This window comes from Chiloscyllium plagiosum, unplaced genomic scaffold (genome assembly GCF_037043375.1).
Source record: "Chiloscyllium plagiosum isolate Xiang-an unplaced genomic scaffold, Cpla_swu_hap1 HiC_scaffold_9, whole genome shotgun sequence".
In the NCBI taxonomy this organism is placed as follows: Eukaryota; Metazoa; Chordata; class Chondrichthyes; order Orectolobiformes; family Hemiscylliidae; genus Chiloscyllium; species Chiloscyllium plagiosum.
Window position 1 is genome coordinate 14931960 of NW_028270147.1, and position 280748 is coordinate 15212707.

General features: G+C 43.2%; 1 protein-coding gene, 1 long non-coding RNA gene and 2 pseudogenes across 3 annotated transcripts; 2 read left to right on the forward strand and 2 right to left on the reverse strand.

Moving 5' to 3' along the window:
* Nucleotides 1-7968: 7968 nt before the first annotated feature.
* On the reverse strand, nt 7969-13666 carry LOC148149089 (calcium-activated chloride channel regulator 1-like; annotated as a pseudogene).
* An 11481-nt stretch (nt 13667-25147) lies between these two features.
* Nucleotides 25148-166794, reverse strand: LOC122554700 (calcium-activated chloride channel regulator family member 3-like; annotated as a pseudogene).
* On the forward strand, nt 66366-128353 carry LOC122554125 (uncharacterized). Of its 2 annotated transcripts, none has more exons than XR_015758104.1 (4): nt 66366-66581; nt 68432-68478; nt 72410-72503; nt 127063-128353. It is a non-coding gene; the product is annotated as an uncharacterized LOC122554125 (long non-coding RNA). The 2 variants fall into 2 exon arrangements; XR_006312918.2 differs by lacking the exon at nt 127063-128353 and adding an exon at nt 73437-80356.
* Nucleotides 166795-171500: 4706 nt separating the features above from the next.
* On the forward strand, nt 171501-235249 carry LOC122547464 (calcium-activated chloride channel regulator 3A-1-like). The gene is made up of 14 exons (XM_087990262.1): nt 171501-171677; nt 172097-172240; nt 202264-202414; nt 203584-203689; nt 209067-209232; nt 215005-215226; nt 220720-220944; nt 221031-221208; nt 221849-221955; nt 222038-222259; nt 223896-224157; nt 225695-225862; nt 232607-232834; nt 234133-235249. Exons 1-14 carry the CDS (start codon nt 171516-171518, stop codon nt 234528-234530), a joined length of 2739 nt encoding a protein of 912 aa, XP_087846388.1. The 5' UTR covers nt 171501-171515; the 3' UTR covers nt 234531-235249.
* Nucleotides 235250-280748: the final 45499 nt, after the last annotated feature.

A 280748-nucleotide genomic window follows, 5' to 3' on the forward strand; every position in this document is an offset into this window, starting at 1 on the left:
TCCAAGGTCTCTTTGTTCAGCAACACTCCCTAGGACCTTACCATTAAGTGTATAAGTCCTGCTAAGATTTGCTTTCCCAAAATGCAGCACCTCGCATTTATCTGAATTAAAATCCATCTGCCACTTCTCAGCCCACAGGCCCATCTGGTCCAGATCCTGTTATAATCTGAGGTAACCCTCTTCACTGTCCACTACACCTCCAATTTTGGTGTCATCTGCAAACTTATGAACTGTACCCCTTATGCTTGCATCCAAATCATTTAAGTAAATGACAAACAGTAGAGGGCCAAGCACTGATCCTTGTGGCACTCCACTGGTCACAGGCCTGCAGTCTGAAAAATAACCCTCCACCACCACCCTCTGTCTTCTACCTTTGAGCCAGTTTTGTATCCAAATGGCTAGTTCTCCCTTTATTCCATGAGATCTAACCTTGCTAATCAGTCTCCCATGGGGAACCTTGTCGAACGTCTTACTGAAGTCCATATAGATCACATCTACTGCTCTGCCCTCATCAATCTTCTTTGTTACTTCATCAAAAAACTCAATCAAGTTTGTGAGACATGATTTCCCACGCACAAAAACTCAATCAAGTTTGTGAGACATGATTTCCCACGCACTATCCCTAATCAGTCCTTGCCTTTCCAAATATATGTACATCCTGTCCCTCAGGATTCCCTCCAACAACTTGCCCACCACCGAGGTCAGGCTCACCGGTCTATAGTTCCCTGGCTTGTCTTTATCGCACTTCTTAAACAGTGGCACCACGTTTGCCAACCTCCAGTCTTCCGGCACCTCATCTGTGACTATCGATGATACAAATATCTCAGCAAGAGGCGCAGCAATCACTTCCCTAGCTTCCCACAGAATTCTCGGGTACACCTGATCAGGTCCTGGGGAATTATCCACCTTTACCTGTTTCAAGACATCCAGCACTTCCTCCTCTGTAATATGGACATTTTGCAAGATGTCACCATCTATTTCCCTACAGTCTATACCTTCCATATCTTTTTCCATAGTAAATACTGTTGCAAAATATTCATTTAGTATTTCCCCCATTTTCTGTGGCTCCACACAAAGGCCGCCTTGCTGATCTTTGAGGGGCCCTATTCTCTCCCTAGTTACTCTTTTGTCCTTAATATATTTGTAAAAACCCTTTGGATTCTCCTTAATTCTGTTTGCCAAAGCTGTATCATGTCCCCATTTTGCCCTTCTGGTTTCCCTCTTAAGTATACACCTCAGGGGTGGCACGGTGGCTCAGTGGTTAGCACTGCTGCCTCACCGCACCAGGGTCCCGGGTTCAATTCCAACCTGAGGCGACTGTCTGTGTGGAGTTTGCACATTCTCCCCGTGTCTGCATGGGTTTCTTCCGGGTTCTCTGGTTTCCTCCCACAGTCCAAAGATGTGCAGGTTAGGTGAATTGGCCATGCTAAATTACCCATAGTGTTTTGTGCATTAGTCAGAAGGAAATGGGTCTGGGTGGGTTACTCTTCAGAGGGTCGGTGTGGACTGGTTGGGCCGAAGGGCCTGTTTCCACACTGAAAGTAATCTAATCTACTTTCTTTATACTCTTCTAAGGATTCACTCGATCTATCCTGTCTATACCTGACATATGCTTCCTTCTTTTTCTTAACCAAACACTCAATTTCTTTAGTCATCCAGGATTCCTTATACCTACCAGCCTTCCCTTTCACCCTGACAGGAATATACTTTCTCTGGATTCTTGTTATCTTATTTCTGAAGGCTTCCCATTTTCCAGCCATTCCTTTACCTGCGAACATCTGCCTCCAATCAGCTTTCAAAAGTTCTTGCCGAATACTGTAAGAATTGGCCTTTCTCCAATATAGAACTTCAACTTTTAGATCTGGTCTATCCTATTCCATCACTATTTCAAAACGAATAGAATTATGGTCGCTGGCCCCAAGGTGCTCCCCACTGACACCTCAGTCACGTGCCCTGCCTTATTTCCCAAGAGAAGGTCAAGTTTTGCACCTTCTCTAGTAGGTACATCCACATACTGAATCAGAAAATTGTCTTGTACACACTTAAGAAATTTCTCTCCATCTAAACCTTTAACACTATGGCAGTCCCAGTCGATGTTTGGAAAATTAAAATCCCCTACCATAACTACCCTATTATTCTTACAGATAGCTGAGATCTCCTTGCAAGTTTGTTTCTCAATTTCCCTCTGACTATTGGGGTCTATAATATAATCCCAATAAGGTGATCATCCCTTTCTTATTTCTCAGTTCCACCCAAATAACTTCCCTGGATGTATTTCCGGGAATATCCTCACTCAGCACAGCTGTAATGCTATCCCTTATCAAAAGTGCCACTTCCCCTCCTCTCTTGCCTCCCTTTCTATCCTACCTGTAGCATTTGTATCCTGGAACATTAAGCTGCCAGTCCTGCCCATCCCTGAGCCATGTTTCCGTAATTTCTATGATATCCCAGTCCCATGTTCCTAACCCTGCCCTGAGTTCATCTGTCTTCCCTGTTAGGCCCTTGCATTGAAATAAATGCAGTTTAATTTATTAGTCCTACCTTGTCCCTGCCTGCCCTGACTGTTTGACTCACTTCTGTTCTCAGCTGTACCCGTCTCAGATCGATCTCTTTCCTCACTATCTCCCTGGGTCCCACCCACCCCCGGGTCCCCCCCCCCCCCCCCCCCCCTAGTAGCTTAAATCATCCCGAGCAGTTGTAGCAAATTTCCCTGCCAGTCTATTCGTCCCCTTCCAATTTAGGTGCAATCTGTCCTTCTTGTACAGGTCACTTCTATCCCAAAAGAGATTCCAATGATCCAAAAATGTGAATCCTTTTCCCATACACCAGCTCCTCAGCCATGCATTCATCTGCTCTATCCTACTATTCCTGCCCTCACTAGCTTGTAGCACTGGAGTAATCCAGATATTACTACCCTTGAGGACCTCCTTTTTAAATTTCTGCCTAACTCTCTGTAATCTCCCTTCAGAGTCTCAACCTTTTCCCTTCCAATGTTGTTGGTTCCAATATGGACACTGACCTCCTGCTGGCCCCTCTCCCCCGTGAGAACATCCTGCACCCTCTCTAAGACATCCTTGATCCTGGCACCAGGGAAACAACACACCGTTCTGCTTTTTCCCTGCTGGCCACAGAAATGTATGTCTGTACCTCTGACTACAGAATCCCCTAACACAATTGATCTCTTGGTAGCCAACGTACCCCTCGTTGCATTAGAGCCGGTCTCAATACCAAAAACTTGGCTGTTCGTGCTACGTTCCCCTGAGAATCCATCACCCCCTACATTTTCAAAAGCAGCATACCTGTTTGAAATGGGTATATCCACAAAAGAATCCTGGCCTAGGTGCCGACCTCTCTCACCCTTCCTGGAGTTAACCCATCTATGTTACTGTATCTGAGACTTTCCCCCCTTCCTATAACTGCCATCCATCACATACTGTTGCTGTTGCAAATTCCTCATCGCTTCTATCTGTCTCTCCAACCGATCCACTCGATCTGATAAGATTCATATCCAACAGCATTTATGGCTGATATCTTGATTCATCTTCAGGTTTGCCCAGTATTGCTCCTGGCCTGGCCTCCTGCACTCTCCACTGACCTAGGCTTCATCACCTGGCTTTATAATTAAGGTTGAGTGGGGGTTATGCCAGACCATGAGGTTACAGATTGTATTTGAGTACAATTCTGCTGCTGTTGGTGATCCACAGTGCCTCATGGATGGCCAGTCTTGAGTTGTTAGATCTATTTGAAGTGTGTACCATATAGCACTGTGATTGTGCCACACAACACAATGAAGGTTATTCTCAACGTGATGGTGGGACTTTGTCTCCACAAGGACTGTGCAATGGTTGCTTTTTGCCAATACTGTCATGGACAGATGCACTGCTGCCGAGCCACTCTTGGTGGTGCATATTGAACTCTCCCACCCAGAATACTTTGCCACCCTCAGTGCTTCCTCCAAGTGTTGTTCAACATGGAGGCGTATGATTCACCAGTCAAGGAAGGATGGTACATGGTAATCAGCAGGAGGTTTCCATGCCAATATTTAACCTGAAGCCATGAGACTTCATGGGGTCCAGAGTCAATGTTGAGGACTCCCAGGGCAACTCCTCCCAACTGTACGTCACTGTGCCACCACCTTTGCTGGGTCTGCCTTGCCAGTGGGACAGGTCATGTCTGGGGATGGCGATGGTGGTGTCTAGGACATTGTCTATAATGTATACCTCTGTGAGTATGACTATGTCGAGCTGTTGCTTGACTAGTCTGTGAGAGAGCTCTCCCAATTTTGACACTATCCCCCAGATGTTAGTGGGTAGGACTTTGCAGGGTCAGCAGTGCAGTTTTTGTATTTGTCTTTCCCAGTGCCTGGATTGATGCCAGGTGATTCACCTGACTTCATGTTTTTGAGACTTTTTAGCAATTGATTCCACCGAATGGCTTGCTAGGCCATTTCAGAAGGCGATTGAGAGTCAGCCACATTGCTGTGGGTCAGAAGTCACATGTAGGCCTGACCAGGTGAGGTTGGCAGTTTCCTTCCATGAAGCCAAATAGGTTTTTCCAACGATTGACAATAATTTCATGGTTCTCAGTAGATTCTTAATTCCAGATTCATTTTTACTGAATTCAAATTCCACCATCTGCCATGGGAATTTCAAATCCAGGTCCCCACAACGTTGTCTCAGTCTCTGTTTAATAGTCTCGCAATAATACCATTAAGCCATCACCTACCCATACCAAAGAGAACTTTCAGTTACCAAACTGAGACACATTCAAATTGCAACTGGATTTACAAAGATGTTCCTTCAGGAAACCGATCTCAATTTAGCTTGCCGTAAAGATGACAGTTACTGACTAATGAAAGATTGTACTATTTTCATTGCATCTGCACTGCAGTCTTATATGTCACAGAATAAGTGACAATGTTGTGGCTTCAAGAGATTATTTTGTCATGTTTGGTTTTTGAAGAGAGATTTTCGAGCAGAAGCACCAAGCAGTCTACCAGAACCACTGGCTCAGTGGTTAGCACTGCTGCCTTGCAGCGCCAGACACCCAGGTTAAATTCCAGCCTTGGGTGACTGTCTGTGTGGAGTTTGTACATTCTTCCTTTGTCTGTGTGGGTTCCTCCCACAATCCAAAGGTGAATTGGCTGTGTTAAGTTGCCCATAGTGTTCAGGGATGTGTAGGTTAGGTGCATTCGTCAGGAGTAAACGTAGGATAATAGTTTAGGGGAATAGGTCTGAATAGGTTGCTCTTCAGAGGGTTGGTGTGGTCTTGTTTGGCTGAAAGGCCTGTTTCTACACAAACTTTGGCCTCAAATCCTCTTCTCTTTCTTCCACCCATTGCCACAGCTTATTAGTTATAAATGTTGAATTCTGTTTTTGTAGTAAAGTCAATTTTGTTTTATTGGAAATGCATCTAATTGTATTTGGGTTGAGTCTGTACAGGTCGAAATCACAGAATTGTTACAGTGCAGAAGAATGGCATTCGGCCAATCATATTTGCACGCATCTCCACATGAACATCATAACATCCCCTTGCCCTTTCACCCTATAACTGCACAACATTTTCAATCAATCTGATACACCCTGTTGAATGTCTCAAATGGATCTGCATCCAGTAAACTTCCAGGCAGGTCAAATAAAGTCTGGAAATACTATTTCAATAAGTCAAGATGCATTAGGTTGCTCCGACTTTAATTCCTTACCAATGAAAGGTCAGACTGTTGGACCCAAAAGCATTTTTGAATAATTTTAACAGCATCTATACCATTTAAGAAATAGTTTGTTCAATATTATAATTCTCAAAGTTCAGGCTTTGTCACCAGATTCAATCTCATACACTCGATGGACAAAAACATCAGGAATCATACAGTCCATGCCAACCATAATCCAAAATTAAAGAACCCCTGCTCCTGGCTCATATCCCTCTGAACGATTCTTATTTATCTTTTTAGTTAAATGTCCTTTAAACATTGTATGTGCACCTACACCCACCACTCCCTCAGGAAGTTCATTCCACAAGCTAATCACGCTCCGTGTGAAACACTTCTTTCTCACGTCTTATTTAAATTTCTCCTCTCACCTTAAAAATGTGCCCTCTCTTCTTGAATTCCCCCTTCCTAGGGAAAAGACCCCACCATTAACCCTATCTCCACCCTTCCTGATTTTATAAATTTCTATGAGGTCACCTCTCAAACCCCTATGCTCCTGTGAAAAATGTCCCAACCTATCAAACCTTTCTTAATAATTCAAACCTCCTCATTTGAAATGGGTGCCTGACAGAGTTGCTCCAAAAATTTCAAATGAAGGGGGTGTCATACATTAGGTTTCAAATAGATTTTGTTTTTTTCACAAAAAGATATGAATATACAGGAATATAAAATCCAGGAAAGGTTACCCTGCCCCCAACAACCTCAGAAATGTCTGGAGAATCTCAGCACGTTTGGCAGCATCTGAGAAAAGAAGGCAGAGTCAAAGCTTCGAGAGTCGAAGAGTGTGATGCTGGAAAAGCACAGCCAGTCAGGCAGCATCTGAGGAGCAGGTGAATCGACGTTTCGAGCTTAAGCTCTCCATCAGAAAGGAGGAGGTGGCCCAAGGGGGCTGAGAGATAAATGGGTGGGGGTGAGGTTGGGAGGAAGGTAGCTGAGAATACAATAGGTAGATGAAGTTGGGGGTGAAGGTGATAGGTCAGAGAGGAGGGTGGAGCGGATAGGTAGGAAGGAAGATCGGCATATAGGAGAGGCCAGGAAGGCCGTGCCAAGTTGGGAGGTTGGATCTGGGAGATGATGGGGGTTGGGGAAATGAGGAAACTGGTGAATTACACATTGATCCCATGTGGCTGGGGCGTCCTGAGGCAGAAGATAAGGTGTTCTTCCTCCAGGTGCTGGATGCTTAGAATTTGGCAGTGGAAGAGGCACAAGATGTGCACCGTCAGTGCAAGTCCTGGGCCTCCTCCACTGCCCATGCAAGTTCTGGGCCTCCTCCACCGCCCATGCAAGTCCCAGGCCTCCTCCACCGTCCATGCAAGTCTGAGATTAGATTAGATTACTTACAGTGTGGAAACAGGCCCTTCGTCCCAACAAGTCCACACCGACCCGCCGAAGCGCAACCTACCCATACCCCTACATGTACCCCTTTTTACCTCGCACTACGGGCAATTTAGCATGGCCAATTCACCTGACCTGCACATCTTTGGACTGTGGGAGGAAACCAGAGCACCCGGAAGAAATCCACGCAGACACGGGGAGAATGTGCAAACTCCACACAGTCAGTCGCCTGAGTCGGGAATTGAACACGGGTCTCTGGCGCTGTGAGGCAGCAGTGGTAACCACTGTGGCACCGTGCTGCCCACAAGTCCTGGGCCTCCTCCACTGCCCATGCAAGTCCTGGCCCTCCTCCACCGCCCATGCAAGTCCTGGGCCTCCTCCCTCGCCAAATCCAAACCACCTGACGACTGGACGATGAATGCCTCATTTTCTCCCTTGGGACCTTCTAACCACATGACATCAACATGAACGTCACCAGTTTCCTCATCTCCTCTCTCCTCACCTCATCCCAGATCCATTCCTCCAACTCGGCACCACCTTCTTGAACTGTCCTACCTGTCTATCTTCCTTCCCCATATCTGCTCCTCCTTCCCCTCCAACCGATTATTATCATCCTCCACCTGCATTTGCCTATCGCCTTGCCAGCTACTTTCGCTCTACCCCCATCCCACCCTCCTATTTATCTCGCAGCCCCCTTCTACACTCCTCACCCACTACCCCTGCACCCCTCCCCCCTACACTAATTCCTGATGAAGGGCTTATGACTGAACTTTCGACTCTCCTGGTACTCAGATGGTGCCTGACATGCTGTCCTTTTGCAGCGCCTTACTTTTTGACTCTGATCTCCAGCATCTGCAGTCCTCACTTTCTCTCATTCCAACTATGAGGACATTACACATCAAAAGATTGGACTTTGCGTTTTTTTTTCACAGTATGAAATACAAGAACCCAGTGGTCAAACAAACAATTGTTGTAACAATAGCTGCAATCCAACCCTTCTGTGATAGAGTGTTGTCTTTTGGGAGCTCACACAAAGGCACAAAGACAGAGACCTTGGTTATGTCTGATATTTCAGAGGGTTGATTGCTCTCTGTGTCTTTGATAAAAGCAAAGTAGAAATTCGTCCCAAGTTGCCATTCTGAGGAATAACAGTGACTATTTCCCATGAAACAGATGGCTGTGGGTTCATGCCCATCAGGTGAATCACTGTCGCTTTTGAGAAACTACCCCCTAGCTATAAAAGGTTGCCACTCATTCTCAACTCATAGCAAGATGCTAAGAGGGAATTTAAAAGAATTGGAAATAAATACATGTATTCATATGTAATTAGAAAGAGGTTTAGGCCATGAACAGCAAGAATACCTTTGCTAATGACATGGTAATTCAAAGTTCATTCAATGGATATGGGCGTCGCTGGCAAGGCTAGAGTTTTTCCTTATCCCTCACTGCCCTTCAGAAGGTGGCAGTAGTGAGCTGTGTTATTAAACCGCTGAGATCTATTTGGTGAAGGTACACTCACAATGCTATTAGATACGATGCATCAGTGATATATCTGTTACAGAGATCTTGACAAGAGTAGATTGAAGAATGTGTATTCAGGATGTAAATACATTTGTTTGTTAGACCTACTGAGTGTCAGATAATGGTCACTCAAGACAAGGTCGAGGTATCGAAGCTGGCCATGCAGCTTGGAGACAGGACAGGTGAAAGGAGCTGTGCGGAGTCACTCCCAGAGACTCAAATTTCTTGGGACCCTCGCTCATAAAAAATGATCCACAGAGGATTAACTGGATCCATGATGCAGAAGTGCAGGCAACTTAAACGTGGCTGGTAATCAAATTAACTATACGGAATCCTTGACTTCCTAACGGCACAGTAAAAAGCCAGGAATTTATGCTAAACCACCAAGGATAATGTAACCAATTCTGGAAAACACACCTGAGGAAGGTTATCAAGACATTTGAAAGGGTGTAATGGCAAATGATCAGGATGGGAGACACAGTGGCTCAGTGGTTAGCACTGCTACCTCACTACACCAGGGGACCTGGGTTCAATTCCGGTCTTGGGTAACTGTCTGTATGGAGTTTGCATGTTGTCCCATATCCATGTGGGTTTTCTCTGGGTGTTCCTGTTTCCTCCCACAATTCAGATGTGTACTGGGTTGGCAAATTAACCATTGGAAATGGGGGATTATGGGAACAGGGTGGGGGCTTGGATGCTCTTCAGGGGGTCAGTGCAGATAAGATGAGTCAATTGGCCTCTGTCTGCCCTATAGCAATGAGAAATGTATAACTAAATATAGAAAATTCTGGACTGGCAGTATGTGTGGAAAGAGAATCAGAATTAACAATTCAGGTTAAGGGCCTTCCTTCAGAACTAAGAAACTTGAGTTATGTTAAGAGACAAGTGGATGCGAAGGTATAAAAGACAATGCGCGAAGTGCTGGAAAATGTGATTAGAATAATTAGGGGCTTAATTTAGTCCAGAGTGGTTTTGATGTAAGTCTATGAATTTGTGGATCAGAGAATGCAGAAAAAGCAGGAGATTGGCACTGGGTACTGATGCTCATTTAACGAGCCAGTGCAGGCATGATGGACCGAATGTCCTCCTTCTGATTTGAGTTGATTATTGTCACAAGTCTCGCAGTACAGTGAAAAGCATTGTTAACGAGCAGTACGGGCAGGTCATCGTAAGCAAGGATGTGTAGATCAGAAAGACTTAGACAGAGGCATACAGGTTACATTGTACAGGGCCTGCACTAGATGAGAGCGATGTTAGCAAGGTCAGCATTATTGAGGCTAGATAGTCCATTCATCAGTCACATAATGGCCAGGAAGAAGCAGTTTCTGAATTTGCTGGTGCATGCGTTCAGGATTCTGTATCTTCTGCCTAATGGAAGAGGTTGTAGGAGATCATTCCCGAGGTGTGATAGGTCCTTGATGATGTTGGCTGCCTTTCCATGGCAGCAAGCTGTGTAAACGGAGTCCAGGGATGGAAGGTTGGCTTCCGTGATGGTCTGGGCTGTGCACACCACCTTCTGTAGCTTCTTATGTTCCTGAGCAGAGCAGTTGCCATACCAGGCCGTTATGTACCCGGACAGTGTGCTTTCAGAGGTGCATCTGTAAAAGTTACTGGGATCCTTATGGACATTCCACATTTCCTGACCTGCCTGAGGAGGGCGAGACATTGTTGTACCTTCCTGACCATTGCATCTATGTGAGAAGTCCAGGACAGATCGTCAGTTTTGGTCACTCGGAGGCACTTGACGCTATCCACCCTCTCAACCTCAGTTCCATTGATGGAGATGGGGACATGTTCTCCTTTTCTTCTGAAGTCAATGATCAGTTTTTTTAGTTTTATTGACATTGAAAGAGAGGTTGTTCTCACTGCACCATGTCTTCTGCCTTCAACACTCCTGTGTGTACGTGACTCTGGGAAATCCACCAAGGAATTCAGGAGAATATTTTCCTTCATCCTGAGAGTGGTGAGAATGTAGCACTTCCTCCCAGAAGGAAGGATTGAGGTGAAAAGCGTGGATGTGGTTAAATGGAAGCTGGATAAACACATGAGAGTATAAGGAGAGAGAGGTAATGTTGCTGCGATTGAATGAAGACACCTGGGAGAAGGCTCTTGCAGAGGTCCAGACAAAGTAGGTAAAGTTGTAAAGAAGGCATACAGATCACTGTCCTACATTGACGTGGGTATAGAATACAGAAATAGAGTCATAATGATGAAACATTATAAGATACTGGTGAATCCATGACTGCAGTATTCTGTGCAGTTTTGGTCACCACATTACAGGAAGAATGTAATTGATCTGGAGAGCGTGCACAGACGATTTACCAGAATGTTGCCGGGGCTCGAGAATTGTAGCGATGAGGAGAGATTGGAGAGGTTGGGCTTGTTTTTCTTGGACAGAGAAGGCTGAGGGATGACATGATTGAGATATACAATACAGTAAGAGGTAGAGACAGAAAAGACAGGAGGAAACTGTTTCCCTTGGCGGAGAGTTCAAAAGCTAGGGGTCATTGACTCAAGGTCAGTGGCAGAAGGATTAAAGGGGATGTGAGGAAAAGCATTTCTATGCAGAGGCTGGTTGGGATCTGGAATTCACTGCCTGGGTTGGTGGTGGAGGCAGAGACTGTTAAAGCCTTTTAAAAAGCACCTGGATCTGTATTTTAAGTGCTGTAAGCTGCAGGGCTATGAGGTTGGAGTGCTGTGTACAGCTCTGGTCACCCTGCTGTAGGAAGGAAATATTAAATTGGAGAGGGTTCTGAAAATATATACCAGGATTTTGCCAAATGTGGAGGATTTGTGTTATAAGGGATGTTTTCACTGGAGTGTAGGAGGTTGAGACATGACCTTCTTGAGGTTTATGAAATCATGGGGGGTATACATAAGGTGAATAGCAAAGGAGTTTTCCCGAGGGTGGGTGAATTCAAAACTAGGGGGCATATTATTAAGGTGAGAGCAAAAATGTTTAGAAAGGACCTGAGGGCCAATGTTTCAAACAGAGGGTAGTTCGTATGTGGAATGTACTGCCAGAGGAAGTGGTAGATGCAGGTACAGTTACAACTTTCAAAAGACATTTGGACAGGAACGTGAATAGGAAAGGGTTAGAGGGATATGAGCCAAATTCAGGCAAATGGAACTTGTTTTGGTTTGGGAAACTCAGTCAGCAAAGACGAGTTAGGCTGAAGGGTCTGTTTCTGTGTTGACTCTATGACTCTGGAAAGGGGATCTGGGATGGCATGGACAAAATGGGCCGAATCACCCCCTTGTGTGCTGCACCAGTTCTATCATTTCAAGGTTGTAGGTTGGAGGAGAACACTGGAGCATGGACAGTTATCGACTCCTACAGCAGAGAAAGGCCATCATATCTGCACTGGCCAAAATTAACCACATAACTATTCTAATCCCATTTCCCAGCACATGGCCCATAGCCTTTTATGTTTTGGCATTGCAAGTGCACATCTAAATACTTCGGAGATTTTATAAGGGTTTCTGCCTCTACCACCCTGACAGGCAGTGAGTTCCAGATTCCCATCACCCTCTGGGTGACAATGTTTTTCCCTACATCCCCTCCAAACCTTCTGCCCCTTACCTGAAATCTTTGTCCCCTGGTCACTGATCCCTCTGTCAAGGGGAAATGTTCCTTCCTGTCTCCACTCTCACAATTTTATAATCCCAATCATGTCCCCTCTCAATCCTCTTTCAAATTGATATATCATATAACAGCTGTCATGATGGGATTTGAGCACCCATCCTCAGAGCATGAGACTAGATTGGTAGTTCACGGGCATTACCACTCTGCCACCATCTCACCAGAACCATCTATTTCCATTATTGTGAGAGGGAAAAGAAATCCTGATCAAAAACATATATTCACCAACAGCTACCTGACACCTGATCGTAGTCTTCTCCTGGTACTTTCCATTCCAATTGAATGTTACTTTGGATGATTGTAGCTTGAAGATCTGTGATTGTACATGGTGGAAAGTCAACAATGTCTGTTCCGGGGGAAAGTGAAATGGTTCATCCTGCTTGGACCCTATCAAAGACTTCTAACTCAGGATCAAGATCCTCAACGTTGATTTGAGGATTTGGTTGATTTGGAAGGATAAGGACTACATGAAAAGAAAGACATGTATCTCTTGGATGCAGACCACTTAGACTTAACCAACCCTGCTCTCATCTTCACCTGGTCTATCTCTGACTCCTCTCTTCCCTTCCCTCACATCTGTTTTCATTCTGAGAATAGGCTGGCCACTAATACCCATTGTAAACACACTGATTTCCACAGTTACCTGGACTGTGCATCCTCACATCCTGCTTCCTGTAAGGAATCCATTCCGTTCTCTCACATTCTCCATCTCCAATGCAACTTTTCTGATGATAACACTTTCCACAGGATTTGTCCAAAGTGTCCCTTTTCCCTCAGCCAAGAATTCTACACTACTGTGTTCAACAGGGCCCTCAGCTGGGTCTAACCAATTTCCCACACTTCTGCCCTCACCCTCTCTCTTTCTTGCTACAACATTGATAAGCTCCCTTTGTCCTCACTTTCCACTCTACCAGTCTCCAAATCCAAAGGACCATAAAGCCGCCATTTCCATCACTTCCAGCAGGAGCCACGACCAGACACATATTCCCCTCCCCTCCCTTCCCTTGTCAGCCTCCAGCAAGGATCATTCCCTCTGGGCTACCTTGATCCATTCTTCCTCTGTCTCTGAACTCCCACAGCCTTGTTTACTCAGGGACTTGTTACTGGCTGTAAGGACTGACATGACGAGGAAAGGGTGAACATTATGAAAGTGAACAGGGCAGCTGCAGAACTCTGACATATCAAAATTATAATTCATCCTGGTGTAAGATCACCCACAATCTGTTGTAACTCTGTGCATATTTTTGTGTCCTTACCAAGTGTTTAACATTTTCCATATATCCTGGTACAAACAAAGGAAGTCTTCCTGTTACTTTTATTGTTCCTTCTTTTCCCTGGACACGCACTTTAAGGCTGTACCTTCCATATCCAGTAAAGTTGTGGAAATATTTAGTGTAAATGCCACTGTTCCTGACAATATCTGCACCTAACGATAAGAAAGGGCGAACACCAAAATACATCGAGGGAAGCATGGAATAATAACACTGTATGAAAATTAGCACTGAACAACAAGGCGACAACTTTTACACTTAGAAACTAGGAACAGAAATAGGCTATTCAGCCCTTCAATTCAACATGATCATTACTGATCTTCCACCTCAATGCCAGATTCTCACTTTTTCCCCACACCCTTTGATGGCTTTTCAGGTGAAAGATTTATTTATCTCTGTCTTGAATACTTTCAGAGATGTGGCCTCTACAACCTTAATATCACTGATGATGTGTGCAAATCAAAATAATCAGGGCCAGACCGAATGTCAAAACTCTGAACTCTTTTACTGTTCGATGGATTGCTTTATCTGTGAAGTATTGGTTAACAAGAGCTGGGCTATGGTCCTGGAAATTGGGAATTTGGGGTGGTTACATTACATGCAGATACCCAATAATCAGTGCAGTGGGTCAGAATGGAATGGTCTAAGCTCAGTTGTACTAACAATTGTTGACTTGTGCATGTCCAAGCTATGCAGTGAATGTGATGCTTATTTGTGTTGGTCAATGTTAGCTACATTTCAAGAGACAATGTATAGAGTGGAATTAAATGCCTTCAGCAGGAATAAGTTAAAAATCACACAATACCAGGTGATAGTTCAACAAGTTCAACATGTACCAGGAAGTAGAGAAGGCACGTCAGAAAGGCAAGGTCACAGTGATCATGGGAGACTTCAATATGCAGGTGGACAGGGTAAATAATGTTGCCAGTCGATCCAAAGAAAGGGAATTCATGGAATGCCAACAGGATGGCTTTTTGGAACAGCTTGTCATGGAGCCCACAAGGGAGCAGGCTATTCTGGACTAGTGTTATGCAATGAAGCAGACTTTATTAAAAAAATCTTAAAGTAAGGGAACACTTAGGAAGCAGTGATCATAATATGGTAGAGTTCAGTCTGCAGTTTGAAAGAGAGAAGGCAAAATTGGATGTAATGATGTTATAGTTAAATAAAGGTAATTATGAGGGCATGAGAGAGGAACTGACGAAAATAGACTGGAAGCAGAGCCTAGCGGGGAAGACAGTAGAGCAAAAATGGCAGGAGTTTGTGGGTAAAATTGAGGACACTGTACAGAGGTTCATCCCCAAGAATAGAAAGATTATCCTGGGAGGGATTAGACAGCCATGGCTGACAAAGGAAGTCAGAAAATGTATTAAAGAAAAAGAGAGATCCAAAACGTGGCCAAGAGCACTGGGAAATCAGAAGATTGGGAAGGCTACAAAAACAAACAGAGGATAACAAAGAGAGAAATAAGGAAGGAGAGGATCAAATATGAAGGTAGGCTAGCCAGTAATATTAGAAATGATAGTAAAAGTTTCTTTCAATACATAAGAAACAAACGACAGGCAAAAGTAGACATTGGACCACTTCAAACTGATGCTGGAAGGCTAGTGATGGGAGATAAGGAAATAGCAGGAGAACTTAACAAGTACTTTGCGTCAGTCTTCACAGTGGAAGACATGAGTAATATCCGAACAATTAAAGGGATTCAGGGGGCTGAGTTGAGTATGGTTGCCATTACAAAAGAGAAAGTGCTAGAAAAGCTAAAAGGTCTTAAAATTGATAAATCTCCTGGCCCCGACGGGCTACATCCTAGAGTTCTGAGGGAGGTGGTTGAGGAAATAGCGGAGGCATTGGTTGAGATCTTTCAAAAGTCACTGGAGTCAGGGAAAGTCCCGGATGATTGGAAGATCACTGTTGTAACCCCCTTGTTCAAGAAAGAATCAAGACAAAAGATGGAAAATTATAGGCCAATTAGCCTAACCTCAGTTGTTGGTAAAATTCTAGAATCCATCATTAAGGATGAGGTTTCTAAATTCTTGGAAGAGGAGAGTCGGATTAGAACAAGTCAACATGGATTTAGTAAGGGGAGGTCTTGCCTGACAAACCTGTTGGAATTCTTTGAAGAGGTGACAAGTAGGTTAGACCAGGGAAACCCAGTGGATGTGGTCTATCTAGACTTCCAAAAGGCCTTTGATAAGGTGCCACACAGGAGGCTGCTGAGCAAGGTGAGGGCCCATGGTGTTCGAGGTGAGCTACTGGTATGGATTGAGGATTGGCTGTCTGACAGAAGGCAGAGAGTTGGGATAAGAGGTTCTTTTTTGGAATGGAGTCCCGCAGCTGTTCACATTATATATTAATGATCTGGACGAAGGGACTGGGGGCATTCTATCAAAGTTTGCCGATGATACAAAGTTAGGTGGACAGGCAGGTAGTACTGAGGAAGTGGGGAGGCTGCAGAAGGATCTAGACAGTTTAGGAGAGTGGTCCAGGAAATGGCTGATGGAATTCAATGTGAGCAAATGTGAAGTCTTGCACTTTGGAAAAAAGAATACAAACATGGACTACTTTCTAAACGGTGAGAAAATTCGTAAAGCCAAAGTACAAAGGGATCTGGGAGTGCTAGTCGAGGATTCTCTAAAGGTAAACATGCAGGTTGAGTCCGTGATTAAGAAAGCGAATGCAATGTTGTCATTTATCTCAAGAGGATTGGAATATAAAAGCACCGTTGTGCTACTGAGACTTTGTAAAGCTCTAGTTAGGCCCCATTTGGAGTACTGTGTCCAGTTTTGGTCCCCACACCTCAGGAAGGACATACTGGCACTGGAGCGTGTCCAGCGGAGATTCACATGGATGATCCCTGGAATGGTAGGTCTAACATACGAGGAACGGCTGAGGATCCTGGGATTGTATTCATTGGAGTTTAGAACATTAAGGGGGATCTAATAGAAACTTAAAAGATAATACATGGCTTGGAAAGTGTGGACGCTAGGAAATTGTTTCCGTTAGGCGAGGAGACTAGGACCCATGGACACAGCCTTAGAATTAGAGGGGGTCAATTCAGAACAGAAATGCGGAGACATTTCTTCAGCCAGAGAGTGGTGGGCCTGTGGAATTCATTGCCGCGGAGTGCAGTGGAGGCCGGGACGCTAAATGTCTTCAAGGCAGAGATTGATAAATTCTTGATGCCACAAGGAATTAAGGGCTACGGGGAGAATGCGGGTAAGTGGAGTTGAAATGCCCATCAGCCATGATTGAATGGCGGCGTGGACTCGATGGGCCGAATGGCCTTACTTCCACTCCTATGTCTTATGGTCTTATGGTCTTAAGTTTATTTGGAAGTACTACCTTTCAGAGCACTGCTCCTTCATCAGCTGATGCATCGCCAAAATGACTTTGGACAAAGGACATGGGAAATATATCCATGGGAACAAAAGGGAGAAACTCTCACTGTGGTGACATGGTGGAGGGATGAATATCAAGAGACTTGTTGCCCAGATCATGGACGTAAGAAGTGGTTTGATGATGTGCATCAGGCCAGGTTAAGTGAGGAGATTTGTTGCTTCAACTGTATCCTGTGGTTTAGCCCCAACCCGCTCTTACGTGCCAAGTATTCACCATCACTTCACTTCACTTCTGTCATCCACTTGACCTACAATAGCATCCAGCCTTTACCACTTACCCATTCATCCATCTACCCTTATAACTCACCCAAATTCAAATGCAACTGCAACATGGTCACCCTCACTAAACATTAATACATCCATTAATTCGGTCATTTGCAGGTCATTATTCCATCCTTGAAGAACAAAATGCAAAGCAAAGGGTTAGTTTGACTGCACAAGTCGATTAGCATACTGAAACAGGATGGTCTCTCTCCAGGTAAATGGCACATAGACATCCTCCCAATTGGAAATGAGGGAAATAGGGAACTAATGGATAGCTGCCTGTAGCAGTGTAAAGGTCGGTATCACTGAACCACTGTACGGTAGGTGATTGCTTCTGAAATCCTCCGACTCGCTGATTACCTCCCAAATGCTCCTGTAGTTGCATATTTTATTCTGCATAGTTGGTGCTTCAGGATAGTGTGTCATATTATCACAGAATTCAACCACCTGCATATTTAGATTAAACAAATGCAGTGGGTTAAAGGGTTAGATTGTGATGTTGTGAGGTGCAGAGGCAATAGGGGTGTGGGGCGGAAGGGCTCTGCATAAAAATGTTATGCAATGTCTTCCAAAGTGTGGAACTCTTCAAGATAGAAAAAGCCAGAATGGATTTAGCAGATTTGTGGAGACTCTCTCTATAGGGTCAAAGAATCACACAGCACGGAAACAGGCCCTTCTTGTCCATGCTGACAAGATATCCTAAACGGAACTAGCCCATTTGCTAGCATTTGGCCCATACCCCTCATTTCCTATTCCATTTACCCGCCCAAAGTTCTTTTCAATGTTGTAATTGTACACTCCTCCACCACCTCCTCTGACAGCTCGTTCCACACACACACCACTCTCTGTGTGAAAATGTTGCCCATCAGGTCCTTTATAAATTTTTCCCTTCTCACCTCAAAACTACGCCCTCTAGTTTTGGACCTCTCTATCCTGGGAAATAGACCTTGGTCATTCACCTTACCTATGTTCCCTTATGATTTTATAAATCTCTATAACGTCACCTCTCAGTCTCCTATGCGCCAGGGATTACAGTGCCAGCCTATCTAGCCTTTATAACTCAAACCCTCTCGTCTTGGTAACATGTTTGTTAATCGTTTTTGCACCCTTTCCAGCTTCATAACATCCTTCCTATAGCAGAAGGTCCAGGATTGTGCGCTATATTGTAAACCATTTTTACCTTTCTCAATCGGACAGTGATCTATTAGTCCCACCACCCACCCACAATGAAACCACCTGGATTGGCAATCCATTAATTCCAATGGATACCAAGGGACTCTAACAGGACATCAGATGTGTGCTCCTGGACACAAAGTTTAAAACATACTTCACACTGATATCATCACAATCTGAGCTTGAAAACAAGCAAAAGACAAATTAGCCAAATATATTTTTCACAAAATCCCTCTTTATCGTGAATAGGGTGTTCCCAATAGCAATTGCGTATTTCCTTTCCCCAATCAATGGTAACTGATCATGGAAAGATACCAATCCCTGTATTATCAACAACTTCCAGGGCCTGGCTCTGTGAAGCCTGCAGGAGGAAGCTGGAGATGTGGAAAATGCACGATTTCACTGCTGTCCCTCCAATGAAAAGCAGTCACTCCCAATCTGTAGTAAAAAGGGGAGATTGATTCTGAGAAATTGGAGGATTCCATCAAAGTGAAATGCTCCGAGAGCACTGAAGCCAAGATACAAGTCCCTTTCAAAGAAATATACAAATATATAGTTAGACATGGGTTCATACTTATTCTTCAGCTGAATGTTATTGTCACTTTCCGAACTGACCTGAGGTGGTGGGGAGAGAGGCTGCAGGGATGTAGCACTCACTGCGGGGTCCCTGACCTGTTCCAGAATGATATCAATTTAGTTGTTGGCCAGTGGTAATCCCCAGGATGGTAATAGTGAGGGTAATCAGATTGAATGTAAAGAGGAGATAGTTAGATTCTCACTTGTTGGAGATGGTCATTGCCTGGCACTTTGACACTTGCCAGGTTCACCCTGGGTATTGTGCAGGTCCTGTGTCATGAATGCACAGACAGCTCTGTTATTCGAAGAATTGCGAATTGAGCTGAAAACTGTACAATCGGCAGCAGTGTCCAGGTGAAGGGAAGAACATTGGTGAAGCACAGTGAGGATAATTCTGCCTAAGAGGCTACCCTGAGGGTTATCCTGTCACAGTGGCCTGGAGCTGATATGATAAGCCGTGTAAAAGCCACAGGAGCTGCTAATGATATTTGAGAAAAGCACCTTATTGTATCTCCACTTACATTTGGCAGCTCCTGGAGGTACATGATCGAAAAGGATGAATTCTGATTCTTCACTGGGAAAAATTCACAAACACCTTTCAGCAATGTTGTATCAGGATCAATCTCACGTGGTGAACAGGATCTGCCTGTGCAATCAGCAGCTATTCCAGTTATCTCTTTTGTACATCTGAGAGTCAATATAATATTTACATTGTAATTGATTCTGAGTAACATTTCTTTCAGAAGAGATCATTTAATGAAATTGAACATGAGATTTTGGACAACATCAAGAAGCAGGAATTGCTTGAGGCTGGTTTGATTCATTGTCTTCCTTTATCAGCACCAGTTATTTCGGGCATGGGAGACGTGATACACATTCTGCCTCCACCAGTTCTGTCAGAGGAGGACAACATTCCCAAATTATTAGCAGAACTGTAGTTTGAGTCTCAGTGGGTCCCAATACTCCTAGCTGCTTCTGCACTCAGCAGGGAGTGCTGAAACCATAAAGGTTGTCCATCAACAGTGTGCTGAGCAAGCACACCCTTCCTGAAGGTATTCTATTGATGTTAAAGCGTTACTGCACTAAATGATGAACACCAGGGCAAAGAGAGAGTTTCAGGGTGGAATAATGTGACACTGGAGGCTTTAGTGGAGGAGGTGATTGGGAGGAAAAACATCTTGGCTCCATTAGCCCTCAGAAGTTTTCAAGGACCACTCACACAAAAAGGAGATGGGAGCAGGTGGCCAACATTTGGAATGTGGATAGAATCCCCACAGTTCAGTAGAGGCCATTCCACCCGTCGGGCCTGCACTGACCCTCCAAACAGCTTCTACCCACAGCCACCCCCCCCCTCCCACTCCCCCACGGTATAACCCTGCATTTACCATGGCTAATCCACCTAACCTGTGCCTCACTGGATACAATGGGCAATTTAGCATGGTCAATCCACATAACACACACATCATTGGACTGTGGGAGGAAACTGGAGCATCTGGAGGAAAACCATGCAGACACAGGGAGAACATGCAAACTCCAATCAGCCAAGTCACTCAAGACTGGAATCATACCTGGGTCCCAGGCACTGTGAGGCAGCAGTGCTAACCACTGAGCCACCATACAGCCCCATGGACTTGACTTCACTCACCAATGTTTGCATCATGACCTGTCACTTCTCAACCCCTACTCAAACGTTGACCCTTCCACCACACCAACACTTTCACTGAGCCACTCCCTGACTTTCAGGAGGTACGATGATTGGCCCCTCACTGACTGCCCAATGCTGTTTCTTGCTGCTCCACATTCCTTCAGCTACTGAGCTATGATGAACAGATCAGCCAATCACAATGCAAGTCAATCACAGAAACTCTGCCCCCTCTCATAAGAGAAGGGAACAGACTCATCGCAAAGCTACCTACATCTCCTGAACTTGACAGAGGAGATTCCTGTCAACATCAAGGAGCCAGTGATCCCAAAACCTGTCTCGTCCGACATGATTGAGAATAATGAGGTCGATGTTCTATTCCTGACTTATGCCCCTTCACTATTCCTGGTTCACCTTAACCCTGCTTTCTGATGAACAAGCTGTTGATGGTATAACCATTAACCTCTTGCTTCCCACCCACACCCTCTACCCTCAGATCAGCTTTCTCCTTCTGAGATCTGATTTGAGTCATGCTGGAACTGCCACCTGCTCAGGTACAGGAGTTCCAGGAGGAAGGGAGACAGCAACAGCACAGCACCGATGAACAGATCCCGGCACTTTATCTCATTCGTGCAGCTTGGATACTGGCACGATATGTACCATGGAGATCAGTGCAGGGTTATGACCAACACATGGTGAGTCAGCAGGCAATAGCGAGCTACAGCCAGGTCATGGGGAAAAGGATTGAAAACAGAAAGTGCTGGAGAAACTCAGCAGGTCTGATAGCATTTGTGGAGAGTGAAAGAGTTATTTTTTTAGTGCAGTGTGACTCTTCTTCAGAACAGGGAGACATGGATGCTTCCTTTTCCTGAAGGGGAGGTGGTTGCTGGATTCTGCTATGAAAGTTCAGTGAGGCAGCAGTCCCAGGGTGGTCTTGAAGGGGCACGGATATGGATATGCTGCTGTTGTGGCTGGTCAGCCAGGCAGTCTCCTGATGTCAGGGAGCAAGGAGGAAGGGGACGTTGTTGGGTAGTAGAGTTGGACTGGTAAGCCAGAACTCCAGGTTAATGCTTTGGGAACATGAGGTCAAACCCCACCACAACACATGGTGAAATTTGAATTCAACGAAGGAAAAAATCTGTAATATAAAGATAGTCTAGTGTTAACCATGAAAGCACTTGACTTTCATAAAAACTTATTTCAGTTGATTAATGCCCCATAGGGAAGGAAATCTGCTGTCCTTACTTGGCCTGGTCGACATGTGATACCAGACCCACAGCAATGTGATTGACACTTAACTGCCCCCCAGGCAGTTAGGGATGGGCAATAAATGCTGGGCTTAGCCAGCAATGCCCCCATCCCATGAATAAATGTAATATAAAAGGTGCAACACAATGGAGGCCACAGCACACAGTTAGCCCTCATTCTGAGCACGTTGCGTCAGCCTTGGACTCAGTCGGCAGTGCTCTCCCCTCTGAGCTGAAGGCTTTGGATTCAGGATGTGTCCCAGGACTTGGTCAGAACTATGAAGGCTAATGTAGGATGTCAGAGGTAACATCTTGCACTGAGATTAGGTCATAGAGTAATAGAAGCATGCAACACGGAAACAGACCCTTCAATCCCCCAACTCGTCCTTGTGGCTGTAACTGCTCTCTCAAGTGGGCAGAAAGATCCCATAGAGCTTTGAAGAAGGTCAGGTGATTTGCCCCTTGTGTCCTGGCCAACAAAACCAACACTTCAAACAGATCACCTGGTTCTTATTGAACTTTGCCAGACCCTGTTGTACACGAATTGGCTCTGACACACTCTACATAACAACAGGATTTTCACCGCTGGGGTAAAAGGTAAAGTTACCATAGTCCCAGAGGACTGCTCTCTCAGAGAGAGATGACTGGTGGTGCTTTCACCTGAGGGTCATTATGCCTCAGGCCAGAGGAGAGGTTGAGAAGGAGAATCCTTCATAGTGACCTCAGCCAGTGCAGAAATTGAACCCATGCTGTTGGCATCACTTTGTATCACAAACCAACCATCTGAGCAAACTGACCCCGTCTTCAATCGTACGTCATTGTCTGTGAAATGGTTTGTTACAGCCATTGCTTATGAAAAGTACCATATGATATGCTGACCCCAAGCCTGTTGCAGCCTCTTTGTGAGCAGGTCACATTATCCAAATCAGAGTGAGGATGCTTGTTTAAAAGTATTTATTTGTGTGACATCCACATCATCCTCTTTCACAGCTTTCCAGCTGGCACTGTGCTCAGGCATAGGAGCCTCAGGGCACTCAGGTGCTTGCTCTCGAGGATATGTCATCCTGGGCCATGTCACAATGGTTGGTGGTTCTTGGTACCCCAGCAAAAGGGGGTTTCCTGGAGGGGTTGCCGTGGTCTGAAAGTGTTGTTCAGTACCCTGTCCCCATGCATGAGATAGCAACACAGCTAAGCTACCCATGCACTGTGTTAGCTTGATTGTGGTTAACAAGTCTGCTGCAGACCTATGGAGAGAAATCTGCCTTCCTTACCTGGTCTGACCGACACATGACTCCAGACCCAAGTAATGTGGTTGATTTTTAACTGACCTTTGAAATGTCCAAGCAAGATAGTCCCAAGGTCAACAAATGACGGCATTCCTAGGGACATCCAAATCACACAAGCGTAGCTCCTCAAAAATGGATTCACAGGTAGACAGGGTGGTGAAAAAGGCTTTCGACATGCTTGCCTTCACCATAGCATTGAATACAGGAGCTGGGACATCTTGTTGCAGCTGTACAAGACATTGATGAGGCAACATTTGGAGTACTGTGTGCAGTTCTGGTTTCTCTTCTGTACAAAGGATATTATTAAACTAGAAAATATTGACTAGGATTCTGCCTAGACTGGAAGTTTGACTTATAAGGAGACGTTGGATAGGCTGGGACTTTTTTCCCTGAAGCATCAGAGACTGAGGGGTGACCTGATAGAAATATATAAAATGATGAGAGGCATAGATATGGGAGATAGCTAACAGCTTTTCCCCATGGTAGGAGAGTCTAAGACAAGGGGGCATTGGTTTAAGATGAGAGGGGAGACATACAAAAGGATCCAGAGGGGCAATGTTTTCACACAGAAGGTGGTGAGTGTCTGGAATGGACTGCTGCAGGTAGTGTTGGAGGCGAATACAATTTTGTCATTTAAGAGACTTGTGGAAATACCCATGAATGGCATAGGTATGGAGGGATATGGACCAAATGCAGGCAAAAGGGACTAGATCAATTGTGAAAACTAGGCAGCATGGGTGAGTTGAGTCAAAGGGGCCTGTTTCCAAGTTGTAAATCTCTATGACTGTCGAAGTAACAAATTAAAAGCACATTTTCCCTTCTTTCAAGTATTGCTGTCTTGTCTAGACATCTTGAAAGACTCTCTTCACTGGACAACATCAGTCATCTTGAATTGTCCTACCTTGTCGCCTCAGAGGTTCCATCATCTGACATATAGAAAGGCTCAAGGTGGTTATATTCTTCAAACACTCCCCACTGAAATCGAGCCCACTCATGAAGAAATACTTGACCTGTAACATTAGTATTTTTCTGTTAAAAATTGTGAAACCGAGTGCTTTCATTTTCTGGGAGATATTAGCAGTATGAATGTGTTAGTCAATATAATTGGTCTCTTGTCTGCATGTCAAATTCTGTCAGTGGAATTATGTTGGTTTGAGGCAAGGCAAACCACATTTTACAGCCTCTGTTGTCTGTGGTATTAGTTTCTGCTGCAAGATCTCTGAGTAGCAGAGGATTATTCTGTGAAAGGATAGCGCTGAATACATTAATCCTCTCCTAACCTGATGGTGAAGGAGCTTAGAAATGTATTGCAATGTTTGTAACAAGGCTGCACACAGCTGAGAGAAGGAGGGATATACTTTACTGCAGAACTGGGAGAAAGAACTCTACATGGCTTCTCTGATCAACAGGTTTGCAGCAGGAGCATTGTGACCTTCTTTGATGAAGCACAGAAATGGTTTAATGTTGCAATTAGACCAAGAAAAGTGAGCATGTTTGTTCATTACCTGCATCTTGTGATATAACTCAAGTTTCACTCCCCAACGCCACTTCAGTCTTAGCACCAATTGTCCTTTGCTTCCTTCCCTTCCCACTTATCCATGCATCACTACATCTCAGCCAAGCCTGAGGCAATTTCATGGGGCCATCTCATTGTCACCTTCAAGATCGCCTTGTATAAATTGGGTAAATACCTAACCTTTATTTGCTCACTGATTGTACAGCTGTGCACCAGCATGACTACTCACAAAACCGCATCCAGTCCCACAATGCATTGTTTTTTCACCCAGTAAGGCCAGCATTTGCCCAACCCCAATTTCCCTTCAACTGAGGATAGTCAAGATTCAATCCCATTGCTCTGGGTCCAGAGTCTCTTGTGGTTCTGATCAGGTTGGGAGTGTAGGTCTCCTTATAATAGAATCAGAATGCTGAAAATCTGAACAGTATCTAGAATCAGTTTGAGGCACTCAGCAAGTCAGGCAGCATGTGTAGAGAGTGAGGTAGCATTAGCATTCCAAATCCATCGTGACTCTTGTTCAGAATTCAAGAAGAAGAATCATATCAGACTCAAAATGTTAACTTTACTACTGTTTCCCACAGATGCTGCTAGACGTGGAGTAGATTTTCTTCCCTGTTGAAATATGACAGTCAATGGTAGCTTTGTGATCATCATCACTGAGCGTTTTTAACTGAATTTAAAATCCACCAACATCATAGCAAGATTTGAAAGCACGGCCAGAGCGCAAGTCCCGGCCTCTGGGTTTAGTTGTGAGATTACTGCTACAATAACACCTCCCTGCCGGAACATGATTCAATCTTCTTGTACTTTTACATCCGCTATTAAATATCCACGCCCCCAAAAGTGAAACCAGAAAACTAGAGATTTATTAGTTTTATTTTTGTTGTGAGGAATTTACTGGAATCTTCTCGTCCAGGACAGAATGGCTAAGAATTCAAAGAAATTTGAACTGATTTGATTTGTAAAGGGAGGTCAGATGAAATATATCTAATGACATTTTTGAGGAAGTCACAAAGGAACAATAACTGATAGTTCTTAAAAAAAAATCACAAGGAACTTGAGTGCTATTATACATGATTTGGCATTGAACTACAACCCAGATTTATGAGAGCAGATGGGAAAATGTTTGATGAAAGATGTCTTAAACAGTGAGTTAAAACAGTGAAACACTGAGAGTCGGAGAGGTTTAGAGAAGGAATTCAGAAGCTTAGGGCATTGGCTTATGGTGGAGCCGTCAAAACTGGAAATTGTTAGAAGAATGGAATTGGAGGAGTTTAGACATCTCAGGGAGTTATAGGACTGGTGGAGATGACAAAAACAGTGAGGGAAAGACCACTGACTGATGTGAGACAGGAAGCACAATTCCAAAATCAAGAAATTGCTGGAAAGGGAGCTAATTAGAGGTCAGTGTTATATGAAGATGGGGAGATTAACAATGCGGGAAGGAGAGGTTTTGAACAGTAGAAAGTAAGGAGTACTGGAGCAGAAGTCTTGTTGGATATGGCTTCTTCTGAAAGTAGACTCTTTAAGGATGAAGAGATTATTAATTTAGGTAGGGAGGGGAGGAGGAGTATTTGAGGAGACAATCTCCTCAATGAAATATGCTCTGGAAAAAATGTTAGGGAAAGTAAGGATTGTCATTAACAATGAGGACCACCGTTTGTTCAGTATTACTGTTGAATGTGTACAATGCTACAATTATCCAGATATAGAACAAATTGACTCATGACACATTTGACCCCTTCTCCATTTGAATATTTAACAGAAGCTCCTATATGGAGCGGATATGAGCTCAGGTTGGTCTCACTAACCAATTATTCTAATAGTTTCAAAATATGTTTTAATTAAAATTAGTTTCCTGAGACAGAGTCACTATTTTATTGATCACTATAATTTACTTACATGCAATTTTTTAAACAAATAAGCAGTACACTTGAAATGAATTTCCATGTCAATAATAAAGTGGAGTGAACAGTTATGAGAGAAGGTTTTCAGCAGCAGTTAAGCTCGTGCAAGGACAGTGATAAGCAATGTAATGGAAGGAGGCAGTCTCAGTGAAGGTGAGTATGTGATCAGACATCTATCTAGACCCCACATTGATTACAAATAGTCTGTTTTAAGGCAAAGATAGATAGATTTTTGAACAGTAAAGGAATTAGTGGTTATGGTGAGCAGGTGGGCAAATGGGTCTGAGTCCACGAAAAGATCAGCCTTAAACATACTGAATGGCAGAGCAAACTCGATGGGCCAAATGGCCTTTTCCTGCTCCTGGTTCTTATGTTTCAACCTCAGAAAGGGACCAGGAAGGGAATTGGAGGAAGTGGCTAACAGAGTTTTGGAGGTGGGATGGTAATCATAGGTAGGGAGGCCACACTGCAGCCAATATGATAGAAGTGAGGAACTGGTTCCCACTCAAAGCAAAAGATACTAGCTCTCAAGAAAACCTAAATTTGAAACTAATGGATTTTTGCTAGTCGATTATATTAAGAGATGATTGAGACAAGGAGTGGAAATGAAGTTAGGATGTTGATCTATATTGAATCATGAGGGGCATTCAGAGGGTAAACAGACAAGGTATTTTCCCTGTGGTGGGGGAATCCAGGACTAGAGGGTATGGGTTTAGGGTGAGAGGGGAAAGATATAAAAGGGACCTAAGGGGTAGCTTTTTGATGCAAAGGGCGGTGCATGTATGGAATGAGTTGTCACAGGAAGTGGTGGAGGCTGGTACAATTACAGCATTTAAAAGGCATTTGGATGGGTAAATGAATACGAAGGGTTTAGAGCGATATGGGCCAAGTGCTGACAAATGGGACTAGATTAGGTTAGGATATCTGGTTGGCATGGACGAGTTGGACAGAAGGGTCTGTTTCCGTGCTGTTCTTCTCTGTGACTCCATGAATGGTAGCACAGACTGACCCAACTACTATTGCCACATAACTCGGGATAGAAGCATATGTTGTAGTGTGTTGAGTCAATTGCTTCCCTTTTGGTCCATAAAGTGAAATCAGACTGCTGATAAAGTGAAATAGACCATCCCTTCTCACCACATCCACTATACTGCAGGGTATATGGATCATCACCGTATTTAAGGTATGGATCAGTAATGATCACATCAGCCTAGAAAAAGACAAATAGATGCTACTGTGTGAGGATCACTGGAACAATACACATGCACAAGCATGCACACACACATACATCAGTAACACACACAGAGTCACATTGTCACACACCGGCAGACAGCACACAGAGTCGCGCACACACACACACTCACATACATTGGTAACACATGCAGAGGCACGTACACACACATAGACACATTGGAAACAAACACAGGCAGACAACAGACAAACACATACACACATCGACCACACACGCAGTGACACACACATACTCAATAAAGGAATGTACTACAATAGAAGAAATGCAAATATTCTTACAGTACAAGGAGACAGAATTTCTTTGGGGATTTTCTCAATCTGTTACAGTAACTTAGGCCTGTATTGTCAAGTACAAACATTTCGAATAATTATAGCTGTGTTTGATACAGAATAAATAATCAACAAGTATAATGTTACATTGTCATCTATGCTAAAGGCAAGCTGAATATTCACCATTGTTGGAAAACCTGGTGTCCTGTTGCCTGGTCAGCTGGACAGTACACAGCCAATCTAGATCCTCTCATTTCCCCTGCCCTTTAATATTCCTGGACTATACCTTCTCCCATCATTATTTCACCCCCAACCCTGTGTTGTCATGAACAATAGAATACCAATCACCCACATCCCTGTGATTCAGTAGCATTTTCCACAATGTTCCCATATACTCATTCCCATTCTTTATATCTCCTCTATTCTTCGATCCGGTGACAATCCACCATCCAGTTTTCTTAGTCTTTGCTTCTTCAGCTCAAATGCTTCCTGATGCCATTAACTCCATTCTCAATTCATCCGGACAGAAGACACTCTTCAATGTTACTGGAACTGAGATCTCTTGCTTAGTGGGAGAGATTTTCAGAACATCCCATCTGCATATGCCCAAAACTGTCCTACTCCTCGGATGCTGCCTGACCTGCTGTGCTTTTCCAGGGCCACACTTTTTGACTCTTGACTCTCCAGCGTCTGCTGTGCCCACTTTCTTCTCATTGCAATACGGAAGGATCCTGGCATTTCCCACAGTCAGTGCTGCCAGTGCCTGTGACCCACTCTAAATGCTGCCAGTGCCTGTGACCCACTCTAAATGCTGCCAGTGCCTGTGACCCCCTCTAAATGCTGCCAGTGCCTGTGACCCACTCGAAATGCTGCCAGGCCTCAGTAATTTCTCTGGTGCTGGTGTGGAATGAAAATCCCCCGGCCTTGCCCACTTCTTGCCCAGTGCTGTCCACCTTCTTTCTCCCAGGCCATAAGAATGACCACCTGACATTGCATCCTCGAATGTTGTCAAACTGCAGATTTATCCTCTACAGTCCTGACCAACCCCAGAACTAATTCCCTATACTTTGATAATCCAACCTTTATGATCAGTTCCGGATCACCTGAAGCTGTCAGCACTGTCAAACCTATGGAGAGGAGGATTTTTAAGTCGTAAAGTAGAAAGATCTCTCAGCCTGGTAAAGGAACACAATATTATTCAAACCAACTGTGTTGCTGTCCTTATACTAAAATAGTCAGGTCACCATCTCCAAAGCTCCAGAAAAAAATATAAATATAATAAGAGATATCATATTCCGACATCAGAAGCAAGTAATTTAATTGCTCCTTGCAAGGTATAATTCCCACTTCTCGTGTCAGCCTGGGTATTCCCTTATTCACTGTGAGAAAAGGTTCTTATGGAACCCATGGTTAGAAAGAAAAGGCACGTTGAAGATAATCTTTCGCAAACATCAGATTTTGCTGAGAATTTCCTCAGAGAGACCCCTGTTGTGCCAATGAAACTCAGACAGATGTTTGACACAAACAAGACCCACTGACAAGTGTGACTGGGTTTTTCAGGGGAAGCCCCAGTGGCTGAACAGGAGAGGACTTCAGCTGATCATTATTTTCACCGCTCAGTCCTTAACTTCTCATAGGATTAAGTTGTCAGTCTCTGAACCATGTGGGAACCAACTGGCCACGTTCCAGGCAGCAGGATTTTCACATCTGCGAAATAAACTCGTTGTTTGATCACTCGGTGAAGGTAGGAGGAGGCTGCAGTCATTATTTCCTGTAAAACAAAAACCCAGGTGATGGGAAAGAGAACATAATACATTCTCTCTTCTCCCAGCAAATCCTAAATTATAAGCAATAAAACATAATACTAAAGAATATGCAGTGAAACAAAATAATTCACTACAGACAGCGCTTCAATAGTTCACCTGAATATTTTCAATAAGCTTGTCACTATATTGAATCCTGGGGTTAGTGGCAATAACTACGTCTCGATATCCATTATTCTCCAACATTACTCCAGAACACTTTAGAATATAACTACATGGGATACAGCTGAGCACGAAGGTGAAGGTTTTTTGGAACCTCATTATTGGTCCCTGGCTTCAGTCTGATCAAGACTGTTTCCTCCTGCAAGTGAAATGACACATTGTCAGTGCCACCCACGACCAGAGAATGAATTGAAAGGAATCCTCAGAGGACTGTGCTTGCACTGTGTGAAATTACACCAAAAATTCCAAATGCTCAGTGTCTGCGAAGCTTAACATCGCATTAGATCAGTATAAAGTGAAAACTATCAGATCTACCAGAACTCACAAGTCCATTCATAGATTAAATCCATAAAAGGTCATGCAGTCCCTCACTTTGACGACAAATAGGTCAAGTCTCAGTTGACTTGATCTATGATTTCAGTCCCGCCACTGTCAAAGTCTTGCTCTTAGGAGGGTTCTGTAACTTAGACAAACTTTGGATTAGAGGTGCTGGAAGAGCACAGCAGTTCAGGCAGCATCCGAGGAGCAGCAAAATCGATGTTTCGGGCAAAAGCCCTTCATCCTGATGAAGGGCTTTTGCCCGAAACGTTGATTTTGCTGCTCCTCGGATGCTGCCTGAACTGCTGTGCTCTTCCAGCACTTCTAATCCAAAATAGGGTTTCCAGCATCTGCAGTAATTGTTTTTACCTAACTTAGACAAACTGATAATCGGAGGGTGTTAACCAAAATTTTCCATTTTCAACTACTCTGAAATTTAATACTGCATAGAGCAAAGTGTCCTCTCTTTCGGACATGTTTCGACATTGGAAACTGTGTTTTTTGGGAACAACTTTCAAACTGGTTTGTGGATGAACAATAAGTTTTTATTCATTTAAATGGTGATGGAGCATGAAGAGAGGTGTTTATAGAATCACAACATGCCTAGAGTGTGTAAGCAGGCCATTTGGAAGAAGATGTTCTGAAGACGTTCTTTGAAATTTGTATCACAGACAGACAAGGTGGTTCAGAAGGCGTTTAGTACACTTGCCTTCATTGCTCAGACCTTTGAGCAGAGGAGTTAGGACGTCATGTTGAGGTTGGTGAGGCCACTTCTGGAGTACTCTGTCCAGTATTTGGTCTGAAAATGTGTTGCTGGAAAAGCGCAGCAGGTCAGGCAGCATCCAGGGAACAGGAGAATCGACGTTTCGGGCATAAGCCCTTCGTATTTGGTCACCTTGTTCTAGGAAAGATATTATTCAGCTAGAGGGGGTTGAGAAAAGATTTACCAGGATGTTGCCAGGAATGGAGGGTTTGAGGTATAAAAATAGACTGGAAAAATTGGGACTTTCATCACTGGAGCATTTTATTGGGGTGATCTTATTGGGTTTATAAAAAAATCATGAGGGCCATTGAAAAGATGAATAGCCAGGGACTTTTCCCTCAGGTGAGGTAGTTTAAAACCAGGGGACATATTTTTAAGCCAAGAGGAGAAAGACTTAAAAAGAACATGAGAGACAACTTTTTTACACAGAGAGTGGTCTGTGTGTGGAATGACCTGCCAGATGAAGTGGTGGATGCAGGTAGAGTTAAAACATTTAAAAGACATTGGATAAGTACATGAATAGGAAATGTTTGGAGGGGTAAGGGTCATAACTATACCCGCATCCACCACTTCCTCTGGAAGTTCATTCTGCACATGAACCATCTTTCTTCTCTCACCTTGAAAATATGCCCCCTAGTGTTGGACTCCCCAACCTAGGGAAAAGGCACCTGTCAGTTATATGATCTATACCCTTATGATTTTATGAAACTTTATAATATGGTCACCCCTCATCCTCCTATGCTCCAGTGCAAAATATCCTGCCTAATCAGCCTATTTTTATGACTCAAACCCTCCATTCCTGGTAACATCCTGGTATATATTTTCTGAAGCCTCTTCAATTTAATAACATTTTCCCCATAACAGGGTAACCAAAACTGGGCGCAATATTCCAGAAGAGGCCTCACAACATCCTGTACAACCTCAGCATGACATCCCAACTCCGATACTCAAAGGTCTGAGCAATGAAGCATTCCAGTCTCTGAATGCTGGACTGGCATCCAGCGGAGTGCAAATGTCAAATGGGACTAGAGCAATCCCAGCGAACAGACCACAACCTCATCGTGCTTCATTGTTCAAAGTTGCAGCTTGTGTATGGTGTTCATATGTAATTGACTGACTCAATGTTTCTTAACATGAAGATAGTCAAGATACAATGATAAATCTCAATTCTATTGCAACTGAATCCTCCTCACAATGTGGAGACAGGCCATTCAATAGACAATAGGTGCAGGAGTAGGCCATTCTGCCCTTCGAGCCAGCACCATCATTCATTATGACCATAGCTGATCATCCTCAATCAGTATCCTGTTCCTGCCTTATCCCCATAACCCTTGATTCCACTATCCTTAAGAGCTTTATCCAACTCTTTCTTGAAAGTATCCAGAGACTTGGCTACCACAGCCTTCTGGGGCAGAGCATTCCACACACCCACCACTCTCTGAGTGAAGAAGTTTCTCCTCATCTCTATCTTAAATGGCCTACCACTTATTTTTAAGCTGTGTCCTCTGGTTCGGGACTCACCCATCAGCGGAAACATGTTTCCTGCCTCCAGAGTGTCCAATCCTTTAATAATCTTATACATCTCAATCAGATCCCCTCTCAGCCTTCTAAACTCAAGTGTATGCAAGCCCAGTCACTCCAATCTTTCAACATAAGATAGTCCCGCCATTCCGGAAATTGACCTCGTGAATCTACGCTGCACTCCCTCAATAGCCAGAATGTCTTTCCTCAAATTTGGAGACTAAAACTGTGCACAATATTCCAGGTGTGGTTTCACCAGGGCCCTGTACAGCTGCAGAAGGACCTCTTTGCTTCTATACTCAATTCCTCTTGTTATGAAGGCCAGCATGTTATTAGTTTTCTTCACTGCCTGCTGTACCTGCATGCTTGCTTTCATTGACTAATGTATAAGAACTGAAAATGTGTTGCTGGAAAAGCACAGCAGGACAGGCAGCATCCAAGGAGCAGGAGAATCGACATTTCGGGCATGAGCCCTTCTTCAGGAAGCCTTCTTCAGGATGTACAAGAACACCTAAATATCGTTGTACTGCCCCTTTACCTAACTTGATTCCATTTAGGTAGTAATCTGCCTTCCTGTTCTTGCCACCAAAGTGGATAACCACACATTTACCCACATTAAACTGCATCTACCATGCATCCGTCCACTCACCTAGGCTGTCCAGGTCACCCTGTATTCTCCTAACATCCGCCTCACATTTCACCCTGCCACCCAGCTTTGTGTCATCAGCAAATTTGCTAATATTACTTTTAATACCTTCATCTATATCATTAATGTACATTGTAAAAAGCTGCGGTCCCAGCACTGATCCCTGCGGCACACCACTGGTCACTGCCTGCCATTCCGAAAGGGAGCCGTTTATTACTACTCCTTGTTTCCTGTCAGCCAACCAATTTTCAATCCATGTCAGTATTTTGCCCCTAATACCATGTGCCCTAATATTGCTCACTAACCTCCTATGTGGGACTTTATCAAAGGCTTTCTGAAAGTGCATGTATACTGCATCCACTGGATCTCCCTTGTCCATCTTCAGAGTTACATCCTCAAAAAATTCCAGAAAATTAGTCCAGCATGATTTCCCTTCATAAATCCATGCTGACTCTGACCTATCCTGTTACTGCTATCCAGATGTGTCTTAATTTCATCCTTTATAATTGACTCCAGCATTTTTCCCACCATTGAGGTCAGACTAACTGGTCTATAATTCTCTGCTTTCTCTCTCCCTCCTTTCTTAAAAAGTGAGACAACATTAGCCACCCTCCAATCCACAGGAACTGATCCTGGATCTATAGAACTTTGGAAAATGATCACCAACGCATCCACGATTTCTAGAGCCACCTCCTTCAGTACCCTGGGATGCAGACCATCAGGTCCCGGGGACTTATCAGCCTTCAGACCTAACAGTCTCTCCAACACCATTTCCTGCCTAATATAAATTCCCTTCAGTTCAGGTCCTTTAGCCACTATTACGTCTGGGAGATTGCTTGTGACTTCCCCAGTGAAGACAGATCTAAAGTACCAATTCAACTCTTCTGCCATTTCTTTGTTCCCCGTAATACCCCATCCCTACTAGGGTATTCCCCTGTTTCTGTCTTCAAGGGCCCAATTTTTGTCTTAACCATTTTTTCCCTTTCACATACCTAAAAAAGCTTTTATTATCCTCCTTTATATTTTTGGTCAGTTTACCTTCATATCTTATTTTTTCTTTGTGTATTTCCTTTTCAGTTATCCTCTGTTCTTTAAAAATTTCCCAGTCCTCCAATTTCCCACTCATCTTTGCTATGTTATACTTTTTCCCTTTTGTCTTTATATGATCCTTAACTTCCCTCATCAGCCACAGCCACCCCTGCTTCCCCTTAGGTTCTTTCTTCCTTTTTGGAATGAACTGATCCTGCATCTTCTGCATTATACCCAGAAGTATGTTGTTCCACTGCCATCCCTGCTAGGGTATTGAACCATTGAACTTTGGCCAGCTCCTCCCTCATAGCACCATAGTTCCCCTTATTCAACTGAAAGATTGTCACTTCCGATTCTACCCTCTCCCTTTCAAACTGCAGATTAAAGTTTATTGTATTGTGGTCACTACCTCCTAATAGCTCATTACTTCAAGGTCCCTGATCACCAGTTTGTTGCACAACACCAGACCCTGAATTGCCTTCTCCCTGGTAGGCTCCAGCACAAGCTGTTCTAAGAATCTATCTCGGAGGCACTCCACAAACTCCCTTTCTTGGGGTCCAGGACCATCCTGATTCTCCCAGTCTCCCTGCATGTTGAAATCCCCCATAACAACTGTAGTAATATCTTTGCGACAGGCCAATTTCAGCTCCTTATTCAACTTACACACTACATCCAGGCTACTGTTTGGGGGCCCTGTAGATAACTCCCATTAGGGTCTTTCTACCCTTAGAATTTCTCAGCTCTATCCATACTGATTCTACATCCCCTGATTCTAGGTCCCCCCGCGCAAGGGACTGAATATCCTTCCTTACCAACAGGGCCACCCCACATCCTCTGCCAATCAGTCTGTCCTTACGATAGCACGTGTAGCCTTGAATATTCATTTCCCAGGCCCTGTCCACTTGAAGTCACGTCTCAGTTATCCCCACAACATCGTAACTGCCAATTTCCAACTGAGCCTCAAGCTCATCCACCTCATTTCTAATGCTTCATGCATTCATATATAATATTTTTAATTTGTTACTGCTCTCACCCTTCCTATCAATCCCTATCTCACTTGACCTTACGGCATGATCCTTTTTTGAGTTTTCTGCTCCATTGATTCCATTGTCTTTCTTGACTTCTCTTGTTCTAACTTTCCCTTTAACTTCCTTCTTAAACTTCCAGTTTGTCCCCTCCCCCCCCTGCTATTTAGTTTAAACACAGCAGTATTGCAGTGGCAAACCTACCTGCCAGAATGCTGGTCCCCCACCTATTAAGGTGCAACCCGTCACTCTTGTATAATTTATCCTTACTGCTAAACATACCCCAGTCATCCCAAGAATTTAAATCCTTGCTTTCTGCACCAGTTCCCCAGCCACACATTCAAGTCCATTATCTCCCTGTTCCTGTCCTCTCCAGCCCGAGGAACTGGAAGCAAACCAGAGATAACCATCCTGGATGTCCTGCTTTTCAGCCTTCTTCCGAGTTCACCGAAGTCCTGTTGTAAAATGTCCCTCCTCTTCTTCCCGACGTAATTTGTGCCGACATGCACCACCACGTCTGGCTCTTTACCTTCGCCCTTGAGGATTTCCTGCACTCTATCTGTGATGTCCTTAATCCTGGCACCAGGAAGGCAACACACCATCCTCAAATCCCGTCTGTTGCTGCAGAAACCCCTTTCAGTCCCTCTCACTATGGAGTCCTCTATTACCACGACTCCGTGTGATGTCTGACTCCTCGGCTCTGCCTCCACGCCAATTTCTGATTGGCAGACCTGACCGCCTCTCAGACTGGCAGTGTCTATCTCTATGGTTTCCAAGAGATTCAACCTGTTCCTGACAGGTACTTCCCTCAGGGTCTCTTGCACTTGTCTCATCTCTGCCTTCCTCATCGTCTTCTCCCTTCTACTCTCTTCTGGTATGCTTGGTGTAATAACCTCGCTGAAGGTCCTATCCAGAAAGATCTCGTTCTCTCAAATGAGCCTGAGGTCATCTAGTTCTTTCTTTAGTGCTGCAATATGCTCTGTCAGAAGCTGAATGTGTACACACTTTCCACAGTTATACGAGCCAGCTACACCAGAGTCCCTGACCTCCCACATCATGCACGCAGTACACTGAATCAGCTTGGCAGTCATGTCTTCACCCTCTTCAACTGTGGCATAATCACTTCTCTCAACTTCTTTGTCGAAGACTCCTGAGCCAAAGACTCGCTCTTTTCTCAACAGAAACTACCCTTGACCCCTGTGTTTTGTTGCAAGTCTGTGGACTTTTAATTTAGGTTAGAGGAGGCCCTACTGTATAGGACCTGGGGCCTAGAACACACCTACTTAAATAACACTCACCCACCTTCCCAACAGCCTCTGCGCTCCGACTTCACTTCCGCCCAGCTCCTGCCGCTCTCTGCTGCAAAAAGACCAACAAGTCCACACTAATCCTGCAAAGAGCATCCTACCCAACCCCATCTCCCTACTCTGTTGCTTTAACCCTACATTTTGCATGGCTAATGCACCTAACCTACACATCTATGCGGCAGTATAGCATTGCTAATCCACCTAACATGCACATCTTTGGACTGTGGGAGGAATCCAGAGCACCCAGAAGAAACCCACGCATACATGGGGAGAATGTACAAACTCCACACAGACAAAAACCCGAGGCTGGAATCAAACCTGAATCCCTGGTGCTGAGGCTGCAGTGATAACCATTGAGCTACAGCGAGGATGCCGACTGCGGAGTATCTTGCAAATTGTCTAATTATGCTACAGCATATCAAGGGTTAAATTTGCAAATATTAAGGAAAAGGAAACTTGTCGCTGTGGTTAAAATCAGTTCGAAGTAGACATGAGCATATGTCACAAACAGGTCATTGACCTCGACCTTGTGGTTAGAATATGGGAAACCTCTTACAAGCAGATGTGAGAAACAGATATTCTCTTACACCTCATGGTTAAGGTATGATGAAAATTTGTGATTTCAGGAAGGTCTCAATCTCAAAAGAGAGTGCGCCGAACCCTGATCAGACACAGTGATTTTCAACAACCAGAATGTAACTCACTGCTTCTGCTAATAAATGCTTGAACATGTGAATATTCACAATTAGTGATTCAATGGAATGAATAGAGTATCCCTCACCCACCCAGTGATTAGAGGCTGGAGCCTGAGTGGTCCTTGGCCAAGCATGATGTATTTGGCACTTGATTCAGCCAAAGACACACCAGGATTTAATTTTACACAGCAAACAATATGGATTATTTTTTAAATGAACATTTCATGCTTTTTGTTGCTTATTGCAGTTCCATTGACTTGTGCCTCTCAGTTTGGCAGCTACACATGAGCACCATATATAAACACTTCAACACAATAAAGGCATGGCCCGCCCACCAGGGTCACTCCATTCCCATTGGACATGCACACCCCACAGGATGCCAGCCCAGCGCTCAGAGACTGGAATGTCTGTCTGCTGTCTGGTAAAGACCAGTTGGGGATCAATCTCAAAGTATTGACTCAGAAGGCTTTCTGCCACCACTGAGCCATGACCAACTCACTGCTGCATTTTCTTTGTTATTTGTTGATGGGATGTGTGTGTTGTTGGCGAAGCCAGCATTTATTGTCCATCCCTGATTGGCTTCTTGAACTGCTGAATCCTTGGGTTGTCGGGATATCCAAAGTGCTGCTGGCCAAGAATGCCAGGATTGTGACCTAATGGCAGTGAAGGAATGGTGATATAGTTTGACCCAGCAATAGTGAAGGAGCAGCGATATATTTCCACGTTAGGATGGTGAGTAACTTGGAGGGGAACTATCAAATGGTGGTGTTCCCATGTATCTACTGCTCTTGAGCTTCTACATGCATCTGTTTGTAAGGTGCTGTCTAAGGATCTTTGGTGAATTTCTACAATGAATCTTGCAGATAGTGCACGCTGCTGTACTGAGCATTGGTGGTGGAGGGAATGGATACTTGTGAATATGGGCCAATCAAATGAGTTAACTTGTCCTGAATGGTGTCAAGCTTCTTGAGTGTTGTGTGAGCTGTACCCAAGCAAGTGGAGAGTATTCCATCACATTCCGGAATTGTGCCTTGTAGATAGATCTTGGGAGTCAGGAGGTGAATTACTTGCCACAGTATTCCTAGCCTCTGACCGGCTCTTGTCATCATTGCATTATTTGTGGTGAGCATAATTGAGTTTATGGTCAATGGTCACCCCCCAGGATGTCAATAGTGGGTCATTCAGTTGAAGGTAACATCATTCAATATCATGGTGTGATGATTAGAATGTCTTTTATTAGAGCTTGAATGTTGCTTGCCACTTGTCTGCCCCAGATCTTGTTGCATTTGAACATGGGCTGCTTCAGCATCTGAGGAGTCACAAATGAACATTGTACAATCATTGGCAAGTATCCTTATTTCTGATGGAGAGGTCATTGAAGCAGCAGTTGAAGATGGTTGGGCCTAGGACACAATCCTGAGGAACTCAAAGAACAATACAGAGTCTGGTGACTCTTCATGAAAAGACTTCTCTCAAAACTTTAACTCTGCTTTCTTCCCACAGATGCTGCCAGGCGTGTTGGGTTTCTCCAGCAATTCCTTTGGGGGTGGATGGGTGGGTGGAGAGAACTTTCCTTGATTTTATATTCCGGAATATGTATCACAATGTGTAATTACTCTGTTTTTTGTGAAAAATATATAGTAGGTTTGAAACCTAATGTGTGATGCTTTCATTTGAATGGTGAAATTATTTGTAAGGTTATAAAGTGGAGGTGGACACCTCTCTGAGAAATAAACCAGAATACCCAACGAAGAGCACATCGCCGCATAATCTGTAAAACGGGTGTGAAAAGTGGTGTAACCTGCTTTCGGCAACTTCTGGTTGTTAAATACCTGACACTCACTTCAAAACCACAAGAAATAGTTTATTTATCAAACTCTAACATTGAACAAATTAACTAAACTACTAACAAATAGAATAAATCCCTTCCAGCTACTAACTGTTCCTGAATAAAGCAAGATTCTACTGGTATGCTGTTCCAATATATACAGGTCCCACTTAGAGTCAGGGAGTCATAGAGATGTTCAGCATGGGAACAGACCCTTTGGTCCAACCTGTCCATGCCGACCAGATATTCCAATCAAATCTAGTCCTACCTGCCAGCATCCAGCCTATATTCCTCCAAACCCTTCCTATTTATATACGCATACAAATGCCTCTTAAATGTTGCAATTGTACCAGCCTCCACCACTTCCTTTGGCAGCTCATTCCATACACACACCACTCTCTGTGTGAAAAAGTTGCCCCTTAGGTCTCTTTTATATCTTTCCCCTCTCACCCTATGCCCTATAGTTCTGGACTCCCCGACCCCAGGTAAAAGACTTTGTCTATTTATCCTATCCATGCCCCTCATAATTTTGTAAACCACTATAAGGTCACCCCTCAGCCTCCGACGCTCCAGGGAAAACAGCCCAAGCCTGTTCAGCCTTTCCCTATAGCTCAAATCCTCCAACCCTGGCAACATCCTTGTAAATCTTTTCTGAACCCTTTCAAGTTTCACAACATTTTTCCGATAGGAAGGAGACCAGACTTGCACGCAATATTCCAACAGTGGCCTAACCAATGTCCTGTACAGCCATAACATGACCTCCCATCTCCTGTACTCAATACTCTGGCCAATAATGGAAAGCATGCCAAACGCCTTCTTCATAATCCTATCTACCTGCGACTCCACTTTCAAGGAGCTATGAACTTGCACTCCAAGGTCTCTCTGTTTAGCAACACTCCCTAGGACCTTACCATTAAGTGTATTAGTCCTGCTAAGATTTGCTTTCCTAAAATGCAGCACCTCGCATTTATCTGAATTAAACTCCATCTGCCACTTCTCAGCCCATTGGCCCATCTGGTCAAGATCCTCTTGTAATCTGAGGTAACCCTCTTCGCTATCCACTACACCTCCAATTTTGGTGTCATCTGCAAACTTACTAACTGTACCTCTTATGCTCGCATCCAAATCATTTATGTAAATGACAAAAAGTAGAGGGCCCAGCACCGATCCTTGTGGCACTCACTGGTCACAGGCCTCCAGTCTGAAAAACAACTCTCCACCACCACCCTCTGTCTTCTACCTTTGAGTTAGTTCTGTATCCAAATGGCCAGTTCTCCTTGTATTCCGTGAGATCTAACCTTGCTAATCAGTCTCCCATGGGAACCTTGTTGAACGCCTTACTGAAGTCCATATAGATCACATCTACTGCTCTGCCCTCATCAATACTCTTTGTTACTTCCTCAAAAAATCCAATCAAGTTTGTGAGACATGATTTCCCATGCACAAAGCCATGTTGACTATCCCTAATTAGTCCTTGCCTTTCCAAATACATGTACATCCTGTCCCTCAGGATTCCCTCCAACAACTTGCCCATCACCGACATCAGGCTCACTGAAATAGAATTAAGTCTATCAAAACTACAGCCAGGTTATGTGTCTTTGGAATGTTCTGTACTTTTTCCATCAATTCTTCTGTCAGGAGTATTGACTAGTTGTGTCATGGTATTGTTTTTATCTGGTTGGTGTTTTCTCTAAGACATAGAGGAAGTGTGAGAGCCAGCGATTCTCTGTTGAGAGCTGAGGGCCGTTAGCTGTGGTGGATAGCAGCTTGCTCTGGGATCTTTGTCCAACTGCTCCCTTTTTGTTATACCCTTGATAACAATTCAATATTTCTTCAATAAGATTAGTCTTGTGTTGTCAAAACTATCAGGTTTAAATTTAATGGGTTTTTGAAAACTAAGTATCTTATTCAAATTTATTGGCGAAATTCAAAAGCCTGTTGTCTTAGTAAAAAAAGCTGCTGCTTGGCCTGTGAACTGTACAGCCTTTTCATACAAATGTTTCAGTTCAGGTGCTCTCTATATATCTGCAAACTTTCAAACTGTTGTTCACAGACATCCATTTTAAATTTCTAAGCACAGATAAAAGTACATAATCTTATAAAGGGATCATGCAATGCTTATCCAACACCAACCCCCAGCATTTTACAACCACCAAGTTCAAACTTCCCATCTCCCAATTCACAAGTACTCACCCAACTTCGCAGCAGTATCATCTTTAATCTTGCAACTATGCCAGGTACCCATTTCAAACTCGGAGGAAATGAGGACTGCAGATGTTGGAAATCAGAGTCAAAAGTGTGGCACCGAACAAAACACTGCAGGTCAGACAGCATCCGCGGAGCAGAATTCAACATGAATTCCAGGCTTATGCCTGAAACATCGGCTCTCCTGCTCCTTGAATCCTGCCTGACCTGCTGTGTCTTTCCAGTGCCACGCTTTTTGACTCATTTCAAACTCCAGTACTGATGTTTTTGTTCATTGAATGTATGAGATTAAATCTGTTGACAAAGCCTAGATATTGATAATTATAATATTGAACAAGCTACTTCTTAAACGATGTAGCTGCAATGCAATATATTGTTATTAAAGATATTCAAAAATGTTTTTAGTTCTAACAGTCTGACCTTTCAACAGTAAGGAATTAAGGTAGTAGCAACCTAATGTATCTTGACCTTATTGAATAGTATTTCCAGACTTATTTTGACCTGCCTGGAAGTTTGCTGAAGGCAGATCCATTTGAGACATTCAACAGGGTATCAGATTGATTGAAAATGTTGTGCAGGGTTATGGTGAAAGGGCACAGTCATGATGTTCATTTGGAGAGCTGCACAAACATAATGGGTGGAATGGTATTCTTCTGCACTGTGACAATCCTGTGATTTTGACTTGTCCAATCTCAACCCAAATACAGTTAAATGCATTCCTGAAAACAACAAAATTGACTATACTGTAAAGCTGGAGTTCAACATTTATAACTAATAAGCTGTGGCACTGGTGGGAGGAAAGAGAAGAGGATTTGAGGCCAATGATTGTTTTGAATGGTGGAGTGGGCCTTTCAAACCATATGATCAACTCCTGCTCTTTTTTTCTTATCTTCCTGCAACCACTTGTATTTCCAACAAAATAATGACTTCATCAGTTCAAGAGTCATACTGTCATGGACTGTGAAGAAATTCTCCCTATGACTTTACATTGTAATGCAATGGTTGAGTAAGAAGCATCCATAATTTGAAGATCAAAGGGAACAAATGATGAAATCTGGCTTTCTAATCTGGTTTATCCACCCAATAAACATACCAGGACGCTCACTTTAAAACATCTGCCTGACATCAGCACAAGATTTAGGATTTTAAAAATCATTTTAACATTCATACAAATGTTACAATAGTACAAACCACAAACTTCTTGTTTGTTTTGGATCAGACCAAAGCCCCCTGAAATATTCAGAAGATAGTTTCGACCCTAACGTTTTTCTTATTTTAATGGTAAATGTAAGTATTGCCTTCCACATGCAATGGTTGATCCAGCTACCATATGTGAAGGAATATACAATATATTAATCCACTATAGTTAAAATTCAACTGAAGAAAGAAAGAATTGGAATAACAACTCGACTGGAAAACTTAACAGAGTAATAGATGCAGTAACTATTACTAATTGACTGTTCCAATAAAGGAACATCCCATAACCACACCCTTGGCAAAAGACAAATTCAGAAAAATAAAGATTATGTCTCCCATGAAATCCAGCGACCTCGGAAGTGAACCCCCAGCTTTTGGCTGTAATTGAGAGAGAGAAAAATAGCTTCCACTTCTTCAAGCCCACAACAGCAACTAAAACGTTAACGAAAAATCCTTGATCTGTGAGAGCTGGACCACACACAGTCAGGTCGCTTCTATTGTTAGCTTTAACAAACACCTTCACATGCTGTTTACTCCAGTGGTTCTGGCTTAAGAACCTGCCTTAAAACCTCTCTTCAAAAGACTTCAGGGGAAAATAACTTCTTAAAGCCGCAGCATTGTCACATTCCTGAAGAAGGGCTAATGCCCGAAACATCGATTCTCCTGTTTTCCTGAAGAAGGGCTAATGCCCGAAACGTCAATTCTCCTGTTCCCTAGATGCTGCCTGACCTGCTGCGCTTTTCCAGCAACACATTTCCATCCCACATTCTGGAAGTGTTGGGTGTGCACATGCTCAGATGTAAAGGTGCGAGGATAAGAAAAGCAAGCAATGTGATGGTGGGAACATGAACCAGCTGCCATGGAGTGAAATGTCCCTTTAAAGTTGAGGAGTTTAAAGGTGGGTTCATTTGGAGTTGTGAAAATCACAGACGATGACAGTGACGCCAACTGCAGTGGGAGATGGACCCGAGCACTGTTTGAGGGGGGAACAAGGGTGAATGCAGAAGGTTGGGTAATACAGCAATTGAACATCCAGTGATGGTAACGGATCTTCAAGAGAGAGATTTTACACATCATGGTGTTGGCGATGGTCTCATCAGATGGAATGCAATGGTGACACAGAAACTCTTACAAATGCATGGTTTCTTTACAGGATACACAGTGCATATTTAAGAATATATCCACAGTGTTGAGGTTCTTTAGTTAGACCACGAACAGGATTGAGAGACAGAGACGGTTAATGGCTTTCAATTCTCTTTATTCGGTGAATTTGCTGTTACAAGTTTCTGAGCTGAAACTACAGTTCAAAGTTTGTGCGAAGATTTGTAGCTCGGGTGCTCGTTGTTGTGGTTCTGTTCGCCGAGCTGGAAGTTTTTGTTGCAAACGTTTCGTCCCCTGGCTAGGCGACATCATCAGTGCTTGGGAGCCTCCTGTGAAGCGCTTCTTTGATGTTTCCTCCGGTGTTTGTAGTGGTCTGTCCCTGCCGCTTCCGGTTGTCAGTTTCAGCTGTCCGCTGTAGTGGTTGGTATATTGGGTCCAGGTCGATGTGTTTGTTGATGGAGTTTGTGGATGAATGCCATGCCTCGAGGAATTCCCTGGCTGTTCTCTGTCTGGCTTGCCCTATGATAGTAGTGTTGTCCCAGTCGAATTCATGTTGCTTGTTGTCTGCGTGTGTGGCTACTAAGGATAGCTGGTCGTGTCGTTTCTTGGCTAGTTGATGTTCATGTATGCGGATTGTTAGCTGTCTTCCTGTTTGTTGTATATAGTGTTTTGTGCAGTCCTTGCATGGTATTTTGTACACTACATTAGTTTTGCTCATGTTGGGTATCGGGTCCTTCGTTCTGATGAGTTGTTGTCTGAGCATGGCTGTTGGTTTGTGTGCCGTTATGAGTCCTAGGGGTCGCAGTAGTCTGGCTGTCAGTTCTGAGATGCTCCTGATGTATGGTAGTGTGGCTAGTCCACAACCAAAAGGGAAAAAGAGAGGGCGGATCCTATCGAGCAGTTCCCAGAATGCCTCATCGCCAGAACTTTCCAACAAGCACCAAGACATGGCTTGGCTGGTGGTGAGAAGGGCTCTGCCTGTGAGATCCTTTATGCACGCCCGGACTCTCAGCCGCACCGCACACTGCCCTCGAAGCGGCTGCGGGGGGGGGGGGGGGGAACGAGACTGTCACAAACCTCCTTCTGGAATGTGCCTACGCAGAAGAAGTCTGGAGAGGAATGCAGTGGTGTTTGTCAAGGTTCATCCGAAGCAGCGCTGTGACGCGGGACTCTGTGCTCTACGGCCTGTTCCCCGGGACGCACACTGAGCCGAACATCAACTGTGCCTGGAGGATCATCAATTCGGTGAAGGACGCTCTCTGGGCGGTCCGAAACCTGTTGATCTTCCAGCTGAAGGAGTTGACCTTGACTGAGTGTTGCAGACTGGCACATTCCAAGGTCCAGGACTACGTGTTGAGGGACGCGCTGAAGCTTGGGGCAGCTGCCGCCAAGGTGCGGTGGGGAAAGACCACTGTGTAAAGTCTGCCTGCCTAAAGAAGAACAGGGTGCCCACACAGTCATTTGGGCTCTGCTGACGCCTCAGCTAAAAATGTAATCGTACCAACCTGTAAATAGGAATGATTACTCTGTTTCGGTATGCAAACAAATGGAATGTTTACATATGTATTCCATGTCCAACTGTACAGACCATCAAAGTATTTTATGAATAAAGTATATTTTTGAAATAAAAAAAATCAGGGAATCCCAACCGGAGGGGCTTTGGGTGGGTTCCCCCTCCCCCTTTAGAGGTCTCCCCTTCTGTCTGCAATTCTTCACCCAGTGCCCATCAGGGCCGCTTGGGAAACAGTCTCCAGGCCGTTTATTCTCAGGGTCAGGGGAGGGTGCTGCCATTTGCATCACCCGGAATTTGGATTCCATATCCCTTTCCAAGTGACTGGCTTTGTTAATGAAGGAGGCTATGTCATGTTTGGACACATCCCCCTGATCTTTATGTTGGAATTTGAGCATTCTGAGGAGTTTGGGCTTCAAGCCAGTTACAAAGGCTGCTTTGTGTATGTCCCTCTCCTCCCTCTGAGCTGGCTTTGCTGGCCAGGCGTGTGATATCACGAAATCCTTGAGCAAAATCTCTCACATCCTCTGAGCCTTTTTGTTGGCCAGATGATAGTTTTGTCAGGACTGCAGATGCTGGAAACCAGAATCTAGATTAGAGTGGTGCTGGAAAAGCACAGCAGGTCAGGCAGCATCCAAGGAGAGGAAAATCGATGTTTCGGGCAAAAGCCCTTCATCAGCAGTAGAGGCAGAGTGCCTGCAGGGTGGAGAGATAAATGAGCGGGGGTTGGGGTGGGGATAAAGTAGCAAAGAGTACAATGGGTGAATGGGGGTGGGGATGAAGGTGAGTTTTAGGGGGACCGTGACAAGGCATTGGATCCTCTTGGGGAATGAGTAAGGGGCAGAGGTCTGTAAATAGGGTCATGGTCCTCTGCCTGTTTAAGGTGTACAATTTCCTTCTGTGTTTTTGCCAACTCTTCTTTAGTAGTTTTTAACTCACTACAGACATTGGCCAATTGGTCTTTAAGGCTATTGTTTTCTCTGTCATGACTTGGTGATGATTTCCTCTTCTGTGTCTCGGCTATGACTTTGAGATAATTTTTATCAAATTACCGCCGAGGACGTCTCCCTTTTCGGAGAACTCACTGTGTTTCTGACTTTCCAAAAAGGGGGCTGTCCTTCTCCCGAGGAATTTTAGGAAAGAGGATTCCTTCCCTCACTGTGGAGTGAAGTGCCGACTGTGGAAAGCGGACCCGTTCCTGTGATCCTGCCAACTCCGCCAATTTGATGGGGATTTGTTTGAGACCATGAACCGGAGGGAGAGACAGACGGTGGAATGGCCTTCAGTTCTCTTCATTCGGGGAACTTGCTGTTCCAGGTCTCTGAGCTGAAACTGCAGCATTGAGTGGAAGTGACTTTCTTATAACATTTCATAACAAACAGCTCATTAATATGATCAACAATTTCAGGATACAAGTGTCAATATATTAATAGCTTTAATGTTTACAGGACCCAGTTATCGGATCATTAATGTGTCTAACGTTTACAGGATGCAGTTAGCAGTTCATTGAAATGATTCTCCTTTCCCGTGGTTTCGATGGTTTGTTGGTTTCATCTGTAACGGCTTTGAAACTGACCCATTCAGGTGGTATTTGAGAATTGTGTGTTCAGTTCAATGGTTTAGAGCAAATGGAAACATTTTGCGGTCCCCCCACCCCCGCGCTGTGCGCTCAAGGGCTTTTACCAGGTTAGACGGGTCACGCCGTCCTGCTCCCCTTAGTTCCCTTTTTTATCAATGTTGTTGCCACAGGAAACTTTGATTCTGATCTAATGAAATTTCCCTGATTCAATTAATTCCCCCCTTTTATTCTTCCCTGCCCTGTGGGCTCCTGCTGAACCCCACAACTGCAGGAATGGGTTGTTTTAATGTGGTCTGTCGGGTGATAGTAAAATATACCACCGAACCACGGTTTTATGAATGAATGAGTCAGACCGTGTTGTAGTAGCGATTTATGAATGAGTAAATAAAAAGCGCTTGTGAGTGGGTGAATGAAGAGGTCTATAATGTCGAATCCCACAACAGCATTTCCGCTTGTCAAAAGAAGTTTCTGATGTTTAGATGCACAATCTGTTCTCTGTGGTGAGACTATTAATTGCTCAACAATCCGAGCAGTGTTAGTATTTGAGCTCATAATTTAAAGTAATCTGAAATATATTTTCCGAAATCAACTACAGAGTTTTTGTGCAGAGTTTTGCTGCAGAGTTTGAGTGAAAGAATGCTCCAGGGAAGAGAGACAAAAGGTATTGGATCAGTGAGCGACTTCAATTTATGAGGATTTTTAGATTAGTTACAGTGTGGAAACAGGCCTTTCGGCTCAACAAGTTCACACCGACCCACCAAAACCCATTCCCCTACGCCTAACATTACGGGCAATTTACCTAACCTGCACATGTTTGGACTGTGGGAGGAAACCAGAGCACCCGCAGGTAACCCACACAGACACGGCAAAAATGTGCAAACTCCACACAGAGAGTCTGCCAGAGGTGGGAATTGAACCCGGGTCTCTGGCGCTGTGAGGAAGCAGTGCTAACCACTGTGCCACTGTGGTAAAAACAATGACTGCAGATGCTGGAAACCAGATTCTGGATTAGTGGTGCTGGAAGAGCACAGCAGTTCAGGCAACATCCGAGGAGCCTTTATTCCACTGTGCCGGCAATGTGCTAGCGTCTAGTGGTTTGCAAGATTCAGCACTAACTGTTCCCATATGTTTATATGTTATTGTCAGGGATAGTGATAATGTTTCTGGACTGAGGGCCAGGCTAATGCTCGGGGGATGAGAGTATGGTGCTGGAAAAGCACAGCAGGTCAGGAGCAGGAGAATCTTTTGGGCATAAACCCTCCATCTGGTATGAGGCTTGTGGGGGGGGGGGGGGGGGGCGGGGGGAGGGGGGTGGTGGTGTTGAGAGAGATAAATGGGAGGGGTGGGGCTGGGGGATGGTATCTGAGAATGCAGCAGGTAGATGAAGGTGATAGGCCAGAGAAGGGGGTGGAGCAGATAGATGGGAAAGACCATAGACAGGTCAAGAGGGCGGTGCTGATTTGGAGGCTTGGGACTGGAATAAGGTGGGGGGGAGGGGAGATGAGGAAACTGGTGAAATCCGCATTAATCCCATGGGTCCCAAGGCGGAAGATGAGGTGTTCTTCCTCCAGGTGTCGGGTGTTTAGGGTGTGGCGATGGAGGAGGCCCAGCACCTGCATTTCCTTGGTGGAGTGGGAGAGGGTGTTGAAGTGTTCAGCCACAGGACGGTGGGGTTGATTGGTGCAAGTATCCCAGAGATGTTCTCTGAAGTGATCCACAAGTTGACATCCTGTCTTCCCAATGTAGAGCAGACCACATCAGGTCCAACGGGTACAATAGATAGCATTTGTGGGAGTACAGGTAAATTTCTATTGGATTCTTTGTGGCCTTGACCGGAGGTAAAAGGGGTAGGTGTAGGTGCAGGTTTTGCATTTCTTGCATGGCAGGGGAGGTGGCGGGAATGTGGTGAGGGCTGTTAGAGGGGAGCATGGATCTGACAAGGGTCCGAAGCACTAATAGGGGTGGGGAAGTAAATATATCCCTAGTGGTGAGGTCTGTGGTGGCAGAAATGGTGGAGGATGATGCAATGTTTCCAGAGGTTGGTGGAGTGGAAGGTGAGGACCCACTCCTGGTGCATTCACAGCTACCTTCCCTCCAGCCCCATCCCATCTCATTTATCTCTCAGCCCTCTGGCCCACAAGCCTTATTCCTGATGAAGGGCTTATGTCCGAAATGTCAATTCTCCTGCTCCTCGGATGCTGCACTTTTCCAGCACCACACACTCAACTCTGATCTCCCAAGATCTGCTCTGGGGACATGGGCTCAGGTCCCACCAAAGCAGCTGATGAAATTTAAATTCAAAGAATAAAATAGACCATGGGTACAATCTATTAAGGAACTGTGTGATGCTAGCTATGGTATGATTTAAAGAGAATTTGATGAAGAATATGGTAAAATCCCATTTAACAAGAGTATGTTTGTGCATTTTTTAATGCTTTTGACAAGTGGGGCACAGTGAGTTTCTCGCTGGGCATTGACAAGTTGCAGTTAAGGGGGATTATTACTGGTTAATCACCTTATTCATGGCCCAATTCACCTCATTAATATTCAGCTTCCTATCTCACTGTGTGAGATTCCTGTTAATTGTTATAAGATTAGCAGTTATATCTTACTAAACAAGCTAGATGTTGAGAAGATTTTACATGGAAATCAATGAGTACGTGGTGAACTCAGCCTGCTATTGCTCCAAAGGACCTCCATGTTGGGTACGAGCCTGCATTGAAGGGCATGATGCTTGGGCACCAGCTGCCCTCAGCCTGGGAGTTTAGTTGGCCAACCTCAGAGGCACTTATTCCAGACATACTTCCCCTTTATCTATCCTGCTTCTGACTTCAATGAATTTGAATAATTTAGTCAGCAGGAGGTTCTCCTTTATGTAGTCATCTTGACTCTGATTATACTATGAGTCGAAAAGTGTGGTGTTGGAAAAGCACAGCAAGTCAAGCATATTTTTAAATGCATTCCTTATAGCCAACTCTAACATTTTCCCAATGGCAAATGTTAAAGATAACTGGCCGATAGTTGCCAGTTCATGTTTCCTTTTCTTTTTGAATAAAAGTGTCACGTTGGCAGTGTTCCAATCCTGTGGGACTTTTCCAGAATCTGAGGATTCTTGGAATATTACTATCAGTGCATTCACAATTTCTGCAGCTACTTCCTCAACACCTTTGGTGCAACCGCTCAGGTCCAGGGAATTTCTTGGTCTTTAACTGGATGAGTTTCCATGGTACCTTTTCTCTACCGATAGTTACTGTGTTTACTTTCCAACCCCCTCTAGAATTGATTATTTTGTGTTTTTGAATGATATTAGCATCCTCAGTTGGGAAGACCAATGTAATGTATATATTCAACTCCTCTGTCATTTTCTTGTTCCCGATTACTATTTCCCCAGCCTCAATCTCTAAGGGGCTATGTTTACTTTGGCATCTTCTTCATCCATCAGTTCATTCCTGTAGTCATGATTTGGAGATGCCGGTGTTGGACTGGGGTATACAAAGTTAAAAATCATACAACACCAGGTTATAGTCCAACAGGTTTAATTGGAAGCACACTAGCTTTCGGAGCGACACTCCTTCATCCTATCACCTAAATACATTTTCTCTATGAAATTCAGAGGTAGAATTCCTTGTATTTACCCCATAAACTGTGTGTGATATCAGTGGAATGGGTGGAACCAATGCACCATGAGCATTATCCCCTTCAGAACCATTACTTTATCCATACAACATGAATAATGTCTATTAGAGTCAAAGAGATGTACAGCACAGAAATAAACGTTTTGATCCAACCAGTCCATGCCAACCAGATATTCTAAATTAATTTAGGGTCCCATTTGCCACCATTTTGCCTGCATCCGTCTACACCCTTCCTATTCATGCACCCATCCAGATGCCTTTTAAATGTTGTAATTGTATCAGCTTCGCCACTTCTTCTGGCAGCTCATTCCATACACGCACCACCCTCTGTGTGAAAAGATTGCCCCCTTGGTCCCGTATAAATCTTTCTCAACTCACCTTAAGTCTGTGCCCTCTAGTTTTGGACTCTACTACCCTGGGGAAAAGACTTTGGCTATTTACCTTATTCATTCCCGTCATGATTTTATAAATCTCTAGTAGTGATGCCAGTGTTTCTTTGACCAGATCGATGTTAATTGATGTGAAAAGGGTTGAAACATCAAAGGAGACCATTATTTTGTCCTCTTCCATCTTGGTGTCTTTGATGGTATTCAGGAATTCTTGGGTGGAGTGAATGGAGTGGAATGAATCTTCAATTAGGTGTTTGAGTTTTTGGTGGAGTTCTTTGGCGAGTTGGCATGTTTGTGTACCAGTCAGGGAGACTATTAGTCTGAGCGAGGCCCTGGTTTGTGTATTTTGGGTAATCCGTAGAAGCGTGGTGTGTTGGATCCATCTGGTTTCATGTTTTGGAAGCCTGTCCTGTTTAATCCTCTTGATTTTTAAAAATGCTGTGAAAAAGGATGAGATTCTTTTTAATAGCTGTGAGGTCAGGTCTACCGCCACCTGCTGATAAATGTTGGTATCTGCAAGTAGAGCATTTGCCTTTTTAAGATCGTCAGATTTTTTAAAAATAGTGGTCATGCGTTCCTTGTCTGCAGATAGGATGACAAGGTTTTTGTCTTTTTAAAGTTTTTCTAAGGTTTTAATTTCTTGAACATTAAGTGTCTTTCCTTTTTTTGGCCTGACATCCCTTCGAGGAAAACCAGGACCACAACCACCAGGCAGCACCAACTTCATCAGCAAAGATAACATCCTCAAGCTAGTGGACCTGTGCCTCATAGCCTACTTCACATTCAATAACAAAACCCACAAACAAGTCAATGGAACACCTATGGGATCACCAATATCATGGCTCATGGCGGAAGCAGTAATGCAGTGACTTGAACAAGCTGCCCTCCCATCTATCCAACCCAAACTTTGGGTCCGTTATGTAGATGACATCTTTGACATCACAAAACAGAACAAAGTAGAGGAAACATACAACACCTTCAACAATATCCTGACAGGCATAACATTCACAAAAGAGGAGGAGGATGACGACAGACTCCCATTCCTAGATGTGACAGTTGAACGTACAGTTAACGGAGAACTTCAAACCAGTGTCTACAGAAAAACAGCACACAAGGGCCAAATACTTAAATTCATAAGCAATCATCCCAACATCCACAAACGAAGCTGTACCAAGACATTATTTCAATGATCTACAACACACTGCAGCACCCAAGAACTATAAAATATCCAGAAGAAAAATATCCACGCAACATTTCACAAGAAAAGGGTGCCCAATAAACACAATTAGCTGATTCCTCGGAAACAAACCCAAAGAAATTTGGTATCACAACACAACCAAAAACTATAGCCACATTACCTTACATCAAAGACATATCAGAAATGACATCCAGACTACTCGGGCCCCTTGGCATCATGGTCACCCACAAACAGACCAACGTACTTAAACAGCGACTAATGAACCTAAAGGATCCAATAGATACCACCAGCAAAACTAACTTCATTTACAAGATACCATGCAAGAATTATAAAAAACACTACATCGGACAAGCTAGCAGGAAATTTACCATCAGGATACATGAACACCAACTGGCCACCAAAAGATATGATCTACTATCATTAGTTTCTGTACATACAGACAAAGAAGGACACCACTTTGACTGGGACAACACACACATCCTAGGACAGACGAAACAAAGACACGCATGAGAATTCTTAGAGGCGTGGCATTCTAACCAGAATTCCAACAACAAACACATTGATTTGGACCCAATCTACCTTCCCTTGAAAAAAAAACTGGAAAAGGTGATTCAGGAGATGAGTGACAGTAATAGGGTGGTTGTTATGGGGGACTTTAACTTTCCTGATATTGATTGGGAAAGCTATAGCTCAAGTTCGTTAGATGGGTCAGTGTTTGTTCAATGTGTGCAGGAGAGTTTCCTGACACAATATGTAGACAGGCCAACAAGAGGTGAGGCCATACTGGATTTGGTTCTGGGTAACGAACCAGGCCAGGTGTTAGAATTAGAGGTAGGTGAGCACTTTGGGGATAGTGACCATAATTCGGTGATTTTTACACTCGTGATGGAGAGGGATAAGTGTGTACTACAGGGCAAGAATTATAGCTGGGGTAAGGGAAATTATGATGCGGTGAGGCATGACTTAGGATGTGTGGCTTGGAAAAGTAGACTCCAAGGCAAGAGTGTAAATGATATGTGGAACTTGTTCAAGGGGCAACTATTGAGTGTCCTTGATAATTATGTACCTGTCAGGCAGGAAGGAAAGGGTCGTGCGAGGGAGCCGTGGTTTAATAAGGAATTGGAATCCCTTGTTAAATGGAAGAGGGCGGCCTACCTCAAGATGAGACGTGAAGGTTCAATTGGGGCGATTGAGAGTTATAGGGTAGCCAGGAAGGACCTGAAGAGAGAGCTAAAAGCAGCAAGGAGGGGACATGAAAGGTCCTTAGTAGATAGGATTAGGGAAAACCCTAAGGCTTTCTATAGGTATGTTAGGAATAAAAGAATGACTAGGGTAGGAATAGGTCCAGTCAAGGATAGTAGGGGGAAGTTGCGTGTGGAGGCGGAAGAGATTGGGGAGACACTGAATGAATACTTTTCTTCAGTATTCACTCAGGAACAGGGCATTGTTGTCGATGAGAATACTGAGGCACAAATAAGTAGAATGGATGGCTTTGAGGTATGTAGAGAAGAGGTGTTGGAAATCCTGGAAAAGGTGAAAATAGATAAGTCCCCTGGGCCTGATGGCATTTATCCTAGGATTCTCTGGGAAGCAAGGGAGGAGATTGCAGAGCCATTGGCCTTGATTTTTATGTCCTCTTTGTCTACAGGAGTAGTCCCAGAAGACTGGAGGATAGCAAATGTGGTTCCCTTGTTCAAAAAGGGGAGTAGGGATAGCCCTAATAACTATAGGCCGGTGAGTCTCACTTCTGTTGTGGGCAAAGTCTTAGAGAGAATTGTAAGGGATAGGATTTACGCACATCTGGATAGGAATAATGTGATCAAGGATAGTCAGCATGGTTTTGTGAAGGGCAGGTCGTGCCTCACAAACCTTATTGAATTCTTTGAAAAGGTGACGAAGGAGGTTGATGAGGGGAAAGCGGTAGATGTGGTATATATGGATTTTAGTAAGGCGTTTGATAAGGTTCCCCATGGTAGGCTACTGCAGAAAATACGGAGATATGGCATTGAGGGTGAGTTGGAGGTTTGGATTAGGAATTGGCTGGATGGAAGAAGACAGAGGGTAGTAGTTGATGGCAAAGTTTCTTCATGGAGTGCCGTCACTAGCGGTGTTCCGCAAGGATCTGTTTTGGGACCATTGCTGTTTGTCATTTTTATAAATGACCTGGAAGAGGGGTTAGAAGGTTGGGTGAGCAAGTTTGCGGATGATACGAAAGTCGGAGGAGTTGTTGACAGTGAGGAAGCATGTGGCAGGTTACAGCAGGATATAGAGAAGCTGCAGAGCTGGGCAGAAAGGTGGCAGATGGAATTCAATGTAGCTAAGTGCGAGGTGATTCACTTTGGGAAGAATAACAAAAAGATGGGGTACTGGGCTAATGGTCGGATACTTGGTAGTGTGGATGAGCAGAGGGATCTTGGTGTCCATGTACACAGATCTCTGAAAGTTGCCACCCAGGTAAATAGTGCGGTGAGGAAGGCATATGGCGTACTGGCTTTTATTGGTAGAGGAATTGAGTTCCGGAGTCCTGAGGTCATGATGCAGTTGTATAAGACTCTGGTACGGCCGCATCTGGAATATTGTGTGCAGTTTTGGTCGCCATACTATAGGAAGGATGTGGAGGCATTGGAACGGGTGCAGAGGAGGTTTACCAGGATGTTGCCTGGTATGGAAGGAAAATCGTATGAGGAAAGACTGAGGCACTTGGGGCTGTTTTCACTAGAGAAAAGAAGGTTTAGGGGTGACTTGATTGAGGTGTACAAGATGATTAGGGGGTTAGATAGGGTCGACAGTATGAACCTTTTCCCGCGTATTGAGTCGGGTATTACAAGGGGGCATAGCTTTAAATTAAGGGGGGGTAGATATAGGACAGATGTTAGGGGTAGGTTCTTCACTCAGCGAGTCGTTAGTTCATGGAATGCCCTGCCAGTAACAGTGGTGGACTCTCCCTCTTTATGGGCATTTAAGAGGGCATTGGATAGGTATATGGAGGATAGTGGGTTAGTGTAGTTTAGGTGGGCTTGGATCGGCGCAACATCGAGGGCCCAAGGGCCTGTACTGCGCTGTATTCTTCTATGTTCTATGTTCTAAAAGACATCATCCACTTTAAGAAGCCAAGAGCTATAAATGGAGAGGCGGGACATACCACCAGCAATTCACTAGAGACTCTCACTGATAGAACATAGAACATAGAACATAGAACATAGAAGAATACAGCTATCCTCCATATCCTCCATATACCTATCCAATGCCCTCTTAAATGCCCATAAAGAGGGAGAGTCCACCACTGTTACTGGCAGGGCATTCCATGAACTAACGACTCGCTGAGTGAAGAACCTACCCCTAACATCAGTCCTATATCTACCCCCCCTTAATTTAAAGCTATGCCCCCTTGTAATACCCGACTCAATACGCGGGAAAAGGTTCATACTGTCGACCCTATCTAACCCCCTAATCATCTTGTACACCTCAATCAAGTCACCCCTAAACCTTCTTTTCTCTAGTGAAAACAGCCCCAAGTGCCTCAGTCTTTCCTCATACGATTTTCCTTCCATACCAGGCAACATCCTGGTAAACCTCCTCTGCACCCGTTCCAATGCCTCCACATCCTTCCTATAGTATGGCGACCAAAACTGCACACAATATTCCAGATGCGGCCGTACCAGAGTCTTATACAACTGCATCATGACCTCAGGACTCCGGAACTCAATTCCTCTACCAATAAAAGCCAGTACGCCATATGCCTTCCTCACCGCACTATTTACCTGGGTGGCAACTTTCAGAGATCTGTGTACATGGACACCAAGATCCCTCTGCTCATCCACACTACCAAGTATCCGACCATTAGCCCAGTACCCCATCTTTTTGTTATTCTTCCCAAAGTGAATCACCTCGCACTTAGCTACATTGAATTCCATCTGCCACCTTTCTGCCCAGCTCTGCAGCTTCTCTATATCCTGCTGTAACCTGCCACATGCTTCCTCACTGTCAACAACTCCTCCGACTTTCGTATCATCCGCAAACTTGCTCACCCAACCTTCTAACCCCTCTTCCAGGTCATTTATAAAAATGACAAACAGCAATGGTCCCAAAACAGATCCTTGCGGAACACCGCTAGTGACGGCACTCCATGAAGAAACTTTGCCATCAACTACTACCCTCTGTCTTCTTCCATCCAGCCAATTCCTAATCCAAACCTCCAACTCACCCTCAATGCCATATCTCCGTATTTTCTGCAGTAGCCTACCATGGGGAACCTTATCAAACGCCTTACTAAAATCCATATATACCACATCTACCACTTTCCCCTCATCAACCTCCTTCGTCACCTTTTCAAAGAATTCAATAAGGTTTGTGAGGCACGACTTGCCCTTCACAAAACCATGCTGACTATCCTTGATCACATTATTCCTATCCAGATGTGCATAAATCCTATCCCTTACAATTCTCTCTATGATGTTACCTAGTAAGGCGACAAAACATCTGAAAACAAGCCTTCATTCTCAGCAAGCTAACTTACATACTTATCATCGACCTGAGCTACAAATCTTCTCAAAAATCCCGAATATAATGATGCTATGTAAATTCAATCCATTGCCATTACTGTTGATGGTGTGTGATATCAGAGGGTATTTGCCAGTGATAAGGTTCCCATGCTGTCTTTCTTCAGGGTGGTTCGGTTTGCAGTTGCCTGAGAGGGGTTTTGTGCTGAAATGACCTCAATGAGTTGCTGAAATGCATCTTGTAACTGGTACACACAGTGCAGTCACAGTGGTACTAAACACGCTCAGCATTAAAAACACATAGAAACATAGAAAATAGGTGCAGCAGGAGGCCACTCTGTCCTTCATGCCTGCACCAGCATTCAATAAGAGCACAGCTGATCATGCAGTTTCAGTATCCCATTCCCGCTTTCTCTCTGTGTCCCCTAATCCCTTTAGCCACAAGGGCCAGGTCCCTCTTGAATATATCGAATGAACTGGCCCCAACAGCTTTCCATGAAAGAGAATTCCACAGGTTCACAACGCTCTGAATGAAGAAATTCTTCCTCATTTCAGTCCTGAATGGCTTACCCCTGTATCTTAGACTGTGTCCCCTAGTTTCTGGGCTTCCCAACATGGGGAACATGCTTCCTGCATCAAGCCTATCTTGTCCCATCGGGATTTTATATGTTTCCATGAGATCCCCACTCATTCTTCTAAATAACTTTCTGTGCAAAGACTTGCCTCCTGGCATCCTGGAAATGCCCCCAACAGGTTGTACCTCTGTGCTCTGGTCTTGCTGTTGCAGGTTAATCTAGTCCGTGTTCATGTTATTGTGTACGCATATCTCTGGATAACCTATTTGCCTTTTTGTGACAATGAAGGATCTGAGCTTTTCAAACTTTTTCTCCCATAGCCAGTGAGAAAGGTCTCACTAAGGAAGCACACCTAATCTGTGAGCTGGGTCTCTCAATCGGTTTGGAGAGGTGATGCTCTGTAAGGGACCAGGCTGAGGAGGGACAGCAAAAGGTTATGAAATAGAATACACTGCCCCCATCATAAACCATTGAAGCCATGCTATATTTTCACAATGTGAATTATAGGCCTTGTAAAAGTGCACATTGCAATGGTTTAAAGGCCGTGAGTCTGAAGAATGAAAGTGTTGGCTCCATCAGTCATGGATCTCCCCAGACAGACTGAGAGGTCTCACATGCACCGTAATGTGTAATGATTGCACTGATGTCAGATGGGGAGCCACAAATCCCTCAGCACTCTTCAGCAAAATGTGGCAGCTCCAGTGGGTTAGATTATTTTGAAGAATAACATCGCTGTTGTGGATTTGATCAGTATTGGCTGTGGTATTTCATGGAGATCCTTCTCCTTCCCATGATGTGGAGTTGTGTCCCTGAAGAGCCCTAGTCTTTAATAGAGAGAGATGCTGTGAAATATGTTTAATTACTGACTAATTTACTTCCTAGACAATGGCAATAAAAATCAGCTCAAGTTCCAAGTGGATTGAACTTTTTTTTAAAAAACAGAAACCCAAAAATGTGGATGCAAGCCGTTTGGCCTATCAAGTCCACACTAATCCTTTGAACTGCATCCCACTCCCTGTATTTCCCATGGCTAACCCACCCACCTGCACACTATGGGCAAATTAGCACTGGCCAATCCAGCTAAACTGCACATCTTTGGACTGTGGGTGGAAACTCATGCAGACACAGGGAGAATGTACAAATTCCACATAGACAGAGGCTGGGATCAAACCCAGGTCCCTGCTGCTGTGAGGCAGCAGTGCTATCCACTGAGCCACTGTATTGATGCAGTGAGGGTACAATGAACTGTAATTTCACTTTGGTGCAACTAGAATGCTCTGTGGCTGGTGGTCAAGCCAATTAAACAGAGTTTCTTTCTGAACTCATCAAATTTTAGCCAAGCTCAGTATCTATACTGTGCTCTGAAACTGTTCCAATTCAAACAATAATGTTCCTCACCTTGCTGAGCTGAACAAAGCCTCAGGATCAATCAGCACAACATGAAGACAACAACTCACATTGACACAACCACAGAATGTCCCAAAGTGGTTCACAGCCATTGAAGTCACTGTTATATGTGAACAGAATACAGATAAATACACTGAGTCCATCTGTAACATTGATATCAGCAGCTGGAGTGGCTGTATGCAAAGGTTGGTTTTAATATTTCAATAATCCCTTCCATTCTGCAGGAGGGATTAATGGGTCTTTGTTTTGGTGATTACACTGCAGCAGTCAGAAATAACACACAATTTGTCTTACCCTAATCACACCTCTGAATAACAGCTCTGTCAATGAAATCCATTGAGATTAACAGTTCAATAACTTCATTAGGTTCACTACTAAGTACAAGCAGCTTTGGGAACCATTTGGGTAATATCAGAGGGGGCATTAAAGAGGGGGAACTGAAGAAAAGTAAGAAGCCCCGATGGTATTAAGCATCTTTCTCCAATGACCCAAGGAACCTTTGGCATTCTCTTTGATAAGTTTCAATGAGATCACCTCTCATTCATTGAATCAGAACAAAAGCTTTTTCTTGTAGCCTGCCTCAGATCAGCAACTGTTAAATGCAACAGACCCTGGGGAGAAAAGAAGTGACAAGGTAAAAGTGAGAACAGTACCTCAGTTTACACACTGTACATATTGGGGGTGTGACAGGGGAACTATATCAAAGCCTGGGACAAGGGATGCATAGGGCCAACTAACCAGGGTCTGGGCTCTCAGACACCAGCTGTGCTCAGCTGGGGTGGTGCCTTGGGCCCGAGCCAGGAACAGCACTGCATGTCCTGGTTTCTGTGCCTACCCTGAACTGTGTCATTCAGACTCAGATAGGTGTGCTGTATAGATTCAACTGTGTTGGGTGAAATCTCTAAATACCTCAATTATAATCTGCATACTGTGTATTCCAGACTGAAGTCACTGCAATTTATATTGTGTTCAATATACTGTACAAACAGGGAGATAGATCCCACACTGAGGGTTGGTTAGTTTAGTTGGATGGATGGCTGATTTGTGATGCAGGGTGACACCAACAGTGTGGGTTCAATTCCTGCAACAACTGAGGTTAACATGAAGGACTCTCCTTCTCAACCTCTTTCTCTCAGCTGAGGTGAGGTGACCCTCAGGTTTAAGCATCATCACTTGTCACTCACTAATGAAAGAGCAGCCCTCCGGTCTGGTAACTTTGCATGATTATGGTGGCTCAGTGGTTAGCACTGCTGCCTCACAGCAGCAGGAACCTGGGTTTTATTTCAGCGTCTGTCTGTGTGGAGTTTGCACAGTCTCCCTGTGTCTGTGTGGGTTTCCTCCCACAGTCCAAAGATATGCAGCTTAGGTGGATTGGCCAATGCTAAGTTGCCCATAGTGTCCAGCTGGATGGGTTAGTTATGGGAAATGTAGGGAGTGGGATGCAGGTTGGAGGGTTAGTGGGGAGAAAAATAAGCATTATTGTTGTCAGGTGGTCATGTGAGAGAAAAGGAAAAAAACAGGTGTGTCATGCAGCATTGTCTACTCTCCAGAGAAAAAAATAATACTATCTCATGAAATAGTAATAAGACCTGAGAGTTGGAACAAACTACAATTTCCTGATGAAGGAGCGTCGCTCCGAAAGCTAGTGTGCTTCCAATTAAACCTGTTGGACTATAACCTGGTGTTGTGTGATTTTTAATTTTGTACAATTTTCTAAGTTATTAATTGAGGGTTTGTGGTGGGTGTGGCAGAGGATGATCAGATGCAAAGGCAAAGGGAATATTCTCATCTGACAACCTCCTCCACCCCCACCTCCTGCTGCTGGATCCCTCCAGTGGCACTAAATGCCTTTGATAGAGGGCCCTGCTGAAAGGAACAGCCTTCATGAGAAATCCCTGTGAGTTTGGGGAGAATTCTGATGTCACCACTAAATTGTGGAGCATTCAGAGATAATGAATGTTCAGGGACTCAATACCTGTCTGTTTAGCTAGGGAGCATATTCCTCACAATGACCCATTCCTACTACTGATTTATTGCAATCGGTTTTCCCAACAAGGGTGGGACTGCGATATATGACCTCTGCTATGATTATGGAGGCCTACACATCAATATAGTTCACCCTGGGAGGCTGCATTAAATCCTCCCCACTGTTACAGATCAATGACCTTTGATCAAAATGTTGAGGTCACAGACCTGTACAATTAACTCTGTTCACCTTTTCAAAATGCTGCCAGATCTACTGAGTATTTCCAGCATTTTCCCATTTAATTTCTGACTTCTATCAGTGGTACCTTGATTTAATATTACATTTGTTAAGCTGTAAGATCAGGATAGACTTTGTTGAAGCTGTGAAGCACAAGTTGTTCTGCTATAGCATGTGTTTCATCAACGCGAATTCGCTATAATGCAATTGATGAATTGTGGATGTTGTTTGGATCATGCGAACCTTCTGCTGAATGAGTATAATGATTTTCTGTTACTGATCTTCTACAGTGCGATTTTCTATTGCGGTAATCTACAGCACAATTTGCTACAGTGCGAGGTTGCAGAGGAACACAACTGTCACAAATGAGCAGAAAGACCTGTAGCACTGTGAAGGGTGGGTTATGGTGTGTTGCAGAGGATTGAATATCTAACATAACCATGATACAGAACATGTGATATGGACATTTTGCTTCTCACACTACATACAGCAGAGCATGTTTACTTAGGGCAGTATGTACAGGCTAACTTCCTGCTATAATTCTTCCAGAGGGACCTGCTTGTCAGAAACTCAGGCCAGAAAATGCCACCTGGATCCCCACAATGTGCTGTCACTGGGTGAAGCTTGTAGCGACAGTCACTTTCAAAGTTTTGAAGTTACGATGATTTTCAAAAACAAGGAAACTTTACTAAATGCACCAAATATGACATTCCTCACATTTCATGAACAAAGTAGGGATACTGCATCTGTTGGACATAAATCCCCAATGGCACCTCAATGTTGGTGTGAGTCCTGATAATTCCGTGTTCAATCATGTCTTGTAAATTAGCAAAACTTCCCCAGATGTAGCACATATCTTCCATTGGATCAGCCTACAGACCACAGAGGAGAAAACGAGGACTACAGATGCTGGAGATCAGACTCGACAGTGTTGTGCTGGAAAAGCTCAGCAGGTCAGGCAGCATCCGAGGAGCAGGAGAGTCAGCATTTCGAGTTGTCCCGGCCAATGGAAAGAGGTACAGAGTAGGGTGACGTGCTGGGATTCGTTAGGGCCTTGAACCAATCAGAGTGAATGAAGGGCGGGCCCGAGCTCTTTATGGAGCATGTGCAGTGCTTGTCCCTGAGCCAGAAGGAGGTGGTTGAAATTGAGAGACAGAGCTTGAGAGAGAGGGACTGGCTGGGTTCGGGAACAATCTGATGGGGACTGTCTGTAGCCTGGTTGGTACCGAGCCCCGGGAAACTACTTTCACACAGCAAACTCAAACCAAGAGAAACGTTAGTCCCTCCTGGACTGAGAAGGTGAGGCTTTGGAGCGGCTGGTTATTGAAGGTCAGTGAGCTGCAATTCTCACTCTCTCTGTCTCCCAGAGAAACTGCCGAAGCTGCTGGGGATTTGCAGTAATTTAAGTGAGGGGTTACAGGGATTGTCAGGCAGCATCGAGAAAGAAGCGGTGACATGTATCCACAAGATTACAGCTTGTCTCTGGGATTGGAGCTAAGGGTGATGGTTCCCTATACACACTGGTCTTGACCTTGGAGGGAGGATCTTTCAGTTAATCCTGTGATATTGATGGAGGAAAGTGTATCCTCAAGTATCCCACTGCTCTTCCTGTCTTTCCTCTCATTACAGGCTAAGTTTTTTGGTTCGGCAGTAGGTCTCCTTTCCTGAGGGACATTTGTGAACTCGTTGAGAGTTGAACACTCACTTCACTGATTCTGCCAGAGCAGCTGTGACTTTTTAGTTTCAAACAGTTTGTAACTCCCCTTCGTTCAGAAACTATGCACAAAACAAACACGTCATCATCCCCAGGGATCGTACCCTGATCGAGGGTGAGTCATGGGAGCTTCAGCGTCGCTTTCCTTCAGCCACTTTCCCCAATGTACATTCACAGAAGTGAACGTACCATTGTCAACTTTAGATTACGCAGAAATAAGTGGGAATTAAGTAATGAGTCAGAAGTCACACGACACCATGTTATAGTCCCAACAGATTTATTTACAATCACAAGCTTTCCGAGTGCTGCTCTGTCGTCAGGTGAAGTACACTTCTGATGAAGGAACATCGCTCAAAGTTTGTGATTTTAAAAAAAACTGTTCCACAATAACCTGGTGTTGTGTGACTTCTGACTTTGTCCACCCCAGTCCAACACTGGCATCTCCACAGCATGGTTAAACAAGAGAGGACGACATCAGGAGTCCACAGGGGGCTATAACAGAGTGTGAGTGGCAAAGACTTGACAGATGGAGTATAATATGGGAAAATGACAGGTTGTGCACTTTGCTAGGAAAAACACAATTGAATATGATTTAAATGGAGGAAGACTGCTCAAAGCCACAGAACAGAGGGATTTTCAGGTCATCAAGCATGAAATACAAAATGTTAGCATCCAAGCTCAACACGCAATAGGGAAGTCAAATGGAACCTAGACTGTATTTCAGAGAATAAACAATTAATGTAGAGAGGGATTGTTATAGTTCTTCAAGGTACAACTGCAATACAGTGATTGGTTTTGGAACCCACATGTAAGGAAATATACATTGACACTGGATCAGTGCAATGATGTGCATTATGTAGAGGGATTTTTGTGTGAGGAGTGATTGACTAAATTGAGCCTGTACTCGTTGGACTTAAAAGAATGAGAGAAGACTGCATTTAAACATTTAATATCTTATGGAGTTTGACAGGGTAACTGTGGAGAGGATGTTTCCTCTTTTGGAACAGTTAGGATCAGAGAGCATGATCTCAGTCTAAAGTGTCACCTACTTAGGTCAGAGAAAGGAAGATTCCTTTTCTGTCAGGAGCAATAAATCTGTGGAATTCTTTACTACAGAGGGCTGTCAGGCTGAGTCAATAAGTACAATCACAGCTCAAACAGACTTTTTTCATTGTTAAGGCAATCAAGGATTATGTGGATAAAGCAAGGAAGCCGAGTCTGAGGATTACCAGGTTATCCATAACCTTGTGGAATCTCACAGATATGATGGGTTGTATGATTTATTTTGGCTCCTGTATCTTATGGTCTAACTTAGTATGTCAAACTTATCCGTTTTAATTATTTGTTCTCCTCATTGGCATACAAACCTTGATAACACCTGATCCACTCTCTGATTCTCTGACTGCCTTTTGTTCTGAGTTTAACTCGAGATCCCTCTGCCTGCCCAGTTACCAGATTGATAAGCTACTTGGTGTGAGTATAGATTGATGCTAAATCCAAGCTTTACCTGGAAAGCAAGGAGTGGCAATGTATGACATAAATTGCCATCTGTAAACGTATCAGTGTGTATGACAGAGGGAGCTGATCTGTCTGATTCTCCAATATTAGTTACTAGTTACATTTTACCCTTCCATTCTCCCCAGTCTTGTGCATGTTATTAACCTTTGGAATGCTGCTTGTTCTAACTGTGAACAAAGGGGAATGATGAATTTATCTAAATGGCAAATGTGCTGAAAAAAGATATACAATGGGCTTGAGCTAAAATCTAGATATTGTGCATTAAACTATTTGATAGAATTTGAACCAGACTCACAGAAAGTCAATGATGAATATGACAAGAAATCTCACTGAATCCTGAAACCAGTAGCAAATGGGTAACAATGGTTGATGGGCATTTTTCAGTATGGGATAGGATTTGTGTAAGAGTTAGCTGCTAATCACATGTAAATCTGAATTATGTTTAATGGGGTTGTTTCTGCTGCTGTGAATAGTGTTGAGCTCAGTTACGAGTCATACACATCAGATTTTGGTTCAACACACAATGTTTTGAAGCTCTGTAATATTTCAAAATCAAGCTAGTTACTTTCAAAACATCTTTCGTAGTTCCTTGTCTCAATAGTCAACCTCAAATACATTGACTGTAGCTCACAGAATCAAAACAGGAAACCTGACCTTGCCTTTTCTGTGTCTTCCCACATAGTATCTGCTGAATAAAATATCAAATACTGTGCAGGGTGTCAATCTGAAATTTAAAAAGTCCTGGAATTACTCAGCTATGTGATGGAGAGAGAAACAGAGCTGTGGTTCATTCTTGCAACTAAGACAATGTGTATTGCAAGTCTTCACTCAGTCTGTAATTTTCTCCCCAGTACAGTGGAGACTGCATTGTGAGTGGCAATTACAGCAAATTCGCTTATTCTGAAGCTTAATTAATGCAGCAAATCACCAGTAAAGGATACTTGAAGCCTTGGATAGTGTAAGAGGAGGAGAAAACTTCACAATTCATCTATCTCCTGTGACAACATGTGAACATATTGTTGAACAGAATGATATTGATAAATGAGGTATTGGAATATTAAAAGTGTGGTTCTGATGATGCACAGGGAAATGCCCCCTTGGAATCTTGATGAGGAGGGAAATTTGTTTTGTTGCAACATCAGTTTTGAGTTAGTGGAAAGAGAACCATTGAGAAGTGAGCCTGGTGGTAAAGGATATGTTGTTGGGGGAACTGTCCTATGGCTCAGAGATGGAGGAATGGGGTAAGCACAGCATTGTGGGACATAGGGCAGGCATGGGTTCAGGCCCACGTCCAGCATCACAGAGGTAAAGCTCAGCGAGTAAAATGGACACCACATTTCACCAAACCCTCTTTATTCCAGAAAAAAAAATCAAAGACCAGAACTGATAATCTCTTCCTATGTTTGCTGTATATTGTCGACTGGATGCATTCCTGACGGCATTTTCAGAATTCCATTTCACACTTCAGAATTGAATATAAATACAGAATCTTAACATATTTCAAAAACACTTATTTTTATGAGTGTTACCTAGTGTCACTGAGAAACATAATGAATGATTTTGTCATTTTAAAATTTTAAACAAATAAAAGAATAAATTTGAGCTGGAATGTCTGACAGAGGATAAACAAATCGGAGGCTGCAGTTCATCAGACTCTAAGGATCCAGCAAGTCCTTTGTTCAAATTGTTGTTCTTCCTCTATATTGCATGTTAGAGATGCAAGACACTCCATTGTGCATTGTGTTGTCTCAGGATGAGAAAATGCTTTGAGACAGGATATATATATATATATATATATATATATATATATATATATATATATATATATATATATATATATATATATATATATATATATATATATATATATATATATATATATATATATATATATAAATAATATCTATATATATATATATATATATAAATAATATCTATCTCCTGTCTCAAAGCATTTTCTCATCCTGAAAATGCTTTGATATATAAAAACTACAGGATGAGGACAGTGCTAGCTAAGCCAGTATATATTTATCATCTCTTAATTGCCCAGAATCAACTAACTTCCTGTGAATTTGAAATAACATGCAGACCAAAGTAGGTGGAGATAATAGATTTCCTTCTCTAAAGGACATTAGTGAACCAGATGGATTTATCCGACAATCAACAATGGTTTCTACTGGATTCAAATTACACATTATGCTGTGGCAGGAATTGAACTCAGCTCCCCAGAACGTTACCCCTCTCGATTAATTGTCCAACGACAATACCGCCTCCCCTCAAAGTATCCCCTCAAAATACAGATGGGAACAGCCAAATTTTCAAGGCATGAATTAAAAGATTATATGGCGGATTGCCTACCCAGCAACCCCCGCGGTTTCGAATATCCTCTATCTACAATACAGTGCGCAGTTTACAAACGTAATGCAGAATGTTGAACGGAGCAACGTTAAGATCAGAGTGGCGCTGGAAAAGCACAGCAGGTCAGGCAGCACCGGAGGAGCAGGAAAATCGATGTTTTTGGCAAAAGCCCTTCATCAGGAATTTTCCTGCTCCTCGGATGCTGCCTGACTTGCTGTACTTTTCCAGCACCACTCTAATCTCCAGCATCTGCAGTACCCACCTCCACCTGAACGGAGCATGCACCAAGTGAATGATAGCAATCGAGGGGAGGTTTCTTCTCGTTTCGCAAACGGTGAAAATGAATTGCAGAATGCCATGGATATGGTAGGTGGATGTAGAGACTTCATAACATTCTTGTGCAAATATTAAAACCCAAAGAAGAAACTCCTGGGCTTCTGTTTGTATCAAATGGGACAGTGGCTCCAGGCTTCCGCCCAGGGACAAGCTTCGGCAGCGACAGCCATCTTTATCGGGGGCACTTGAAGGCTCAGGTGCTGGTGGAGCGGCTGGTGGGGTCGCCATCTTTGTTAGGGGCTACCTTTGTTTGAAAAGACTGGGAGGAGCTTGCTGCCCATTGCTCAGAACAGAGACAGCTTGTCCATCAAGTGGCATGAGCCTTTCACACCCCAATGAGAAGAGCGACAGTAGACAAGGAAAGAAGATCCCATTACCTCATGAGACAACTTGCTCTATGTTGCACAGATTTGTGGCTTTGGTCAGCCACATGAAAACTGAGATATCACCATTGAATCAAAGGTCTGCCAATAATATTGATGGGCAATGTGCAGCACGGAGCATATGTGGTTGCTCTGGGCCAGAAGGAAATGAACATTCTGATTTTCTATAGGGAAATAGAAGGCGCTGGTGAAACTCAGTAGGACTGACAGTCTTAATGGACAGAGAAACAACATCAACATCTACAAGCTGATATTGCAGGACTCAGTCCTAGGCTGATAATGATAGAGTTCGGAAATTTCTTTCACCAAGGCTTGGACGGGCGCACATGCACATAGCAAAATCAAACAAAGGGAATAACTTGTCTGAGTTCTTACCTTTTTTTAAATCATTTGTGGAACTTGTATGTCACTGGCCGGCCAGCATTGATAGCCTATCCCTATTTGCCATTGAGAAGGTGGTGGTGAGCTGTGTTTCTTGAATCTCTGCGGTCCACTTGCTGTAGGTTGACCCACAATGCCAGTAGGGAGGGAATTCCAGGATTGTGACCCTACAACTGTGAAGGAATGGTGGTATATTTCCAAGATTAGTGTGGTGCTGGAAAAGCACAGCATCCTTTTTTTTTGGAGGAGAACTTCTTCAAGGTAGGCATCCTTCGAAGGGGATTCACAGTAAGGTTAAAATTAACTAGGCAGAAGTGGGTACTTCAGATGCTGGCGGTTAGAGTCAAGATTAAAATGGTGCTGGAAAAGCACAGCAGGTCAGGCAGCATCAGACCTGCTGTGTTTTTCCAGCACCATTCTAATCTTGACTCTAATCCCCAGCATCTGCAGTACCCACTTCTGCCTGGTATATTTTCAAGTCAGGGCAGTGAGTGGCTTGGAGGAGAACTTGTAGGATGTGGTGTTTCCATGTATCTGCTGCTCTTGTCCTTCTAGGTGAAAGTGGTTGAGGGTTTGGAAAATGCAGTCTAAGGATCTTTGGTGAATTTCTGCAATGCATCCTGTAGATTGTACAGATTGCTGCTACTGAGCGCTGTTCATGGAGAGATTGAATGTTTGTGGATGTGGTGCCAATTAAGTGGGTTGCTTTCTCCTGGATGGTGTCAAGCTTCTTGAATGTTGTTGGAGCTGCACCCTTCCAGAAAAGTGGCAGGTATTCCATCACACTCATGATTTGTGATTTTTAGCGGTGGATAGACTTTGGGTGTCAGGAGGTGAGTGACTCGCCACAGAATCCCTTGTCTCTGACCTGCTCTTGTAGCCCCTGTGTTTATGTGATGAGTCCAGTTGGTCAATGGTAACACCAAGGATGTTGGCAGTGGGGGATTCAATGATTGTGTCACAGTTGAATGACAAGGATAAGAATTGGTGATGATCATTCTCTGGCATTTGTGTGGCGTGAATGTCACTTGTTACTTGTCAGCCCAAGCCTGGGTATTGTCCACTTCTTGCTGCATTGCCTTGCCTGACACTGTCTTTTCTAAACTTATTTTCCAGAATATTTGAAGAGTGTTCACAGACAGAAATTTCCAACCTAACAACATGTAAGAATCTGACAGAATTGGTGCATTCACCAGGTAGTGGATATTAGAGGCCATTGAGTGTTGACCTCCCAGTCATTACCACTTACTTTATATAGTTTCTCCATCACATCCTCTTTGTCAATCTTGTCCAAAATCTTAAGTTTGTATCCCTGATCCATTTTGTATCAGGTGATATGAACATTTTGCTTACATTCACATACTGAACACAATCATAAATCCTTACAGCTCTGTCTATTTTCACTTCAGCTTCAGTTTCTCCCTCACGTCGCAAATCTCTCAGTCTTGAACCAATCCACCCCTCTCAAGGACCCAGCTATTTCAAGGATTCCCAATGTGTGGATAATCTCTCATTTGCACAGACTCAAATTATCTGTATTCCTGAGGATGATGACATCACATAGCAACAATTACAAGGTGAAATCAGCCGTTCCAAGGATTTCCTTAACTGTGATATTTTTCTCTGACTCCAGTATTTCTGATTTCTTTCGAGTTGTAGGCTCCAGGAGGAGAGTTTCAAATTGTCAGATAAGGTTAAGAATGGTGCCAAGGGATTCTACAAACACATGAACAGCATAAAGGTAACTACAGAGAGGGTCAGGCATCTTAAAAATCAAGGAGGTTGTCTTTGTGTTGAATCTCAGGTGTTGGGAGACATACTCAATGAATATTTTGTCAGTTTTACTGTGAAGAAAGAAATGGAGTTTGGAGAATGCAGAGAAATAAACTTTAATGTTTTTAAAAGAGCAAGTTCATGAGGTCATAGAGAATGTAAAGGTAGATATCTCTCCAAGACCTCCAACAACTATAACTACGGGTGAAGTGCCTGATTGCAATTTTTGAGAAGATTTGTAGCTCAGGTTGAGGTTCTGGTTGTAAGTTAGCTCGCTGATCTGGAAGGCTTCTTTTCAGACATTTCATCACCACATGCAGTAACACCATCAGTGAATTTCCAGTGAAGTGCTCATGTCCTGTCCAGCTTTTTATTTATGCGTCTTGGTTTCTTAGGGTGGTTGATATCATTTCCAGTTATTTTTTCTCAGAGGATGGTAGATACGCTCCAAATCGATGTGCTTATTGATGGAGTTCTGGTTAGTATGCCATGCTTTTAAGAATTTTGTGGATGTCTCTTCTTCCTCTGTATTTAAGGATACTAGTGATAGCAAGTCATGTCTTTCTGTGGCTAGTTGGTGATCATGTATCCTAGTGCGTAGTGTTCTGCCTGTTTATCTGATGTAGTGTTTGTTATAGTCCTTGCAAGGTATTTTGTAAATAATATTTGTTTTGCTGGTTGTTTTTATATGGTCTTTTTACGTTAATTAACTTCTTTTTAAATATGTTGGTAGGTTTGTGGGCTACCATGATACCAACAGGCCTAAGAGTACTGGATGTCTTTGATGTAAGATAATATGGCTAGAGCTTCTAGGTGCATTGTCTGCTTGTTTGGTTTTGTTATTGAAAAATTGGTGGACTGTATTTACTGGGTACCCGTTCTTATTGAATTTGCAGTATAGGTATTTTTCTTGTGCTTTTTGTGTTTCCTGGGTGCTGCAGTGTGTTGTGGCTTGTTGAAATAATGTCCTGATAAAGCTCCATTTGGGGATGTTGGTATGATTGCTTCTGTCATTAAGTATTTGATCTGTGTGTGTTGTTTTACTGTAGAAGCTTGTTTGAAGTTCCCCATTAACTGTTTGCTCTACTGTGCCATCTCGGAATAGGAGTCTGTTGTCGTTCTCCTCCTCTTTTGTGAAGTTTATGACAGTAAAGATATTGTTCATGTTTTTGTAGGTATCCTCTAATTTGTTCTGTTTTGTGATGACAATTAGTGAACCCAAAGTTTGGGTTGGACAGTTGGGAGGTCTGTTTGTTGTCAGTAATGCAGCACTTCTCTGGAGGCTCACTGATGATGTTACCTAGTATGGTGATGAAACGTCTGAAAACAAACCTTCCAGCTCAGCGAGCAAACTTACAAACAGAAGTGCCAGTGACTGGAGGGTGGCTAATGTTGTACCTTTGTTTCCGAAAAGCTTACAAGGAGAAACCAGGGAACTATAGACTTGTGAGTCTCACTTCAGTTGTGGGTAAATTGTTGGAGGTGATTATCATAGCTAGGATTGATGGGCATTTAGAGTAGCAGAAATTGATTAGGTATAATCTGCATGGTTTACTTTGAGGAAAATCATGTCTCACAAACTTGATTGAGCTTTTTTGAGGAAGTAACCAAAGAAAATTGATGATAGCACAGCTGTAGATATTGTTTACTTGGATTTTAGTAAACTTTGACAAGGTCGGTATAATGGACCAATTAGTAAAGTACAGTCACATGGAATTCAGGGTGAACTTGCCAATTGGATGCATAGTTGGCCTAACGGCCGGAGACAAAAAGTAATAATGGAGGGTTGCTTTTTGGACTGGAGGCTTGTGACAAGCGGTGTTCCACAGGGGTCCTCTTTTGTTTGTCTTTTATAGAAATGATTTGAATGGTTGGTAGGTTTGCAGACAACACCAAAATTGGTGGAATAGTAGACAGTGAAAAAAGTATCCTAAGATTACAAAGGGATATTGATCAAATGGGTCAATGGGCCGAAAAATGGCAGATTGAGGTCAGTCTGAATAAATGTGAGGTATTGCATTTCGGTGCAATAAATGAGGGGAAGACTCATGCAGTTAATGGTGGTGTGGTAGAATAGAGGACCTCAGGATGTAGGTACATAATTGTTTGAAGTTTGTGTCACATATAAACAAGGTGGTTCAAAGGGCATTTGGCACACTTTGTACAATTTGTACAGGACAATAGTGAGGCCTTTTTCTGGAATAGTATCTAGTTCTGGTCGTCCAGTTATAAGAAAAATGTTAAAAGGCTGAGGGGGCTTAAGGAGAGATCTACCTGATATTGCCAGTTATGGGAGATTTGAGTTATAAAGAAAGGCTGAATAGGCTAGAATATTTTTCACCGGAGTGTAGGAGGTTGAGAGGTGACCTGATAAAAGATTATAATATAAAGAGAGGTATAGACAGAGTTCATGGTAATTGTCTTTTCCTTACGATGGGGGATTTCAAGACTAGGGGACATATATTTAAGGTGAGAGGAGAGAGATTTAGAAATGACCTAAGAGGCAATTTTTTTACACAGAGAATGGTTCACATGTGGAATGAATGTTCTGAAGAAGTGGTGGATGCAGGTGCAATTATAACATTTACAAGACATTTGGATAAGACCATAAATTGGCAAGGTTTGGAGAAATATGGGCAAGGAACAGGCAGGTGGGACTAGTTTTGTTTGGAATTATGTTCAGCATGGACTGATTGGAGCCAAGTGTCCGTTTCCATGTTGTCTGACACAATATTGTAACCTGATCGATTCCCATTTGCAGCATTTGACCCATATCCCTCAAAACCCTTCCTTTTAAGATAGCCATCCAGATGTCTTTTAAATGTTGTAATTGTATCCGCCTCCACTACTTCTTTTGGCAGCTTGTTGCATATACTTACCATGCTCTGCCTAAAAGGTTGTCCCTCAGATCCTCCTTAAACCTATCCTTCCCCATTCCGGAAAGAAGATCTTGGCTATTCTCCCTATCCACATCCCTCATAATTTTACAAACCTCTATAACATAAAAATCAGCATCTGATGTTCAATGAAAAATAGCACCGGACCATTCAGCCTTTCCCTGTCGCTCGAACTGTCCAGTCCCAGCAACATCCCGGTAATTCTTTTCTGCACCCACTGAAGTTTGAGTTTGGGTCATCCTTTGACCATTTGCTGTGCATTTACTTTCCCAGAATATCTTTTTTGGTCAAAAGCTGTCCTTTCTGCACTACAGTCCTTCTCTCTTCTGCTTCTGAGCTTATATTAACCATCAAATGCTGCATCATATTCCCTGTATTTCTTTCAGCATATCCTGAAACATTAATGCTGTTTCTCCCTCCACAGATATTAGTATATATTGCCTCTGCCCAGTAACGTGTGGTGAAAGTTCAAAACTGCTGCCGTCTGTGTTGTGAAGATGCTCCTGCAATGCTGCTGGGTAAGTAGTGATCAAATGATACTGAATCACCGGCAATATTGGTCCAAATTAACAACAAGGAATTGGGGTTGAAAAATCAGGATGGTTTAGGGAGTAAATTCAAGAGCACGTGGCCTTGGTAAGTAAAGGCTTGGTGATAGAGAAGGGATAGTTAAAATCAGGAATGCTTAGGTGTTTCAAATTTAGGATATATTGTATCTCAAAGAGTTGTGAGGCTGGAGGAGGTTACCAAGAGACAGAAGTGCAACGGAGCAATGTCTGAATGAGGATAGGAATTTCAGTATCCTTGTGCTTTATCCCCCAGGAAATGTGTCCGTCAGTGAGCACAGAGTGAAGGCAGGTGAACAGGACTGGGTGATAGGAAGCACTCAAGCAGCAGAGTTTTGGATAACGTCAAGATTACAGGAAGGCTGAATGTGGGAGGTCAACTGGGATTGTGTGAGATGACACAGGAATGGATGAGGGTTGGTTGATGATGTTTGTGACCAGGGTGAAACTGGGTGATGTTACTGAGCTGGAAATGGGAGGTGGTCTTGTTGATGATGGGGGACATAAGATCGGAAGCAAATCTTGGGTGAAATATTTCACCAATTTAGTGAATAGTCTGGTTCAGCCTCAGACAGTTACCATGGAGAGGGATAGAATCAGTGCTGAGGGAGTGCATTATCTAACAGGGGATGATGACAATGGCTTCAATCTTCCCAAAATTTAATTGGAGGAAATTTCTGCTCACCCTGTACTGGATGTCAGACAGATCAGGACAGTGTGTGACTGGGAGGTGATTGTTGTCACAGACACTTGTTGGTGTTGTCTTTTTAGATTGTGGAGGTTGAGGTTTTGTGAGAGTGAGGGGTTGGGAGATTCTGACGCAGATCTGGTTGAGTAGTAAATATTTAAACTTCTTTTCCTTCCTGTTTCTTCCACCTCTCACAGAAACCAGACTCGGACTTGCTGGCAAGATCCCTTCCTTGAAGAACATTCGTGAATCCCTTTGGTTTCATAGAGACATACAGTATCGAAACAGGCCCTTCAAACCACCGTGTCTATGCTGACCAATAAACAACAGACTACACTAATTCCATTGACCTACATTCAGTCCCCAGCCTCCTAGGGCCTTGCATTTGAAGTACTCATCCTGATGGTTCTTACGTATTGTCTGCACCACTCTCTCAGGCAGCATCTTGCCTTTAACTAGCACACTTTGGGTGATTTTGTTTTTATTTTTCTCTCAGACTGCACAGAGAATTCCAGCTGTGGCCTAACAAATGGCTTATAAATTTGGAACAAGATTTCCTACTGCCTATATTCTATGACCCAACTCATGGTAGGAAGCATTCCATGTGACCTCTTCACCACCCCCTATCTACCTCTGCTGTTACAGTCAGCGATCTATGGACTTCTACACGATGACACCTTTTTTCCTCAGTAATTTGTACGGACTGACTGTTTCTCATACCTTACCTTCCCTTTTCCAATGACCCCAAATACATCATTTCACACCTATTGGAATTAAAATCCAGCTGGCATTTCTCTGCTGAAATTACCAGCTGATCATTATCAGTCTGAGGTATCCTCTTCACTATCACAATAGCAAACTTACTAATTCTACCTTTTACATTCGCGTCATTTGTGTACATATGGACAACAAAAATCCCAGCATCAATCCCCATGGTACACCACTGGTCACAAACTTACAATTACAAAGAAAAATTCACAATCATCATCCTTTGCCTCCCGTTTGAAAGCCAGGTTTTGGTTCAGTTTGCTGCCTTGTCTTGGATCTCATGTATGCCTAACTTTTGGACCAGCCTCCATGTGGGACTTCGGCAAGCACCTCACTGAAGTCTTCGTAAATTGTATCAACTGCAGAACCCACATCAATGTATGTTGTCACATTTTCCACAATCTCAGTTCAGTTATTCAAACAGGATGTCGCTCTCTAACAAATCCATGCTGATTATCTCTGATCAATCCCTGGCTTTCCATGTTGAATAATCCTGCCCTTCATATTTATTTGTAATAATTTCCCTCCCACTACATTAACACCATTTAAAAAGCATTTTGACGAATACGTGGATAGGAAAGGATTAACAGGATATGGATTCAAGTGCAGGGAAATGGAGTTAGCGTGGATGGATATTTTGGTCGGCACGGACCAGTTTGGGCCAAAGGGTCTGTCTCCATGCGGTCGGACTCTATGACTCTATGACACGAACATCAGGCTAACTGATCTGAAATTACCTGAACTATTGCTGCTGCCCTGAAATAACATAGAACAGTATAGCACAGTACAGACTCTTCGTGCATCGACATGTGCAGATTCTTTCATCCTATTCTAAGATCAAACTAACCTACGTACTCTTCATTTTACAATCATCCATGTGCCTATCCAAAAGTTGCTTAAATGTCCCTAATGTATCTGACTCTACTACCACTGCTGGCAGTGCATTCCACTCACCCACCACTCTCTGTTAAAGAACCTACCTCTGACAGTTCCCTGAAATCTTCCTCCAGTCATCTTAAAATTATGCCCCCTCATTATAGCCATTTCCACCATGGGAAAAAGGCTCTGGCTATCCACTCTATCTATGCCTCTCTGATCATCTTGTACACCTCATCATTTTGTACACGGCTCATCCATCTTCGCTCCAGTGAGAAAAGCCCTCGTTCCTTCAACCTTTCTTCATAAGACATGTCCTCATGTCTAAGGCAGTCTCCTGGTAAATCTCCTCTGCATGCTCTCTAAAGCTTCCATGTCCTTCCTATAATGAGGCAACCAGATGCGAACACAATATTACAAGTGTCTTCTAACCAGGGTTCTATAGCACTGCACCTTGCGGCTCCTAAACTCAGTCCCCCTGCTAATGAAAGCCAAAACGCCATTCACCTTCTTAACAACCTTATCAATTTGGGTTGGCAACTTTGGACGAAGAACATAAGATCGCTCTGTTCCTCCACACTGCCAAGAATCCTGCCTTTAACCCCGGATTCTGCATTCGAATTTGACCTTCCAAAATGAATCTCTTCACACTTATCCAGGTTGAACTCCATTTGCCATGTATCAGCCAAGTTCTGCAACCTATCAGTGTCCTGTTTGAACCTACAACAGCCTTCCACGCAATCCACCACTCAACCAACCTTCGTGCTATCGGCAAAAATACTAACCCAGCCTACCACTTCCTCATCTAGGTCATTTGTAAACATCACAATGGAAGAGATACCAGAACATATCCCTGCGGAGCACCAATGATCACCAAGCTCCAGGCTGAATATTTTCCATCTACTATCGCCTTTGCGTTCTATGGGCCAGCCAATTCTGTATCCGGACTGCCAGACTTCCCTGTTAACCAGGCCTCTTTACTTCTTGGACAAAGGAACCATATCAGTCTTCTTCCACCCAACTGGCACTTCAACAATTTTCAGTTAAGTGTCAGGGCCCCAGAAATGTCCACCCTTGCCTCCCATTGTAGCTCAGGATAGTTTGCGAGGTTAGATCACATGGAATCCAGGGTCAGCAAACCATTTGGATACAAACTGACTTGAAGTTGGGAGATACAAAGTAGTGGTGGATGTTTCCTTCCTGGACTAGAGGCCGATGATCAGTGGTGTGCCACAATGATTAATGCTGGATCCGCTGTTTCTTTGTCATTTATAGAAATGATATGGATGTGAATAATAAGTTAGTAGATGGTAAGAAGATGATTAGTAAATTTGAAGATGACACCAAAATTGATGACATCGTGGACAGTAAAGAAGGTTATTTCAGACTACCTTGATCAATGGGTCACGGTGTGGCACATGCAATTTGATTTAGATAAATGTGCAGTGTTGTATTTCATTAAGGCATATCAGTGCAGGACTTGTACACTTAACGATAGAACAGTACAGCACAGAAATGGGACCATCGACCCACAATGTTGTGCTGAGCATGATGCCAAATTAAACTAATCTCTCTGCTTGCCTTTGGTCCATGTCCCTCCATTCTTTGCATATTCATGTGCTTATCTAAAAGTGCCTTAAACTCACTTATCGGATCAGCTTCCACCACCACCCTGGCTGTGCATTCCAGACTCCTCCACTCTCGGTGTAAACATGTGTCCGTCACGTCTCCTTTGAACTTTCCTCCGCCATAGTATTAGACATTTCATCTCTGGGAAGATGATTCTGACTGTCAGCCCCATCTATGCACTTCATAACTTTATAAACTACTATCATGTCTCACCTCAGCCTCTGTCACTCAAGAGAAAACAACCCATTTTTTCCAACTTCTCCTTGTAGCTCATACTCTCTATTCAGCCAGCATTCTGGTAAACCTCTACTCCATGTTTTCCAAATTCCCCACATCTTCCTGCAACTTAGTGAGCCACATTGATTGCAATACTCTTAAATGTGGCTGTACCAAAGTCTTGTAAAGCTGGAATGTGACTCTTGTACTCAATTCCCTGACTGAGAAAGGCAAGCAAGCCATACACCTTGTTTACCAACCCCTTGCATGGCCACTTTCTGTGATCTATGGATTTGAACACCAAGATTCTAATGTGGATCAGTGCTATTTAGAGTCCAGCCACTAACTGTATAATTTTCTTTACTATTTGATCTCCCAAAATGCAGCAAGTCACACATACCCGGATTAGACTCCAACTGCCATTTCTCCACCTATATCTGCAATGATATCCTGCTGTATCATTTGATAACCTTCTATGTAATCCACAGTTCCACCAATCTTTGTATCATCTGCAGACTTACTAACCCACCCATGTACATTTTCATCCAAGTCACAAATGTATATCACAAAGAGTAGAGGTCCCAGTATGGGACGCCATGAGCCACAGTCATCCAGCCTGAAAATCACCCTCCCACCACTACCCTCTGTCTCCTATAGGCAAGCAAATTCTAAACCCACATAGCCAAGTCACTGTGGATCATATACATCTCAATCTTCAGGATGATCTTACCATGAAGAACCTTGTTGCAAGACCTACTAAAATCCATGTGAACAACTGCTCTACCCTCATCAATCACCTTTGTCACCTCCTCGAAAAATTCAAGCAAGTTAGTAAGTCATGACCAGCCCTGTACGAAGCCATGCTAGCTGTCCCTAAGAAGGTCATATTTTTCTAACTATGCACTATTTTTATCCCTAAAAATTCTCTCCCACGGTTTCCCAACCATCAATGTGAGACTCACTGGTCTATAGTTTCCTGGATTGTCCCTATTTGCCTTCTTGAACAGATGAACAACATTAGCTACTTGCCAATTCTCCGTGACCTCTCCAGTGGTTTGGGGGGAGATAAAGACCTTCAACAAGGGCCCAGAAATATCCTTTGTTGTGCCCTCACAAAACCTGGGGTAGATAATCATCTGGCCCTGGGGACTTATCCACCTTAATGTTCTTCATGAAATCCAACACCACCTCTTTCTTGATCTAAAAAGTTCCCTTGCATATCAGCATGCTCCACACAAATCTCATTATCCCTCATATCCTTCCTGAAGAAGGGCTTATGCCCGAAACATCGATTCTCCTGTTCCTTGGATGCTGCCTGACCTGCTGCACTTTTCCAGCAACACATTTTCATCCCTCATATCCTTCCCCTGGGTGAACACCAATGCAAAGTACACATGTAAGATCTCAGCCACATCCTCCACCTTCAAACACAATTTCTCTCCTTTATCCTTGAGTAGTCCCACCCTTACCCTAGTTATCATCTTGTTTTTAATGGACCTATTGTTCTGTTCAATCAAAAAAATGTTGGATTCCCTTCAAATCCTTCAATTTTTCAATTAATACATGATTCCACCAATTATAACAACAGACTCTCCATCATATCAACAGGAATTGCTGGAGAAACACAGCAGGTCTGGCAGCATCTGGGGAGAGAAAGCAGAGTTCATGGTTCTCCCCTCAGATGTGCCAGGTGTGCTGAGTTTTTCCAACAATTTCAGTCTTAGATTCTGATTTCCAGCACCCACAGTTCTTTGTTTTATTTAAATGGAATCTCCATATTGCTTTTCATTATCTATAATCCTTTGTTATAAATGCACCACAGGGTAGCCTACCTTTTATCAAGTTGCTCCATCCTTTATTTTCATTTCCAATTCACTATAATCTGTAATATTTAACACCCAGTTATGGCCAGACACTATGTGATGTCACTGTCACTGTCACATCATCAAAGCTACATTGTGAGTTTCAACTTCCGCCCATTTGTGTATCTGACTCTGTCAGTCCATAAACTTCTTTCTCAGGCATGAGACCTTACCTCCTCCTTGCGTACAGATGTTGCTTTTTTCACACTGTTTGAGTTCTCACTTTTCTTACGTGTTACTATTGTCTCGATCCTGTATCTTCAATCTGGGTTTGATGACATACTGACTGTGCGTTAGAAGGAGCTAGCTGAATACTTCCTCATGCCGAGAAATCATCACTTTCCCTTTGGTTCCTGCGAGAATAGACTGAGAAAAAAAGAGAGAAAAGAATATCTCTGGTAACTTAACATCAGGCGAGGAGAAAGATTTCCAGGTGTCCATTTCTCCACATGTCAGACAATATATGTATCTGCTAGATTTGCTGTGTTATTGGTCTTGAATATTTGATTCTAATCTAAGTTTTGACATTTAAAAGACTGCTTTTTGAATTATTCTGTGATCTTAATTTCCCTTACATTTTCACAATGTTTCTGTAAGTTGACTGGCCAAAACCACTGATCTCGTTTTGTCTGTCCAACTACCTTCTCAAATCAGGATAAATATATTTGCCTCCATTCTCTAAAACGTAGGCACAAAGCATAGATGTGTGCATATGAGAGAGGGTCTACATGAGTGTGTGTGAGTATATAGTGCAGGTGACCCCACTGCACTATGCACTATCACTCTCACACACTGCATATTCTCACATACACACAGACTCGCTCTCATACACAAGCTTTCTCTCACATGCATACACATGCACCCCCTGCACTCACAACCATGCACGCAGCCTCTTCACAGGCTTATACCCAATCACACTCATATACATACTTGACCAAGCTTACACTCTTTCACATGCACTCACACACACACTCACATTCACACACCCACTCTGTCTTTCCTGCACACGCACACATGTACATTTATGGAGGGAATTTGTATTTGCAGGATTACATTTTATTTGGCTCAAAAGTTGCATAAATCCATGTAAGATTCTGTAATCCCCACATTAGAAATATAACTACTCAACATTGGGACAGACTTTGCTTGCCTTCACGCATTTAATGCATTGTCTGAACTGATATGATACATATTATTAGATATGCTGATGCCACCTTAAGAATGTAATTTAAAAGGAGTTCTGGGATTTACATATTAAATAACTTAAACCAGCATATCCCATTCTAAAAGATGAAAGATGTAATCTAAATTTGTTTAAGAACTATAATCTGGCGTTGTGTGATTTTGAACTGAAATTGCTTAATATATCATTACAACTCCATGATACTGTAACCCTTTTGCTATAAATTCTGTCATGTTCCACAACCAACTGATGAAGAGGCAGCACCTTGAAAACTAGTACTTCCAAATAAGCCTGTTGGACTATAACCTGGTGTTGTGTGATTTTTAACTTTGTCCACCCATTCCAACATCAGCACCTCCAAATCATGGCACACAGAACAGATGACGGTTCTCTTCCCAGTGTAAATTTGCTGGTGGACAGTGAGTTCACATGACCATCAGCTCCAAGTCCCACAGTGAGAGCACTTGAATGGTCTCTTGTCGGTGCGAACACATTGATGGCACAACAGCTCCACTGAACCTTCACATCACATTCCTGAACTCAGACATTTAAAACCTGTCAATGAACACTTGGTGAGTGTGTCCACAGATTTGTACTTAAGGGGACTCAAGGGTTTTGGGGATAATGCAGAAAACTGGAGTTGAAGATTGTGGGTGGCTCAGTGGTTAGCACTGCTGCCTCACCCGGACATAGGCGACTGTTTGGAGTTTGCACATTCTCCCTGTGTTTGTGTGGGTTTCCTCCAGGTGCTCCGGTTTCCTCCCAGAATCCAAAGGATGTGCAGGTTAGGTGAATTGGCCATGCAAAATTGCCCATAGTGTTCAGGGATGTGTAGCTTAGGTGCATTAGTCAGGGGTAAATTTAGGATAATAGGGTAGGGGAATGGATTTGGATGGGTTACTCTTTGGAGGGTCAATATGGACTTGTTGAGCCGAAGGGCCTGTTTCCACACTGTAGCAATTCTAATACTTCTAATTATCCAATCAGCCATAATCTCCTTTGATGGTGGAAGCCTTGATAGGCTGAATGGCCTATTTCTGCTCCTATGCCTGATGGACCATCATAGCTCACACCCTGTCATGGCTTGGGCTGTTTTCAGCACAGCCAACCCATTACCAACATTTCTTTCTCCTTGATATACTATTATCCATCCATTTTACTGCCCAACTCTTGTTTCTTCTGCCTGTCCTCTCATGCTTTTTCTCTTCTTCCCCCCACCACCCTGTCTTCAGCTTATCTTCCACTTTTCATTGACTTCACCTCCACATTTCAGCTTCTCTTTCCATTCCCTTTTCCTGCATTCCTGAATTATATGCTTGATGCAGGTGAGAGATAGAGGCATAAGAAATTTTCAGATAATACAAAAGGTGGTTATTGCTTGTTATTCAGAAATAAAAGCTGCAGATCACAGCAAGTTAACAATTGACCAGTCAGGATTCGACCATTTGGCCCATTGACTGTGCTCCACCATCCAATAAAATTATGACTGGCCTCACTGTCTATCCCTTTTTGATGAAAAATGTATTCTTCAGACTTTAATATTTTCAATAACCCAGCCTGCATGGCTCTCTTACCAAACTTACACAACTCTTTGAGATAAGAAATGTCTCATCTCTGTCATAAACCTAAGACTCAATTCTTAAACAGAGTTTCCCTGTTATAGATTCCTTCCCCCATGCCCACCAAGAGATACAATCCTATCAGTAGCTAACCTGTCAGGTCCCATTAGAATATTATATGTTTTTCTGGGACCGACACTCATTTTCCTAAACTCCAATGGGTACATACACAAATCTTTCATGCTGGGCAATGGCTTTCTGAACCTCCTTTGAATGGTTCCCAATGCAAGTATAGCCCTCCTTATGGAATGAGATTAGAACTAATTCAGACCGCGACAAGACGAATGTGCTGGGAATCAATTACAGTACAGCCTCATGACACCATCAGTGACACTACCTGTGGAGATGCATTGATTTGTTCACCAAAACAGCCAATTAGTTCCTATGTACTACACAGAATGAAGGAGGCTTCCACCAGATCTGTTTTCAGCAAAATTTCCAAATAATCCATGTGTTATAAAGCAAAACTGACCCTTAAGACTAGTATCAATCTCTGATTAACATCTGAACTATAATCTGCAGTAAGGACTGTATTCCCTCTGATGCAGTCACACAACACAAAGGACACTGCAGAGATTACTATTAAAAAAAAGCCAAGGCTCTGAAAAGAAAAGATAGAATTTCATGAATCTTCATGGCCTACTTCTTGTCAATGAAATTAAATTGCTGACAGGCCATAGGTTGGAAGATATTCAGTTTGGATTGAAGTCAAGCTGGAGCAAGTATTTTGGAAATGGTTATAGTTTGGCTTTTCAGAGATTATAAGGTAGTCAGTCAGAAATACTTGTATTTGGAAGCTTGGTACCTGGGATTTCGATGTTGTGGTCATTTCAGAGACATGGCTAAAGGAGGGACAGGAATGGTTGTTGCAGATTCGGGAATTTAGATGTTTCAGCAAGAACAGAGATGATGGTAAAAGAGGGGGGAGGGCATGGCATTGTTAATCAAGGATAGTATTACAGCAGCTGAGAGAACATTTGAGGACTCATCCACTGAGGTAGTTTAGGCTGAGGTTAGAAACAGGAAAGGAGAGGTCACCCAGCTGAGAGTTTTGTAAAGGCCTCTGAATTGTTCCAGGGATGTAAAGGAATGGAAAGCAAAGATAATCCTCGACAGGAGTGAGAGTAACTGGGCAGTTGTTTTGGGGACTTTAACTTACCCAATATTGTCTAGGAATACTATAGTTCAAGAAGTTAAGATGGGTCAGTTGTTGTTCAATGTGTGTAGGAGGGTTTCTGACACAATATGTAGACAGGCCAACAAGGGGCGATATCATATTGGATTTGGTACTGGGGAATGAACCCAGCCAGGTGTTAGATTTGGAGGTAGAGTGACCATAATTCAGTCATGTTTACAATAGCAATGGGCAAGGATAAGTACATAACACAGGGAAAGAGGTATAACTGGGGGAAAGGCAATTATGATGCGATGAGGCAAGATTTAGGATGCACAGGATGGGGAAGGAAACTGCAGGCGATGGACACACTTGAAATAGGTTAGCCAGAAAAGATCTAAAGATAGAGCTAAGAAGAGCCAGGAGGGGACATGAGAAGTTGTTGGCAGATAGGATCAAGGAAAACCCTAAGGCCTTCTATCGGTATATCAGGAATAAAAGAATGACTAGAGTAAGATTAGAGCCAATAGTATAGTAGTGGAAAGTTGTGTATGGAATCTGAGGACATAGGAGAAACACTTAATGAATACTTTTCATCAGTGTTCACATTGGAAAAGGGTGATGTTAGTGCAAATACGGAGATCCAGGCTACAAGATTAGATGGGATTGAGTTTGACAAAGAGGAGGTCTTAGCAATTTTGGAAGATCTGAAAATAGATACGTCCTGGGCTGGATGGGATTTATCCTCGGATTCTCTGGGTAGCCAGGGAGGAGATTGCAGAGCCTTTGACTTCGACCTTTATGTCATCATTGTCGACAGGATTAGCACCAGAATAACAAATGTTGTTCCCTTGTTTAAGGAGGAGAGTTGGGACAAACCTGGTAATTATAGGCCAGTGAACCTTAGTTCGGTTGTGGGGGAGGTGTTGGAAATGGTTATAAGAGATAAGATTTATAATCATCTGGAAATGAATAATTTAATTAGGGATAGTCAACACAGTTTTATGAAGGGTACGTTGTGCTTCACTAACCTTATGGACTTCTTCTTGAAGGTGACAAAATTAGTGGATAAAGGTAAAGTGGTTGATGTGATGTATATGGACTTCAGTAAGGTGCTTGATAAGATTCCACATGGTAGGCTGTTGCATAAAATATGGAGTTTCGGGATTGAAGGTGATTTAGCGGTTTTGATCAGAAATTGGCGAGCAGAAAGAAGACAGAGGGTGATGGTTGATGGGAAATGTTCATCCTGGAGTTCGGTTAGCAATGGTACTGCAAGGAACTGTTTTGGGGCCACTGCTGTTTGTCATTTTTATAAATGATCTGGATGCGGGCGTAGAGTCATAGAGATGTACAGTATGAAAACATACCCTTTGGTCCAACCCATCCATGCCGACCAGATATCCCAACCCAATCTAGTCCCACCTGCCAGCACCCAGCCCATATCCCTCCAAACCCGTCCTATTCATAAACCTATCCAAATGCCTCTTAAATGTTGCAATTGTACCAGCCTCCACCACTTCCTCTAACAGCTCATTCCATATACATACCACTATCTGTGTGAAACAGTTGCCCCGTAGGTCTCTTTTATATCTTTCCCCTCTCACATTAAACCTATACCCTCTAGTGCTGGACTCCCCGACCCCAGGGAAAAGACCTTGTCTATTTACCCTATCCATGCCCCTCATAATTTTTTAAACCTCTGTAAGGTCACCTCAGCCTCCGACGCTCCAGGGAAAACAGCCCCAGCCTGTCCAGCCTCTCTCTATAGCTCAAATCCTCCAACCCTGGCTACACCCTTGTAAGTCTTTTCTGAACCCTTTTAAGTTTCACAACATCTTTCCGATAGGAAGGAGACCAGAATTGCATGCAATATTCCAGCAGTGGCCTAACCAATGTCCTGTACAGCCGCAACATGACCTCTCAACTCCTGTACTCAATACTAACCAATAAAGGAAAGCATACCCAAACGCCTTTTTCATTATCCTATCTACCTGTGACTCCACTTTCAAGGAGCTATGAATTTGCACTCCAAGGTCTCTTTGTTCAGCAACACTCCCTAGGACCTTACCATTAAGTGTATATGTCCTGCTAAGATTTGCTTTCCCAAAATGCAGCACATCTGGTCAAGATCCTGTTGTAATCTGAGGTAACCCTTTTCGCTGTCCACTACACCTCCAATTTTGGTGTCATCTGCAAACATACTTACTGTACCTCTTATGCTCGCATCCAAATCATTTATGTAAATGACAAAAAGTGGAGGACCCAGCACTGATCCTTGTGGCACTCCACTGGTCACAGGCCTTCAGTCTGAAAAACAACCCTCCACACCACCCTCTGTCTTTTACCTTTGAGCCAGTTCTGTATCCAAATGGCAAGTTCTCCCTGTATTCCATGAGATCTAACCTTGCTAATCAGTCTCCCATGGGGAACCTTGTCGAATGCCTTACTGAAGTCTATATAGATCACATCTACTGCTCTGCCCTCATCAATCCTGTTAGTTACTTCCTCAAAAAACTCAGTCAAGTTTGTGAGACATGATTTCCCACACACAACATTCTTGTCAGATGTGGGAGTTTAAAGAGAATTTAAGGGTTACTGTGGATTATATCTGCCATAAATGCTGCTGGCTGCGAATCTTATCTGATCGAATGGATAGGTTGGAGAGACAGTTAGAAGCAATGAGAAATTTGCAACAGCAACAGTATGTGATGGATGGCAGTTATAGGAAGGGGGGAAAGAAGGTTAGGTTAATAAATTTGTGGATGCCACTAAGGTCAGCAGAATTGTGGATAGTGCCGAAGGATGTTGTGGGTTGCAAAGAGACATAGATAAGATGCAGGAGAAGTTGTGCTGAGAAGTTGTGAATTGGGTTTAATGCAGGCAAGTGTGAGATAGTTCATTTCAGAGGAAGTAACAGGAAAGCAGAGTACTGGGCTAATGGTAAACCTCTTGGCAGTATAGATGAACAGAGACATCTCGGTGTCCTGATGCATAAATCCCTGAAAGTTCCCACCCAGGATGATAGGGTTGTTAAGAAGGCATTTGGTGTGTGGCGTTTATTGGTAGGGGGATTGAGTTTCAGAGCCATGAGGTCATGCTTCAGCTGTACAAGACACTGATAAGACCGTAGCTGGAGTATTGCATACAGTTCTGGTCACTGCATTATAGGAAGGATGTGGAAGCTTTGGAGGAGATTTACTGGGATGTTGCCAGGTATTGAAGGAAGGTCTTACTAGGAAAGACTGAGGGAACTGAGGTTGTTTTCATTTGAAGAGAAGAAGATTGTGAGGTGAATTAATTGAGATGTATAAGATGATCAGAGGGTTAGATAGGCCTTGTTCAGTCAGTGACAGCCTTTTTCCTCGAATGGTGAAGGCCAACATGAGGGGACATAACTTTAAATGGAGTGATGATAGATATAGGACAGATGTTAGTGGTAGTTTCTTCACTCAGGGAGTAGTAGGGACATGGAATGGCCTGCTTACAATAGTAGTAGACTCGCTGATGTTGAGAGCATTTGAATGGGCATTGGATATACATATGGATAATAATGGAACCGTGTAGGTTAGATGGGCATCAGATTACTTTCAAAGGTCGGTGCAGCATCGTGCACTGAAGGGCTAGTACTGGGCTGTAATGTAAAAAAATTTAAAAATTTAAAAACGTTCTCAGGGTAACAATAACTTCTCCAGAGAGACTTGCAGCTTCCGATTTTTCCTCCCTGACTGACCATCCAGGTTGGTGAAAATATAGATCAAGACTAGAAAGTATTACTCAGAATACCATCGGTAATCCAAATTCCCTAGTTTTGAAAAGCCATGTTTTTCTGGAATTTCCATGAATCCCATCCACCGAAAAAATTCTTGTCTTTTGTTCTTCTAAGTCATTTGACTTTCTGTATTTAACAGGTAAGCCACAGCAGACATTAAATTTGACCTCATTTTCCAAATAAATAACTGTAAAAACCATTTATATTCCAGAGAGTGTCCAAATAGTTCCATATCTTCCTATTTTTTCACAGAGATATGAATTTTATTTCCAAAACTGTCCACAGTACTTGATGTCATAACCACCAATGCCTTATACAATCACAATGAGACTTGTAAATCAGTGCTAACAATCCAATTGCCTTCCTGATAACTTGCTGTAACTGCACTCTACTGTATGTGATCCAAGGACACCCAGGTCCCTCTGCTATGCAGCATTCTGCTGCCTTCTCCATTCTGCTCTTCTATACTTCCTGCCTTAGTGGACATCCACACATTTGCCTAAACTTAGGCTTGAAGTGTCACAGTTTGTTTTTCGCAAAACTTTTCTTGCTTTGCAGGTTCAATCTTGCTCAGCAGGTTTACTTACAATACAGTTGACTCCTTCATCCAAATCAATGGTATAGATTGCAAATAGTTGAAGTTCCAGCATTGATCTGTGTGTCTTACAATTTAAAGATTGCCAACCTGAAAACTAACCATTTGTCGAAACAATAGACCGCAGTTAGTGAGAGAAACCTCTGCCATGCTAACCACTAACACTGTGAGTTCTTACCTTACACAGAAACCTTTTGGCTGGCACCTTATTGAACGCTGATTGGAAATCCACATCTCCAACATCCAATCTTCTTTCTCCACTTTCCTTGTCACATCTGTTAAGAGATCAGAGTTCCTCACTGTTGTTAGAGGCGAGGATGGAGGAGTCAGAAGAGAGGAAAAGCTCTTCACAAGGAACTAACTTATGTTTGAGATATTATTGTCCAGATCCTTGTACACAAATCACAGCAAGCTAATGTAACACCATCACCAAACATTAGGAGGACAACTGATGTGTTGCTAGTTATGACTGGAGATGGGATGAGGGAGGCGGGGAAGTCATGCTGCGATCGTACAGGGGACATGGTCACCATGAGCCAACTGAAAACAAGCTAAGGGTTGGATCTGGTAATTGACAGATATTCCGTGAAAAGGGAAAGCAACAGATACTGACACACACACTGAACAAGAGACAGAATGTGTCAGAAAGATACTTGTACTTCCAATAGGCATCAATTCAGATCAGTCTTTGATTTAAACATTGAACATTCTCTTGGTCTAACTAGTTTAGAAGGTGAATGGTGAAGAAGGTGTAAGAGGTATGCACATTGAGAGACGTAGAAATAGTCAGCGGTGGGTAAAACATTGTCAGATTTGGAGTAAAGTGGAGAGTGTGATGTTTGTCAGGAATAATCAATAAAGGATTGTAATAGAAAAACCGTTAACGCCGATCAGAATGTGCGAGACTGTTTCACGGCAAGAGGAGGTCACGTGGGGTCAGATATCCGGGAACGCGAGAAGGCGGAGAATGGAGTCAGATCAACAACCAATCAGAAGACAATCCCACCTCAGTGATTGCATGACGTTCTGTACTGTATAAAAGACTGGGTGAGGGACAGGAATACATCAGACTTCGTGAACTGACACACTTTGCTGTTTGTCAGGGACGGGAAGTCCTAGACCCAGAGCTCTGTATGCTTTATCCACTTACTGCTAAAATAAACTAAGAGTGTGAGACCGAATATCTTCTCCTATTGCTTCATTGAAAGAACACACAGGACTCGGCTCACACATAGAGGAAAGTAAGCTGGTAGATTGAGCCCAAGTCCAACAGGATCTTTAATTTAAATGAGGAAATGTTCCACGACTCTGAGCCAATGGAGGATTTGGGGACCTGGTTTGTGAATCACTTTGAGTTTGTCTGCAGATACAGCAAGTGATTAGGAAGACAAAAGGATTTTTTTCATTTTGTTCACAGGATGACAGCATCACTGACTGGGCCAGCATTTATCCCCTATTCATATCAGTACTGCAAGAGTCATCTCCATGAAATTAGTGTTAGTGAGCTGTCTTATTGAACCACTGCACTTCACAAAACTAAGAATGTACTGAACTGCAGTGTTCTCTTTTCTTGCTCCCAGTGTAATGTTCAACCAGTTTTTACTAAGTTAGAGACTGGAATGTCATTGATGGGTACTCAGTTTATATATAGCATAACACAACAAGGAATAAGTTACAAACTGGAATCTAATTGAGGCGATCAGACATTTTATATAGAGCATAACATACGGGGGATTAAGTGACAGTCTGAAATCTAATCGAGGGATTGGGGTAATTTATATATAGAGTAACAGGTTCCAGGGAATGAGTTACAGTTTGGATATAATAGAGGGATTCGGGATGGTTTATATTTAAAATAGCACACATGGGAGTGATGTACAGATTGGAAGTGCAAGCAGCAGTGGAGGGTAGGACGAACTCGAAAGACTGCAGATAAGGTAAGGGCTTATGCCCGAAACGTCGATTCTCCTTCTCCTTGGATGCTGCCTGACCTGCTGCGCTTTTCCAGCAACATATTTTTAAGCTCTGATCACCAGCATCTGCAATCCTCACTTTCTCCTGCAGATAAGGTAAGGCAGTTTTTATTAAAATTACTTACCGGTAGCGGGCAGCGGTGTTTTTCTCTTTCACAGAAGGAGCGGGAGCAGCGGAGGAAATGAGGAGGACCAAAGGGGCAGCCGGGAAGGTAAGCAGTGAGTATAAATACTCACCCTTCGACACCAACGGCCATTTTAAGTGCGAGCAGCAGCGGAGGTAGGACGAAGTCGGAAGACTGCAGATAAGGTAAGGCAGTTTTTATTAAAATTACTTACCGGTAGCGGGTAGCGGGCAGCGGGCTCATAGCATTCATAACAAAGGAGATGAACTAACGGCACAGATCATCGTGAATGATTATGATGTGGTAGGCATCACAGAGACATGGTTGCAGGGGGTTCAGGACTGGCAGTTAAACATCCAAGGATTTACAACTTATCGAAAAGACAGGGAGGTGGGCAAAGGGGGCAGGGTGGCCGTGTTAGTTAAGAACAAAATTAAATCTATGGCACTGAATGACATAGGGTCGGATGATGTGGAGTCTGTGTGGGTGGAATTGAGGAACCACTAAGGCAAAAAAACCATAATGGGAGTTATGTACAGACCTCCTAACAATGGTCAGGACCAGAGGCACAACATGTACCGGCAAATAGAAAAGGCATGTCAGAAAGGCAAGGTCACGGTGATCATGGGGGACTTCAATATGCAGGTGGACTGGGTAAATAATGTTGCCAGTGGATCCAAAGAAAGGGAATTCTTGGAATGCTTACAGGATGGCTTTTTGGAACAGCTTGTCATGGAGCCCATAAGGGAGCAGGCTATTTTGGACCTAGTGCTATGTAATGAACCAGACTTTATAAAAGATCTTTAAGTAAGGGAACACTTAGGAAGCAGCGATCATAATATGGTAGAGTTCAGTCTGCAGTTTGAAAGAGAGAAGGCAAAATCGGAGGGCATGAGAGAGGAACTGACGAAAATAGGCTGGAAGCAGAGCCTAGCGGGGAAGACAGTAGAGCAAAAATGGCAGGAGTTTGTGGGTATAATTGAGGACACTGTACAGAGGTTCATCCCCAAGAAAAGAAAGATTATCCGGGGAGGGATTAGACAGCCATGGCTGACAAAGGAAGTCAGGAAATGTATCAAAGAAAAAGAGAAATCCTATAAAGTGGCCAAGAGCAGTGGGAAATCAGAAGATTGGGAAGGCTACAAAAACAAACAGAGGATAACAAAGAGAGAAATAAGGAAGAAGAGGATCAAATATGAAGGTAGGCTAGCCAGTAATATTAGAAATGATAGTAAAAGTTTCTTTCAATACATAAGAAACAAACAACAGGCAAAAGTAGACATTGGGCCACTTCAAACTGATGCTGGAAGGCTAGTGATGGGAGATAAGGAAATAGCTGGAGAATTAATAAGTACTTTGTGTCAGTCTTCACAGTGGGACACATGAGTAATATCCCAACAATTAAAGGGAGTCACGGGGTTGAGTTGAGTATGGTTGCCATTACAAAAGAGATAGTGCTAGAAAAGCTAAAAGGTCTTAAAATTGACAAATCTCCTGTCCCCGATGGACTACATCCTAGAGTTCTGAGGGAGGTGACTGAGGAAATAGTGGAGACGTTGGTTGTGATCTTTCAAAAGTCACTGGAGTCAGGGAAAGTCCCGGATGATTGGAAGACCGCTGTTTTAACCTTATTGTTCAAGAAAGGATCAAGACAAAAGATGGAAAATTATAGGCCAATTAGCCTAACCTCGGTTGTTGGTAAAATTCTAGAATCCATCGTTATGGATGAGGTTTCTAAATTCTTGGAAGAGCAGGGTCGGATTAGAACAAGTCAACATGGACTTAGTGAGGGGAGGTCATGCCTGGCAAACCAGTTAGCATTCTTTGAAGAGGTGACAAGTAGGTTAGACCAGGGAAACCCAGTGGATGTGGTCTATCTATACTTCCAAAAGGCCTTTGATAAGGTGCCAACGGGAGGCTGCTGAGTAAGGTGAGGGCCCATGGTGTTCAAGGTGAGCTACTGACATGGATTGAGGATTGGCTGTCTGACAGAAGGCAGAGAGTTGAGATAAGAGGTTCTTTTTCAGAATGGCAGCTGGTGACAAGTGGTGTCCTGCAGGGTTCAGAACAGAAATGCGAAGACATTTCTTTAGCCAGAGAGTGGTGGGCCTGTGGATTTCATTGCTGTGGAGTGCAGTGGAGGCCGGGACGCTAAATGTCTTCAAGACAGAAATTGATAAATTCTTGATGTCACAAGGAATTAAGGGCTACGGGGGAGAATGCGGGTAAGTGGAGTTGAAATGCCCATCAGCCATAATTAAATGGCGGAGTGGACTCAATGGGCCGAATAGCCTTACTTCCACTCCTATGTCTTATGGCCTTATGGAATCTAATCAGGCGTTCAATTTGGTTTATATAGAGAATAACAGAATCATAAATGAGTTACACATCAGAATCTAATCAAGAGGTTCAGGATTGCTTTATATCGAATAACAAATATTCGGGTGTGATTTCGAGATTGGAATTTAATCAATGGGTTTGACATGGCTTAAAAATTGGGTCAACATTAACAAGCATAAGATTTAGGGGTGTGATTGGAAAGAGACAAAATAATGTGTACTTATTGTGAATGGGCACAGATATGGGACAGTGATAATATTGTGAGGAAGCGAAAGACTTGGAGAAAGGGATTGAATGCCAAATCTGAGCAGGAAGGTGGGGGGGTTGCGGAGAGAACATGTGGAGGGTTGCAAAATTTGGGGGCATGAGAATACAGAACTGGATTGAAGGTAGAAGACAGAGGGTGGTGGTGGAGGGTTGTCTTTCAGACTGTAGCCTGTGGCCAGTGGAGTGCCACAAGGAATGGTACTGGTTCGACTGATTTTGTCATTTATATAAATGATTTGGATTTGACCGTAGGAAGTAGGTTTACAAATGATATCAAAATTAGAGGTGTAGTGGACAGTGGAGATGGTTACCTCAAAGTACAATGGGATCTTGATCAGATGGGCCAATTGGCCAAGGAATGGCAGATGGAGTTTAATTTAGACAAATGTGATGTGCTACGTTCTGGAAAGGCGAATCAGGGCAGGACTTATACACTTAATGGTAAGGTCCTGGGGAGTGTTGATGAACAAAGAGACCTTGGAGTGTCGTTTCATAGTTTCTTGAAAGTGGAGTCGCAGTTAGAAGTGCTGGGAAATGGGACTAGATTAGGTTAGGATATCTGGTCAAAATGGATGAATTGGACCGAAGGGTCTGTTTCCATGCTATACATCTCTATGACTGTATAAATAAGGGACCTAAAGGTCCTGCAGATATTTGGGGTGGGCTTCAAATTATGGGGGCACAAAATTGAGGGAGCTGTATAATGGGAAGGTGTAAAATTTGGGGAGGTGCATTGTTTGTGGAGGGCCTGAAAAACCTGGGGGGAGGGGGCAATACGGGTCATAAAATTTGCCCCATGTCTTTTTTTTTAAATTGCTCTCCTCTCACCTTAAAAATACATCTCCAGACTTGAAACCCTCCTTCCTCGGGGAAGACACTGACTATTAACTCTATCTGTATCCTTCATGATTTTATAAATCTCTATAAAGCCACCTCACAACCTCCTCCATTCCAGTAAAGAAAATATAGATATATACAAACTCTTATAATTCGAACCCTCCATTCACAGCAACATCCTGGGGAAATCTCTTCTGACCCCACTCTAACTTAATAATATCCTTCCTTTAAGAGGGCTACTAGAACTGGACATGGTACTCTGGGAGAGTCCTCACCAACATTGTATATAACCTCAAAATAACGTCCCAATACCTATAGTTAGAGAATTAATCATTGAATGCAAGTGTGCTATATGCCTTAACCACCCTGTGAGAGAGGCAAAAAAAATCAGAGACACCCAGGAGTTAAGAAAAGACAGAGACTGAGGAGCGGATGCTCACCATTCCAGTGGTCACAGCTCTTTCAATGGTTTCTCACATTCCCTCTCTCTCATGAGGGATAGATTCTACTCTGGAATCTGTATCAATTGAGATGATTAGTTAATCGATCAAGACTGGTGTTGAGTCTCCAACAGTACGTGTACACACACACACACACCTCCTACGCCATTCCCATGGCAAAATGAACAATGGCTGCCAGGGCCTACAATAAATACTGACAGGTCTGTCTATCAAAGCCCACCCAGATTCTATCCAAATTTTAGCTCATCCAGTCAGTAACCTCTACTTGGAGTAGAACTCCCCCAGGTCACGTAGAACTGCAAGAAACATCTTCATGAAACTAGAGGGGAGAAGGAGGTGTGAGAGATAGCAGCAGCTCAATAGTTTAGATTTCCTCTGTCTGTTCCTCTCCTCCCCCATCTCCTCACCTTACACATTAACCCCAGACTTAAAATCCACACAAGGACAAAGCTGCAGTTTCAAACCAGCTGCAACCATACCACGTATTCATTTGCACAATGGACCACTGGCTTTTGCACCCAATTGACACAAATTTATTCCACTAGGGAACACAGGATTTTCTCATAGATCAACACAAGATGCAAATGGGACTGAAATGAACAAGTCAGCAACTTTGCTTTTAATTAATTTGGGATTCTACAAATAAATCAACCAGTTTTATAAATGATACACACAGATCTATTGTAGAAATTAACACGTTATTTAACACATGAACTTGAGTCCATTAAACAAACCAACCATGATGAAATGCTGAGGTACATGAGATCTGTGTGTATCTCTATATGGACGTGAATATCTGTATGTCAGTATGTGTTTGTGTGACCCCCTGTCTGCACTAGAACACACTTTGTCCTAGAAGGAAGTTTGAGTGTGTCTGTGTACATTTGACCAACTCTGCTTTCAATGGGGGACAGAATGCTGGCTGAGTGTCTGTATAAGTTTTAGAATCCCCACAGAGTGAAAGCAGGCCATTTGGCCCATGACCTCCACACCAACCTTCGAAAAGCCTCCTACCTAGACCCACACCCTAAACCTAGAACTTTGCATTTCCTGTGGCCAATTCACCTAACCTGCACATCTTTGTACTGAGGAGGAAACCCACACAGACACAGAAAGAATGTGCAACTCCACAAAGAGTCTGTATGTGTGTGTCTGTGAATCTGCTTTTGTGCCTCTGTGTCAGTGTGTGCACTCACCCAGCTCTGCCTGCAAAGGGACACGCTTCAAATAAATTAACTAAAATGCAATGAGTGAAAGTCAGACAGTCTCTCTCTCTCCATTGTTGGATGTGACACAATTCCACGCTTTGCTGTCCTTCCCATGTCACAAGGATCTTGTATTTCCCTGTTCCACTGCATCTCCTTCCTGGTCCTGCAGGGGGATGGATCAAAGTTTTATTAAGAACAACAGCAGCAACAGATGCCTTTCCTGCTGTCATTTGTGAATTTGCTGTTGTCTCAACAGTAGGGATGACTGGGTAAATCCGTTACCACAGAGACAGCACGTAACAGCCAGTGTGTACTCACTGGTGTCTCAAAGGTTTTTGTAACTTGACAAATCGCTTCCCACACATAGAGCTGGGGAATGGCCTCTCCCTAGTGTGTATGTGTTGGTGTTCCAGTATATCATGTCTGCCTTTAAAGCTCTTCTCCCAATGTGAACATTTGAAAGGCTCTCGTTATTGTGAACCAGTTGATGTACCTTAAGTTGAGATAACTGAGAGAATGCCTTGCTACACTTAGAGCAGGGGAATGGCCTGTCCCCAGTGTGAACTCGCTGGTGTGTCAGAAGGTAGGATGAGCCACTGAATCTCTTCCCACACTTGAGGCAGGTGAATTGGCTCTCCACAGTGTGAACTCACTGGTGTTACAGCAGGTGGGATGACCGAGTGAATCCCTTCTCACACTCAGGGCAGATGAGTGGCCTCTCCCCTATATGAACTCGCTGGTGTCTCCATGGAAAAGTCACTGAATCCTTGTCCACACTCAGGGCAGATGAAAGACCTTTCCCCAGTGTAAGTGTGTCTATGTTTCAGAAGGGAAGATAACTGAGTAAATCCCTTCCCATAAAAAGAACAGTTGTATGGTCTTTCCCCAGTGTGACTGTGTTGATGGGTTTCCAGCTGTGATGGCTATTTGAAACCCTTCCCACAGTCCCCACATTTCCATGGTTTGTCTGTGCTGTCTTCATGTCTCTCCATATTGGATGATCAGCTAACTCCTCACCCATACACAGACAGGGATGCCGTTTTTTCCCCACTGTGAATGGGGTGATGTTATGCAGGCTGTAGAACCAGTTCAAGAACTGTCCACTATCAATTCACCGGAACCTTCACATGGGTGGATGTGTCTTGATGCACACTGATTTTGGAAATCTTACCCCACAGACAAAACATATAAACATTGAAACTCCAATGGTTTTGAAGTTCTGGTGAATTGACTCACTCTCAGACCTTGATGGGATGTCTATTGGGAATTCTTGATGATAAATGTGTCTCTTTGATTCTCAGTAAAATAAATTTAAATCAAGGAAAGAGAAGTGTGAGTAACAAAGCTATTTAAGATACTAAATGAGGTTGTGAAAGAGAGTACATTGTATCAGGTAATTTGTGAGAAAACAACACTCAGAAATAGTGACCATGAAGAGTGTTGTGCTGACCCACATCGGCAGCTGGAATTAGTTCTGGAATTGAAAGCGAGTTTCAGTGAAAGTGGCCATGAACTGATCATCGTTGTGGTTCAAAACCCATCTTGTTCACTAATGCCCTTCTGAGAAGGAAATCCGGTCTGGTCTCCATGTGACTTCAGATTCATGGCAATGTGATTGGTCATTAGCTGCCCTTTATAATGACCTAACAAAGACACTCTGTTCCAGGATAATAAGAGATGGGTAACGAATCTTGTCCTCGTCAGTGTCAGCAACATTACATCAAAAGACAAAAGTGTTGACAACACTTTGTTCTCCAAATTGAGGGAGTTAGGTCACAGCCATCAGTATTTTGCCAGATTCTGCACATCTGAGCCCAAACATTACTGTCAGATCAGATGATTACAGGGACAATGCACCTATGTCTATTCCTGTCTGCACCAAATGCATTTCCTAACAGAAGTCAGGACCCTGTAATCAGGGTGGGTGTTGTTGTTAGTTTTTTTCATTCCACCTTTGAAAATATGGGGTGATTGCATCATTCAGCTGTTTCAGGTAACCTAGTACAGGCTAGGCATCAAGCTTGAAGAACTCATCATGTGATGCCTTTACCCACTGAGTTATCACAAAAATTGCAATAGAGGCTTTTTGTCCAAGTTGCTAACCTGATTTAGTCAGTGGTCCTATAATAATAGCATAAATCCTATTTTTGGCACTAACGATTCCCACTCTGCTGAAAAGATCAGATTATGCAGTCTAACTTTGTTTTTGTAGTGCTGTTTATTTGAGTTAGCAAGCCATCCTGTATTCTGTTCACCATCGAGCTGGCAGTGTGACTGGGGCTAGAAGCTCCTGGAATGGAGACTGTACTGAGGAGGGAGGTGTGAACACATGGTTTGTTTCATTGCAAGAGAAAATGGGACATGGTGGGGTAGATCTACTCAATGAAATGTAATGAAAATGACATTAGTTCTTTAAAACCTTGGGTGATCCACTCTACCAGATTACAGCTCAGTTCATGGAGAGAAAAATATTTTGTGTTTTGCCATGGACAACCCTGAACTAGGGTTTTGGGAGGTTATGAAAAACAAAACATCATGAAACAAAGAGGAATGATGAAGAAAGAGCTGCACCAAACCTCAATGGACTCAGCAGCCATGGGGATCATTCAAATGATTGTACTTTGATTCAGTGTCAGAAATAACCATCTATTGTATTAGAGTTACTGTACAAGGAGAGAATATGTTCACTTCAGGAATTTTGATTCAAATCCACGAATTCTAACAATGACACTTCTTGGCTGTGCCAATGGACATGATATTTATTGTATTATTTGGCCGATCAAAAAGTACCAGGACAGCAGAAGCTTTGATTTCTTCTAAAAGAGTTAGGTACTCAATAAAATTGCACAGAATGGAATCTGTGAAGCAAAACCAGAGAACTTTTAAATGTTTTTTGTTCCTTTCTTTTATTTTAAGGTGCATTTACTTGTTAATCTCCTCAATGTTTCTGTTTGAAGGAAACCAACATTGTTATGGGCAGAACATTCCAAATCTTTTCAAATCTATGGATTAGCTACAACCAATCTTTGCAATTTTCTATTGCACCTTACATCCTATCACTCACTCATACTCCTTCTGGTGTGGCCACACTTGGAATATTGTGTACAGTTCTGGTCGCCCCATTACAGGAAGAATGTGTAAGCATTGGAAAAGGTGCAGAGGAGATTTATCAGGATGTTGCCTGGTCTAGAGGGAAGGTCTTATGAGGAAAGGCTGAGAGACTTGGGTCTGTCCTCATTGGAAAGAAGAAGGCTAAGGGGGGATTTGATAGAGACATACAAGATGATCAGAGGATTAGATAGGGTAGGCAGTGAAATACTTTTTCCTAGGATGATGACGTCAGCTTGTACGAGAGGGCATAACTACAAATTGAGGGGTGATAGATTTAAGACAGAAAGTTCTTTATGCAGAGAGTGGTAAAGGCGTGGAATGCCCTACGTGCTAATGTAGTCAATTCAGCCACATTAGGGAGATTTAAATAATCCCTAGATAAACACATGGATGATTTTGGGATAGTGCAGGGGGACGAGCTGAGAAAAGTTCACAGGTTGGCACAACATCGAGGGCCGATGGGCCTGTTCTGCGCTGTATTGTTCTATGTTCAATGTTCTGTCTCGAGTCACTTCCAACACACATTCCCTGTTCCCCAATCCTGACACCTGATTTCTGATGAAAGGAAACTGATATGAAACATTCTCTCTCTTCAGAAGCTGCTAAGCTTGCAAGGTACAGTCAGCATTCTGTGTTTTAGATTTCCAGCATCTGCAACACTTGCCATTCATGTACAGTCCAGAGGTGGGTGGGGAGTGTTGCAGATCACACAATCTGCCCAGTCACCACCCTATATCTCTTTGAGAAATTTACAGGAGGCATTAAAATTAAATTGTCCTTATGACATTGAAAATAATACTCATACGTTGCCTCTTCCTCAATCATTGGTCACATTCTAAGTTAATGTGTTGTCCAAATCCAGGGAAGACTGGAGAAAAGTGAATTATTGTAGTTGGCAGGTCAGATGGACAGGGTTTGCAGGTGGTGCAGTGCCTGCATAATATAGTTTGGACATTTCTGTCTCTAGAATGAGGTTTCCTGTGGTGTTTTATGAGCTCGCTGAGGGTTTGCATTTCACTGACAGGAATTCTGCTCACACACATCAATGACACGAACCTGTCTTTTATTTTATTTATTTGTTTCACTGCATCAATGTGCATTTGGATTTTATATATCACGTTTGACCAGGGATGTAAGTCCATAAATACAATCCCAGTCCAAAACTTGTTTTCCTCCAACAAGAGAGGTGGTAAGGACAAGCCAGGGAACTATACACCAGTGAGCCTGATGTCATAGTGGGCACACTTTGGAGGGAATCCTGAAGGACAGGATTTATGTATTTGGAAAGGCAAAAACTGATTAGGGACAGTCAGCATGATTTTGTGCATGGGAAATCATGTCTCACAAACTTGATTGAGTTTTTTGAAGAAGTAACAAAGAGGATTGATGAGGACAGAGCTGTGAACGTGATCTATATGGACTTCAGTAAGGCGTTCAACAAGGTTCCCCATGGGAGACTGATGAGCAAGGTTAGATCTCATGGAATACAGGGAGAACTACCCATTTGGATACAGAACTGGCTCAAAGGTAGAAGGTAGAGGGTGGTAGTGGAGGATTGCTTTTCAGATTGGAGGCCTGTGACCAGTGGAGTGCCACAAGGATCGGTGCTGGGTCCACTACTTTTCATCATTTACATAAATGATTTGTACATGAAGATAGGAGGTATGGTTAGTAAGTTTGCAAATGACACCAAAATTAGAGGTGTAGTGGACAGCGATGAAGGTTATCTCAGATTACAACAGGATCTTGATCAGATGGGCCAATGGGCTGAGGAGTGGCAGATGGAGTTTAGTTTAGATAAATACGAAGTGCTGCATTTTGGAATAGCAGATTAGAGCAGAACTTATATACTTGGAAAGATCTGAAAGGGACTTTGGGGCAACTTTTTCACGCAGAAGGTGGTGCATGTATGGAAGGAGCTGCCAGAGGAACTTGTGGAGGCTGATACAATTGCAACATTTAAAAGGCATCTGGATGGGTATATGAATAGGCAGGGTTTAGGGCTATATGGACAAAATGCTGGCAAATGGGACTAGATTTATATACGATACCTGATCGGCATAGACGGGTTAGACCGAAGGGTCTGTCTCCATGCTGTATATCTCTATGACTGTTTGTGACTCTAGAAATTTGTCATTTTTTTAAGGACTGTTATGGTCAAGAAATGTTGGCCTTTCCAGTTTTGCCTACAACCCTAGAATCCATGAATCGTACTTTTTTTTAATAGAAAGTTCATATTATCCTATGTTGAGATGCATTGTTTGCCAACAGAAACTGTAGTGTATACAGTACTTAGAGCAGACAATATAAAATAGATAACTTTTGCAACACCGTCCTGTTCCAATTAAATTTGTCTGTTTTCTTACCTCCATGTAATTATTGAATATATTTAAGAATTGATCTGTTATATTAAAAATATTTTGCTATTTGAGGTTTGGAATGTCTTAGAACATAGGACAGTACAGCACAGTACAGGCCCTTCAGCCCTCGATGTTGTGCCGGCCGTTTATACAATACATTCCACTCACCCACCACTCTCTGAGTAAAGAACTTACCTCTGATGTCTCCCCTAAACCTTCCTCTAATCACCTTAAGATTACGTCCCCTTGTGATAGACATTTCTGCCATGAGAAAATGTCAGGCTATCCACTCTATCTGTGTCTCTCATCATCTTGTACACCTCTATCATATCATCTCTCATCATTCTTCACGCCAATGAGAAAAGCCCGAGCTCCCTCAACCTTTCTTCGTAAAACATGCCCTCCAGTCCAGGCAACATCCTGGTAAATCTCTTCTGCTCCCTCTCTAAAGTTTCCACATCCTTCCTATAATGAGGCGACCAGAACTGAACACAATATTCCAAGTGTGGTCTAACCAGGGCTTTATAGAGCTGCATTCTGGATTAGTGGTGCTGGAAAAGCACAGCAGTTCAGGCAGCATCAAAGGAGCAGTGAAATCGACATTTCGGGCAAAAGCCCTTCATCAGGAATAAAGGCAGAGAGCCTGAAGCGTGGAGAGATAAGCTAGAGGAGGGTGGGGGTGGGGAGAAAGTAGCATAGAGTACAATAGGTGAGTGGGGGAGGGGTTGAAGGTGATAGGTCAGGGAGGAGAGGGTGGAGTGGATAGGTGGAAAAGGAGATAGGCAGGTAGGACAAGTCCGGACAAGTCATGGGGACAGTGCTGAGCTGGAAGTTTGGAACTAGGGTGAGGTGGGGGAAGGGGAAATGAGGAAACTGTTGAAGTCCACATTGACGCCCTGGGGTTGAAGTGTTCCGAGATGGAAGATGAGGCGTTTTTCATCCAGGCGTCTGGTGATGAGGGAACGGCGGTGAAGGAGGCCCAGGACCTCCATGTCCTCGGCAGAGTGGGAGGGGGAGTTGAAATGTTGGGCCACGGGCGGTGTGGTTGATTGGTGCGGGTGTCCTGGAGATGTTCCCTAAAGCGCTCTGCTAGGAGGCGCCCAGTCTCCCCAATATAGAGGAGACCGCATCCACCTATCCACCCCACCCTCTCCTCCCTGACCTATCACCTTCATCGAGGATTCGCAGTAGGGTTAAAATCAACAAGGTAAAAACAATGACTGCAGATGCTGGAAACGAGATTCTGGATCAGTGGTGCTGGAAGAGCACAGCAATTCAGGCAGCATCCGAGGACAGGCTTCAACCCCTCCCCCACTCACCTATTGTACTCTATGCTACTTTCTCCCCACCCCCACCCTCCTCTAGCTTATCTCTCCACGCTTCAGGCTCTCTGCCTTTATTCTTGATGAAGGGCTTTTGCCCGAAACGTCGATTTCGCTGCTCCTTCGATGCTGCCTGAACTGCTGTGCTCTTCCAGCACCACTAATCCAGAATCTGGTTTCCAGCATCTGCAGTCATTGTTTTTACCTCCTTTATAGAGCTGCAGCATAACCTCGCGGCACTTAAACTCAATCCCTCTGCTAATGAAAGCCAACACACCATATGCCTTCTTAACAACCCTATCAACTTGGGTGGCAACTTTGAGGGATCTATGGGCATGGACCTCAAGATCCCTCTGTTCCTCCACACTGCCAAGAATCCTACCTTTAATCCTGTAATCTGCATTCATACGTGACCTTCCAAACTAAATCACTTTACACCTGTCCAGGTTGAACTCTTTCTGCCAAATCTCAGCCCAGCTCTGCGTCCTGTCAATATCCCATTGCAACCTTCAACAGCCGTTCACACTATCCACAACTCCATCAATCTTTGTGCCATCGACAAACTTACTAACCCACTCTTCCACTTCCTCATCCAAGTCATTTATAAAACTCATGAAGGGCAGATGTCCCAGAACAGATCCCTGTGGAACACCACTGGTCACCGAACTCCAGGCTGAATACTTTGCATCAACTACCATCCTCTGTCTTCTACGGGCCAACCAAATCTGAATCCAGACAGCCAACTTTCCCTGTATCCCATGTCCCTTACTTTCTGAATGAACCTACCATGGAGAACCTGATCAAACACCTTGCTAAAATCCGTGTACTCTACATTCACTGCTCTACCTTCATCAGTGTGTTTTGTCACACCCTCAAAGAAGTCAACAAGTCTTGTGAGGTATGACCTTCCCCTCACAAAAACATGCTATCTCTAATCAAGCTATACATTTCCTCTAACTCTGAATCCTCTCCAATAATTTGCCCACCACTGGCATAAAACTGACTGATCTATATTTCCCATGGTTGTCCCTATTCCCTTTCTTGAACAAGGGAATAACATTTCCGATCCTCCAATCATCTGGTGTTAATCCAGCTGACAGTGAGGACGTAAAGCTCATCACCAAAGGTGCAGCAATCTCTTCCCTTGCTTCCTGTAGAGGAAGGTTATATTCTGTGTGGCCCACTGGACTTATCTATCCTCATGTTCTTCAAAATTTCCAATACATTCTCCTTCTTAACATAACCTGTCTGAGTATATCAGCCTGTTTCACATTGTCCTCACAAAATACAATGTCCCTCTCACTTGTAAATACTGAAGCAAACTATTCACTAAGGACTTCCCCAACCTCCACTATTCCTGATCAGCCCTACCCTCACTGTTGCCATCCTCTTGTTTTTCACATAAGTGTAGAATACCTTGGAGTTTTCCTTAATCCCAACAAGGTTTTCTCATGACCCCTTTTCACTCTTCCTCGTCCATTCTTCAAAATCTTCCTCCAGTCGTCAACGACTGTAGAAAGAAAGCTTCATCTTCCGCCTTTAGACCCTTCAACCACATGGTATCAATGTCGACTTCACCGGTTTCCTTATCTCCCCTCCCCCTGCCTCATCCCAGATCCAACCCTACAACCCGGCACCGCCCTCTTAAACCGACCTACTTGTACATCTTCCTTTCCACCTATCCGCTCCATCCATCCCTCCGACCTATCACCACCACCTCCCCATCTGCATCTACCTATCACCTTCCCCCACCCCAACCTCCTATTTATCTCTCAGACACCTTCCCCTCCTCCCCGACATTCCTGGTGAAAGGTTCGCGCCTGAAACATCGATTCTCCTGCTCGTCAGATGCTGCCTAACTGGCTGTGCTTTTGCAGAACCACACTTTTTGACTCTGATCTCCAGCATCTGTAGTCCTCACTTTTTCCGATACTCAAAGGATTGAGCAATGAAGGCAAGTGTGCTAAACACTTTTTTAACCACCCTGTCTACATGTGACACAATCTTCAAAGAATTATGTACCTGAACTCCTCGGTCTCACTGTTCTACAACACTCCCCAAAGTTCAGATTAATTGTATAAGTGCTGCCCTATCTGTTATACCAAAATACTTTTGTCAAAATTGAACTGCATCTTCCATTTTTCAACCCATTGACCGATTTGATCAAGATCTCTCAGTAATCTTAGAAAACTTCTTCACTGTCTACTATGCCACAAATTTTGGTGTCATTGCAAACTTACCATGCTTCCTATATTCTCATCCAAATCATTTATATAAATGACAAACAAAAGAGGACCCAAAACAGATCCATATGGAACACTGCAGGACTCCAGTCCGAAAAGCAACCCTCCACCAATCTCTATCTCCTGTTGTTAGGTCATTTTTTTTAGAAAAACACTGTGTTAGTACTGATGAAAACTCAAATTGATGCTGGGAATTGAACATATTCCATTTTAGATTCCCTTCAAGCATTCCCATGCTCAGTAAGGAATGGTTTTGTGGAGTGCAAAGCTCTTTATCTTTTCTCTCCCAACAATGCACCAAAGCTGCAATATCAGAAAATCACCTTAACAACAACGGTTCAACATTTCTCATTTCTCAGATCTGATGGCACCTCAAACTGAGAGTCACAATTGATATTAAGTTAGAAGCAGCATTGTGATGTTGGCACATTTTCTCTTGGCATTCGATCAAGGTTACCCAGTGTCTGTTCATGTAACACTCTAATAACAAGCTAAATAAACGTCTTCAACATGAACCAATATTCATATGGGATGTCCATTAAGAGGGTATATTAATCTTTTATATATCATTAAGTATTGTACATTTTAAAAATATAAACCACTTATTCTTACAGTAACCATCTATGATTGTCTCACCTGTTACTATGTATGAAAATGATTGACATGATAAGATCATGCAAAGTACAGCCTCAGTACAAACAGGCCATAAAAGACCAGGTACAGGAAACAATGTAAGTAGGGGAATGTTAAACACCTTCGATATGCTGTTTTCTCAATCACAAACAACACAATCATGGTAACAGAAGCTAAAGAGGTAAGAGGTGGCTGTGTAGCTAAGGTTAAACTTTATCCTGGTGACCAATACAATACTTTCCTGGAGCAGAGAAACTACACCATGTTCTTCGCAGCTTGTAACTCGCTATCAATTAGGATGAGACCTCGCCAAGATCTTCCCTATGCCTCCAAGTCTTGCCTTTTAACAGCCACCAAGCCTTAAACAGACCATTGTCCACAGCAAACTGCCCAGCCTTCAGGGCATTATCAACCACAACATCATACAATCCTGTCCTCGCAACCACTGCAAGACGTGTCAGAGTGTTGACATGGATACCAGCATTACAAATGGGGACACCACCCAACGCATGTGCAGTAGGTACTCATGTGACTCAGCCAACATTGTCTATCTCATCCGCTGCCAGCAAGGATGCCCCAAATCATGGTATATACAGACGCAACAACAACGGATGAATGGACACTGTGCAACAACCACCAGTCAGGGATGTTCCCTCCCAGTCAGGGAACACTTCAGCAGTCAAGGACATTCGGCCTCAGATCTTCGGGTGACCGTACTCCAAGGCAGACTTTGGGAGAGTTGCTGAGCAGAGGCTGATAGCCAAGTTCAGTTCCCATGAGGGTGACCTCAACGGAAATCTTGGGTTCATGCCACACTACTGGTGACCCCACTACACTATACACTCTCATGTACTCACACACAAGCACATACATACAGACACTTTTACACTTGATCACACTCACACAAACCCTCTCTCATACAGACACTCTCTCAGACACCCAGACACACCCGCACTCACGCGCGCACTCTCTCACAGGCATATACCATGTCACACTCGAGTGCACACTAACAAATATGCACACACACTCACTGTCTCTACCTCACACACACACATAGAAGTCTATGAATTTGTATTTGCAGATACTCTGTTTTGTTCAAAAAGTACACAATCTGTAGGCATTCAGTCTGTAACATTTTATAAATTCATACTCTGGAAATAGAACCAGTCTGCCTAAAGGTTGGGATACAGACTGTAACTTCACAGCTTTAATGTATTGTCTGAGCTGAGATGTCACTTTCTTTAAGAGAATCTTAAGTTATCTCAAGTATATGATTTGAAATGAATCGAAACCTCCAATCCCATTCTCAATGAATAAAGCAGCAATCTAGGTTTGTTCAATAATTTGCATCAGTTGTGTGACACTTTAATCTTTTACTATAAATTCTGTCTCCTATGATCCTGCCCTACCTGCATACCTGACGAAGGAGCAGCACACAGAAAGGGTGGACTTCCAAATGAACCTGTTGGACTGTAAGTTGGGGGCACTGTGTGGTTTTTAGCTTTGTCTACCCCAGTCCAACACCGGCACCTCCACACCATTACATATATTATGTTCATTTGTACATTGTTATTGAAGAAGTTACTCTGCTGAGGCTTCACTTCATCCCAACTCTTTCCAATCCTTTCAAGCCTGTGTAGCTCTTCAAAAGGGACATTAGCCTGTGAGGAAAATTCCATCAACATGTGGTGAATTTAACTATTTAATAGCCAAAGGTATATAACACAAGTTCTGCTTCTGCAAAAACAGAGGCTGATCATTCATCTGAACTACACCTGCCTTGGGACAGCAATCCTAAAACTTGTAAATGTGCTTCTGTGAAAAATTGAGTCAGTAACATAAATTGGCATGTATAATAAAGAGCAGGTGTAAAGTTTCACATGTGCCAAATTTAGAATTTGGAGATTCTGGAGTATGCATCACTATTTACCAGTTTCGGAGCAAGAGCATCTTTTCAAAATTCTAACAAAACAAAGGCACGAGGAATATAGGCGAAAGTGAGGACTGCAGATGCTGGAGATTAGAGTGTAGAGTGTGGTGCTGGAAAAGCACAGCAGGTCAGGCAGCATCCGAGGAGCAGGAGAATCATGTTTCACGCATAAGCCTTTCATCAGGAAATCACGAGGAATATGTCTCATGGCTTTTTACCTCGAGCACAGAAAATAGACAATAAAATATTCATCGAACAAGGATTTGTCAGTTAGCAGCACATCTACACCTATCGTTCAGCCATTTCTTAAAGGCATATAATTTTATTGTTTTCATGTCTGGTCAGTGAAGCAGTGTTTAATAATGGAGTTAAAAATCACAACACCAGGTTATAGTCCAACAGGTTTAATTGGAAGCACACTAGCTTTCAGAGCGCTGCTCCATCAGGTGATTGTGGAGGGCACAAATCTAAGGCACAGAATTTATAGCAAAAATTTACAGTGTGATGTAACTGAAATTATACATTGAAAAATACCTTGATTGTCCGTTGAGTCTTTCATCTGTTCAAATACCATGATGGTTTCACTTCTTTCATGTAAATCACAAAATCTTTTTTAAAAGTTGCATTCTCAGCTTAGCTGTAACAATGGGTGTTAGCTAGACAATATGTTGAAGGTGTTAGCCCCCTGTGTTCTCTGTGTATGCCATGATGTTTAAATTGATTCTAATCTAAAAAGTAAGGTAGCAGAGTTTTACATGAATTCATGCAGTTTTTGAGCAAAGTGCAATGTAACTCTGCAAGTACAAATTCGCCCCACAAAATATACGTGTGCATGTGGGTCTTTGTCTGTCTGTGTGTCTATCTGTCTGGGTTAGGGGTTGTGAGTGTGAGAGGGAGTGTATATGTGTGTGTAGTGAGTGTAGAGTGTCTTAAGTCTGGGAGGGGGTGCATGTTTGAGTGTGGGAGTGTGTGCATGTCTGGGGTGGGGGGTTGTGAGTGTCTGTAGAGAGAGTGTACATGTATGTGCGTAAATGTGGAGTGGTCTAAGTCTCCGAGAGGATGCCTATGTGAGTGTGGGAGTGTGTGTGTCTGTAAGGGTGTGTGTGAGTGTCTGTGTGCATGTCTGTGTATATGTGTGTCCGTGTGTATGTGTGTGTGTATATAGGAGTGCCTGTGTGAGTGTATGTGTGTCAGTGTGTGAGTGTGTAGGTGTGTCTGTGTGTTATCTATGAGGATAACCACCTCGTCAAGACCTTCCCCACACTTCTACTGCTTGCCTTTAAACAACCTCCAAACCTCAAACAAATCATTGTTCGTAGCAAGCTGCCCGGCTCTCAGGACAACTCCAAAAAACCCTGTCACGTTTGGCTCTGCAAGACGTGTCAGTGTGGACATGGATACCACCATTACACTTGGGGACACTTCCCACCTTGTACGTGGCAGGTATTCATGTGACTCAGCCAACGTTGTCTATCTTATACGTTGCAGGCAAGGAAGCCCTGAGGCATGGTACATTGGGGAAACCGAGCAAAGGCTACTACAACAGATGAATGGGCACTGCACAACAATCAACTGACAGGAGTGTTCCTCCCAGTTGGGGAACACTTCAGTGGTCCAGGATATTCGACCTCGGACCTTCGGGTGACCATTCTCCAAGGAGGACTTCGGGACTGGCAGCAACGAAAAGTGAGTGAGCAAAGGCTGATAGCAACGTTCGATATCCATAGGGAGGGCCTCAACCAGGACCTTGGGTTCATGTCACACTACAGGTGACCACCATTGCACTATATACACACACACAGACACTCCTGTAAATCATAATTACATGAAATCCTACATGTATGCATGCTTGACCTTCACTCTATCACTATCAAAACTCTTCTCTCCACATATGGTGACATCTATTAGGTTAACAGCGCTTGGCTCACAGCACCGGGGACCGGGGTCGATTTCTGCCTCGGGCAACTGTGTGTGTGCAGTTTGCATATCCTCCCTGTGTCTGTGTAGGTTTCCTCTGGGTGCTCTGGTTTCCTCTCACAATCCAAAGATGTATAGGTCAGGTGAATTGGCCATGCAAAATTGCCCATAGTGTTAGGTGTATTAGTTAGGGGTAAATCTAGGGTAGGGGAATGCGTCTAAGTGGGTTATTTCTTTGGAGGGTCAATATGGATTTGTTGGGCCAAATGGCCTGTTTCCATACTGTAGGGAGTCTAATTAAGAGTTAGCCAAAGTACACTCACAGGCTCAGAATTGCTACACAGCCCTCTTCAATTGGCCTCAATAAACTCTATAGTGAGCCATCTTGGGGAGTTGCAGGTTGCGTGTGGCTGGTCCTGGATGGAGGCAGGGAACCTACACATCAGGCTGTGGGGCTACCTTTTAAACTTTTGCCTGACTCCCACTTCTGGCCCCAAGAAGAGCTCAAAATCATGTAATGGGTGGGAATTTCTCATTAAGGGTTTTACATTCAGATCCTGAAGATCGATGTTCACACAGGTAGCCATTTTATTTGGTTCATTCAATTGAATGGGATGCGGAAAACTGAGTTACCCTTCCTGAACACACACCTTCAACCCTGAGGCAGTTGAATGTGTTGAGCTGCCTGAATAAACCAGACAGTGGATACTCCAGTGCAATAAAATATGAACTTAAGATTCAAAAGGTGCATATTTTAGCCTTTCAGAATCCAACATCCAACTTCTACATTTGCTCAAGAAAAGGTAATGTTTTATAGATAATACTTACCAGCTGGTTTTGAGAAGATTTGTAGTTCAGATTGAGGTCCTGGATGTAAGTTTGCTCGCTGAGCTGGGAGGTTCGTTTTCAGACATTTCGTCACCATACTAGGTAGCATCATCCATGACCTCTGGTGAAGCACTGGTGGTTTGGCTCTCTTTGCATCATTTCCTGTGGTGATGTCATTTCCTTTTCTTTTTCTCAGGGCATGGTAAATGGGATCCAAGTCAATGTGTTTGTTGATAAGAGTTCCGGTTGGACCAAATACTGAAGCAATCTTCCCAACATCCACAAACAAAGCTGCATTAGAACATTATTTCAATGAGCCACCACATACTGCAGCACAGAGTGAAGATCTAGACACTCTTGCTGGGCCTCTCAGTCTCGGGATCAGTCAAAAGAATCACTAGGAGTATGGTCTGTTTAAAGCAAGGTTACCAGTTTAATAAATTAAGGCAGCCTGGCGCAGATTTGTCCAGCAACACGGAGGTTAAAAGCTTCTGTGTTCCGTGGAGAAATGGCGCAACTTCATTTGAAAATTACACATTATTTATATTTTTTTAAGAGATAAAACAGCCTTAATTACAAGACAAGACCAATCACATAATAAGGTGACATGATTTACAGCAGATTAATCCAATGATATTTCCTGGGAAAGGGTTCTTAATTTACGTTGATCACTATCTCAGACTAACAGTTCAAGGTTAGTTTGAATCACTGTCTTATGATTCATATTATGAAAAATCCATTGTTCTCTCTTATCGTTGTATTTTAGCTTAATTTTGTAAAGCAGCAGTACAAGTTCACAGTCAAATCATTACTTTCAGTCATTTTGTTGTGTTATTTTAAATTGAAAAGCCATTTTGAGGTTAATAAAAATCTACATATATCTGTTGCTTCTGACAATAGCCTAAATTCAAATTTTAGATCCTCATTTCCCACTTTGGTCATTCCATGACCACATCAAGAAGCCATGGATCAAATTAATCCAATTCAATGGCAGCGAAAGACTGCCATACTACCTCTTCCTCCAAAGAGGAACTGGGGCAGGCAATGGTGCTTCCTCATCATCAACTAAGTGGAGATGAAGTATTTTCTGGGTGGAACCAATGTTGTCAGTAGAAGCGAATATTTTAGCAATAATACACTTAACAACAGCAATACCAACAAAAAAACCAACTAAAATAATAGCAGCATACAGAGCCATATTGATTAGCCAGTTGTACCGTGAACCATAACCCCAATTTCTCCATCCTGCACCTTCATTCATTTGGCTGACAAAAGCACTGATGTTATCTTTGTCTGGTAATGTTTTCAATAAAATTAGTGACCCTCATGATGCACTTTCCTTTGACTACTACTTCCTTCGCAAGTTTGTATTCGAGGGCATTGTGGGTTTGTTGGGTAAATTGGTGTAATTCTGAAAGCATGTCCTTAATTTCTATTAGGAGAAGCAGTCATCTCATTTCACAAAATTGTAAGTCCACAAATGAGATAATTACAGTTTTGATGAGTAATAACTCCTAAAGACCCTCTTACGGCCAATGAGTGAGTTTTACTTTTTAATAGAGCTTTTGGATTCTTCCATTCAGCACAAAAGTCAGAAAAAACTGATCTTTTAACAGGGGAATTCGAATCTCGTTGTCAGGTAATTGGACAGGGAACAATAGTTGGAAATAGTGTTCCTACAGCTACAGCATGAGAAGTACTTGTTCTATTCAGGACAAGGTATTTAGATGCCTTATTATAACACAAAAAATAATATCCTGGTTTATTATAGATAACGGGTGGACCTTTCCAATAAGAAACAGGCCTATCTTTGTGACTTCCTGGAGTATCTGGGTAATCCATGATTACATAGTTTGGTCCCGAATGTAAATGCTAAAAATCATTTAGTCGAATGAGGTGGGTCTCTTGATAAGAGATGTGGTTGACATACCAGAATGGTTCTATCCATCCAATAATTGGGAAAACATTAGTGCCATTAGGAGTATCATAATGAAGGTGGGTGTGTTACCCACCCCACAAAGGGTTTGAATACCAGTGGTAATAGAGACATATTCCTCTTTAAGGCATATGCATGAAATGCAAGATCCTTCAGGGAAGCAGTGATGACTGATACATTTAATCATAGCACAGGGGATAATTTTAGACACTCTTATATAAGTTCACCCTCATCCCTTACCATTGTAGCAATTTGGATAGGATATCACGGATTTATAGGAGGAAGTCCTTAAACAAGTAGCAGGTGGGGACGGTAATAATGAAAAGAGATATTATGTCCTGTAGAACTATTCTATACTCCCATGTTAGGATTTGGAAGGATAAAAGGGAGTCTCTTGCTGAAGTAAGGGCATAAAAAAACTACTTCATCCTCTCCAAATATTTTATTATGGGTTTCTAGAAACAAATTGTTAGTGAAGGATAACATTCCCATTTTTCTCTTTTACTACATGATCTATCTGAAAGGGGACAAGGCTTACCAGGGATGCTCATAGTACAAATGAAATCAAACTGGCACACAACACCTTTACAGGGTAAAGACCATTTAGACTTGTTCTGTAAATTAACTGTTCAATCTTTTTGTTGCAATTGACCACTACAATACTCATTCTTGGTAACATTCAATCTCTTGGCACACAAGGACATCTTCCTGGCATAGTTGGTACACAGTCTCTGGTTGCTCAGGATCGCACAGGTAAATTGTCCCTTCTTGTGCACCAATGCTGGCAATGGAAGTCCACACAGTAGGCAAGGTCGATCTTTATCATCTCACTCCTTGCAAGGTTGAAGACTGCAGAGTGTCCATTGTAATAAAGTATATTATTTATATTTGGGCAGCACGGTGGCTCTGTGGTTAGCACAGCTGCCTCACAGCGCCAGGGTCCCAGGTTCGATTACAGCCTTGGGTGACTGTCTGTGTGGAGTTTGCACATTCTCCCCGTGGGTGAATGTGGGTGCGTGGGTTTCCTTTGGGTACTCCAGTTTCATCCCACATTCCAAAGATGTGCAGGTCAGGTGAATTGGCCATGCTAAATCGACCATAGTTGTTAGGTGCATTAGTCAGAGGTGGGTGGGTTACTCTTTGGAGGGTCGGTGTGGACTTGTTGGGCCGAAGGGCCTGTTTCCACACTTTAGGGAATCTAATCTAAACCATTTCCTCCTTGAATATAAGTATATGCAAAATACACATAATCAATTAAAATAGGCAGCAGCAAAGAAGGAACATAAACTAATCTAGTAGGGGGTCACCCATATTCTGGTTTGAGTATTGAGGGAGTACCCTATTTGAGGCCATAATTTGTGCTCTTCAGCAGGGGCTTGCCCCGTGATTTCTGCAGCTTATCCAGGTCAGGCATACCCATCCTTATACTGTGCCTAACCAGGTTTTGCTGGGGACCCAATGGGACCAGAAGTTTGGGGTGTGAGGCTGCCTGCTTGCCAGCAGCATCCACTTGCCCACGACTTTAGAAACAGTATCAGTTTCCTCAGCATGAGCCGATCATCTTGATAACTGTCAAATTGATTGGACAAAATAGCATTACTATAACGCTCCCTCCTTAGGGGATAAAAGTCTTCCATGTTCCCACAAGGCTCAAAAATCATGGGTCATAATAAAAGCACAATGAAGAGTCAGCTTTTATTAGTGGACTTTCCTTTTGATAGGATGAAAGCATGTTGATTCCCAACGTCAGCTCCGAGATAACATTAAAGACACATTACTCCCCATTGGCCACATTTCTACAGTTAATGCAAGGGCCAGGCATTTGTCCCTGGGTGATTTGCTGTCTTATTGCCAGTCTCAAAGGTGAAATGCCGGGGCCTGCCTGTCCGCATTTTCAGGATCCCTTCGGGAAAAGGTTGTCCAGCAGTGGTTGTCTGGTGGGCACATGAGTTAGGTTCTGCCCCTAGTGGGTATCCTGGTTCCAATCAACCCTATCAGGGCTGGCATACAGCATTTGGGATCGCAAGGGTGCTGGATATAATCAGTTTTACCCATAACTTGCATTGTGGTTCAGTCCGGTTCTGGCCATCCCAATAGAAAACCACTGCTCACTTCATTTGCAACTGGAAATCCCTGGACTGGTTTGTACTATTGGTCTGGATCCTGTCAGTGACTCCAGATGGAAAACATTGCAAAAGCATAGGATTAAACAAAGGTAAATGAGCTTCTCGACATTGTTTAATTGTATGTCACTTCCATCAGACAGAAGGGCACATATTTCAGTATTGTAACACAGCCATTCGTATTCAGGTTACTCCCAGAATTTCACTGCAGTTACATTTGCATCACCCTTGGACATACTGAGCAAATTGGGCTGGCTTGGTTTTACAGTTAGGGACATGCTTCATTAACATAACTCTAATTCCCGGGATGGGACCCAGTTTGGGATGGCATAGCTCACTCATCCCCATGATATCAGCTATGAAACCTGGATGCTTCATTTTGAAAAAGAGGAAAGGTTTGTAACAAATGCGTGAATTAAATTAAGGCTGGAGACAATCAGGAGATGTTAGAGGCTCAACGGGTATATAGAAACAAAATCCCAATCCTCAAAAAGGGTCGGTATGCCAGACATAGATTCTACTTGGAATCCCGAGCCTAAGTTCTTTATCACCTCCCCAGCTTTTGGGAGTCTATCCCTACCCCCCAGTCACATGTAGAATTTCTTCAAGTGGTCATTAAGGTAGCTTTCCATTCTTTAATTAACAACAAATTAATGCAGCCATGTTTTAAATTTGGAGATGTCGGTGTTGGACTGGGGTGTACAAAGTTAAAAATCACAACACCAGGTTATAGTCCAACAGGTTTAATTGGAAGCACTAGCTTTTGGAGCACTGCTCCTCCATCCACAACCACCTGATGAAGGAGCAGCACTCCGAAAGCTAGTGCTTCCAATTAAACCTATTAGTCTATAACCTGGTGTGTGATTTTTAACTATGTTTTAAATTAACCACGAGGCAATGAGACATGTCACTGACAATGTGTAAAGAAAGAAAAACATGCAAACCTGCCAATTAATACAATTGATTATTATAAATATTATAAAATATTATTATAAAATAATAAATAAAATAATCATTATCTATAATTCAGGGTGGAAACTCAACACATGACTAAGACTTCTTAAAAGTCATCAATATAAATTGGCAATTTTTTTAAAAATATTTAACATTAAAAATGTATACAGTTTCCAACTTTGAAATCCACTATAATTGCCTGGTTTTAGTTCCTTAATTTAAATCCAAGATTAGGTTCCTTAAGTGGTCCTGACCAGTCATTACTCATTTACAATGCTATAGATTGTGAAATAACTGGAGCTAGGAGAAAGTGAGGACTGCAGATGCTGGAGATCAGAGCTGAAAATGTGTTGCTGGAAAAGCGCAGCAGGTCAGGCAGCATCCTTCCTTGGATGCTGCCTGACCTGCTGCGCTTTTCCAGCAACACATTTTCAGCAAATAACTGGAGCTGCCTTAAAAGGTCTTGTCTACTCAGATAAAAAAAAAACGTCTAATGCATGAATAATGGCCAAATCCAAAGACACAGATATTAACCATATGATATTATTTTTGTTACATGATTTATCACAACCTGATGTTAAATTAAAACTTCAATCATCATTGAAGGAGGGGACTCCCTCAATAAGACTACAACTGGCCTTACCAATAATCACCAATGAAACACAGCAGTCTTAAAATTAAGTGGAAACAAACGAGTCTGAAACAAAAAAAAGTCATAATGTTGTCTTCCTCCGTATTAAATTGATTTGAAATCAAATGCGGTTAGCTTTCATGTAAGGATAAAAGAGATTTGTTAGAAACTGACAGTAGGGCAGTCATGACCATAAAAAGAGCAGGAGTTAATATTTTATTTTACAATCACTGAAGGATCCTTAACCTTAAAAGAAATCAAGGTAAATTTCCAAAATGCAAATCAGATTCAAAACACTCCCAGATCCCAGGGAACAAAGCACAAGCATTCAATCACCAACAAACACATGTGCATTCAAACCGAATCACAAAGGGTTAAGCTTTCTACAAGCTGCTCTCTCCCTCTCTCTCTCTCTCACACACGCACACACACAATATCTCAGTTTTTAGCTTGGGAGTTTAGTCTCATAAATCCTGGCTGTGTACCCCTGGCCAGCTGTATCTTTTAACACATCAAGAACAACAGCCACATTCCATATTTCAAAAACAAAGAACAATCATGAAAACGAAGAAAAAAGCAAGCCAAGCCAAACAGATATGACAGGTACAACAAACAACAAGTCTAATGAGTAGCCAACCATCCAACTTTTGACTCGGGAAAAAGGACTATTTTGTGAAAAACTGGTGATTTGTCCTCTGCCTCTTGCTTATGGTGGAGGATGACTGTTATCAGGAGGTTTATCCCAAGTGTCATAGGGGTTCTGAGGGTAATTCTCATGAAAACTTCCTTGGTTTCCCTGTGTGGCCCTTCCAGGGCAATTAGAGGTCCAATGGAGGGTACTGCCCAAGTAAGGCAGTTTCAAGTCAGCCCCGTTATATAGGTTGTTACGATTAAAACAGGCCTGGGACAGACGCCGAGGGGGAGTCCCTCCCTCTGCCATTCCCATGACTGCAGCCTCGAATGGCTGTAGGGCTGCTACTATGATGCACGGGTAGTTGTTGCGGTGCCTCCTCTCAGACTACAAATTTTGATTTTATATGGATTGGTGGTCTGTCTTCACTCTGATGATTCCACCAGGCCCTAGTAGAACAATGGAGTTGATTAGGGGTGGCTTCAACCCAGTCTAGATTGTTTGTTTTGACTGCTGTGACCAAAGAGGATGGCAGGAAGTTTAATAGCATAGATTGTACTGAGCATTAATAGCATTTAAATTCCAAGCCCAATCGCCAGAGTAGGGCTCATAACATTCTCTAAAATGTTCCAAATAATTTTCAGCAGACTCCTTATTTTTGGGGCTAAGTTCAAGGATACGAGTAAAGTCTACTAATATAGCAGATGCAGCAGCAAGAATATTATCTTGTCGCTGTTGTTCTTGGACAACAGCATTACTGAAAGCAGTAAAGTTGTCATAATTAATGTATTCAATAAAACGGGCATTTTCAGAGCCGGTAATCACTTGCTGCAGAAGTGCCCAAAGGTCTTTTGCATTACCATTATAAACTTTAATTGTGGTGTTTAAAAACTCAGCGAACTGCTGAGGAGTCTTGTAGCAGTCCGGTGCATGACTGAGGATGAACATAACTTCATGGGGCTTCCAAGGGCAATAAACATGGATTGTGGCATTAGGGACAGCAGCTTGTGGGTTCGGTTGTTCCTTTACAGGGAACATTTCTATTGTGGGTGCTTCGCCTTTGGCACTTACAGAAGAGGAATTTAAAGGGGTTTCTAATTGCTGCATGAGTTGTTTATTAGAGGATCTATGCTGTTTCAATCTTCACTGACTATGAGTGTTGAAAGCAACAGGGTCAGTGAACTGGAGAGGGGGTGGGGGACCAGGAATTTGCTTACCAGCCATGAGAGACTTCTCCTTTTGTTTCTGTTGGTGTTTTGCTCGAGGGCATTCATTTTTGCGGGCCTCAATAGATTTCATGGCACCATCAGCAGTTAGCTCAATTCCCAATTTAGTGGCATTATCCTGCCATGAGCACAAAACTGATTCTTTATGAGTTTCATCATAATATTGTCTCCGCAGTCCAATTAGTTCCTTTGTCATGGAATTCTTGTTCCTTTGTCAAATCATTTGCCGGACTGATTTGATCAATTGAATAGTTTTAGGGCCACTGATTGGCCAAGCTCCTTGGATGCTGCTTGAACTGCTGTGCTCTTCCAGCACCACTAATCCAGCACTGCTCATCACCCAATTCTTTATTTAGGGTGGCAGAAAGTTTTTGAAAGGCTCTGGATTTTTCTGCAAACTTCTCACATATTTTAAGAACCGTGAAGACGGATCTTCCATCTTATCTATGTGATTATCCATCTTTAAACAAACTTCCTTATCTCACAGAACAATTTAAGTGCCAATTTAAATAATGCCAATCCAACTAAATTGGAGTTTCTCAGCTCTGAGAGGTTCACAACTCTCTCTCTCTTTGTTGTCAGATCTGTATCTCAAGTCTGTCCTTAGATGTCACTCGCCCCTTTTTTTTAATATAGGGTTGTCTTAACCCTTCCCCAGCCAAGACTGATCCTTTCGGACTGGACTAGAAAATAGACAGCGAGGGGTCAGGTCGGACACAACTTGAATGAAGAGGAAAACCAAAAGCATATAAAATACTCATGTCTGGCCAGCCACATTCCTTAACACTCAACAGTGAAGGACGCAAGGCTCTTACACTGCTGTCTACAATCTGTCCATGCTGAAGCAAGAGTCACGGCACCAAATGAGGATCTAGACCCCTCCAAAAAGGACTCTCGGTTCAAGATCGGTCAAAAGAATCACTAGGAGTCTTGTCTGTTTAAAGCAAGGTTACCAGTTTAATAATTTAAGGCAGCCTGGCGCAGATTTGTCCAGCAACACAGAGGTTAAAAGTGTCTGTGTTCCGTGGAGAAATGGTACAATTACATTCGAAAATTACACATTATTTATATGTTTTTTTAAGAGGTAGTACAGCCTTAATTACAATAAAAGACCAATCACATATAATAAGGTGACATCATTTACAGCAGATTATTCCAATGATATTTCCTGGGAAAGGGTTCTTAATTACAAGAAAATTCCAATCAACTGTAATATGGTGACATGATTGACAACAGGCTAATCCCAATGATATTCCCTGGGAAAGGATTCTTAATTTACATAGATCACCATCTCACGCTAGCAGTTAAAGGTTAGTTTGAATACCAAATCACTGTTTTATGATTCATAATATGAAAAATCCATTGTTCTCTCTTATCTTTGTATTTTAGCTTAATTCTGCAAAGCAGCAGGACAAATGAACAGAGTCAAATCATTACTTTCAGCCATTTTGTTGTGTTATTTTAAACTGAAAAGCCATTTTGTGGTTAATAAAAATCTACATGTACTTGTTGTTTCTGACAACAGCCTAAATTCAAATTTCAGATCCTCGAGGAACTATGAAAAGTAGAGGTAAATCACCTATTCAGAACAAAAGGGTACCAAATGAACACAACCCACCAATTTCTCAGCAACAAATCCAAACAAGCAGACAAAATGTGTCCAGAAACACGAGCCACTCTCCCCTACATCAAAGACATCTTGGAAATGACTGCCAGACTACTCAGACCTCTTGACATCACGGTAGTCCACAAACCCACCAAGACACTACACCAGCAGCTAATGAACTTACAGACAACAAGCCACAAAAAGACATGACCCACTCGCACAAGAACCTGAAATGACATCGCCTGTGGGAATGGCGTCACCACAGGAAATTACGTCACCAACCCACGGAAACCTAAATACATAAATAAAAAGTGGGCCATAACGCCAGTGCTTTACTGGGAGCTCATTGATGATGTTACCTAGTATGGTGATGAAACATCTGAAAATGAACCTTCCAGCTCAGCAAGCAAACATACATCCATCATACTTACTGGCTGTGTAATCATAGACATATTTTGACTTTGTGCTGTTGATTCTGAGAAAGGCCATGTAATTGTTATCTTTGTAACAGTTGAAAGAGACAACCCAAGAGCCTCCATTTTCAGGATACCCACAGATCAGATTTGACAAATTTCCATCACCTGACTGAATGTAGTTGGTCTATCTTCAGTGAAGAATGGATAAATCACTTGGAGCAGATCCTGAACGTGATAAACTGAGTGCGGAACAATTGAACAAAAAAATTGTCATGGAAATTGATCACTTTCACGTTTTGAATAAATACATAAATGCATCAAGGAAAAGAAAATAAAACTTCTGAATTCTGGAAACAAAAACAAAAATGGAAAGTCCTGAAAACATGAAGCAAATTGGTCAATGTCAGAAAGAGAAATGAGGATACTTCAGAGGAGAGCTTTGATGACTAGCATGGAATGACATTACTGTTCATTTCTGTTGTTAACATTCCAGAGAGTTCAAGCCCAGAATTTACATGCAATGGTGAGATTACATTCAGTAAAATATTCAATAGGCCAGATTGAGAAAAAACTACTCCCCTTGATGAGGAAAGTTTGGAACAACAATAATCTTGGAATTTCCAAGAATTAAATAATTAAATTTCCCCTGACGTATTCTCATTTCTCTTTCTGACACTGACCAATCAGCTTCATGTTTTCAGGACTTACCATTTTTGGTTTTGTTTCCAGCATGACACCATGTAGCATGAAACTCAAATCATAGGTATTAAGATTTCTTTTCCCATCCTTTTCAGACACATTAAATTATGAATTAAGGTGGCAGGCAATGGTTAACACTGCTGCCTCACAGCACTAGGGACCCGGGTTTGATTCCATTCTTGGGTGAATGTCTGTGTGGAGTTTGCATATTCTCCCTGTGTCTGCATGGATTTTCTTCGGGTGCTCCAGTTTGCTCCTACAGTAAAAAGATGTGCAGGTTAGGTGGTTTGGCCATGCTAATTGCCCATAGCGTTCAGGGATGGGTGTAGGACCATTCGGCGCAGCCACTTTGGCGTGAGTGATTCAGCGCGGCCGGGTTGGCGCGACCCATTTCGGCGCAGACCCATTTCGGCGCGAGCGATTCGGCACAGCTCTTATTTATTCCTTTTCAGGCTTATTTACAAGCATTAATGAAAGCAATACAAAGAAAAATAATGTTTATCCTCTTCAGTAAAAATGTTAAAAAGAAAATAAAAATGAAAGAAATAAGGCAAATACAAAATTGTTGATGGCATTTTAACAGGTTTTATTCTATTTTAATAATTTGTGTATTAATATGTTTTATTTTAATAATTTTAATAATAGTAGTTTAATAACTACTACTGAATAACTACAAAACAGGTCTGCGCCGAAATGGGTCTGTGCCGAAATGGGTCGCGCCAAATCGGCTGTGCCGAATCGCTCGCGCCAAAGTGGCTGCGCCGAATGGTCCTATTCCATTCAGGGATGTGCAGGCTAGGTGGGTTAGTCATGGGAAAAGTAGGGTACAGGGATGTAGGTCTGATGGAGATGCTGGTCAGAGGGTCAGGATGGGCCAAATGGCCTGCTTCCATACTGTAGGGATTCTGTGATTCTAAAACAAAATTTAAGATGGGAAGGCTCAAATTCATCTTGTCATGTAAAGAGTTTAGATGTTTTCCAAATGGGGTAGTGTTTTAAAAAATTCTCAAGGTCAGGTTCGTAGGAGAGTAGTCTGACACAGAACAAACGACCAAGAGGCGAGTCTGCTAGAATATGAGCATTTTATTCCCCGCAGCGTCGCCACAACCAGGTCTCATACTTACAACGGGTCTGGCTTATACTCACTCTACATGTTACCGGAACTGGGAGCCGTCAGTTCTCGTAGAGCGGTTGCCAACAACCCACGCTCGGCGGTTAAACGTAACCCCGGAGCAGACTCCCGGGTCTGGCTTATACTCACTCTACATGTTACCGGAACTGGGAGCCGTCAGTTCTCGTAGAGCGGTTGCCAACAACCCACGCTCGGCGGTTAAACGTAACCCCGGAGCAGACTCACCGAACTGGAGACTTTTCCAGCTGATATACTCTTTTCCAGATATAAACATTCATGTGAACAGCAGAGCAAGGCTAAAAAACACATTCCATTCTGGTTACATACAGATAAGAAGATTCACACGGGGAGGTGTGTAATAAGATTCACACGGGACTAAGCAACACCTCCATTCCGGTTAGATTCACACATGTATTGGGACATAATTTTTAACCGTTTCACCACATTCCACTGCTTGGCCCAATACATGTGTTACATTATGATTCACACATGTATTGGGACATAATTTTACACCACATTCCACTGCTTGGCCCAATGCATGTGTTACATTATGCTTAATTCAGTTCAATTCGTTTCAGTTAATTTCAGTTCAGTCAATTCAGTGTAGTTCAATTCAGCTCAGTTCAGGTCTGTTCAGTTCAATTCAATTGTGTTCAATTTAGTTCCGTCCATTTCAATTCAATTTAGCTCAGTTCCATTTTGTTCCGTTCAATTTGATTCACTTCAGTTCCACTCAGTTCAGTTCAGTTCAATCCCATTCAATTCTGTTAACTCCGCTTCAGCTTTTTGGACATGCCCACATCCTCCGCTGTACCCCAGGCAAGGGGTTCTTCGGCAGGACTGGGATCCTCTCAAGGGTGGACAGCAGCGACCCTGGGGTTCCTCCGGTCGCCCCCCACCATTTCTCAAACAAACTGCCACGTCATGCCACGGTCCATGCCATCCCGGGACGGTCGGGACCTCCACAGTTTGTTCTTCTGGTTTCTTAGTCTTTTTCCAAAACATTGTTCTGTATCAAAATCTCTCCTCAATTGCGATTGACCCTGCTCGCAGCGCCAAAATGTTTTAAAAAATTCTCAAGGTCAGGTTCGTAGGAGAGTAGTCTGACACAGAACAAACGACCAAGAGGCGAGTCTGCTAGAATATGAGCATTTTATTCCCCGCAGCGTCGCCACAACCAGGTCTCATACTTACAACGGGTCTGGCTTATACTCACTCTACATGTTACCGGAACTGGGAGCCGTCAGTTCTCGTAGAGCGGTTGCCAACAACCCACGCTCGGCGGTTAAACGTAACCCCGGAGCAGACTCCCGGGTCTGGCTTATACTCACTCTACATGTTACCGGAACTGGGAGCCGTCAGTTCTCGTAGAGCGGTTGCCAACAACCCACGCTCGGCGGTTAAACGTAACCCCGGAGCAGACTCACCAAACTGGAGACTTTTCCAGCTGATATACTCTTTTCCAGATATAAACATTCATGTGAACAGCAGAGCAAGGCTAAAAAACACATTCCATTCTGGTTACATACAGATAAGAAGATTCACACGGGGAGGTGTGTAATAAGATTCACACGGGACTAAGCAACACCTCCATTCCGGTTAGATTCACACATGTATTGGGACATAATTTTTAACCGTTTCACCACATTCCACTGCTTGGCCCAATACATGTGTTACATTATGATTCACACATGTATTGGGACATAATTTTACACCACAGGTAGGAAGGTAGTGGTTCATCAGGGTGAACAGATTAAGGAGCCAACATAGTAATGTAGGGTGAGAGGTTAGGGTGCAGATGAAGGAAAGAGCTCAAACATATCTAACCAGTATTGGCAACCCTGATGTAATCTCTTAGATGAGCTTTGATTGGCTAAAGTAGTTTTACAAACAGGGGGCTGGAGGGGTTGCTACTTGCATGGGACATATCACGTAGCACATTGCCATGGGAATTTTAAGCTAATATAAAGTCAGAGTGTTAATTTTTTTTTTCCAATTTTAAATTCCATGTGGGTGTGGACTCACCCCGTATAGTTCAGAACAAACTGAACACAAAGGTTATTGATGAGAGTAATTGCAAGTTTTTAGTACTGTTTCAGGGAAAGTATGAGGATGCATGAGAAAGCTTTATACAAGTGTCCTTAAACATGTGTAGGGAATGTACGTCAATTTCCTTACCTCCTCTAATATAACTGATACATCATTCATAATTCTTACCCAGAAATGCAGATCTATTCCTTTTGAGTAGTGGTTTAATATGCTTGGAAGCTGAAAAGCAGGTACAGCATGTTTACACACTTTTAGTTTTGTTTCACGAGGTCTAAGTCAAATAGAATGCTGACGTTGCAATAGTCTGGTTCAGTCTCACACTGCTTCTGTCAGCTCGTCCAGTCCTCCAACTAACCCTTGTTAAATATCCTTCCCTTACACCTTTCCATCCTTCTGAATATGGCTTCTTGTGCATTTTACCCTCTCTTCATCCAGTGATTTTTAGAAATTCACTCATGGGACACGGACAATGTATTAATTACTTGTCTTTGGTTGGCCCTTGAGTAGGTGGTGATGAACTGCCTTCTTGAACTGCTGCAATCCATTTGATGTAGGTTCACTCATAAGGAAGGCAGTACCCAGGTTAAGGAGGGGGTTCCCAGATTTAAACTCACTGATGAAAAATCGATGAGATTTCCAAGTCTAGATGGTGCTTGGCTTGGCAGAGAACATGCAGGTGATAGTGTTTTCATGTATCTGCTCCCTTTTTCCTTTGGGATAGAAATGCACATGGGTTTGGAAGGTGCTGTCTAAGGAGCCTTGGTGAAATATTGCAGCATATCTGGAATGTGGGCGACATTGCTACTGACTGATGGTGATGGAGGGAGTGATTGTTTGTGCCAATCAAGCAGGTCACTTTGTCCTGGAAAGTGTCAAGCTTCTTGAGTGTTGTTGGAACTGCACTCATGAGGCAACTGGGGAGTATTTCATCACACTCCTGACTTGTACCTTGTAGATAGGGAGCAGGCTGACAATATCTAGGTTCCATAATCTGGGTGTAATTTGTTAAATTCCCTCACCTCTCCTCCTTCAAGACCAACTGTTTTAAAAAAATTCTCAAGGTCAAGGACCAGGCTCGCAGGAAAGTAGTCTGACACAGAACAAACAGCCAAGAGGCGAGTCTGCTAGAATATAAGTGTTTTATTCCCCGCAGTGTCACCACAACCAGTCTCGTACTTACAACGGGTCTGGTTTATACTCACTCTACACGTTACCCGAACTGGGAGCCGTCAGTTCTCGTAGAGCGGTTGCCAACAACCCACGCTCGGCGGTTAAACGTAACCCCGGAGCAGACTCTACCGAACTGGAGACTTCTCCAGCTGATATACTCTTTTCCAGATATAAACATTCATGTGAACAGCAGAGCAAGGCTAAAAAACACATTCCATTCTGGTTACATACAGATAAGAAGATTCACACGGGAAGGTGTATAATAAGATTCACACGGGACTAAGCGACACCTTCCATTTTCGGTTAGAGCAGAGCAAGGCTAAAAAACACATTCCATTCTGGTTATTCACACGGGAAGGTGTATAACAAGATTCACACGGGACCAAGCGACACCTTCCATTTTCGGTTAGATTCACACATGTATTGGGACACAATTTTAACCCTTTCACCACATTCCACTGCTTGGCCCAATACATGTGTTGCATAATGATTCACACATGTATTGGGACATAATTTTACACCACACCAACCCTCCCTAATATCTATTTTTGACTGATCATATGAAATACATTGTTGATTTATCATGCCTTGAAATGATAGTGGATATTGGAAAGGCCTTAAGGAATAGGAGTAGGTCATTCGGCCCCTCAAGCCTGCTCCACCATTCAACAGGATCTGACATTCCTCATACCCAATTTCTTGTCTTTTCACTGTAACCATTGATTCTCTGACAACTCAAGAATCTATCTCTCTCAGCTTCAAATGTACAGAAAAACGCTGCCCCCACAGTTCTCTGTGCCAAGGAGTTCCAAAGACTCTCAACCCTCTGTGAAAAGAAGTTCCCCCTCACTTGAGCCTTAAATTGGCTCTTTATTCTGAGACTGTGCCCTCTGGTCCTAGACTCTCCCATCAGAGGAAACACCCTCTCAGCCTTTACTCTGCCAAGCCCATTAAGAATCCATATGTTTCAATGGGATCACTTCGCATTCTTTGAAACTCCAGTCCTAACCTCTCTAGCCCTTGCTCACAGGAACATTATTAGACCCTGTTTTACTGCATTTATCTGCCTGTTACTAACTGGATCCAATATAGGATGCTCAGAAAATGTAGAAGAGGAAATAATAAGCAGTGGAAGATGAATGACTAATTTCACCTTGAAAGCAGATATTCAATTAGGCAACTCTGCACAATGCAAATTATCAACATATGTAATGACTGTCAAATTTAATATTAGAAGATTAAATTGTACTGTATCAGTGGGCATTAATGTAATATTAAAGGGTTAAATTGCACTGTCCTTGGGTGGGGACGACAGTCATGTAGGAACTCCCACTCCCATTAGACAGTCATTTGCTACTACTCCCCCTTCCTATTATCAAATTAAACTATCATTCAATCTCTTCTATTCAGAAATGTTTTCTGGCCATCCCCTGAAGTTAGGTATGTTGCACCTGCATAGTCTTGGGGAATCGTTGATTCAGGAAATTGCGTAATTATTCACCAGGATTAGGGCATTGGCATTTGCATTATCTCCAAGGATTATCTCATCCTACCATCGTACCTGGGGTAACATGTGACTTTAAGTGACTGGGGGTTGTCTTGAGTGTCATGTGACTGTGGGGGAGTGGCTAGAGTATTGGCGAGAATGACAAACGGTATAAAGGGTATGTGATTTCTTTGTTCAGGGCCTTACTTTGATTCAACCTCACACGCCTGTGTAGTGGGTCAAAGAGGGTCACCTAGCTTCTACAGCCTTTAATAGAAGTTAGTGTGTGCGAATTGCATCTCGTGTCTGAAACCTTGGGAAAAGAACCTAACATAAGGTGACAGCAGTGGGACTCCAACATACACGGAGCTTCCAGGTGGACTGATAAGCGATCGTCCAAGTGTTGGTTGCGTGAGATGGATGGGCCACAAGGTAAGCTTCACCTTGATTTCTCTCTCTAAACCTACCACTCAGTAGACCCCCCCTCCTGGGACTCGGTTGTGACGGAATTTTTGAAATAATTCTCACATTTGCACTTCAACAAGTCGCTTTGCGTGAAGCTGAGTTTTAAATCAGGGTTAAATCGGGATTAGAGTCCCAGGATTAAAAAGGGGTTAGAGTCCTCGAGGTAAAAAGGGGTTAGAGTCCTCTAGTGGGAAGGTTTGAGACTCCAGAGCATAAAAAAAGGAGTTAGAATTTGGTACTTTTTTCAATTATTTCCTTTATCCCCGTCACCTCCCCTTAGAAGTTCTTTTAGACAATGCGGCATCATCAGGAAATGGGGAGAAATTGGAGCCGGTCCACTCAGATCCAGATAGTAAAGTGCATTGATTGCTGGAGAAGCTTTGTCTGGAGTTTTGTTGCTTGGGAGTCTCAGCTTCTGGGCTTGACTCAGTGAGTCTTTCTTCTGCGGGAAGTGGGGGAGGTGGTATGGACTGTGGTGCCCTATGGTCCACTGCAAGGCTTTTCTCTTTTTGTGGGTATGATTTCGTCATGAGGGTATGGCTGGTCTTTCTTTCCTTCGCTGCCTTGTCCGGTGGTCGGGTGACGTTCCTCGGTCCGTATTGCACCGAGGTGCACATGTCAGGTGCTGTGGGGTTCACAGACCTTTGGGAATCTTGGACCATTGCTAGTGTTTGTTTTTTTCTGTGCGATGGTGGTTGGTTGGGAGTCTGTGGATGTGATTTTTTTTGTCCGACTCTGGGCCACCTTCTCCATCTTCTGGACTCCTCATTTTCCTTTTCGTAGATCATTACCGGGTGAACTGAGGTGGATCTCAAATATTAAAATGAGAAGAATTCTCACCAGAGGCTCTTCAAAAAAAAACTAGGAATGCTGAAATTAAGGTTGTACTCATACTTGGGTCAAAAAAGATGTTTCTATATAAATTGTGCCATGCTGGTAGTGTTTGATATTTCAATATTTTGGTTTGTTAAAATACTGGGTCAGAAAATCCTTTTAAGTAACTGTTTTGCCTTATTTGAATTAGGATCTCAATTCACTGTGTTTTGTAGGCTATGTAATAGGTCAGATTTTGGTTTTACATTGAAATTGTTCAACATTATATTCTTTTCAAAATAATCACAAGAATAACCTTAAAACAAATTGATTGAGTGCTTTGAGTCCCTGATTTGTTTGAAATTCTACCATGCCTGCTTCAAAAAACAATTGTGTCAGTGGTTATGCTTTAACCAGATGAGAGTACTGTGTTAAAATATCTTTGCTGCTGCTTTTTTTTAAATGCAGAATGTTCACAAAAAGATAAGTGCATTTCAAGTTTGATGTGTTCTTAAGATTTTAGAGAATATGAGAACTTGAGGCTGAGCTGATTAAATTCTTTCAATTATTGTTAAGACTTCATTGGTACCCTTCATATTACAGATTCAAAGAATCTTGATCTCTACCAAAGTTGCCAGTGTAATTCTGACTATTTTATTTGGGAAGTTTCATTTAGAGAACATATTTTAATGTTTTTCATTTGTTTCCCATGAATATTTGAGGTGTAAATCTGAACTGAAGCTGCCTCTTCAATGGCTAAAGCACAGGAAGCATTTTTGTTGTTATCTTCCTGTTCCAGATTTTTGAAATATTTTTCTAATAGCTTTCACATTTGCCAAGTATTAATTTGTTAAAGGAAAAGAATTTTTGAATAACCTGAATGAGGTACCCAAGGATTTGATTTTAGGACCATTGATTGTTGTTTATAATTGACTGAATTGTTTAGGCAAAAACAATTCCTGAAGAAGGGTTCATGTCCGAAACATCGATTTTCCTGCTCCTTGGATGCAGCCTGACCTGCTGCGCTTTTCCAGCAACACATTTTCAGCTCTGAATTGTTTAGGCAGTACAATTTAGAAGTTTATTAATTTTATAAAATGTGATAATGTCATAAAGAGTGAACAGAGTAACAGACTTCAAGATGACCGAATGTTGAAATACGCAGACACACTTTAGTGCCGTGAAATGTGTGACTATTTTCATACTGATAACCACCTTTTGAAAGGAAGGAATGATACAAGAAATGCAAAGGTACTTTCAGCAGCTAACATCATCTCTAGAGTTTCTCCATTCACAGGTAAAGCATGCCTTTGGACCACCACCCACCCCTCCACAACCTGATCGAATGGATTCAATCAGCTCCCCAAACATGAGCACAAGAAGTGAAGAAGCTAACAAAAGTGAAGAGAATGTCAGTATGCTTTTTGTCAGTGGCCTTCCTACAGACATTAAACCACTTGGGCTATACCTTGTCTTTTGATCATTTAAGGGATATGAAGGTTCACTGATCAAGCTTACATCGCAATAGCTAGTTGGCTTTGTTACATTTGACAGCAGAGCAGGAGCAGAAGCAGCAAAAAAAAGCTGCATTCACCTAGCCTACTGCTACATTTGCAACTGCTGCACCTCACACTCAGATGGGCTGGTAACCTCCATCTGAATCATCTCCAGAAGGATGAAAGTCTCATCAGTTTTGTTAAGTATTTAACTGCCTTTATCCAAGAATTCAGATTTCTCCCTGGAGTGGTGTGCAAAGATAGACTGGCTTTTGTTTTCAGGTTGAACTTTACTAAAAGAAATTTTGGAGAACTGGCTCATTTCCACTTGACTTGGAGGGGATAGAGTGGTCATGAATGACTGTGGATTTAAGAACTTTACTGGTGAACGTTTTCCCATGTGGGAGGATCCTAGAAATTCTATCTACTGAATGGGTTATTAATTTTTGGTGTAATAATCATTGCATGTTGTGTGTCAATAACTTGCTTAAATATTGGCTGTCAGAGTCTTATGAAAGCTGGTAGTATCATCTTGGTGATTATTATAGAATGTTAAAAGGGAGAAATGTAATGTTAAAAGGTTAAATTGTACTATCTCTGTGATATTAAAGGGTTAAACTGCACTGTCTTTGCGTGTGGAGACAGCCATGAAGGAATGCGAATGACTCACACTCCCATTAGGCAGTCATTTGCAACTATTCCCCCTTACTATTATCAAATTAAACTATCGTTCAATCTCTTCCATTCAGAAATGCCTCCTGGCCATACCCTGCAGCAAGTATGTCACACCTGCATTATCTTGGGGAATCCCTAAGTCAGGGAATCATCTGCGTAATGATTCCCCAGAATTAGGGCATTAACATTTGCATTATCTCTGAGAATGATCTCATCCTACCATTGTGCCTGGAGAAACATGTGACTGGGGGTTGTCTTGAGTGGCATGTGGCTGTGGAGGAGTGGCCAGAGTATTGACGAGCATGACCAACTGACCTGTATAAAGGGGATGTGTTTTCTTTGTTCAGGGCCTCACTTTGACTTGACCTTACCTGCCTGCGAAAAGGGTCAAAGGGCGGGGGTGGTCACCTAGCTTGTACATGCTTTAATAAACCTTAACTGTTTGCAAAGGTTGGTGTGTGCGAATTGCATCTCGTGTGTGAAAACTCGGGAAAAGAACTTAACACAACTCACTAAAGGCACAGAATGTGGTGGTCTTATTTATTTAGTGAAGTTTAACCACCTCACTTTGCATTTAACCTCAACAAATATTTCAAGATGTCAAAAGGACAAGTTATGAGGAGCTGTGACTTTAGGCAGTGAAATGGAGCCAACTTGTTTTGTTTTGAATATGTCCTGACTTACTGGAAAGCAGTGCCTCCTTTCACCCTCCCTTCCAGCTGAAAACATATGATCAGAACCACAACTTCTGTGGGAGGGTTTTCATCAGTCTAACAGCTGGTTTGGAGCATACACCCACCTAAAGGGAGTTGTGTGTTATGTGGTTACTGCCCTGTTTTTCTGAGCTACCCAGCCAACAGCAAAGTAAAGTTATACTAAAGCCCCAGGCTCATTTCAACGTTGGCTTCCCCAGAACTCCAATATGACTGATTATTGCTTTTATACCAGTGATACCAAGCATTAGTGCTCTCTGCTATGCCGCACAAGTTCAGCAGTTCAAGGAAACTTAGAGATGGACAAAAGTGTACATACAAACTGGAAGAAGGTGTTGGCTGTTTGGGCCAGCCCTGCCATTCATTTAGATAATGGATAATCTGATTTTATCTTCAATTACACATTGCTGCCTACCTCAGTGACATTTCACCCCATTGCTTGTCAAGAATCTATCCACCTCTGCTTTAAAAATACTCAGAGATTCTGTCTCTACTACCTTTCAGATCATAAGATAAATGGCTAGAGTTAGGCTATTCAGCCCATTGAGTTAGCTCCTCTAATCGATAATAGCTGATATATTTCACAACCCCATTATTCTCCTGCCTCCTGCCTTCTCTCCATAACCCCTAATTTCCTTCCCAGTCAAGAACCTATCTCTGATAAAAGTTAAAAGTCACACAACACACAACACAGAACCTGGTGTTGTGTGATTTTTAACTTTGTACACCCCAGTCCAACACCGGCATCTCCAAATCTTGACTATCTCTGATAGGTATTTAAGCCAAATACACTCAATGACATGGCCTCCACAGCCTTCTGCAGCAATAAGTTCCACAGATTCACGCCCTTGGACTGAAGACATTTCTCCTCATCTCAGTTGTAAAGGATTGTTCCTTACTCTGAGGCTGTCCCTCGCTTCCTGGTCTCTCCTACTAATGGAAACATCTTCTCCATGACCACACTATCCAGGCCTCTCATATAGAAAAGAAAACAAAATTTACAGCCCTGGAACAGGCCCTTCAGCCCTCCAAGCCTGAACCGATCCAAATCCATTGTCTAAACCTATAGCCCAATTCCTAAGCATCTATATGCCTCTGCTCCCCACCTACTCATGCATCTGTCCAGATGCATCTTAAATGAATCTACCATGCCTGGCAACTACCTCTGCTGGCAACGCGTTCCAGTCACCTACCATCCTCTGTGTAAACTACTCACCACGTGTATCCCCCTTAAACTTTTCACCTCTCACCTTGAAAGCATGACCTCTCGTTATTGAATCCTTCACCCTGGGAGAAAGCTTATCTCTATCTACCCTGTCTATACCCTTCATAATTTTGTAGACTTCAATCAGGTCCACCTCAATCTCCTTTTTTCTAATGAGAACAATCCTAACCTACTCAACCTCTCTTCATAGCTAGCACCTTCCATACCAGGCAGCATCCTCGTGAACCTTCTCTGCACTCTCTCCAAAGTGTCCACATCCTTTGGTAATGTGGTGACCATAACTGTACATAGTATTCTAAATGCAGCTGAACCAAAGTCTTGTACAATTTTAACATGACCTGCTAGCTCTTATACTCAATACCCCATCTGATGAATACCAGCATACCAAATGCCTTCTTGACCACTCTATCCACCTGTGCAGCAACTTTCAGGGTACAATGGACCTGAACTCCCAGATCTCTCTCCTCATCAGCTTTTCCCAAGGTTCTTCCATTTACTGTATAATTCACTCAAGAATTAGACTTTCCAAAATGCGTCATCTCTCATTTGCTTGGATTGAACTCCATTTGCCATGTTTCTGCCCAGGTCTCCAGTCTATCTATATTCTCCTGTATTCTTTGACAGTCCCCTATGCTTTCTGCTATTCCACCAATCTTCGTGTCATCTGCAAACCTGCTGATCATACCAACAGTGCCCTCTTCTAGATCATTTATGTGTATCACAAATAATAGTGACCCCAGCACTGATCCCTGTGGAACACCACTGGTCACCTTTCTCCATTTCAAGAAACTCCCTTCAACTACTACTCTATGTCTCCTGTTGCTCAACCAGTTCTTTATCCACCTAGCTAGAACACCCTGCACACCATGTGATTTCACTTTCTTCATGAGTTTACCATGGGGAACTTTATCAAATGCCTTACTAAAGTATCTGACATCAACAGCCCTTCCTTCATCTATCAACTTGGTCACTTCCTCAAAGAACTCTATTAAGTTGGTAAGGCATGATCTCCCCTGCCCGAAACAGTGATAAGCCCATTCTTTTCCAAATGTAAATAGATTTTATCCCTCAGTACCTTGTCCAGCAACTTTCCCACCACTGAAGTCAGGATCACTGGTCTGTAGTTACCTGGAATATCCCTGCTACCCTTTTTGTACAGGGGGAACAACATGAGCAACCCTCCAGTCCTCCGGCACCTCACTTGTGATTAAGAATGCCACAAAGATATCTGTTAGGGCCCCAGCTACTTCCTTTTTCACCTCCCTCAGCAACTTGGGATAAATCCCATCAGGTCCTGGGGATTTGTCTACCTTAATAACCTCTAGCCTACCCAACACATCTTCCCTATTTATGTCAATGTGATCCAGAGTAATAAAACATTTATCTCTAATCTCAACATTCATCATGCCCCTCTCCTCAGTGAACAGTGATGCAAAACAATCATTCAGAATCTCACCCATTCTCTCAGGTTCGACTCACAGTCTTCCTTCATTATCCTTTAGTGGACCAATCCCTTCTCTAGTTACCCGCTTGGTTCTTAGATAAGAATAAAAGGCTTTGGGATTCTCTTTAATTCTGCTCACTAAATCAATTTCATGACCCCTTTTAGCCGCTTGATTCCTTGTTTAAGACTGGTCCTACTCTCCCGATATTCCTCCAGGGCCCGTTCTGTTCTTAGCTGCCTGGATCTTATATACGCTTCCCTTTTTCTCTTGGCTAGTTGTACGATTTCTCCTGTCATCCACAGTTCACGAACCTTGCCTTTCCTATCCTTTGCTTTCAATGAGACATGCCTATCCTGCACTATCTTTGACCTATCTTTGAAAGCCTCCCACATATCAATTGTGGACTTGCTTCAAATAGCTGTATCCAATCCACATTTCACAGCTCCTGCCTAATTTTGATATGCTGTAAGTTTCAATCAGATCCCCCCTCATCCTTCTAAACTCCATCGAGTACAGACCCAGAGTCTTCAACCGCTCCTCATATGACAAGCCCTTCATCCCCAGGATCATTCTTGTGAACCTCCACTGGACACTCTTCAAGGACAGTACATATTTCCTAAGGCACACAGCCAAAAACTGCTCACAATATTCCAAATGTGGTCTGATCAGAGCCTTGTACAGACTCAGCAGTACATCATTCAGTTGTGTTCAAGCCCTCTCGAAATGAATGTTACTATTGCATTTGCCTTCCCTGAACCTGCATGTTGACTCTAAGAGAATCCTGAACTCGGACTCCCTAGTATTCATTCTGTAAATCTTCTTTGAATATCCTCCAACATTTTTACATCTTTCTGTAAATTTGGAGACCAATACAGTATACAGTACTCCAGGTGTTGTCTCATTAATGCCCTGTATAAGTGAAGCATAATCTCCCTACTGTTGTATTCATTTCCCCTCACAATAAATGGCAATATTATTTGCTTTCTTAATTACTTGTTGTACCTGCAAACTAACCTGTTGTGATTCATACAGTTGGATATCCAGTCTCCTTTGCAACCTGTCACTATTTAGATGTTTTAGTCTTCCTGCAAAAGTTAACCATTTCATATTTTTCCACATTGCATTCCATTTGCCAGGTCTATGCCCACTCATCTAGCATACCTATATCATTTTGTAGTCTCCTTGTATCCTCTTCACTTACTTTCCTATCTACTTTTCTGTTGTGAGCAAGTTGATCAACCATTACTTCAGGTCCAATAGATGTGGAGCTGGAAGAGTACAGCAGGTCAGACAGCATCCAAGGAGCAGGAAAGTCAATGTTTCGGGCTGAAACCCTTCACCATTACTTCAGATCCCTTCATCTTAATCATTTATTTCAATTGTAAAGTGTTGAGGACCCAGTGCTAATCCCTGTGGCACACTATGGCACCCAGTCAACCAGAAAATGACCCACATGTGTACTCTCCTTCCTCCTATTCAATACCAAGATGTTACCCCTTACACCATAAGCGTTTGTTTTCTGCAGTAACCATTGATGAAATGGTTTCTGAAAGTCTACATTGCATCCATTTAACAAGAACACCAATAAATTGGTTACATGTGATTTTTTTTTTACAAAAGCATGTTGTATCTGCCTTGAATTTCTCTATTTGCCCAGTTATAATGTCTATAACAATTGAGTTTAACATTGTCCCAATGACAGTACGTTACCCTAACTAACATACAGCTTCCTGCTTTCTGAGTGTCTTTATACATTTGAGGGATATGGGTGCCCCTGGCTGGGCCAGCATTTATTGCCAGTCCCTGGTGGTCCTTGAGAAGGCGGTGGTGAGCTGCCTTCTTGAACTGCTGCAGTCCACCTGCAATTGGTTGACCTACAATGCCTTTAGGGAGGGAATTCCAGGATTTTGACCAAGCAACAGTGAACAAATGACAATATATTTCCAAGACAGGATGGTGAGTAGTTTGGAGGGGAACTTGAAGGTAATGGTGTATTCATGTATCTGCTGTCCTTGTCCTTCTGAATGGTAGTGGTTTTGAGTTTGGAGGGTGCTGTCTGAGGATCTTGGGGGAATTCTTCACAGCACCTTGTAGATAGTACACACTGCTGCTGTTTAGCATCGGTGGTAGAGGGAGTTGACGCTTGTGGATGTGGTGCCAATTTAGTGGGCTGTTTTGTCCTGCATAGTGTCAAGCTACTTGAGTGTTGTTGGAGCTGGACTCAACCAGATAAGTGGGGAATATTCCATCATACCACTGACTTGTGCCTGGTCGATAATGGACAGGCTTTGGGGTGTTAGTAGGTGACTTACTCACTGTAGTATTCCTAAGCTTCTGACCTGATTGTATAGTCATTGTCTTCATTTGATGAGTCCAATTGAGTTTCCGGTCAATGGTAATCCCCAGAGTGTTGATAATGGGGGATTCAGTGATTGTAACACTATTGAATGCCATGGGGCAGTAATTAGAATGTCTCTTATTGGTGATGGTGAAAGCCTGGCATTTGTGTGACATGAATGTTACTTGCCACTTCTCAACCCAAGTCTGGAGTTGCTGAAATGGTCTTTAGGGAACGTTGATAGCGGTGGGGCGGGAAATATATCCCTGTTGGTGGGGTCTGTTTGTCAGTTGCGGAAATAGCAGGGGATAATGGCGGAGGTCCCCTTCCAGGGCCTCTCCATCTCTATTATCGGTGAGCCACTCGACACGGACATATACTACAAACCCATCAACTCCCACAGCTGCCTGGACCACACCTCCTCCCACCCTGTCTCCTGCAAAAATTCCAGCCCCCATTCCCAATTCCTCTACATCTGCCACATCTGCTCCTATGAGGATGAATTCCACCACAACACATAGAAGATGGTGTCATTCTTCAAAGATAGCAATTTCCCCTCCCACATGGTTGGTATTGCACTCCAGTGCATCTCATTCACTTCTCGCACCTCCATCATCAACCCCCACCCGTCTAACTGCAAGAAGGACAGAGCCCACCCGGTCCTCACCTTCCACCCCACCAACCTCTGGCTACATCGCATCATCCTCTGGCATTTTCGCCACATACAAACTTACCCCACCAACAGAGATATATTTCCATCTCCACCCCTATCCGCTCTCCCTAAAGACCATTCCCTCCACGACTTCCTTGTCAGGTCCAGGCTCTCCCCATCAACCCACCCTCCTGTCCCGGCACTTTCCCCTGCCACTGTAGGAATTGCAAAATGTGTGCCCACACCTCCCCCTTTACATCTGTCCAAGGCTCCGAAGGATCCTTCCACATCCGTGAGAGATTTCCCTGCACTTCCACACACGTCATCTACTGTATCCATTGCTCCCAATGTGGTCTCTTTCTACATTGGGGAGACAGGACACCTACTTGCAGAACATTTTAGAGAACGTCTCTGGGACACCTGCACCAATCAACCCAACCTGGGCCTCCACCATCGCCAAACCCTTACTATCTGATGCCTGGAGGAAGAATGCCTCATCTTCCGCCTTGGGACCCTCCAGCTACATGGGATCAATGTGGATTTCACCAGTTTCCTCATTTAACGTCCCTCCACCTTATCCCAGATCCAACCTTCCAGCACGACACTGCCCTCTTGAACTGTCCTACCTGTCCATCTTCCTTCCCATCTATTCTCTCCACCCTCTTCTCCGACCTATCACAGTCTCCTCCACCTTCATCTACCTATCGCCTTCCCAGCTACCTTTTTCCCAGCCCCATCCCCCTCCCATTTATCTCTCAGACCCCTTGGGCTACCCCCTCCTTCCTGATGAAGAGCTTATGCTCGAAACATCGATTCTCCTGCTCCTCATATGCTGCCTGACTGGCTGTGCTTTTCCAGCACCACACTCTTCGACTCTCGAAGCTTTAACTCTGCCTTCTTTCCACAGATGCTGCCAAATGTGCTGAGATTCTCCAAATATTTCTGAGGTTGTTGGGGACATGGTAACCTTTCCTAAATTTTATATTCCTGAACATAAAATGTGAAAAGAAAAAATAGATTTGAAATCTAACGTATGATACTTTCATTTGAAATTATTTGGAGCATCATAAATCTTGCAACTATGCCAGGCACCCATTTCAAATGAGGTTTGAATTATAAAGAAAGGCTGGGTAGGCTGGGGCCTCTATCACTGGAGCATAAGGGTTTGTGAGGTGACCTCAAAGAAGTTTATAAAATCAGGAAGGGTGGAGATAGGGTTAATGGTGGGGTCTTTTCCCAAGCATGGGGGAATTCAAGACCAGAGGACACATTTTTAAGGTGAGAGGAGAGATTTTAATAAGACGTGAGAAACAAATGTTTTACACAGAGTGTGATTCGCTTGTGGAATGAACTTCCTAAGGAAGTATTCTGGGTAACCCAAGATGGAGGACGGGAAACATTTCTGGCTGTAAGAGCTGCTCCTTTTTTTTTGAGGTATTTTAGGTGTTGGAGGTGATTTCCTCAAATTCCAGGATCAGCAATTACTGATTTATATGATGTTGTGTTGTTTTGGAAATTTGGAAAAAAAAGTCAAAACAAACAGCAGTTCTCAAAGGAAGAAGAGCAGACAAAGGAAGCACATGGTGAGGACAGTGCAGGAGAGAGAGCGAGAGAGAGAGAGAGAACGAATGAACAAACGAACCTGCACAGATACTGCCTTTGCTGTTTTTGAATTCATGCATTGCTGGACATTGGAGTCCATCTGGGAAAATTAACAAACAGTGAAATTCACAACTAATCTTGGAGGAACTGGTTTGGGCAAAGTTCACAACACAGAATCAGATAAGTTAATTGTTGTTTTAAGTCTGTCCAAGAGAAAGGCTGTATTAGTGAGTACAGTGGGTTCTTTCTTGATTATGTTTTTGGAGATAACTCTCTTGATTAAACTTAAAATATAAGCCATAGCTATTAATTTAACCTGGTACAGTGTTTTGTAGAGGAATAAGACAGTGTTATTTTCTGGGTCTGTAGATTGTGAAGGAGCAAAAATGGCCTTTGCAGTGATATGTAAAATGTGGGAGTTTAAAGAGAGTTTAAGGGTTACTGCAGATTATATCTGCCATAAATGCTTTTGGATGCGAATCTTATCAGATTGAGTGGATCGCTTGGAGAGACAGAGAGAAGCAATGAGGAATTTGCAACAGCAACAGTATGTGATGGATGGCAGTTATAGGAAAGGGGGATGTCTCAGATACAGTCACATAGATGGGTTAACTCCAGGAAGGGTAAGAGAAGTCAGCACCTAGGGCAGGAGTCTTTTGTGGATATACCCATTTCAAACAGGTGTGCTATTTTGGATTCTCAGGGGAAGGTAGCATGAACAGCCAGGTTTCTGGTATTGAGACTGGCTCTAATGCAACGAGGGGTATGTCGGCTTCCAAGAGATCAATTGTGTTAGGGGATTCTGTAGACAGAGGTACAGACAGACGTTTCTGTGGCCAGCAGAGAAAAAAGCAGAATGGTGTGTTGTTTCCCTGGTGCCAGGATAAAGTATGTCTCAGAGAGGGTGCAGAATGTTCTCACGGGGGAGAGGGGCCAGCAAGATGTCATTGTCCACATTTGAACCAACGATATAGGAAGGGAAAAGGTTGAGATTCTGAAGGGAGATTACAGCGAGTTAGACAGAAATTTTAAAAGGAGGTCCTTAAGGGTAATAATATCTGGATTACTCCCCAGTGAGAGGATTTAAACTAGTAAAGTGGGGGGGAGGGGGCACCCAAGGAGATAGTGAGGAAAGAGATCAATCTGAGACTGGTACAGTTGAGAACAGAAGTGAATCAAACAGTCAGGCCAGGCAGGGACAAGGTAGGACTAATAAATTGAACTGTATTTATTTCAATGCAAGGGGCCTAACAGGGAAGGCAGAAGAACTCAGGGCATGGTTAGGAACATGGGACTGGAATATCATAGCAATAACAGAAACATGTCTCAGGGATGGGCAGGACTGGCAGCTTAATGTTCCAGAATACAAATGCTACAGGAAGGATAGAAAGGGAGGCAAGAGAGAGGGGGAGTGGCATTTTTGATAAGGCATAGCATTACAGCTGTGCTGAGTGAGGATATTCCCAGAAATACATCCAGGGAAGTTATTTGGGTGGAACTGAAAAATAAGAAAGGGATGATCACCTTATTGGGATTGTATTATAGCCCCCTAATAGTCAGAGGGAAATTGAGAAACAAACTTGTTAGGAGATTTCAGCTATCTGTAAGAATAATAGGGTGATTATGGTAGGGGATTTTAACTTTCCAAACATCGACTGGGATTGCCATAGTGTTAAAAGTTTAGATGGAGAGGAATTTCTTAAGTGCATACAAGACAATTTTCTGATTCAATATGTGGATTTACCTACGAGGGAAAGTGCAAAACTTGACCTATTGTTGGGCAATAAGGCAGGGCAGGTGACTGAGGTGTCAGTGGGGAGCACTTTGGGGCCAGCAACCATAATTCAAAATCGTTTGTTTTAAAATCGTGATGGAAAAGGATAGACCACATCTAAAAATTGAAGTTCTAAATTGGAGAAAGGCCAATTTTGACGCTATTAGGCAAGAACTTTTGAAAGCTGATTGGAGGCAGATGTTCGCAGGTAAAGGGACGGTTGGAAAATGGGAAGCCTTCAGAAATGAGATAACAAGAATCCAGAGAAAGTATATTCCTGTTGGGGTGAAAGGGAAGGCTGGTAGGTATAGGGAATGCTGGATGAAGAAAGGAATTGAGGGTTTGGTTAAGAAAAAGAAGGAAGCATATGTCAGGTATAGACAGGATAGATCGAGTGAATCCTTAGAGTATAAAGAAAGTAGGAGTATACTTAAGAGGGAAATCAGGAGGGCAAAACGGGGACATGAGATAGCGTTTCCAAATAGCATTAAGGAGAATCCAAAGGATCTAAATAGAATTAAGGAAACTACAAATATATTAAGGGCAAAAGGGTAACTAGGGACAGAATAGGGCCCCTCAAAGATTAGCAAGGCAGCCTTTGTGTGGAGCCACAGAAAATGGAGGAGATACTAAATGAATATTTTGCATCAGTATTTATTGTGAAATAGGATGTGGAAGATATAGACTGTAGAGAAATAGATGGTGACATCTTGCAAAATGTCCAGATTACAGAGGAGGAAGTGCTGGATGGTGTGAAACGGTTAAAGGTGGATAAATTCCCAGGACCTGGTCAGGTGTAACAAGAACTCTGTGGGAAGCTAGAGAGATGATTGCTGGGCCTCTTGCTGAGATATTTGTATCATCGGCAGTCACAGATGAGGTGCCGGAAGACTGGAGGTTGGCAAACGTGGTGCCACTGTTTAAGAAGGGCGGTAAAGACAAGCCAGGGAACTGAGCCTGACCTCAGTGGTGGGCAATTTGTTAGAGGGAATCCTGAGGGACAGGATGTACATGTATTTGGAAAGGCAAGGACTGATTAGAGATAGTCAACATGGCTTTGTGCATGGGAAATCATGTCTCTCAAACTTGATTGAGTTTTTTGAAGAAGTAACAAAGAATATTGATGAGGGCAGAGTAGTAGATGTGATCTAAATGGACTTCAGTAAGGCATTCGACAAGGTTCCCCATGGGAGACTGGTTAGCATGGTTAGATCTCATGGAATAAAGGGAGATCTAGCCATTTGGATACAGAACTGGCTCAAAGGTAGAAGACAGTGGGTGGTGGTGGAGGGTTGTTTTTCAGACTGGAAGCCTGTGACCAGTGGAGTGCCACAAGGATCGGTGCTGGGTCCTCTACGTTTTGTCATTTACATTAATGATTTGGATACGAGCATAAGATGTATAGTTAGTAAGTCTGCAGATGACACCAAAATTGGAGGTGTTATGGACAGCAAAGAGGGTTACCTCAGATTACAACAGGATCTTGACCAGATGGGCCATTGGGCTGAGAAGTGGCAGATGGAGTTTAATTCAGATCAATGCGAGGTGCTGAATTTTGGGAAAGCAAATCTTAGCAGGACTTATACACTTAATGGTAAGGTCCTAGGGAGTGTTGCTGAACAAAGAGACCTTAGAGTGCAGGTTCATAGCTCCTTGAAAGTAGAGTTGCAGGTAGGGAGGATAGTGAAAAAGGCATTTGGTATGCTTTCCTTTATTGGTCAGAGTATTGAGAACAGGAGTTGAGAGGTCATGTTCCAGCTCTACAGGACATTGGCTAGGCCACTTTTGGAATATTGTGTGCAATTCTGGTCTCCTTCCTATCAGAAAGATGTTGTGAAATTTGAAAGGGTTCAGAAAAGATTTACAAGGATGTTGCCAGGGTTGGCGGATTTGAGCGATAGGGAGAGGCTGAACAGGCCTCTCTGGAGCAACGGAGGCTGAGGGGTGACCGTATAGAGGTTTATAAAATTATGAGGGGCATGGATAGGATAAGTAGACAAAGTCTTTTCCCAGGGGTCAGGGAGTCCAGAACTAGAGGGCATAGATTTTGGGTGTGAGGCAAAAGATATAAAAGAGACCTGAGGGGCAACGTTTTCACGCAGAGGGTGGTACATGTATGGAATGAGCTGCCAGAGGATGTGGTGGAGGCTGGTACAATTGCAACATTTAAGAGGCATTTGGATGGATATATGAATAGAAAGGGTTTGGAGGGATATGGTTCGGATGCTGGCAGGTGGGACTAGATTGGGTTGGTATATCTGGTCAGCATGGACAGGTTGGACAGAAGTGTCTGTTTCCATGCTGTACATCTCTATGACTCTAAGTAGTGGGTGTGGCTACACTTATGATGTTTAAAAGACATTTAAATAAATACAAACATAGGAATGGTTCAGAGGGATATGGGCGAGGAGCCGGCAGAGTTTAATTTTGGATTATGTTTGGCATGGACTGGTTGGACCAAAGGGTCTGTTTCCATGCTGTATGACTATGACTGTATGATTCCTGACGTTTTTGTCCGTCGAGTGTATGCAATTGACTCTGGTGACAAAGCCTAGATTTTGAGAATTATAATATTGAACAAGCTATTTCTTAATAGGTATAGATGCTGTTAAAAGTATTCAAAATTGCTTTTGGGCCAGCAGTCTGACCTTTCATCGGTAAGAAATTACATTAGTAGCAATCTAATGCACCTTGACCATATTGAAATAGTATTTCCGGACTTTATTTGACCTGCCTAGAAGTTTGCTGGAGGCAGATCCATTTGAGACATTCAACAGAGTATCAGATTGGTTGAAAATGTTGTGCAGGGTTAGGGTGAAAGGGCAAGGGGATGGCACTGTCATGATGTTCATTTGGAGAGCTGCGCAAATATGATGGGCCAAATGGCATTCTTGTGCACACTACAACAATTCTGTGATTTCGACTTGTACAGTCTCAACCTAAATACAACTAAATACATTTCCAATAAAACAAAATTGACTTTACTATAAAAACAGAGTTAAACATTTGAACTAATAAGCTATGGTACTGGGTGGAAGAGGATTTGTGGCCAAATACTGTGTTGATTCATAGAATCCCTACAGCGTAGGGACAGGCCCTACGGCCCAACAAGTCCACACCAACCCTCTAAAGAGCTGCCGACCCAGACCTATGGGAGGGTAGTTGAAGTGTTTGGCCAAGGGGTGGTGGCATTGGTTGATGCAGTGTTCTCTGAAGCGCTCTGCGAGTAGGCATCCTGTCTCCCCAGCGTAGAAGAGACCACATCGGGAGCAACGGATACAGTAAATGACATGTGTGGTCTCTGGTTTATTCCTAGTGCCAAGCTTGAATGAATGAGAATAAAAGGATAAAGGAGATAAATTAATGGTTGAAGATGTGGTGTCATGTTCAGGGATTTGGGTTCTTGGGTCATTGGGATCTCCACTGAGGCAGAAAAGACCTTTTCAAAAAGGGTGGGTTTCACCTGAACTGCAAAGGGACCAAAACCCTCGCAGGGAGACTTACTAATTCTATTAAGAGAGACAGTAAACTATTCCAGTGGGTGTGGCGGTGGAGGGATCCCAAATAGCAAAGTAAATAGATAGATTTGTGAATCTGAAAAGTACAATTAATTAGAAAAGACAGACAACAGCATTTCAGAGAATGAAGTTACTCTGAAGAATTAAACTGCATTTTATTTCAGTGTATGGGGTCTTCCAGGTAAGGCTGATGAACTCTGGGCATGTTTGGGTACATGGGAGTGGGACATCATAGCTATTACAGAAACTTGGCTGGGGGATAGGCAGCACTGGCATCTCAATGTTTCACATGATAGGGGAAAGATAGAAAGGGAGGCAAAAGAGGAGGGGAAGTAAGTTATGGACTATCTCATTCTTGATGAAGGGCTTTTGACCAAAACGTCGTATCTCCTGCTCCTTGGATGCTGCCTGACCAGCTGTGCTTTTCCAACACCATACTCTCGACTCTAATCTCCTGCATGTACAGTCCTCACTTTCGCCTATGGACTAGACCAGACCACTCAAAACATTCTTAAGCAGGCAGCCCAGACAATAACTTTGCTATTTGTTGCAGTAAGTGTACAGTGGAAATTACCCGGAGTAAGTTAGCTTGGTTGACTACCAGGTTTTAAAACAGACAAAACTTTATTCACAAAATTACAGAATAAAACACAAAGAACAGAATATAAGAATAGTCACAGAACTCAGTCTGTCCAAACTAGACTTAATTATGCTGTTCCGAAAATACATACAACAGTCCCAATAAACAAACTCCTTAAACACAGAGTAAAAATGAAACAGCGGCCTACAGTTCAAACTTAGAAGGGCAGGAGAGAGATAAGTTCTAGTCTCAACTGACTCACCTGGCAGCCTCTCTACTACTGAACTGACTAAAAAGAATTCAGCTTCTAGGCCTGACCACTCCCTTTTCATTATACAGATTACTTCTAAAACATGAAAGCTGTGGCCTGAAGACAAATTTGTTTACGTATAAACAAAATGGCCTCCCAATAACCTTTTCATCTCTGTCCCAAAGCAGTCGCCTCAGAGCCTGAGATAGTTTATAACTGTTTTGAAAAAGTCAAGGACTCGGTAACCTAGAGAAAAAGGAACAGCTTTTCGAAAAGGACCAGCTTTGTGACAGCTCTCCCCTTAAAAAAAAGAACCATCAATATCCAAAGATGGCTTCATTGTTAAAACCCCTCAAAAAATTGGTTAGTACTCAAAAACACACAAATACATGACATTGACTATAGACATGCAAATATGCACAACCACATTCGAATTCAAGCCGTGGCACACCCACAACTTAATGCCTCCGTATCTTATTCGAGTCTCGACAACGTGTTGGCAATCACGTTTTTGCAACCTGACACATGCACAATTGTCAAATTGAATGGCTGTAACAAGTTCCATCTAAACAGTCTGGCATTTTTGTCCTTAAACGTTTCCACAAATGTCAATGGGTTATGATCAGTGTATACAATTGTCTCAGATTCATTGCTGGTAATATAAACACTGAAATGTTGTAATGCCAACACTGAGCTTAAAGTCTCTTTCTCCACTGTTGAATATTTCTGTTGAATGTTCAACTTCCTGGAAAAATACCCAATAGGTCTTTCTATTCCCTCGTCATCCTCCTGCAGGGGCATCGCACCGACACCCACAACGACAGCCACCATGAAAGGGTTCGTGTAACCCAGTGTGGCTAATACTGGGACGGTGGTTAACACAGTTTTAAGGCTGTTAAATGCCTTTTGATAGTCTGCTGTCCACTGAAACTTCTTGTCCTGTTTTAACAATTCGGTGAGAGGAGCAGCCAAACTGCTAAAGTTCGACACAAACTTTCCATAAAATCCATTCAATTCCAGGAACCAAAGTATTGCTCTTTTCGTCAACAATGTGGGAAATTCCCCAAATACTTTTGTTTTCACATCCCGTGGGGCCATTTGTCCATGTCCAATAACATGTGCCAGAGAGATGACTTGGGCTTTGGCAAATTCACTTTTAGCTAGGTTTACCACCAAACCTACCTTCCAATGTTGATCGAACAAGTCTGATAAATGCTGTAAATGTTCCTTCAATGAGTGACTAATAGTCACCAGGCCATCAATGTACACCACACAGTGGGGTAATCCGGCAATCACTTTATTACTTAGTCTCTGAAATGTGGCTGGAGCATTTTTCATACCAAATGGCATGAGTTTAAACTGATATAGTTGATTTGGCGTTATGAAAGCCATAATTGCCTTTGCTCTTTCTGTCAAAGGTACCTGCCAGTAGCCTTTCAACAAGTCCAATTTAGAAATGTAAGTTGCTTGTCCAACCTTTTTGACACAGTCCTCCAACTGCAGAATTGGATAAATATCAGACTTTGTAACAGCATTGACTTTGCGACAGTCCACACATAACCGTTGGGTACCATTTGGCTTTGGCGCCATGACTATGGGTGAGCTCCAGTCACTGTAACTCACTTCAATTATGCCATCTTGGAGCATGCGTTCTGTCTACTTCTGAACCTGTGCTTCCTTTAGAGGATGTTGCTTAATCGGAACAGCATCTCCTCTATCTACATCATGCACAATTAGGTTAGTACTTCCCAGTTTATTTCCACATATCTCTCCATTGTTGGTAGTAACTCTTTCAGGTCATTTTGATTTTTCTTGTCAAAGGTAACTCAATAATTTATCCCAATTTTTGACAACTTCCTCATTGTCCAATTTGATTTGACGATTGTCCAATTCAGAATCCTCTGAACTTTATTTTTCCTTCTGGACTGTAATCATTAACACCTTCTCCTCTTGTTTTCCTTCTCAATCAAAATACCTGTTGAGCATATTCACATGGCACACTCTGTGAGATTTCTTCCTGTCTGGAGTCCCTATCAAGTAGTTCACCTCAATCAATTTGCTCTTGATTTGATAAGGTCCACTAAACATTGCTTTTAAAGGTTCACCTATTACTTGAAGTAACACCAATACCTTATCCCCAGTGGCAAAATTGCAAATTTTTGATTTCTTGTCCACTCCCTGTTACATTGTATGCTGTGATACTTTTAAATGTTGTCTGGCCAACTTCCCAACTCTATTTAATTATTCTCTAAAATTTGACACATAGTCCAAATGGATAGTGTTTGAATTCTGACTTAATAATTTCTCCTTAATCAATTTTAATGGTCCTCTTACTTCATGCCACAAAATTAATTCAAATGGACTGAATTTGGTCAATTCATTCAGGGCATCTCTGATTGCACAAAGCACATATGGAACTCCCTTATCACAATCATCTGGATAATCCTGACCATAAGCCCTCAATATGGTTTTTAGTGTTTGATGCCATCTCTCTAGCGCTCCCTGCAATTCTGGATGGTCGCAGTAGATTTGAATTGCTTTATTCCCAAGTTATCCATAACCTCCTTGAACAATTTGGGTATGAACTTTGATCCTTGATCTGACTGTATCTCTATTGGTAGTCCGTACTTCATGAAAAAAATTGAGTAATTCTTCTACAACCCTTTTAATTGTGATTTTGCATCATGGGATTTCCTCAGGAAATCTAGGCCATACATCCATTATTGTTAATAAATACTTATTCCCACTTTTTATTTGAGAATCAAGACTCTTGTGAAAAGTTCCTCAAATGCTGGAATAGGTATTAAAGGCACAGGTTTTATTACTGCCTGTGATTTTCTGATTAGATGACATGTATGACACTTCAGGCAAAATTCAACCCCATCTTTGTTTAGTCCAGGCCAGTAAAAATGTCTTTGTATTTTATCCTGTGTTTTCCTCACCTCTAAATGACCTCCATGAAGCACTCGCAGCACCTTCATTCTATACCCTACTTACAAAACAATTTGATGATCTTCTGCCCATTTTTTGTCTGCTTGAATATGTGCTGGTCTCCATTTCCTCATTAAGATATCATTTGTTAAGTAATAACACACAGGGATGCATTCACTCTCCTTCCATGCATATGCCTTTTGATATAACTGCTTTAAGTTCTCATCTTTCTGCTGTAACTCAATAAGCTTAGCAGAGCTAAAGATACTTACATTTCTAATATTTGGCTACTGCTCTGTCTCACTTATCTGATCAAAAACAATCTCTGATAATGCTATTGAAATATCCTTATCTGTGCCTTTTGATCTCTCCTGCTTCAGCTTGTGACTCTGTGATCTCATTCAGACACAATCTGGGAAGATTCCTGGATAAACATCCTGCATTGCTTCAGTTGCCTGCATCTCCACTAACTTTTCAACTAGAATAGGCAGCACACCTACCACTGAATCAGCTACATCATTTGCAAGAACAAATTGTATTCCTGGAGCTGAGAGTCTGTCCAGTACTCCTACCACAAATTGTCCATTCTTTTCTGGACACTCTAGCCTCACTTTACATAATCGAGCACTTCTTGTTTCACTTTGAATTCCCGTTGCCAGTACTTTCTCTGGCAATGATCATTCAGGAATACATACCTCCTCATCCTTCAGCATCACAGACTGAGAGGATCCTGTGTCCCTTACAATTGTAACCTCTTTACCTGCTACTCCTGACCAATGTGAATAAACTTTCCCTTTGCAGGTATATTTTTAAGCACATCTGGCACTTCCTCTTTAATCAACCTCAGATGCAGCTTTCTAGTTTCCATTGGGCTTTCTGTTACCATGCCAACAAAACTCCCAGGCTTGTCCTGTTTTCCTACATCTGGCTTTCACCTAGCCCACCAACACTGATTTCATGTGGCCCACTTTATTACAATGAAAACACTGGAGCTTCTTACTTTCTTTGTCCCCTTCAAGGGTTTCCTTTTTACACTGTGGTAAGCTCTCCTTATGATCTTCACTGAGATCTACTTTTCCCTTTCCACATGAGGATTTCTCTTTGCCCCCAATTTCTATCCCTCATGGATTGAAATTGTTTCTGCAAGCCGAACCGTGTTTTATGGGCCAGCTCATAACCATCAGCCACTTCAGCTGCTAACCTTGCCATTTTAACTCTCCGCTCTTCCACACTTAAGCTTACCTTCAGCCTTTACCTCCAGCCTTTTAAGCTGACTTCCCTTCTCAAGTGTCAATTTCTGAAATTCAAACTCTCTTCTTCCTCTTCTACTAAAGCCATTTGTTCTTTTTCGTTCTCTTCTGCTTTTAACCGTAACTCAAATTGTTTCATTTCTGTTGCCCTTTCCTTATCTCTCACCTCGAACTCAACCTGCTCCAATTGCAATTGAATTTTTGCCATCTCTGCAGATTCTGATGAATTTTCCAGAACGTTTAAATGCTGAGCTACTGTCGTAATTATCTTTCCTTTCCTCAGATAAGGAGGCAGCTCCAACCCCAGCTTGTCTTCTAATTCCAGCAGCCTGGCCTTAACCACCTTTTGTAAAACTACCAAGTACACCTCATCCACTTCCAGGAAACTCTTGGCAACTGAAAGAGCCATTGCTACCCCAAGCTTTAGTGACCCCACTAAACAAACACTCGAAATAAAGATATTAGCACCTACCACTCGCTGTTTAAATCCCGCAAAGACCCCCCAATCTGTTATGGACTCGGCCAGACCACCCAAAACATTCTTAAGCAGGCAGCCAAGACCGTAACTTTGCTTTTTGTTGCAGTAAGTTTACAGTGAAAATTACCCGGAGTAAGTTCATTGGGTTGATTACGAGGTTTTAAAACAGACAAAAATTTATTCACAAAATTATTGAATAAAACACCAAGAACAGAATATAGAATACTCACAGACCTCAGTCTATCCAAACAAGACTTAATTATGCTGTTCCAAAAATACACAACAGTCCCAATAAACAAACCCCTTAAACACAGAGTAAAAATGAAACAACGGCTTACAGGTCGAACTTAGAAGGGCAGAAGGAGAGAGACAAGTTCCAATCTCAACTGACTGACACGAGCAGCCTTTCTTCACACACACCACCGGTGAACTGAATTAAAAAGAATTCAGCTTCCAGGACTGACCACTCCCCTTTCATTATACAGGTTAGTTCTAAAGCATGAAAGCTGTGGCCTGAAGACGCATTTCTTTATGAATAAACAAGAAGGCCTCCCAATAACCTTTTCATCTCTGTCCCAAAGCAGTCACCTCGGAGCCTGAGCCAGTTTATAACTTTAGAAAGAAATCAAGGACTTGGTAACCTTGAGAAGAAGGAACAGCATTTAGAAAAGGGCCAGCATTGCGACAGGTGGCATTTTTGATTAAGGAAAGCATTACTGCTGATACCAGAAAAGATATTTCTGAAAGATTGCCCAGTGAACATATATGGGTTGTAGTTAGAAATAAGAAGGAAATGATCATCTTGATGGGCTTGTATTCTAGGCCCTCCAATAGTCAGATGGAAATTGAGGAACAAATATACAGAAGGATTAGATTCCTTACAGTATGGAAACAGGCCCTTCAGCCCAACAAGTCCACACCGACTCTCTGAAGAGTAACCCACCCATACCTATTCCCCTACCCTATATTTACGCCTGACTAGTACACCTAACACTATGGGCAATTTAGCATGGCCAATTCACCTGAACTGCACATCTTTGGACTGTGGGAGGAAACTGGAACACCTCGAGGCTGACACAGGGAGAATGTGCAAGTGCCATATAGACAGTCACCCGAGGTTGGAAAAAAACCCAGGTCCCTGGCGCTGTGAGGCAGTAGTGCTAACCACTGAACCACCATGCATATATCTCAGATATATTTAAGAATAATAAGATTGTAATTGTAGATGATTTTAATTTTCCAAACATTGACTGGGTCTACCATTGTGTTTGGCTGGTGAAGAATTTATTATGTGTTCAAGAAAATTTTCTTGATTAATTTTTAAATGTTCTATCTCAAGAAGAAGCAAAATGTGACCTCTTTGGGTGTAAAACAGGGCAAGTGACTGAACTGATAAGAATCATCGAATCCCCACAATGTGCAGCCATTCAACCCATTGAGTTCACAATGACTCTCTAAAGAGTATCCCACACTGACCTTTGCCCCATCCTATCCCTGTAGCGTTGCATTTCCCCATAGCTAATCTACTCAGCCTGCACATCCCTGGACACTTCTGGGCAATTCAGCACAGGCTGATCAACCTAACCAGTGCATCTTTGGACTGTGGGAGGAAACCAGAGGACCCGGAGGAAATCCACACAGACATGGGGTGAACATGAAAACTCCACACAGACAGTCACTGTGGGGCAGCAGTGCTAACCACTGAGCCACCATGACTGCCTACAAATAGTAGAGGTACATTTTGGGTATAGTGATCATAATTCTATTCATTTTAAAATAGTTACTGGAAAGCATAAGCCTTCCATAAAAATTAAAGTTTTTATATTCATTATATTCCTATTAGAGTAAAAGGTAAGACTGCTCGGTTTACAGTACAATGGATGAATACAGATATACAAGTTTTGGTCAAGAGTAAAAGAGAATCACATATTAGATATAGACAATTGGGTTCAAATGAATCTATTGAATAATACAAAGAGTGTGGAATAATTTGTTTGATTTAGTGGTAGGTGAGCACTTTGGAAAAAGTGACCATAATTCAGTTGTGTTTAGTTTAGCAATGGAAGTGGATAGGTACATGCCACAGGGCAAGAGTCATTGATGGGGAAAGGGCAATTATAATGCGAGTAGTCAAGACTTAGGATGCATACAATCGGTAGCAAAATGCAGGGGATGGGGACAATCGAAATGTGGAGCTGGTTTAAGGAACAGATGTTGCATATCCTTGATAGGTATATTCCTGTCAGGCAGGGAGGAAGTGATAAGGTAAGGGAACTGTGGTTTACGACAGTAATTGCATCTCTTGTAAAGCGGAAGGAGGATGCTTATGTGATGATGAAACAAGATGGTTCAGATGAGGCGATGGAGAGTTACAGATTAGCTAGGAAGGATTTAAAGAGAGAGTTAAGAAGAGCAAAGAGAGGACATGAGCAGTCTTTAGCAGGTAGAATAAAGGAGAACCCTAGAGCTTTCTGTATGTATGTGAGGAATAAAAGGATGACTAGGGTAGGAATAGGCCAGTCAAAGACAGAAGTGGGAAGTTGTATGTGGATCCTGTGGAGATTGGAAATGTGCTAAATGAATATTTCTCATCAGTTTTCACTCAGGAAAAGGAGAATATTGTAGAGGAAAAGAATGAGATACTAGAGAGAAAGAAGCAAACAAGGGGATTGTTGATGATCAGCTGGGATGGAAAAAAAAATGGGCGGCATGATGGCGCAGTGATTAGCACTGCTGCCTCACACTGCCAGAGACCCGGGTTCAATTCCCGCCTCAGGACAGACTCTCTGTGTGGAGTTTGCACATTTTCCCCGTGTCTGCGTGGGTTTCCTCTGGGTGCTCCGGTTTCCTCCCACAGTCCAAAAATGTGCAGGTTAGGTGAATTAACCATGCTAAATTGCCCATAGTGTTAGGTGAAGGGGTAAATGTTGGTGAATGGGTCTGGGTGGGTTGCTCTTCGGAGGGTCGATGTGGACTTGTTGGGCCGAAGGGCCTGTTTCCACACTGTAAGTAATCTAGTGTAGTTGAGATATTAGACATGAAAGGATCGAGGTTAGTTACGAAGAAATGTTATCAATTCTAGAAGGAGTGAAAGTAGACAAGTCCCCTGGGCCGGATGGGATTTATCTGAGGATTCTCTGGGAAGGTAGGCAGGAGGTGTTGGAGCCTTTGGCTTTGATCTTTGAGTCGTCATTGTCTACAGGTTTAGTACCAGTGGACTGAAGGATTGCAAATGTTGTACCCTTGTTCAAGAAGGGCAGTAGAGATGACCGAGGTAATTATAGACCAGTCAGCCTTACATCTGTTGTAGGAAAAGTTTTGGGAAGGATTATGAGAGATTGGATATATAATTTTGATTGCAGATAGTCAACATGGTTTCGTCAAGGGCAGGTCATGTCTCACAAGCCTCATTGAGCTTTTTCAGAAGGTGACCAAGCATGTAGACAAGGGTAGGGCAGTTGACGTGGTGCACATGGACTTCAGTAAGGCCTTTGATAAGGTTCTACATGGTAGGCTTGTGGTGACAATGCAGAGGCATGGGTTTAAGGGTGATTTAGCAGTTTTGATTAGAAACTGGCTTTCTGTAAGAAGGCAGTGAGTGGTGGTTTAGTATTCAACCTGGAGTCCGGTTACTAGTGGTGTGCAACACAGATCTGTTTTTGGGCCACTGCTGTTTGTCATTTTTATAAATGACTTAGACACAGGCATAAGTGGATGGGTTAGTAAGTTTGCAGATGACACTAACGTCATGGAGTATGGACAGTGTGGAAGAATGTTGCAGTTGCTAGGGGACTTGGATAAACTGCAGAATTGGGTTGAGAGGTGGCAAATGGAGTTCAATGCAGATAAATGTGAGGTGATTCACTTCAGGAAGAATAACGGGAAGGCAGAGTACTGGGTCAATGGAAAGATTCCTGGTAGTGTGGATGTGCAAAGGGATCTTGGAGTCCATATACATAGATCTCCGAAAGTTGCCACCCAGGTTGATATTGCTGTTAAGAAGGAATACGGTGTGTTAGGTTTTATTGGTAGAGGGATTGAGTTCCGGAGCCGTAATGTCATGCTGCAACTGTACAAAATGCTAGTGCGACTGCACTTGGAATACTGTGGACAGTTCTGGTTGCCCCATTACAGGAAAGATGTGGAAGCATTGGAAAAAGTACAGAGGAGATTTACCAGGATGTTGCCTGGTCTGGAGGGAAGGTCTTATGAGAAAAGGCTGAGAGACTTGGATCTGTTCTCATTGGAAAGAAGAAGGCTAAGAGGGGATTTGATAGAGACATACATGATGATCAGAGGATTAGATTGGGTAGACAGTGAAAGTCTTTTGCCTAGGAAGATGACGTCAGCTTGTACGAGGGAGCACAGCTACAAATTGAGGAGTGATGGACAGATGTCAGAAGCAGGTTCTTTACTCAGAGTGGCAAGGGCATGGAATGCCCTGCCTGCCAATGTAGTTAACTCAGCCACATTAGTAAGATTTAAACAATCCTTGGATAAGCACATGGATGATGATGGGATAGTGTAGAGGGAAGGGCTTAGATTAGTTCACAGATCAGCACAACATTGAAGGCTGAAGGGACGGTTCTGCGCTATATTGTTCTATGTTCTATTCTTAAGAAGGAGATCAAGAAAGTTAAGAGAAGATATGAGATAGCTTTGGCAGGTAAAGTAAAAAATAATCCAGATTGAAAATTGGTTGGCTGACAGGAAACAAAGGGTAGTGATAAATGGCTCCCTTTTGGAATGGCAGGTGGTGACCAGTGGGGTACGGCAGGGATCAGTGCTGGGACCGCAGCTTTTTACAATATACATTAATGATATAGATGATGGTATTAAAAGTAATATTAGCAAATTTGCTGATGATAAAAAGCTGGGTGGTAGGGTGAAATGTGAGGACGATGTTAGGAGATTACAAGGTGACCTGGACAGGGTAGGTGAGTGGACAGGTGCATGGCAGATGCAGTTTAATGTGGATAAATGTGTGGTTATCCACTTTGGTGGCAAGAACAGGAAGGCAGATTACTACCTAACTGGAGTCAAGTTAGGTAAAGGGGCAGTACAACAAGATCTAGGTGTTCTTGTACATCAGTCAATGAAAGCAAGCATGCAGGTACAGCAGGCAGTGAAGAAAGCTAATAGCATGCTGGCCTTCATAACAAGAGGCATTGAGTATAGAAGCAAAGAGATCCTTCTGCAGCTGTACAGGGCCCTGCTGAGACCACACCTGGAATATTGTGCGCAGTTTTAGTTTCCAAGTTTGAGGAAAGACATTCTGACTATTGAGGGAGTGCAGCGTAGGTTCACGAGATCAATTCCCGGAATGGCGGGACTATCTTACGTTGAAAGATTGGAGCAACTGGGCTTGTATACCCTTGAGTTTAGAAGGCTGAGAGGGGATCTGATTGAGATGTATAAGATTATTAAAGGATTGGACACTCTGGAGGCAGGAAGCATGTTTCTGCTGAAGGGTGAGCCCCAGACCAGAGGACACAGCTTAAAAATAAGGGGTAGGCCACTTAGAACAGAGTTGAGGAGAAACCTCTTCACCCAGAGAGTGTGAGTGTGTGGAATGCTCTGCCTCAGAAGGCTGTGGAGGCCAAGTCTCTGGATAATTTCAAGAAAGAGTTGGATTGAGCTCTCAAGGATAGTGGAATCAAGGGTTATGGGGATAAGGCAGGAACAGGATACTGATTGAGGATGATCAGCTATGATCATAATGAATGGTGGTGCTGGCTCGAAGGGCAGACTAGCCTACTCCTGCACCTATTGTCTCTTGTCTAAAGAGATTCAACAAATACATTAAGAGCAAGAAAGAAACTAGAGAGAGTGAGGGGCCCTTTAAACATCCAAGAGGTCATCTTTGTTTGTACCTCAGGAGATGGGAGAGATATTGAGTGAGTATTTTGCATCAGTTTTTACTGTGGAGAATGAAATGGAGGCTACAGAACTCAGACAAAAAAAAATGATGCTTTGAAAACAGTTTGTGTTACAGAAGAGGAAGTTTTGGAGCTCTCAGAAAATATAAAGGTGTATAAATCTATTGCACCTGACCTAGTGGAACCCAGGACATTGTAAGAAGTTAGGAAGGAAATTGCAAGGCCCCTTTGGAAAAATATTAGTATAATCTATTACCACTGGTGAGGTGTCAGATGACTGGAGAGTTACTAATAGAGTCAAAGAATCCCCACAGTGTGGAAACAGGAACGTCAGCCCAACAAGTCCACAGTGACCCTCCGAAGAGTAACCCACTCAGATCCATTCCTCACCTACACATCCCTGAACACTAAGGGCAACTTAGTATGGCCAATTCACCTAACCTGCACATTCTTGGATTGTGGGAGGAAAGCAGACCACCTGGAGCAAACCCACACAGACATAGGGAGAGTGTGCAAACTCCACACACACAGTCGTGCGAGGCTGGAATTGAACCCGGGTCTGTAAGACAGCATTGCTAACCACTGAGCCACCGTGCCTGTGTTGTGCTTCTGTTTAAGAAGGGACATAAGGAGAAGCCTGGGAACTACAGACATGTGAGTCTGAGTTCAGTGGTGGGCACGTTTTTGGAAGTGATAGACAAGTCCCCCAGGGGACTTGTCTATCACTTGAGGATAGACAAGTCCCCCGGGCCTGATGGGATATATCCTAGGATTATGTGGGAAACAAGAGAGGAAATTGCAGTACCATTGGCAATGATCTTTTCATCTTCATTGTCAACGGGGGTGGTACCAGGGGACTGGAGAGTGGCGAATGTTGTGCCCCTGTTCAAAAAAGGGAATAGGGATAACCCTGGGAATTACAGGCCAGTTAGTCTTACTTCAGTGGTAGGTAAAGTAATGGAAAGGGTACTGAGGGATAGGATTTATGAGTATCTGGAAAGGCACTGCTTGATTAGGGACAGCCAGCACGGATTTGTGAAGGGTCCGTCTTGCCTTACAAGTCTGATTGAATTCTTTGAGGAGGTGACCAAGCATGTGGATGAGGGTAGAGCAGTGGATGTAGTATACATGGATTTTAGTAAGGCATTTGATAAGGTTCCCCATGGTAGGCTTATGCGGAAAGTCAGGAGGCATGGGATAGAGGGAAATTTGGCCAAGTGGTTAGAAAACTGGCTAACCGGTCGAAGTCAGAGAGTGGTGGTAGATGGTAAATATTCAGCCTGGAGCCCAGTTACAACTGGAGTTCCGCAGGGATCAGTTCTGGGTCCTCTGCTGTTCGTAATTTTTATTAATGACTTGGATGTGGGAGTCGAAGGGTGGGTCAGTAAATTTGCAGATGATACGAAGATTGGTGGAGTTGTGGATAGTGAGGAGGGCTCTTGTTGGCTGCAAAGGGACTTGGATATGATGCAGAGCTGGGCTGAGGAGTGGCAGATGGAGTTCAACCCTGCCAAGTGTGAGGTTGTCCATTTTGGAAAGACAAATAAGAATGCGGAATACAGGGTTAACGGTAGGGTTCTTAGTGTGGTGGAGAAACAAAGGGATCTTGGGGTCTATGTTCATAGGTCTTTGAAAGTTGCCACTCAGGTGGATAGAGCTTGTAAGAAGGCCTATGGTGTATTAGCGTTCATTAGCAGAGGGATTGAATTCAAGAGTCGTGAAGTGATGTTGCAACTGTACAGGACTTTGGTTAGGCCACATTTGGAGTACTGTGTGCAGTTCTGGTCGCCTCACTTCAGGAAAGATGTGGAAGCTTTGGAGAGGGTGCAGAGAAGATTTACCAGGATGTTGCCTGGAATGGAGAATAGGTCGTACGAGGATAGGTTGAGAGTGCTAGGCCTTTTCTCATTGGAACGGCGAAGGATGAGGGGTGACTTGATCGAGGTGTATAAGATGATCAGAGGACTAGATAGAGTAGACAGTCAGAAACGTTTTCCCCGGGTACAAGAGAGTGCTACAAGGGGACATAAATTTAAGGTGAAGGGTGGAAGGTATAGGGGAGATGTCAGGGGTGGGTTCTTTACCTAGAGAGTGGTGAGGGCATGGAATGCACTGCCTGTGGGAGTAGTAGAGTCAGAATCTTTGGTGACCTTTAAGCGGCAATTGGATAGGTACATGGATGGGTGCTTAAGCTCGGACAAATGTTCGGCACAACATCGTGGACCGAAGGGCCTGCTCTGTGCTGTATTGTTCTATGGTCTATGTTCTATGATTCTGAAAGAGGGGTTTGATATGAATTTGGAGAGGCAAGGAATGATTAGGGATAGTTAATATGGTTTTGTGTGAGGGAAATTGTGTCTCATAAGGTCAGATGTGTTCCAACAAAATGTTCTTTGTCATTTGCCAACGAGCAAATACAGCAAATAGAAGAAGGCCATTCGGCCCCTGAGACTACTATGACATTCAATAAGATTGTCTGACCATTGGTGTTTCAAATTCCATGTTCCCCTGTAAGTCCTCGATACTTCTGCCCAACACAAATCTATTCAACTCAGTCTCAAAGATATTCAATTGACCCACCTCTGCCAGCTTCTGAGACAAAGATTTTCAAAATTACAGTACCCACCGAGAGAGAAATCAAAATCTCATTACCTTGATCCTGAAAGGGACTGCTCAATTTTAAACCAGTGCCCCCATTTCTGGACTCCCCCACAAAAAGAAACATTCATTTCTTATCCATCTTGACAGGAACATACAGGACATTATACACTGCAATCTGGTCACCCCTCACTCTTCTAACATCCAAGTTAAAAAAAACATCTGTGCACTACACAGAAGGTGTAGTTATTCAGAGCAACAACTTGTATTTATATATATATTTTTTAAAAATGTATTCATGGCATGTGGACATTGCTAGCTGGGCTAATGTTTATTGCCTGCCCCTTGATCTTATTTGGGGACAAAAAAAAACTGCAGATGATGGAATCCAGGGTAGACAGGCAGGAGGCTAGAAGAACACAGCAAGCCAGGCAGCATCAGGAGGTGGAGAACTCAACATTTCAGGTGTAACTCTTCTTTAATGCTGGGGGTGAGTGTAAGGTGAGCTGCAGATGGTGAGGGAGGGAGTACAGGATGGCGAGGTGGGGATAGGTGAACATAGTTAGATAGTATGACCTAGTTGGTCGATGGGAGGAATGAATCCGGTTGGTCGCTGGAAGGAAGGGTCAATCAGAGGAATGGGAGGGAGAGGGAGGGATGGGGTTGGGAAGGGAGTAAGCAGTTGGGAAAAGAGATTACTTTAAATTGGAGACTTCAATGTTAAGTCCTCCGGGCTGTAGGCTGCCCAGGCATGAAGATGAGGTGTTGTTGTTCCCTCCAATTTGCGGTCTGACCCTTCCTTCCAGCTACCAACCGCATTCACTCCACCTCCTGATGCTGCCTGGCTTGTTGCATTCTTCCAGCCTCCTGCTTGTCTACCTTAATCTTAGTGGCTTATTGGTGCAACTTAGGACAGCAGTTAAGAGTTTACCACGTAAGAGGGTAACTGTGACTCTGAAATGACATGTAGACCAGACCAGCTAAGGGTGATATCAGTTAACTGAATGGATTTTGAACAATATTTGACATTACGCTAGCTTTTCAATTCCAGATTTATCTTTCTTTTAAACTTCACCATTTGCTGCAATGGGATTTGAAACTCTGTCAAATCAGGCCATTACCCAGGGTTCTTGTTAGCTAGTCCAGTGATATAACCACTATGCCTCTGCCTTTCCCCATACTTTGAAATCACAACTTTAATGGAGGAGGGTATCTCCAGATGCTGTCCAGGAATGTTATTAATCCAAATATGACACAGAGCCAAATGAGATATGAGGACAGATGACCAGGCAGAGAGGCTTAGGGAGAAAATTCCAGAGTTTGTGGGTGTTGGCATCTGAAGGCATAGCTGCAAATGATGGAGTGATTAAAATCTCAAATGCTCAGAAAGCCAGACCTAGACAAGCATTGAAATTCTGACTTGTTATAGGGCTGGAGTTGAGGAGAGCTAGAGGTCATGGAGGGATTGAAAAGTAAGGACAAGAACTGGAAATTTGCAGTAGATTGCCTACATTTTTTCTTGTGTACTGGGATAAAAATCCATTTCATAGGGATTTCACATGATTTTCTGTTCATCATGCCTGGTGTCAATGAGGAGTGAAATCATGATGGGCATCCCAATTGGCAAGAAACTACGGTGATAGCTTAATTTCACAGAATTATCTCTTTAGTTATTATAGGAAATATTTTAGTTGGAGATAAAGGGTTGCAATATACACCTCGTGTGGACAAAACCTCAAGCCATTCTAACCCTTGACAAAATCAGCTAAAGATTGGTCTGTCCTCCTATGACCACTAATGAATTTATGGTTATTTTCCCATGATATGTACATGGACTACTCATACCTTTTTGGGCAGTTCATTGTTTTTAATAGGATCATGTCCTTCCTGGTTTTTGACTATCGAATCTGACCCAGTGAAAACAGTAGCATAGAATGTAGTGCACAGAAAGAGACAATTGGATTCCATTTGTCTACTACTTTTTATTCATTCATTCATTCACAGGATGTGGGCATTACTGGCTAGGGCAGCACTTATTACCCAGAGGCCAGTTAAGACTCAATCACATTGCTGTGGGTCTGGAATCACCTGTAGGAGAGACCAGGTGTGGGTGGCAGCTTCCTTCCCTAATGGGCATGAGTGAATGAGATGGGTTTTCTTCATAATCAGGGTCGACATTGGACATCTAATTCCAGGAATTTTAAAAATTGAATTCAAATTCCACTATTGGCTGTAGTGAGCTTTGAACCCAAGTGCCAGAACATTCCCTTAGTCTCTAGACTAAGATTCCGGCAACAATATCACTAAGACGTCACCTCCCTATACCTGTGCTCATGCTCCACATGAAGCTCCTTCATCTGACCCTATTAGCATAACCTTGTATTCCTTTTTTGCCGATTTGTTTATCCAGCATCCCCTTAAATGGATAATGAAATTCACCTCATCTAGTCCAGTGATGGTGAGTTTCACATGTAAGGTGGAAGTAACACACTTGAATTGCTGGGTTTAACTTTAAGATTGATAAACCTTAATGAGGCTCCTTATCATTGGTGTTAGATGTGCTGTCTGGAACTCTCCAGTGTGCTTTTTGGTTTTATTGCTCAGTTACTGTGCAAAACTAATACTCAAACCATTCCCCTGACAGTTGCATATTCTCCCTATTCTTTGAGTAAGTACACTTATCCTGAAATCTTGACCGTCTTTATTACTGCCTGCATTTTATTTATAATCCTTCACGAGTGAAAACAGTTGCTTGATTTAATGATATAGTGTGCCAGTTGTGAAAGGGCAAGGAACGTTCCTCAGATCCAATGTTACACTCTCACCCAATGATTTAATCTAATTTTGATTTTATTTTCACACGTACTCATGTACAAAAGCACAGGAGTACAGTGAAAAGTGTATAATGTTGCCACACAAGGTGCCATCTTAGGTACAAGTACCTAGGTACAGAATCGTAAGAACAAGGTCGAAAGAAAGAACCAAGTTAATAGTTAAAAATTGCAGTAATTCTACTATGGCATAGGACATACAAAATAAGGTTAAATATTGCACATTGCAGACTTCTTTAGTAAAGAAATAAGCTGTAAAAACAGAAGAATTAGTCATTTGTCCTCCAAAGTGGATGATTTCATTTTCTATGTGGTTGTGGAAATAATAATCTGTTCCATAATTGGAAAATGTGGATTTTCCTTATGGACTACAAACAAATGGTACCGTTCTTTAAAATGTATTCTCTCACAGGATGTAGGTGTCACCATCATTGTGAGAAGATAAGAAGACAAAACACAGGAGCAAGAGTAGGCCATTCTCAACCATTTCCACCAAGTATTCAGCAAGATCTTGGCTATTCTGACCCTGGCATCAACTCCTCTTTAATTCCAGCTTCTCATAGCCCACAACCTCTGATAATATCTCCTCTTTAAACACTTGCAATCATACAGCCCCCTCAATTCTCTGGCTACAGAATTCCAGGCATTCACTACCCTCTAGGAGATGAAATTCTTTCACACCTCAGTTTTAAATAAATGTTCCTTTAATGTGTACCTAGTTCCACAACTGGAAGCAACTTCTCAACATCTGCTCTGTCAAGTATTATAAATAGGACTAAACCAGCTCAAATATATTTTGAGAAGGTTACCTAGACACTGACCTTTTCTTAATTGAAGTGTAAGGTGTTGTGTTCCAGATGCCATTTGATTGGTCAAACTATTTGACTTTAAGCAAACCACACTTCATTTTTATACTGCATTTAAAATACAGACAATAAAAACAGTAGAAAAGAATTGGCTTAACTGTAACTCTTATTTGAATACTTCGTAAAATGTAAAGTACTAATAATTAATTATTCCAATATAGCAAATCCCATAAACACTCCCTTCGCAAAGGCAGATTTAGTAAAATAGATTGTCTCGCATGCAATTCTCGCAGCAGGAAGAGAACCTGAGCTTTTAGCCGGTAATAGTGAGAGGAAAAACATCCAGCTTCAAGAACCCAGCCGGCAAATGCTTTCTGTGGAAGCTTGACCCCACCCATTCTGTTGTTCCAACTTTTTTAAAAAAACCTCAAGCCTCACGAGCTGTTTACTTTATTGGCTGGAGCAGACTCTTGGCTCCTCTGTCTCAGCCTTTCTTCAAAGAAAAAGGACAAACCAAATCTCTTAAAGCTGTAGTCGCATTAGACAAGACCCCTCAGAATGTTGTATGTTCCAAATAAGAACACACCCATCATTCTTCTGATCTCTACCCTGTTTAACCATTCTTGATCAGTCAGCCCCTTCACCCCAGGAATCAGCCTGGTGAATCTCTTTTGAACTGTGTACAATGCTTGTCCATCCATGTCAGGCAAGGACCATCTCCTACAAGAAAGAACTAAACATTGCCCCTTGATATTACAGCCACTGAATCACCTGCTATCAACATCCTAGGGTGACCACTGGTCAAACACTGAACTGGACTAGCTATATAAATACTGTGGCTACAACAGCAAGTCAGTGGCTCGAAACCCTGCAGTCAGTAAGTCATTGCTTGACTCCTCATAGTGTGTCCACCATCTACAAGCAGCAAGTCAGGAGTGTGATGGAATCCCCCGACCTCCTTGGATAAGTGCAGCTCCAACAATACTCAAGAAGCTTGATTTCATTCAGGACAATGCAGTCAGCTTGATTGGCACCACATCCACAAGCATCCGACCCTCAGTCACAGCAGTGTGTACTATCTACAAGATGCACTGCAGAAATTCACCAAAGATCCTATAGCAGCACCTCCAACCCTCAACCTACATCCCAACGGACAAGGACAGTAGATATATTGGAGCACCAAGTTCCTCTCTAAGCTACTCACCATCGTGACTTTGGAAATATGTTTCCATTACTTCAGTGTCACTGGGTGAAATCTCAAAATTCCTTCACTAATGACAAATACACTGCAGCAATTCAAGAATGCAGCTGGCTATGACCTTCTCATGAGTGACTATGGAATGGCAATTAAAAGACAAACATACTGCTGTGGGTCTGGAGTCACTTGTAGGTCAGGCCAGATAAGGATGGCAGTTTCCATCCCTGAAGTCAGACTACAAGATTAGGAATGTATTACTGAGGCTGAATAAAGCTCTGGTCAGAACATATTTGAAATATAATGTAAGCAACTTTGGACCCCTATTTAAGGAAGGACCCACTGGCCTTAGAGAATTGCCAGATGAGTTTTACAAGAATGATCCTGCGGATGGAGGGTTTATTGTATGTGGAGCACTCAAAGACTTTAGCTCTGTACTCAATGGAGTTTAGAAGGTTAATGGGGGATCTGATTGAAATTAAAGAATTCTGAGAGGCCTGGATAGAGGAGACGTGGAGGAGATGTTTCCACAGTAGGAGAGACTAGGACTCAAGGACACAGGCTCAGAGTAAGGGAATGACCATTCAGAATCCGCTTCAGGAATTCCTTCAACCACGGAATGGTAAATCTGTAGAATGTGTTCATGGAGAAGGCTGTCAGGGCCAAGTGTTTGAATGTATTTAACACCAGGGTAGAGAGATTCTTGGTTAGTAAGGGGATCAGGGGTCACAGGGAGAATGTCGGAAAATGGGGTTGAGAAATATATCAGCCACTGATCAAATTACAAAGCAGACTCAATGGGCCGAATGGCCGGGGTGGCACGGTGGCTCAGTTAGGGATGGCATGGTGGCTCAGTGGTTAGCACTGCTGCCTCAGTGCCAGGGATGCTGGTTTGATTCCCACCTCGGGCGACTGTCTGTGTGGAGTTTGCACATTCTCCCTGTGTCTGCTCGGGATTTCCTCCTGCAGGTGCTCCAGTTTCCTCCCACAATCACAAATCTGTGCAGGTGAATTGATCATGCTATATTGCCCACAGTGTTCAGGGATATGTAGGTTGGGTGCATTGGTTAGGAGTGAATGTGGGGTGGGTGGAGGGGCTGGTTGGGTTGCTCTTCGGAGGGTCAGTGTGGACTTGTTGGGCCAAAATGGCCTGTTTGCAAACTGCCGGGATTCTATTCTGTAGGGATTCTATGAATTACACTCCATTATCTGATGGTCTAAAGGACATTGGTGATCCAGATGGGGTGTATGTCATTATTAGATTCTTAATTGCTGATTTTTGAAATTAATTTCAAACTCCAACATCTGTCATGGTGGGATTGGAATCCGTGTCCCAGAATATTATTGCATTTCCGTGTTAATACTGGAGCAATAATATCACCAAACCATCATCTACATGATACAAATGTTATATGCATTCAGATAAAAAAGCCATAAGCTTTTCATCATTATTAATTATTCTGGTTCCATTTTCAGATCCATTTTTCTACGCATATTTTCTCTCCCTTCCTGTCACACTTTGATTATCATTCACCTCTTCACTATCCTTAATCTTGCATAGTTTTGATTTTAAAACTTCCCTTCAAATGTCTATTCCCTGCAGTACTTGGTTCAAACCTGTGTCTCCCCCGAGTTGTCGGTTTTGCTGAGCACTGTGTGTCTACCTGCAGGACATAGACTACAGCAGTTCAAGAAGGCAGCTCATTATCACCTTCTCTCGGGTAACTAGGGACTGGCAATAAAGGCTGTGCCAGCCAGCAAAACCCACATCCCATGTGTCAATAAAAATATAACAATAATTATTTGAGTGAAATCAGAAAATGCTAGTCATCACAGCAGGTCAGGCAACAACCCTGGAGAAAAAAACTGACATGAAGTAGAGTTGGCAGCATTTATGCATTGGTCAGGGGTGGAGTGCTGGGGAAGAAATGATGCTGATAGAGCATATTAAGTGATTGGAATGTGAGAATGACAGAACAGTGGTGTGTCCAACTGCCAAACTGGGAAGAACAAAGGGTCCCACTGGAGGGGGGAGAATGGGGTGTGGTAGTGGTTGTGAGAGGCGAGAGCACTTGGTGACATAAAATGGAACAAGGAAAGCTGTGATGTGGAGGAACTAGTGTTGGACTGGGGTGGACAAATTTAGAAATCACACAACACCAGGATTCCTGAAGAAGGACTTATGCCCGAAATGTCGATTCTCCTGCTCCTTGGATTCTGCCTGACATGCTGCGCTTTTCCAGCAACACATTTTTCAACACCAGGTTATTGTCCAACAGGTTTATTTAGAAGTGCTAGCTTTTGGAGCACTGCTCCTTCGTCAGCTGGTCACCTGATGAAGGAGCAGCACTCCAAATGCTAGTGCTTCCAAATAAATCTGTTGGATTATAACCTGGTATTGTGTGATCTTTAACTAGAATAAGTTGGACACACCATTTTCCTGCCACACTCACATTCTGATCACTCACTTGGCACTATCAGCACTTTTCTCCCGCAGCACTCCACCCCCCACCACTGCATACTTCACATCAGCTCAGATGAAGATTCATCAGAAAATGGGAAGCCTTCAGAAATGAGGTAACAAGAATCCAGAGAAAGTACATTCCTGTCAGGGTGAAAGGAAAGGCTGGTAGGTATAGGGAATGCTGGATGACTAAAGAAATTGAGAGTTTGGTTAAGAAAAAGAAGGAAGCATATGTAAGGTATAGACACGATAGATCAAGTGAGTCCTTACAAGAGTATAAAGAAAGTAGGAGTATACTTAAGAGAGAAATCAGGAGGGCAAAAAGGGGACATGAGATAGCTTTGGCAAAAAGAATTAAGGAGAATCCAAAGAGTTTTTACAAATACATTAAGGACAAAAGGGTAACTAGGGAGAGGAAATGGCCCCTCAAAGATCAGCAAGGCGGCCTTTGTGTGGAGCCGCATAAAATGGGGGAGATACGAAATGAGTATTTTGCATCAGCATTTACTGTGGAATAGGATATGGAAGATATAGACTGTTGGGTAAAAGATGGTGACATCTTGCAAAATGTCCATATTACAGGGGAGGAAGTGCGAGATGTGTTGAAATGGGTAAAGGTGTATAAATCCCCAGGACCTGATCAGGTGTACCCTAGAACTCTGTGGGAAGCTAGAGAAGTGATTGCTGGGCTTCTTGCTGAGATATTTGTATCATCAATAGTCACAGGTGAGGTGCCAGAAGACTGGATGTTGGCTAACATGGTGCCACTATTTAAGAAGGGTGGGAAGGTCATGCCAGGGAGCTATAGGCCAGTGAGCCTGACGTCGGTGGAGGGCAAGTTGTTGGAGGGAATCCTGAGGGACAGGCCGTACATGTATTTGGAAAGGCAAGGACTAATTAGGGGTAGTCAACTTGGCTTTGTGCATGGGAAATCATGTCTCATAAACTTGATTGAGGTTTTGAGGAAGTAGCAAAGAGGATTGATGAGGGCAGATTGGTAGATGTGATTCAGTAAGGCGTTCGACAAGGTTCCCCATGGGATACTGATTAGCAAGGTTAGATCTCACAGAATACAGGGTGAACTAGCCATTTTGATACAGAACTGGCTCAAAGTTAGAAGACAGAGGGTGTTGGTGGAGGATTGTTTTTCAGACTGGAAGACTGTGACCAGTGGAGTGCCACAAGGATCAGTGCTGGGTCCTCTACGTTTTGTAATTTACTTAAATGATTTGGATGCGAGCATAAGAGGTAGAGTTAGTAAGTTTGCAGATGACACCAAAATTGGAGGTGTAGTGGACAGCGAAGAGGGTTACCTCAGATTACAACAGGATCTTGACGAGATGGGCCATTGGGCTGAGAAGTGGCAGATGGAGTTTAATTCAAATAAATGCAAGGTGCTGCATTTTGGGAAAGCAAATCTTAGCAGGACTTATACACTTAATGTGGCTGTGGTAGCGAGTTAATGGTAAGGTCCTAGGGAGTGTTGCTGAACAAAGAGACTTTGGAGTGCAGGTTCATAGCTCCTTGAACATGCAGGCGAAGGTAGATAGGATAGTGAAGAAGGCATTTGATATGCTTTCCTTTATTGGTCAGAGTATTGAGTACAGGAGTTGGGTCATGTTGCGGCTGTACAGGTCATTGGTTAGGCCATTGTTGGAATATTACATGCAATTCTGGTCTCCTTCCAATCGGAAAGATGCTGTGAAAATTGAAAGGGCTCAGAAAAGATTTACAAAGATGTTGCCAGGTTAGGAGGATTTGAGCGACAGGGAGAGGCTGAACAGGCTGGGACTGTTTTCCCTGGAGCGTCGGAGGCTGAGGGATGAACTTATAGAGGTTTACAAAATTATGAAGGGCATAGAGAGGGTAAATAGGCAAAGTCTTTTCCATGGGGTTGGGGAGTCCAGAACTAGAGGGCATAGGTTTAGGGTGCGAAGGGAAAGATATAAAAGAGACCTATAAGGGGCAACCTTTTCACACAGATGGTGGTACGTGTATGGAATGAGCTGCCAGAGGAAGTGGTGGAAGCTGGTACAATTGCAAAGTTTAAGAGGCATTTGGATGGGTAGCTGAATAGGAAGGATTTGGAGGGACATGGGCCAGGTGCTGGCAAGTGGGACTAGATTGGGGTGGGATTTCTGGTTGGCATGGATGGGTTGGACATGCTGTACATCTCTATGACTATCTAGACTCAAAATATTAGCTTGTTCTCGAGCCACAGATGTTGCCTGACCCATTGGGTTACACTTGAAACATTGCCTTCTGCACTTCCTGATGCTGCCTGGTTTGCTCTGATCTTCCAGCCTCCTGCTTGTTTACCATTGTGATTTCCAGCAATTTTTGTTTCCAGTACTGATTCCAGCATTCACAATAATTTGCTCCTCATAATTGCTTCAGAATTTATTTTTCTATTTTTTTATTTTGGAATGGGCTCGATATTCCTTGGCTTTGCATATGGAGTTGATTTCTACATGCAGTCTGTGCATATAACCTGAGCTGACCAGGTTAACCTCACCACCCTAGTCTATCCTTTAGCCCCTGAATTTACCACGGCTAGTCCACCTCACTGCACATTCCGAGACTGTGAGAGGAAAGCAGCGCACCCGAAGGAATCCCATGCATACACAGGGAAAATTAGATTCTCTACAGTGTGGAAACAGGCCCTTCGGCCCAACAAGTCCACACCGGCCCTCTGAAGAGAAACTCACCCAAACCCATTCCCCTGCCCTATATTTACTCCTGACTAACACGCCTAATACTGTGGGCAATGTAGCATGACCAATTCACCTGACCTGCACCCCTTTGGATTGTGGGAGGAAACCGGAATACATGGAGGAAACCTACGCAGACATAGGGAGAATGTGCAAACTCCACATAGACAGGCGGTAATCGAACCCAGGACCCTGGTGCTATGAGGCAGTAGTGCAAATCACTGAGCCACCGTGGCACCCAGAACGACTTTGCAGTCTTCCTAAATTTCAACAGGCTCATCTGGGCTCCAAGATCACACAACCCTTTCACCTGCACTAATCGCTCTGGTTTAGGCTTTCAAATTGGCCCAACAGAATTGTCGAGGGATGAAAGAGAAAACAGTAATACTGTTAATCTTCCATTTGAAATGTACAAGATGAGTCTGACCACTACGTTACATAAAACACTCTGGTGAAGTTATCATTTTCTGAACATGTATTGTGTGATTTTTAACTTTGTCCACCCCAGTCCAACACCGGCACCTCTACATCATATTCAATGACTGACGCCACCATATAGATGGTATTCCCTGTGAGCTGTTCAGCTATAGACAATCTTTAGGGGTTAACGTACATGCTCAAGAAAACATTTCTCAAATCTCAGATTCTGTGAGAATTGCCTCAGAGTTGCTGCTGCTACATCAGAGGGCAAAATAAAAGCCACTCCATTGTAGGTGGGTTTTGTGAGGCCTCAGCAACTGAGCAGGAGGAGATTCCGGGTAATTGTTACTCTTCACCCTCTGTCCTTACCTTCTCATAGGACTCAGTTGTCAGTCTCTGAACCACATGGGAACTAACTGGCCATGTTACAGGCAGCAGGATTTTCACATCCGCGAAATAAACTCGCTGTTTGGTCGCTCGATGAAGGTAGGAGGAGGCTGCAGTCACTATTTCCTGTAAAACACACAACCAGTTTTAATATCAAAACAGCTCCATTCACTCATCAAATGGTGAGAGGGAAACAAATATAATTAAAAAAAACACAAAGAACCATGGATGCTGAAAATCAGAAACAAAACAAGAAATTGCTGGAAAAACTCTGCAGGTCTGGCAGCATTTGTAGCAAGAAAGCAGAGATAACATTTTGTTTCCAGTGAACCTTCATTGCAACTGAAGAGCTGAACTTCTTCAAGGTAGGTACACATGGAAGAGATGTGGCAGTGAGTTAAAGACTAAAGAAAAGATATATAATATATTCCTTTAGCACCCCCTCCTCCCAGAAAATCCTGATTTCGTAACATTAAATATGACATTAAAGGACATACAATGAAACAAAATAATTAATTCATACCAGGAAGCACGTCAATATCTCACCTGAATATTTGTAATACGCTGTTCATTCTGTTGGATTTTTGGGTCAGTGGCAATAACGATGTCTTGATGTCCATTATTCTCCAGCTTTATTCCGGTACACTTTAGAATAGAACCACACAGAAGATAGCTGAGCACCAAGACAAAGGGTTTTTTGGAACCTCATTACTGCTTTGTTGAGATTGTTTCCAGACTGTAGCTTGTCAAGTTCATATAACAGTTTCTGATGTCATAACATGTAAATTAAGGCTTTCCTGCAGTGACCCATGGAATGTGTTATCCACTGAAATCCACAGACACACAGAAACTCCTGCACACACACAGACATACTCTCGAACACACGCACACACATACACACAGGCACTCCTATACACACATATACACGGACACACATATACACAGACGCGCACACAGACAAACACACACATCCTTATAGACACATACACTCCCACACTTACACATGCACCCCCTCACAGACTTAAGACACTCTACACTCACTACACACACACATACACTTTCTCACACTCATGACCCCCAACCCAGACAGACACACACACACGCACAGACAAAGACCATTATGCGCACATATACTTTGTGGGGTGAATTTGTACTTGCAGGATTACATTGGACTTTGCTCAAAAACTGCATGAATTCATGTAAAACTCCGTTATCTCACTTTTTAGATTAAAATCAATCTAAACATCAAGGCATAGAAGAGAACACATGGGGCTAACACTTTCAACATATTGTCTAGCTATGACCCATTGTTACAGCTAAGCTGAGAATGCAACTTTTAAAAAAAGGTTTTGTGATTTACACATGAAAGAAGTGAAACTATCATGGTATTCAAACAGATGAAAGACTCAACGGACAAACAATTTTTCAATGTATAATTTCAGTTACATCACACTGTAAATCTTTGCTATAAATACTGTGTGTTAGGATTGAGCCCTCCACTAACACCTGATGAAGGAGCGACGCTCCGAAAGATAGTGTGCTTCCAATTAAACCTGTTGAACTATAACCTGGTGTTGTGTGACGTTTAACTTTGTACACCCCAGTCCAACACCGGCATCTCCAAATCATGACTTGCAGATAAAACAGTGTCAGAGCAGTAAGAGGAATTCAAGGAGGAAATAGCACGAGTAGAGAGCAGCTAGGTCCCCATAAAACCCAAAGGTTGGAGCCAGGATGGAGAACCCTGATTTCCGAGGGACATAAAGTTTAGATTAAGGAAGAAAATAGAAGCATTGACAGATTTAAGAGGGAATTGGCAGCTCTTCCAGTGCTGATGGCAAGATAATGAGTCTTTGCACAGAGTTGAGAAAGGATTGTAAATAAATCAAGTGCAACAATTTTCACTCAGAGGGTAGTACGTATATGGAATGAACTGCCAGAGGAAGTGGTGAAGGCTGGTACAATTGCAACATTTAACAGCCATCTAGATGAGTATATGAATAGGAAACATTTGGAGGGATATGGACCAGTTGCTGGCAGGTGGGACGGGACTGGTTTGGGATATCTGGTCAGCATGGATGAGTTGGACCGAAGGGTCTGTTTCCATGCTGTACATCTCTATGACTCTTTGACTCTTACTCTGTGACTAGTGACTGGGGCAGTTCTGCTTCAAGCTGTTTCTCACCCGAGATGGTGAAGACCCATTTAGAATTCTCTACTAATGTCATTTCTAAACACCTTGAGCTGAATTGTACAAGATTTTGACTCTGCTAATTTTTACGAGTTCTGAGGAAGGTTTCTCTCTGCAAGACGTCTGCGAGACCAAGTATACTTGGTCTCGCTATCATCCCAAAATTACCTCATTAGCTTCCTACGCTGTCCTTGTGCACCATTTTCTATTTTCCTTTCCAATCCTCTCCCATCCACACTTATTGTAATGTTTTAGGAACACTGCCCATTAGTATCTACGATAAGCCACTACTTTCTTCCTTAACCTAAACTTTATGCACCTTAGCAATCAGGGTTCTCCAGCCTGGCTCCACCCTTTGTGTTTTGTGGGGATCTAGCTGCTCTCTACTCTTGCTATTTCCTCCTTGAATTCCTCCTCCTGCTCTGCCACTGTTTTATCTGCAAGTAACTGCTCCCAGTCAGCTTAAATGGAGTCAAATGTTAGTGAAATTATTCTACCTTAAGGTAAGAAATTATAGTCATGGGCCCATCCTTATTCTTTTGCATATCTATCCTAAATCTACTGATTTAGTCACCTCTTTCTTATCTAACCTATCTTTCCTTTACTTTTGCACATTTAAATGTTTTTGCAGTACATTTGATGTTGTTTTCCCAACACTGACTGGGATACACTTAGCGTCAGAGGTCTGGATGGAGTAGAATATGTACGAACCATCCAGCAGAGTTTTCTAGAGCAGTATGTTAATAGGCCGATGAGGGAAGGGGCCATATTGGACCTGGTACTGGGGAACGAGCCAGGCCAGGTGTTAGAAGTTGCGGTGGGGGATTTCTTTGGGAACAGTGACCACAATTCTGTAAGTTTTATAATACTCGTAGATAACGAAGAGAGTGGTCCTAAGGGAAGAGTGCTAAACTGCGCCAAGGCCAATTATATCAAAATTAGACAGGAGCTGGGAAATGTGGTTTGGACACAGCTATTTGAAGGGAAGTCCACATTTGAGATGTGGGAGGCTTTCAAAAATAGGTTAACGGCAGTGCAGGATAGGCATGTCCCGTTGAAGGCAAAGGAAAGGAAGGGCAAGATTCGTGAACCGTGGATGACAGGAGAAATTGTATGACTAGCCAAGAGGAAAAGGGAAGCATACATAAGGTCCATGCAGATAAGAACAGAACGGGCCCTGGAGGAATATCGGAAGAGTAGGAAAAGTCTTAAATAAGGGATCAAGTGGGCTAAAAGGGGTCATGAAATAGCTTTAGCAAGCAGAATGAAGGAAAATTCCAAAGCATTTTATTCTTATATAAGAAGCAAGTGGGTAAATAGAGAAAGGATTGGTCAACTAAAAGATAATGAAGGAAGGCTGTGTACTGAACCTGAGAGAATGGGTTAGATTCTGAATGATTACTTTGCATCAGTGTTCACTGAGGAGAGGAACATTATGAATCTTGAGATTAGAGCTGGAAGTTTGATTAGTTTGGATCACGTTGGCATAAGTAGGGAAGGTGTGTTGGGTAGGCTAGAGGTTATTAAGGTGGACAAATCCCCATGACCGGATGGGATCTATCCCAGGTTGCTAAGGGAGGCAAGAGAGGAAATAGCTGGGGCCCTGACAGATATCTTTGTGGCATCCTTAAATAGAGGTGAAGGTGCCGGAGGACTGGAAGGTTGCTCATGTTGTCCCCCTATACAAAAAGGGTAGGAGGGATATTCCGAGTAACTACAGACCATTGAGCCTGACGTCAGTGGTAGGAAAGTTGCTGGAGAGGGTACTGAGAGATACGATCTATTTATATTTGGAAAGGAATGAGCTTATCGGTGATAGGCAACATGGTTTTGTGCGGGGAAGATCGTGCCATACCAACTTGATAGAGTTCTTCTAGGAAGTGACCAAGTTGTTAGATGAAGAAAGGGCTGTAGATGTCATATACATAGACTTTAGTAAGGCATTTGATAAGGTTCCCCATTGTAGACTAATGGAGAAAGTGAAGTCACATGGTGTGCAGAGTGTTCTAGTTAGGTGGATAAAGAAATGGTTGAAAAACAGAAGACAGAATCGTAGTTGAAGGGAGTTTCTCGAAATGGAGAAAGGTGACTAGTGGTGTTCCACAGGGGTCAGTATTGGGTCAGTATATGAGGTGATGCATATAGGCAAGTCTAATTCTAGAACAAATTATACAATGAATGGAAAAGCCTTGGGAAAAGTTGATGGGTAGAGAGATCTGGGAGTGCAGGTCCATTGTACCCTGAAGGTTGCTGCACAGGTGGATAGAGTGGTCAAGAAGGCATATCGTATGCTTACCTTCATTGGACGGGGTATTGAGTATAAGAGCTGGCAAGTCATGTTAACAATATACAAGACATTGGCTCGGCCGCATTTAGAATACTGTGTACGGTTCTGGATACCACATTACCAAAAGGATGTGGATACTTTGGAGAGGGTGCAGAGAAGGTTTACGTGGATGCTGTCTGGAATGGAAGGTGCTAGCTATGAAGAGAGGTTGAGTAGGTCAGTTTATTTTCATTAGAAAAAGGAGATTGAGGGGGGACCTGATTGAGGTTTACAAAATCATGAAGGGTATAGACAGGGTGGATAGAGACAAACTTTTTCCCAGGGTGAAGGATTCAATAATGAGAGGTCATGCTTTCAAGGTAAGAGGTGGAAAATTTAAGGGGAATACACATGGCAAGTACTTCACACAGAGGGTGGTGGGCGTTTGGAACGCATTGCCAACAGAGGTGGTAGAGGCAGGCACGGTAGATTCATTTAAGATGCGTCTGCACAGATGCATTAGTAGGTGGGGAGCAGAGGGATACAAATGACCGACAAGTTTAGACAGTACATTTGGATCAGCTCAGGCTTGGACGGCCGAAGGGCCTGTAAGTTTCCTTTGTTCTTTGTTCTTTTTTTTGTTCTTTAGTTACGCATGGATGGTAGAAACTTACCTTGGAAGTTTTCCTTTTTTGTAGAAATATACTCATTCCGGGTATTCTCAACTGACCCTTTAAAAGGGGAGATAATGTCCGAGCATTATTATCACTGGACTGTTCATCCAGAGACTCAGATAATGAAATCTGGATTATAATCCAAACTTGTCAGATGGTGGAAATTGAATTCAATACAATATAGGCAATGAACAGTTCACAAGCATGATGTAACTCACTCATCTAAAGCTTTCCAAGCTGTTCTGTGTCTTCTTTGGCAGCAATGCAAATGTATTGGCTTTCAGTGGATACCACGTTCCATGGGTCACTGCAAGAAAGCCTTAATTTACATGTTACGACATCAGAGACCATTATATGAACTTGACAAGCTACAGTCTGGAAACAATCTGAACACAGCAGTAATGAGATTCCAAAAAGCCTTTGTCTTGGTGCTCAGCTATCTTCTGTGTGGTTCTATTCTAAAGTGTACCGGAATAAAGCTGGAGAATAATGGATATCGAGACATCGTTGTTGCCATTAACCCAAACATTCAACATAATGAACAGCTGATTCAAAATATTCAGGTGAGTTATTGAGAGGCTGCCTGCAGTGAATTAATTATTTTGTTTCATTGTATGTCCTTTGATGTTATTCTTAATGTTACGAAATCAGGATTTGCTGAGAGGAGGGAGAGTTAAATGAATATATTATATATTTTCTCCTTAGCCCTGAACTCACTGCCACATCTCTTCCATATATACCTACCTTGAAGAAGTTCAGATCCTCAGTTGCAATGAAGGTTCACTGGAAACAAAATGTTAACTCTGCTTTCTCACTACAAATGCTGCCAGACCTGCAGAGTTTTTCCAGCAATTTTTCATTTTGTTTCTGATTTTCAGCATCCATGGTTCTTTGTGTTTTTTTAATTATATTTGTTTCCCTCTCACCATTTGATGAATGAATGGAGCTATTTTGATATTAAAACTGGGTTTGTGGTTTACAGGAAATAGTGACTGCAGCCTCCTCCTACCTTCACCGAGCGACCAAACAGCGAGTTTATTTCGCGGATGTGAAAATCCTGCTGCCTGTAACATGGCCAGTTAGTTCCCATGTGGTTCAGAGACTGACAACTGAGTCCTATGAGAAAGTAAGGACAGAGGGTGAAGAGTAACAATTACCCAGAATCTCCTCCTGCTCAGCTGCTGAGGGCTCACAAAACCCATTTACGATTGACGGGCTTTTATTTTGCCCTCTGATGTAGCAGCAGCAACTCTGAGGCAATTCTCACAGAATCTGAGATTTGAGAAATGTTTTCTTGAGCATGGATGTTAACCCCTGAAGATTATCAATGGCTGAACAGCTCACAGGGAATACCATCTATGTGATGGTGTCAGTCATTGAATATGATGTGCAGGTGCCGGTGTTGTACTGGGGTGGACAAAGTTAAAAATCACACAATACATGTGTTGTTCAGAAGATGATAACTTTACCAGAGTGTTTGATGTAACATAGTGGTCAGACTCATCTTGTACACTTCAAATGGACGGTTATTTATCAGTATTACTGTTTTTCTCTTTCATCCCTCGAGGATTCTCTTGTGACAGTTAGTTCTGGGTGCCACGGTGGCTCAGTGGTTAGCCGTGCCATTTCACAGCACCAGGGCCTGGATTCAATTTCACCCTTGGATCAATCTATGTGGAGTTTGCATATTCTCCCTGTGTCTGCATGGGTTTACTTCAGGTGGTCTGGTTTGCTCCCACAGTCTAGGAATGTGCAGTGAGGTGGACTAGCCATGGTAAATTCTGGCGTTACAAGGATAGAATAGGGGAGGGTGAGTCTAACCTGGTCAGCCCAGGTTACATGATCAGGCTGCATGTAGAAATCAACTCCATAAGCAAAGCCAGGATGAATATCGAGCCCATTCCAAAATAGAAAAGGGAAAAATAAATTCTGAAGCAATTATGAGGAGCAAATTACTGCAGATACTGGAATCTGTACTGAAAACCAAAATTGCTGGAAATCACAATGGTACACAAGCAGGAGGCTGAAAGAGCAGACCGAGCCAGGCAGCATCAGGAGGTGGAAAAGTCAATGTTTCAGGTGTAACACTTCTCCACAGTGGGTCAGGCAGCATCTGTGGTGAGAGAACAAGTTAATATTTCGAGTCTAGATGAATCTTTATCAGAGCTAACGTGAAGTATGCAGTGGTGAGGGGTGGACTGTGGAAGGAGAAAAAGTGCTGATAGTGCAGAGTAAATGATCAGAATGTTAGAATGGCAGAAAAATGGTGTGTCCAACTTCTTTTAGTTAAAGATCACACAATCTCAGGCTATAATCCAACAGGTTTATTTGGAAGCACTAGCTTTTTGAGCGCTGCTCCTTCATCAGTTCTCCAAAAGCTAGCACTTCCAAATAGACCTGTTGGACAATAACCTGGTGTTGTGTGATTTCTAAATTTGTCCACCCTAGTCCAACACTATTTCCTCCACATCACAGCTTTACTTGTTCCATTTTATGTCACCAAGTGCTCTCGCCTCTCACAACCACCACCACACCCCCTTCTCCACACTCCAGTGGGACCCTCTGTTCTTTCCAATTTGGCAGATGGACACACCACTGTTCTGTCATTCTCACATTCCAATCACTTAATATGCCCTATCAGCATCATTTCTTCCCCAGCGCTCCACACCTGACCAATGCATAAATGCTGCCAATTCCACTTCACTTCAGCTTTTTCTCCATGGTTACTGCCTGACCTGCTGTGATGACTAGCATTTTCTGATTTCACTCAGATAGTTATTGTTTTATTTTTATTGACACATGGGATGTGGGTTTTGCTGGCTGGCATAGCCTTTATTGCCAGTCCCTAGATACCTGAGAGAAGGTGATAATGAGCTGCCTTCTTGAACCACTGCAGTCTATGTCCTGCAGGTAGACACACAGTGCTCAGCAAAACTGACAACTCGGGGGAGACACGGGTTTGTACCAATTACTGCAGAGACATTTGAAGGGAAGTTTTAAAATTACAACTATGCAAGATTAAGGATAGTGAAGAGGCGAATGATAATCAAAGTGTGACAGGAAGGGATAGAAAATATGCGTAGAAGAATGCATCTGAAAATGGAACCAGAATAATTAATAATGATGAAAAGCTTATGTCTTTTTAATCTGAAGGCATACAACATTTGTATCATGTAGATGATGGCTTTGTGATATTATTGCTCCAGTATTAATCTGGAGATGCAGTAATGTTCTGGGACATGGGTTCCAATCCCACCATGACAGATGGTGGAGTTTGAAATCAATTTAAATAATCAGGAATTAAGAGTCTAATGATGAGGAACACCCCATCTGGATCACCAATGTCCTTTAGACCATCAGATAATGGAGTGTAATTCATAGAATCCCTGCCGAATAGAATCCCTGCAGTTTGCAAACAGGCCATTTTGGCCCAACAAGTCCACACTGACCCTCGGAAGAGCAACTCAACCAGCCCCTCCACCCACCCCACATTCACTCCTAACCAATGCACCCAACCTACATATCCCTGAACACTGTGGGCAATATAGCATGATCAATTCACCTACACATCTTTGTGATTGTGGGAGGAAACTGAAGCACCTGCAGGAGGAAATCCCGCACAGACACAGGGAGAATGTGCAAAAATTGCTGGAAATCACAATGGTAAACAAGCAGGAGGCTGGAAGATCAGAGCAAACAAGGCAGCATCAGGAAGTGCAGAAGGCAATGTTTCAAGTGTAACCCAATGGGTCAGGCAGCATCTGTGGCTCGAGAACAAGCTAATATTTTGAGTCTAGATAGTCATAGAGATGTACAGCATGTCCAACCCATCCATGCCAACCAGAAATCCCACCCCAATCTAGTCCCACTTGCCAGCACCTGGCCCATCTCCCTCCAAATTCTTCCTATTCAGCTACCCATCCAAATGCCTCTTAAACTTTGCAATTGTACCAGCTTCCACCACTTCCTCTGGCAGCTCATTCCATACACGTACCACCATCTGTGTGAAAAGGTTGCCCCTTATAGGTCTCTTTTATATCTTTCCCTTCGCACCCTAAACCTATGCCCTCTAGTTCTGGACTCCCCAACCCCATGGAAAAGACTTTGCCTATTTACCCTCTCTATGCCCTTCATAATTTTGTAAACCTCTATAAGTTCATCGCTCAGCCTCCGACGCTTCAGGGAAAACAGTCCCAGCCTGTTCAGCCTCTCCCTGTCGCTCAAATCCTCCAAACCTGGCAACATCTTTGTAAATCTTTTCTGAGCCCTTTCAAGTTTCACAGCATCTTTCCGATTGGAAGGAGACCAGAATTGCATGTAATATTCCAACAATGGCCTAACCAATGACCTGTACAGCCGCAACATGACCCAACTCCTGTACTCAATACTCTGACCAATAAAGGAAAGCATACCAAATGCCTTCTTCACTATCCTATCTACCTTCGCCTGCATGTTCAAGGAGCTATGAACCTGCACTCCAAGGTCTCTTTGTTCAGCAACACTCCCGAGGACCTTACCATTAACTCGCTACCACAGCCACATTAAGTATATAAGTCCTGCTAAGATTTGCTTTCCCAAAATGCAGCACCTTGCATTTATCTGAATTAAACTCCATCTGCCACTTCTCAGCCCAATGGCCCATCTCGTCAAGATCCTGTTGTAATCTGAGTTAACCCTCTTCGCTGTCCACTACACCTCCAATTTTGGTGTCATCTGCAAACTTACTAACTCTACCTCTTATGCTCGCATCCAAATCATTTAAGTAAATTACAAAAAGTAGAGGACCCAGCACCGATCCTTGTGGCACTCCACTGGTCACACTCTTCCAGTCTGAAAAACAATCCTCCACCAACACCCTCTATCTTCCATACTTTGAGCCAGTTCTGTATCAAAATGGCTAGTTCACCCTGTATTCTGTGAGATCTAACCTTGCTAATCAGTATCCCATGGGGAACCTTGTCGAACGCCTTACTGAATCACATCTACCAATCTGCCCTCATCAATCCTCTTTGCTACTTCCTCAAAAACTCAATCAAGTTTATGAGACATGATTTCCCATGCACAAAGCCAAGTTGACTACCCCTAATTAGTCCTTGCCTTTCCAAATACATGTACGGCCTGTCCCTCAGGATTCCCTCCAACAACTTGCCCTCCACCGACGTCAGGCTCACTGGCCTATAGCTCACCTGTGACTATTGATGATACAAATATCTCAGCAAGAGGCCCAGCAATCACTTCTCTAGATTCCCACAGAGTTCTAGGGTACATCTCATCAGGTCCTGGGGAACTATCCACCTTTACCCATTTCAACACATCTCGCACTTCCTCCCCTGTAATATGGACATTTTGCAAGATGTCACCATCTTTTACCCAACAGTCTATATCTTCCATATCCTATTCCACAGTAAATGCTGATGCAAAATACTCATTTCGTATCTCCCCCATTTTATGCGGCTCCACACAAAGGCCACCTTGCTGATCTTTGAGGGGCCATTTCCTCTCCCTAGTTACCCTTTTGTCCTTAATGTATTTGTAAAAACTCTTTGGATTCTCCTTAATTCTTTTGCCAAAGCTATCTCATGTCCCCTTTTTGCCCTCCTGATTTCTCTCTTAAGTATACTCCTACTTTCTTTATACTCTTGTAAGGACTCACTTGATCTATCGTGTCTATATCTTACATATGCTTCCTTCTTTTTCTTAACCAAACTCTCAATTTCTTTAGTCATCCAGCATTCCCTATACCTACCAGCCTTTCCTTTCACCCTGACAGGAATGTACTTTCTCTGGATTCTTGTTACCTCATTTCTGAAGGCTTCCCATTTTCTGATGAATCTTCATCTGAGCTGATGTGAAGTATGCAGTGGTGGGGGATGGAGTGCTGCGGGAGAAAAGGTGCTGATAGTGCCAAGTGAGTGATCAGAATGTGAGAGTGGCAGGAAAATGGTGTGTCCAACTTATTCTAGTTAAAGATCACACGATACCAGGTTATAATCCAACAGATTTATTTGGAAGCACTAGCATTTGGAGTGCTGCTCCTTCATCAGGTGACCAGCTGACGAAGGAGCAGTGCTCCAAAAGCTAGCACTTCTAAATAAACCTGTTGGACAATAACCTGGTGTTGAAAAATGTGTTGCTGGAAAAGCGCAGCATGTCAGGCAGAATCCAAGGAGCAGGAGAATCGACATTTCGGGCATAAGTCCTTCTTCAGGAATCCTGGTGTTGTGTGATTTCTAAATTTGTCCACCCCAGTCCAACACTAGTTCCTCCACATCACAGCTTTCCTTGTTCCATTTTATGTCACCAAGTGCTCTCGCCTCTCACAACCACTACCACACCCCATTCTCCCCCCTCCAGTGGGACCCTTTGTTCTTCCCAGTTTGGCAGTTGGACACACCACTGTTCTGTCATTCTCACATTCCAATCACTTAATATGCTCTATCAGCATCATTTCTTCCCCAGCACTCCACCCCTGACCAATGCATAAATGCTGCCAACTCTACTTCATGTCAGTTTTTTTCTCCAGGGTTGTTGCCTGACCTACTGTGATGACTAGCATTTTCTGATTTCACTCAAATAATTATTGTTATATTTTTATTGACACATGGGATGTGGGTTTTGCTGGCTGGCACAGCCTTTATTGCCAGTCCCTAGTTACCCGAGAGAAGGTAATAATGAGCTGCCTTCTTGAACTGCTGTAGTCTATGTCCTGCAGGTAGACATACAGTGCTCAGCAAAACCGACAACTCGGGGGAGACACAGGTTTGAACCAAGTACTGCAGGGAATAGACATTTGAAGGGAAGTTTTAAAATCAAAACTATGCAAGATTAAGGATAGTGAAGAGGTGAATGATAATCAAAGTGTGACAGGAAGGGAGAGAAAATATGCGTAGAAAAATGGATCTGAAAATGAAACCAGAATAATTAATAATGATGAAAAGCTTATGGCTTTTTTATCTGAATGCATATAACATTTGTATCATGTAGATGATGGTTTGGTGATATTATTGCTCCAGTATTAACACGGAAATGCAATAATATTCTGGGACACGGATTCCAATCCCACCATGACAGATGTTGGAGTTTGAAATTAATTTCAAAAATCAGCAATTAAGAATCTAATGACATACACCCCATCTGGATCACCAATGTCCTTTAGACCATCAGATAATGGAGTGTAATTCATAGAATCCCTACAGAATAGAATCCCTGCAGTTTGCAAACAGGCCATTTTGGCCCAACAAGTCCACACTGACCCTCCGAAGAGCAACTCAACCAGCCCCTCCACCCACCCCACATTCACTCCTAACCAATGCACCCATCCCTGAACACTGTGGGCAATATAGCATGATCAATTCACCTGCACAGATTTGTGATTGTGAGAGGAAACTGGAGCACCTGCAGGAGGAAATCCCGCACAGACACAGGGAGAATGTGCAAACTCCACACAGACAGTCGCCCGAGGTGGGAATCAAACCAGCATCCCTGGCACTGAGGCAGCAGTGCTAACCACTGAGCCACCATGCCATCCCTAACTGAGCCACCGTGCCACCCCGGCCATTCGGTCCATTGAGTCTGCTTTGTAATTTGATCAGTAGCCTGATATATTTCTCAACCCCATTTTCCGACATTCTCCCTGTGACCCCTGATCCCCTTACTAACCAAGAATCTGTCTACCCTGGTGTTAAATACATTCAAACACTTGGCCCTGACAGCCTTCTCCATGAACACATTCTACAGATTTACCATTCCGTGGTTGAAGGAATTCCTGAAGCGGATTCTGAATGGTCATTCCCTTACTCTGAGCCTGTGTCCTTGAGTCCTAGTCTCTCCTACTGTGGAAACATCTCCTCCACGTCTCCTCTATCCAGGCCTCTCAGAATTCTTTAATTTCAATCAGATCCCCCATTAACCTTCTAAACTCCATTGAGTACAGAGCTAAAGTCTTTGAGTGCCCCACATATAATAAACCCTTCATCCCCAGAATCCGTCTTGTAAAATTCCTCAGGCAATCCTCTAAGGCCAGTGTGTCCCTCCTTACATAGGGGGTCCAAAGTTGCTTACATTATATTTCAAATATGTTCTGGCCAGAGCTTTATTCAGCCTCAGTAATACATTCCTAATCTTATATTCTAGCTTCAGGGATGGAAACTGCCATCCGTACCTGGTCTGACCTACAAGTGACTCCAGACCCACAGCAGTGTGATTGTCTTATAATTGCCATTCCATAGTCACTCATGAGAAGGTCGTAGCTAGTCGCCTTCTTGAATTGCTGCAGTGCATGTGTGTTCAGTAGAAGGAATTTTGAGATTTCACCCAGGGACACTGAAGGAATGGGAACATATTTCCAAGTCAGGATGGTGAGTAGCTTGGCGAGGAACTTGTACGTGGTGGTGGTCTCATACATATGCTGTTCTTGTCCTTTGAGATGTAGGTTGAAGGTTGGAGGTGCTGCCTCAGGATCTTTGGTGAATTACTGCAGTGCGCCTTGTGGATAGTACACACTGCGGCTACTGAGTGTTAGATGATTGTGGATGTGGTGCCAATCAAGCTGACTGCTTTGTCCTGAATGAAATCAAGCATTTTGAGTATTGTTGGAGCTGCACTTATCCAAGGAGGTCGGGGGATTCCATCACACTCCTGACTTGCTGCTTGTAGATGGTGGACACACTTTGAGGAGTCAAGCGATGACTTACTGACTGCAGGGTTTCGAGCCACTGACTTGCTGTTGTAGCCACAGTATTTATATAGCTAGTCCAGTTCAGTGTTTGACCAATGGTCACCCCAGGATGTTGATAGCAGGTGATTCAGTGGCTGTAATATCAAGGGGCAATGTTTAGATTCTTTCTTGTAGGAGATGGTCCTTGCCTGACATGGATGGACAAGCATTGTACACAGTTCAAAAAAGATTCACCAGGCTGGTTCCTGGGGTGAAGGGGCTGACTGATCAAGAATGGTTAAACAGGGTAGAGATCAGAAGAATGATATGTGTATTCTTATTGGAACATACAACATTCTGAGGGGTCTTGTCTAATGCGACTACAGCTTTAAGAGATTTGGTTTGTCCTTTTTCTTTGAAGAAAGGCTGAGACAGAGGAGCCAAGAGTCTGCTCCAGCAAATAAAGTAAACAGCTCGTTTTTTTAAAAAGTTGGAACAACAGAATGGGTGGGGTCAAGCTTCCACAGAAAGCATTTGCCGGCTGGGTTCTTGAAGCTGGATGTTTTTCCTCTCACTATTACCGGCTAAAAGCTCAGGTTCTCTTCCTGCTGCGAGAATTGCATGTGAGACAATCTATTTTACTAAATCTGCCTTTGCGAAGGGAGTGTTTATGGGATTTGCTATATTGGAACAATTAATTATTAGTACTTTACATTTTATGAAGTATTCAAATAAGAGTTACAGTTAAGCCAATTCTTTTCTACTGTTTTTATTGTCTGTATTTTAAATGTAGTATAAAAATGAAGTGTGGTTTGCTTAAAGTCAAATAGTTTGACCAATCAAATGGCATCTGGAACACAACACCTTACATTTAACTTAAGAAAAGATCAGGGTCTAGGCTATCTTTTAAAAATATGTTTGAGCTGGTTTGGTCCTGTCCATAATAATTGACAGAGCAGATATTGAGAAGTTGCATCCATTTGTGGAGGACCTCTAACTAGTTCCACTTGAAAGGAACATTGGGGGGAAATGGTTGAGATTGGCCTACTCTTGCTCCTTTGTTTTGTCTTTTTATCTTCTCACAATGATGGTGACATCTACATCCTGTGAGAGAATACATTTTAAAGAATTTGTTTGTAGTCCATAAGGAAAATGCACATTTTCCAATTATGGAACAGATTATTATTTCCTCAGCCACATAGAAAATGAAATCATCCACTTTGGAGGACGAAGGACTAATTCTTCTGTTTTTACAGCTTATTTCTTTACTTAAAACTAAGAAAATCTGCAATGTGCAGCATTTAACCTTATTCTGTATGTTCTGTGCCATAGTAGAATTACTGCAATTTTTAACTTTGAACTTTGTTCTTAATTTCGACCTTGCTCATACGATTCTGTACCGAGGTATTTGTACCTAAGGTGGCAACATTATACACTTTTCACTGTACTCCTGTACCTTTGTACATGTGAAAATAAAATCAAAATTAGATTAAATCATTGGGTGAGAGTGTAACATTGGATCTGAGGAACGTTCCTTGCCCTTTCACAACTGGCACACTATATCATTAAATCAAGCAACTGTTTTCACTCGTGAAGGATTATAAATAAAATGCAGGCAGTAATAAACATGGTCAAGATTTCAGGATAAGTGTACTTACTCAAAGAATAGGGAGAATATGCAACTGTCAGGGGAATGGTTTGAGTATTAGTTTTGCACAGTAACTGAGCAATAAAACCAAAAAGCACACTGGAGAGTTCCAGACAGCACATCTAACACCAATGATAAGGAGCCTCATTAAGGTTTATCAATCTTAAAGTTAAACCCAGCAATTCAAGTGTGTTACTTCCACCTTACATGTGAAACTCACCATCACTGGGCTAGATGAGGTGAATTTCATTATCCATTTAAGGGGAAACTGGATAAACAAATCGGCAAAAAAGAAATAGAAGATTATGCTAATAGGGTCAGATGAAGGAGCTTCATGTGGAGCATGAGCACAGGTATAGGGAAGTGATGGCTTCGTGATATTGTTGCCGGAATCTTAGTCTAGAGACCGAGGGAAAGTTCTGGCACTTTGGTTCAAAGCTCACTATAGCCGATAGTGGAATTTGAATTCAATTTTTAAAATTCCTGGAATTAAACGTCCAAAGTAGACCCTGATTATGAAGTACACCCATCTCATTCACTTATGCCCATTAGGGAAAGAAGCTACCATCCATACCTAGTCTGTCCTGCATGTGACTCCAGGACTCCTGCATGTGGGCGGCACGGTGGCACAGTGGTTAGCACTGCTGCCTCACAGCGCCAGAGACCCGGGTTCAATTCCTGCCTCAGGCGACTGACTGTGTGGAGTTTGCACGTTCTCCCCATGTCTGCGTGGGTTTCCTCCGGGTGCTCCGGTTTCCTCCCACAGTCCAAAAGATGTGCAGGTCAGGTGAATTGGCCGTGCTAAATTGCCCATAGTGTTAGGTAAGGGGTAAATGTAGGGGTATGGGTGGGTTATGCTTCGGCGGGTCAGTGTGGACTTGTTGGGCCGAAGGGCCTGTTTCCGCACTGTAAGTAATCTAATCTAACCCACAGCAATGTGACTGACTCTTAACTGGCCTCTGGGTAATAAGTGTTGCCCTAGCCAGTAATGCCCACATCCTGTGAATGAATGAATGAATAAAAGAAGTAGACAAATGGAATCCAATTGTCTCTTTCTGTGCCCTACATTCTATGCTACTGTTTTCACTGGGTCACATTCAATGATCAAAACCAGGAAAGACATGATCCTATTAAAAACAATGAACTGTCCAAAAAAGTATGAATAGTCCATGTACATATCATGGGAAAATAACCATAAATTCATTAGTGGTCATAGGAGAACAGACCAATCTTTAGCTGATTTTGTCAAGGGTAAGAATGGCTTGAGGTTTTGTCCACACGAGGTGTACATTGCAACATATGAATATGAATTATTTTATGATATCCCATCATTCCCAGCTGAACCGTTCTACTTATAACAGATGGCAGTCTTCACACCAATTGTTAAATTATAAGTGTGCCCTTAAATTCCCACAACCCTCTTCCTCCAACTAAAATATTCCCGTTATCACTAAAGAGATAATTCTGTGAAACTAAGCTATCACTGTAGTTTCTTGCCAATTGGGATGCCCATCATGATTTCACTCCTCATTGACACCAGGCATGATGAACAGACCCTTCGGTCCAGCCCGCCCATGCCGACCAGATATCCCAATCCAATCTAGTCCCACCTGCCAGCACTCAGCCCATATCACTCCAAACCCTTCCTATTCATATACCCATCCAAATGCCTTTTAAATGTTGCAATTGTACCAGCCTCCACCACTTCCTCTGGCAGCTCATTCCATGTACGTACCACCCTCTGCATGTAAAAGTTGCCCCTTAGATCCATTTTATATCTTTCCCCTCTCACCCTAGACCTATGTCCTCTAGTTGTGGACTCCCTGAACCTATGGAAACGACTTTGCCTATTTATCCTATCCATGCCCCTCATAATTTTGTAAACCTCGATAAGGTCACCCCCCAGCCTCCGACACTCCAGGGAAAACAACCCCAGCCTGTTCAGCCTCTCACCATAGCTCAAATCCTCCAACCCTGGCAACATCCTTGTAAATCTTTTCTGAACCCTTTCAAGTTTCACAACATTTTTCCAATAGGAAGGAGACCAGAATTCCATGCAATATTTCAACAATGTCCTGTACAGCCGCAGTATGATGTCCCAACGTTTGTACTCAATACTCTGACCAATAAAAGAAAGCATACCAAATGCGTTCTTCACTTTCCTCTCTACCTGTGACTCCACTTTCAAGGAGCTATGAACCTGCACTCCGAGGTCTCTTTGTTCAGCAACACTCCCTCTGACCTTACCATTAAGTGTATATGTCCTGTTAAGATTTGCTTTCCCAAAATGCATCACCTAGCATTTATCTGAATTCAACTCCATCTGCCACTTCTCTGCCCATTGGCCCATCTGATCAAGATCCTGTTGTAATCTGAGGTAACCTTCTCCGCTGTCCACTACACCTCCAATTTTGCTGTCATCTGCAAACTTACTAACTGTACCTTTTATGCTCGCCCCCAAATCATTTATGTAAATGACAAAAAGTCGAGGACCCAGCATTGATCCTTGTGGCACTCCACTGGTCACAGGCCTCCAGTCTGAAAAACAATCCTCCACCACCACCCTCTGTCTTCTACCTTTGAGCCAGTTCTGTATCCAAATGGCTAGTTCTCCCTTTATTCCATGAGATCTAACCTTGCTAACATGCAAAATCCTTATGAAATGGATTGTTATTCCCAGTACACAAGAAAAAATGTAGGCAATATACTGCAAATTTCCAGTTCTTGTCCTTACTTTTAAATCCTTCCATGACCTCTAGCTCTCCTCAACTCCAGCCCTATAACCTGTCAGAATTTCAATGCTTGTCTTAGTCTGGAATCTTGAGCATTTGCGATTTTAATCACTCTATCATTTGCAGCTATGCCTTCCGATGCCAACACCTACAAACTCAGGAATTTTCTTCCTTAACTTTTCTGCCCGGTCATTTGGCTCTGTGTCATATTTGGATTAATAACACTCCTGGGAAGCATCTGGAGACGTGCCCCTCCATTAAAGTTGTGATTTCAAAGTATGGGGAAAGCAGAGGCATAGTGGTTATATCACTGGACTAGTTAACAAGAACCCTGGCTAATGACCTGGTTTGACAGCGTTTCAAATCCCATTGCAGCAAATGGTGAAGTTTAAAAGAAAGATAAATCTGGAACTGAAAAACTAGCCTAAAGTCAAGTATTGTTCAAAATCCATTCAGTTAACTGATATCACTTTGAGTGCGAGCAGCAGCTGAGTTTAAACGAACCTGGAAGGCTACAGCTAAGGTAAGACAGTTTGTTTTAAAATTACTTACTGGTAGCGGGCAGCGGTTTTTTTTTTCTCTTTCACAGAAAGAGTGGGAGCAGCAGGGGGAAGTGACGACGACCAGAGGGGCAGCTGGAAGCTGGTGTAGCGCAAGCTTACCTGGGTAGGTTTTTTTTCCCTATAAAAGCGCGCAGGAGAAGAACCCGAGGCACTACAGAGGTAGTGCCTCCCACCCTCCCTCCTCCTCTAACCTAATAATAAGACCCGTTGTGGTAAGTAGGTAAGTGCTGCATTTTGCTTGTTCTATTCTTTAGACCTAGTTTTTATTTTAAAAGGTTACTTTTAGAGGGATGGCAGTGAAGGCAGTGCAATGTTCCTCTTGCAACATGTTTGAGGTGAGGGATGCCATGGACGTCCCTGCTGATTACACTTGCAGGAAGTGCACCCATCTCCAGCTCCTCCAAGACCATGTTAGGGAACTGGAGCTGGAGTTGGATGAACTTAGGATCATTCGGGAGGCAGAGGGGGTCATAGATTGGAGCTTTAGGGAAGTAGTAACTCCAAAGATTGCAGACAGATGGGTGACAGTGAGGGGGACTGGGAGGAAGCAGCCAGTGCAGGGACCCCCTGCGGCCGTTCCCCTCAAGAACAAGTATACCGTTTTGGATACTTGTGGGGGGGACGACTTACCAGGGGTAAGCAATGGGGTTCAGGCCTCTGGCACGGAGCCTGTCCCCGTTACTCAGAAGGGAAGGGTGGAGAAGAGCAGAGCGGTAGTTATTGGGGACTCGATAGTTCGGGGCACAGATAGGCGGTTTTGTGGGAGCGAGAGAGACTCACGTTTGGTATGTTGCCTCCCAGGTGCAAGGGTACATGAAGTCTCTGATCGTGTTTTCTGGGTCCTTAAGGGGGAGGGGGAGCAGCCCGAAGTCATGGTCCACATTGGCACCAACAACATAGGTAGGAGGAGGGCTGAGGATGTTAGGCAGGCTTTCAGGGAGCTAGGTTGGAAGCTCAGAGTTAGAACGAACAGAGTTGTTGTCTCTGGTTTGTTACCCGTGCCACGTGATAGAGAGTCGAGGAATAGGGAGAGAGAACAGTTAAATGCGTGGCTACAGGGATGGTGCAGGAGGGAGGGATTCCGGTATCTGGATAACTGGGGTTCTTTCTGGGGAAGGTGGGACCTCTATGAACAGGATGGTCTACACCTGAACCTGAGGGGCACCAGTATCCTTGGGGGGAGGTTTGCTAGTGCTCTTGGGGGGGTTTTAACTAACTCTGCAGGGGCTTGGGAACCTAGACTGTAGCTTTAGGGTGCAGGACCTGGAGTGTAGGGAGGTTAGGAACATGGCATCAATCTCAAAGGAGGGTGCCTGTAAACAGGAAAGTGGTTTGAAGTGTGTATACTTCAATGCAAGAAGTATACGAAATAAGGTAGGTGAACTTGCAGCGTGGGTTGGTACCTGGGATTTCAATGTTGTGGCTATTACGGAGACATGGGTAGAACAGGGACAGGATTGGCTGTTGCAGGTTCCAGAGTTTAAATGTTTTAGTAGGGTCAAAGGTGGGGGTAAAAGAGGGGGAGGTGTGGCATTGCTTGTCAAAGATAGTATTACAGCTGTGGAAAGGATGTTGGATGAAGACTCGCCATCTGAGGTAGTTTGGGCTGAGGTTAGGAATAGGAAAGGTGAGGTCACCCTGTTAGGAGTTTTCTACAGGCCTCCTAATAGTCCTAGAGACGTAGAAGAAAGAATTGCGAGGATGATTCAGGAGAAGAGTGAAAGTAATAGGGTGGTTGTTATGGGGGACTTTAACTTTCCTGATATTGACTGGGAAAGCTATAGCTCGAGTTCGTTAGATGGGTCGGTGTTTGTCCAATTTGTGCAGGAGGGTTTCCTGACACAATATGTAGACAGGCCAACAAGAGGTGAGGCCATACTGGATTTGGTTCTGGATAACGAACCAGGCCAGGTGTTAGAATTGGAGGTAGGTGAGCACTTTGGGGACAGTGACCACAATTCGGTGACTTTTACTCTAGTGATGGAGAGGGATAAGTGTGCACTGCAGGGCAAGAGTTATAGCTGGGGGCAGGGAAATTATGATGTGGTGATGCGTGGCTTGGAAAAGTAGGCTTCAAGGCATGGACACAATTGATATGTGGAGCTTGTTCAAGGAGCAACTATTGAGTGTCCTTGATAAGTATGTACCTGTCAGGCAGGGAGGAAAGGGTGGTGTGAGGGAGCCGTGGTTTAATAAGGAATTGGAATCCCTTGTTAAATGGAAGAGGGCGGCCTATGTAAAGATGAGGCGTGAAGGTTCAATTGGGGCGATTGAGAGTTATAAGGTAGCGGGGAAGGATCTGAAGAGAGAGCTAAGAGCAGCAAGGAGGGCACATGAAAATCCTTAGTTGGTAGGATTAGGGAAAACCCAAAGGCTTTCTATAGGTATTTCAGGAATAAAAGAATGACTAGGGTAGGAATAGGTCCAGTCAAGGATAGTAGTGGGAAGTTGCGTGTGGAGGCTGAAGAGATTGGGGAGACACTGAATGAATACTTTTCGTCAGTATTCACTCAGGAACAGGACATTGTTGCCGATGTGAATACTGAATCACAATTAATTAGAATGGACTGCTTTGAGGTATGTAGGGAAGAGGTGTTGGAAATTCTGGCAAGGGTGAAAATAGATAAGTCCCCTGGGCCTGATGGCATTTATCCTAGGATTCTCTGGGAAGCAAGGGAGGAGATTGCAGAGCCATTGGCCTTGATTTTTATGACATCGTTGTCTACAGGAATAGTGCCAGAAGACTGGAGGATAGCAAATGTGGTTCCCTTGTTCAAGAAGGGGAGTAGGGATAACCCTAGTAACTATAGGCCGGTGAGTCTCACTTCTGTTGTGGGCAAAGTCTTAGAGAGAATTGTAAGGGATAGGATTTATGAACATCTGGATAGGAATAATGTGATCAAGGATAGTCAGCATGGTTTTGTGAAGGGCAGGTCGTGCCTCACAAACCTTATTGAATTCTTTGAGAAGGTGTCTAAGGAGGTGGACAAGGGTAAGGTGGTAGATGTGGCGTATATGGATTTTAGTAAGGTGTTTGATAAGGTTCCCATGGTAGGCTCCTGCAAAAAATACGGAGGTTTGGCATTAAGGGTGAGTTGGAGATTTGGATTAGGAATTGGCTGGCTGGAAGAAGACAGAGGGTAGTAGTTGATGGTAAAGGTTCATCTTGGAGTGCAGTTACTAGCGGTGTTCTGCAAGGATCTGTTTTGGGACCATTGCTGTTTGTCATTTTTATAAATGACCTGGAGGAGAGGCTAGAAGGTTGGGTGAGCAAGTTTGCGGATGATATGAAAGTCGGTGGAGTTGTTGACAGTGAGGAAGGATGTGTCAGGTTACAGCAGGATATAGATAAGTTGCAGAGCTGGGCAGAAAGGTGGCAAATGGAGTTCAATGTAGGTAAGTGTGAGGTGATTCACTTTGGTAAGAGTAATAAAAAGATGCGGCACTGGGCTAATGGTCGGATACTTGGTAGTGTGGATGAGCAGAGGGATCTTGGTGTCCATGTACACAGGTCTCTGAAAGTTGCCACCCAGATAAATAGTGCAGTGAAGAAGGCATATGGTGTACTGGCTTTTATTGGTAGAGGAATTGAGTTTCGGAGTCCTGAGGTCATGTTGCAGTTGTATAAGACTCTGTTGCGGCCGCATCTGGAGTATTGTGTGCAGTTTTGGTCGCCATACCACAGGAAGGATGTGGAGGCACTGGAACAGGTGCAGAGGAGGTTTACCAGGATATTGCCTGGTATGGTAGGAAGATCGTATGAGGAAAGGCTGAGGCACTTGGGGCTGTTTTCATTGGAGAAAAGGAGGTTTAGGGGTGACTTGATAGAGGTGTATAAGATGATTAGGGGTTTAGATAGGGTTGACCATGAGAACCTTTTTCCACGTATGGAGTCAGCTATTACGAGGGGGCATAGTTTTAAATTAAGGGGTGGTAGGTATAGGACAGATGTTAGGGGTAGATTCTTTACTCAGTGAGTCGTGAGTTCATGGAATGCCCTGCCAGTAGCATTGGTGGACTCTCCCTCTTTATGGGCATTTAAACGGGCATTGGATAGGCATATGGAGGATAGTGGGCTAGTGTAGGTTAGGTGGGCTTGGATCGGCGCAACATCGAGGGCCAAAGGGCCTGTACTGCACTGTATTTTTCTATGTTCTATGTTCACTCTTACCTGATCTGGTCTATATGTGAATTTAGACTCACAGTTACCTTCTTAAGTGGAGGAGATGGTGGTGAACTGCCTTCTTCAACCATTGCAGTCAATGCTGGGTAAGCGCACGCACAATGCTGTTAGGAAGGGACATCCAGGATTTTAACACAGTGACAATGAAGGAACAAAGATACAGATCGAAATCAGGATGGTGTGTGGCATAAAGGAGGACTTGTAGGTGGTGTTAATCTTGTTCTTCTAAGACGTTGCAGGCATGGAAGCTGCTGTTGCTTGTGCCATATTACAGTGTCTCTCGGAGACGGTACATACTGTTGCCATTGTATATCATTGAAGAAGACAGTGAATATTGAAGGTGGTGGAAGGAGTATTTTGTCCTGAATTCTGTCAACCTTCTTGAGTGCTGGTGGAGTTGCACTCATCCAGGCAAGTGGGGAGTATTCCATCATGTGTCAAGAGATGAGTTACGCTTTGCATAATATCCCAAACTAAGACTTACTCTTGAACTTAAGGACTCGACCCACATGAGGGGTCTCTCGGTTTCGCAATCGGTTAAAAGAACACTAGTAATTCGGTCTGGTTCTGCAAGATTTCTCACTTTATTATCACAGCCAGGCTCAGGTTGTCCAGCAACACAGAGGTTAAATGATTCTGTGTGCCTTGGAGTTACTGCACAAATAGCTTAAAACAAAGACAATTTTTATACTGCTTTTGATAAATAGTACAGCCTTATTTACAGAGCAAATCCAATAAAATTTAATAAAATGATATTATAGGCAAAGGTTAAGCTAATAATATTTCCTGGGAACTAACTTTGTTTTGCACATTTTATCTCTCAGCAACCTTGTGTCTCCAAGGTTAGCTAAGATGGTTAGTAATGTCCTAACTAGCTTAGTTAACTCATGCTGTGAAGGAAGCATTGTCTGCTAATTTTTGGTTCAGTTAGTTCAGGAATGCAGTTTTTACAGGGTAAAAATCCACTTTTAAACAGAGTTGACAATTTGCTGCCTTGAAGCCATTTTGTATTAATAAGGGCATGCATTAAATGGTTGCTCCTGACAACAGCCTAAATGCAGATCTTCCATCGTCATCTCACCCCTCTGATCATTCCATGATCACACCATAGGACGCGAGGGCACAGGTTAGATCAGTCCAATCGAGACTGCCATACTTCCTTCTCCTCCGGGGAGGAAGTAGGCGTAGGCAATGGCACATCCTCATCGTCATCTGAATGGAGAAGAAGCATTTCTGGGGGGGATCCAATGTTGTCAATAGAAGTTAGTAGCTTGGCAAGAATACATTTAACAATTGCAATGCCAGCAAAAAGACCAATTAAAACAAAACCAGCATACATCTCCATATTTATCAAACAGTTGTACCATGAGCTGAAACCCCAATCTCCCCATACTGTGCCTTCAGTCATTTGGCTGACGAAGGTGTGGATGTTATCTACATGCCTGGTAATATTCTCAATGAGGTTAGTGACCCCCATGATGCATTTGCCTTTAACTATGGTGCAAATTCTATCGTCTTTTGCAAGGATGTAGTCGAGGGAGAACCAGTTTTGATGGGAAAATAGGCGCAATTCTGAAAGCATATCCTTAATTCCTGCCAGGGCAGCAGTCATCTCATTGCCCAAGAGGGTGAGACCGCAAATGAGATAATTTCGATTTTGATAGCTAATAATTCCTGCAGCTCCTCCTAAGGAAAAAATACTAAGAAATGCGTACCCCAAAGAGCGAGCCTTCGTGGTACCCAAAGCCTTAGCATCCCTCCAATGTGTGCTGAACCCTGGTGAGACTGAACGTTTGACAGGGAAATCCTGATCCCATTCCCAAATAATTGAACAGGGAACTTTAGTCAGTAAAGTGTTCCTGCAGCTACAGCACGGGTGTACCTATTTCATTAAGGACAAGGAGGTTGGTTGCCTTACCTTGGCTGAAAAATAATAACCAGGTTTAGTGTAGATAATGGAGGGAGCTTCCAATTAAAAAGCGGGCCTGTCTTTGTGACTCCCTGAACATACGGGTAGTCCATAGCTACAAAGTACAGCTGTCCTGAGCGGTTGGGGTGAAAGCTGTTCAGTAGAAAGAGGTGTGTATTTCGGTAAGAAAGATGGTTATTGAGCCAGAATGGTTCCTTCCATCCCAAAATTGGGAAGATGTGGGTGCCATTAGGGGTCTCATAATGAAGGTGGGTGCTATTACCCATTCCACAAAGGGCCTGAATACCAACGATAACTGAGACACACCCCTCCTCAAGGTATACGCATGAGATGCGAGGTCCTACAGGGGAGCAGTGGCGATTGGTACATTTGATCGTAGCGCAGAGTATAGTCTTAGTTAGATTTACGTAAGTGCACCTCCATCCTTTACCCCGGACTTATTAGAGAAACTCCATAAGCAACTAGCAGGCGGAGATAAGTAATAATCAAAAGAAATATTATGTCCAGTAAACAACTTAGAAGCATTCCATACTCTTTCATTGGGATTCAGGAGGGGGAAAGGGGTCAAAGAGCCTTTTGCTGAAGTATGGGCGTAACAGACCACTTTAACCTGGCCAAACATTTTATTGTGACTTTGGAGAAACAAATTGTTAGTAAAAGATAACATTTCCCCTTTATCTCCTTTGCGACGTGACCTGTTCGAATGGGGGCAAGGCTTACCAGGGCCGCCCATAGCACAACTGAAATCAAACTGGCACACAATACCTTGACAGGGTAAAGACCATTGAGACTTGTTCTGTAAAGGAACTGTCCAATCTTTTTGCCGCAGTTAATTACTACAACAGTCATTCTTGGTAACATTCCATGCATCGGAGGAATCAGTCTCTCGGCACACAAGGACATTTTTTTGGCATAAATGGTACAGTGTCTGGTTGCTCAGGATCACACGGATAAACCGTCCCTTCTTGAGCACCAATACTGGCAATGATGAGTCGATATAGAACATAGAACAGTACAGCACAGAACAGGCCCTTCAGCCCACGATGTTGTGCCGACCATTGGTCCTCATGTAAGGTACGAACCCTCAAATTTCTGTGACCATATGCATGTCCAGCAGTCTCTTAAATAGCCCCGCTTCCACAACTGCTGCTGGCAACGCATTCCATGCTCACACAACTCTCTGCATAAGGAATCCGCCTCTGACATTCCCTCTATACTTTCCGCCAAACGGCTTAAAACTATGACCCCTCGTGTTAACAATTTCTGCCCTGGGAAAAAGTCTCTGGCTATCAACTCTATTTATGCCTCTCATTATCTTGTACACCTCGATTAGGTCCCCTCTCTTCCTTCTTTTTTCCAATGAAAAAAGTCCGAGCTCAGTCAACCTTTCTTCGTAAGATAAGCCCTCCATTCCAGGCAGCATCCTGGTAAACCTCCTCTGAACCCTCTCCAAAGCATCCACATTTTTCCTATAATAGGGCGACCAGAACTAAACACAGTATTCCAAGTGCGGTCTAACCAAAGTTTTATAGAGCTGCAACAAGATCTCACTGCTCTTAAACTCAATCCCCCTGTTAATGAAAGCCAAAACACTATATGCTTTCTTAACAACCCTGTCCATTTGGGTGGCAATTTTAAGGGATCTATGTACCTGCACACCATGATCCTGCTGTTCCTCCACACTGCCAAGAATCCTGTCTTTAATCCTGTACTCAACATTCAAGTTCGACCTTCCAAAATGCATCACTTCGCATTTATCCAGATTGAACTCCATCTGCCACCTCTCAGCCCATCTCTGCATCCTGTCAATGTCACGCTGCAGCCTATAACAGTCCTCTATACTGTCAACTACACCTCCAACCTTTGTGTCGTCTGCAAACTTGCTAACCCATCCTTCAATCTCCTCCTCCAAGTCATTAATAAAAATTACAAAGAGTAGAGGCCCAAGAACAGAGCCCCGTGGAACACCACTCATCACTGGCTTCCAGGCAGAATACTTTCCTTCCACTACCACTTGCTGTCTTCTGTTGACCAGCCAATTCTGTATCCAGACAGCTAAATTTCCCTGCATCCCATTCCTCCTGACCTTCTGAACAAGCCTACCATGGGGAACCTTATCAAATGCCTTGCACTACATCCACTGCTTGACCCTCAGCAACTTGTCTAGTAACATCCTCAAAGAACTCAATAAGATTTGTGAGGCATGACCTGCCCCTCACAAAGCTGTGCTGACTGTATTTAATCCAGCCATGCTCTTCCAGATGGTCATAAAGCCTATCCCTCAGAATCCTTTCTAACACCTTGCAGACGACAGACGTGAGACTGACTGGTCTGTAATTGCCGGGGATTTCCCTATTTCCTTTCTTGAGGAGAGGAATCACATTTGCCTCCCTCCAGTCCTCAGGTACGACTCCGGTTGAGAGCGAGGATGTAAAGATCTTCGCAAGCGGCGAAGCAATCACGTTTCTCGCTTCCCAAAGCAGCCGAGGATAAATCTGGTCTGGGCCTGGTAACTTGTCAATCTTAATGTTTGTCAAAATTTTCAGCACGTCAACTTCCTCAACTCTATCCATTCCAGCATGCTTACCTGCTCCTCAATGGTTTCATTCACTACAAGGTCCTTTTCTTTAGTAAAGACAGAAGCAAAAACTCATTTATGGCTTCCCCTACCTCCTCAGACTCTATACACAAGTTCCCTATGCTATTCCTGATTGGCCCTACTCTTTCTTTGATCATTCTCTTATTCCTCACATACGTGTAAAATGCCTTTGGATTCTCCCTAATCCTTCCTGCCAAGCCTTTTTCATGCCCCCTCCTGGCTCTCCTCAGACTATTTTTGAGCTCCTTCCTCGCCTGCCTGTAATCCTCTAGAGCTGAGCTTGACCCTTGCTTCCTCCACCTTACGTAAGCTACCTTCTTTCTTTTGACGAGAAGCTCCTCCGCTCTCATCATCCAAGGTTCCTTTATCTTACCCCTTCTTGCCTGTCTCAGAGGAACACATTTGTGCATCACTCGCAACAACTGTTCCTTAAACAGTCTCCACATGTCTATAGTGCCCTTTCCATGGAACAATTGCTCCCAGTCCATGCTTCCCAACTCACGTCTGATAGCATCATAGTTTCCTTTTCCCCAATTAAATATCCTCCCATTGTGCTTGCTTCTCTCCTTCTCCATAGCTATGTAGAATGTGAGGCAGTTGTGGTCACTATCACCAAAATGCTCTCCCACCGCAAGATCTGATACCTTGCCGAGCACCAAATCCAAAATGGCCTCTCCCCTCGTTGGCCTGTCAATGTACTGGGTTAGGAAACCCTCCTGAACACATCTTACAAAAACAGCTCCTTCCAAACCATCTGCTCGAAGGATGTTCCAATCAATATTGGGAAAATTAAAGTCAAAGCCCGAAACGTCGATTCTCCTGCTCCTTGGATGCTGCCTGACCTGCTGCGCTTTTCCAGCAACACATTTTTCATGTCTGATCTCCAGCATCTGCAGTCCTCACTTTCGCCTAAAGTTAAAGTCACCCATTACAACAACCCTACTACATTCACACTTTTCCAAAATAGCAGCGTAAGTTCGACCTTCGTCACCTCCCGCCTTGCAAGGGGCTCGTCTGATAACTTTGCAATGATGGAGGTGCCCGGTGACCTTGTCAGCAGTAGGGCTGGGTAAGGACAACCTGGAAGGGCCCCTCTCATCGAGGTTGCAGGCTGCGGCTTGTCTATTATAATAGAGTATAAACCATTCCCTCCTTGCACAAGTACAAAATGCACATAATCAATTAAAGTAGGCAGCAGCAAAGAAGGAACACAAACTTGTCCAGCAGGGGTCACCCACATTTTGGTTTGAGTATCAAGAGAGTACCTTATTTGAGGCCATAGTTTGTGCTCTTCACCAGGGCTTCGCCAGTGACTTCTGTACCTTACCCAGGTCTGGCATACCCGTCTTTATACTTGTCTAACCAGGTTTTGCTGGGGACCCGATGAGCACCGAAGTTTGGGCTGTGAGGCTGCCTGCTTAGCAGCTGCACCCACTTGCCCACTACTTTGGAAACAGTATCAGTTTCCTCAGCATGAGTCGAACATCTTGATACCTGCCAAATTGATCGGATAGAACAGCATTACGAGAACGCTGCCTCATGGGGGCTCAAAATCCTCTATATTCCCACAATGCTCCAAAATCATGCATCACACCAAAAGCACAACGAAGAGTCAGTGTATATTCAATCATGTCGATTCCCCACGTTAGCTCCAAGGTAACATTAAAGACACATCACTCCCCAGTGGCTACATTTCCACAGTTAAAGTGAGGGCCAGCTATCTGTTCGTGGGAGAATTTGTTGTCTTGTTCTCAGTCTCAAAGATGTAATACTGGGGCCCACCAGTACCCATTTTCAAAGTCCCCTTGGGGAAAGGTTGCTCAGCAGTGGTCACTGGGTGGGCATCTGAGTTAGGTTACGCCCCTAGTGGGTACCCTGGTTCTAATCAACCCTTTCAGGGCTGGCATATGACATTTGGGATCGCAAGGGTGCTGGATATAATCAGTTTTACCTGTAACTTGCATCGTGGTTCAGTCCGGTTCTGACCATCCCAATAGAAAACTACTACTCACCTCGTTTGCAGCTGGAAATTCCTGGACTAGTTCATACTGTTAGTCTGGATCATGTCAATGATTCCAGATGGAAAACATTGCAAAAGCATAGGAGTAAACAAAGGTAATTGAGCTTCTTGATTATTTTTCAATTGCATACCACTTCCATCAGACAGATAGTTTTGCAACACAAGCCGTTCGTATTCAGGCTCCTCCCAGAATTTTGCTGCATTTACATTCGTTTCACCCTTGGGCATATTGAGCAAATTGGGCCGATTTAGTCTTGCAGTCAGGGACATGCTTCATTAGCATTACTCTAGTTCCCGGGATGGGCCCTCGTCTAGGATGGCACAGGCCACTCATTCCCATGATATCAGTTATGAAGACTTGTTGCTTTTAAAAAAAGGAAAGGTTTGAAATAAGGAGGGTAGGTGTGCTGGGGACAATTGGGAGATGTTAGGGTATCCAGGAATAAAATCCCCATTCTCAAATAGGGTCAGTATGCCAGACATAGGGGGTTTCTGAGTAGAATCTAAGTTCTTTATTTTACAGTATTTTTGCTTTAACCATGTTTGTATATTCCTCAACCTTAGTGGCCTTACACTGTTTCTCATGTCTCTTTTATTTTTTCATCTCATGTCCCTTTTATTTTTTCATATATCCATTCACAGTCACCTCTCAGCTTTCAAGAGTTCCATCTGCTATCCATACCTCGCTCCCCCAATCACATACAGAATTCCTTCAACTAGCCAGTAAGGTATCTTTCCATTCTTTAGTTAGCAACAAATTAGTGCAACTATGCTTCTAATTAACCATGAGGCAATGAGACAGGTCACTGACAATGTGTAAAGGAATAAAACCAAGAGATCCTGCCAACTAATTCTGATTTTGTGATTCAGGGCTAATACAATTGGTTATAAAAAAAATACAAGAATCATTGTCTGTACTTCAGAGACGGAAACTCAACAAGTGACTAGGACATTTTAACAGTCATCAATAAAAACTGAAAATTCATTTATTCAGTATTCAATATTTAAAATGTAAAATGTACAGTTTCCAAATCTGAAATCCACTATAATTACCTGGTTCTAGTCCCTTAATTTAAATCTAAGAATGGGTTCCTAAAGCCGTCCTGACCAGTCATTGCATAGTTACAATGCTATAGGTCGTGAAATGACTGCAGCTGCCTCACAAGGTCTTATCTACTCACATGGTCACAAAATAAACTTCTAATACACAAATAATGGCCGAATCCAAAGACAGGGATATTAACCATAGGATATTAATTTTGTTACAAGATTTATGGACATGCAGAAATGGACTGAGGAGAGCCAGGTGGGGTCACAAAAAAGGCTTGGCAAGAAGGATTAGGGAGAACCCAAAGGCATTTTACTCATATGTGAGAAATAAGAGAATGATCAGGGAGAAGGTAGGGCCAATCAGGGATAGCGGATGGAACTTGTGCGTAGAGTCTGAGCAGATAGGGGAAGTCCTAAATGAGTTTTTTGCTTCGGTTTTCACCAACGAAAGGGAACTTGTTGCAAGTGAAAACTTAAAGGAGCTGGCATACAGTCTTAATCAGATCAAGATTGATGAAGTTGATGTGCTAGAAATTTGGGGAAGCATTAAGATTGATAAGTCCCCAGGGCTAGACCAGATTTATCCTAGACTGCTCCAGGAAGCAAGAAAGGAGGTTGCTGAGCTGCTGGCGATGATATTTGCCTCCTCACTCTCCACAGGAGTCATACCAGAAGATTGGAAGGAGGTGAATGTTGTTCCTCTCTTCAAGAAGAGTAATAGGGAAATCCCTGGAAATTACAGACCAGTCAGTCTTATGCCTGTGGTCAGCAAAGTTTTGGAAAGAATTCTGAGGGATAGGATTTATGACTATTTGGCAAAGCATAGTGTGATTAAAGGCAGTGAGCATGGCTTTGTGAGGGGCAGGTCATGCCTCACAAATCTTATTGAGTTCTTTGAGGAGGCATCAAGACAGGTCGACGGCGCCGAGCAGTGGATGCGGTGTATATGGACTTCAGCAAGGCATTTGATACAGTTCCCCATGGTAGGCTTATTCTTAAAGTCAGGTAGTATGTGATACAGGGAGATTTGGCTACCTGGATTCAGAATTGGCTGGCTGACAGAAGGCAGAGAGTGGTTATAAATGGAAAGTATTCTGCCTGGAGGACAGTGTTGAGTGGCGTCCCGCAGGGCTCTGTTCTTGGACCTCTGCTCTTTGTAGTTTTTATAAATGACTTGGATGAGGAGGTTGAGGGATGGGTTGGTAATTTGCAGATGACACGAAGGTTGGAGGTGTTGTCGATAGTATAGAGGGCTACTGCAGGCTGCAGCACGACATAGACAGGATGCAGAGCTGAGCTGAGAAATGGCAACCTGGATAAATGCAAAGTGATGCATTTTGGAAGGGCAAACTCAAATGCTGAATAGAGGATTAAAGACAGGATTCTTGGCAGTGTGGAGGAACAGAGGGATTTGGGTGTGCAGGTACATAAATCCCTCAAAGTTTCCACCCAAGTGGATGGGTTGTTAAGAAAGCATAGCGAATTTTGGCTTTCATTAACAGGAGGATCAAGTTTGAGAGCCGTGAGGTTTTGCTGCAGCTCTACAAGTCCCTGGTGAGACCACTCTTGGAATATTGTGTCCAGTTCTGGTCGCCCTACTATAGGAAAGATACAGAGACTTTAGAGAGGGTGCAAAGAAGGTTTACCTGGACTGGAGGGTTTCCCTTATGAAGAAAGGTTGAATAAGCTCAGACTTATCTCTCTGAAGAGAAGGAGGAAGAGAGGAGACCTGATCGAGGTGTACAAAATAATGAGAGGAATAGATAGAGTTAATAGCCAGAAACTTTTCCCCAGAGCAGGATTGACGTACAAGGAGACATAGTTTGAAGATATTAGGAGAAAGGTATAAAGAAGACGTCAGAGGTAGGTTCTTTATGCAGAGAGTTGTGCGTGCACGGAATGCGTTGCCAGCTGTGGTGGTGGAAGCAGAGTCATTGGGGACATTTAAACGACTGCTGGACATACACATGGACAGCAGTGGTTTGAGGGATGCATAGGTTAAGTTACTATATTTTACATGAGGATTAAATCTCGGCTTAACATCGTGGGCCAAAGGGCCTGTTCTGTGCCGTACTTTTCTATGTTCGATGTTCTATTTATCACAACCTAATGTTGAACTGAAACTTCAATTGTCATTGAGGGAGGGGAATTGATATAAAATAAAGCTACGACTGGCACACCATAATCACCAATGAAACACAGCAGTCTTAAAATTAAGTGGAAACAAACGAGTCTGAAACAAAAATTAAATCTGCTTGTATCACTTTCTGAAAACAATGCCGTTGGTTTGGGATATTTTGGATCTATCTTTATACTTCCAGTTTTATAAAATTTAACTAAATTTAATAAGGTTCATGCAATTTCTCCACTCAATGAGCAAATGTTAACGTCTGAAGTAATTTTCCTCAATGTTAGGCCTAGATTATAACTAAAATTGAGCAGAGACCTGCTCTCATCCTGGAACAGAATGATTCTGCACCTGAGGCCCAGGTTTAGTACTACTGCTTTACGTCCTTTGGTCAATTCTATCATTAGTACAACATGTAGGGGTGAGAGGGAGAGGGGTGAAAATGACCTTTGTCAGGAGCATGAAATTATGGGGAATTTGAGAGCAAGTTTATACTGATGTCAAATGGTGCAGAATCAAAGGAGAAGACTTTTTTAAAAAAGATTATAATGTTGTCTTTCTCCGTATTAAACTGATTTGAAATTAAATTAGGTTGGCTTTCATGTAAGCATAAAAGTGATGAGTGAGAAACTGACAGGAGGGCAGTCATGGCCTGTAAGAAGAACAGGGGTTAATATTTCATTTCATAATCACTGAAGGATGCTTAACCTTAAAAGAAATCATGTCAAATTCCCAAAATGCAAACCAAATCCAAAACAATCCCAGATGTCGAGCTCCAGGGATCAAAATACAAACATTCAATCACCATCCAGTAAATGTGCATCCAAACTGAATCTGCAAGCTGCAGCTCTCTCTGTGTCTCGCACATATACACACATTCCAAAAGTCAAGTTAGGGAGTTCTACCCTCATAAATCTTAGCTGTGGCACGTAGCTGCTTAACCAAGTGTGCGAGAATTGTATCACTGACCAGCTTTCTTTTTTTCTAACACGACAAAAGCAGCAACCACCCCTTTATTTCATAAACAAAGAACAAACACCAAAAGAAACAGAATAAACAAGACAAAGCAGCAAAGCAAGACAAGACAAGACAAGCCGAACAGATACAACAGAGAAGATAACCCTAACGTAAAACTTTCACTAATCAACAATCTGACAACAAACAACAAGGCTAATGATTTCTGCAAAACACTGTCGACATTCTAAAACCCTGACTGTTTCGTTATAATAAATCGCGATACTTTTTTGTTTTGTCTTTCACAGAACAATTTAGGAATCAATTTAGATGGCACCAATCTGAACAAATCAGTGTCTTTCGACTCTGTAAGGGTCCTCGACCTTCTTTCTTCTTTCTTTCTAGGGTCCCCGACCCTATTCGGATCCTTGATCCACCTCTCATCTCTGTGCTCAGGTCCCAGACCTGAGGTAAAGGTCCTCACCCTTCTTTTTCCTCTTGTTAGGTGGAGTCCCTGACTCCGTAAAGGTTCTTGACCTTCTCTTTTCTCTTTTCTTTCTTTCTTTCCTCCCCTCTTATATATATATATTGTATCCCCGATCCGCAAATCCTCAACTTATTGGCTTTATCTCGGGTCCTCGACCCTATTCTTACTGAGATCGATCCTTTATGGGCTGGACTGAGATGATAGACAGCAAGGGGTCAGGTCAACCACTACTTGGATGAGAGTAAACCAGACGGATATGAAATACTCCAGTCTGCCTGTCCGATTCCTCAACACTCAATAGTAGAGGACTCAAGGCTCTTACACCACTGTCCACAATCCATGTATACCGTATCCGAGTCACGGCACCAGATGAAGATCTTGACCCATGGGAGGGGTCTCTTGGTTCCGCGATTGGACATAAGAATACTAGTAATTCGGTCTGATTCTGCAAGATTTCACACTTTATTATTACATCCAGGATCAGGTTGTCCAGCAACACAGAGGTTAAATGCTTCTGTGTGCCTTGGAGTAACTGTGCAAATAACTTAAAATAAAGAAAATTTTTATACTGTTTTTGAAAAATAGTACAGCCTTAATTACAGAGCCAATCCAATAGAATTTAATAAAATGCCTTTATAGGTATAAGGTTAAGCCAATGATATTTACTGGGACATAACTTTGATTTGCACATTTTATCTCTCAGCACCCTCATCTCCAAGGTTGGCTAGGATGGTTAGTAATGCCCTATCTCGCGTAGTTAATTCCATTCTGTGAAGGAAGCATTGTCTGCTAATTTTTGGTTCAGTTAGTTCAGGAATGCAGTTTTTAACAGGGTAAAAAGCCATTTTCAAACAGAGTGCACAATTTGCAGCCTAGAAGCCATTTTGTTGTGTTACTTTATATTTCTCACATTAAGAAGCCATTTTTTTGTAAGTAAGGGCATGTATTAAATGGTTGCTCCTGACAGCAGCCCAAATCCAGATTTTAGATCCTCAGAACCACACTATTTATATGGCTAGTTCAGTTCAGCTTCTGGTCAATGGAATCCCCCATCCCAGGATATGGATAGTTGGGGATTCAGCAATAATAATGTCATTAAATGTCAAAGGGATTCTTTATTGTTGGGCATGGTCATTGCCTGGCAATCATTTAACATCAATATTACTCACTGCTTTATTGGTCCAACAGTGAACATTGTCCAGATCTCATGACATTTGAACATAGATTACTTCAGTATCTGAAGAGTTGCGAATGCGCTGAACATTATGCAATCATCAGTGAACATCCCGCCGAATGAAGGTGAAAAGGTTGTTTATCAAGGAACTGAAGATAGTTGGGTTCAGGACAGTGCCCTTAGGAATTCCTGAAGTGATACCCTGGAGGTGAGATGATTGACAATCAACAATCACAGTCATCTTCCTTTGTGCCAAGTATGACTCCTCACAGTGGAGTGTTTGACCCTGACTCCCAGTGACTTCAGTTTTTCTAGGGCTCCATGATGCTACTTAATGGGGAGGCAATGGCCTAGTGGTATCATCATGAGACTATTAATCCCAAAATTCAGCTAACCACTGTGGAACCAGGTTCAAATCCTGCCATGACAGATGGTGATCTTTGAATTCAATTTTAAAAACTCTGGAATTAAGAATCTGTCTGATGTCCATGAAACCATTGTTGATTGTCAGGAAAACCCCATTTGCTCACTTAAGGAAGGAAATGTGCGATTGTTACCTTGTCTGGCCCATATATGACTCTAGACCCCACAGTAATGTGGTTGACTTTCAACTCCCCTTTGAAATGGCTGAGCTGGTCACTTAGTTCAACAGCACCTAAGGAGAGGCACTAAATGCTGGCCAGCCAGAGATGGCCACAGCCCATGAGTGAATTTTAAAGATACTGTTGGTCAGAACTAATCTCTATGTCAAGAGCAGTCAACTTCACTTCCTCTCTGGAGTTCAGCTCTTTTGTCCATGTTTGGACAGAGGTTGTAATGAGGTTAGGAACTGAGTTGGCCTAGCGGAACCAAACTGAATGTCAATGAGAAGGTTAGTATTGGGTAAGAGCTGTGATAGCACTGTCAATGACACTTTTAGACATTACACTTTACTTCAAACCTGTACAATACAAGCCAAAGTAATGACAACAGATATCAGATGTCAACAGATTCTTACACGGTAGTGTCCATTTATCTTTTCCTAGGCTGATGTGATCATTGCTGAACCAAACTTCAAATACAGAGATGAACCATACACCCTGCAGTATGGTGGATGTGGTGAGAAGGGACGGTACATTCACTTCACACCAAACTTTATCCTGGACAGCAGTCTGGTTTCATTTTATGGACCGAAAGGTAAACTATCTGAACTAAGTTAGAATGGAGTAGCATATGCTTTAAACCCGAATTAAGACTGCTTAGTTGGTGAACATGATCCTAGCTGATGCTCATGAAGGCAGTGAAAATGAATACAGGAGTTGTTATTACAATGAGGTATGAAGAAGGCAAAATTGGAACACAGCAAACTTACTATTGCCCAACACTTATTGGACCAGGAGTGTGTCCGTTGATTAAATAATCCAGCTGACCAAGACGTTCACATAACCATTGTTAAAACACACTCGAAGTAAGGCAGGGGATATACACAAGGTAAAAACGATGACTGCAGATGCTGGAAACCAGATTCTGGATCAGTGGTGCTGGAAGAGCACAGCAATTCAGGCAGCATCCGAGGACAGGCAAAATCGATGTTTCGGGCAAAAGCCCTTCACACTGTTATATTTTATTTACAGCATTAATCAATTAAATTAAATCACTTGGGTTTTAATAAAATTTACCAGCTATTTGGACATTTTGGAGATTGTGATAATACAGTAAACTTCCTGTATTTGAGTACATAATTTTTGCCAGTTTATTGAGAGTGCCAGTTCATAGGTGCTGGTAAAAAAAAATTCAAAAGTGAGGTGCTGGAAAAGCACAGCAGGTCAGGCAGCATCTGAGGAGCAGGAGAATCGACATTTCAAGTATAAGCCCTTCTTCAGGAATTCCTTATGCTTGAAACCTCGATTCTCCTACTCCTTAGATGCTGCCTGACCTGCTGTGCTTTTCTAGCACCATATTTTTCGACTCTGATCGCTAGCATCTGCAGTTTTCACTTTCCACTGGTTAAAAACAAAATTTGCTGTTCTCAATCTTGGTGAAAAAATTAAAAGCAAAGCTACAAAAAGAGCAATATCCTTTTGAATTACGTCCTCCCCTTCCATGCCAATGGAACAATGAACTTTTCAGCTCAACCCTCTGAAACACAATTTCTGTCCCACACTCAGAAACATTGCACCATTAACACAGGAGAACAGAATATTGATTTCCATGGTGAATTCACAAAACATCTTCACACCATGGGGTGTATTTTACACCCGGGAGTGGATAATGCCAATGTTGAAACTTGCAGAAGCACTATTTTTCTGCAGAGAATGTATGTGTTGGTTACATTGTTTTAATAAAAAGTGCTCTTGTTTCTACAGATCGAGTATTTGTTCATGAATGGGCTCATCTTCGGTGGGGAGTTTTCAATGAATATAATGAACTGGTGCCCTTCTATTTATTTAATGGAAACAATGAAGTAACGAGGTAAGACAACGCTGATTGTAGTATTCTGCTCACTGAAAAATGTCTCTTGGGTTTCCGGGATAACTTATGATGCCCATAGGATAACTATTTGTTCTTGCAATCCGCTCCAGTAGGTGTGTTGACACCGTTAAGATAGTGTTATGGACTAGGCCAGGACCACTCAAAGCATTCCTAAGCAGGCAGCGCAGACCATAACTGAGCAACTTTTTTCAGTAAGTATAAAGTAAAAAGTACTCTGAGAAAGTTAGTGAGATTGACTACCAGGTCAAAGATTCATGTTCATAGAGATGTTCAGCATGGAAACAGACCCTTCGGTCCAACCCGTCCATGATGACCAGATATCCCAATCCAATCTAGTTCCACCTGCCTGCACCCGCCCCATATCCCTCCAAACCCTTCCTATTCATATACCCATCTAAATGACTCTTAAATGTTGCAATTGTACCAGCCTCCACCACATCCTCTGGCAGCTCATTCCATACATGTTCCACCCTCTGCGTGAAAAAGTTGCCACTTAGGTCTCTTTTATATCTTTCCCCTCTCAGCCTAAACCTATGCCCTCTAGTGCTGGACTCCCTGACACCAGGGAAAAACTTTGCCTATTTACCCTATCCATGCCCCTCATAATTTTGTAAACCTCTATAAGGTCACCCCTCAGCCTTCGGCGTTCCAGGGAATGCAGCCCCAGCCTGTTCAGCCTCTCCATATAGTTCAAATCCTCCAATCCTGGCAACTTCCTTGTAAGTCTTTTCTGAACCCTTTCAAGTTTCACAACATCTTTCCGATAGGAAGGAAACGAGGTTTGAAAACAGACAAACTTTTATTCACAAAATTACTCAATGAAACATAAAGAACAGGATAAAGAACCCCTACAGAACTCAGTCCATCCAAACTAGACTTAATTATACTGTTCCCAATATACACAACAGGCCCAATAAGCAAACCCCCTTAAAACACAGTTTAAAAAAAAGGAACAGATGCTTACAGGTTGAAGATAAATGGGTAGAAAGAGAGAGTTTAGCAAACTGTTTCCACATAGCTCACTGTCGAACGCCCAGCTAGTTCTGGGCCGAACTGAACTGCTCAGCTAGAGAGCTGACCACTTCCCTTTCATTATACAGGTCAGAGTTGAAACTTTATTGCTGGAACAGCACAGCAGGTCAGGCAGCATCCAGGGAACAGGAGATTCGACGTTTCGGGCACAGGCCCTTCTTCAGGAATGAGCAGAGAGTGTTCAGCAGGAGAAGATAAAAGGTAGGGAGGAGGGACTTGGAGGAGGGGAGTTGGAAATGTGATAGGTGGAAAGAGGTCAAGGTGAGGGTGATAGGTCGGAGTAGGGTGGAGGCGGAGAGGTCAAGAAGAAGACTGCAGGTCAGGAAGGCGGTGCCGGGCTGGAAGGATCCGGCTGAGACAAGGTGGGGGGAGGGGGGATGAAGAAACTGGTGAAGTCCAAGTTCATCCCCTGCGGTTGGAGGGTTCCCAGTCGGAAGATAAGACGCTCCTCCTCCGACCGTCGGGTTGTGGTGGTTTGGCGGTGGATGAGTCCAATGACCTGCATATCCTCGGTGGAGTGGGAGGGGGAGTTGAAATGCTGTGCCACAGGTTGGTTGGGTTGGTTCGTCCGGGTGGCCCAGAGGTGCTCTCTGAATCGCTCCGCAAGTAGGCGGCCTGTCTCCCCAATATAGAGGAGGCCACACCGGCTGCAGCGGATGCAGTAGATGATGTGGGTGGAGGTGCAGGTGAATCTGTGGCGGATATGGAAGTTTCCCTTGGGGCCTTGGAGAGAAGTGAGGGGGGAGGTGTGGGCGCAAGTGTTGCACCTCCTGTGGTTGCAAGGGAAGGTGCCGGGAGTGGTGGTTGGGTCGGTGGGAGGTGTGGATCAGGTCACCTCTAAAACATGACAACTTTAGCCTGAAGTCTCATCGGTTGGCATATAAACAAAAATACCTCTTCTTTACCCTTTAATATCTGTACCAAACCAGTTTAATCAGAGTCGAGAGCATTTTATTATCTCTGAAAAAAACCAAGGAAACAGTATCCTTGAGAAAAGGGAAGCTTTGAGAAAAAAGGGACCAGCTTTGTGACAATAGCAAGTTGTTCAAGCTGTTCATAAATGTCATCTCATGAGTGGGATCGGACTTGTGTGTTTGTCTTCAAAGGTGATGAAGTTCTGCCAAGCTAACTAACATCGGGAAACATTGGAGGAAGAGTAGGCTATACAGCCCCTGGAGCCTGTTCCACCATTCAATTAGATCATGGCTGAGATCCCTCGATACCTTTGCTAAACAAACAAATTAGCTATCTTAGATTTTAAATTATCAACTGATCCCGCATCCACTGAAGTTTGTGCAGTAGAGTTCCAATTACCCACCACCCTTTGTGTGTAGAAATGCTTCCCAACATCTGTCCTGAATGGTTTGGCCCTAATTCTCAAACTATGTCCCCAACTCTGGAATTCCCAACCAATGGAAATAGCTCATCTTTATCTATCCTGTCTTTTCCTATTATTAATTTTGCAGCGTGGACTATCCATACAAATACATGTCATAACCCTATTTTACACAGGTCCTTCTTCTGGGTAACTCAAATGATCGTCTGACTAAGACAGGAGCCATGTTATTTTATTTAAAACAGGATCACGTGAAAAAAAAACATTAATCTCTCCAGTGGCCCGAAACATTTAAAGAGAATTTCAAACTGCTAGTTCACAGTTTCTTTTTCATAATTTGATACAATCTGAGCATGGTGAAAAATAGAGATAATGACTAAACATTTTATTTGTCTCTATACATTGTTAACTTGGAAACTGCAGTTATTGGTCCAAGACTAAATACCCTTCATATTCTCCTCAATAATTCACTCAGGATTACTTCAGTACAGGTTACATGATTTCTTTGATACACTTTATATTTAAAGTCACAGTCCTAAACTATAATCATCTTATAAACCAAAAGATACAATCCCCAAACAATGATCGAACAAACCTTACAATAATAACATGGCATATGGTACACAAAGACAAATCTGTGGAGCTATAATCCCGTCCAAAGGAATTTCATCCTCAGCTTTTCCAAATAAACATGTCCAATCGCATTGGTGGAAAAAATATTGAAAAATATTTCAAGGAACTGCATAAATGATCGTTTAAGAAGGCATAAATTAATCAAGGAGGGACTGAATATATCTGTTCAGGGAATGCTGTGTCTGACTAACTTGGTTCAATTGCTGAGCAAGTGACGTGGAGAGTTTATCTGGTTAATGCATTTGGTGTGATCTCCATGGGACTTTGCAAGGCTTTAGCAAAATCTCACATGACAGACTGGTCAGAAAACTAAATGTTTATTTGGGATCTCTAAACAAGTGAAAAATTGGAAGGAAAATTAGCTCTATGGTAGGAAACAAAGGATCTATGGATATCTTTGGGACTGGAAGGCTGGTTTCAATGGTGTGTATGAGGTCCCTTACTTTTCATGATATACATATATATTACATATACAGATTCAGACTTCAATGTAGTCATCATTATTAAGATGATTGGTATCAATCATTAAGATGATTGGTATTACTTGGTATCAAAAATTGGCCACATATTTCATGTCCAATAATGTAAACTGCAGAAATATAAATGGATTATCAAATTGGTCAAAAAGAGATAATGCATTTACAGGGCTGAGGATGGTGAAAACAAGCAAAAGGAACATATCATAAATAATAGATTATTAAGAAGAGTAGAAGAAAAGACTAGTATTCCAGTGCATGCTCCCTGAAGATAGAAAAGGGCAGTTGGATATGGTGGTGAAGAAGTCACACAGATACATTCCTTTATTAACTCCGGCAGAGAGTACAAAAGCAGGGAGGTCATTCTAGAACGATAGAAAATACTGCAGTGAACAGCTTATTTACTGCATATTGTTAAGAGCATGTCTTTTCTATTTAACTGTATTTTTGATTGTGGTCTGAAATGGAAAAATGATTGGTATAAAAGCAAGATTATTGAAAGGATTACTGTATAAAGCAAATAACCTGGCACTTGTTGTAGGAGATGTTTACACAACTGTGTGTGCAAGTGGTGGGGCAAGTCTAGTTACAGACCATCTGTAACTAGGGGTTGGCACGGTGGCTTGGTGGTTAGCACTGCTGCCTCACAGTACCAGGAACCCAGGTTCAATTCTCACCTCAGGTGATGTCCATTCAGAGTTTGCACATTCTCCCTGTGTCTGTGTGGGCTTCTTCTGGGTGGTCTAGTCTCCTCACACCATCCAAAGATATGCAGGTCAGGTGCTCTGACTGTGCTAAATTTCACATAGCGTTAGGTGCATGAGTCAGGGGTAAACGTAGGGGAATGGGTCTGGATGGGTTACTATTCAAAGGGTCGGTATGGACTTGTTGGGCTAAAGGCCTGTTTCCATACTGTAGGGAATCTAATCTAATCAGTGTCCAAATAGAGACTCAGCTGGCAACAAGTAGCTGATTGTTGTGTGGAAGAGTGACCGGTTATTGATGACAAAAGCCTTCTGCCTGTCCACAGCAATGTGGCTGGCTTCTAGTTAGCTGAGCAGCTTACAGATTGATTATTCAAGTCAGGAACAATCATAACTCCAGGAGGATAGGAGTTGTGATCAGCAAAAGGAGCATCTGAGCAAATCCTGTTGGTCTTCTCAATTGTTCGCTCCACCTGTAATGCCCTTTTCCTTGTGTCTATTTGTATGTGTGTATGTCGTGGGCATTTTATTAGTAGGTTAGAATTTTAACTAGTAGCATTATGTGTTAACTGATCATAATTATTTTTATCTGCAATAAATTTTATTTGTAATAAATAGTCATTCCTGTTAAGTTTAAATTCCTGGTCCATGCTTTCTGTCAACTTGGATCCAAAAGATGGGAAAATTGGGAATTTTGGCTACATTTTAAAATCTTGAAAGTTTACTTATGTGATGACTCTGGGAATAGTGGGGCTTGGTTTCCAGTGTGCTACTCCAGTGAGACATAACCGAACAGTTGTGGTAACTGTGTGTCAGTTAGGATGTATACACTGAAAGTGGGTACAAAGGAGATTTATTGGGATGTTGTCTCAACTAGAGAATGAAGAATGAATAAAGACTGGATAGGCTGGGGTTCTTATCTTTGGAAAGGGGGAGCTATGGGGACATTTAATTGAAGTGAATTAAAATTATAAAGGGCTGAGAGTGGAAAGGAAAAATTGATTTCCTGAGGAAAGTGGTTGACTATAACCTTTCTTAGTCAGCAAGGAAATGACAGATGAAAGTTGCAAATGGTATGGAGGAAATGTTGTAAGTTTCAACCTTATTCAGTGATTTCTCATTGTCAAAATGTTACTTGGAATCAAGGAATTATCTTTGATCATTTTTACTTCCAGATGTTCAAAAGAGATTAGAGGACAGCTTGCTGATTGCTCAGGCGGATCCTGCTCAGCATGTGAGACAGATCCTAAGTCAGGACTGCCGAAAGGGAATTGTGAATTTTATCCAGATAGCAAACAGACTGCATCCTCCTCAATTATGTTCATACAGGCACTGTCAAATGTAAGTAAAGCTGCTGAGAGGTACGTTTGTCCAATATTGCTAACACTCTTGTTTCCCAGATCACCCCTGCAAGATCTCCTCCAAGGACCAACTATCCTTAGCTGCCCATCAATAACCTTCCTTTAGCTATAAGGACAGAAGTGAAGATGATTGTACTGTGTTCCACTCAATGCATTATTCCTCGGCTAACTACGTGGTCTGTAATGCAGACAGTTAATCCTGGATAGCATCCACGATTGGCCTGAAATGTAGCAAGTCATATTTCTGTGATTCAAATGCCTGGCAATGATCATTTCCAACAAGAGAGAATCTAACCTCCTCCCCTTGCATTACCATTGCTGAATTCCTGAAGATTACCATTGACCCTAAACTAAATGGGATGAGCAAGTAAGTAAAAACAGCAAGTGTTGGAGAGACTCAGCAGGCCTGGCAGCAACTGAGGAGAGAAATGGAGTTAATGCTTCAATCCAATATGGCTCTTCTATAGAACTGACCAAACCACAGACATTCTGGATGAACTTGTTCAAGACCGGATAGTCTTTGAATACTTCTGCAGTGACCTGAAATATTAATTTCATTTCTTGCTCCAGATTTTCATGATTTTCAGATTTTATTTCAGATTTCTAGCATCTGTGATATTTTGCTGTTGTTGGGTAGTCTCACACTTTGACTCTCCAAAGCCTCTCCAAAACTAACAAGGCAGAAGTCAAAACTTGATGGGCTGCTTCCAATGTGACTGTAACAACAAACACCATCAAACCATCAAACACTTGGTCAGCTCCATCAGCCACTTTAAACATTCACTTGCCCCACTATTGACACACAGCGGCTGGATTGTGTACCAGTTGCAGGATGCATTGTATCTGTCACTAAGGCTTCTTCAACAGGACCTTAATCTTCAGCAAAAGAAGCAGATGAATGGTGTTGTGCCCAAGACTGGGGAGTGGACTGCCTCTGTCCAGTGCCATCACTCCATTGTTCCCAACACGAATATATTTACTTTACACAGTTACCAACATAGCCAATGATGCTTTATCTATATTTTCAAATTAGAATACAAAAGATCCATTAAATAAGCATCTCCACTAAGGAATAAAATTATTGATTTATTATAAAACAAAACGACTCAAGAAAGATGCAAACACACAAGTGGAAGTCACAAATGATACATCTTCGAAATAACCAGGCGTTTGTCAATTTTAAAAAAAACAAAATTCTCGACAGAGATATGGAACGAGGACATGAATAATAAGGATAAGGCTTTCATCCAGCTTCCTGGCACATGGATATCGAAGATAGACAGTCTTCACAGGGATCCTTACAGATGTAGTTTATTCTGTAACCGCCAACATAAATTGTTCAAAGGGTATTCCAGGAGAACAGCTCACACAGTGTTTGGTTATTATACTGTTCCCTCAAAAGAGCTTTCTTTGAAAGGCAGAGGATAACCATTTCAGCAACTGAATTCCACACAATATTGACAACCAGACAACCACCTCTGCGATTGCTGGGAAGACAACCACCTCTGTGACTGCCGCAGGATCCACCATCGCTGCGAGATTCACTGCCTCTGGCACAAATGCAAAACCTACTCTCACGTCCCTTCCACCCCCACAGTTGCCACCGGCACAGCCACTTCTGCGCTGAAAAAGTCACTCACCTACTCACCTGGACACGAATGAGACTTTTGCTGACGTCAGTTCTGCCAGCAGTGACATCATTCACTGAAAACCAGTCTGCAATGTCGTCACCGTCACGTGTGATGTCACCTCTGCCCCCCACATAGAGACCGCTGTAAGCCCCACTTCTACCCTCAGTGTTAGTGTCACTTCTATTGATGACATCACTCCTGACCCTATAGTCACTCAAGTGATTGTTTCTGCCCCCACACCCATCTCCAGCCCCACCCCTGGTCCCAGCTCCCAGCCCTGCTGTCTCTTTACTCTTCCCCCAGAGGACCCCTTCTCTCGCTTCCAACACACCTCATCCATCTGGATGCCCCATGCTGGCTTGTTACCCGTCCTTTACCTCTTCACTTCTGAGGCCATGACATGGATGGCTTCAAACTATCCACCGTCCTCAGCCATTCCAACCTCCCACCCTCACAACGCACAGCCCTCCACTCCCTCTGCTCCAACCCCAACCTCATAATCAAACCCGCAGATAAGGGTGGCGCAGTGGTAGTGTAGTGCATCAACCTCTACATCACTGAAACCAGGCGCCAACTCGCTGACACCTGCTCCAACTATCCCCACCACCACCACCTCACCTCCCACCACAAAACCATTGTCTGCCAAACCATCCACAACCTCATCACCTCTGGGGATCTCCCACCCACAGCCTCCAACCTCATTGCCTGTGAACCCTGCACTGCCCAATTCGACCTCCTACCAAGGTTCACAAACCTGACTTCCCTGGTCAGCCCATTGTCTCAGCCTGTTCCTGTCCCACTGAACTCATCTCTGCATACCTTGAAAATGTCCTGTCCCCATTAGTCCAGGAACACCCCACCTATGTTCGGGACACCATCCACACCCTTCACCCCCTCCAAGATTTTCGTTTCCCCTGCCCCCAATGCCTCATCTTCACCATGGACATCCAGTCCCAGTACACATTGATCCACCACGCCAAAGGTCTCCAAGCCCTCTGCTTCTTCCTTCTACGCCGTCCCAACTAGTACCCTTGCACCGACACCCTCATATGCCTGGCTGAACTGGTCCTCACCCTTAAAAACTTCGCCTTCCAATCCACCCACTTCCTCCAAACCAAAGGGATAGCCATGGGCACCCATATGGGCCCCAGCTCTGCCTGCCTCTTTGTCGGGTACGTGGAACAGTCCATCTTTCACAGCTACATCGGCACCACCCCACACCTGTTGCTCTGCTACATTGATGACTGTATTGGCATTACCTCGTCCTCCCACAAGGAGGTTGAACAGTTCATCAACTTCACCAAACCTTTCACTCCGACCTCACATTCACCAGGACCGTCTTGGACACCTCCCTCGCCTTCCTGGACCTCTCCATCTCCATCTCCAGCAATCGACTAACCACAGATATCGACTGCATGCCCATCAACTCCCACAGCTACCTAGACTACACATCCTCCCACGCTACCTCCTGTAAAACTGGCATCCCTTATTCCCAATTCTCCCACATCTGTTCCCAGGTGACCAATTCCACCTGAGAAATTTTCAGATGGCTTCCTTCTTCCAAGATCACAATTTCCCTTCCATGTGATTGATGATACCCTCCAGCACATCTCCTCCACTTCCTGCACCTCCACCTTTCAACCCCACCCCTCCCAACACAACAAGGACAGAAACTCCCCTGGTCCTCACCTTTCATCCCACCACCTTCTGCATACATCACATCATCCTCTGCCAGTTCCACCATCCAACAATGGACCCCACCACCAGAGATATATTTCCCTCCCCACCCGTAAAGTTTTCCAGAGAGACCATTCCCTCTGTGACTCCCTTGTCAGACCCACACCCACCCTCCCCCCCCACCAGCCTACACCCCATTTCCAGCCCCTACCCCAGCTACAGAAAGAAGTGCAAAACCTGTGCCCACACTACTTCCCTCACCTTCGTCCAAGGCCCCAAAGGGTGCTTCCACATTCAACAGAAATTTACATGTACCTTCACCAATGTCATCTACTGTATCCGTTGCACCCGATGTGGTCTCCTCTACATTGGGAAGACAGGACGCCTACTTGTGGATTGTTCCAGAGAACATCTCTGGGAAACCCACACCAACCAACCCCACTGCCCCGTAGGTAAACACTTCAACTCCCCCTCCCACTCCACCAAGGACATGCAGGTCTAGGGCCTCCTCCATCGCCTAACCCTCACCAAATGACGCCAGGAGGAAGAATGCCTCATGTTCCGCCTTGGGAGCCTGCAACCTCACGGGATTAATGTGGATTTCACCAGTTTACTCACTTCCCCTCCCCCACATTATCCCAGTCCCAAGCCTCCAACTCGGCACTGCCCTCCTGACCTGTCCATCTCTTTTCCTATCTTTTCCACCCGCGTCTTCGACATATCTCCTTTTCCCCCACCTTCATCTACCTATCGCTTCTGAACTCCCTTCCCCCCCAACCCCATCCCCTCCCATTTATCTCTCAGGCCCGCAGCCCACAAGCCTCATTCCTGATGACGGGCTTATGCCTGAAACGTCGATTCTCCTGCTCCTCAGATACTGCCTGACCTGCACCACACTCTCGACTCTGATCTGCTAGTCCTCACTTTTCCCAGCCAGAAACCAAGGCATGTGATTTTCAGTAAATCCCTGCATGTAATTAATTTAAGACGTGATCTTCAAGAAATGGCTTTAAAATATTGGTCCAATGTGTCACTTAGTGACCCTTTTAAGAAAAAGGTCCAGGTGTATTCTGAGAGTTTACAAACAAATGATTGTCTGCAATTCTTTCAACACAAATCCTCAAAGAAACTATTGATAATAAAGGATCTTCATAACAATAGCAGCACATCCACCTCCAGGTTCTCCTCAAAGTCCAACACTAATCCCAACTTTGAAAATTCTCATTAATCTTTCATTATCACTGAAATCCCCTAACGTGACAAAGAGTGCAGACAATTGACACTGCTGTGCCTCAAGAAAGTGAATCACCATGTCCCTGTCATAGTTAATTCGATCCTGCCAGAGATATCTATACTGTAATAATTAATATAAAAATAAAGTGAAGTCTCCATAGTCCTCCCAGGCCAAGGTTGCTCTCCCATTGGATTGAGGCAACGTGTGATGCCTTACCCAGACAGACACCACAGCTCAGGTGAGGGTAAAGGTTGACAAGGACAGTCCTTCATGGAAACCTCAACCAGTGCAGGAATCAAACATTATTGCTATCACCTCTGTGTCATAAATCTGCTGTCCAGCCAACTGAAGTCTTTGTACTGGCAGCAGTGCTCTGGGAGAATTTCACTTTGTTGGAAACCTGCAATTTCATAAAATCCTGACAGTGTGGAAAGAAACCATTCAGCCCATCGAGTTTGCCATCAATCCTCCACAGAGAATTCTATCCCATACCGGTAACCTCATTTGCCATGGTCAATCCACCCAGCCTGAATATCTTTGGACGATGGGAGGTAACCAGAGCACCCAGAGGAAACCCGTGCAGACACGGGGAGAGCATGCAAACTTCACACAGTCAGTTACCCAAGGCTGAAATTGAACCCAGGTCCCTTGTGTATGAGGCAGCAGTGCTAACCACTGAGTCACCTTACCATCCCCTCAATTCCTGAGCATCACTTTCCCCATTTTAGTGCAGATTGGAGGTGTCTCCTCTTCAATGGATGACAGCAGTGACCTGCATTTTCCACATCTCCAGCTTCCTCTTGCAAAGAGCAGGGCCTTTGAGATTGATGATACTGCACAGTTTGGTGTCTTGCCCTTGTCAGATGCCATTGACTGGGGAAGGGCAGGAAGCAAACATGAAACATTTAAGTATTTAACAGTTCTGTCCTTTTCTTGCTTAAAACACATTTTATGATATTATCAACAAATTAGTGATAAGTTTTAAACACTGAGGGTAGTTGTAAACTTATATTGTGGAATCCTTCTTGTCAGACATCTGTGTGATATCCGAGAGATTCAATACAATATCGATCCTGTGGTCTTCACAATGGGTGGGTGACTGTCTCCAACAGTATTCTTCCTGGGTATGGAAGGTAAAAATAATCCATCCCCACCCCAATCTATCTGCAGCCCCTTTAACCTGTTGCATCTTGTTTTTAAAAACATCCAGGTGACTGAATTCTGTGACGATAAGACTCACAATCCTGACGCACCGAACATGCAAAACAAAATGTGCAACTTCAGGAGCACTTGGGATGTAATCAGAGAGTCGGAGGATTTCAGAAACAATCCCTCACCCTACAGTGGTTCAGTGATACCGACCTTTACACTGCTACAGGCCAAACACCGTGCGCTGTGCTTAGTCCTTGATGTCTCTGGGAGCATGGACTCGGTAAGGTCATTAGTAAAGTTTATTTCACAGAAAGTATTGACTTAGACGCACATTTGTGCTGTTGTGTGGCTTCGCACAGCAAGTTAGAGGAGGTCAGAAGCTGGATATTTTGAAATGAGTAGCTCACTTCCTTACTCACAGATCCTCTCTGTCATCTACAAAGAACATATCAAGAGTTTGACATAACACTACATATTTGAGTGGTAATTTTATAGTGGTAATGTAAAGACTCCTGATGAAGGGCTTATGCCTGAAACATAGATTCTCCTTCTCCTCGGATGCTGCCTGACCTGCTATTCTTTTACAGTACCACAGTCTCGACGCTGATCTCCAGCATCTGCAGTCCTCACTTTCTCCTGGTAATGTAGAGAGCCATGCTAATGCTCTGGAGACACGGGTTCAAGGGGGAGATGATGGCACAGCTCCAGTATCGTTTGACTATCAATGCAGCAACTCAGCCAATATTTCGGGGACCTGGTTTCAAATCCCATCATGGCAGATAGTGGAATTTGAATTCAATAAAAAAAAATTGGAATTAAGAATCTACTGATGACCATGAAGATATTGTCAATTGACAAGAAAAATCATCTGGTTCACTAATGTCCTTCAAGAATGAAATTTGTCAACTCCACCTCGGCTGGCTGACATGTGACTCCAGACTCACAGCAATGTGATTGACTCTCAATTGCCGTCTGAAATGGCCTAGCAAGCCATTCCTTTGTGTCAATCATTACAAGAAACAAAACCAGACAGATTATCTGGCATTGACCTCAGTACAGGAAAAGACAATGGTAGAAACAGCCCTGTCAACCCTGTATTTGGGTCTAGTGCCAAAGTTTGGAGAACTGTCTCAGACTAGTCAAGCAACAGCCTGTCATAGTCATACTCACAAAATCATACCTTCCAAACAATGATCCAGGCATCACCACTATCATCATCTCTGGATGTGCCTTGTCCCACTGACGGGACAGACCCAGAGAGGTTGTGCCACAGTGGTATATAGTCAGGAGGGAGTTGCCATGGGAATACTCAACACTGGCAACAGATCCCACGGAGTCTCATGGCATCAGGTTAAACATGGGCAAGGAAATCCCTGACTGAATGGATGTGAATATAGGAAGTATAGTTAGTAAATTTGCAGATGACACCAAAATTGGAGGTGTCGTAGACAGTGAAGAAGGTTACCACAGAGATGTACAGTACAGAAAGAGACCCTTTAGTCCAACTCGCCCATGCCAACCAGATAACCTAACCTAATCTCGGCTCATTTGCCCGCACTTGACCCACATCCCTCTAAACACTTCCTATGCTAGAGGAAGTGGTGGAGGCTGGTACAATTACAACATTTAAGACACCTGGATGGGTACATGAATAGGAAGAGTTTAGAGGGATATGGGCGAAGTGCTGGCAAATGGGATTAGATTACTTTAGGTTATCTTGACGACATGGATGAGTTTGACCAAAGTGTCTCTTTCCATGCTGAACATCACTATGACTCTGTGATGTATTGTCCACCCTTAGCTAATGAGTTGTGGTGAACAAAATGTACTTTGGGTGGAGCAGTTCAATGCCCACCACCAAGAGGGGGTCAGTAGCAGTACTGAAGATTTATGATCCCTCAAGAGGGGCCCCTTGGTTCGAGATCGGTCAAAAGAATCAACGGAATACAGTCAGTCAAAAAGCAAGGGTCATCAGTTTATTGAATTAAGGCACATTGATGCAATTTTGTCCAGCAACGCAGAGGTTAAAGCTTCTGTGTTCCGTGGTGAAGTTGCGCAATTACATTCAAAAATTACACATTATTTATATGTTTTTTAAGAGACAGTACAGCCTTAATTACAAGGAAAGACCAATCAAATGTAATAAGGTGACATGATTGACAGCAGGCTAATCCAATGATATTCCCTGGGAAACGGGTCTTAATTACACAAATCGTCATGGTAGCGGTTCAAGGTTAGTTCGAACACCAAATCACCATCGTATGATTCATATGATGAAAACTCCATTGTTTTCTCTTATCTCTAAATACAACCAACTTAGCAAAGCATCAGTTCAAGCTCACAGAGACAAATCATTACTTGCAGCCATCTTGTTGTGTTATTTTAAATTGAAAAGCCATTTTGTGGTTAATAAAAAATCTACATATACTTGTTGCTTTTGACAACAGCCTAAATTCAAATTTTAGATCCTCAGTACCACTGATCGAATTGGTAAGGTCCTAAAGGACCTAGCTGCCAGACTGGGTCTGCAGCAGGTGGTGAGGGAACCAACGTACTTGACCTCATCCTTACCAATCTGCTGTCTGCAGATGCATCTGTCCATGACAGTATCAGTAAGAGCGACCACTGCACAATCCTTGTGGAGACGAAGTCCCACCTTCACATTGAGACCACCCTCCATTGTGTTGTGCAGTACTAACACTGTGCTCCATGAGACAGACTTTGAACCGGTCTACCAACTCAAGACATGGCATCCATGAGGCACTATGGGCCATCACCTGGAGCAGAATTGTCTTCAGCACAACTCATAACCTCATGGCCCAGCACATCCCCCACTAAACCATTACCATCAAGCCAGGGAATCAATCCTGTTTCAATGGAGAATGCAGGAGCAGCTGAAGGCATATCTGAAAATGAAGTGTCTACCTGGTGAAAGTACCAAACAGGATTACTTGTAATTCAAACAGCACAAGTGAATCCACAGTCAATGGATCAAAGCTCTGCAGTCCTGCCACATCCAGTCATGAATGGTGGTGGTCGATTCAACAATTAAATGGAGGAGGATGCTCCACAAATATCCCCATCCTCAATGATGGAAGAATCCAACACAGTGTGAAAGATAAGGCTGAAGCATTTGCAGCAACCTTCAGCTACAAATACCAAGTTCCATCTGGACCTCCTCCAGTGGTCCCCAGTATCATAGATGCCAGTCTTCAGCTAGTTTGATTCACTCCATGTGAGATCAAAAAATGTTTGGAGGCATTGGATATTGCAAAGGCTACGGGCCTTGACCACATTCCGGCAATTGTACAGAAGACTTGTGCTCCAGAACTTGACACTCCCTTAACCAAGCTCTTCCAGTACAGTGAAAAACTGGCATCTATCTGACAATGTAGACAATGGTCCAGGTATCCCCTGACTGACCAGAAACACTTCGGATGCTAGAAATACTGTGGTAACTCATCTCCTGTCCCCTGAGATCCTGTCCACCACCTACAAGACACAAGACAGGAGTGTGATGGAATGCTCCCCACTTGCCTAGAGGAGTTCAACTCCAACAACACTCAAGCAACTTGACACCATCAAGGACAAAGCAGCTCATTTGATTGGCATCACATCCACAACATCCACTCCCTCCACCACCAATGCTCAGTAGTAGCAGTGCCCACTGTCTATAAGATGCACTGCAGAAATACACCAAAGATCCTCAGGCAGCACCTTCCAAATCCATGAATACTTCCTTCCAGAAGGACAAGGGCAGCAAGTGGCATGGGAACACCACCACGTTCATGGTTCCCTCAAAATCATTGACCATTCTGACTTGGAAATATATTCCCATCCCTTATTGCTAGGTAAAAGAAATGGCTGAAATTCCCTCACTAAAGGCATTGTGGGTCAAGTCACAGCATGTGGACTGCAGTGGTTCAAGAAGATAGCTCATCATCACCTTCTCACGGGTAACTACGGATGGGCAATAGATGCTGGCCAGTTGGACAAATAGCAATCATTGTTGTAAATAACCAACTAATGGCCTTGAGGGAAGAAAATCTGCCAACGTTATGTGACTCCAGCCTCAGAGACTGTAGTTGACTTTAACTATCCTTGAAATGCCCAGCAAGTCATTCAGTTCAAAGTCAATTAGAGATGGACAATAAATACTGTTGTTGCCAATGACAGCCACATCCCATGTGTAGAAAGGAAACATTTGCTTGAATTAATGCAGCCAAAACAATTATCAGAAAAAACCTTGACATCATCTTGGAGTGGAGTCTTCGAGTCATAGAGTCATGGAGATGTACATCACGGAAACAGACCCTTCGGTCTAACTCATCCATGTCCACTCATATCCCAAATTAATCGAGTCCTATTTGCCAGCACTTGGCACATATCCCTCTAAACCCTTCCTAGTCAGATGTCTTTTAAATGTTGCAGTTACACCAGCCTCCACCACTGCCTCTGCCATCTCATTCCTTACATGCACCACCCTCTGTGTGAAAAAGTTGCCCTTAGGTCCCTTTTAATATCTTCCCCCTCTCACCCTAAAAATATGCCCTCTAGTTCTGGACTCCCCACCCCAGGGAAAAGACTTTGTCTATTTATCCAATCCAAGCCCTTCATGATTTTATAAACATCTATGAGGTCACTCCTCAGCCTCCAACACCCCGGTGAAACAGCCCCAGCCTATTCAGCTTCTCCCTATAGCTCAAATCCTCCAACCCTGGGAACATCCTCAACGGCCTAACCAACATCCTGTACAACCGCAACTTGACCTCCCACTCCTATACTCAATGTTCTGACCAATAAAGGAAAGCATACCAAACGCCTACTTCACTATCCTATCTACCTGCGACTCTATAATCAAGGAACTATGAACCTGCACTCCAAGGTCTCTTTGTTCAGCAACAATCCCTAGGACCTGACCATTAAATGTATAAGTTCTGCATTTTATACAAAATGCAGCACATCACATTTGTCTAAACTCCATCTGCCTCTCCTCAGCCCATTGGCCCATCTGATCAAGATCCCATTGTAATCTGAGGTAACCTTCTTCACTGTCCACTACACCTCCAATTTTGGTGTCATCTGCAAACTTACTAACTGTGCCTCCTGTGGAATCCGAACGTAAACTTGGCCGACCGGGCCACCCAATCACTGTCCCTTTCAGTCCCCTCACCACTCACTTTCCAGCATGACCATCCTTGGCCTCCTCCATTGCCAAAACAAACCACAGCTCCTATTGGAGGAACAACACCTTATTTTCCACCTGGGCACCGTACAGCCCAGAGGACTCAACACAAAGTTCTCCAATTTCAAATAACCTCCCTCCCTGTTCCCTGACTCCCTTCCCAGTCCCTACCCCTCCCTGCCACAGCTCCCTGCCACCAACCAGAATCAATCCCCCCATTGACTAACCAGGTTATACCCTCTGCCTGTCTTCATCTATCCCGGCTTCACCACCCTGCCCCAGCCTCCCCCTTTACCTGCATCACCCCCCCACGCCAACCCCCAGTCCTGAAAAAGGATTACACAAAAAAATGTCAACTTCTGTACCTCCTGATGCTGCCTGGCTTGCTGTGATCTTCCAGCCTCCTACCCATCTATTTTGGATTCCAGCATCTCCAATTTTCCTGTCTTGAACCATCTTGGGCAAAGCAGACTACTTAATACTAATTTTAACTTAATTTTTATCCTTATTACTTTAAATGCAATTTATAAATAAATTAGTTAAAAGGCAGTGAGCTGCATATTACATTGTCTTTTTTTAATTCAACAGGAGAATCGTATTAGCAGACTCCGACAAGCTGCCGAGATATTCTTACTTCAGATCATTGAAGCAAAATCACAAGTTGGAATAGTCACTTTTAACAATACTGCAACTATTCAATCACATTTGAAAGTGATTGAAAATAAAGATGTGAGGAATCAACTTGTCCAATTGCTACCTACAACAGCTAATGGAGGGACAAATATCTGCGCAGGAATCCAGGCTGGTTTTCAGGTAGAAACTGAAATGCTTCAGCAAACTTTAGCAACTCATTTAATTTTCAGTTTTCCCACGTAGACAATAACTTAACGGCTTTGCAGGTACTTGGTGATGATGACGGTGCTACAAATGGTGATGAAATCGTTTTGCTGACTGATGGGGAGGACAGTGGGATAAGCAGTTGTTTCTCGGAGGTGGAACAAAGTGGTGCAGTAATCCACACGATAGCATTAGGACCAAAGGCAGCCAAAGAGCTGGAACAGATGTCAACACTGACAGGTAATAAGGACACAAAGAATTTCTCATGAATTCTTGGGAGAGGAACATAACTTCAAGTCTTGTTGTTTTGAGTTCTGCTCCCAACTTTTATTGTGGTGGAAGTGTTAACAGGTTTAAAATGAATTGGGTAGCCTTCAGTGAAAATACTGGACAAAGGAATTTCTGTTGAGAACATTCCAATTACTAGGCAGACTCCGACAGGAAGTTGGTGGGACTTTACTCCTGGCACTGTCCATATCTACAGCTAACAGGAAACTAGCCAAGTCGATTTATTTATTTAAAGTGATGTCACACAACTTTGATGTACAATAAAAGTCATGGACATGTCCATATTTCTAGTCAGTCAGGCTTGATTCTCCAAGCTAACTGTTAATATTGCAGGTAATGGGAACATAATGGCTACCACTGCCATTTTAATTCTTCTTCCCTCAACTACACATTGTTCCTGCTAATCAGACAGGATTAAAATCAATGTTCACATGTTCAATAGTTTTATTCCAAACAATTTGACATTGGGCAGTTACTGTCACATTGCAGAAATCTCTGATGCCTCCTTCTTCATTTCAGTCTCAATTGGCATTGCCCATTGACCATGTATTTGATCCATGTTTATAACTTTCTTGCCGTCTCCATTCTCTAGGGGGTCGACAGTTTGCAGCCACTGATAATGTGTATGCAACTGGATTAACCGATGCCTTCTCTTCAATGGTATCAGGAAATGGTGACATTAGTGAACAGTCAATTCAGGTGCGTTATTCCTCAGTGACTTTCTCAATACCCGTGTGTTAACTTAATGTTAGATTCAAAAGATCCATTTCTTTGGTCCCAGCTTGAAAGTTCTGCAACAAAGGTTGAAGACGACAGTTGGTTGAACAGAACAGTTGTCATCGATAAGACCGTTGGGAATGATACGTTTTTTGTCATCACATGGGAGAAGCAGACACCAGATATTTTTGTATATGACCCCAGTGGAAGGACATACAACAGCAATGACTTTAAAATTGATAGTACAACACATACGGCCCGTCTGAGCATTCCTGGCACTGCACAGGTAGGGATCAAAATGTCTCCTTCGATTTTTTTATGTTTTGCAGTGTGCATGGTATCATTTTAATCATGTTTTCCAGTAGAGTTATTAGAAAGCAGCTTGTTTACTATCAACCATCCTTTATTTCAACAAGAGTCCATTATACAGAGCAGTCTTTTACACGATCTCTGCCATTAGCTGGTTGAGTACACAGTACAAATGGAATGAAACAAAATGGCTATGTTACAATTCATCACTATGTTACAATACGTCACTCCTGCATGGTACAGCTGCCAATGCATTGGTGAGGACATGGGCATTAGGGTCATTCAATGCCATTGAGTGCCTTGGGAACCCATGGAGGCATCATAAGCGAGGGTAATCCTGAGTTCACCTCAATATTGCTGACACACTTTCAAGTAAAGAGTATTAAACACTCTAAAGTGTTTGAGAGTATGCTCAGGACAGAGATTGATAGATTTCCAGATGTTGAAGACATTAAGAGATATGGAGGTAGTGCAGATCAATGGCATTGAGGTAGAAGATCATCCATGATCTGGTCAAATGACAGAGTAGGATTGATGTTCTTATTTCAGTTCTTATGTCTTCTGTTGCCGAGTGTACACAGTTTGATCAATGGTACCTCAATGTCATGTAAGAAAGACAAGTCAGTCCCTTAAATGACTTCTGTTATTCAGTGAGACCATGGCTGATTTGTATCTCAAATCAATGTACTCAGTTTGGTTCCATGCGCCTTGATATATTTGCCTTTCAATGTTCATTGTTCTCAGTGTTGAAAATTTATTTAAGCAGCAAATCAAACTTTTAAATTTCAATTAGTTCTTGTGTGTTTCCTCACTTCAACCTCTACAGCTGTTCCCTCATCTTGTCTGGATGCTCCCAATGAGGGCAATAAAATTCTCTAATTACCATACACACTCTGATTAAATCACCCTAAATTGTCTGTAGCTAAAGAAAAAAATACCTCAGTTTATTCAAAACATTTCCTCATTATTTAATCCTCATCACAGCAGGTCCATTACAAAGAATCTGGGCAATCTATAAAATATATAAAAACTGTAATTGCTGGGAAACCCAAATGGTTTGGCAGCATCTGTGGAGGGAGAAATAGAGTCCAATGCCCCTTCTTCAGAACCTATTCCATCTTTCCTGGTGGGAGAAAGTAATACTGCAGATGCGGTATTCCCAGAGCTTTACACCGCTGGGATCATAACATCCACACCATTATATTCCAGCCCCTCGAAAGGAAGGCTAACATTCTTGTAGCTGTCCATTAGTACAATGTGATCCATCTAGATCATTCCCACAGCTACTATTCTCATAATTATTTAGATCAATTTTTCTTGGCGATGGAGTGAATGATCTCATACTTCCCTGCACTGAACTTCCTCCATGATGGTTTTCATTATTCACTTATTGAACTTCTGTTCCTTTCTGTCCCCTATTCACTGTGCTAAACAACTCAGTGTTGATCACAGTGGGTGCCATGTCCATTTATTTTTCTCTCCCCCAATAAGTGACACTGAGGCATTTGTAAAAGGTGTCCCATTACCTCTGCTCAATATTACCCAAATTCTAAAGAAGGATTTGCAGAAGCTCTTATTTATCCAGCTGTTGAAAATAAGTATTTTTATCCCAGGCAGGTACTTGGAATTATGCCATCCTGAATCCTGGCATTGAACAGGTTATAAGTGTCATAATGACATCCCGAGCAGCAGATGAAAAAGTTCCCCCGATCATGGTCAATGTGCACATCAGTGAAAAGGATTCGGTTGGTGGTCGGACAATTTATGCAGAAGTCAGTCAGAGATTCTCACCCGTCCTGTTTGCAAACGTGACGGTTATTATTGAACAACCCACCGGCCCAAAAATTGAACAGGAACTTTCTGATGATGGCCTGGGTGAGACTGATGATGTGACTCTATAAAGTGGAATGTATATTCATACTGTCAAAACCTGATATGTACATGTATCCAATTACAGTATAATATCCAGAACACAAAACATATGATAAATTAAGCCTGTTGACTGTTCTGACACTCAAACCAGTGCTCGCAGGGAATATAGGCTTTGATTGCATTATTTTGGACTCCATGAATTCTCAAACATGGGTAAACAATACTTTGCCACTTTACTACATATCATCCCCCGCCCCACTCCCATCCCCCCCCCATCCCCAACCACCCAATGGACTGATAATTCAATACTCCTCTATGTTGAATGACACTTGACACCATTCAAGACAAAGCAGCCGGCTTCATTGGCATCACATCTACAAACATTCATTCCCTTATCCACCAACACTCAGTATCTGCAATGTGTACGATCTACAAGATGCATCGCAGAAATTCGCCTGAGATCCTCGGACAGCACCTTCCAAACCTATGAACACTTCCATCCAGAAGGATGGGGCAGCAAAACATGGAAACACAACTGTCTGTGAGTTTCACTCCAAGCCACTCACCATCCTCACTTGGAAATATATTGTCATTTCTTCACTGTCGCTGATTAAAATCCTGGAATTCCCTCCCTAAAGGCATTGTGTGTCTCTTTACAGTACATGGACTACAGCAATTCAAGAAGGCAGCTCACCATCACCTTCTCAATAGCACCTAGGGACAGGCAATAAATGCTGGCCCAGTCAGTGACACCCACATCCCATGAGCGAAAAATTAAAGAAAAACGGTGTCTTTCAGATTCAGACAATAGGCATTAACCTTCTTGGCTACTTGCTCCTACTCCTGTCTGAGGATGGGTCTTGAGGATCTCATGGCCCCATTCCCTCAAGATCCATGGTGTCTCTCCTCCTTTGCAACTCCACCACAGAAGGCTGGCTTCAGCACCTTTTCGCTGCTCAGTGCAGTCGTGAACGCAGTGGCAGTCAGCACTGCAGGGGACGCGTAGTTCCCACTATGTACATCAGATGGCAGTGTATACATCAGATGGCAGTGTGAGATTAAGGTAAAAATCACACAATGCCAGGTTATAGTCCAATAGGTTTATTTCGAAGCACTAGCTTTCGAAACGCTGCTCCTTCATCAGGTGGTTGTGGAGCAATGCTTCAAAAGCTAGTGCTTCCAAATAAACTGTTGGACTATAACCTGGTGTTGTGTGATTTTTAACTTTGTCCACCCCAGTCCAATACTGGCTCCTCTACATCATAGCATGAGATTCCTATCTACACCAGACTCGGAATGAGCAGCACAAAACCAATTCTTAACTCCCAAAACTTCATTTGCATTAATAAATTACGTAAAAAAAAATTTTGCATTTATAACAATTCAAAAAGCAATTAAAGTGATTGGGATTTGAACTTAGAATTCCCAGATCAATTTGACTTTGCACTTGTCATCAGTGATATCAGTGCCAATCCAAATACTGTGTAATTATTCCATGCTTCACTCAGTCTGCAGCTACTTACCCTTTCCTTGCCTTTAGGTGCTGACATTGTCAAAAATGATGGTATTTACACAACGTATTTCTCCAAGTATTCTGAAATTGGAAGATACAGCTTTAAAGTACGTGTGCAGGGAAAGGAAGGGAAGGCAAAGGCAGCGATCCGAACAGGAGGACATTCCTTTTACATACCGGGATACACAGAAAATGGTAAACAATATTTGGCAACAGCAGGAATCAGAAATGAAATAACTGAAGAATGATCCAGTGAGGCTTTGTGGGTGGAGCTCAGAAATAAGTCGGGAGTGGTGACATTACTGCAGTAGTACTATAGGCCCCCAAATAGTCAATGGGAATTAGAGGAACAAATATGCTGGAAGACTGGGGAGACTCGCAGGAGAAGTAGGCTTGTCATAGTAGGGGATTTTAATCTTCCCAACATAGACTGGGACTGCCATAACATTAAGTGCTTATATGGGCTGGAATTTGTTAAGGGTGTTCAGGAAAGTGCATTTCCACAAGCAGTATACAAAGGTTCCACTCGGAAGGGACAAAACTCAACCTACTCTTGGAAAATAGGGAAGGATAGGTGACTGAAGTGACAGTGGGGGAGCACTTTGGGACCAGTGACCATAGTTCTATTAATTTTAAAATAATTATGGAGGGGGACAAAACTGGTCGACAGTTTCAATTTCTAAATTGAGGCAAGGCAAATTTTGATAGAATTAGACAGGAGCTTGCAGGGGTTGTTAGAAGTGGTTCGTTTCCAGGCAATGAGATATCTGGTAAGTGGGAGGCCATTAAAACTGAGATAGCTAGAGTTCAAGGTTTATATGTTCCCGTGAGGGTGAAAGGCAAGGTTGACAGGAATAGGGAACCCTGGATGACTAGAGATATTGAGGCTTTGACCAGAAAAAAGGAGGAGGTATGCCTCAGGTACAGGCAGCTGGGATCAAGGGAATCTCTGGAGGTATATAGTGGATCCAGGAGTTCACTGAAGAAGGAAATGAGGGGGGGCAAAAAGGGGGCACGAGATAGCCTTAGCTGAGAAAATTAAGATGAATCCGTAGAAGTTATTTAAGCATATTAAAGGGTAAAGAATACCTAGAGAGAGAATAGGGCCCCTCAAAGACCAAAGTGGACATGTATGTGTAGAACCTCAGGAGATGGGGCGAAGTCCTCAATGAATATTTATCCTCTGTGTTTATCATGGAGGAAGACATGAAGAGTTGGGAACTTGGAGAAGTTAGTGGTCATATCTTGGGGACAACCCATATCACAGTGGAGGAGGAGTTGGATGGATTAGAATGTATGAAAATGGTTAAGTCTCCTGGTCCTTACCAGATATGTCCAAGAACACTGAAACAGGCTAGAGAAGAAATTGCAGGGATCCTGGCAGATAGTTTTAACACAGAATATAGAATGTTACAGCGCAGCACAGGCCCTTCGGTCCTCAATGTTGCACCAACCTGTGAAAATAATCTGATGCCCATCTAACCTACCCCATTCCATTATTATCCATATGTATATCCAATGCCCATTTAAATACCCTTAACGTCGGTGAGTCTACTACAGTTGCAGGAAGGCCGTTCTACACCCCTACTACACTCTGAGTGAAGAAACTACCCCAATACCTGTCCTAGATTTATCACCCCTCAATGTAAAGCTATGTCCCTTATGTTCACCTTCACCGTCCGAGGAAAAGGGCTCTCACTGTTCACCCTAGCTAACTCTCTGATTATCTTATACGTCTCAATTAAGTCACCTCTCAACCTTCTTCTCTCCGACAAAAACAGCTTCTGTTCCCTCAGCCTTTGCTCATAAGACCCTCCTTCCATATCAGGCAATATCTGAGTAATTCTCCTCTGAACCATATCCAACACATTCACAATCTTCCTATAATGCGGTGACCAAAACTGCATGCAATACTCCAGGTGCAGCCTTTCCAGTGTCTTGTATAGCTGAAGCATGACCTCATGGCTGCAAAACTCAATCCCCCTCCCAATAAACACCATGTGCCTTCTTAATAACCCAATCAATCTGAGTGGCAACTTTCAGGGATTTATGCACCAGGACACTGAGATCTCTCTGTTCACCCACACTGCCAAGAATTTTATCATTAGCCCAATGCTCTGCATTCCTGTTACTTCTTCCGAAGTCAACTACCTCTCACCTTTTGGCATCACCGTTAGCCAAGGGCGAGGTCCCAGAAGACTGGAGGGTAGTGAATGTTGTGCCATTGTTCAAACGGGCTGCAAAGAAAATCATGGGAACTATAGACCAGTGAGCTTAACATCTGTGATGGGTAAGTTACTTGAGAAGATTCTGAGAGATAAGATATACCTGCATTTGGAAAGACAGGGTTTGATTCATCAGCATATGTGGGAGATCATGCCTCACAAATTTGTTCGAGCTCTTTGATGAAGTGACCAAGAAGGTTGATGAGGGCAGGGTAGATGTAGTCTATATGGATTTCAGTAAGGCCTTTGATAAGGTTCCACATGATAGGCTGCTCTGGAAGGTTAGATCACATGGAATCTATGGGAAACTGGCAAATTGGACATACAACTGGCTTGATGGTAGGAAGCAGAGGGTAATTGTGAAAGGGTGCTTGTCAGACTTGAGGCCTGTGATTAGTCGAGTGCTTCGGGGGTCAGTACTGGGCCCATTGTTGCTTGATATCTACATCAGTGATCTGGATTAGAATGTCCAAGGCATGACTAGTAAGTTTTCAGATGACACTAAAACAGAAAGTATTGTGTACAGTAAGGAAGGGTACCAGATACTGCAGCAGGACCTTGATCATCGGGGGAAGTGGGACGAGAAAAGGCAAATGGCGTTCAATGTAGATAAGTGTGAGGTCTTGTATTTGGGTAAGTCAAATCAAGGTAGGAGTTTCATGGTGAATGGTAGGGCCTTAAAGAGTGTAGTGGAACAGAGTGACCTTGGAATTCAGGCGTACGTTCTCTGAAAGAGGAGTCACAGGTAGACAGGGTAGTGAGGAAGTCTTTTGGCACACTGGTCTTCATCGGTCAGGGCACTGAATATAGAAGTTGGGAAGTTGCAGCTGTACAGGACGCTGGTGAGGCTGCACTTAGAGTATGGTGTTCAGTTTTGATCACCTTGCTACAGGAAGGATGTTATTAAACTGGAAAGACTGCTGAAGAAATTTACAAGGATGTTACCAGAATTTAACGGTCTGAGTTATAGGGAGAGGCTGGAGAAGTTGGACTTTTTTTCTTTAGAGTGTAGAAGACTGAGGGGGGATCTTATGGACGTATATAAGATCATGAGAGGGATGGTTAAGGTGAATGCACTCAACCTTTTTCCCAGGGTTGACGAATTGAGTACTAGAGGGAATCAAGTTTAAATTTAGAGGTGATGAATAAAAGGGAACCTGTGGGGCAAAGATTTTACACAGAGAGTGGTATGCATATGGAATAAGCTGCCAGCAGAAGTGGTTGAGGCAGGTACATTAACAACATTTAAAAGGCATTTGGACAAATACATGGATAGGAAAGGATTAGAAGAATATGGGCCAAGTGCAGGGTTGGCGTGGATGGACATTTTGGTTGTCGTGAAACCGGTTTGCACCAAAGAGCCTGTCTCTGTGCTGTAGGACTCAATGACTGTCATGTACAGGGATGCCTTGACAATGGTGCATGGTTTTATGGTGTGGTAAACCACTGAGTTGTGAGCTCTCCATATCCTTTGGGTGCTATCTGTTTTGCTTCCTACTGTGGCTGGAATGGTACTTCACATGATGCCTACACCTTTGTAGCATTCATTGCAGAAGATTCTCCCAGCCTTTACAGTCCATGAAAAGCTAAATAATGGTGTTGGGCAATGGGGGATGGGAAATGTAAACACGAATGAGTTTACTGACCCCTTTCTTACTGTGATAAAAGATTGCATTCTACTGTTGCATGTCGTTCTTCACTGTGTTTTAACGCAATGGTCAAAATCTTGTGCCTTTCCCCAGAAGGGCTTCTGCCACCACCTTCTCACCTCCAGCCTGGTAAATCCATGGCAGGATGACATTTCAATGCTGCTCTTGAGGCCTTGATGTTCACTCAAGGGCAATGTCCCACCACCATTGGTGTCAAACAGAAAGTTGAACAGAATACCCACCACGTGGGGAAGCCACCATGCAAACCATCATGGGTTTACTTGCAGGCATCTGGGGATAGGCCCTCTTTCAAAGTCACTCAGCCCCTGAACAAGGCACCAAAGGTTAGGAAGGGGGTAGACTGCTGACAGCCAATCTTTCTCCACTTTCTGGCAACTCTCCTCACCCAAATACCATCCTTCCTCCTTTTCCACCATCATTCACCTATATTCCTAGGTTCATTGTTTATTCAAAGCCTCGTTTATGTGTCATACCGGCATCAGCTACCACCTAGGTCCTGGCACTGCTGAATCAAGAGGAGCAACTCCGCTCTGATTGGCTGGCAGCTCCATCCTCACACACCATCCCACCCCTCTCAGGGTCCTTCATCCTGGACCAAGGCTGACTTGGTAAATGCCCAATTTGTGCAAGATACACTGAGTATTCTTGAAAAGATGTGGCACTGGGGTCACGCATGCTGATACCAATAGTTGAGATCACTGTTGCCTCCTCAAATTCCTATCAGTAATTCTAACTCAATGTAAAATAATTTCATAATGCCACCTAGTTTATTCCCTTTGATAATTATGTGTTGGCCCTTGGACAGGCATCATTGTAAGCTCTTCATACATTACAGTTTAAAATTAAAACTAACCCTAGCTCTATTTTAGCTGTTGGGCCCATGAGACAAGTCAGATCCTAGAATGAAATCTGGCTTCATTGTTTTTTGCTTTGGTTTAGCTGACTGCCTTAAATCCATTGTCAATGTAATTCCAGGCACATTCAGGATTATCCAGCAATTGTCGTCCAATCTCAAAGATTTGAGCAAGAAGTGAAGCTACCTGTTTCCCTTTCTTACTGTGCAGTAATAACACAAATGGTGTCCATCAACAAATACACACTGACATCAAACCAAAAACACAGTGTCTGACATTAGATGTAAGTTTGGGCTACATTTGCTGGATATGAGTGTGAGGAATTATGCCGACAACTAGTTTAAAGTCGTCCGTCAGGCTCGCAGAGTGGTGCCCTTGTGTGGGCTGGAAGTTCCATGTAATAACACACCAGGCCCTTGACAGACAGAAATTACATGTACACACTCTGTTCCAATGCAACTCAACAAGTAGGTGACAGCCGGTCATTGGTTAATTTCTCAGGGCCTGACCAATTAGAAACAAACCACTTGATTAAAAATTTAGCAGAACTGGCTGTTAGCTAACAATGAATATTCTTGAGTATATTTTCCATGGCGATGTCTCTACCAATCAGAGATCACTTGCCAACCAATTGGCAGTCTCCCCTGATGTGATATAAATATTGAAATCCCCTTGATTTTGTATTCTTGTGCCAGATACAAGATGAGAAACAGAAGAACAACGAACAATACAGCACAGATCCAGGCCCTTCAGTCCTCCTCACCCTCACATACTAAAACCATCGTCATGTACAGGATCCATATTCCTCTATTCCCTTCCTATTTATGTATTTGTCCAGGCGCTTCATAAATGCTGCTACTGTCTGCTTCCACCACCTCCGGCTGAAGGAGCACCGCTCCAAAAGCTAGTATTTCCAAATAAACCTGTTGGACTATAACCTGGTGTTGTGTATCCAACCTTTCTTCATCGCCAAAATCCTCATACCGGACAACGTCCTGGTAAACTTTTTCTGTACGCTCTTAAAACATTCACGTCCTTTCAGTATGCAGTGACCAGAACTGTACACAATATTCCAAGGGCAGCCTGACTAAACTTCTATAAAGCTGGAGTCTAACTTGCCTATCTTTATACTCAATCTGTTTGTTTTCCCATTACTCAAGTTCTGTCCAACCAAACAAGCATTGAAGTTATTACATATGTTTCTACAAATGTAGAATATATGCATATATATAAATTACACACCTTCCATTACAGTATCTTAGGTGTCATATTTGTTTATCGGTTTTCAAACAATACAATCCACCTAAACATTTACTGCATTATGAAAACCTTTTCCTCATGCTGCATTTTCCCCACAGAACAATGCATGATGTTCATGTGTTTGTTCCTTTTCCAAGGAGATGGTCACACTTTTAAGCCAAACCAGCAAAACATTAATCATTACTAAATTTCAGACCAAAGCCAGAGGAGAGAAGAGAGTTTGAACAAAACTGTTTGACAAAAGACTCAGAATAAAACAAGATGATAAAAAGAGCAAATTCATGGGCAGAGAGAAACAACAGTTTGAACAAGAAGAAACTAACACAAAGAGGAAAAATTCAAATTAAAACAAGAGGCAGAAATAAAACCGGAAAATGCCAGAACCCTGCTGCAGGTCAGGAAACTGCTCTGGAAAGAGAAATGTCGGCTTAATTGTTCGGGGGATAACTACACATCAGATCATGCTGCTTGATAGTGTTGCTGCTGGGGAGATGATTCACCTGGTCAGAGAATCTACAAGTACAGATTATTGCCTCAGGATGAGTTGTTGGCCATTTAGGACTGGGTTGAAGCAAAATTTCTTCACAGAGAATGTTATAAGCTTTGGAATTAAAAGCCAAAGTGCAGGTGAAATACAGCCAATCTGGTCACATCTGTGGAGACAGAAAAAGACTTGTGTTTCATGTCTAACATCAGACTCGAAACATTAATTCTGTTTTTCCCTCTACAGATACTGCAAGAGTTCCTGTGTTTCTCCCACATTCTCTGTGTTTATATGAGGTTCTGTACACCTATTTCCCCCACACCAGGTAGCCAAGGCCAGAAACGTGTCCTGTGGGAAATTAGAGGCAAGTCCCGCAGATCAAGGTGATCTCATTAAGTCTGTGTGGTCTGGGTCTAATTAAGATATGTGCCTTCCTCTTTTTGTAGGCAAAATTCAAGTAAATCCACCAAGACCTTCAGTCAATGTGGATGATCTTGAAGCTGACATAGGAGATTTCAACAGGGTCAAGTCAGGAGGATCCATTTCAGTTGCTGAAGGAACACTCAATGTTGACATTCCACCGTGTAAAATCACAGACCTTCAAGCAACATTAGCTCAAAATAAAGTTGTGTTGGAATGGACTGCACCGGGAGAGGATTATGATCAGGGAGCAGGTAATTGTTGCTAAACATTGGCTATTTATGTGGATATTTTCTTTGTGGGACAGAATTAAATAGATCGTTGGTGAATGCTGGTGAACAGTGGAGATATTCTATTCAGATGAAATGCACCAACCAAAGGAAGAGAGAAACCAAGTCAAGTCTGAGTGAATCTGTGAATTTAGATGTGGCATGGTGGCTCAGTGATGTGCACTGCTGCCTCACAGTGCCAGGGACCCAGGTTCGATTCCAGCCTTGGGCAAGCGTCTGTGCGGAGTTTGCACATTCTCCTTGTATCTATGTGGGTTTCCTCCAGGTGCTCTGGTTTCCTCTCACAATGCAAAGAATTGGCCATGCTAAATTGCCCATAGTGTTCAGGGTGGGTTAGGTGTATTAGTCAGTGGGAAATGTAGAGGAATTGGTCTGGGTGGGATACTTTTCAAGGGTCGGTGTGGGCTTGCTGGGCTGAAGGGCCTGTTTTCACACTATAGAGATTCTATAATGACTCATTGATTGTTTGTGTTCTGCTTTAATCAATAAATTGTGATATTTGTGTTTTAATGTAACAATGCGCTGTTTTCACATGAATGGTAAAGCTCCACATTGATGGTATTCCACTATTTGAGCCGCTTAAGTGGGCAATACCCACTTACAACTATATTCTGCTACTGCTCATATTAATCCAGTGGTGGGGGAGGAACCCCATTGCAGAGGGCACAAGAAGCAAAGCCTGGCGTATTGGCTTGGAGTTTTCCAGAGGGCTTCCCTCTTTCAACGATACTGAAATGGACACAGCATTAAGGGTTTATGATGGGAGGGGGGTGCTGTCCACTGGCACCCACCCCTCCCATTTCACCCCACACTCCCCCGGCTTGACGTTGAATTTCCCAGCTCCCCCACCCAAGAACCCAACATCCAGCAACCCACTTCCTGCCATCACTTACCTGGGTCCTTCCTTGGCCCTCAGGTGTATGCAGTGCCAGCAGCAGCCTATGGTTCCCAAGTGTCACTGAGCAACATCGATAAATTCGCCAGCAGCTCTCAAAAGGTGGATCTTTTCCAGCGCACAAAACCATTCCCCCCAAAAATCTGGCTCATGACAGACCTGCCCAGTGCCTGACTGGCATAAGATGTGGTGCACTTTTCCAAAATGAGATGAAGCATGGGTTGCTCTGCTATCCTGCCACAAACCAAGACACCATTGTTTCCTCCAGGTTCCACCCTTTACCTCGGTTTAGAAAGTCACCCTTGTTTAGTTTAGATGTGAACACATTCATTTCTTCTCTCTCTTCTTTCATTTCTCCTTTTCACAGCATCCCGCTATGAGATGAGAATGAGCTATCACCTCCTCCAGCTACGGGACAACTTCACAGCAGCTACCCTGGTTAACCTCACCAACTTGAATCCACGTCCATTTGGCTCAAGGGAAACATTCACATTTGTTCCCGAAAACACGGAACTGCAAAACAGGACAACGCTCTACTTCGCTCTCTGCGCCTACGATAAACAGGAACAGTCATCTGAAATGTCTAATGTGGCCAAGGTTTATGTCTTTGTACCTGCACCTCTGGTTGAGCACCCAAAAGGCAGTAGTGTATGGAAGGTGATTTGGATTGCGATTGTTGTTGCAATTCTGGTGTGTTTGATCATTGGGATTGTCAATTACCTGGTTCAGAAAAAATGCATAAGTAGAACTTTTGCACTAGTTTAACATCCTTGCTGGAGGAATGAGCAGGGAGCATGCAATTAATTGGTCTAATTATTCAAACACTCAATCAGATAACACTGTATGGTATAAAGATTTCATGCTGAAGGGTTGTAGTCCATGAATGTCCATGGTATATCTCCAATATTCATGCTATTATCCAGGGATTTCACAGCTTTCCTACCAATGTTGTGGTGCACCTTTTCTCATTATTGGCTTGGAAGAGATAGGAAGCTGCATGGATAAATGCAGGAAGGATGTTCCTGATGATTAGGGAGTCCAGAACCAGGGTCACAGTCCAGAGATACAGAGTAGGCCATTTAGGACTGGAATAAAGAGAAATTCCTTCACCCAGAGCATCGTCAGCCTGTGGAACTCTCTGCAAAGAAAGCAGTTTTGAGCAAAACATTGAAGGTTTCCAAGGAGTTGGATATAGTTCTCATGGCTAAAGGCTCTGGAGAGAAAGCGGGAACCAGGTACTAAGTTGGATGTTTTGCCATGATCACATTGAACGGTGGAGTACACTGGAAGGAACGAATGGTCAACTCCTGCTCCTATTTTCTGTGTTTCTCTGTTTAAACTGAAATGGTATGACAGACACAGCCCAGGGGACATAAGCTTTGGTTTTTTTGGAACTTGGGCAATTCTAAGTGCTCTTCCATTCTGTGTAATTGATGTTAAAAATATTATTCTGCTCTTTTGCATTAAAAAAATATATCTTGCAATCAGAATGGTATTTTCCTGGAGAGGGCGACACCATTAATTAGAAATTCAAAACAAATGGCCCTGGGGCAACATTGCTATTTGAAGTCGATTCTCACAGAGAAAGTTTTCTGAAAACAACAATACCATTCAACTTCCACACTACTATCATCAACAACAACATCCAATTGGCTCCTTTAATATAAGAATATCAACAAGGATCACAAATGGAAATATACATCAAAAGGAAACTTCAACCATGAATGGAGGGATTAGATGATTGACACTAAAACAGGAATTGCTGGAGAACTTCATCAGGTCTGGCAGCATCTGTGGAGACAGAAACAGAACTTGTGTTTCAGAATCTGAAGAAGTGTCGCTGGACCTTAAACATTAACTCTGATTTTCTCATTCCACAGATGCTGCCAGACCTGCTGAGGTTCTCCAGCAATTTCTCTTTCTGTTTCAGAATTCCACCATTCCATGTTTCTTGTTTAGCTGGTTGGCGGCCATTCGGTGAGATGGTGAGGAAATGTATAAGGAAAGAAAGGAGAAGAGCAGCAATAAAGGGATTCTGATTGGCTGAGCCAGAAACCAAGATGAAGCATCACTGATGAACTGACAGCAAAGGTGGAGCTATTGTGGATGAGTTAGGAATTTGGGAATGATAGGAGTCCTGTGGAATAATTATGTTTAGTGTTCGAGATGGGGAGAGATGTGGGAGAATTTCTCTCTTTTCTCATCTCTTGGCTATTTGCAACTTAAGAGATACCGTGTTTCATCACTTTGTAACTTCAAAGCACAGGCACAGAATCTTGTTAGATTCAATCAAAAGAACAGATGACCATTTATTTCTCACATTATCTGAACTGTAATCATAACATACCCATTCTCATATGCACTCACACATGTGACAATGCTGTCACTTTAAGAAGTCATTTTGTTCTGTTTTTATTTAGAAATGAGCTTGCCAGATAAAGGTACCAAATTTGATGCTGAAGACTGAGTAAATAGCTTGGGAAACCTTGTTTTTTTTTTTAAAAAAGAAAACATTTGAATGGATGTGGCCAGTTCGCACAGATCCAGATGTCTAGAATTCGGTTTTATCAGTAACATCAGAAGATATTAGGGTCACAAAAGAGTTGGAAGCTTTAGTGAATGTCTCTTGACTGCTACTCTCTCTCAATCTCCTCTTGATATTTATTTCCTCCTGAATTAGAGAAATGGATGTGAGAATTTGTCTGAATTTTCTTTTTTTGCTAAGGGGTGTGTTTATGAGGTCTTATTATATTGGAATAGTTAATTAGTTATAGTTACTGTGTCTATTATTCTGATAAGTTTCTAATAGAGTTGTTATTCTAAATTACCCTTTCTTTGGTTGTATTTTAACTGCAGTGTTATATAATTTCTTAATGCTGAAAATGTGTTGCTGGAGAAGCACAGCAGGTCAGGCAGCATCCAGGGAACAGGAGAATCGACGTTTCGGGCATAAGCCCTTCTTCAGGAATGGCTTCAGGAATTTCTTAATGTCCAGTAGTTTGACCAGTCGTTTTGCATTTGAGATACTTGACATTTGCCTTTAAAAAAGAAAAGGTTAGAGTCTAGATTTACTTCTTAAAATATTTTTGAAGGAGTCTGGTCTGACGTATCATAAACTGGGGACTTTTGTCTTGATCAAAATCGATAATTCCCAAGTTGGGTTTAGGATTATTGGACTCGAAAGGCTGCACGTGGTTATGGTTGGTGTCTTTTATTTTGAGTATTGAATTCGGCGGATTGAAACAAGGAGTGCCTTTTGTAGTAATGGCTCTTTCACTCACTACGAGTTTTCTGGGGGTGGTAGAAGTGACTTTAGGAGTTTTACACAAAGTGAGCAAGGCAAAGCTGTTGGAATTGACAAACAAGCTGGAGTTCGGGTTGCCCCAGTCCGTGCGAATATTGGAGGGAATTGCAGCAATAGCTCGACACTTAGAATTTTCGGAAATGCCAGCAGAATCTTTGGAAATGGCTAAAATTCAATTGCAAATAAAACAGTTTGAATTAGAGGCAAAAGCAAAGGGAAGAATAGCCCTGACAGAACAAAAAGAAAGAGGTAAGGAAACAAAACAGTTTTAGTTGCAATTAAAAGCAGAGGAAAAAGAAGAGACAAAGGCCCAAGCAGTAGAAAGAGAAGTAGAAAGAGTTTGAACTTCAGAAGTTGGCAATTAGAAACATTTATACTCTATTTCCTTTGAAATAAAGGCTGATGTTCTATTTGTGTCCCCTTTACCTTCTCAACTTGGATGTGAGCCTTTTGTGCTTCATGGATGAAGACTTCAAATCCCTCTGTTCTGAGGCTTTCTGCAGTCTTTCTTCATTTTAAGAATACTTAACTCCACTATCCTTCCTGCCAAAGTGCATAACTTCACATTTTCCCACTTGATATGTTCAGTTTTTGTCCATTCACTTAACCTGACTGTGTCACTCTGCAGACTCTGTCATACCCACCACTCACCTTCCCACCTATACTTTTGTGTCAGTCACAAACTGGGCGGTAGTACATTCACCTTCCTCATTCAAATCTTCAATATCTATTGTGAATCATTGTGACAACAACATGGACTCTTGTAGCACACCACTCATTATGAATTGCCCACCTGAAAATGTACCCCTCATGCCAACTCTATCTTTTCAAACAAACCTTCTATCCATGCCAATGTACTATCTACAACACTATAGGCTCTCTTTTATTAAATAGCCCAATATGTGGTAAACTGTAAATCTTATGATCTTACGGTCTAATTGTCAAATGCATTCTTAAAATCCAATATGCTACACCCACTACTTATCATTTATCTTTCATTTTAACTAGAACAGAGAACAGTACAGGCCCTTCAGCCCACAATGTTATGCCAATCATTTATCAACTTAACCTACACACTCCTCAATTTACTGCCATCCATGTGCTTGTCCAGCAGTCGCTTAAATGTCCCTAATGCCTCTGAATCTACTACCACCGCTGGCAGGAGAAAGTGAGGTCTGCAGATGCGGGAGATCAGAGCTGAAAATGTGTTGCTGGAAAAGCGCGGCAGGTCAGGCAGCATCCAGGGAACAGGAGAATCGACGTTTCGGGCATAAGCCATTCGCTGGCAGTGCATTCCACACACCCAGCACTCTCTGTGTAAAGAACCTAACTCTGCCATCTCCCCTATATCTTCTTCCATTCACTTTAAAATTATCACCACTAGTGACAGCCATTTCTGCCCTGGGGAACAGTCTCTGGCTATCTACTCTATCTATGCTTTGCATTACTTTGTACATCTCTATCAAGTCACCTCTCTTCCGTCTTCTCTCCAAAGTGAAAAGCCCTAGTTCTCTCAACCTCTCTTCATAAGATAAACCCTTCAATCCAGGCAGCATCTTGGTAAATCTCCTCTGTATGCTCTCAAAACCATCTACATTCTTCCTGTAATGAAGTGACCAGAACTGGACACAATATTGCAAGTGTGGCCGAACTAGGGTTTTATAAAGCTGCTGCAAAATCTCACAACTCTTAAACTCACTCCCCCTGTTAATGAAAGCCAAAACACCATATGCCTTCGAAACAACCCGATCAACATGGGTGGCAACTTTGAGGGATCAATATACATGGCTTTGTGTGAGACAGGTCATGGCTCACAAGCCTTATTGAGTTCTTTGAGGATGTGACGAGACAAGTTAAAACATAGAACATAGAAGAATACAGCGCAGTACAGGCCCTTCGGCCCTCGATGTTGTGCCGATCCAAGCACACCTAACCTATACTAGCCCACTATCCTCCCTATGCCTATCCAATGCCCGCTTAAATGCCCATAATGAGGGAGAGTCCACCACTGCTACTGGCAGGGCATTCCATGAACTCACGACTTGCTGAGTAAAGAACCTACCCCTAATATCTGTCCTATACCTACCCCCTCTTAATTTAAAGCTATGCCCCCTTGTAATAGCTGACTCCATACATGGAAAAAGATTCTCACTGTCGACCCTATCTAAACCCCTAATCATCTTATACACCTCTATCAAGTCACCCCTAAACCTTCTTTTCTCCAATGAAAACAACCCCAAGTGCCTCAGCCTTTCTTCATACGATCTTCCTACCATACCAGGCAACATCCTGGTAAACCTCCTCTGCACCCGTTCCAGTGCCTCCACATCCTTCCTATAGTATGGCGACCAAAACTGCACACCATACTCCAGATGCGGCCGCACCAGAGTCTTATACAACTGCAACATGACCTCAGTACTCCGGAACTCAATTCCTCTACCAATAAAAGCCAGTACGCCATTTGCCTTCTTCACCGCACTATTTACCTGAGTGGCAACTTTCAAAGATTTGTGTACATGGACACCAAGATCCCTCTGCTCATCCACACTACCAAGTATCCGACCGTTAGCCCAGTACCCCATCTTTTTATTACTCTTACCAAAGTGAATCACCTCACACTTAGCTACATTGAACTCCATTTGCCACCTTTCTGCCCAGTTCTGCAGCTTATCAATATCCCGCTGTAACCTGTCACATCCTTCCTCACTGTCTACAACTCCTCCGACTTTCGTATCATCCGCAAACTTGCTCACCCAACCTTCTAACCCCTCCTCCAGGTCATTTATAAAAATGACAAACAGCAATGGTCCCAAAACAGATCCTTGCGGAACACCGCGAGTGACGGCACTCCAAGATGAACCTTTGCCATCAACTACTACCCTCTGTCTTCTTCCAGCCAGCCAACTCCTAATCCAAACCTCCAACTCACCCTCAATGCCATACCTCCGTATTTTTTGCAGTAGTCTACCATGGGGAACCTTATCAAACGCCTTACTAAAATCCATATACGCCACATCTACTGCTTTCCCCTCGTCCACCTCCTTAGTCACCTTCTCAAAGAATTCAATAAGGTTCGTGAGGCACGACCTGCCCTTCACAAAACCATGCTGACTATCCTTGATCACATTATTCCTATCCAGATGTTCATAAATCCTATCCCTTACAATTCTCTCTAAGACTTTGCCCACAACAGAAGTGGGACTCACCGGCCTACAGTTACTAGGGTTATCCCTACTCCCCTTCTTGAACAAGGGAACCACATTTGCTAGCCTCCAATCTTCTGGCACTACTCCTGTAGACAACGAGGACATAAAAATCAAGGCCAATGGCTCTGCAATCTCCTCCCTTGCTTCCCAGAGAATCCTAGGATAAATGCCATCAGGCCCAGGGGACTTATCTATTTTCACCCTTTCCAGAATTTCCAACACCTCTTCCCTACATACCTCAAAGTCATCCATTCTACTTAATTGTGACTCAGTACTCACATTGACAACAATGTCCTGTTCCTGATTGAATACTGACGAAAAGTATTCATTCAGTGTCTCCCCAATCTCTTCAGCCTCCACACGCAGCTTCCCACTACTATCCTTGACTGGACCTATTCCTACCCTAGTCATTCTTTTATTCCTGACATACCTATAGAAAGCCTTAGGGTTTTCCCTAATCCTACCGACTAAGGACCTTTCATGTCCCCTCCTTGCTGCTCTTAGCTCTCTCTTCAGGTCCTTCCTGGCTACCTTATAACTCTCAATCGCCACCAATTGAACCTTCACGCCTCATCTTTACATAGGCCGCCCTCTTCCATTTAACAAGGGATTCCAATTCCTTATTAAACCACGGCTCCCTCACACGACCCTTTCCTCCCTGCCTGACGGGTACATACTTATCAAGGACACTCAATAGTTGCTCCTTGAACAAGCTCCACATATCAATTACACCCTTGCCTTGAAGCTTACTTTTCCAGGCCACACATCCTAAGTCATGCCTCACAGCATCATAATTTCCCTGCCCCCAGCTATAACTCTTGCCCTGTAGTGCACACTTATCCCTCTCCATCACTAGAGTAAAAGTCACCGAATTGTGGTCACTGTCCCCAAAGTGCTCACCTACCTCTAATTCTAACACCTGGCCTGGTTCATTACCCAGAACCAAATCCAATATGGCCTCACCTCTTGTTGGCCTATCTACATATTGTGTCAGGAAACCCTCCTGCACACATTGGACAAACACTGACCCATCTAATGAACTTGAGCTATAGCTTTCCCAATCAATATCAGGAAAGTTAAAGTCCCCCATAACAACCACCCTATTACTTTCACTCTTCTCTTGAATCATCCTCGCAATCCTTTCTTCTACGTTTCTAGGACTATTAGGAGGCCTGTAAAAAACTCCTAACAGGGTGAGCTCACCTTTCCTATTCCTAACCTCAGCCCAAACTACCTCAGATGGTGAGTCTTCATCCATCGTCCTTTCCACAGCTGTAATACTATCTTTGACAAGCAATGCCACACCTCCCCCTCTTTTACCCCCACCTCTGACCCTACTAAAACGTTTAAACCCTGGAACCTGCAACAGCCAATCCTGTCCTTGTTCTACCCATGTCTCCGTAATAGCCACAACATCGCAGTGCCAGGTACCAACCCACGCTGCAAGTTCACCTACCTTATTTCGTATACTTCTTGCATTGAAGTATACACACTTCAAACCACTTTCCTGTTTACAGGCACCCTCCTTTGAAATTGATGCCATGTTCCTAACCTCCCTACACTCCAGGTCCTGCACCCTAAAGCTACAGTCTGGGTTCCCATGCCCCTGCAGAGTTAGTTTAAACCCCCCCCCCCAAGAGCGCTAGCAAACCTCCCATCAAGGATACTGGTGCCTCTCAGGTTCAGGTGCAGACCATCCTGTTTATAGAGGTCCCACCTTCCCCAGAAAGAACCCCAGTTATCCAAATACCGCAATCCCTCCCTCCTGCACCATTCCTGTAGCCACGCATTTAACTGTTCTCTCTCCCTATTCCTCGACTCTCTATCACGTGGCACGGGTAACAAACCAGAGACAACAACTCTGTTCGTTCTAACTCTGAGCTTCCAACCTAGCTCCCTGAAAGCCTGCCTAACATCCTCAGCGCTCCTCCTACCTATGTCATTGGTGCCAATGTGGACCACGACTTCGGGCTGCTCCCCCTCCCCCTCCCCCTTAAGGACCCGGAAAACACGATCAGGGACATCACGTACCCTTGCACCTGGGAGGCAACATACCAAACGTGAGTCTCTCTCGTTCCCACAAAACCGTCTATCTGTGCCCCGAACTATCGAGTCCCCAATTACTATTGCTCTGCTCTTCTCCACCCTTCCCTTCTGAGTAACGGAGACAGGCTCCGTGCCAGAGGCCTGAGCCCCGTTACTTACCCCTGGTAAGTCGTCCCCCCCACAAGTATCCAAAACGGTATACTTGTTCTTGAGGGGAACGGCCGCAGGGGGGTCCCTGCACTGGCTGCTTCCTCCCAGTCCCCCTCACTGTCTCCCACCTATCTGCCAGCTTTGGAGTTACTACTTCCCTAAAGCTCCGATCTATGACCCCCTCTGCCTCCCGAATGATCCTAAGTTCATCCAACTCCAGCTCCAGTTCCCTAACGTGGTCTTGGAGGAGCTGGAGATGGGTGCACTTCCTGCAAGTGTAATCAGCAGGGACGGCCATGGCATCCCTCACCTCAAACATGTTGCAAGAGGAACATTGCACTGCCTTCACTGCCATCCCTCTAAAAGTAACCTTTTAAAAAAAAACTAGGTCTAAAGAATAGAACAAGCAAAATGCAGCACTTACCTACTTACCACAACGGGTCTTATTATTAGGTTAGAGGAGGAGGAAGGGTGGGAGGCACTACCTCTGTCGTGCCTCGGGTTCTTCTCCTGCGCGCTTTTAATGGGAAAAAAAACCTACCCGGCTGCCCCTCTGGTCTTCGTCACTTCCCCCTGCTGCTCCCGCTCTTTCTGTCAAGAGAGAAAAAAAAACACCGCTGCCCGCTACCGGTTAGTAATTTTAAAACAAACTGTCTTACCTTAGCGGCTGCTCGCACTCAAAGTTAACAAAGGTTGAGCAGTGGATGTGGTGTATATGGATTTCAGTAAGGCATTTGATAAGGTTCCCCATGCCAGATTCATTCAGAAAGTTAGGAGAAATGGGAATTAGCTGCCAAAAGAAGACAGTGAGTGGCAGTGGATAGAAAGTATTCCACCTGGAGGTTGGTGACCAATGGTGTCCCGCAGGGATCTGTTCCTGAACCTCCAGTCTTTGTAGTTTTTATAAATGACTTGAATGAAGAAGTGAAAGGGTGGGTTAGTAAATTTGTCAATGGCACAAAGGTGCGTGGTGTTGTAGATGGTGTCGAGGGCTGTTGCAGGTTACAACACGACATCAACAGGATGCAGAGCTGGGCTGAGAAGAGACAGAGTTCAACCTGAATAAATGGGAAGTGATTTATTTTGGGAAGGTCAAATTTGAATGCTGAAGACAGGATTCTTGGCAGTGTGGAGGATTAGTGTGGTCTCACTCCCTCTCTCCTTCCTTCCCTCCCTCCATCCCTCCTTCTCTTTCTCCCTCCGTTTTCCCTCCCTCCCACCCTCCTTCCCTTCCCTCCCTCCGTCTTTTCTTTCCTTCCTTCCTTCTGGCGGGTTTTTTTGGTTTACTGTCTTGATCCCAGCCTCGGCCTCAACAGCATCTTCATCCAGATCCCCCTTACCTGTCAGATTCCCGGTCCTGACAACTAGGGAGTCCAGAACCAGGGTCACAGTCCAGAATACAGAGTAGGCCTTTTAAGACTGGAATAAAGAGAAATTCCTTCGCCCAGAGCATCATCAGCCTGTGGAACTCTCTGCCAAAGAAAGTGGTTTTGATCAAAACATTGAATGTTTCCAGGAGTTGGATACGGTTCTCATGGCTAAAGGGTATGGAGAGAAAGCAGGGACCAGGTACTAAGTTGGATGTTTTGCTATGATCACATTGAACGGTGGAGTACGCTGGAAGGAACGAATGGTCAAATCCTGCTCCTATTTTCTGTGTTTCTCTGTTTAAACTGAAAAGGTATGACAAACACAGCCCAGGGGACATAAGCTTTGGTTCTCACCCATCTTTGTATCTTATTTTTTGGAACTTGGGCAATTCTGAGTGCTCTCCCATTCTGTCTAATTGATTTAAAAAATATTATTCATCTCTTTTGCCTCGAAAATAAATCAATATAAGGTGTAATCAGATTGGTGTCTTTTTGGAGAGGCTGTCAGTTTTTGTCCATTCACTTAACCTGACTGTATCACTCTGTAGACTCTCTGTCATACCCACCACTCACCTTCCCACCTATACTTTTGTGTCAGTCACAAACTGGGTGGTAGTACATTCACCTTCCTCATCCAGATCATCAATATCTATTGTGAACCATTGTGGCAACAACATGGACTCTTGTCACACACCACTCATTACGGGTTGCCAACCTGAAAATGTACCCCTGATGTCAACTCCATCTTTTCAAGCAAACCCTCATTGAGTGGTCGTGGATGGAAAGTATTCCACCTGGAGGTCAGTGACCAGTGGTGTTGTGCAGGGATCTGTTCCTGAGCTTCTACTCTTTGTAGTTTTTATAAATGACTTGGATGAAGAAGTGGAAGGATGGGTTAGTAAGATTGACAATGACACAAAGGTAGGTGGTGTTGTAGATAGTGTCAAGGGGTGTTGCAGGTTACGACATGACACTGATGGGATACAGAGCTGGACTGAGAAGTGGCAGATGGAGTTCAACCTGGATAAATGTGAAGAGATTCATTTTGGAAGGTCGAATTTGAACGCTGAAGACAGGGTTAAAGACACGATTCTTGGTAGTGTGGAGGATCGGTACGGCCTCCCTCCCTCCTCCCTCTCTCCCTCTCACCCTCTTCACTTCCTCCATCCTCCCTCCCTCCCTCACTCCGTTCTTTCTTCCCTCCCTCCATCCTCCCTCCCTCCCTCCCTCCCTCATTTTGCTGGGTTTTTATCGGTTTGCTGCCTCGATTCCAGCCTAGTCCTTAACAGTGTCTTCAACCGGAACTGCCCTTCCTGTCAGATTCCCAGTCCTGGCTTCCTGTTGCTGTTGCATCCCAGGCCCGGACTCCCCCCTTACTGTCAGATCCCAGGCCCGGCATCCTCCCTTGCTGTTGGATTCCAGGACTGGAATCTCCCCTTGCTGTTGGATCCCAGGCCTGAGCTCCCGCTAGCTGTTGGATCTGGAGCCCGGACTCTCCCCTCCCCAATCCTGGGCCCAGACTCCCCCTTGCTGTTGGATCCCAGGCTGAGATTCCCACTCCCAAACCTTACCTGATGCGAGCTGTGGGTGTCTGGTTTGAACATGCAAAGACAGGACTGTGGGGATCCTGGAGAAAGCACCAACGTGAGTTCAGTTAGTGCATAAACATATGAAATAATTATATTATATTTATCAGTTTGACATTTCATCAGGAAGTCTTATTGTCAAATGTTTACTTTAATATACTATAAAAACAGAAAAAAAACTGGATGCTGTAACTCAGAAACAAAAAACAGATAATGCTAGAAAAGCTCAGCAGGTCTGGCAGTATCTTTGCAGAGAAATCAAGAGTTAATGTTTCGGGTCCAGTGACCCATATATTCCGACGTGATATTCTAAATTAATCTAGTACCATTTGGCCCATTTCTTTGTAAACCCTTCCCATTGATATACCCATCCAGATGTCTTTCAAATGTTGTAATTGTACTGAGGAAGGGTCACTCGACCTGAAATGTTAAACCTGATTTTTTTATTAGATTAGATTACATTACATTACAGTGTGGAAACAGGCCCTTCGGCCCAACAAGTCCACACCGACCCGCCGAAGCGCAACCCACCCATTCCCCTACATTTACCCCTTTACCTAACACTACGGGCAATTTAGCATGGCCAATTCACCTGACCTGCACATCTTTGGACTGTGGGAGGAAACCAGAGCACCCGGAGGAAACCCACGCAGACACGGGGAGAATGTGCAAACTCCACACAGTCAGTCACCTGAGGCAGGAATTGAACCCGGGTCTCCGGCGCTGTGAGGCAGCAGTGCTAACCAGTGTGCCACCATGCCGCCCATCATTTCTCTCTGCAGATGCTGTTACACCTCATAGAGACATAAAGTCATAGACATGTACAGTACAGAAAGAGACTCTTTGGTCCAACTTGTCCATGCCAACCAGATATCCCAACCCAATCCAGTCCCACCTGCCAGCACCTGGCCCATATCCCTCCAAACCCTTCCTATTCATATACCCATCCAAATGCCTTTTAAATGTTGCAATTGTACCAGCCTCCACCACTTCCTCTGGCATCTCATTCCAAACACGCACCACCCTCTGCATGAAAACGTTGCCCCTTAGATCTCTTTTATATCTTTCCCCTCTCACCCTAAGCCTATGCCCTCTAGTTCTGGACTCCCCCGACCCAGTGAAGAGACTTTGTCGATTTACACCATCCAAGCCCCTCATGATTTTATAAACCTCTATAAGGCCACCTCTCAGCCTCTAGCGCTCCAGGGTAAAACAGCCCCAGCCTGTTTAGCCTCTCCCTATAGCTCAAATCCTCCAACCCTGGCAACATCTTTGTAAATCTTTTCTGAACCCTTGCAGGTTTCACAACATCTTTCCGATAGGAAGGAGACCAGAATTGCACGCAACATTCCAACAGTGATCTAACCAATGTCCTGTACAGCCACAACATGACCTCCCGACTCCTGTACTCAATACTCTGACCAATAAAGGAAAGCATACCAAGCGCTTTCTTCACTATCCTATCTCCCTGTGATTCTACTTTCAAGGAGCTATGAACCTACACTCCAAGGTCTCTTTGTTCAGCAACATTCCCTGGGACCTTACCATTAAGTGTATAAGTCCTGCTAAGATTTGCTTTCCCAAAATGCAGCACCTCACATTTATCTAAATTTAACACTTTTTGCCACTTCTCAGCCCATTGGCCCATCTGGTCAAGATCCCGGTGTAATCTGAGGTAACCTTCTTCGCTGTCCACCACACCTCCATTTTTGGTGTCAACTGCAGAATTACTAACTAGTGGGCAGCATGGTGGCACAATGGTTAGCACTGCTGCCTCACAGCGCCAGAGACCCGGGTTCAATTCCCGCCTCAGGCGACTGACTGTGTGGAGTTTGCACGTTCTCCCCGTGTCTGCGTGGGTTTCCTCCGGGTGCTCCGGTTTCCTCCCACAGTCCAAAGATGTGCAGGTCAGGTGAATTTACCATGCTAAATTGCCCGTAGTGTTAGGTAAAGGGGTAAATGTAGGGGTATGGGTGGGTTACACTTCGGCGGGTCGGTGTGGACTTGTTGGGCCGAAGGGCCTGTTTCCACACTGTAATGTAATCTAAAAAAAACTAACTGTACCTCTTATGCTCACATCCAAATCATTTATATAAATGATGAAAAGTAGTGGACCCAGCACCAATCCTTGTGGCACTCCACTGGTCACAGGTCTCCAGTCAGAAAAACAGCCCTCCACCACCACCCTCTGTCTTCTACCTTTGAGCCAGTTCGATATCCAAATGACTGGTTCTTCCAGTATTCCATGAGATCCACCCTTACTAACCAGCCTCCCATGGGGAACCTTGGTCTATGGTTCCCTGATTTGTCCTTACCATCTTTTATAAACAGTGGCACCATGTTATCCAAACTCCAGTCTTCCGGCACCTCACATGTGACTATCGATGATACAAATATCTCAGCAGGCGGCCCAGCAATCACTTCTCTAGTTTTCTAGAGAGATCTTGAGTACACCTGATCAGGTCCTGGGAATTTATCCACTTTTATGCATTTCAAGACATCCAGCACTTCCTCCTCTGAAATATGAACATTTTTCAAGGTGTCACCACCTATTTCCCTACATTCTATATCTTCCATGATCTTTTCCATAGTAAATACTGATGCAAAATACTCATTTAGTATCTCCTGCGGCTCCAAACAAAGTCAGCCTTGCTGATTTTTGAGGGGCCCTATTCTCTCCCTAATTACCCTTTTGTCCTTAATATGTTTGTAAAATCCTTTGGGTTGTCCTTAATTCTATTTGTCAAAACTATCTCATGTCCCCTTTTTGCCCTCCTGATCTCACTCTTAAGTATATTCCTACTGCCTTTATACTCTTCTTAGGATTCACTCGATCTATCCTGTCTGTACCTGACATATGCTTCCTTCTTTTTCTTAACCAAACCCTCAATTTCTTCAGTCATTCAGTCATTCCCTATATCTACCAGCCTTTATATTCACCCTAACAGGACTATACTTTCTCTGGACTCTCGTTATCTCATTTCTGAAGGCTTCCCATTTTTCAGCCGTCCCTTTACCTGTGAACATCTGCCCCCAATCAGCTTTTGAAAGTTCTTGCCTAAAGCCATCAAAGTTTACCTTTCTCCAATTTAGAACTTCAACTTTTAGATCTAGTCTATCCTGTTCCATCACTATTTTAAAACTAATAGATTTATGGTCACTGGCCCCAAAGTGCTCCCCCACTGACACCTCAGTCACCTACCCTGCCTTATTTCCCAAGAGTAGGTCAAGTTTTGCACCTTCTCTCGTAGGTACACCCACATACTAAATCAGAAAATTTTCTTGTACACACTTAACAAATTCCTCTCCATCTAAACCCTTAATACTATGGCAGTCCCAGTCTATGTTTGGAAAGTTAAAATCCCCTATGATAACCACCCTCTTATTCTTACAGATAACTGAGATCTCCTTACAAATTTGTTTCTCAATTTCCCTCTGACTGTTAGGGAGTCTATAATACAATCCCAATAAGGTGATCATCCCTTTCTTATTTCTCAGTTCTACCCAAATATCTTCCCTGGATGTATTTCCAGAAATATCCTCTCTCAGTACAGCTGTAATGCTATCCCTTATCAAAAATGCCACTCCCCCTCCTCTCTTGCCTCTCTTTCTGTCCTTCCTATAGAATTTGTATCCTGGAACATTAAGCTGCCAGTCCTGTCCATCCCTGAGCCATGTTTCTGTAATTGCTATGATATCCCAGTCCCATGTTCCTTACCGTGCCCTGAGTTCATCTGCCTTCCCTGTTACGCCTCTTGCATTGAAATAAATGTAGTTTAATTTATCAGTCCTACCTTGTTCTCTGATTTGTCCCTGCCTGCCCTGACTGTTTGACTCGCTTCTGTTCTCAACTGTACCAGTCTCAGATTGATCTCTTTCTTCACTATCTCCTTGGTCCCACACCCCCCACTTTACTAGTTTAAATCCTCCTGACAGCTCTCGCAAATCTTCCTGCCAGTATATTAGCCCCCTTCCAATTTAGGTGCAATCCGTCCTTCTTGTATAGGTCACTTCTACCCCAAATGAGCTTCCAATGATCCAAAAATGTGAATCTTCTTCCCATACACCAGATCCTTAGCCATGCATTCATCTGCTCTATCCTCCTATTCCTGCCCTCACGAGCTTGCCTGCTGAGCTTTTCCTATAAAATAGTATTCTGTTTTTATGCAGTGAAAATGATTTCGCATATTTTAAGATGTCTCTGATGTACACCAAATCCTATTCTAGCCATTCAATAAAGACATGTAAACCACAGTCTTTTTGTCTTTTTATGTATCAACTTTCTTCTAGCCATCACATTATGATACATTGTGAAATGATTGTTTAAAAGAGCCATCTTTCATAACTGGCTGAGGTTAAAGTCCAAAGTCACACGACACCAGATTATAGAGTCGAAAAGTGTGGCGCTGGGGTCAAGCAGCATCTGAGGAGCAGGAGAGTTGACATTTCGGACATCAGCCCTTCATCAGGAATGTTGGGGAAGCCAGGCTGAGTGATAAATAGGAGGATGGGGGTGGGGCTGGGGAAAGATAGCTGGAAGGCAATAGCTGGATGCAGGTCGGGGGGAGATGTGATTGTGATAGGTCGTGGGAGGTTGAAGCAGATAGGTGGGAAGGAAGATAGACAGATGGGGCAGGTCAAGACAACAGTGCTGAATTGAAGGGTTGGATCTGGGATGGGGGGGGGGGGGGGCGAGGGGAGATTTGGAAACAAGTGAAGTTGACGTTATTGCCGTGTGGTTGGAGAGTCCCAAGGTGGAGAATGAGGCATTCTTCCTCCAGTTGGGTGGCTTGGATTTGTGGTGGAGGAGGCCCAGGGCTTGCACGTCCTTGGTGGATGGGGAGGGGGAGTTGAAGTGTTCAGCCACAGGGCAGTGAGGTTGTTGGGACCGTGTGTCTCAGAGATGTTCTCTGAAATGGCCTGCAAGTTGACGTCCTGTCTTCCAATGTAAAGGAGACTACATTGAAAGTAATGGACAAAGTAGGTGAGGTGTTTGGATGTGCAGAAAAATCTCTGCTGGATGTGAAAAGATCCTTTGGGGCCTTGGATGGAGGTGAGGGGTCGAGGTGTGGGTGTAGGTTTTACACCTCTTGCAGCGGCAAGGAAGGTGCTGAGAGTGTAGGATGGGTTTGTGTGGCGGGTGGCCCTAACGAGGGAGTCACAGAAGGAATGGTTCTGCAGAACGGAGATAGGGGAATACTTCTCTGGTGGTGGGGTCTGATTGTAGATGGCGGAGGATAATGCGCTGTATCTGGAGATTAGTGGGGTGGAAGGTGAGGACTGGGAGGGCAGCGGGGGGGGGGGGGTTCTATCCTTGTTGCAGTTGGAGGGGTGGGGTTCAATAGCAGAGGTGTGGGAAGTGGATGATATTTATTGGAGGGCATTGTTGATCACGTGGGAGGGGAAATTGTAGTCCTGGAAATAGGCCACCTAGGATGTCCTGATGTGGAATTGCTCCTCTGAGGAGCAGATATGGATGGGGTGGAGAAATTGGGAGTAAGGGATTGTACTTTTACAGGGAGCAGGGGTGGAAAGAGGTGTAGTTCAGGTAGTTGTGGAAGTCAGTGGGCTTGAAATAGATGTCAATGTTGGGTCAGTCACCAGAGATGGAGACGGAGAGGTCCAGGAAGGGGAGGGAAGTGTGAAATGGTCCAGGTGAACTTAAGGTCAGGGTGGAAGGTGGTCTTGAGGTTGATGAACTGTTCCACCTCCTCCTGGGAGCACAAGTTGGTGCCAATACAGTGACCAATCTAGCGGAGGAAGGGGTGGGGAATGGTGTATCTGTGGAAAATGGACTGTTTCACATATCCTACAAAGAGGCAAGCATAGCTAGGGCCGATGTGGAGGCCCATGGCTACCCCTTTGGCCTGAAGGAAATGGGAGGATTCAAAAGGGAATTTGTTGAGGGTGACAACTGGTTCCGCCAATCAAATAAGTGTGTCAGTGGAGGGGCGTATGTACGAAATGTCAACTCTCTAACTCCTCGAATGCTGCCTGACTTGCTGTGCTTTTCCAGCACCACACTTTTTGACTCTGACTCTCCAGCATCTTCATTCCTTACTTTCTCTCAGACACCAGATTATAGTCCAACAAGTTTATTTGAAATTACAAGCTTTCAAAGCATAGCCCATTCATCAGCCCCACCGCTAAAGTTTGTGATTTCAAATAAATCTCTTAAGTCATAACCTGGTGTCATGTGACCTCTGACTTTGTCCACCCCAGTTCAACATCGGCATCTCCTCACCATGTCCAAGGTTAATCTAGATCTGACTGTTTTGATTGTGGATTGTCTACTGCCCTCTCTCTTGGTTAGAGTTAGGTGTTTCAATACGTCATTTTCACTGCACATGTACATCAAGTACATTTCTGAAAGAAAATATATCTTGTTGAAGTTAATCATCCGTGTTTATTTGGACATTTGCAAGCCTGCAAAAGGGAACAACATTTTATAATGTATGAGAACAGAGTACTGGTTAGTTGGCAACAGCAGAGGCACCAGTTAAATGATGATTGCAAGTTAACGGCCAAGCTTTGTTTACATGTCAGTGAGGCAGATTGACTCTAATTGGTCAAGGCATTGCCCTGATGAATGCACTAGAGAATGGCTGTCACCTATTTTGTTAAGTTGATGGAAGCATTATGTGTGTGCATGATCTTTGTGACTTGCAGTGGTGTTCCACAGGATTAATGCTGGAACTGTGGAACTGTTGCAGCTAATGATCTTATCGAGATGTGCATATTGTGGAGGAATGATCTGCACGTTTCCATATGATCCCAAGTTAACTGCAAGAGAAAGGACAGTAGATAATCCACAACTAAAATAGTCAGATCTCAATAGGGCTTGTGACTGGCTAATGATGTGTAACTTACAAAAGGACAAATTGATGCGGGTTAACTGAATGACTGATATGCAGAAATACAGCTTCAAGGAAATGTACTAACACCCTGTAGAAAATGAACATAACATGGACATTCAAGTGTGTAGCTCTTGGAAGAAAGAAAACATGAATTTATGTTTAACGTTTCACAATCCAAGACCATGCCAAAGTAATTCACAACCAATAAAGTGTACATTTATTTAAAACAATGCAGTCACAATTGTAATGGCTGAAATGTGGCCCAATATTGCTTAAACTTGATAATGATGAGGTAATCTATTTATTATGATAAAGCTTTAATGGCTAAATAATGGTCAGAACTTTACTCTATGTCGATCTGTTGCATCCTACTTCAGTAGATAGAGCCCTGCATTGATGCACCTTCTAATAGATAGAGTAGACAGTCAGAAACTTTTTCCCCGGGTACAACAGAGTGTTACAAGGGGACATAAATTTAAGGTGAAGGGTGGAAGGTATAGGGGAGATGTCAGGGGTGGGTTCTTTACCCAGAGAGTGGTGGGGGCATGGAATGCGCTGCCCGTGGGAGTGGTAGAGTCGGAATCATTGGCGACCTTTAAGCGGCATTTGGATAGGTACATGGATGGGTACTTAATCTAGGTTAGAAGTTCGGCACAACATCGTGGGCCGAAGGGCCTGTTCTGTGCTGTATTGTTCTATGTTCTATGTTCTAACATCAGAGAAAATTCCTTTACTCTATGTCGATCTGTTGCATCCTACTTCCGTAGATAGAGCCCTGCATTGATGCACCTTCTAAACAATTACATCACTGACAGTGCAGTACCCCCTCAGTACCTGTACTGAGACTGTCTGGGTGATGCCACAAGATTCACATCCAGTTTAAAGCCTATTAGTTCCCATAACTGTTAAAAACATATTCCCCGGTGTGATTCTGACAAAGTGATGAGTAGACAGGTTGCAAGTTGATTAATGGGTAAACAAGGGTCACAACACCAAGTTATGTTAGGCCAGAAATCAAGTCAAGATGGCACATGGAGTTGGCTTGGTGCCTCAAGATCATTTCTCTGGAGAGTAATCCAATCTTTTCTGAACTCCATCCTTGTAGAGTTTTACGCTTATCTCCCTCGAAGAGCTGAGCAATTTCCCTGTGAATGTATTCAGCTCCCAGCACCTTTAAAGGCAGATTTGCTTTTGCAGATAGCTGGCATGGACATGATGGGCTGAAATGCCTTCTTCTGCACTACAACCATCCCACCTGTCTGCTCCATTTGCTCCAGTCACCTGTATTGTCCCGAACTCTGCCACTAGCCTCCTCACTTCAAAGACATTTCAAAACATTTGCAAACTTTGAAATTTGCCTCCTCTCTGTCCACATTCCAGTCATTAATATTTCTCGTGAAACATAACAATCATAACTGAGAACACCCAGGGTTATTCTTCTCTCTTTTTGTCTGCGTTCTGTTTCTTGTCCAATTTTGGGGCCAGTTAACCACAGTCCCTTTATTCCCAGCAACTTCACAGCTAGCACATCTATCCTGTGGTATATTATTAAATACAGTAAGGTCTTTCATTAGCTGGGTCACTTTGGTCGTCTGGTCTAGTTTTGATTGCTTAAGGTGGGTCAGAGAAATATATCAGGCTTTTCTTCTAACCATCTTGCATTTTTACCCATTTCACAATCCACTTTCTGTTATATATCAAGGTTGGGTTAAAGATTTTTAGGAGATAGTGAGGACTGCAGATGCTGGAGATCAGAGTTGAGAGCATGTTGCTGGAAAAGCGCAGCAGGTCATGCAGCATCCGAGGAGCAGGAGAATCAATGTGTCAGGCCAGAAACTGATGAAGGGCTCTGGCCAGAAACATTCATTCTCCTGTTCCTTGGATGCGGCCTGACCTGCTGTGCTTTTCCAGCAACACACTCTCAACATTAAAGATTTTTAGGACAGCCACTGTGGTGACTTTGTGATTGCCAAGTGACATTTCTTTTAAGAGTCCATCAATATTCCTTCCATAGATTCAGGGAATCCATACAGTGTGACAACAAGCCATTTGGCCCAACAGGTCCACCCCAGCCCTCCAAAAACTAACCCACCCAGACCCATTCTCCTACCCTATCACTCTACATTTACCGCTGACTGATGCACATCGCTCAACACTATGCGCAGTTTAGTGTGGCCAATTCACCTAACCTGCACATCTGTGGTTTGTGGGAGAAAACCCATGCAGATACAGGGAGAACATACAAATTCCGCTCAGACAGTCGCCTGAGGGTGGAATTGAACCCAGGTGCCTGGCAGGCCAGGTAAGGGCGGTGATGGTGGCTTCCACTTCCTGGCATCCAGTTTAGTGGGTACCACATCCCCTGGTCACACAAGATGCGGGAACTGTGGCAGTAATTCTTTTATTAATTCTTTCACAGGACAGTGCATTGGCTCACAGCATCAGGGACCTGGGTTTGGCACCAGCCCAGGCTGACTGTGGGGAGTTTCACGTTCTCCCTGTATCTGCGTGGGTTGCAGTTGGGTGCCCTGTTTTCCTCCTGCAGTCCAAAGGCGTGCAGGTTAGGTAGGTTGGCCGTGGGAATTACCCGAATAGGGTGGACTGCTCTTCTTCCTATACTGTAGGGAGTCTATGATTCCTCAGAGTGAAGCCATTGCTGGCTGGGCCAACATTTGTCGCTGATCTTAGTTGCTCAGAGGACAGTTAAAAGTCAACCACATTGCTGTGGGTCTGGAGTCACATGTAGGTCAGACTAGGTAAGGATGGTAGTTTCCTTCCCTGGAGGCCATTAGTGAAACAGATGGGTTTTTCTGGTTATCAACAATGGATTCATGGTCATCATTAGATTCTTAATTCCAGATTTTTATTGAATTCAAATTACACTCTCTGGAAACAGAACATTACTTGGGGCTCTGGATTCACAGTCCAGCGACTCTCCTTGAGGCAGAAAAGACCATGGGAACAGCGCGGTGTCCACAAGATTGAATCAGTTCATGAAGCAGTAAATCGTGGGGTGACAATAACAGAAATTACTGGAAAAGCTCAGCAGGTCTGGCAGCATCTGTGAAGAGAAATCAGAGTTAATATTTCAGGTCCTCTGTTCTGCGGAAGGGTTGTGAGGAAGGGTGAAACGTTAATTCTGATTTCTCTTCACAGATACTGCCAGACCCGCTGAGCTTTTCCAGAAATTTCTGGTTTTGTTTCTGATTTACAGCAGTCGCAGATCTTTGGGTATTTAGATAGTGAGGTGGTAGTGACACCTACAGGTAGGACTGGGACACTGCAGTGTGACAGAGAATATCAAGACAAAAAGCTCAGAGAAACAAGATTCAGGGAAAGAGGTACTTCCTGATTAAACTGGAGGGCAGATAGATGATAATCAATAATGATAATCAGAGGAATAATTCAAAAGGAAAAGTAGAAGGTGAAACATCACAATAGAAGATATAGGGAAATGGTTACACATTTTCTATGTCAAATTGCTTTACAGTTGCATTTAATTTAGACTGTAAAACTGTAAGGTATAAATGCAAAAGTGGCCATTCAGCCCATTGAGGCTGCTCTGCATCCAATGAGGCCTCTGCAGTGGTGGTGAAGCAGTTTTTCAGCAAGAGCAAGACAATATCTCCCACCCTCTTCCTGAGGCCTGGTCTCCTTATCGTGTACTGAGTGCCTTTACACAGCAATCCCCTTGTTATCCAAGTTATCTATGACATGGCCTTCTGTACTACGTGATCAATGTTAAATAAAGACAGGTGAGCCAACAGTGTTTGCTTGTCGCACTGCTTGAGTGGTGAGTTCCATCCTGGGATTAATACCAATGACAGCAGCGTGAGACACCGAAACAAGCCCTCATCACCAAGATAAGGGGTTTTAATGATGGTGGGGCTCCACAGGTGTGTCATCCATCCACAGACATTCCTGCCATTGACTTCAAGATGGAGGCAAGTGGGCAGTGGGTCTCAGTCACTCTCCCACTGGATTAAATGCCCCCACTCCCACCACCAAAGATGTCACAAGGGAATGCATTACATTCCACCCGATGAGTTAGTTACTGCTAAGAGATAGTCTCTGAGGAGCAACATCTGCCCAATTCCAAGGGTTCCATTGCTTGTGTGCGCATTTTTGACTGAGACCTTCAGATTCACAGCCCTGTCTCTGACATCACTTATCCATGGTGCAGAATAGAAGACTGTCAAGGTGTCTTCTAATGTGCTGTTGTTGGGACACAATCGGTGTATAAGTGAATGGTTCTGAAAGGGTGAATGTTGGATACTGCATTAAGTTTCACATAATCTGTTGATGCCTCGCAGTCATGATTGGAGTAAAGCAGAACCTTCTTGGATCACATGGAGTGTAAGCTATATTCACAAATCTTCTCTTGTCTTCTCCGAATGGTAGGATGGTGGGTTGGTGGTGAGCACTGCTACCTCACAGCACCAGGGGACCTGGGTTCAATTCCAGCTTTGGGCAAACATCCGGGTGGAGTTTATGCATTGACAGCACAAAGGATTCTAGAGGGGTTGCTCATTATTTTTCACGAGGTATGGACTATCCACAGAGATACAATCAGATCAAGGGTCAAATTTTACATCAAAATTATTCAAGCAAGTTATGGATAGTTAGGAATAAAACAATTCAAGTCCACTGCATACCATCCAGAATCACAGCTAACATTAGAATGGTGGCATCAAACTTTAAAGACCAGGTTGCGGGCTTATAGTCAAGACTATCCAGAGGATTGAGATAAAGGAATTCCATTTGTACATTTTTTTGCTATTAGGGATGCACCAAATGAATCTTGAATTAGTTTTTGGGCATGAAGTGAGAGGATCACTGAAATTAATTAAGAAAAAATTGGAGAGTCAGAGGTCAGAGATAATATATTTGGATGATGTCAACTTTTAGGGAAAAACTAAACATAGCGGATGAGTTGGCTGAACCACATTTAAGAGTAGCAAGGAAGCTGACAAGGAATCAAACATTTGGGATTAATCTAGTGAAGATAAAATGTTAGTGTTATTTCTCAGTGGTAAGTGAACCTTTAAAAGCAATGTCTAATGGGCCTTATCAAATCGAAAGGAGATTATGTGAGGTGACCTATTTAATAAGAATACCAGAAAGAAAGAAATCCTACAGAGTGTGTCATGTGAATATGCTCAAAAGTTATTTTGATAAGGAAGGAAAGCAAAACGAGAATGTGTTATTGTTTACAACACAAAGTGAAGAACCAAGTTTAGATGATTCCAAATTGAACATTCCTCAAATTAAATTGGAAAACAAGAAGGTTTTCAAAATTGGGATAAATTATTGAGTTACCATACAGAGGGAAACTGAAATGACTTGAAAGAGTCACACAGAGGGGTATGTGGGAAAATGCTGGGAAATATGAATCTAATTATGCATGATGTAGAGATAGAAAATGTTATTCCAATTAAGCAACATTCTTATAGACTTAACCCTCTAAATTTGGCACAGGTTCAAAAAGAGATTGAGTGCATGCTTGATGACAATATAATCAAAGTGAGATGCAGTGACTGGAGCTCACCCATAGTAATGGTGCCAAAACCAGATGATTCCCAACAACTACCACAAGGTCAATGCAGTTACAAAACCTGATTCATGTCCAATTCCACATTTGGAAGACTGTATTGAGAAGACAGGACAAGCAGCATATATTTCTCAGATGGACTTCATCAGCGGATTCTGGCAAGTACTGGCTTAACGCTCAAACAATACTACCACTAGGCCATCATCCCCCTTTCATTGGAGATACAAAACCAGTGTCTAGAAATGAATTCTTGACTAAGTCTGGGACAGGATATTCAAAGTCTGGTCAGCAACTATTGGAGTGACTATTTGGGGCCCTTTGATGGTTTAATTTCACCGTGTTATGAATACAGAGATAGAAAGGTTGTTTTTGTTCGTCTGTCTGTCTCTGTGTCATAACAAGATGAAAAGCTTCAACAGGTGTTTGTCTTTTCAGTAATATTCATATTTATCATGAAGTAGTTTATGACAAACCCAACCTTTTCAAATGGAAATGCAATTGCCCAAATATTACACAAAGCTGAATGATGTTTTGAGGGATTATGGGAAGCCATGCGTCAGTATTTATTGTGGAAAAGGACATGGAAGAGGTAGAATATAGGGAAATAGATTGTGACATCTTGAAAAATGTCCTTATTAGAGAGGCGGAAGTGCTGGCTGTCTTGAAACGCATAAAAGTGGATAAATCCACAGGACCTGATCAGGTGTACACTAGAACTTTGTTGGAAGCTATGGAAGTGATTGCTGGGCCTCTGACTGAGATATTTGTATCATCGATAGACACCGGTGAGGTGCCGGAAGACTGGACATTGGCTAACGTGGTGCACTGTTTAAGAAAAGTGGTAAGGACAAGCTAGGGAACTGTAGACCAGTGAGCCTGACATCAGTAGTCAGCAAATTGTTGGAGGCATTCCTGAGGGACAGGATGTAGATGTATTTGGAAAGGCAAGGAATGATTAGGGATAGTCAACATGGCTTTGTGCGTGGGAAATCATGTCTCACAGACTTGACTGAGTTTTTTGAAGAAGTAACAAAGAGGATTAATGAGGGCAGAGCATTCAATATGATCTATATGGACTTCAGTAAGGTGTTTGACAAGGTTCCCCATAGGAGACTGGTGAGCAAGGTTAGATCTCATGGAATGTAGGGAGAACTTGCCATTTGGATATGGAACATGCTCAAAGGTAGAAGACAAAGAGTGGTGGTGGAGGGATGTTTTTCAGACTGGAGGCCTGTGACTAGTGGAATGGTCCTCCACAAGGATAGGTGCTGGGTCCTCTACTTTTTGTCATTTATATAAATGATTTGGATGTGAGCATAAGAAGTACAGTTAGTAAGTTTGCTGATGACACAAAATTGGAGGTGTAGTGGACAGCGAAGAAGATGACCTCAGATTACAACGGGATCCTGATCAGATGGGCCAATGGACTGAGAAGTGGCAGGTGGAGTTTAATTTAGATAAATGTGAAGTGTTGTATTTTGGGAAAGCAAATCTTAGCAGCGCTTATACACTTAATAATAATGTCCTCGGGAGTGTTGCTGAACAAAGAGACCTTGGATTGCAGGTTCATAGCTCCTTGAAAGTGGAGTCGCAGGTAGATAGGATAGTGAAGAAGGCATTTGGTATAAATTTCTTTATTGGTCAAGAGTATTGAGTACAGGAGTTGGGAAGTCATGTTGCATCTGTACAGGACATTGGTTTGGCCACTGTTGGAACATTGTGTGCAGTTCTGGTCTCCTTCATATTGGAAAGATATTGTGAAACTTGAAAGGGTTCAGAAAAGATTTACATGGATGTTGCCAGGGTTGGGAGATTTAAGCTATAGGGAGAGGTTGAATAGGCTAGGGCTGTTTTCCCTGGAGCGTTGGAGGCTGAGGGGTGACCTTATAGTAGTTTATAAAATCATGAGGGATAAGGATAGGATAAATAGACAAAGTCTTTCCCCTGGTGTGGAGGAGTCCAGAACTAGAGGGCATAGGTTTAAGGTGAGACCTAAGGGGGTGGTACATGTTTCACTCAGAGGGTGGTACGTGTATGGAATGAGCTGCCAGAGGAAGTGGTGGAGGTGAATACAATTGCAAGATTTAAAAGGCATCTGGATGGGTATATAAGTAGGAAGGGTTTGGAGGGATATGGGCCGGGTGCTGGCAGATGGGAATAGATTGGGTTGGGATATGTGGTCGGCACAGACGAGTTGGACCGAAGGGGTTGTTTCCGTGCTGTACATCTCTATGACTCTATGACTCTATGATTGTGCAAAAACAGAGGCTGATCATTCATCTGAACTACACCTGCCTTGGGACAACAATCCTAAAACTTGTAAATGTGCTTTTATGAAAAATTGAGACAGTAGCAAAATTGACATGTATAATAAAGAATGGGTGTAAAGTTTCGTATATGCCAAATTAGAAATCGGAGATTCTGGAGTGTGCATCACTATTTGCCAGCTTCAGAGCAAGGGCATCTTTACAAAATTCTAACAAAACAGAAAGGCACAAGGAATATAGGCGAAAGTGAGGACTGCAGATGCTAGAGATTAGAGTTGAGAGTGTGGTGCTGGAAAAGCACAGCAGGTCAGGCAGCATCCGAGGAGAAGGAGAATCGACGTTTCAGACAAGAGCCCTTCATCAGGAAATTATGAGGAATATGTCTCATGTAACAACAGGCAAAATGGCTTTTTACTTCGAGCACAGAAAACAGACAATGAAATATTCATCTGACAAGGATTTGTCAGTTAGCAGCACATCTACACATGTAGTTCAGCCATTTCTTAAAGGAATACAATTTTATTGTTTTCATGACTGGTAAGTGAAGTTAGAAATTGTGGACAACTCGAGTCTCTGCTTTCGGTAGACTTTTTTTAATATCGAGTCAGTGGAACAATATGCAGCTTAAAATATTATCAAATTACATTCTTATTTCTCCAAAGTTTGCAACCACACTATTAGGATAACCTGCTGTGATGACTGCAACTTTACAAGGTGTTAAATTTCATATTTAATTTTAACTATAATTGTCATTCTGTGTTAAACAGACTTTCCTTTGAATTTCCTAAGAAATTCACGATTGCACAGATGTAATACTATTTAGATAATTGTGGCGAAAGCTGAATCTACCAAAATTAGTCATCCAACTTCAGTAAAAATCACATGTTCATACATTTTTTATCAGCAGTTGGTTTGCAGGAGAATCATTGGCAAACAAAATCTTTCCCAGTAGTGGTTTTGTAATGTGAAATTCCTGTAGAATTTAAGACCATACTCACATAAGATCCTATATATATGGTTGCTTGACCTTCACTCTGACACTATCAAAACTCTTTTCTCCACATGTGGAGACATCTATTAGGTTAAGAATTAGCCAAAGGACACTCCCAGGCTCAGAATTGCTGCACAGCCCTCTTCAATTAGCCTCAATAAGCTCTTAGTGAGCCATCTTGGGGAGCTGCAGGTTGCGTGTGGCTGGTCCTGGATGGAGGCAGGAAACTTGCACATCAGTCTGTGTGGTTATTTTTTAAACTTTTGCCTCTGACTCCCATTTCTGGCCCAAGAACAGCTCAAAATCATGTCGTGCGTGGGAGTTTTTTGATTAAGGGTTTTACGTTCAGATCCTGAGGTTTGGTGGTCACACAGGTAGCCATTTTATTTGGTTCTTTCAGTTGGATGGGGTGCAGAAAACTGAGTTGCCATTCCTGAACACGCACCTTCAATCCTGAGGCAGTTGAATGTATTGAGATGCCTGAATGAACCTGACAGTCGATACTCCAGCAGAACAAAACATGAACTTGATATTCAAAAGGGGCATATTTTAGTCCTTCAGAACCCAATATTCAACTTCATATCCCTATCTAAAATTGCCAGAGAAAAGGTAATGTTTTACCGATAATACTTAGTGGTTGTGTAATCATAGGTATATTTTGATTTTTTTTTGTGTTGTTGATTCCAAGAAAGGCCATGTAATTATTATCTTTATCCCAGTTGAAAGAGACAACACTAGAGCCTCCATTTTCAGGATACCCACAGATCAGATTTGACAAAACCTCCACCAACTGACTGAATGTAGCTGGTCTATCTTCAGTGAACAATGGGTAAATCATTTGGAGCAGATTTTGAACGCTATCCTTTGTGATAAACCTAGTACTGAACAATTGAACATTTTGTTCCTGCAGTCCAAAGATGGGCAGGTTAGATGGATTGGACATGCTAAATTACCCGTAGTGTCCAGAGATGTGCAGGCTAGGTGGTTTAGCAATAGGAAATGTAAGGTACAGGGCTGTGGGTCTGAATGAGATGCTGTTCAGAGGGTCAGGATGGGCCAAATGGCCTGCTTCCACACTGTAGGGATTCTGTGATTCTAAAACAAAATTTGAGATGGGAAGGCTCAAATTCATCTTGTCATGTAAAGAGTTTAGATGTTTTCCAAATGGGGTAGGAAGGTAGTGATTCATCAGGGTGAACAGATTAAGGAGCCAACATAGGAATGTAGGGTGAGAGGTTAGGGTGCAGTTGAAGGAAAGAGCTCAAACATATCTAACCAGAATTGGTAACCCTGATGTAATCTCTGAGATTAGCTTTGATTGGCTAAAGTAGTTTTAAAAACAGTAGACTGGAGTGATTGCAATTTGCATGGGACACATTACGTTGCACATTGCCATGCAAATTTTAAGTAATATAAAGTCAAAGTAAGAACACTTTTTCCAGTTTTAAATTCCAGTTTTTAGTACTGTTTCAGTGACAGTATTAGGATGCATGAGAAAGCTTTCCACAAGTGTCCTTAAACATGTGTAGGGAATGTATGTCACTTTCTTTACCTCCTCTAATATAGCTGATGCAACATTCATAATTCTTACACAAAAATGCATATCTATTCCTTCTGAGTAGTGGTTTAATACTCTTGGAAGCTGAAAAGTAGGTACAGCATGTTTATGCACTTTTATATTTGTTTCAGTAGTTATAAGTCAAGTAGAATGCTGACGTTGCAATAGTCTGGTTCAGTCTCACACTGCTTCTGTCAGCTCGTCCAGTCTTCCAACTAACCCTTGTTAAATATCCTTCCCTTACACCTTTCTATCCTTCTGAATATGGCTTCTTGTGCATTTTACCCTCTCTTCATCCAGTGATTTTTAGAAATTCACTCATGAGACATGGACAATGTATTAATTACTTGTCTTTGGTTGGCCCTTGAGTAGGTGATGATGAACTGCCTTCTTGAACTGCTGCAATCTATTTGATGTTGGTTCACTCATAAGGAAGGCAGTACCCAGGTTAAGGAGGGAGTTCCCAGATTTTAACTCACTGAAGAAAAATCGATGAGATTTCCAAGTCAAGATGGTGCTTGGCTTGGCAGGGAGCATGCAAGTGATGGAGTTTCCATGTATCTGCTCCCTTTGTCCTTTGGGATGGAAATGCACATGGGTTTGGAAGGTGCTGTCTAAGGAGCCTTGGTGAAATATTGCAGCATATCTGGAATGTGGGCGACATTGCTACTGACTGATGGTGATGGAGGGAGTGATTGTACCAATCAAGCGGGTCACTTTGTCCTGGAAAGTGTCAAGCCTCTTGAGTGTTGTTGCAACTGCACCCATGATGGAAGTGTGGAGTATTTCATCACACTCCTGACTTGTGCCTTGTAGATAGGAGACAGGCCACCAATACCTAGGTTCCATAATCTGGGTGTAATTTGTTAAATTCCCTCACCTCTCCTCCTTCAAACTAACCCTCCCTAATATCTATTTTTGTCTGATCATATGAAATACATTGTTGATTTATCATGTCTTGAAACTGTAGTGGATATTGGAAAGGCCTTAAGGAAGAGGAGTAGGTCATTCAGCCCCTCAAGCCTGCTTCACCATTCAACAGGATCTGACATTCCTCATGCCCACTTTCTTGCCCTTTCCCTGTAACCATTAATTCTCTGACAAATCAAGAGTCTATCTCTCTCAGCTTCAAATGTACAGAAAATCTCTGCCCCCACAGTTCTCAGTGCCAAGGAGTTCCAAAGACTCACAACCCTCTGTGAAAAGAAGTTCCACCTCACTTGAGCCTTAAATTGGCTCTTTACTCTGAGACTGTGCCCTCTGGTCCTAGACTCTCCCATCAGAGGAAACATCCTCTCAGCCTATTAAGAATCCCATATGCTTCAATGGGATCACTTCACATTCTTCGAAACTCCAGTCCTAACCTCTTTAGCCTTTGCTCATAGGAACATTATTAGACCCTATTTTACTGCATTTATCTGCCTGTTACTAACTGGATTATATCCAACATAGGATGCTCAGAAAATGTCAAAAAGGAAATAATAAGCAGTGACAGATGAATGACTAATTTCTCCTTGAAAGCAGATATTCAATCAGGCAACTCTTCACAATGCAAATTATCAACATATCACACTTCAACCTCACTAAAGGCACAGAATGTGGTGATCTTATGAATTTAGTGAAGTTTAATCATCTCACTGTGCATTTAAACTCAACAAACGTTTCAAGATGCCAAAAGGACAAGATATTAGGTGCTGTGATTTTAGGCAGTGAAATGGAGCCAATTTGTTTTGTTCTGAATACTTCCTGACTTGTTGAAAGCATTGCTTCCTTTCCACCTCCCTTCCAGCTGAAAACAGATGATCAGAACCACAGCTTCCATGGGAGGGTTTTCATCAGTCTTACAGCTGTACTTTTCCAGTATCGCACTCGACTTTGATCTCCAGCGTCCTCACTTTCTCTGAGTTGATTTCAACCCTACTGCGAAGCCTCTTCCAAGGATGCCTACCTTGAAGAAATTGTCTTCCTCTCTCTACAAGGTTCTCAGTGAGTCTCTCTCGCTCTCTCTCTCTCACTGCAAACCCCAGGGCACCTCCTCTGCCCTGAAAGATTCCTGAAGAAGGGCTTATGCCCGAAACATCGATTCTCCTGCTCCTCGGATGCTGCCTGACTGGCTGTGCTTTTCCAGCACCACACTCTTGACTCTGATCTCCAGCAGTCCTCACTTTCTCCCTGTTATGCAGCATACACCCACCTAAAGGGAGATGTGGGTTATATGATTACTGCACTGTTTTTCTGAGCTACCCAGCCAACAGCACAGTAATGTTATACTAAAGCCCCAGGCTCATTTCAACTTTCGCTTCCCCAGCACTGCAATATGACTGATTACTGCTTTTATACTAATGATGCCAAGCATCAGTGCCCTCTGTTATGCCCCATAAGTTCCGCAGTTCAAAGAAATATAAAGATGGGCAAAAAAATTAGGAGAAGGTGTTGGCTGTTTGGGCCAGCCCTGCCATTCATTAAGATAATGGATAATCTGGTTTAATCTTCAATTACACATTGTGACCTACCTCAGTGACCTTTCACCCCATTGCTTGTCAAGGATCTGTCTACCTCTGCCTTAAAAGTACTCGGAGATTCTGCATCTACTACCTTTTAGATCATAAGATAAATGGCTAGAGTTAGGCTATTTGGCCCATTAAGTTAGCTCCATTATTCGATCATGGCTGGTATGTTTCACAACCCCATTATTCTCCTGCCTCCTGCCTTCTCCCCATAGCCCTTAATTTCCTTACCAGTCAAGAACCTATCTCTGATAGGTATTTAAGTCAAATACACTCAATGACATGGCCTTCACAGCCTTCTGCAGCAATAAGTTCCACAGATTCAGCACTCTCGGACTGAAGAAACTTCTCCTCATCTCAGTTGTAATGGGTTGTTGCTTCACTCTGAGGCTGTGCCTTCGGATCCTAGCCTCTCCTATTAGTGGAAACAACCTCTCCACATCCACACTATTCAGGCATCTCATATGCCGTTAATTTCAATCAGGCCGTGCCTCATCTTTCTAAACTCCATCGAGTACAGACCCAGAGTCTTCAACCGCTCCTCATACGACAAGCCTTTCATCCCCAGGATCATTCTTGTGAACCTCCACTGGACACTCTCCAAGGACAGTACATATTTCCGAAGGCACAGAACCAAAAACTGCTCACAACATTCCAAATGTGGTCTGATCAGAGCCTTGTACAGACTCAGCAGTACACCATTCTCTTGTATTCCAGCCTTCTCAAAATGAGTGTTAGTATTGCATTCACCTTCCTAACTGCCAACTGAACCTGCATGTTAACCCTCAGAGAATCCTGAACTCGGACTCCCAAGTATTCATCCAGTAAACCTTCTTTGAGTAGCCTCCAACATTTTTACATCTTTCCTTAAATTTGGAGACCAATACAGTATGCAGTACTCCAGATGTTGTCTCACTAATACCCTGTATAATTGAAGCATAATCTCACTACTTTTGTATTCATTTCCCCTCACAATAAATGACAACATTATTTGCTTTCTTAATTACTTGCTGTATCTGCAAACTAACCTGTTGTGATTCATCCAAGGAGCAGGAATGTCAATGCTTCAGGCTGAAACCCTTCGCAAGAACTGAGGTCATTACTTCAGATCCCTTCATCTGAATCATTTACTTCAATTGTAAAGTGTTGAGGACCCAGTGCTGATCCCTCTGGCACACCATGCCCTCTGAATCAGAAAATGACCCACATTTGTACTGTCCTTCCTCCTATTCAATACCAAGATGTTACCCCTTACACCATAAGCCTTTGTTTTCTGCAGTAACCATTGATGTGGCACTTTATCAAATGGTTTCTGAAAGTCTACTTTGCATCCACTTTACAAAGAGCTCCAATAAATTGGTTAGATGTGATTTCTTTTTTAACAAAATTATGTTATCTATTCCTTGAATTTCTCTATTAGCCCTGTTTTAATGTTTGTAACAATTGATTTTAACATTGTCCCAATGACAGTACGTTACCCTAACTAACCTACAGCTTCCTGCTTTCTGTCTTTCTTTATACATTTGTGGGATATGGGTGCCCCTGGCTGGGCCAGCATTTATTGCCAGTCCCTGGTGGTCCTTGAGAAGGTGGTGGTGAGCTGCCTTCTTGAACCGCTGCAGTCCACCTGCAATTGGTTGACCTACAATGCCATTCAGAAAGGAAATTCATGATTTTGACCAAGCAACGGTGAACGAACGACAATATACAGAGGAACCTCAATTATCTGAACGAGATGGGTGGGCAATATTTAGTTCGGATAATTGATTCATCGGTTAATTGATTCAATGTCACTCCTCTGGGGCTCGAAGTTTTCTGAAGTTTCTCTTCGCTCTGCCTGCCTTGCTCCCTCTCTCTGTCTCAGGCTTTGTTACTGAGCAGAGACCTGCAACATTGCTCAAGCCTCACTAACCACACCCCCCCGCCCCATCAGTTCAATGGGATTGACACAGCGAGCACTTGCCAATTCTGCTCCCCGTTCAAGAGACTGGACAGCAGCACACCCCGCGTGAGCCCCTACCTCCCCAACCTTTGCCCCTGTACCCCCCCCAACCTGCCCAACCCCAATCCCATCCAGCCCCACAAACCTGCCCCTCGTCCGACCCCTGTCTGCCCCCCGTCCGATTCCCCAACCCCACCCCCCATTCAACCCCACAGCCCCGTCCAACCCCGCCTTCATCTGAACCTCAACTCCACCCGCATCCAACCCCCGCAGCCCCACCTCCATCCAAACTCCCAACCCCACCCCCACCCACATTCTGCACCCCCCCCCAACCAATCCCCCATCCGAGCCGTCCAACCCACGCTTGTGCGTGCGCTCCCCCCCTAACCCCCCCCATCCTCCCCCCTCTTTGGGGCAGCCAAACTGGACACCAACAGTAAGACTGCTGCTGCCTTTGGGGGAAGAGTCTCCAAATAGCACACACACAAACACACACAACTTTTTGACAAGTTCCACCTTTGCCCTGTACAGGACAATGTTGGAGAGATTATCAGGGGAGGAGACTTTCGGGTACACCCACCCCTGTGTAGAATTCCAGGGAAAGTGTGGTGGAAGAGAGAGAGAGAGAGAGAGGGCAGGCAGTCAGTCATTTGGAGACGGCGCCTGGGTTCCCATCAATGTCCAGGATTGTTCTCGGCAGCATTTCAGTAAGCCGCATTCGTTTTTAATCACTGTAAACAAAATAAGTGTCAGTGTTAGAAACACCTCTTTGATGCAATGTTTCTATCAGGACCTTGAGATCTCCTACGGATAATCCAAAATTTGGATAATTGATATTCAAGTAATTGAGGTTCCTCTGTATTTCCAAGACAGGATGGTGAGTAGCTTGGAGGGGAACTTGAAGATAGCAGTGTTCCCATGCATCTGCTGTCCTCGTCCTTCTAAGTGGCAGTCGGGGAATGTGCTGTCTGAGGATCTTGGGTGAATTTCTTCATAGCACCTTGTAGATAGTACACACTGCTGCTGTTGAGTGTCGGTGGTAGAGGGAGTAGATGCGTGTGGATGTGATACGAATCTCGTAGGCTGCTTTGCTCTGCATAGTGTCAAGCTACTTGAGTGTTGTTGGAGCTGCACTCATCCAGGCAAGTGGGGAATATTCCATCATGCCACTGACTTGTGCCTGGTCGATGATGGACAGGCTTTGGGGAGTTTGGAGGTGAGTCACTCACCATAGTACTGTATTCCCAAGCCTCTTACCTGATCATGTTGTTATTGTGTTTGTATGGTGAGTCCAGTTGAGTTTCTGGTCAAAGGTCACCCCGAGAATGTTGATAGTGGGGGTTCAGTGATTAAAACACTATTGAATGTCATTGGGGAAGTAGTTTGAATGTTTCTTATTGGTGCTGGTCAAAGCTTGGCTTTGGGTGGCATGAATGTTACTTGCCATTTGTCAGTCCAAGTCTGGATATTGTCCAGATCTTGTTGCATTTCAGCATGGACTGCTTCAGTATATCTATGGAGTCACAAATGGTGCTGACCATTGCACAATCATCAGTGATTATATCCCCACTGCTGACCTTATGATGGAGGGAATGAAGTGATGAAGCAGCTGAAGATGCTTGGGTTTAGGACACTACCCTGAAGACGTCTGCAGAAATGTCCTGGAGCTGAGATGACTGATCTCCAACAATGACGCCATTTTCCTATGGGCCAGGTGTGACTCCAACCAGTGGAGAGTTTTGCTCAGGCTCCTTGATGCTGCACTCAGTTGAATGCAACCTTGATGTAAAGGGCAGTCACTCCCATCTCCCCTCTGGAGTTCAGCGCTTCTGTCCATGTATGAACCAAGGCTAGAATGAGGTCAGGAATTGAATGGCCCTGGTAGAACCCAAACTGGCCGTCACTGAGCAGGTCACTGCTGAGCAGATGCTGCTTGATAGCACTGTCTATGACACCATACATTACTGATGATCGAGGGTAGACTGATGGGGTGGTAATTGGCTGGGTTGCATTTGTCCTGATTTTTAGGTACAGTCTTCTTCCAATATCCTGGAGTGGCAATTGGGAATGGAGAAATGAACAGGAATTTCAAAACCAGGGTGTCTACTTTAAAACAGCAATCCCACAAATGTTGATGATTTCAATCACTTTCACACAAAATTCTTCATTTTGATGCAAAGTGGCAAACTCTGTAAATTCAATCCAATTCTGTTCGGCTTAAATCTGATTGACAGTAATGTGTCCTAAATTGGGTAATTGCAGAAAAGGAGCATATCTCTACAATTCTTTCACTTCGATTCCTATTCATCATGAAAAATAAAGAAGTATTATGTAAATATGGCTTTAAAGAAAACTGAAATATTACAACATGCCAAGGGACCATAACTTTTTTGGAAGAGATGACTTGTAGCATTGCTAATCAGAGAGTGCATCACAGCTAGAGAAATGAAGTTTGGCGAGGAAGATTTGTCTACTGAGTCAGTATGGGTGGAAGTTAGGAACAGCAAGGGAACAGCCAAGCATTGAGGGTTTACTACAGACCATCTAATAGGAGTAGAGAGATTGAAGATCTCATAGGCGGGCAGATTCTGGAAAAATGCAAAAGTAGCAGGATTGTTGTTATGGGTGATTTCAACATTCCCACTATCAACTGGAACCTCCTAAGTGCAGATGGTTTGGATGGAGCCATTTTTGTCAGGTGTGTTCAAGAGGGTTTCCTTACTCAGTGTGTAGACAGACCGATGAGGGGACATGCCATTTTGGATTTGGTTTTCGGCAGGTCAAGAGGGTCAAGACAGGTCGATAACAGTCGAGCAGTAGATGTGGTGTATATGGATTTCAGCAAGGCATTTGATAAGGTTCCCCATGGTAGGGTCATTCATAAAGTCAGGAAGTATGGGATACAGGGAGATTTGGCTATCTGGATTCAGAATTGGTTAGCTGACAGAAGGCAGAGAGTGGTTATAGATGGAAAGTATTCTATCTGGAAGACAGTGTTGAGTGGGGTCCCGCAGGGCTCTGTTCTTCGGCCTCTACTCTTTGTAGTTTTTATAAATGACTTGGTTGATGAGGTTGAGGGATGGGTTAGTAAATTTGCAGATGACACAAAGGTTGGAGGTGTCATCGACCACACGTGGAATATTGTGTCCAGTTCTGGTCGCCCTATTATAGGAAAGATACAGAGGCTTTGGAGAAGCACTGGAGGGCTTGCCTTATGAAGAAAGGTTGAATAAGCTCGGACTTTTCTCTCTGGAGAGAAGGAGGAAGAGAGGAGACCTAATCGAGGTGTACAAACTATAGAGAGGAACAGATAGAGTCAATAGCAGGATTGACTGGTACAAGAAGTAATTGAAGATATTAGGAGGAAGGTATAAAGGAGACATCAGAGGTACCAGTCAATAGCAGGATTGACTGGTACAAGAAGTAATTGTTTGAAGATATTAGGAGGAAGGTATAAAGGAGACATCAGAGGTAGGTTCTTTATGCAGAGAGTTGTGCATGGAATGCATTGCCAACTGTGGTGGTGGAAGTGAAGTCTTTGGGGACATTTAAGCGACTGTTGGACATGCACATGGATAGCAGTGAGTTGAGGGGTGCGTAGGTTAAGTTACTATATTTTACATTAGGATTAAACCTTGGCACAACATCGTGGGCCTAAGGACCTGTTCTGTGCTGTACTTTTCTATCTATCTGTCTGTCTGTCTATCTATCTATCTATCTATCTATCTATCTTTCTACCTATCTATCTATCTATCTTTTGTGTTTCCTTTAGTTATGAAACTCCGCCATTGAATACATTGCTTCCTGTAATCCCTCAAAACATCATTCAGCTTTACGTAATATTTGGGCAATTGCATTACCATTTTAAAAGGATGGGTTTTTATAAACTATTTCTTGATGAATATGAATATTACTGAAAAGACAAACACCTTGTTGAAGCTTTTCATCTTGTTTTGACACAGAGACAGACAAACGAACAAACGATAGCCTTTCTATCTCTGTACTCACAACACAGTGAAATTAAACCATTGAAAAGCTCTAAATAGTCACTCCAATAGTTCCTAACCAGACTTTGAATAAGCAATCCCAAACTTAGTGAAAAATTCATTTCTAGACATTGGTTTTGTATCTCAAATGAAAGAGGGATGGTGGCCTAGTGGTGTTGTCACTAGAGCATTACGTCAGAAACTTGGGTTTGAATCTCTCTCCGGGCAGATGGTAAAATTTAAATTCAATAAAGATACCTGGAATTAAGAATCTACTGATGACCATGAAACCATTGCCAGAATAAAAAATAATCTGACTGATTAATGCTCTTCCTTGAGGGAAGGAAATCTGCCATCCTTACCTGGTCTGGTCTACATGTGACTCCAGACCTACAGCAATGTGGTTGGCTCTCAACTACCCTGTAAGTGGCCGAGGAAGCTACTAAGTTGTGCCAGTCACTATAAAGTCGCAACAAAGAAATGAGACCGGACGGCTCACCAAGCACTGCCCTGGGCACCTGAAAAATGGCAGAAACAGCATCCTCATCACTAATGTCTGCGGACTAGTGCCAAAATTGGGAGATTTACATAGACATAGAACATAGAACATAGAAGAATACAGCGCAGTACAGGCCCTTTGGCCCTCGATGTTGCGCCGATCCAAGCCCACCTAACCTATACTAACCCACTATCCTCCATATACCTATCCAATGCCCGCTTAAATGCCCATAAAGAGGGAGAGTCCACCACTGCTGCTGGCAGGGCATTCCATGAACTTACGACTCGCTGAGTGAAGAACCCCTAACTTCAGTCCTATATCTACCCCCCCTTAATTTAAAGCTATGCCCCCTTGTAATACCCGACTCCATACGCAGGAAAAGGTTCACACTGTCAACCCTATCTAACCCCCTAATCATCTTGTACACCTCAATCAAGTCACCCCTAAACCTTCTTTTCTCTAATGAAAACAGCCCCAAGTGTCTCAGTCTATCCTCATACGATCTTCCTTCCATACCAGGCAACATCCTGGTAAACCTCCTCTGCACCCGTTCCAGTGCCTCCACATCCTTCCTATAGTATGGCGACCAAAACTGCACACAATATTCCAGATGCAGCCGCACCAGAGTTTTATACAACTGCATCATGACCTCAGGACTCCGGAACTCAATTCCTCTACCAATAAAAACCAGTACGCCATATGCCTTCCTCACCGCACTATTTACCTGGGTGGCAACTTTCAGAGATCTGTGTACATGGACACCAAGATCCCTCTGCTTATCCACACTACCAAGTATCCGACCATTAGCCCAGTACCCCATCTTTTTGTTATTCTTCCTAAAGTGAATCACCTCACATTTAGCTACATTGAATTCCATTTGCCACCTTTCTGCCCAGCTCTGCAGCTTCTCTATATCCTGCTGTAACCTGCCACATCCTTCCTCACTGTCAACAACTCCTCCGACTTTCGTATCATCCGCAAACTTGCTCACCCAACCTTCTAACCCCTCTTCCAGGTCATTTATAAAAATGACAAACAGCAATGGTCCCAAAACAGATCCTTGCGGAACACCGCTAGTGACGGCACTCCATGAAGAAACTTTGCCATCAACTACTACCCTCTGTCTTCTTCCATCCAGCCAATTCCTAATCCAAACCTCCAACTCACCCTCAATGCCATATCTCCGTATTTTCTGCAGTAGCCTACCATGGGGAACCTTATCAAACGCCTTACTAAAATCCATATATACCACATCTACCGCTTTCCCCTCATCAACCTCCTTCGTCACCTTTTCAAAGAATTCAATAAGGTTTGTGAGGCACGACCTGCCCTTCACAAAACCATGCTGACTATCCTTGATCACATTATTCCTATCCAGATGTGCATAAATCCTATCCCTTACAATTCTCTCTAAGACTTTGCCCACAACAGAAGTGAGACTCACCGGCCTATAGTTACTAGGGTTATCCCTACTCCCCTTTTTGAACAAGGGAACCACATTTGCTATCCTCCAGTCTTCTGGCACTACTCCTGTAGACAAAGAGGACATAAAAATCAAGGCCAATGGCTCTGCAATCTCCTCCCTTGCTTCCCAGAGAATCCTAGGATAAATGCCATCAGGCCCAGGGGACTTATCTATTTTCACCTTTTCCAGGATTTCCAACACCTCTTCTCTACATACCTCAAAGCCATCCATTCTACTTATTTGTGACTCAGTATTCACATCGACGACAATGCCCTGTTCCTGAGTTCAAATTTGTCTGACGGGCTAATGAAGCAACAGCCTGACACAGTCATACTCTGTAATCCTACCTTACAGACAACATCCCAGACACCACCAGCACCATTTCTGGACATATACTGGCAGGACAGACCCAGCAGAGGTGATGGCACAGTGGGTATACAGTCAGGCGGGAGTTGCCCTGGGCATCCTCAACATTGTCTTGGCACTCCATGATGTCTCATGGCTTCAGGTTAAACAAGGGCAAGGAAACCTCCTGCTGATTATCATGCACCATCCTCCCTCAGTTGATGAATCAATTCTTGTCTATGTTGAACAACATTTTGGAGGAGTCATTGAGGAAGGCAGGAGCATAAAATGTATTTTGTGGAGTTAGTGGGGGGTTTCAATGTCTGCCACTGAGAAGGGGTCAGCAGCAGCAGTACTGATCGAGCTGGTCAGGTTCTAAAGGACATTGCTGCTAAACTGGGTGTGCCTCAGAATTGTGTCTCTTAGAATCCTTTAATCAAGGGTCACCCTGTCCAAGACCAGCCTCGCAAACAAACAGAGCTTGCTTGGTCTGTTCATTCTCTTTTAACTCACCCTGTCCCAAAGTCCATCAGGCATTTTGTTATGGGCCCGATTAGACCTGTTCAAAATATATTAAGATAGCCTCGACCCTAACTTTTTTTTATTTCAAAGGTAAATGTGAGGTGCTGTGTTCCAGATGCAATTTGACTGGTCAAACTATTCAGCGTTTAGCAAAGCACAACTTATACAAACACTCTAGTTAAAATACAATGATAAAAAAGAACTTAGAATAACTTAACTCTACTGGAAAACTTAACAAAATAATAGATATAGTAACTATGCTAATGAACTGTTCCAGTATAGTAACATCCCATAAATACACCCCTTAGACAAAAAAAGGCAAATTTAGAAAATTGATTTGTCTCACAGGTAACTCCTGATGAAAGGCTTTTGCCCGAAATGTTGATTTCCCTGCTCCTCAGATGCTGCCTGTCCTGCTGTGCTTTTCCAGCATCACTCTTATCTAGACTCTGATTTCCAGCATCTGCAGTACTTGTTTTTACCCATTTGGCCCAACAAGTCCATCCTGACCCTCCCAAAAGTAACCAATCCAGACCAATTCCCCTACTTACCATTGGGAAGTAACACTAATATTTTATCACCACTAGAATAATCCAGAATTTAAAATTTCTTGTCAGCTTCCAGTTTCATCACGGAGTCATTGAGCCAATTCACCTGTTCTGTTTAATCTATCCCAAAAAATTGACACATCATCCAAATGTGTGGTTTCTGAATTCTGACTCACTAACTTTTCCTTCATTAATTTCAGCGATCCTCTCACTTCATGCACAAAAATTAATTCAAGATTCATTTGGTACATCCCTAATAGCAAAGCAAAAGTACAAATGGAATTCCTTTACCCTAATCCCCTGCATAATCCTGACTATAAGCCCTCAACATGGTTTTTAAAGTTTGATGTCCACCATCCTAATGCTTTCTGTGATTCTGGATGGTATGCAGTGGATTTGAACTGTTCTATTCCTAGCTGTCCATAACTTCCTTGAACAATCTCATTGTAAACATTTGTTGTATCACTGTGGGTGGTCTTTACCTCGTGAAAAAATTGAGCAACTCCTCTATAATCATTTGAGCTGTGAATGCATAAACTCTACACAGACATTTGCCCAAAGCTGGAATGGAACCCAGGTCCCCTGGTGCTGTGAGATAGCAGTGCTCACTGCCAATCCACCAGTACCTGACTCATAGGGTGGAATTTAATGCATTCCCTTCTGGTGTCTTTGCTGGTAGGAGTGGGGACATTTAATCCAGTGGGAGAGTGACTGAGACCCACTGCCCACTTGCCTCCATCCTGAAGTCGATGGTAGGAATGTCTGTGGGTGGATGATAAGCCTGTGGAGCCCAGCCACCATTAAAACCCTTTATCTTGGTGATTCGGGTGTTTCGGTGTCTCTCGCTGCTGTCACTGGTATTAATCCCAGGGTGGAACTCATCATTCAAGGAGTGTGACAAGCAAACACTGTTGGCTCACCTATCTTTATTTTAAATTGATCACATAGTGCAGAAGGCCATGTCATAGATAACTTGGATAACAAGGAGATTGCTGTGTAAAGGCACTCAGTACACAATAAGGAGACCAGGCCTCAGGAAGGCGATGGGAGATATTATCTTGCTCTTGCTGAAAAACTGCTCCACCATTACAAATCCCCAACTGCAGAGACCTCTTTGGATACAGAGCAGCCTCAATGGGCTGAATGGCCACTTTTGTTCCTGTCTTATGCTTTTAACGTCTAAATTAAATGCAACTATAAAGCAATTTGACATCGAAAATGTGTAACCATATCCCTATATCTTCTACTGTGATGTTTCACCTTCTACTTTTCCTTTTGAATTATTCCTCTGATTATCATTTTTGATCACCATCTATCTGCCCTCCAGTTTAATCAGGAAGTACCTCTTTCCCTGAATCCTGTTTCTCTGAGCTTTTTGTGTTGACATTCTCTGTCACACTGCAGTGTCCCAGTCCTACCTGTAGGTGTCACTACCACCTCACTATCTTAAAACCAAGAGAACTGCGAATGTTGTGAATCAGAAACAAAACCAGAAATTTCTGGAAAAGCTCAGCGGGTCTGGCAGCATCTGTGAAGAGAAATCAGAGTTAACATTTCACATCCAGCGACCCTTCCTCACAACTCTTCCTCAGAACAGAGGAAGGAACCTAAAACATTAACTCTGATTTCACTTCACAGATGCTGCCAGACCCGCTGAGGTTTTCCAGAAATTTCTGTTTTTGTTACCCCACTATTTACTGCTTTGCGAACTGAGTCAGTCTTTGTGGACACTGCTTCCAGTTTGTCTTTTCTGCCTCAAGGAGAGGTGCTAGACTGTGAATCCCAAGCTCCAAATAGTGTTCTGTGGACTTGGAATCAAATCCCACCATGTCAGAGAGTGGAATTTGAATTCAATGAAAACCTGGAATTAAGAATCTAATGATGACCATGGATCCATTGTTGATAATCAGAAAAACCCATCTAGTTTATTAATGGCCTCCAGGGTAGGAAACTACCATCTTTACCTTGTCTGACCTACATGTGACTCCAGACCCACAGCAATGTGGTTGACTTTTAACTGCCCTCTGAGCAATTCAGGTCAGCGACAAATGCTGACCCAGTCAGGAATCATAGACTCCCTACAGTTTAGAAAGAAGAGCAGTCCACCCTATTCCTGTAATTACCTCGGCCAACCTACCTAACCTGCACCTGGACTGCTGGAGGTAACCAGGGCACCCAACAGCAACCCACGCAGATACAGGGAGAATGTCCAAACTCCACAGTCAGCCTGGGCTGGTGCCAAACCCAGGTCCCTGATGCTGTGAGCCAATGTACTGTCGTGTGAAAGAATTAATAAAAGATTACTGCCACAGTTCCCGCATCTTGTGTGACCAGGGGGAGTGATACCCACTAAACTGGATGCCAGGAAATGCAAGCCACCATGTCAGTCCTCACCTGGCCTGCCAGGCTGGGAGCAATGAAATGGATTATGTGGTGTTTAGAACGATGCTGGTGACTGTTAGTATGGAGTGAATAAGAATTTGCGCAGCATGGTGGCTCAGTGGTGAGCACTGCTGCCTCACAGTGCCAGGGACCTGGGCTCACTTCCACCCTCGGGCAACTAAGTCTGTGGAGTTTGTACATTCTCCCCGTGTCTGTGTGGTTTCCTCCCACAGTCCAAAGATGTGCAGATTAGGTGAATTGGCCATGCTAAATTGCGCACAGTGTTGAGTAATGTGTAAGTTCGGTGCATTAGTCAGGGGTAAATGTAGAGTAATAAGGTAGGAGAATGGGTCTGGGTGTGTTAGTTTTCAGAGGGTCAGGGTGGAGTGGTTGTGCCAAATGGTCTGTTGCCATACTGTAGGGATTCTATGAATCTATGAAAGGAATATTGATTGACCATTAAAAAATGTCACTTGGCAATCACAAAGGCACCACAGTGACTGTCCTAAAAACCTTTAACCCAACTTTGATTTATGACAGAAAGTGGATTGTTAAACAGGTAAAAATGCAAGATGGTTAGAAGAGAAGCCTGATATATTTCTCTGACCCACCTTAAGCAATCAAAACTAGACCAGACAACCCAAGTGACCCAGGAAATGGTAGACCTTATTGTTTTTGATAATATACCACAGGATAGATGTGCTAGCTGTGAAGTTGCTGGGAATAAAGGGACTGTGGCTAACTGGCCCCAAAATTGGATAAGAAACAGAACACAGGCAAAAAGAGAGAAGATTAACCCTGGGTGTTCTCAGTTATGATTGTTATGTTTCACAACAAATATTCATGACTGGAATTTGGACACAAGAGGAGGCACAATTTCAAAGTTTGCAAATGTTTTGAAATGCCTTTGAAGTGAGGAGGCTGGTGGCAGAGTTCGGGACGATACAGGCGGCTGGAGCAAATGGAGCAGACAGGTGGGATGGTTGTAGTGCAGAAGTAGGCATTTCAGCCCATCATGTCCATGCCAGCTATCTGTAAAAGCAAATCTGCCTTTGAAGGTGCTGGGAGCTGAATACATTCACAGGGAAATTGCTCAGCTCTTCGAGGGAGATAAGCCTAAAACTCTACAAGGCTGGAGCTGGAAAATGATTGAATTACTCTCCAGGGAAATGGTCTTGAGGTACCAAGCCAACTCCATGTGCCATCATGACTTGACTTCTGGCCTAACATAACTTGGTGTTGTGACCCCTGTTTACTCATTAATTAACTTGCAACCTGTCTACTCAAAAACAATTTATCCCCATCATCACTTTGTCAGAATCACACCGAGGAATATGTTTTTCTCAGTTATGAAGTGCTGGCTCTTTGATCCTACTTTGGGAACTAAGATGTTTTAAACTGGATGTGAATCTTGTAGCATCACCCAGACAGTCTCAGTACAGGTACTGAGGGAGTACTGTCAGTGATGTAATTGTTTTGAAGGTGCATCAACACAGAGCTCTACCTACTGAAGTAGGATGCAACAGACCAACTAGCGTAAAGGTGTTTTCTCTGATATTCTGACCATTATTTTGCTATTAGACTACCTCATGGGTATCAAATTTGAGCAATATTGGGCCACATTTCTTCCATTACAATAGTGACTGCATTGTTTTAAATAAATGTACACTTTATTGGTTGTGAAGTACTTTGGCATGGTCTTGGATTGTGAAACATTAAACATAAATTCATGTCTTATTTCTTCCAAGAGCTACACACTTGAATGTCTACGTTATGTTCATTTTCTACAGGGTGTTAGTACATTTCCTTGAAGCTGTTTTACTGCATATCAGTCATTCAGTTCACCCGCATCGATTTGTCCTTTTGTAAGTTACACATCATTGGCCAGTCACAAGCGCTATCGAGATCTGACTATTTTAGTTGTAGATTGTCTACTGTCCTCTCTCTTGCAGTTAACTTGGGATCATATGGAAACATGCAGATCATTCCTCCACAAGATACACATCTCAAAAAGATCATTAGCTATAACAGTTCTACAGATCCAACATTAATCCTGTGGAACACCACTGCAAGTCACAAAGATAATGCACACACATAATGCTTCCATCAACTTAACAAAATAGGTGACAGCCATTCTCTAGTGCATTCATCAGGGCAATGCCTTGACCAATTAGAGTCAATCTGCCTCACTGACATGTAAACAAAGCTTGGCCGTTAACTTGCAATCATCATCTATGCAATGCCTCTGCTCTTGCCAACTAACCAGCATTCTGTTCTCATACATTATAAAATGTTGTTCCCTTTTGCAGGCTTGTAAATGTCCAAATAAACACGGCTGATTAACTTCAACAAGATGGTGTTTTCTTTCAGAAATGTACTTGATGTACATGTGCAGTGAAAATGACGTATTGAAACACCTAACTCTAACCAAGGGAGAGGGCAGTAGACAATCCATAACCAAAACAGTCAGATCTAGATGGGGCTTGTAACTCTAACCTTGGACATGGTGAGGAGGTGCCAATGTTGAACTGGGGTGAACAAAGTCACGGGTCACATGACACCAGGTTATGGTCCAAGAGATTTATTTGAAACCAGAAGCTTCCACAGTGGAGCTGATGAATGGGCTATGCTTCAAAAGCTTGTGATTTCAAATAAATCTGTTGGACTATAATCTGGTGTCTGAGAGAAAGTAAGGAATGAAGATGCTGGAGAGTCAGAGTCAAAAATTGTGGCACTGGAAAAGCACAGCAGGTCACGCAGCATCCGAGGAGCAGGAGAGTTGACATTTCAGACATAAGCCCCTACAATGACAAACTAATTTGAGTGGTGGAACCAGTCCTCACCCTCAACAAATTCCCCTTCGAATCCTCCATTTCCTTCAGACCAAAGGGATAGCCATGGGCATCCATATTGGCCCCAGCTATGCTTGCCCTTTTGTAGGATATGTGAAACAGTCCATCTTGCACAGTTACACCGGCACCATTCCCCACCCCTTCCTCTGCTAGATTAGTGACTGTATTGGCACCACCTTGTGCTCCCAGGAGGAGGTGGAACAGTTCATCAACCTCATGACCACATTCCACCTTGACCTTAAGTTCACCTGGACCATTTCACACCTCTCTCCATTTCCTGGACCTCTCCATCACCATCTCTGGTGACAGACCCAACATTGACATCTATTTTAATTCCACTGACTCCCACAACTACCTGAACTACACCTCTTCCCACCCCTGTCCCCCTGTAAAAATGCAATCCCTTACTCCCAATTTCTCCACCCCATCTATATCTGCTCCTAAGAGGAGCAATTCCACACCAGGACATGCTAGATGGCCTCCTATTTCCAGGACACCAATTTCCCCTGCCACGTGATCAACAATGCCCTCCAGTACATATCATCCACTTCCCACACCTCTGCCATTGAACCCCACCCCTCCAACTGCAGCTCCCTGATCCTCACCTTCTACCGCACTAATCTCTGGATACAGAGCATTATCCAGTGGCATATTCTCCACCTAAAATCAGACCCCAACACCAGACACGTATTCCCCTACCTATGTTCCACAGAGACCATTCCCTCCGTGACTCCCTCGTTAGGTCCACACCCCACAAAAAACACCCTACACTCTCAGCACCTTTCTTGTCACTGCAAGAGGCGTAAAACCTGCGCCCACACCTCCCCCATCACCTCCATCCAAGGCCCCAAAGGATCTTGTCACATCTGGCAGAGATTTTCCTGCACTTTCAAACACCTCACCTACTTTGTCCATTACTCTCAATGTAGTCTCCTCTACTTTGGAAGATAGGACGTCAACTTGCGGACGTTTCAGGGAACATCTCTGAGACACATGCAGCCAACAACCCCACTGCCCTATGGCTGACCACTTCAACTCCCCCTCCAAGG

Excerpts from the sequence above, each read along its gene's own strand:
- LOC122547464 (XM_087990262.1), top strand. The coding sequence starts at position 171,516 with ATGAGATTCCAAAAAGCCTTTGTCTTGGTGCTCAGCTATCTTCTGTGT. Across the intron at positions 202,415-203,583 it reads TTCATTTTATGGACCGAAAG|ATCGAGTATTTGTTCATGAA; the intron begins GTAAACTATCTG and ends TTGTTTCTACAG. Across the intron at positions 221,209-221,848 it reads ACAGATGTCAACACTGACAG|GGGGTCGACAGTTTGCAGCC; the intron begins GTAATAAGGACA and ends TCCATTCTCTAG.